Source organism: Lynx canadensis, chromosome A2 (genome assembly GCF_007474595.2).
Source record: "Lynx canadensis isolate LIC74 chromosome A2, mLynCan4.pri.v2, whole genome shotgun sequence".
NCBI lineage: Eukaryota > Metazoa > Chordata > Mammalia > Carnivora > Felidae > Lynx > Lynx canadensis.
Genome location: NC_044304.2, coordinates 4,223,219 through 4,497,333, shown reverse-complemented (window position 1 = coordinate 4,497,333; position 274,115 = coordinate 4,223,219). Strand labels below are relative to the sequence as shown.

Here is a 274,115-nt window from a genome sequence, read left to right as displayed (position 1 = left end):
CCTTCCTCTGATGACAAATTTGGGGTCAGCCCTTGGGCCACCATGAAGTCTCCCAGCCAGAGACACACGGGCAGGGTCTCTTGGTCTCCAGACCACAGAGATGCTCACACATTTACCCAGCCACACTCACAGCCACACAAGAAGTTGTGGATGCTATTTGTCCCCATGCTGGCTTGGTCACACACACTCATCGACCGGACACCGACACTGGTCAGTCTCATCCTTCCAGGAAAACACAGGAGAGAATCACAAACACACACACCCCTGCATGTTCACCCAAGTCATGCGCACACACACCTGTGTGCTCACCCAAGTCACACAGCACATAAACACAAGTCACAGGCTCACACACGTCATGTCCACACATGCACACAAGTCACACTCGGTGCTTCACACTTCTCCGTCACGCACACACCATCAATACTATTGTTCGCACAGCATCCCACAACCTACTCACTGTCACAAACCATTGAGGTCACACACACAGGTACAGAGTTGCAGACACAACCACAGACACAGAAGGAAGCCCCTGGACCCACTAAAGCCCATTCCTGCCCCACAGAGGGGGTCCACCTGCCGTGTTTGATTGGTTCTTCGAAGCAGCCCGCCCTGCCTCCCTGCAAGAAGGTGAGTTGGGGGCATCAGGTGGGGGTGGGGACGTGGAGGGCAGGCCTGGGGCCCTGAACTTAGAAGCCCGCTCTCCCACAGATCCCCCCATCCTGCGACAGTTTCCCCCAGACTTCAGGGACCAGGTATGCTGGCTGGTTCTTGGCTCCCCTGGGCCCAGGGCCAGTCCCCCCAGGGGAAGAGATTGTCTTGGCCAGGGGTGGGGCCTAACCCGAATGGCCAAGCAGTGTGCCCTCTCTCCATCCCCAGGAAGCTATGCAGATGGTGCCTAAATTCTGCTTTCCTTTTGATGTGGAAAGGTATGGAAGGAAGCCGACTTGCAGGAACCCAAGGACTCAGACTTCTCAGGGACCCCCCAGGATTCAAACACCCGGGGACCCAGGGACTCAGGGACCCTGGTAACTAAGGATCTATACACCCAGAGCCCCAGACTGGCGGACACAGCAGTAGGAGTGTTGTTGGTCCTGGGGTGGGGGCGTGGTTCAGGGACCTGGGACCCTTGGGTCTCTGAGAGCCCTTCCCACCTCCAGGGAGCCCCCCAGCCCAGCTGTACAACATTTCACCTTTGCCCTCACCGACCTGAGCGGCACCCGCAGATTTGGTTTCTGCCACCTACGGGCTGGTGCCCACAGTTGCCTGTGCATCCTCAGGTGTGAGATTTGGGGCTCTGGGGGGGGGGGGGGGGGGGAAGGGCCTTGGCCTGGGGGCACTTCGTGGAACGTACGCGCCCTCTCCACAGCCATCTGCCTTGGTTTGAGGTGTTTTACAAGCTACTGAACACAGTGGGCGACCTCCTGGCCCAGGACCAAGTGAGACCAGCCTCCCTCTTCTTCCCGTGGGAGTCCCAGCCTCTACCCTCCCAAGCCCTCCACCAGGCTCAGAATTCCCAGGCCTGACCTGAGCCCCTCAGCTCCTCCCAGACCACCTAGCCCCAGTCAATCCTCAACCCACCCCCACCCCCCAGCTCAGACACTCCACCCCCACCCAGGTCTCTGAGGTCGAGGAACTTCTTCTAAATCTGCTGCACCAGCCCCTGCCTGGGACCCAGGCCTCCGTGGAGCTGGTGAGTAGCCCCCAATCCCTGGGCGTCCGACCTTAGGTGGGTGGGGAGGCTGTACCCCAGCCCGGAGGACCACGCAGCTACACCTCTCTCCCAGGGCAGCGGAGTGACAATCTCCAGTGCACAAAGCATCCCGCCCCCTGCCCCTGGGAACAGCAGGCCGGTGAGCAGAACTGGGGACCCCGTTGGGTTGGGCCCCCAGGCAAGGCCAACCCCTGACTGATCGGTGCCCCCGCTCATCCCCCCCCCCCACCAGCTCTCCTGCTACGTAGCCCCCGACTCTGGCCGCCTGCCATCCATTCCTGAGAACGTGAGTGGACACCTGGGAGGGAGTTCTGGGGGCGGGGAGAAGTCCCGAAACCCGGAGGGGGCTGTCACATCTTGTGGTCCCTCGCGACCAGCGCTTCTCTCTGATCCTCAGAGGAACCTAACGGAGCTGGTGGTGGCGGTGACAGACGAGAACATCGTGGGGCTGTTCGCCGCGCTCCTGGCGGAGAGAAGGGTCCTTCTCACCGCCAGCAAGCTGAGCACCGTGAGGCGGGGCCAGCCGGGCCGGGGGTGGGGCTTCGCCCCTGGGGCCGTGACCACGGGACGGATTCCCAGTCTAATTCCTCTGGGCGAGACCTGAGGCGAAGGCCTGGCTCTGCCCCTCTGAGCCTCAGGATGGAGTGGAATCCTGGCTCCGCCCTTAGCGGGGGGAATCGGCGTGGGCTGAGCTGTAGCGCCCCCTCTTTGGGAGCGCTTGGTCCAGACCCCACCCACTATGGGCCAGAACAAGGCTGGCTCCGCCCCTCTGGAGGGTGCCGTCGGGGAGGTGGGGGGGAGCTCTAAATTGTAGTTGGGTCTCTAGGAGGAGGACCCGGGTGGGGGAAGGGGGGCGGGGAGGAACGCCGGCTCCTCCCCTAGGGGCGGGACTAAGGAAGCTGAATTCTAGCCCCGCCTCTTTGTGGGTGGAGTTAGTGGGCTGTTCTACCACTGCGGAGAGAGCTCCCCGAGGGTTGTATATTAGCCCCGCCCCCTAAAGGGAGCGCCTGAGACCCGCTGAGTCCTGGCTCCACCCGCTCCAAGCCCTGTAATTTGCCGAATTCTTGGCCGTCACAGGATTCCTAAAGGGATTTGAGTTTTCACCTCTCACGCAGTAGGGGGTGGGCAAGGGGCGAGGAGGGGGAGAGAGGGACCGGAGACTGGGGACGTGGGGAATGGAGCCGGGAGAGCCACCGTCCCGAAGAGGTTCCTTGAAGCTGGGGGTCCAGGCCCTGACTCCACGGCCCCCCACCTGTCCCCAGCTGACTTCGTGCGTCCACGCGTCCTGCGCCCTCCTGTACCCCATGCACTGGGAGCACGTGCTGATCCCCACGCTGCCGCCGCATCTGCTGGACTACTGCTGGTGAGGGGCGGGGGCCGGGCTTGGGGCAGAGGCCTGGGGTCCTGGGGACCCCTGGGCGGCGCCTGCATGACCCTGTCCCCTCGGTCGTCTGCAGTGCGCCCATGCCCTACCTCATCGGAGTGCACTCCAGTCTCGCCGAGGTGAGTGAGAGCGGACCTGGACCGCAGCGGCCTGCGGGATTCCCCTCTTTTGCACCCCCAAATAACTGCCCCCGTCAGAGATCCTCGGGCCCTGAGCGGCCGTCCCCACCCTCACTCCCCAATGCAGAGAGTGCGGGAGAAAGCCCTGGAGGAAGTCGTGATGATGAACGTGGACTCCAATACCTTAGAGACGCCCTTCGACGACGTGCAAGCGTTGCCCCCAGACGTGGTCAGTGTTACCCCCTTCTCTGCTCCCCCCCCCCCGTGGTGGAGGGGAGGCCCCACACCCGCCGGCTCACAGCTGCCCCCTTGTCCTCCAGGTGTCCCTGCTGAGGCTGCGGCTAAGGAAGGTTGCCCTGGCGCCCGGGGAAGGGGTGTCCCGTCTCTTCCTCAAAGCCCAGGCCCTGCTCTTCGGGGGATACCGCGATGCGCTCGTCTGCAGCCCGGTGAGCAGCGGGTAGGCCGAGGGAGAGGCCTCGTGGGTCCTGAAGGATTAATAATAATAATAATAATAATAAATGCCTAGCCTTTATGGAGCACTTACTCTGTGCCTCTGTTTGCCCATCTGTAAAATGGGATCCCACTAGCACCCACACGAAAGGGTCAGGTGAGTCAGTGAATGGGCATATGCAAAATGTTTGGGTAGTGCCTAGCACATCGTGAGCACTCAATAAATGCTAGGTTTTTCTGTTACTATGATCTCACTTAATGCTCACAACAGTGTGATAAGCTAGATACCATTATGGTCCCATTTTACTTATGAGGAAACCAAGGCTTGGAGAAGTCCCACAGCAGGTAGGTGTTGAAGCCAGGACTTCAGGATCTGCTGACTCTCAAACTTCCCCACCCCCGTTTTCACAACTATTCTAAAAATTGGGGGGGGGGTCTATCTTGTGAGCATCTGACATTCCTGTTGGCTCTGCCTTTACAACACATCCCAAATCTGCCCATTTCTCCCCTCCTCTGTCTCCACCCTGCTCTGGCCCCCATGATTGCTCGCCTGGATTAGGACTTTCATCTCCCTCGAGTTCTCTCTCAAGGGGCTCCCACCCTCGCCCCCTACTGTGTGTCCTCCCCCATGGTGAGCACCTGAGTCAGGTCCCGCCCTCCTCCTCCTCAAAGGCTCCCACCTCCCAGCGGCCCACGAGACCCTGCGCAAGATCAGGCACACAGTAGGCGCTTAACCTTGCTACATAGATATGTGAGCCAATAAGGGAGACAGTTGGGGTCCAGGAGAGCCACGGGAAGATCAGGTCACGGGTCTTTTTTTTTCTAGGGTCAGCCTGTGACCTTCAGTGAAGAGGCCTTCTTGGCCCAGAAGCCGGGGGCGCCCCTGCAGGCCTTCCATCGGAGAGCTGTGCACCTGCAGCTGTTCAAACAGGTGCGCCAGAACCCTGAGGGCGGGGCTGGGGCCGGGGGCGGGGCTAAGTAGGGGCTGGGGAGGACAACCCTGCGTCCCCGGGAGCGAGCCGGACCCCGAGGGGCGGATGCCTGGGTTCCACGGGCGAGACTAGAGTCGGTCCAGCGGGGGGTCCCGCCCTCAGGGTCCCCGGGTGGGGGAGGCATGACTGAACTGTGTCGCTAAAGATGGGAGCCCCTGACTCCTGGGCTCCCGAGGGATGAGATCTACTCCCAGGATCCTGGGGAGATTGGGGTGGGACTAAATTCCTGGGTCCCTGAGGATGCAGCATCCAGGGTCAGGGGTGGGTGGGTGTAAGTGCGGGACTCTGAAGGAGGCGTGTCCTGAGTGCGCCCTCCCCTTGCCGGAGAGGAGGTGGGCGGGGACTCCTGGGTTATCGGGACGTGGAGGAGAAGCAGAGCCGGATTTCTGGGGTTCTTGGGAGGTGGGCTGGACTCCAGGGTCCATCAGTGTAGGGATGGGTTCTCGGGTCCCTGAAGGTGGAGTCGACTTGGAAGGAGGGCCTGTCGGGAGTGTCAGAGTCCCACTTCCGGATCCTTATGAGGGGCGGGGTCTGGTCCCAGACTGGTCCTGACTTGGTGCGGGGTGGGGGGAGGTTTCCAGGCTTCCTGAGGGGCCTCCAGACTCCTGGGTCCCGGAGGCGAGTCCCTTGGAGGGGCCAGGGATGGCCCGGAGGCCAGGGATGCAGGGCCAGCAGAATCCTGGGTCCTCCAATTCAAAAGTGGCGGAGGCAGCCCTTTTCTGACCCTTCCCCCACCCCCAGTTCATCGAAGGCCGACTGGAGAAGCTGAACACAGGAGAGGGCTTCTCAGATCTCTTTGAGCAGGAGATCACCTGCAATGGGGCCTCCTCAGGTGAGCCCTGTGTCTAGCCCAGAGCCCCGCCCCACCAGCACCCCCCGCCTGAGCCCGCCAGCCAGCCGTGACCACCCCTCTCCTCACTGCAGGCGCTCTTTACTCCTACCAGCTCTGGGCAGACAACCTAAAGGTAGAACACCGCACTCTTAGTGTTTATTATGGGATTAACTTAGCCCCGTAACAGTCCCCAGGGAGGGTCACCGTTATGCTCATTTATAGACAGAAGAAATGGAGACTCAGCTAGGGAGAGGGGCTCGTCCAGCCTCACACAGCTGGGGTGACGAGGTGGAGTCTGGGGTAACCCCAGAAGCCCAAGTCTCTCTCCCTTGCCATTCTGTCTCCCCAGAAAGGTGGCGGTGCTCTCCTGCATTCGGTCAAGGCCAAGACTCAACCAGCTGTCAAAAACATGTACCGCTCGGTGAGGCTACACGACACAGGCCACCGACCGGGGGTCACGAAGACCAGGGGACAAGGCACATGTCAACCCCTCGTGGGGACAGGACATTTTAACCTCACATGTAAAGTGCAAACATGTCTTTTTATCAGAAGCAAGCCGGCAGTTAAATAAGTCTTCGCGCTTTTATTTTCCAGTTACCTGCTCATTCCTGCCAGGATCATTTCTTCCCCACTTAAAACTGACAACCAAGATTCATCGGCAAACATCTTTTGTCCTCAGACACTACGGTCCCAGCCTCTGCCCTTGTGTTTCTTTTTCTCCCGAGCCCCGAAGTTTCCTGTGGCCAACCTCTGCCGCACCAAATTGTCACTTGGGTCTTATCTGTTGTTTGTCTTTTGAATGCTGACACCACTTACAGTGTTCTGTGTTTGCCACTCTCCGTTTCGTTCAGTGGTTATGTCCTCTAGGAATTCTTTTCTATTAGGCAAGGGGTGAGTCTGTGTTGACTTCTCAGGTGGTCCGTGTAGCACAAACGTGAACAGATGGCAGGACAGTGATCCTAGGGGACGGAGAGCCGAGCTCTTGACTGCCCAGGTTCAAAGCACTGCGGAGTCTAATTCTCTTTGTGGCTCCTCCGTAGGCCAAGAGCGGCTTGAAGGGTGTGCACAGCCTTCTGATGTACAAGGTAAGGCTGGTGGCCAACGGCCGGGGCAGTGGAGAAGGGTTCACCCACCCGGCTCACCCACCCTCTTCCTAGGATGGGGACTCTAGCCGGCAAAGGGGGGGCTCCCTGAGAGCCCCGTCCCTCACCAGCCGCTCAGATCGCCTGCAACAGCGCCTGCCTATCACCCAGCACTTTGGAAAGGTAAGTGCGTCTCCCCCGGCACCCTGCGACACTAACGCCACCTTGTCCTTCTCCCATTCTGTCTACACCCAGACTTCTTGCTCACATGCTCACCTACCCCAGTGTTCGGTGCCCACTTACCACACACCCTCCTCCAGAAACCTGTAAGTTCCTGAGGCCCCACCCTCCAAATCTGTCCTTCGCAGAACCGGCCCCTTCGCCCCAGCAGGAGACGGCGACTAGAAGAGAGACCTTCTGAGTCCCTGGAGCAAGGGTGAGACTCAAAGGCAGGGGGAGGAGGCAGGGAGGCCAGGTCCCTAAACTCCAGAACCTCCAGAGCAGTCCCATTAGGACTAGGGGTCTTGGGCAGACATCTGGGGCTGCCCATCCTTACCCAGGACACCTGCTCTGAGCCCTGAGGAGGCCCAGGACCCATGGGCAGAGGAAGCTCTGGACAGCAGCTTCCTGGGGTCTGGAGAAGAACTGGATTTGCTGGGCGAGATTCTGGACAGTCTGAGCCTGGGAGCCAGCAGGACAGGTAGCCTGCGGCCCAGCCAGAGCTTGGACTGCTGTCACAGAGAGGACACAGACAGCTGCTTCAGCTTGGTGAGAGCCCCAGCCCCCGTCCAACCCCCCTGCCAAAAGCCCATCAGACTTGTCAGCCTTCTCCAGCATCTGAAGGCCAGCAACTTGCCCGTTCCCCTACCCCCACCCAGCCTGACATAGCAGAAGGACCAAGATGGCAACCAGAAGATGAGAAACTTCCAGAGCCCCAGCCCCCAGCCCTGCCTGCTGACCTGCCATCTCAGCAAACCCTCCAGTCTTCGGATGCCGCGACCTCCTCAAAGGACCCTGTTTCCCAGCCAGAAACCATCCTTCCTTCGCTGCCTTCACCAGCTTCTGCGGACCCCAGCAGCCCAGGGGACCCCGAGTCCAGTCTTCTCATCCTACCTCTCTCCCCTCCCCGCAAGGCAGCTGAAGACCCCAGAGCCCCAGAGAGCCCCTGCTCTCAGCTGTCCACAGCACCCACCCAGTCCAGCCCTCCAGAAAGCCCCCAACTTCTGGTCCCCACAAAGCCCAACTTGGATATTACCTGGACATCCCAACCCCTTGAGCCCCTTGATTCTTCCTCAGATCCTGGTTCCCCAGAGAACCCCAGGCCCCAGCCATCTGAGGTCATGCTGGCAGAACATGCTCATTTCCGGTGCCCCAAGGGGCCAGGAGCCCTCAGACCCCCTGCTGCACCCGACAGTGACTGGCAGGAGTCCCAGGCTAGGAGCCGGCCCAGAGTCGCTGAGCTTAAAAAGTGTTTTGAAGGTTAAGAATCAGGGTCCCAGAGGAGACCCTGGTCCTTCAATAAAGCCACATGAGCCCAAAGCTGGTTTTCCTGGTGAGTTTATCTGGGGGCCCTCTCTGTGCTCAGAAACGTACCCCATCCGCCACCTCCCTCCTCCTCCTCCTCCAGCTGGCTCCCAGGTGCAGCAGGAAGCCCCTCCCTTCCAGGAAGCCCCCCCCTGGATTCTTGCACCCTTACAATTCATCTCTCAACAGCCTATGAGCCCTGAGTTTGTCCTCTCCATCTAGCCTGACTCCTGCCCCACCGGCTAAAAAAAAAAAAAAGGTTTTATTATATCTCACTATGGGATTTATGTATATATGTGTGTATATATATATATATATATATATATATATATATATATATAAAATATATATATATATATATAAAATGTAAGCAGCACCACCCTCCCTTCCCCTCAGGGGCAGAGTCTTTGAAGCACCTTCCTCCCTTCTATTCTTAAGCACTAGGTAGGTTTGATTGCCCAGAGAGGGCTCTGCCTTCCCCCAAGGTCACACAGCGAGAGAGAGAGAGAGAGAGAGAGAGAGAGACAGAGAGAGAGAGAGAGAGAGAGAGACAGAGAGAGAGAGAGAGAGAGAGAGATGGAAAAGGGACCTAGATGGGCAGGCAGCCCCGCACTGTCTCCTTGGAGTCCTGGGGAGCCCGGGCCTCGGCTGCGTGGGAGAACTGGAAGGAAAGGAGAGGGGATTTGTTGGGCCTGTGTGGCAGCGGGCTAGACAGCCGAGCGAAATGGTACAGCAAGCGGGGAGGCGGGCCCCCAGCCCCGGCACCCCCCAGTTGCAGGCAGTCAAGCAAAGGTGGCACGCTTCACCGAGCCCACCAGGCAGGTGCCCCGTGGCCCCCCAAGTCCTCCTGAACCATCAGAGGCTGTTTTCTCGGTGGCGGCTGCTGTGTGTGAGCGAGCGCCGGGCAGTCCTGGGCAGCGGTGGAGGCGGCAACGGGGCCCCGGCATTCAGATGAGCCGCTCCTCCGGCGGCAGCTTGAGGTTGGGGGGCGGCGGCACGCGGGCACCCACCTGCTCCTCGCTGCTGGGCCGGTAGGTGCCCTGTGTCTGCCGCTTCTCCCGAAGTTTTCGAACCAGCAGCACCAGCCCCACGGCCAGGAGCGAGGCGGCCAGGAGGGAGAAGACCACAATGATGGCGGTGATGGCCTCCTGAGACTGCAGGAGGGGGGACAGGTGTGCTCACCTGAGCCAGGGGACCCTGTCCACCCTCACCTGAGAAACATCCAGGGCTCCCAAAGCCCCCCCCTCCCCCCCAAGCCTGTCACTTCTGGTGGTGTGGTTCCTCCACCCAGGATCCCCACGTCCCATCTGTCCCATCTGGGGCTCCCAGGCTCCCACCTGCCATGTTTGGGATCCCCCCCCTCCCAAGCACCCGCCACCTCTGGGTCCCTCCACCTGCTACATGTGGGACTCCTGAATAACACCCCGCTGCCCTCCTCCCACATGTAACTCACCAGCGCCCCATGGGAGCCGGAGCCCGGGTCAGAGGGTGTGATGGTGCTGTTGTCATTTACGGGGGGGTCCAGCGCTGCGGGGAGGGACAAATTATTCCTCATCTATCCTTCCCATCGTAGCACAACTGCACCTCCCTCGGGCATCCCTCGGTTAGAACTCTGCTGAGTCTTCATTCTGGTAGAGACTGTGGGTGCCCTGCCTGCAAGGGCCCGCCGGGTTGACGTTGCCCCGAACCCAGCAGAGCCCCGCAGCGAGTAAGCAGCCTACAGCAGTTTGCAGTTTGTGCTGAGTTGGGGTCTGCTATAATGGATGGTGTCTGGAGCCTGACCCTGCCCTCCACCCACCCCCCCACCCCCAACCTCTCCGGCCCTCCCTGGCCCTTAAGGATCTGGGTGGATCTGCGTTTCCCTGGAGTGTCTGACTCACACCTCCCCCCAGGCTCTCGAAACTGAAATAGAAGGACTGAATGGCTGAGTCCACACCTCTGGCCAGCCTGGTGAACCCGGGATCAGAGCTCCAGGCAGGCCTCCTCCTGGCTCCCAGTCTGCCCAACACACCTCAGCCATACTGAGACTCAGGTATAGAGGCCCCTGTCCCCCAGATCACAATTCCCCCTTCCTCAGGAACTCAGGAATTCTACACCGACGGCGACAGCCCAAGGAAACCCCTAGCAGTGATCGCCCCAAGGAAACCCCTAGCACTGATCGCCTCTCAAGGTATCCCATGCCCGCTCCCCAGTTCCTGACCTCTCCGGGTCCCAGGTAACCCGCGCTTCTAAGCCCCGCCCCGTGCGCGCCCCGGGCCGGTACCTACTTTGCCCCCAGGCCCGGCCCCAGCGGGCGGGCAGCAGCTGCAGGCCGAGCGCCAGAAGCAGCCCCAGGCCGGGGCTCGCCATGGGCCGGGCGACGGGCTGGTGGCACCGGGAACCGGGCGTCTCCTGCGCGCTGCTTCTACCGCATCTCGGGCCGGGGGTACCTGCGACCCGACACCTGGGGCGGGAGAAAGAGAAAGGCAGGGGGTGGGGTGGGGGAGGGGGCTGGGCTCGGGCGCAGGCCGAGGGGAGGGGTGACCCGCCCAGGGCACCCCGGAGTCCTGCCCCGCCCCCGCCGCCAGAGGTCAGAGATTAAAGATTAACTCGGAGCGGCGCGTTCCCGGGCCGGGGAAAGGGAAGAGGAAAGTGGGGGGAAGGGGCGGCAGGCCAAGGCGAGCGTCCTACCTCCCTACCTGGCCCAGGCGTCTTCGACCTTGCGCCGGTGCCCGGTCCGAGTACCTGGCTCGAACCCTCGGTGCGTCGGTCGGTAGCTCGGTCGGACTCCTCCAGCTCCTCCCGTTCACGTGACCCGGAAAGTTTAGTCACTCACCTGGGAGAGGAGCGCACTTCCGGCTCGTGCACCTGAGCCCAGATGGGAGGGCGGAGCCAAACGGGGGTGGGGCCGCGCCAGGGACGCACCTGTAACGGGAACCCAATTCTACAACAGCGAGGAGTAAGTAGGGGCGGAAGCGAGCTAGGGTAAGAGGGACCTCCCACCTATGTTGCGGGCACACCTGTGGGAGACGTGTGCGTTGAGCCACACCTCTGGAGTATAGACGAACGGAAGCATACCTGTGTGGGAAACGGCTGTGTAGAACACGCCTGCGTTGTAACACCTGACCGCGGCCGTCTGGGTTAGGGTACGTTTGTTTTGGAAACGCGTCTGCATGGCTCCCCTATGAAATGAACAACGTTTGTATGAAAAATTCCTGCGTAGAAATGAATCGGAAAGAGCTGCACGAGACACGTCCGCGTTTAAGCACACCTTATAGGACCCAGTGACACGGAAACGTGCCCATATGGGTGTATACTTAACTGCAACATGCCTTTGGGGGGAGGCGGGGGGAGGGGAGCTGTATGATGCATTCTTGAGTGGATTTCTGTTGAGAAACATACCTGTGAAATGAAGGGTATAGGCTGTATGGGGAGTATCTGCATAGAACTGAGATCGAGTGAGAAAAAGACCTGAGAACATCTGCATGAGACAAGTCATATTAAAGCAGATGGCGGGGCGCGCGGGGCAGCGGGGGGGGCGCGGCGGGACAAAGGCTTCTGTGTATTGAGGCCCACCTGCTAGGGATGTTTCCGTGAGAAAACACCTGTTGGGGGCATTTCTGTGGGAAAACATCTGTATTCCCCATGTTGAAGGGCACCTGCAAGGACCACCTAGGAAGAAAATATCTGTGAGGGGACCTTCAAGAAGAGGCTCCTTTGTCTGGGACGCACCTATTTGAGCACTGGCTGGGCAGGACTAAATGGGTCCTCATGGCTGTATTTTTGGATAAAGGACGATGATGATAAGACCACCACCTCCTGGGAACTCTAGGTGAAGAGTAGCGGCTAAGGGGAAATTAATCACTTTTAGAGTATAGAGCGATGGGTAAGAATTCCAGGTCTAGTTAAATCCCTACTTTGCCCTGTAGTGGGCATGTGGACTGGGGAGAGCAGTTTAACCTCTGTTTCCTCATCTGTGAAGTGGGAAAGTCAGTCCCACCCACCTACCTTATAGAGTTTTGGCGAGGACGACGCGAGAGGTGAGTAAAAAGGCCTTGGGTTTGTGCAACGCCGTGAGTCAATGTTAGCTATTATTATTTTTCGCCAATGTGTTTCTGGCCGCCCCTCCCCCTAATGGTGACTCGAGAAACTGCGCCCAAAAGTAGTGGGAGGGACTTTCGGCAGGTGCAGCGAGCGCGACAGGCTGATGCCGCGCCTCCAGCGTTGGGCTTCCCGGTCTCCATCGGCACTCGAGCCTGGGATACTGAGAGGCCCAGGATGGTCTGGAGAGAGCAGTCAGCCAAGCGACCGGATCCTGCCGCGGCCCCTTTAAGACGGCCAGGCCAGCCAGAAGTCGCGGGGGCCCAAGACAGCACCAGGTCAGCGCGGAAGCCCCGCCCAGGTGGGGCGGGCGGGCGCAGCTCCAGCAGTTCTGGCCAATAGGAAACCGACTCTGCAGCCGCGCCGCCAGTTGATCTTCCGTTTCCCAGTCTAAGTGGGACAAAGAAAGGAGGCTCGCGGGAGGGATGTAAAGCTTGCGGGAGAAAGCACCGCCTCTTGATTTTCTGTTTCTGCGGCCGAGTGGGGGATGTGAAATGAGCGGGCGGGCAGATGGAGGGCTGGATCGCCTCGGGTTGGTTCTTGAGCACGTCTGGGTTGAAAACGAGTACTTTGGTGCCTAAAGAGGATTAGTAGGGGAGGGAGGTCAAGTGGAAAGGGATTACGAAACCAAATCCCTGATATCTCTCTACTTCGCCCCTTGGGGCAGAGGGTAAACTGAGGCACGCAAGGCAGAACTCTGAAAGCAGAATTGAGACCATTGATCTCTCCAGCCCCCCTCCCCAGAATGAACCCTGGCGCTTCCTAGGCTGTGCAATATCAGAGCATCCCCGACACACCGCCCCACACCCGCAGCTCCGCCTCCGGCCCCCTCCCCCCCATGCGGGTCGGGGGAGGAGACGCCAATTCCGGCGCGGGCGGCGACGGTTAGCAGTCACCGGCTCCTGCAAGTGCCAGAGCCAGGCGGGCAGCGCGGAGGCTGCGGTGGCCGTGGCCGCGGAGCTGGCCCTGCGGGGCCCCGGGGGGGAGGGGGAGCCGCGAAGCCCCCGCTGAGGCCGCCGCTGCCGGGCCTCCCCTCCCCCCCGGGCGCCATGCGGGGGGGCCCGGGCGATGCGGAGCGGCGACAGCGCTGGGGTCGCCTCTTCGAGGAGCTGGATAGTAACAAGGACGGCCGCGTGGACGTGCACGAGTTGCGCCAGGGACTGGCTCGGCTGGGCGGGGGCGACCCGAACCGCGACACCCAACAGGTACCCCCGCGGGACCCCAGCCTGGCGCGCGGCGCTCGGGCCCGGCCGGCGCCCGGGAACCCGAGCCCCTGAATGGAGCGCCGCCGCTGCCTGGGAGTGCCTGTGGCTGCACTCCAGGGCCGGTGCCCAGCCTGAGCGTCTCTGCCCCCCTACCCCTGCCCACCGTGTCTGGGCCTAACGGGTTCGCCCCAGACCGAGCCAAGGAGGCCCCAGGCCTGCAGTTCGGCTGCCAGCACCCGGTCCCCACCCCCGTCGCCGGTGCTTCGCGGGTGGGGGGATGGCTGCCAGCGAATGGAGCCCGTCCGCTTTCCTGCCCACTGCCTTGGACACACCCTCCTCTGAACTCTCCACCCGTCCCAAGACCTACCCTGCTCCCGCCTCAGGAGACACACCCTTCCCGTCCGCCCTCCCCTCCTCTGGGCACCCACTGCCCCCCACCCCACCCCCAGCAAGCCGCCCAGCCTCTCAATGTTTACATCTCCCGACCTGCCCATTCCAATAAGCCTGGCTTAATGCCCCAGGCTATCCCAGCCGGGGATCCTGCCCGCCCACACCCTTAGCTGGGGGTGTAGGAAAGCAGGAACCTGCCCCCAGACCTATGCAGGTGTCCCTGACACCTGTAGCCCCAGCTGCCACTGGAGTGTCTCCACAGCATCTTGAGGCCTCCAGTACAAGCCTCCGCTTCCCAGGTGGGAGGACAGAGGCCCGGTGGGCTCTCAGCTTGGATCTACCCCACATTGCCCAGAGCTGTCTCTAACGGGCGCTCCCGGAACAGCCATATGGACAGGTTTTTGGGTTGTTGTTGTTTTTTTAAGAGACAGCTGGGAGGACAGGCTTTCAGAGACAAGAGCCCAAGGCTACCTACCACTTCCCAGCTCTGTAACCTTGAAAAAGTTACTCGACCTTGGAGAGCCTCAGTTTGTTTGCCAGGAAAACTGGACAACTGCTTTCCACCCCACCGCTCAACTGTGGCTTGGGCATGTTGCTGAGAAGTGAGCCGGCGCCTTCCCCTGCTTTAGGTTCTGGGGGGGCTCTGAGTTCCCTGGCCATGAGCTTGCCGTGCCCCCTGCAGATGGGGAGCAGCCATCTGGAGCTCCCTCATCCCTCCCCCCTGCCAGGGCAGTTCCCCCGAGGGTGACACTGACCCACACGGTGGGCTGGACCTGGAGGAGTTTAGCCGCTACCTGCAGGAGCGAGAACGACGCCTGCTGCTTCTGTTCCACAGCCTGGACCGGAATCAGGATGGTAAGGCCCAGGGATGGGCTGCAGGGGCCCTGGAGACACCAGTGGGGTTAGAACTGGCAGCGCTAGGAGGAGGGGGGAGGCCCACTTCTCCCTGATGACTCACGGGCTATTTTGGGAGCTCTCCTCACCCCCCAGCTAGGTGGTTGGGCCCATGGGCCCATCCTACCTCCTTTCCCTTCTGGGATGCGTCCCCTATTATTACCCTTATGTTTCTAAGGGACAAAGATGCCCCATATTGCTTCTGGATTCCCTAGGACGCATAGGCACCCCCCATCCTTCTGGATCCCTAATATTGTCTCTCAATCTCCTATGGCATAAGGACCCCCATAGTTATCCTGGATTCATTCTTTCATTCATTCATGGAACAGAGGAACCCGCCCCCCAACATTTCTCAGTTCTACCTCTCTGATCCCAATGGGTCAGTGACACCCCACCCCACCCTGCTGCAAATCTCACCCTGGGTTCCTGGATCCTCTGGTCTTGCTAGACCATCCCATTCTGAGCTGTACTGCACCTGGGCTCCAGGGTTCCCCCCCCCCCACCCCCCACACACACCCTTTTCTACCTCTGGCCCCCTCCCAGGTCATATTGATGTGTCTGAGATCCAGCAAAGTTTCCGAGCTCTGGGTATTTCCATCTCCCTGGAGCAAGCAGAGAAAATTCTGCACAGGTGAGTAGCTGGGGTTCCAGAATCACAGATAACTCAGGTCCCCGGGACCCCTTGGCCACCTTGAACTTCTAGGCCCCAGGCCCAATCCCAGGGCAGGTGGAGCTGAGAGGCGGGCTTGGGAGTCAGGCAAATCCTGGGCCACTCTCTTCACTTCTCTGAGCCTCAGTTTTCCCCTTTGCAAAATGGCCAGCTCTCGGTGCACAGGGAGTCAGTCTACCCCCAAACCAACCGAACCCCATCCGACCCCCTCCAGCCCCAGCATTGATTCTGTCCCACCTTGCCCCTCATCCCCAGCATGGACCGTGACGGCACAATGACCATCGACTGGCAGGAGTGGCGCGACCACTTCCTGTTGCATTCGCTGGAGAATGTGGAGGATGTGGTCTATTTCTGGAAACATTCGACGGTGAGGTGGGGGCAGCTTTCCCAGCTTGGTGGCCGGGCCTTACTCTGGTTTCCCCAGGGCATGGAGGGGCTGGGTCAGGAGCCTTGAGAAGGAGGAGCTGCTGGGAAAGGTCAAGGGATGAGAAACTCCAGTCCTCTCTTCCTCCGATCAGTGCTCAGGGGACTAGGGACCCACTGCGGGGAGGTCTGGAGCCCTTCAGACCTGACTTTGGGGCAATGGGGGCAGACTGTGGGAGGTGGGAGCACAGGGGAGGAAGAACGCACCAGGTGGGTTACCCAGCCCCCAGCTTCCACCCACAGCTCTCCTTCTACTGGTTTCTGTTTGCCTCAGTAAATGGTTCTATTGCCGAAGGGACTCCCAAGAAAGCCACCTTCTTTGGAGGGTTCACTGAGATCCACTGGAAGGTGGGAGAGGAAGTGCTCTAGATTGCCAGCTTCTAGTTGGGAATCTCTGAGTGATGCTTCCAGTAGGATCTGATGGCATCTGGAGGGGAATCCACACGTGAGATCCGGGGAGATCCTCTTGGGAGATCCAGAGATTCCCATCCTGGGGATCCATGAGGGGGCTTGGTTGGGATGTCTATAAGTGGATTCTAGGGGAGGGGTGATCCCTGGGGGACAGATTCTCTGTGGGATCTCTTGAGGCCCTGGGAGGGATCCACTAGTCTCCTTATGTGGCAGGTCCCTGATGGGATCTCATGTGGCCCTGGAGGGATCTTGTGGAATCCTTGTGTGGGAGATCCTTGGGTGGGATCCCTCAAAGGGGTCTGATTGGCTCTGGGAGGGATCTTTATGTGTAGATGCTTGAGTGGATTCCTTCGCTGGGATCTGGTGGAGGTGTCCAGGAGGGGTGTTAGGATCCTGTGTGGGATCAGGCTGGATGTTTTGGTAGGATCTGGTAGGGGTCCAAGAGGGATCGCCTGGGCTCTCCAAGTGCGATGCACTCGCAGACTCTCTGGGTGTCCTGGGATTCGTGAGGGAGTTACCGTTTAGGGCTGAGTCGCATCTCCCTGCCCCCTGGCGTGACAGCCCAGTCCCTGCGTCCTTAGGTCTTGGACATCGGCGAGTGCCTGACTGTTCCTGATGAGTTTTCAGAGCAGGAGAAGCTGAGCGGCATGTGGTGGAAGCAGCTGGTGGCGGGTGCGGTGGCAGGCGCTGTGTCGCGGACGGGCACAGCCCCTCTGGACCGCCTCAAGGTCTTCATGCAGGTGAGGGGCCCTGGAAAGAGCCCCTCTCCCCCGTCCCAGGCCTGGGGCCCCCAGAAGGGGACCGCAAAGCCACCTTGTCTCCCCACGTAGGTCCACGCCTCCAAGACCAACAAGCTGAACATCCTGGGGGGCCTAAGGAACATGATCCGAGAGGGGGGCATGCGCTCCCTGTGGCGCGGGAATGGGATTAACGTGCTTAAGATCGCGCCAGAGTCGGCTATCAAGTTCATGGCCTATGAGCAGGTGGGGGCAGGCGTGAGAGACCTCAGCCAGACGCGAGGGCTAGTGGGATTGGCCTGGGGGTGGGGGTGGGGAGGGGTGTCCGCAGGACCCCGGGAGTGGGCATCGGCTCCCCTGTGTGGTGCCCACAGCAGGAGGACCTGACATCCTGCCCACCTCTCCCACCTCCAGATCAAGCGGGCCATTCGAGGGCAGCAGGAGTCACTGCACGTGCAAGAGCGCTTTGTGGCCGGCTCCCTCGCTGGCGCCACAGCCCAAACCATCATTTACCCCATGGAGGTGAGAAGGAGGGACCATGGGAGAGGCCCCGTGGCAGGGTGGGAGGCTCGCAATAACCACGTCACTCTGCGGTGTGGTAGACGTTGGAAGTATAGCTTTGCCTCTCCCGGATTCGGACTGTAGCTCATTAGAGAAATGCTGTTTCATGGGTAGTCTGTGTGGGCATCAGCAACTGAGATGTGTCTCCTGGGGATGGTTGCGTTGGTCATAACTGTTTAGGCAGCAGCCGTGGGTTCCAGCCGCTCACAGTCACGCCTCTTCTAAGGATACTGATTTCCAGGATGTTTGTTCCCAGGGGAATCATTTCTAGATGAAACTGTTTTCAGAGAAATCGTTTCAGGTTTCAGGTTGTGCAGTGTATCATGGAAAACTCAAATCACATAAATGAAGTCTGAGGTAAGCAGTTCAGGGCAGGTATGGTGAGTTCAAAGTGTTAGAGACCCAAGTTCCTTCCCTCTATCTTCTTCCAGCACTTCAGAAGGTAGCACCCACCTCATGGACCAAAGTGACTGCTTGTGCTCCAGTCATTACATCCGTATTGCAGTCAAGAAGGAAGAATAGACAAAGGAAAGAACACCTCCCTGCCTTTAAGGATACTTTCTGAGAGTCACACATACCTGTTTTCCTGCTGTTTCGTTAGCTAGGACTTAGTCACATGGCCATACATCTAGGGAAGATGAGAAATGTAGTCTTTATTTCTAGTGGCTCTGTGCTTGCTGAAAATTATAGCTTCTATTATTAAGGGGGAAAGGGAACAAGATATTGGGAGACAGAAGTGGCCATCATATGTAACTCTGAGAGGTGTCAACATTTTTAGGTATAGGGATTTGGGGATGACGGAAGATTCTAAAGTAAGTGGTTTGTTAAATTCCAGTATTGCCAGGGTACATCCTTCCAGAAGTAGCTATTTCTACGTGTCTTCGTTCCTGGATGTGGTGTGTCTGGAGGCAGTTTTTCCAGGGATAACCGGGTTCTCTCCAGGTGCTGAAGACGCGGCTGACCTTGCGCCGGACGGGCCAGTACAAGGGGCTGCTGGACTGTGCGTGGCAGATCCTGGAACGAGAGGGGCCCCGAGCCTTCTACCGAGGCTACCTGCCCAACGTGCTGGGCATCATCCCCTACGCAGGCATCGACCTGGCCGTCTATGAGGTCTGTGGGTAGCCCGCCCCTCCCTCCTTTTTTCTCCCCTCTGAGATTTGCCCAGGGGACACCGTCTTCCCATGGGCCGACTCAGTCGACCTCCAAAACTAGGGAGAAGCGCCATGGGCCCCGGGGAACCCCTTCAGCCATCGGACTCCCAACTCTTGCATTTGCCACTGTGAGAATTCTCATCACTTCCCTTTGCAGTTCAGCCTTCCTGGGTCTCGGGACATGGGAAGTTCAGGGACCACGGTAGCTCACAGACTCATGGGAGCAGGTGAAGATGAGCTTGAAAGATGCCCACCTCCCCAAAGCACGTATCGGACCCCGCCGATGCCTTCTTCAGGGCCTGCCCGTTTCGGCATCAGCTGTCATCGTAAAAACCACACATCTCAGCACCTTTATCAAGACAGGCAGGAACAGGGAGTTTTTGGTTTTTGCTTTTTCTCTTCCAGAGACCTTGTTCATTACTTTTTACCTTCTTCTGGTGGGATCACCAGGTTCCTCGGTAGCACAGCCCCCAGTTGTCCCCAGGCATCCCCCAAAGTCTTTGTATTTGGGACAAGGCCAGCCTCACAGGCAGGTGACCAGGGCGGTTGCCAAGGGCCCCATGTTCAGAGGGCCCTCCCCTTGGTTTAATGCTCTGCTGTTGCTGTCTTGAAATTCCTAATCAGCTTTGGACAAGGGACCTCACATATTTTTAATATGCTTTGGACCTTGCGAATTATGTGGTTGGTCCTGACCTACAACACTCCACACCTGCCATCCATACCTGATGTCCCCAGCACCCAGCATCTATGCAGCCAAATGAGACAAGGCCATCACCTATTCACTCACCTGTTTGTTGATTCATTCATCCATTCATTTATTCACTGGTGCACTCAGCAACTACTTACTAAACATCCAAAAGCACTGGGCATTGTGCTGATTGATGCAGATACAGCATTAAATAACACCATCTTTGCACCCCAGGAAACACCCCAGGAAAGCTCCTGGGGCACCCACTCCAGCGAACAAGGAAGTCAGCCAACCAGCGAACAAGCAGTTTCAGATCCCGCTAAGTTCTCAGAAGATGATAAAACAGGATGTGTAATTGAAAGTAACAGTGGGCAGGGGGTGGAGGGGTCTAGGCTCGCCTCTGAGAGGTGATGTGGGAGGGAGTGTGAACAAGGCAGAGAGTGTAGGTCCAGAGGCAGGCCTGTGGGAGGAATGGAAGTCTTGAGTGGCTTGAAGGAACCAGAGATTCAGCAAGAGCTCAATGACATGGCTGGTGTTTCCTAAGTGCAAGACAAAGCCATTGAGGGCTGTGTGCAGAAATGAGACCTAACTTTATTTGATCCATTCTTCGCCAGAAAAAGGGAGCTGGGAGTTTGAGAAGCGTTGTGCCCTCTTGGAGTTTCAAACTCTTTATTAGTCCTTTAAAGGCTCTGACAAGTCTACAGAGCAGTGATTTCACTGTTTGGGGTTTTTTTGTTTGTTTGTTTTGTTTTGTTCTTTAGCCCAGTGCGGGCCATGCCTATGCAGTCATCAGAACTTGTTTTCAACAGAACAGCTCTTAAAACACTCATTAAACACCAATTTGGCAAATGCTGCTCCAGAATTGCAAAGGCAATAATGGTGAACAGTTGCTTCCAATGTGCTCACTCCATGCTCCGGCCAGACATCACTAATCTATCTATCACAGCCCCGCGGCCAGACATCACGAATCTATCTATCACAGCCCGGAGGCCCTCTCGACACACTTCCGGGCAGCCATTCCCAAGGGGTTAGAATTGACATAGGAAATGAAACTGAGGAGCCATCCCAGTCCCAGAGTATGAAAGAAGGTTCTCGCAGAGGCTCCAATAAGGGATTGGCTGCCCCTAAAGACAGAGCGCCCCACTCTGGACTCAGGTGTGCCTCTGAATGTTGATTCCCACCTGTCTTTTGTGGCTCTGGGTAAGCAGCTTCCCTGGATCCTCAGTTTTGCATCGATTAAATGGAGACGACAGTGGTATTTGTCTTAGTTTGAGGTCTTCCAGAAGCAGGGATGTGAGAGCAAGTAGTTTGGCAGGAAGGTAAGGCGACCAAAACAAGGAGCATTAGCTCCCTAGGGCTGCCTAACCTCAAACTGGGAGGCAACAGACATTTATCGTCACAGCTCTGGAGGTCGGAGTCTAGCCTCGACTCAGCAGGGCCATGCTCCCTCTGAAAGCTCAGAGAGAAATCCTTCCTTGCTTCTTCCAGCTTCCGGTGGTGGCCGGCAATCCTTGCTGCTTCTCTGCTTGTAGACCCATCCATCCGATCTCGGCCTCTGTCACCATGTGGCTGTCTTCCCCCCTGCTACGCGTCTCCATCTCTGTGTCTCCTCTTCTTATAGGGACATCGGTCATTTTGACTATGGGGCCACCCTACTCCAGGATGGCCTCACCCCAACCCATAACACCTGCAAAGACTCTCTTTGCAAACAAGGTCACAATCTGAGATCCTGGGGGTTAGGACTCCAACATATCTTTTGGGAGGACATAATTGAGCCTGTTAGCAAGCAAGCTATCGTGGCGGGCAGGTGGAGCTCAATCCTGGCGAGGTGGCTCTGCAGGCACCTGCATAGAACACGCCCCAGCAGAGACGCAAGGGAGTTGGGGTATTGATACACCCAGTCAGTTGTCTGAAGCTCGCTTCTGGGGGTGCTGGTTCCCCAGCACTTCCCGCCTATTCCTGGGTGCTCAGCACAGCCTTGCCCGGGTCCGGTGAGAGTCCTCGGGCAGAACCGTGGATACTGGCAGCTGGGAGTCAACAGATTTGGGTCGAAATGGTAAGGGATAAGAACGAGGTGTCCACCTTGGCGAGGGTGTTAGTTTTCTATGGCTGCTGAATCAAATGACCACAGACTTAGTGGTTTAAAACAGTGCACATTTATGACCGTGCTTTTTTTTTTTAATTAAAAAACATGTTTTAAGTTTACTTATTTATTTTGAGAGAGACAAAGAGAGAACACAAGCAGGGGAGAGGGACAGAGGATCCAAAGCAGGCTATGAGTTGTCAGCACAGAGCCCGACGCGGGGCTCGAACTCACAAACCGTGAGATCATGACCTGAGCCGAAGTCGGACGCTCAGCCGACTGAGCCACCCAGGTGCCCCTGCTCTCTTATAAGGAGCCTCATGATGACACTGGACCTACCTGGATATTCTAGCATCGTGCCCCCCTTAACCTAATCACATCTGCAAAGTCCCTCCTGCCACGGGAGGTACCATATTCCCAGGTTCCAGGGACAAGGGCATGGACAGTAGGGGCAGGGGCCATCCTTCCACATACCATAGAAGCTGAGCACTGAGTGGCAGCGTGCAGGTACAGTGCTGTGGGGCACCTAGGACCACCGCTAGGGTAGTACCCGCTGCCATGGGGGTGGGGGGGGGGCTGCGGAAGCCAGCCAGCAGGGGGTCTGCGGTGTTACCAGTTCCAATCCAATCCCGCTCCCTTCTCTGCCCCTGCCAGACGCTGAAGAACCGATGGCTCCAGCAGTATAGCCACGACTCGGCCGACCCAGGCATCCTCGTGCTCCTGGCCTGTGGCACCGTCTCCAGCACCTGTGGCCAGATAGCCAGTTACCCCCTGGCCCTGGTCCGGACCCGCATGCAGGCCCAAGGTGAGGCCTGGGTGGGAGGATAGGGCGGGGAGAGCCTCACAACTTGGGCCCCTCCCCCTCATCCCCAGCTCCTGCGGTCCCGGGTAGGCGGAGGGATCTTCCTGGACTTGGATGGCCTTCACTAAAGTCCCTACCTTTCTCTGGGCCTCAGTGTACCCATTTGTGACAGTGGAACAGGGGCCCTTTAGCCGAAGGAGGAGAGCAGGTGCAGCGGTTCCTGGAAGAGTGCCCTAGCGATCTTAGCGGGGAGGGCTGCTGTTTGAGCTCCAATTTGCAAGGCTGGATTACGGGCAGGGGGGAAGCTCAGGTCAAGGAGGAGTGGGGCCAGGCTGGTTATGGGTGTTTTTGTTTTCCTCTGTAGTTTTCTTTTAGGAGTTTCTCCCCCCAACACACACACACACACACACACACACACACACACACACACACACTCCTGGATCTGTTTGGGGAGTTTCCTTGGGAATTTTAGCTTTTGTATTTTGTGATTTTTCTCTGGGGGTGTATCAGTGCATAAGCCTGGGTTCTCACCCTCTGAGAGCTCCCAGGCTGGAAGGGAAGCAAGAGGCTGAATAAATCGTTTCACACTTCAGTATGGACTTAGGGTTGAGCAAAGGAGAAGGGAAAGAGCCACACTTAGACTGGGGTACCCAGGAGGGCTCCCCTAGAGAGCCTGCTTTGGAATGGAGGCTGGAAGGCAGAGTGAGAGTCAGCTGGGAGAAGAGGCAGGGAGATGAGTTCCAGGAAGGGGAAAACGCCTGTGCCCTCTCCCACCACACACACACACATACCCCTTCTCTGTTTCTAATCATCCCCCAACTTGGGCCCTCGAGATCCGGGTGGAAAGGTGAACAGCCATCTCTAGAGTGGTAGGTCCCACTGCTAATCTAACCCCCTCCCTCCTGCTGCAGCGGACAAAAGCCCAGTCCTGGGAGTAGGAGGGGGCAGTGAGAGGGGCCCTTTGGCCTTACCTGGCCTCCCCACCCCTCCCAGCCTCCATCGAGGGCGCCCCCCAGCTCTCCATGCTGGGTCTGTTCCGTCACATCCTGTCCCAAGATGGCGTGTGGGGCCTCTACCGGGGCATTGCCCCCAACTTCATGAAGGTTATCCCGGCTGTGAGCATCTCCTATGTGGTCTACGAGAACATGAAGCAGGCCCTGGGGGTCACGTCCAGGTGAGGGACCCAGAGCCTGCCCCACCCCAATCATGAACCCCCCCCCCCACCTCAGCCACTGGAGACTGGTGGCCCAGCCAATGGACCCCAGGGCCCCCGCACCAAATCACAGGATCCCGACACCTAATCCACTGGGTCCTGCTCCTCACGTCTCAGCTTCCGCCCCCTCCCCACCCCCGCACACACGCTGGGTCCTGGGCCTCCATGTCTTAACCAGGGGATCCCCTACAACCCAACTAATGGATCCTGGTGACCCAACCACAGGACCACATCCCGCCATATCTAAACACCCAGACCCCAGCTCCCTCAGGCCCCAGATCCAGCACCGGGTCCTAGATCCCCAAACCCGCTGGCGGATCCCAGATCCCCATGCTTCCAGCCCTGGATCTCCAAGCTCGGCCACTGGATTCTGGATATCAAGAAGCCTCAGCCACCGGATCCCAGATCCCCTCACCCCAGCTACTGGATTCCTGAATTCCTTTGCCTTGACACTGAGTCCCGGATCCCTCCGCTTTGACTACTGGATTCCATACATTTCAACCACTACACCCTCAACCCCCAACCACCGGATCTCGGATTCCCAAGCCCTGACCGGCTGGATCCTGGCTTCTAAATCCACAGTGTGAGAGCGCAACGGCAGAGCGCGTGGGTCCCGGCGACTGCAGCTGCTGGGCCCCAACCCCTTCACCACAGGCACTGGCTGCTGAAACCTCACCCATAGGAAGGAGACCCCGACCCGTCCAAGCACTGGATCCCAGCCCCTTAACCCCTGGATTCTGACCGGAATCCTCCCAAGGCACTGGATCCTGAGTGCTCAGACTCTAAGCCTAGATAGATCCCAATAGGCCAATCACAGCATCCTGGACCCCACACGCCCCCGTCCCAGACACCCCCCAGAGCCCAGGGCCCTCCCCACTCTCCGTGACACAAAGCCCATGGTCTAAGGAGCCTGCGGGAAGCCCGGGTCCTGGCCTCCTTCTTGGGACTTGTCCAAAGTCCTGACCCATCTAAAAGCTGGCAGCACAGGAAGGAGAGGTCCCTCCCACACCCTAGACAGAGGCTGGACACCCCCACCACCTACCCAGCATGGCTACGCCTCTGGCCCCTGGGGAAACTGCTCCCCCGAAATGCTCTGCAATGTCCTCCGTCCCCTTCCCACCTTTAGGCTAACGATAACCCCCAGTCACTCTTTCTTGGGGGCTGGCAAGGGGGCAGTCTGAGGCTGGGGACACATTAAGGGGACCCCCCCCAAACCCACCCTAGCACTGCCAGCCTCTCCCCAGGCTTCAGGGTTGGGAGCCAGGAGGAAGTCTACCCGGACTAGCCTTCCCTGGAGCCCAGCATCTGCTTTTGCAAAACGAACAGGCCAAATCCCCAAACTCAGTCTATGTCTATTTTTCTACCAGAGAGGAGCAGACATTCCTTCCCCCTCAAATAACCCAACCCCCCCCAGCACCCCCCACTACCCTGTACATTTTGCACTTTATAGTTGGATTCTGAGCTTAGCATAACTGGGGACCCCCTCCCTTCACTCCTCCCAAGTCTTTGGGGAACCCCATTAGAGGACTGCAAAAGAGGAGCTGTGTTGTTTCAGGGGGCTGGAGGACCCCCCCCACCTCCCCTTCCCACCTACACCGAGTCTCACCTCCCCGCCTGTGTGTGTTATTTCCAAGGAAAGAGCAAAAGGATACACTTTCTAAGCTCTTTAGTTGTGGTTTTTGCTGAAAAGGGGTGGGTGGGTGGGGGACCGCCTCAAACTACCCAGCAGGGGAGGGACATGGGCCGTCCTCCGTCGCACGCAGTTCCGGGAAACCAGGAAGTGACTCCCTCTTTAAGCCTCAGTTTCCATAGCTGTAAAGTGGGGGCAGTGAGAAATCCACATTCATGAGCACTTTGGATTTTTCCAGTACTCTAATTACACAAGGGTATTTGTCTGCCCAGGGCTGTAAATTACCACCAACTGGGGCCTTAAAATGGCAAATGCTTTAGATTGAAATATTTTTTTTTTAATTTTTTTTTCAACGTTTATTTATTTTTGGGACAGAGAGAGACAGAGCATGAACGGGGGAGGGGCAGAGAGAGAGGGAGACACAGAATCGGAAACAGGCTCCAGGCTCCGAGCCATCAGCCCAGAGCCTGACGCGGGGCTCGAACTCACGGTCCGCGAGATCGTGACCTGGCTGAAGTCGGACGCTTAACCGACTGCGCCACCCAGGCGCCCCGAAATATTTTTTTATTGTGGTAAAATACACGTAAAATTTACCATCTTAACCATTTTTTTTTTCAACGTTTATTTATTTTTGGGACAGAGAGAGACAGAGCATGAACGGGGGAGGGGCAGAGAGAGAGGGAGACACAGAATCGGAAACAGGCTCCAGGCTCTGAGCCATCAGCCCAGAGCCCGACGCGGGGCTCGAACTCACGGACCGCGAGATCGTGACCTGGCTGAAGTCGGACGCTTAACCGACTGCGCCACCCAGGCGCCCCATTAACCATTTTTTTAAAATGTGTGTTTGTTCTGAGAGAGAGAGAGAGAGAGAGAGAGAGAGAGAGAGAATCCCAAGCTGGCTCAGTGCTGTCAGTGGAGAACTGGACGCACGGCTCGAACTCACAAACCCCAAGATCATGACCTGAGCCGAAATCGAGTTAGAGGCTCAACTGACTGAGTTGGTGCCCCTCATCCTAACCAGTTTGAAGTATACAGCTCAGTCAAGCACATTACATGGTTGTGCAGCCACCCTCACAACCCATCTCCAGAACGTTCCATCTCCCCAGACTGAGACCCCGTCCCCATGAAGCACTGACTCCCCACCCCTGACTCCCACCATCCCCTCTCTGTTTCTGTGGACAGGGCTCCTCTAAGGACCTCCTGTGAGGGAGGTCATGAAGTCCTTTTGTGACTGGCTTTTCTCACTGAGCACAATGTCCTCAGGGTCCATCCACGATGTAACAGGTGCCAGGATGTCCTTCCTTTTTAAGGCTGAACACTATTTCGTTGTATGGATGGACCACATCCTGTTTACCCTTCATCCAACAAGAGACACTGGGTTGCTTCCACTTTGGGCTATATCGTGAATAAGAAACAACAGGAATTTATTGTCTGCCCCGTTCTGAAGTCTAGAAGTCTGAAATCAGAGGGTCAGGAGGGCCATGATCCCTCTGAAGAGACTTTAGGGGAGGATCCTTCTTGCCTCTTCCAGCTTGTGGCAGTCACTGGCACTGCTCCTCAGCCTGTAGACTCAGTCCAATTTCTGCCTGTCTTTAAGTGACCAAACATGGGGCACCTGGGTGGCTCAATCGGTTAAGAGTCCAACTTCGGCTCGGATCGTGAGTTCGAGCCCCGCGTCAGGCTCTGTGCTGACAGCTCACGGCCTGGAGCCTGACTGGGATTCTGTGTCTCCCTCTCTCTCTGGCCCTCCCCCACTTGCACTCTGTCTCTGTCTCTCAAAAATAAACATTAAAAAAAAATTTTAATTACCAACCTTTTTCCTATGTGGACCATGATAGTCACCCTCCAAGATGATCCCAGGGTGCCTGGGTGGCTCAGTCATTTAAGCATCCAACTTCAGCTCAGGTCATGATCTCGCAGTCCATGAGTTTGAGCCCCACGTCAGGCTCTGTGCTGACAGCCCAGAGCCTGGAGCCTGCTTCGGATTCTGTGTCTCCCTCTCTCTCTGCCCCTCCCCCGCTCACGCTCTGTCTTTGTCTCTCAAAAATGAATATACGTTAAAAAAAAAAAAAGGAAAAACAAAAAACAAGCAAACCAAAAAAAACCAAGATGTTCCCCAAGGATCTCTTCCTCCTAGAACTCACATTCTTGGCTAGTCCCCTCTCAGTGAACCAGGGAGAGTCTGTATGACCAAGAGGATCCAACAGCAGTGATAGTATGTTACTACCAAGAAGAGATTATAAAAGGCACTGCAGATAACCATCTTCTCTGTGTTTTAAGCTGCTACAGTTGGGGTACTTTGTCATGCAGCTGTAGCTAACCGATACACGTACACATACATAGACATGATTTTCCACACACTCAACTAAGAAATGAAACCTGGCTATGTTGTACTTTTACTTCCTTTAAATTATGTCCTGAGGATCAATGCCCAGAAGCAGGATCGCTGGGCCAAAGGCTAGGACTATTTCAGGATCATGCCACCAGAAAACTCATATGCGATAGACGCAGCCACCAACAAGGAATGAGCATTACTAGTTTTACTTCAGTCACACCAGCATCGAGTATTACCACTTTGATTTGATTGAATCGGGTCCGTTAACGTCTGTTTTCTTGTTCACGTTCTTGCATCCCATTACGCTGGTTGGGACTTAGGAGGCCCTGCTGATATGCAGTGTGACACCAGAAAGACTGCTTTTTCTCTTTCTATGTCTCCCCAAAATAAGAGATGCTTCAACTAACATCTTTAGAGGGAAAAGAACTTACATTTATTGAGCAAGTGTGCTAAGCTCTTGGATGTGTTATCTTCTTCACCTATTCACCATCTACTTGCCGGACCCTTACTTGGTGCCAGACCCAGTTTTGGACATGGGACACGGAAGTGAGTGAAACAGACAACCACCATTGCTCTCGTAGACCCCACATTCCAGTGGGGAGCGACAAACAATGATAACACACGTGAGTGAATATGTAGCCATGTGGGAAACAAAGGTGCTACAGATACCAACAAAGGAGGGAAGGGGGATATGAAATCCTACAGGGCAGAGTTTAAATTTTAAATAGGGTGGTCAGAGGCAGCATCAGGGAGAAGGAGATGTTTGCATAAGGATTTAAAGACAGCGAGGGAGGCAGCATGGCGATGTCTAGGAAAACAGCATTCTAGGCAAAGAAGAGAGCCAGTGCAAGGGCCCTGGGGCAGCACCATGCCTGGCGTGTTGGAGGAAGAGGAAGGAGGCCCGTGGGGCTGAAGCAGAGTGGGCAAGGGGGAAAGAGGGAGGGAGGGAGGGAGGGAGGGCAGAGGGGGCGGGACAGGTTGTGCAGGGTGTGTGGGCCTCAGGGAGGACTTGGGCTTCTACCTGGGGTGGTGGGAGCCCTGGAGGGCTGTGGGCAGAGGGCAGGACGGGACTCAGGTGCTCACTGGTGTCCTCTGGTGGCCACTGTGGGGAGGACAGACCGGAGGGTGAGAGTGGGAGGGATCAGAGTGGCCATGACGGCACCTGTCCGGGGGACCCATCATGGGGCTGGACCAGTGTGGAGGCCCGAGACGTGGTTAGAAGCTTCCAAATTCTGGGTGTATGTTAAAGGTTAAGCCAGGATTTGCTGACAGCGTGCGCATGAGAGAGAGGGAGGAATCACGGATGACATCAAGATTTTTGAACCAAACCACTTGGAGGATGGGTGTTCTCTCCCTGAAGACTCCTTAGAGCCCATTGACTCCATGCGGTAGGGCTTAGCATTACTTCCGATTTACAAATGCAGAAACTGAAACTCGAGAGAAGTAAAGCGAGTATCCCAAGGTCACACAGCAAGAGTTGTCCTAGATGGGATTCAAACCCGGGCTGCCTCCAACCCTACGGCCTGTCTTATTTTGGGGACCAACTGTGTCTCTCCCTCCCAGAACTCCAGAACCTTCCCATTCTCCCTCACTCCTGTCTCCCATTGCCATGACAACGAAACCCAGTGTGTTAGTTTCCTACGGCTGCTCTAACAAATGACCACAAACTTGGTGGCTTCAAGCAACACAAGTCTATTGTTCTAGAGGTCAGACGTCTGACATGAATCTCACGGGGCCAAAGTCAAGCTCCTTCTGGAGACTCCAGGGGAGAATCTGCTTCCTGGCCTTTTCCAGCTTCGAGGAGGGTCTGCCCGCACTCGGGGGCTGGCGGATGCCTCCCCCCAGCTGCAACGCCAGCAAAGCTCGGTCGAGTCCTTCTTACACTGAATCCTTTGAACACCGAATGCTGTACTTCCCTCTTCACTGTTTAAGGACTCAGGAGGTCAGACTGGACCCACGCAGTCGATCCAGAATAATCTCTCCGTCTCATCAGCTGGTTGGTTAGCGACCCTAATTCCTCCGGCAAATTTACTTTCCCCTTTGCCGTGTAACGTGACAAGTTCATGGGTTTAGAGGGATTTGGATGTGGGCATTTTGGGGGGGGACACCCTCATTCTACCCACCATATCCAGTGAGGTCACAAGGGCCTCTGTGACCTCATCATGCTCTGGTACCCAAATTGACAAGGTGGCTCTCCCACATGGTTGCTGGGTTTTGAATCTGGGCGTCCTAACCCTCCAGCTGCATGGGAGCCCGACCCGAGGGGGCTCAGAAGCCTTGCTTGAGGGTTCAGACCCTGTTTAAGAGGGTCAAGGCCTTACTCACCAAAGCCCCACCTCCAAGCCCACCCCCGCCCCCCTCCCGGAACCCGGGCTGTACACACGTGTATGGGTATGTGTTTGGACATGTCCGTGAAAATGACCTGGAGCATCTCCCATCACAGCAGGTGAGTTTGGGAACTGTAGGTCTACCAGTACCCCCCCCCCCCAGCCTGGCCGCTGGGCTAGAAGGCCATGCTGCCTGCCCCCTCTGCATGACCCACTCCCCCCCGAGCGGACCTGCAGCCCCACCTTGAAGCAGTGGGGACCGGGGTGGGCCTTTCACCTGGAGGGCTTTCTGGAGATTCGAGGAAAGAGCTCCAACCTGGCTCATAGTGTGGGTGGGAGCTGGGTCTGCCCTGCAGGTGCTGGACACAGGAGAGCAGCTGATGGTCCCCGTGGATGTCCTCGAAGTGGATAGCGTGGGGGCCCTCTGGAAGTTTCTGCTCTCGGGAGCCATGGCAGGCGCGGTATCCCGCACTGGCACGGCCCCTCTGGACCGAGCCAAGGTGTATATGCAGGTGCGCGTAGAGTGCGGTGCGGGAGCCCTTGGGGTGGGGTTGGACGGAGGTGGAGAGGAGAGAGAGAGAGGGAGAGAGATGATGGAGGTCAGGTTGGGGGTGAGGGTGGGGCCGGGACGAGGGTTGGAGTCAGGAGAAGGCTGAATGGAGAGAAGAGCGAGGGTAGAACGGGAGCCAATGTGGAGGTGGCACGAACTGGGGCTGGAGGAACTGAGAGAGCAGTGCCATGGACAGGTTGAACTGGGGGTAAGGGAATTGGGGATAGGGTCTTCGGATGGCCTTGAAGGCAAACTGGGCCTGGCGAGGAGAGGAAGATGAGGAGATGGGCCTCCGGGTGTGTGTGCTGCGTCACAGAACTGTGGGGCTGGCCAGGGACAGAGTGGGGACAGGATGGGGTTGAGCTCCAAGCTGGGATGGAGGGGGAGATCAGGGCGGGGGGGGGGTGCTCCTCACAGGGCCGGGGGCCTCCCTCCCCACAGGTCTACTCCTCCAAGACTAACTTCATGAACCTGCTGGGGGGGCTCCGAAGCATGGTCCAGGAGGGGGGCTTCCGCTCCTTGTGGCGGGGCAATGGCATCAACGTCCTCAAGATTGCCCCCGAGTATGCCATCAAGTTCTCGGTCTTTGAACAGGTGGGCGGGGACGGCCTGCGTTCTCCAGCCCCACCCTTCGACCCACACCTGTCTGACACCCCTCACAAGCCCAGATCCCTACCCAAGACACACCTGCACCCTCTGGCCCCAGACCCAGGGTGGGTTCCAGCTAGGAAGCTGGTGAGCGGTTCTCTCCTGCTCCTCTCTCCTCCCCCAGTGTAAGAATTACTTCTGCGGCGTGCACGGGTCCCCACCCATTCAGGAACGGCTCCTTGCCGGCTCCCTAGCTGTGGCCACCTCCCAGACGCTCATCAACCCCATGGAGGTAAGAGCATACCTCGTGGAAGAAGAAACAAGGTGAAAACCAGCTGCCAGTGGCTACTACTTTTCCTCCTTCTTATCTCCCTCTTCCCCTCCTCCTCCTCATCTTCTCCTTCCTAGGAGGTGTGTGTCAAACCTTTATTCCAGATGCTCCCCACGTCTATTTACTGGATGGGTCCCCTCCTTTTCTCTTCAATGACCCAAGATGCCACCTGTGTAATTTACTAAACTGTGTGTGTTTGGGTGTAATTTTGGCTTTCGTCTCCTTGCTCAGGAGGGTCTGTCCACACACTCATGTCTTTTTTCTTTCTTTGGGTGGGTGGGTGGGTGGGGGGTGACAATTAAGATTTTATTTTTGTACAGCAGTTTTAGATTTACAGAAAAATTGAGCAGGAAGTATAGAGGTCCCTTATACCTCTCTTCACACGTACAAAGTGTCTGCTATTAACATGGCGCAGGGGGGTGGTACATTTGTTGCAATCGATGAGCTAATATAGATACATTGTTACTAAAGCCCGTAGTTGCCATTAGGTTTGCTCCTTGTGTTGTATGTTCTATGAGTTTGTACAAATGTATAATGACATGTATCTGCCACTACAGGGTCATACAGAGTCGTTCCACTGCCCGAAAGAGCCTCTGTGTTCCACTGACTCACCCCTTCCTGCTTCCCTCCTGAATCCCTGGAAACCACCAATCATTTTACTGTCGATATAGTTTTGCCTCCATTTCTTTATTTTATTAACTTAAGTGATCTCTACACCCAACGTGGGTCTTAAACTCACGACCCTGAGCTCAAGAGTTGCGTGCTCCCCCCAACTGAGCCAGCCAGGCACCCCTGTAGTTTTATCTACTGTCTTTAATTTTTGAGGCTTGATCTTATGCTTTCTCACCACCGCCCCATCCTTTCTCTTCTTTATCAGGTCATTCCCGTTGGGTCTCCCATATAAACTTTAGGAGTAACTTGTCTAGTTCAGAAAACAAAGTCACCTATTGGTATTTTTTAGCAATGGAAAACATTTCCATTTGTTCACGTCTCCTTTTATGTGCTTTAACGGTCTTTAAAAAAAATTTTTTTTTCCATATAATTCTTGCCCTTGACTAGTTAAATTTCCTCCAGGATATTTGTGTGCTGTTGCTACCTAACAAACTGCCACAGACTCAGTGGCCTCAAATGATACAGATTTATTATGTTTCTCTGTGGGTCATACCTGGGCACTGGCTATTCGGGTCTTCTTTTTTTTTTTTAATGTTTTTATTTTTATTTTTGAAAGACACACACAGCACGAGTGGGGGAGGGGCAGAGACAGAGCCACCCAGGCGCCCAGCTAGTCAGGTTTTCTGTTCAGGGTCCCATCAGGCTGAAATCAAGGTGCTGGTTGGGCAACAATGAACCCATGAGAGGCCTGGGTCTTCGGACAAGATTCCTGGTCATTGGCAGGACTCAGTTTTTTCTTTCCTTTCCTTTTTCTTTTCTTTCTTTCTTTCCTTCTTTTTTTTTTAGAGAGAGAGCTCGCAAGTGCACAAGTGGGGGAGGGGCAGAGAGAGAGAGAGACCTAGAATCTGAAGCAGGCTCCAAGCTCCGAGCTCTCAGCACAGAGCCTGACATGGGGCTCGAACTCATGAACTGTGAGATTGTAAACTGAACCAAAGTCAGAGGCTTAACCAACTGAGGTACCAGCACCCTGGCAGGATTCAGTTTCTCATGGTTGTAGGACTGAGGTCCTCAGCTCCTAGAGGCCACCCACTGTTCCCTGCCATGTGGTCCTCTCCACAACAGCCTGCTTGTTTAAGACAAACTGAAGAGTGTCTGGGATGCTCCCAAATCTCTCTGATTTCTTCTGTCTCTGGCAGCAGACTCCTTTAAAAGGCTCACCTGGGGCGCCTGGGTGGCTCAGTCAGTCAAGCGTCCGACTTCGGCTCAGGTCATGATCTCACGGTCCGTGAGTTCAAGCCCCGAGTTGGGCTCTGTGCTGATAGCTCAGAGCCTGGAGCCCATTTCAGATTCTGTGTCTCCCTCTCTCTCTGCCCCTCCCCCGTTCATGCTCTGTCTCTCTCTGTCTCAAAAATAAATAAACATTAAAAAAATTTTTTTAAATAAAATAAAATAAAAGGCTCACCTGATTTGGTCAGGCCCACCCAGCACAATTTGTGCCGTTTCACTTAAAGCCAACTGCTTAAGGACCTCCATTACATCTGCAAAATCCCTTCACTCTCATCATGTCATGTAACTTGTCAAGGGGAGTGATACCCAATCCTATTTACAAGTCTAGCACATTATCAAGGTCGGGGGGGGTGGGGGGGCATACACATCAGGGGGTGGGAACCGCTTGAGGACCACCTTAGAATCCTACCTACTGCACTTGGTGTGCAATTGTGGAGTGGCCAATATTTTGATGTCGGGGCATCTCATACAAATCCCCATGTCTGGCTTCTCTTGGAAAACTGGCAAATCTGGCCACCTGGGCTCTGCATTCCCATGGCATCATGTCTGGCTGCCGCTAGGGGTAAGCGGCCACAGCCTCCACTCGGTCCACATCGCTTCCGTTAGCCACCCGACCTCCGTCAGCACTTGAGCTTCTGAACCCTGGCTCAAGATCACACACGGGCCAAGGGGTCGGATGGCTCTGGGTTTGAAACTCAGCTCTGTGCACTTTTGAGCTTCAGCTCCTTCAGCTGTAGGATGGAGACAACGGCCGCTGCTGAGGGTCAATGGGCACATTCAGGTAAGCCACCTCCCTCCTCCCGCTCCCCAGGTGCTGAAGACGCGGCTGACCCTGCGCCGGACCGGCCAGTACAAGGGGCTGCTGGACTGTGCAAGGCAGATCCTGGAGCGGGAGGGCACCCGTGCCCTATACCGCGGCTACCTGCCCAACATGCTTGGGATCATCCCCTATGCCTGCACCGACCTGGCCGTCTACGAGGTGTGGGTCCCCCACCCCGGGGCGGGGAGGGCCAGGAGTGGTATGAACCCAGGCCCGTCGTGAACGTCCTCCTGACTCCTTTCTTTCGCAGACGCTCAGGTGTTTCTGGCTGAAGTCAGGCAGGGACATGGAGAATCCTAGTGGCCTGGTCAGTCTGTCATCTGTGACGCTGTCCACGACCTGTGGCCAGATGGCCAGTTACCCGCTGACTCTGGTGCGCACCAGGATGCAGGCCCAAGGTCAGACTAGCGCCACTAGCCACTGGACATGCCCCTCCCCTCGGCCTTGACTCTGAACTTTCTCATCCCCTGAAACTGACTCCCAAACTCTCCACATCTGATCCTGGCCAACTTTGCTGACCTCTGAACCCACCAAGACTCACCCCCAAATCTGATCCCAGCCCTGATATTAACCTACAAACCACTAAAACGAACATTTTAGTTCACTTAGTTCAACTGACCCCCACAAATGTCCCCAAACATGACCCAGGCCCCCATAATGGCCTCCAGTCATAGTTTCCCCCAAAATGTCCCCCAACTTCTTCAAAACAGACCCAGCTCTTATTGGCTCCAAAAGTCAAAATTCCTGAAGTTCCTAAATTTGCTAAATCTGACTCTTAGATGTCCCGATGTCATAGGAAGATGTCATAACCACTGCCCCCACTAACCTGGGTACTCCCCAAATGTGGCTTCCCCAAATGGGCTCTCAGCCCCTGAACCAATCCACAAACATCCAAACAGGTCCTCAGTTCACTACTCTAATCTTAAAAATATCCCCAAACTACCCCTTAGCACGCTTGCCAAGTCTCCGGGAGATCTCAGAAGCTCCCTCCCAAATAAGCCTGAATGTTTTTTAGGATGCTCCTAAAAACAAATCCTTAAAACTGCCTGAGTTGATCTCCTCACTCTCCCCAAAGTGACCAATTTCCTCTAAAAGCCTTCCAGACTCCTTCCCAACTGACCCCCACACCTCTGCCCCTGGCTTCACCCACCCCGCAACATTCTAGCCCCCCAGGAGACTGGATCAACTCTAAGCTTTCCCCTGTTTCCACAGACACCGTGAAGGGATCAAACCCCACCATGTGTGGAATCTTCCGGCGGATCCTGGCCCAGCAGGGTTGGCCTGGGCTGTACCGAGGCATGACTCCCACCTTACTGAAGGTGTTGCCAGCAGGTGGCATCAGCTATGTGGTGTATGAGGCCATGAAGAAAACCCTGGGCGTATAGACACTGTCTGGTCGACACACCCTGGGCAGAAATGGACAGGAGGGTCCAGTGTCCCCTGGCCCAAAGAGCCCTCCAGGCTGAGGCCCGAGGGGGGTGGGGCAGTTTTGTCAGGAGAAGCAGTCTGGGGGCCTGGGTCAGAAGATTCTTGGGGACCCCTCCCCAGGGTGCAGGCTGGGACTAGTCTGGACTCCAATTTGGCCCATTATGGCTTGTCCTGGCTTCAGGGTGACATGGTGGACAAGGAGACTATCTGAAATAAAGAGACGGTTCCTGCTGGATGGGTCTGGGATACCTGGGTCCAAGAGAGGAGCTGGGTGTCTGGAATCTCTGGGTCTAGGAGGGGACTAGGAATCCTTGGTACCAGGAGATGAGTTGGGGACCTGGAATACCCTAGGTCTAAGAGGGAGCTGGTCGCTTCAGATATCTAGGTCCAAAAGTGGAAGCCAGGTACCTGGGATCCCGGGGGCCCGGAGTGGGGGCTGGATATCTTGGACCCCTTGCACCTGAATAGGAATTGTAAAGCTACCTGATACCTGGGTTCAGGAGAGAAATTGAGTACCTAGGACGGGAGCTTGTAGCTCAGATCCCAGACCTTATGTGAAGCGGGTGTGGGGTGTGGCATTAGGGTCCTAGGAGAGAACCAACGGCTCTAGACCCTTGCATTCTGGAGGGGAACTGGTTTCATTGAATCCTGGAAGAGAAGTGGGGGCTCTAGAATCCTGGGTGTTGAAGTGAAGGGATACAGGGGATCCCTGGGTTCCCTCCTACTCTCGGGCCACCCCACCCCCGGAAGCACCGATCTCCAAGACCTCGAGCAGGCCATGTGTTCGGCCTACCCAGTCAGGCTCCAGGGGCGCTAACTCAGACGTCAGGCCCGAATTCCCGCAGCCGGTCGGCACTGCCCACGTCGACTGCCATTCACTCCCGCTACCGCCAATCGCCTCTCGTCGTCTGGGTGGCCGGCTCCGCCCCAATGCAGCTGCGCTTCCACTGGCTCCCACCAAAACTGGGCACCTTTACTGCCTTCACTGCCATTTGTCTGCAGCGGTGTCTGTCACCTTGCACCGCCCCCGCCACCCAGCCATTGGCTTAGAAATCAAGGCTAGAAAAGGATTCTGGTTAACGGGGAAAGCAATCCAGTCCAAACCTAAACTCGTCACCCAGAACTCGTCAGGAATTGGGTTAAATCGACTGCCAATCTTGACAAGAACCGCCTCCCGCGTGTACTCATTGGCTTGAGTGCACGATTATCTCACCTGGCGCCCGCCCAGCCTGTTGAAAGGGGCCTTTCGTCAGTCCCCTCCTTCCCGTCCACTTGACTCTCTGGAGCCGTCAATCCGGCTCTGAAGTCGCCCCGTAGTTCTGGAACTCCCGCTTCATTGGGCCTCCTGCCCTTTCGGGTCTCCTCGATTTGCCCGCCCAGGACCGGCAGCCGGCAGCCCACTGCCTACGAGAGCTGTCGGTCACGCGGCGCCTCCCGCCCACTGCCTCTCGCGGCACTCCGATTGGCCGCTCGCCTCCGGAGCCCGCGATTGGTGTCCCAGGAGCGGCGGCCGCCTCCCATTGGCCTGGCTGCGCCGTCCGTCACGCCGGCGGCGGGAGGGGGCGTCCCTCTCCCCCCTCGTCGTCTTCCCAGCCGCTGGGTTCCCAGAGTGCTCCGCGGCCGTGTGGAGCGAGGCCTTGTTCCCGCGTTGAGCCGCCGCCGCCGCCGCCTCCTCCTCAGCTTCAGCCTCCGCGCCAGGCCCGGCCCCGCCGCGCCATGTCGGACTACAGCACAGGAGGACCCCCGCCCGGGCCGCCGCCGCCCGCCGGCGGCGGCGGGGGAGCCGGGGGAGCGGGAGGCGCCGGGGGAGGCCCTCCGCCGGGCCCGCCGGGCGCGGGGGACCGGGGCGGCGGCGGCCCCGGCGGCGGCGGTCCGGGCGGGGGGTCGGCCGGGGGTCCCTCCCAGCCGCCCGGCGGGGGAGGCCCGGGGATCCGCAAGGACGCCTTCGCCGACGCCGTGCAGCGGGCCCGCCAGGTGAGGAGGCCGCGGGCCTGAGGGGCGCGCGCGGGCGGGGGAGGGGGCGGGGTCACGCGCGCGCGCGCGGGGTCGCGGGTGGGGGGGGCGAGGCCGCCGCGGGGTCACGTGGGGCGGTAGGCGGGGGCCAGGGCCGCTCGGGGTGTCTCCCGTGGCCCCCAGCGGGTGACCCCCTGCAGGGGCATGGGGCGTCCGGGGGGTCGCCAGGAGTGGCCCCTGGATGTTCAAGGGGCTCCGGAAAGCGGGGACTCACTTAGGGAGCCCTCCTCTTAGGACACCCGAGGGCGTGCTCCCCTCTCCTGGAAGCAAAGTGTCCACCTTCCCCGGGGGACGGTCTTGCGTTGCCCTCATCTCCCCATCAGGGTAGAGGGCTCTGTTTGCCCCCAGCCCAGTCGCATTTTTGTCTGCTCCCCGGGAAGAAGGGACTTCGAGAGGAAAACAGCTCTTCCTCTTCAGCCTGGAAAGTGGAAGAGGGACCCTTCTGCTATCAGAGCGGCCGAGCACTTGGGCGAAATGGGGAGGGTAGGCATAGGGGCTGGCTCTTTTTGATGCTTCCGGTGCCTTGAAAGCGTGGTCTGCCTCTTTAGGAAAGGGGGGAGGGTCCCACCACTGTGTTTTGAGGCGTGATGGTAACGTGGAGGTGTCACATGCTGGTGTGACTGACCTCCCCGGCTCCATTTGCGGCCTCCCCACGTCCTGGAGGGAAGGAGGCCTGTAGAATGGGAGAACTTTGCCGCCCTCCCGGGAAGCCGACCAGCTGGGGGCCGACTGAGTGCATTCCCGCAAGAGTGCTTTCCCTGGGTTGTTCAGTGCCTCCAGGGCAGAGTGGGAGGTCCCGTTAGGTGAACGCCCTGTTCCCCGCCCAGTGTGGTCTGTGGCTTTCTCACCTATGAGATGGGACAGGTAGGGTTCTAATGTGCACTTAATCTGGACGCCCACCCAAGTGCTTTAACTGAGAAGCAGTTACAACGGGGCGAGTTAATAGGAAAAAGTCTTCATCCTAAGAGCTTTGGCTCCCAAGTGTTAAAAAAAAAAAATGGGGAGAGGTGGAAGATAGATCCTCAGCTTAGCTCCTGGTTTGTGTTTCTTTGGAAAACTTGTGATAATCCCACAAACGGACTCTGGTTTTAAATTTGTTGTATCAGGCTTGTTTGAAGTTGTTCTTCACGTGTCTAAAATGTAACGTGTGTGCCCCAAGGGGGGTCTTTTGTTTTGGTGGAACGAAGGTTTCAGATGCCTTTAAGCAAAAACGTCCCTACGGTTTGTTCAACAGATACAAAGATTTTGAGGGTGAGGGAGATAAAGGAAAGTTGTGCTCTTTAACATCTCAGAAGAGTGGGGCTACAGTCACACGTTCTGGTTCCCTGGTTCCCTCGTGGAGGCAACCTGGGGACCCTCTCGAGAGCAGATCAGTGTGGCTTGCCCGTCGGATCACGAGCAGCGTAGGTACAAATCTCATCCAGAAAGGGAGTTTTGAAATTCCTGGATGACTCTTGAACGCTGAGTCCTTGGGTAGGTTCCGAGAAGTTGAGCCGAGCACCAGGGAAGGTTGGGTTTTGGTGGTAATCTCGTGTGCTTACAATTTTGTTTCTAGATCGCAGCCAAAATTGGAGGCGACGCTGCTACCACAGTGAATAACAGCACTCCTGATTTTGGTTTTGGGGGCCAAAAGAGGCAGTTAGAAGATGGAGGTAACTGTAACTACCTGCTGGGAGGAAGGCCTGGGGGTAGCCTTTGTTTGGCTCAGAGTCAGGGGGAAGCCCACTGCCATTTGGTCTTTTAAAACCTCAGCAATCCCAGCTTTGTTCATTCTTTTTGTTCGGGCTGCCTTTCTGGGGTATCAGGTGGCTGAGAGGAGCAGATTGTGACTAGGTCCAAGTTGTAAGTTCTCAAGATTGTTCCTCCCCTTCTGGTAGGCTTGGGAAATGCTCACGGTTTTATCGAGGCCCCACAGAAGTGCAGTGTGGCTGGCCCTAGGGCATGCAGCACTGCCCACGGCAGCCAAAGTGATCAGTGTGGGGATCAGCCCAAACCGGACTTTCACCCAGGCCCTCCTTGCCCCTGGACTCGAGTGTTGCCATCCTTGTTCCCATTCGGAAGGACTGTTTCACCCTTAGTGCTGGTGGTGGGACTGATGGAAGTCTGTCCCTCTTCTGGGGTTGGTCCCTGCTACTCTCCTATCTGGGCTCTGGGGGTGGGGGTGGGGGAGGGGGGGTTGTTTGCCAGGCCGTGTGGCACCAGCATCAGATTTGAGGCAGCTGTGGGTGGGTGGGTGCAGCATCTGACATCCTTTCTCTTTCACAGACCAACCGGAGAGCAAGAAACTGGCTTCCCAGGGAGACTGTAAGTCCATTGGATGATGCAGGCAGAGGGCAGTGTCAGGGTCTTAAGAGATTTTTAGGAGTCGGGAGCTGGAAGCTCTAGGCAGAGGGCATCTGTCCTTTGTGGAGGCTCTAGGTATTCATCATCTGGGGTCCATGAGCTCTAGGGATCCCAGAGCCCCCAGAGATTGAGGCAGGGACAGTCAGTGGGTGTGCTGATGTGAGGTGGGCTTATCACACACACTTGAGCACTCAGGAAGGCTCAGAAGCACTCTAGTTAAAGTTCCAGCCACTCCTCACGCAGGCAGGAGTGCCGGGGGGCCAGCAGTGTTCAGGGTCCCAAGGAGGAGCCAGGCCAATCTTTGCTTTGGGTTTTCTCTCTGCAGCCATCAGTTCTCAACTTGGACCCATCCATCCTCCCCCCAGGTAAGTCGCGATTTGGAGAACGCTTGTTTCCTTGTCTGTCAGCTGTCTTCTGGCCTTCCTTGCTGATGTGGGGAGAGCTGTGTCTGGGGGTCCACCGTTCTACGGCCTCGTCCCCACTGCTACTTGGCCAGAGAGAGGCCCAGGAGGCAGAGGAGCAGCATTTGCTCCTATGTTGGTCTGTGTGTAGGGCCTAGGGAGGGGAGGGGAGCGCGTGGCCACGATGAAGGAGGGGGTGGTCTCTGTGCACTGTGGTGAGACCCTCAGCAGACAGCCATCTTCCCAGAAGGGCAGGGGGCTGGCCGTGGGTTTCTTGTCCGCTTTCTGCAAATGTTTGAGCCCTGAGAGCTGATGGGGCTTGGGGTTCTTAACTTTTTTGCCCCCTAGAACGAGTCCAGTGGATCTGACATAGAATTGTTTGTGAAGGACCACGTTGTTTCACTTTTTAATTACATAAAATATAGTAAGGGCTTACTGGAGAAAGGACATGAAAAAGATACAAATCTTTTCTCTTTTGAGTCTAGAGACCTGAAATGACTATTGGAATTCTGTAAACGTGTCTGAGTGTTCGCTCTTGTCCTGAATCAGTGGAACAGCACTAGTTCAGGGGCCACGCTGACCTCAACCAAGCCTCTCATGGCCCGAATGGGGAAGATGAGTCCTCGAGAGGTTGAGTGGCTTGCTGTGGGGAGAGGGGGTCCTGTAATCTCTTAGGATTCTGCTTAGGCCCGCCCTTGGTGGGAAGCAGGGCCAGAGGCTGGAAGCACCAAGGACCCTGCAGGTTAGGAGCTGTGGCCTAGGAACAGGTTAGGAGCTCTGGCTTCCAGTGGCCTTTTCTCCTGGAGACTCTCCCGTCTCTTCCATTCCCCTCCCCCTGTCTTCTTTCCCACTTGAGACTGATTGTTACCATCTGTCTTTGCAGGACTTCAATGACAGAAGAGTACAGGGTCCCAGATGGCATGGTGGGACTAAGTGAGTGGGTCACTGTGGGATGCCCATCACGCCCTGTCAGGGACCGCTCCCTGGGAGCCCCTGTTGGCCCAGAGCCTTTGGTCTGAGCAGGCCTCCTGTAGTCCGCTCCGCTCTCACCTGTCCACTCTGGGCAGGGAGGATGGTGGAGCTCTCTGGGGAGGGGAGGCCAGGAACCTCTGCCACAGTCTTCTCAGCGCTAGGGTACCCTCACCAATCCTTTCTATTTTTTCCTTTTTCTCCACCTAGTCATTGGCAGAGGAGGTGAACAGATTAACAAAATCCAGCAGGATTCAGGCTGCAAAGTCCAGATCTCTCCAGGTAGGAGAGCCAGACTTGTGTCACGACGGGCGTGGGGGGTTGGGCTGGACTCCGACAGGACAGAAGTGAGATGGGTTGGTGTTCACCGAGTGCTTTCTGTGTGCCGGGCTCAGGGCAAGGTCTCCACTCGTACAGCACAGTGCCCTGCGGTGTGGCTGCAACTTTGGTTTCTTCCATTGTACGCTTGTAGGGGGGGGGGCTGAGGTGGAGAGTCGAAAATTGAATATAGAAAGTCTTGTTCTAGGGGCGCCTGGGTGGCTCCGTTGATAAAGCGTCTGACTCTTGATCTTAGCTCAGGTCTTGATCTCAGGGTCGGGAGTACAAGCCCCGCATTGGGCTCCATGCTGGGTTTGGAGCCTACTTTAAAAAAAAAAAAAAAAAAAGTCTTGTTTTAGATCCTGCTCTAAGCGATTAGTTAAGTCACCATCTGAACCAAGCACCTGGTGGAAAATCAGTGAGAACGTGTGAAGCAGGGAGGTGCCTTCAAGGGAACGACTTTGAGGCCAGGCCTAGATTTGAAGGCCAGGCAAGGACTGCTGTGCAGGGGTGTCTGAGGACTTGCTCTGACGTAGTGGGCTTCATAGGCCGTGGAGAGTGCATGTGTGGTCCTCAACGGTGGCAGAAGTGGCCTAGGTTCAGGACATCTCCTTCTATCTCGTCTTTGTCCCTAAAAGATCTGTCGCCTTTCCTGGACTGTGAGCTTCCTGACCTTGGTCTTGCATAGAGTAGCCTCCCGGGTGTTTGGCAAGGTAGTGGTTTGTCAGGCCACTGAATGGTGGCAGAAGTGGCCACTGGTAGTGCAACTTTCGTCATCTCCATAGAAAGCCTTTCTCCGGTGTCCACAGACTCAGAAAGGCATTGACCCTGTCTCTTTTCTCCAGACAGCGGTGGCCTACCAGAGCGCAGCGTATCCTTGACAGGAGCCCCGGAGTCTGTCCAGTAAGTCCTTTGCTGGGCCCTTGTGATGAGGGGAGCAAGCAGAAGGTCTCTCCATCCTTTGGAAAGTTGGGGGCGTCGCCCTCGCCGGGGACTGTACTGATTTTCGATTCCCCTGACTCCGAAGATCTGGGAAAACAACCCGAATGGCCCCAGCCCTAGCCCCGGGGATGGACCCTCTTCCTCATCGTCATTTGCCAGACACACGCGTGTCGGACTCACCTTCTTCCCTTTGAGCTGGACGGGGCTGTCAGGCCAGTACTCTCTCAGGTGTCTCAGTCCCAGTCTTCTCCTTCCCAGGAAAGCAAAGATGATGCTGGATGACATCGTCTCTCGGGGTCGTGGGGGCCCCCCAGGACAGTTCCACGACAATGCCAACGGGGGCCAGAACGGCACTGTACAGGAGATCATGATCCCCGCAGGGAAGGCTGGCCTGGTCATCGGCAAAGGTGGCGAGACCATTAAGCAGCTGCAGGTGAGGGCTGGGACGGAAGCTCTTCCTGTCCCAGGAAAGTCTCCTTCCTGCATCTGCGTGTGCATACCCCGCCGGCTGCTTTGCCAGAGCCTCTTACCCTTGTGGTCATATCTGCCCCACCCACGTGCACTAGCCCCAGAAAGTCCTTTGAAAGCCCAGCACTGACTATCCACATTGGTTGTGAAGGAACGAGCTGGAGTGAAGATGATTTTAATTCAAGATGGCTCCCAGAACACGAACGTGGACAAACCTCTTCGCATCATTGGGGATCCTTACAAAGTGCAGGTGAGAACCCCGGGGTGTTGGGGCACCTGGAGAAGTGAGCGACAGATGGGGCTCGGGATTTGATTGAAAGGGGAAGCAGTATTCGAGAGCACTCTCATGCTGAGCTGTCCCTCCCAGTGCTGGACACAAGTAAGAGGCCTAAACTCTGATCTTTCATTTTCCTATCTGGAAAATGGGGGTTGCTGGCCATCCTTCCTCCTTCCTCTCGGGACAGCAGGGCAGGAGCTCAGCGGGGCACTGATGGGCTCAGCCTCGGCCCGTGGGCCCTTGGGTGGTGGGATGCCGGGGGAACAGTGTGTTGGAGTAGAGCGTGCCCTGTGTGTTTGCAGCAAGCCTGCGAGATGGTGATGGACATCCTCCGGGAGCGTGACCAGGGTGGCTTTGGGGACCGGAACGAGTACGGATCCCGGATTGGTGGGGGCATTGACGTGAGTGCAGGCCTCCCCCGATAATGGAGGGCCATGGGCTGGGTGCGGTGGGTGGAGGGCGCCACAGCTGCGGGGACAGGACCCAGCTGGACCCTCCCCCACCCCTCCCTCAGGTGCCGGTGCCCAGGCATTCTGTCGGGGTAGTTATTGGCCGGAGCGGAGAGATGATCAAGAAGATCCAGAATGATGCTGGCGTGCGGATACAGTTTAAGCAAGGTCAGGGGCTTCGCCGAACAGATGAGTTGGCTGGAGGGTGACTGTGCCACCAGCTGTGTCCTAGGGATTCTTCCGAGAGTCCGCTGAGATGCCTTGGCGCTGCGGTGTGAACCTTGTTGAGTTTGGGACCTCCTTGTGGTGCCTCCTTCGCCACAGTGGAAGAGGGCACAGCCATGTGAGAGAGTTGCTGAGGGGCACACTTCCCAACACATTTCCTAAGTCCAAAGGCGATGTCTTCTGTCACCCGATCTGTCCCTTTTCCCCTTCCCTACCACGTAGCCCATCCTGACTGGGGGCACCCTGGACCAGATCAGATCACTGCCCCAGCTCAGTCTCCCAAGTGGCAGGCCTGTGGGGAGGAAGGATTGCTCTGTTGCCTTTCAGAGGTCTATTGTCCTTTTTAGCTCAGTAAAAGGCACCTATTAGTCCTGGGGTGCCCCAAACAGGAAGAAGCCTCGGCTGCCACCCTGTCCTAAGTGGTCGGTTTTCTCATCTGGAAATGTGGGCCCACCGGCATTTCCCGCCCGCTCCTCAATACTTGGGAGTGTGGTGAGCGGCAGTTTGAGCCCGAGATATTTCTGACACCTGGCTTGGCATGATGTCTACCTCGCAGAGGCGGTGTTATGGGGGCTTGGTGTTGTGCTTTTCCTTAAAATCCATCTCTGTTCTGTGGGTGCCGGCTTCAGATGATGGGACAGGTCCCGAGAAGATAGCTCACATAATGGGGCCCCCAGACCGGTGTGAGCACGCAGCACGGATCATCAATGATCTCCTCCAGAGCCTCAGGGTAGGTGACACTGGGGTGTGCGGCCAGCAGCTGGTGGGTGCAGAGGGGGGCTGGCCCGGCCCCACCAGAGGAGTCCAGGGGCCAGGCTGGCTTTCTGTGTTCACTCCCTCTCCTCCCTGTCTTGCAGAGTGGACCCCCAGGCCCTCCAGGGGGTCCTGGCATGCCCCCGGGAGGCCGGGGGCGAGGAAGGGGCCAAGGCAATTGGGGCCCCCCTGGTGGAGAGATGACCTTCTCCATCCCCACTCACAAGTGTGGGCTGGTCATCGGCCGAGGTGAGTAGGCCCCACCTGCGCCCCACATGCACTCCACTCCTCTCCTGCCCTCTCCTGCCCGCCCTTCACTGCCTGTGGCTCCCACAGGTGGCGAAAATGTGAAAGCCATAAACCAGCAGACAGGCGCCTTTGTGGAGATCTCCCGGCAGCTGCCGCCCAACGGGGACCCCAATTTCAAATTGTTCATCATCCGGGGCTCACCCCAACAGATTGACCACGCCAAACAGCTCATTGAGGAAAAGATTGAGGTGGGCTCGGGAGGGCTTCTTAGAGCCTGGACCCGGCTCCTGTTTCTCAACCGCCCCCCCTTCCTTCCACTGACCATCTGCTTCTCATTCCTCCAGGGCCCCCTCTGCCCAGTTGGACCAGGCCCAGGGGGACCAGGCCCTGCCGGCCCCATGGGGCCCTTCAACCCCGGGCCTTTCAACCAGGGGCCACCTGGGGCTCCCCCGCAGTGAGTATTGGTCTCTGCCTCCTGGGATTTGGGGCTCAGGGGCTGCTGTGCTGGCAGGAAGAGCCACGGGCCCCGTTTTCACTCACATCGAGATGTGCTAATGGTCTCGGCCCGAGGCACGGCCCAGCCCAGCCTCCTGTTCCATAGACAGCACAGATGTTGACCGTAGTCTCCCACCTAACGGGCAAACTCATGGACGTTGTATTTGGGGGACTTTCACATCCCAGAGCGGCACAGTGTGTCTCTTTTGGCATCGATCGTCTCGCCTTTTCCTGGGCGAGGAGCCTGTGGCCGGGCCTGGGCCCCTTTCCTGCCAGCCGGGCCTGCCCCCGTGGAGCGACAGCCCCGGCTCACCCGTCGCCCCTTCTCTGTCCTGCAGTGCGGGGGGGCCGCCTCCTCACCAGTACCCACCCCAGGGCTGGGGCAATACCTACCCCCAGTGGCAGCCACCTGCTCCTCACGACCCGAGTAAGTAGGCTGCCCAGATGAGGGGCAGGGCAGGGCGTGGCTGCCCCGGTGGGGAGGGCAGGGCTGGCCTCCCGCACCGCCCCTCAGCCCACGCCGCCCTCCCACAGATAAAGCTGCAGCCGCCGCAGACCCCAATGCCGCCTGGGCCGCCTACTACTCACACTACTACCAGCAGCCCCCAGGCCCCGTGCCCGGCCCTGCGCCAGCCCCCGCGGCCCCACCTGCCCAGGGGGAGCCCCCTCAGCCCCCACCCGCCGGCCAGTCGGACTACACTAAGGCCTGGGAAGAGTATTACAAGAAGATTGGTGAGTGTGCGGGTGACCTCGGGGGCTCAGGCCGGAGGCTGGTGAGAGGCAGCCAGGTCCCGGTGTCGTCCGTCCTCTGACCTCCCGCCGCCTCCCTCCTGCAGGCCAGCAGCCCCAGCAGCCCGGAGCACCGCCACAACAGGACTACACGAAGGCCTGGGAGGAGTACTACAAGAAGCAGGGTGAGCTGCTGGGGGCTCTGGGGGCAGGGCAGCGCTGGGTCCAGGTCCTCCAGCTCCCGGCCTCACTCGCTCACCCTCTGCTTGCCCGCAGCTCAAGTGGCCACCGGAGGGGGTCCGGGAGCGCCCCCAGGCTCCCAGCCAGACTACAGTGCCGCCTGGGCTGAATATTACAGACAGCAGGCCGCTTACTACGGACAGACTCCAGGTCCCGGCGGCCCCCAGCCTCCACCCACACAGCAGGGACAGCAGCAGGCAAGTGGGAATTGCCACCCTCCTCCTCCTCCTTTTTCCTTCCAACCCCCGGCCACCGTCCATCCTGCCTTAGTGGGTAGCGCCGGAAATCCCTTCCCCTGCGGGGTGTGTCCTTGATGCCTGCAGCGGGGGCCGTGTGGCCAGAGGTCTCCGGGAGTCCCCACGAGCTGGGGAAGTGTGCGCTGGGTCCAGAGGTTAAACGAAGAGGCCTCCCTGCGCCGGCCCGCTTGTTCCTGTGTCACGCTGTCGCGATGCTGGGGGAGAGCGCGAAACCAATACAAGGTGGAACTGTTGAACTGGTGGGTAGTCCTGGGGGTGGGGGGGCAGGCCAGCGGCACAGACGTCGGTCGCCATCCTGGCTGCTCGCTCGCTCACTCAAAATCTGGCCACTCGGGAAGAAAACGGATGTGTTTTCCCCTCTCCGCGTTACTTTTTTGGGTTTTGTTCCTGGCATTCTTTTATTTTTAACCCCACGGTCTTTCCCCCGTGTCCAAGTGACTGTGTGTTGCAGGCGGCCCCCACGCGGGTCAGCCCTGGCTCTGCTGGGACTCGGGGAGCTTGCCAAGGGGGCCGGCCCCAGGGCGCCCCCCCCCTGCACCCCCTTCTCCGCCCCCCTCCCCGGGCTCTGCCTCCTCCGCTCTCGCGCCTGCCTCTGTGTCCCGGTTTTGTCTGTGAAGTGGGCATGACGATCGCCGCCACCTTCCAACCTACCTCACAGGGGTGTTGTGGGGACACCGTGATCTCTGACATTGTCATGTTGTGATGCGCCGGAGCACCTGCCTTCCTGAGGACAGAGGGCACCCCTCCTCCCTCCCAAACCCCAAGCGCGCTTCTCTCCTCCCCCCCCCACCCCCGCTCTGTCTCTGCGGCCCCCCCCCCCCACCCCGCTTCTCTCCTCCTGGTCTTTACGTCACTCTTTCTCCTCCTCCTCCTCCATCAAGGAGCCAGTCTGACTTCGGCCGAGTTCCCCGGAGCACTTGCCTAGACAGTTACAGCTCGCCACAGGTTCAGGGGAGGGGCTTCCTGGCCCCCTCCTCGCTACCGTCCCCCCCAGTCTCCCGCCCCTTCCTCCCCTCCCCGTAGTGACCGATTCCTATCTCTTCCCTCTCCGCAGGCTCAATGAATCGAATGAATGTGAACTTCTTCATCTGTGAAAATCTTTTATTATTTTTTTTCCATTTTGTTCTGTTTGGGGGCTTTTTTGTGTTCTTTTTTTTTTTTTTTTTTTCCCTCGTTTGTTTGGCGAGAGAGCGATGGCTGCCGTGGGGGGTGCTGGGGGCGCCCTCGCTGTGAGTGGCTTGGAGGTCATGCCCTGGGCGATGCTGGGCTCTCACTCTCTCGCTCATTCTGTGTGTCTCATGCTTTTTTTCTTTCAAAATTGGGATCTTTCATGTTGAGCCAGCCATAGAAGATAGAATTAAATCTCTGCCAAAAAAAAAAAAAAAATTTAAATATAAAAAACACAAAAAGCAAACAAAACCTATAAAATTATATATATATATATAAAAATCTCTATCCCTTCCCGAAACTGCCTCTTTCAGGGGAAAGCAATTCATTTTCTTCCTACCACCCTTGGCCCTCTTCGTGTTTTTAAAATAAACTTTTAAAAAGGAAAAAAAGTCACTCTTGCTATTTCTTTTTTTTAGTTAGAGTTGGAACATTCCTTGGACCAGGTGTTGCTATTTCAGGACCCCCCCCTTCTCCCCCCTCAGTCGAGCCCCTCGGCCTCTGCTCCTCCTCTTTCCTCCCGCCTCGCTCGGCTCCCCTGCAGCCCCTCCCGCCGCCCCCCTCCCACCTCCCCCCCCCTCCCGGGACTGGTCTTGTGTTTCAACTGTTCAAGAGGACATTGAAACTGAAAACAAATTGAGAACAAAACAAAAAATTGTATGGCAGTTTTTACTTTTTATCGCTCGTTTTTAACTTCACAAATAAATGATAACAAAACCTCCCCGTGTCTGCTGGGTGCCGTCTCTTTCTCTCCTCTCTCCCCCTGTAGAGTTTTGAAGCAGATGTTTGTTCGTTCTTTATAGATGTTGTAAAAGCCTGATAATGGTGATTGGAAATTACAAGCTTTGTGTTGTGTTTTTTCTTTCTTTCTTTCTTTCTTTCTTTCTTTTTTTTTTTTTTTTTAAGAAAAAGAATTATAAGAAAAAATAGTTTTCTGCAGGCGCATTGTGCTTTCCTAACCCCCTCCCCTTTTTTTGGTTAAATAAAGTGCTTTTTGTCTAAAAACTGCGTGCTGGCCGCAGTTGTGTTTGTAGAGGTAACAAGTTGAAGAGGAACAGGGGTTGGCCTCTAAGAGTGGGGTGTGGGCCCCCCGAAGACTGCCCTTCTTGGGTTGCCTTGCAGAAAGGGCAATAGCAGGTTGAGCCCGGTTCCCTCTGGGAACATGGGGAGCAAGGCACCCGGGAGGGTCCCTGGGGACAGGTGTTTCCATGGATGCAGCCCGCCAGCACAGCAAACCCATGGCTGTGCCTCTCGGGAGTCCCCCCCGCCTTGATGCGCACCTGGCTGGGTCCTAGTCTGTCGGCGTCCCCCCAGGCGGAAACCTGGCCTGTGAAGGGAAATGGCACAAGTTCTAGTGCTTGGTGTGCGGCCGTGGCCTCCCAAGGATGAGGACGGGAGATGGGAGAATGAGCTGAGGGGCCATCTGAGCTGTCTGGCCCAGGGGTAACCATCTTGAGACATACTAGATGGCTGTAGGGTTCCTTTTGGGTGTGTAGTTGGATGCTAACACAGATCCGGTTTCCCATTCAGGATCCAGAGGCCTGGGCCCACAGGCCCCAAGGGCAGCACCACTGGAGCCCTCAACAGCTTGCAGCCCCCCCAAGACCTCATCCAGATTTGTTAGGAACCTACCCCTGTGGGTGGTGGCCCCCAGTCAGCCCACCCTTGTGCTGCCTGGGCCCAGAAAGGGGCTGTCAGTCTGGGGTCTCCTGGGGAGTCAGCTTGGGTTAAAGCCTGGCCTCCTGTCACCAGGTCTCTTACCTCACAGGCCCTGCACCCCTTCTGAGCCCCGTGTGGCTTCTGGGATGAGGGGAGAAGCAGAGCCCCCAGCCCCTCCCGTCACTGCAGCCTTTCAGTGACAGAGCAGCACTGGGCAAAATGTCTTCTGGAGCTGCTTCTGCCAAGATCTAGAAGAGGGGGAGCAAGAGGTCAGTTGTGAGTAGCAGCAGGGACCCTGTCCTCCAGCCCTCCACTGAGGCGGAAGCAGGTTAGCAGGCCTGTTCACTAAGAGCCCACAAAGGATCGGGAGGTGTGATGCCAGAGCCATGCGAGTGAGAGAAGAGGGAAATGGGTCAGTCAGGAAGGCTGCAACACAGCGTTCCGTATCACAGCTGGCCACTCGGCCACCCGAGCCCGGTGGAGACCCTGTCCCCTGGAGCAGGCCTCGGGAGGGAGGATGGTGTGGGGAACTGCCTCCTCCAGGCTGCTGCCCTCGCATCCCACCCTCGGCGGTGAGAGCCGGTTGCACAGGGCACTTCATTTTAGCCTCTGCAGCACTCCTACCTTCCACCGGAGAGAAAAGCAGAGAAACTGGGTGGGTCACTTTAATAATTAAAATGTCCCTGGGGTGCCTGGGTGGCTCTGTCGGTTGAGCTTCTGGCCTCAGCTCAGGTCACCATCTCACAGTCTGTGAGTTCAAGCCCTGCGTCCGGCTCTGTGCTGACAGTTCGGAGGCTGGAGCCTGCTTCGGGTTCTGTGTCTCCCTCTCTCTCTGCCCCTCCCCTGCTCGTGCTCTCTTTCTCTAAGATAAATAAACGTTAAAAAAAGAATTAAAATATCCCTGCTCCCCACCCCCACCCCCCTGCCCCAAGAATATATATGGCTGGATAGGAGTTGAGCCATGGTTAATGTGGTTAACGGGTTGTAGATACATTCTAAAATGTATTTAATGTTGCAGTTCTGGAGACAGTCACTCTGTTTAGACTGAAACGTCATAGCTGGAAGGCCAAGGCTTGTGCTTATTACTGCCCAGTGGAAGAAATGAAAGTCCCAGTGTTCACGCTGGGGAAACAGGCCCAGGGAGGTCCAGGATGTGGGCCCATGGCATGACCCCTGCATTGTTCCCCTGGGGGGTTGGGGGTGAGTGGCAAGCAGGGAGTACCCACGTTTCGGAGCAGGTTGTTCTGCTGGTAGGAGGTCAAGACTGGCTCGCACAGGGTGTCGTATGTCTCTAGGCCCTCGCAGAGGGCCGACTCACAGTCACGAACCCGGTGCTCCTTCTGGCCCCGATGCCACACTCCGCAGACCATCGCATCCATGGAGCAATCAAACATGATGAGGTCTGGGGCCCGGCCCACCTAGGCACCCACAAAGGGGCTGGATGAGGAAAAGGCAAGGTGCAGTGGCTCCCTGACCACCTCCCCACCCCACCGACCCCGAGATCAGGAGTCTAGGATTGTGCGGGCCCCCCCTGGGTGCATCTTGGGTTTTTTAGCTCCAAGTATGTGTTTTATGTGTTCATTTTTTTGGATGGGTAGGACATTGGCAGAGCTCATCAGTAAACAACGCTAACAGGGAAGAGTGAAGACTTGCTTCCTCACCATCCCCAGCCACCCAGTTTCAGCCTCCCAGGAGTTGTTTCTTGTGTCTCAGTCTGGAGTTATTTTAGGCATATACCATACAAGCAAATTGGTTCTGATGTCCTTTTTCCTCCTTTTTTGTACAAGTGGTGAAGATACTGATTTGCCTTCAATCCTGTTCGCTCCGTATCACAAGATGACTCCGTGTCGGCACGTTAAGGAAGTTCCTGATTGTTACAGAATTCTGCTCTATGGATGTACCGTTTCTTAGTTCTAGGTTGGTGGATATTTGAATTGAAATATTCCTTCCAAGATGGATTTAAGCAGTCTTCAATTGCCTTCCTCTTGCCCAGATACTTCGCTGGGCAAGGCAGAGTCCCCAGCTCACCACTGCCCATACCACTGCCCTCCCCTCCCTGACTGGTCTCAGGAAGACCTTCCTAGATCTCCATGGCCGCCCACTGTGAGCTCTACCTCCTACTAGTTCCTCCAGAATTTCCTTGTAAAATAGACTCCACTGGTGCATTAAAAACAAAACAAAAACCAGGTGGGACTCATTCCAGGAAAGCAAGGATGGTTCAATACAATTTATTGTATTCACATCGGAGGGAAAAGTCATATGATCATCCTCATAAACACAGAAAGGGCAATTAACAAAGTTCAGCATGCATTCCAGATTCTTTAAGAGGGTAGGAATTGATAAATATCTTCAGCCAGGATCTTAATGGAAACTTGCTTCCGCACTGAATTGGGAACAAAATAAAATTGCCCACTCTTGCTCCTGTGACCTAGTAAGGTATAAGAAGGTTCGCTAAAGCAATGAGATTACGGAAATCAATTTGAGAGACCTGAATTTGAAAGAAGGGGGTAAAACAATGTCTGTTTGCAGATGATGTGATTATATTTTCGGAAAACTCAAGAAAATCAACAAACTAGTATAGACTTCAGAGAATTTGACAAAATATAGCATTAACACAGAAGTCTGTAGCCTACGTGTATACAAAAATCACCAGTTAGAAAAGAAGGCCCCATTTGCAACAGCAACAAGATGAAATATAAAATGCTCAGGCAAGGGGCGCCCGGGGGGTTCAGTCAGTTAAGCATCTGACTTCAGCTCAGGTCATGATCTCACAGTTTGTGAGTTTGAGCCCCGCGTCGGGCTCTGTGCTGACAGCTCTGAGCCTGGAGCCTGCTTCAAATTCTGTGTCTCCCTCTCAGTCTGCCACTCACACTCCGTTTCTCTCTCTCTCTCCCTCAAAAATAAATAAACATTAACTTTAAAAAGTGCTCAGACTTGGGGCGCCTGGGTGGCGCAGTCGGTTAAGCGTCCGACTTCAGCCAGGTCACGATCTCGCGGTCCGTGAGTTCGAGCCCCGCGTCGGGCTCTGGGCTGATGGCTCAGAGCCTGGAGCCTGTTTCCGATTCTGTGTCTCCCTCTCTCTCTGCCCCTCCCCCGTTCATGCTCTGCCTCTCTCTGTCCCAAAAATAAATAAACGTTGAAAAAAAAAATTAAAAAAAAAAAAAAAGTGCTCAGACAAAACTTTTCCAGAAATGTGCAAAGTCTTAAGGACAACCTCTAAGGAAAAGTTGGACAAAATACTCCTAAAGGATTCAAAGGAGACTTGAACAAGAGGAAGATGTAAATGTGCCTGGATAGGAAGACCACATCATAAAGGAGGTGAGCGTTCTCAAATTAGTTTATAATTGCTTTTTTTTTTTTAATGTTTATTTATTTTTGAGACAGAGAGAGACAGAGCACGAGTGGGGGAGGGGCAGAGAGAGAGGGAGACACAGAATCTGAAGCAGGCTCCAGGCTCTGAGCTGTCAGCACGGAGCCCGACACAGGGCTGGAACCCATGAACTGTGAGATCATGACCTGAGCCGAAGTCGGACGCTTAACCGACTGAGCCACCCAGGCGCCCCTCAAATTAGTTTATAATTTCAACATGATAAGATAGTTTTTAGTCTAATTGGTTCATTCTAACATTCAAATACAAAAACAAGCAGAAAATGGCCAGAAGAACGTAGGCAAAGCGAAGCAAGATGGTGGGCGTGAGACGGGAACTACTCAGCCCCACCAGCTACTGAAACCTATTAAAGCCACCATACCTGAAACAGCAGTGCGCGGGGGCACAAACAGACCCCTGGAACAAAACGGAATCCAGAAATTAACCCAAGGATAATATGGAATGTTGTATGGTGAGGGTGGCATCCCCCCAAAATGGAGAAAGGACAGGCTTTCAACTGGATGACCCTGGGACAACTAGATCACAATTTGGAAAAAGATCAAATTGAACCCTTACCGCAGCCCCAAAACTAAGATGAGTCCCAAATGGATCAGAGATAGAAATGTAAGAAATAAGGTAATACAGGGGTCCCTGGGTGGCTTGGTCGGTTAAGCATCCGACTTTGGCTCAGGTCATGATCTCATGGTCCGTGGGTTTGAGCCCTGCATTGGGCTCTGTGCTGACAGCTCAGAGCATGGAGCCTGCTTCGAGTTTCCTCTCTCTCTGCCCCTCCCCTGCTCGTGCCCTGTTTCTGTCACTCTCTCTCTCTCTCAAAAATTAATATTAAAAAAAGAAAATAAAATAAAACAAAATAAAAATAAAGAAAATAAATAAGGTAATACAAGTACTAAATAAGCCATGAATGGATCCCCTTATAAGCTAGGATTGGGGGCGAGGGGAGTCTTAAAGTCTAAGAAGAAATAACAAAATATTGATAAATATGATTTTAAAATTTTTAAATAGGGGTGCCTGAGTGGCTCAGTTGGTTGAGCGTCTGACTTCGGCTCAGGTCATAATCTCGTGGTTTGTGAGTTCAAGCCCTGCCTCGGGCTCTATGCTGACGGCTCGGAGCCAGGAGCCTGCTTCCGATTCTGTGTCTCCCTCTCTCTCTGCCCCTCCCCCACTCATGCTCCATCTCTCTCTGTCTCTCAAAGATACATAAATGTTAAAAAAAAATGTAAATAACTTTTACATGGCAAACAGATACCATAAAGTGAGGTCAAAAGATAATTGACAAAGTGGGGGGCTAATAGCCCTAATATATAAAGAGTTCCTAGAAATCAAGGAGAAAAGACCAACAATCTGTCTTTTTAAAACAAAGATAGCTAAAGATTGATAAAGAGCACCCCGAAGAAATTAAAATGGTCCTTAAACTTTGGGGAAGATGTGTGATCTCACTCATAGTAAGAGAAATGCCCATTTCAGACTACCCCCAAATGCCATTTCACACCTAACAAGTCAGAAGAACACCCAGAAGTTTGGCAGTATCCTCTGTTGGTTGTAGGTGTGAGGAAAGGACCTTTTCCTCTATCGCTGGTGGCAATGCAAAAGAGTGTGACAGCTCGCAAAATGGTGGACACATTTCTCTTTAGCAAACCCACCCTGAAGAACCTGTGAAAAGATCCTAGCAAAAAATACGAAATGACACACCAAGGTCATTTCGTGCGACATTGTAGTGGCACAAGACTGCAAACAGCTTCTTGTCTGTCAATAAATTGTCCCACGAGTTATGGTCTGTGGTCCTACAAGTACTAACTCAGCTAAATAAACAATGGATGTGCCACACAACGGATACTAGTTATAGAAGGAGACAAGGAAGTCGTCCACGCGGATAGAAGATCTTCGAGATACATTGTAAAGTTTTTAAAAATGAAGATTAGTATGTACAGAACGCCAATTTTCGTGTGGGGAGGATCTCTGTGTCACACACACACTTGCTTTATATTTGCAAAATAAACACCAGCAAAGGGACAAATCAAAAACTAATGAGAGGGGTGCCTGGGTGGTTCAGTCGCTTAAGTGTCCGACTCTTGATTTTGGCTCGGGTCATGATCTCACAGTATGTGAGTTCGGGCCCCAAGCTGGGCTCTGCGCTGACGTGTGGAGCCTGCTTGGGATTCTCCCCCCTCCCTCTCTCCCTGCCCCTCCCTTGCACTCTCCCACTCTCTCAAAATAAGTGAACAAACTTAAAAAAAAAAAACCCAAAAAAACAAAAAACTAATGAGAATGGTTCCCCATGGCGGAAAGGGGGGCACAATCTGGGGTGGAGAGTGGACAGGAAAGTTTGGAAACAAGCTCTCTCCGAGCATACCTTTTTATGTGGCTCTGACTTTGATCCGACTTCTGCTCAGGTCATGATCTCACCTCCCGGTTTGTGGGTTCAAGCCCTGAGTCAGGCTCTGTGCCGACAGCTCAGAGCCTGGAGACTGCTTCCAATTCTGTTTCCCTCTCTCTCTCTGCTCCTCCCCCACTCATGCTCTGTCTCTCAAAAATAAACGTTAAAAAAAAAAAAATGAAAGCACTCCCTAATATCCCAAACCAAATTGAAACAAATGTCCCCCCACCGAATGTCACTTTCATGCATAACTACACAGAAAAAAATAATTACTCCAGGCAACTTGGTGTTTTTATTACACATCCGCAGTGAGGAATATTATAAGGAAAATCAGAGCTGCAGAGAAATCTTAAACTTCCTTGAGTCGTTTTATTCTTAGTGGTTCAGATTGGTGTATTCCTGGCAAGCTATTTTGCAGCTAATGGAATAATGCAAAGGACTGTGTTAACGGCTTTAGGAGTCAAACATTTTAGGAAAAGAGAAAAAATCATGGTCATGTTCATTGTAAACTGGAAACATCGGTATGAACTTGTGATTCCCCCTCCCCCCTTCGCAAGTTTGTGTTTTCCAGCTCCGTTCACTGGTAGGGAGGGCCTGGAAAATGATGACAACTCAGTGGCGATGAGTACCCCTCACACCCAGAGTGGACCCCCACCCCCACCCCAATAAAAGGAGTTCTTTCGGGCCATGGCCAGTTCTAGGACCCGTCAGGAAATGTGAAAAGTCGTGCTGGAGATCGGAAGACACACATGTCAGCGAGAAAGGGCTCCCCCTGACCAAAGACGTGACAGCTGACCCATGAGTTCCTAGTGATGAGAGAGAACAAAACAAAGGCAGACAGAAATAACCAGCCTCATGGTTGCCCTTGGAAGTCACTAGGACGCCAAGGCCTGAGTCTGAAAAATGGCCGTCCGAGGAAGGAGTTGGGCATCTGTCCCACCTGTGGGTTAGCAACGGTATTTCAGGATAACCAAACAGCCCAGGGTGAGGAAGGACATTTCTCCTTCAGCGAGAATGCCCTCTAATCAGTGTGGGAAAAAAATGACCGGAAGAGAAAAATCCCAAATTGGCAATATCTAATGAGATAAGGGATTCGGGTCAGCGGGCGAATGGAAGCCACGATGTGAAGACGCCCAGGGGTTTTGACAGCTGGGGCTGTCTGACCACGTGTGGGTGTGTCCCCGGGGGCTGCCACCACGAAATGCCACATGTTGTGTGGCTCAGACAACAGGAATTCTACTTTCTCACAGTCCTGGAGGCTGGAAGTCCAAAATCAAGGTGTCAGCGTTCCAGGCTTCTCCACTTGGCTCAAGAAACACCGTGTTTTCCCTGTATCTTCCCTCTGGGTGCGTCTGTGTCCTAATCTCTTCTCGGAAGGACACCGGTCAGACGGGATCGGGACCCACCCTAATGGTCTCTTTTAACATAATCACTTCTTTATTTTTGTTTTAATTTTTTTAACGTTTTTATTTATTTTTGAGACAGAGAGAGACAGAGCATGAATGGGGGAGGGTCAGAGAGAGGGAGACACAGAATCTGAAACAGGCTCCAGGCTCTGAGCTGTCAGCACAGAGCCCGACACCGGGCTCGAACTCACGGACCTCGAGATCATGACCTGAGCGAAGTCAGACGCTCAACCGATTGAGCCACGCAGGCGCCCCATAATCACCTCTTTAAAGACCCTCTCTCCACCTACAGTCACATTCTGAGGTCCTGGAGGTTAGGGCTTCCACATAGAGATTTGGGGGTCACGGTTCCGCCCATCACAGACCCCTCACTAGAGAGTGGCAATCCGGCATGTGGGAGCCTCCTGGGAGTTATGCGATCCAAAAAGTATCGATTGAACCACAGTGCTCTACGCCGAATTTGCCCGGATTCATCTACCGCCATGCAGGGGAAGAATCAAACCCTGGGGAGCACAGAGTGTCACAGTCCCACCGTCGTCAGAATCGCACACAAGGGGACACCTGCTTGGCTCAGCCCGTGAGGCCTCCCGACTCTTGATTTCAGCTCAGGTCATGATCTCCTGGTTCGTGAACCCAAATCCCCTGCTTGGGATTCTTTCTCTCCCTCTCTCTCTCTGCCCCTTCCCCGAGCATGTGCCCGAGCGCGTGCTCTCTCTCCCTCAAGATAAATAAATAAACTTAAAAAAAAAAAATTTGCACGGCAAAAGCCCTCTGCAAGCACAAGGCATGCTCTGTTTTCCTCACTTTCTCAAGTCTGCCACCTGTATCCCAGGGAACGTGCAGGGGCCCGATTCCTCTGAAATAACACACTTGAACATATTTAAACTTTTTAAAAAAATGTTTATTTATTTTTGAGACAGAGAGGCAGAGCTTGAGTGGGGGAGGGTCAGAGAGCGAGGGACACACAGAATCCAAAGCAGGTTCCAGGCTCTGAGCTGTCAGCACAGAGCCCGACGTGGGGCTCGAACCCACGAACTGTGAGATCATGACCTGAGCCGAAGTCGGACGCTTAACCGACTGAGCCACCCAGGCGCCCCCACGCTTGAATGTATTTAAAAGATAAACCAGCCACGTCGAAGAGACGCCTAAGCACTCTGTGCCACCCGACAGAAGTTCATGTCAATGCCTGTGAAGCGTGAAGAAGTGACATCTGAGTCCCAAACAAGACTCTAGACCCACCACCGATTTACAGGAAATCTAGAGGAGAGGAACGTGGTAAAAAATGCGTTGCAATCAACAAAATCCAGGCCGTGCGACATAAGGAGACCCGAACACGTGCCTTCTTCAGTAAACAATCGCAAGGAAACCAAAGCAGCAGGGACGGAACGAGCACCTACAGATGACCAGGAATGTGACACAGAGTGACCAGCTGCAGTGTCAGCTTTACGTGAATCCTCATTAAAACCAGGGGTAAGAAGAACAAGATTTTGAGGTTGTTCACCGGAAATTTGAATAGTGATCAGCTATTTGATGATATGAAAGATGTTAAGATCATGGAAGCATTCTGATTTTACAGACGCCTTCATCTTTTAGAAAATATATACTGAAAGTGGGGAGCCGGGGGGGGGGCTCAGTCGGTTGGGCATCCGACTTCGGCTCAGGTCATGATCTCGCGGTTTGTGAGTTCTAGCCCCGCGTCGAGCTCTGTGCTGACAGCTCAGAGCCTGGAGCCTGCTTTGGTCCTGTGTCTCCCTCTCTCTCTGCCCCTCCCCTGCTCATGCTCTGTCTTTCAGAAAGAAAGAAAGAAGGAAAGAAGGAAAGAAAGAAAGAAAGAAAGAAAGAAAGAAAGAAAGAAAAAGAAGGAAAGAAAGAAAAGGAAGGAAGGAAGGAAGGAAGGAAGGAAGGAAGGAAGGAAGGAAAAGAAAGAAAGAAAGAAAGAAAGAAAGAAAGAAAGAAAGAAAGAAAGAAGGAAAGGAAGGAAAGGAAGAAAGAAAGAAAGAAATGGAAAATATATACTCAAAGTGGGGCACCCGGGTGGCTAAGTCGATTAAGCATCCAACTTCGGTTCAGGTCATGATCTCACGGTTCATGAGTTCGAGCCCCGCGTCAGGCTCTGTGCTGACAGCTCAGAGCCTGGAGCCTGCTTGGGATTCTGTGTCTCCCTCTCTCTCTCTCCCACTACCACCCACCCCCCTCTCTCTCAGAAATAAACATTTTATATATATATACACATATATATATACATATATGTGTGTATGTATATATATATATATATATACATATATAGACATATTTACAGATTTTTTTTTTAAAAAGCACAAGGTGTATTGAACCTGAATCTGAGTGCGCTGGGAGTTAACTTTGCATGTGCAGCACAAATGAGAGACAGAGAGATGAGTTAGATAATACCACGAGGCAGGAAGCCCCTGGAAAAATCCCGAACGTGAGCCGCTCTACAGGATAACTGACTCAGACCAGTCAAAGGCCAGAAGGACTAAGCAAGCCAGGTGGCCTTCCCTCCTCAGATTAGGAGACACCTAGCATGGTGTGGGCCTTGTCCTACTCGCAAATCTCACCAGAGATCAAAGAGACATTCTTCAGACACCGGGGAAACTCAGAGGTGGCCTGGACATCAAATGGTCTCAAGGCATGAATGTTAATCATCTCAGGAGCGGCTGGGTGACGGAGCGCCCATAATGGGATCTGGAATCTGTTTCAATTTTTTTTTTTACTGTTTACTTATTTTTGAGAGAGAGAGAGAGAGAAAGAGAGAGAGAAAGTGCAAGTGGGGGAGGGGCAGAGAAAGCAGGAGACACAGAGTCCGAAGCAGGCTCCAGGCTCTAGGCTCTGAGCTGTCAGCACAGAGCCCGACGCGGGGCTCAAACCCACGAACTATGAGATTGTGACCTGAGCTGAAGTTGGATGCTTAACCCACTGAGCCACCCAGGTGCCCCTGGGAATCTGCTTCAAAGCGCACAGTCAGCAATCGCGAGAAGACGTTTTGGCATAGATACAGCAAGCGTGACCGGACCTCGATGATGGTTCGATCCGGCGACGTGGAGATCCCTTAGACGGTTCCAACTATGTAGGTGTTTGAAATCTGGCACCACAAAAATACCAAGGACTTCCTTGCTGGCTTTTCCACTCGGGGGGCACGCGCACCCCCAAATGCCACAAAGACCTCTCTTCCTGGTGAGGACGGAGTGCGAGGCTTCACGGGGTCAACTTTCACAGACTGACTGGCCTGGACTTCACTGTCAGCCCTGTTATTTCACACCGCATCCCGCCAGCTGCCTTTTTCTACTTTTTTTGTGTGGGGTCAGGAGAGGGGGAAGGGTTTTTGTGAGGGGGGGCGGGGAGGAGGGCAACGAGTACTTTGGCAAATAGAAAGGGAGCATCACTTGCTCTGGAGGTAAGTGTAAAATCGAATACTTAGCGACGCAAAGAGCCCGGTTGTGATACCAGACGCCCATAGAAGAAGATGTTACCACTAGGGGGACCTGGGTGAAGGGTACAGGGCAATTTCCTGTGAGCCTATAATTTATCAACACATTTAAAAGAAATACATCATTATTTAAAAATGTCTTATGGGGAGCCTGGGTGGCTCAGTCGATTAAGCGTCTGACTTCGGCTCAGGTCGTGGTCTCACGGTTCATGAGTTCGAGCCCCACGTTGGGCTCTGTGCTGACAGCTGGGAGCCTGGAGCCTGTTTTGGATTCTGTGTCTCCCCCTCTCTCTGCCCCTCCCCTGCTCACACTCTGTCTCTCTTCCTCTCTTAAAAATAAATAAACATCAAAAAAAATTTTTTTTAAAAATCTTGTGAACAGGGGAGCTTCCTTGCAGGTTAACACTTTGGGGGGAACATCGGCTCAGAGAAATGACCTCCCGCGTCTGGGCGTTTCAGGGAGACGGTTCACGGATGCTCCAACGAAATCCAACCGGATTATGATAATCTAGGCTGCACATGTGTTCTCTGGTCCTCCTCACTGCCCCTTGTGCACAGTGCGGCCTGGCAGGGAGTCGCCATGTGTTCACAGGCCACAGGCCACCCACCACGGGCCTCGGCTCCCCGCGGCTTGTGTTCTCGGACAGGTGCACAGGTGACTGAAGCAATCTTGGAAACAGACGGGAAAGCGTCCCAGGAGGAAGCCTTCCCCACCTTCCCCACATGGAAAAGAGGCTTGTAGCATTTCTGTCCACATTCACAGATGATGGACCTGAGGCTCGGGAAGCCAGGTCTTGTGCGGATTACAGACAGGTGGAGAAAGTGACCGAGCGTGACCTGAGTGCCAGTCTCCTTGGCTCCAAAGCCAGCGTCTGAACTAGGCTGGCCAGCCTCCTAAGGGGCAGGAGCCAACCTCAAGTAACCTGCCCTCCATGGGCCTCGATTTCCCTGTCTGTAAAATGGGGGCATTGATCTCCCTAGAAGATGTCATTTCACCTTGGCTTCCTGTGAATTTCACCACCTTGGCCCTGAAAAACCCCCCAGCGGTGTTTTGAATGTCCAGAGAGGGAGAACAGGAATGGCAAAGAGAAGGATCCTCAGACTTCTGGAGTGCTGGCTTCAAGCCAGACCCACTGCACTGACTCCCACCACAGGTGGAGCTAAAACACTCAGGCCTGGCAGGGTCCAGGTTGAAGGGCCAAGTTGGTGGCCTCCAGGGATACCTGGACAGACCCAAGGCAGGGGCCTACAGGGTCCTCAAAGGCCAACATGGGGCCGGCAGCTCACAGAGATCTAGAAAATTCTCCGCCGTGAAAATCCACTCTCATAACCCAGGCCTGTTTGTTTCCTCACTTCTCGCAGCCACGTGGGTACGAGGAAGGCATGTGTTCTGTTCCTCTTAGCATAAAACCACAACGCGAGCAGGATCCTAATGGCAGGTGGCGCTCGGCCTCCATGATGGAGGGGCAACCCTCCGTGGGAGTAGGGGGGACCCTGGTGGTGGTGGGGAAGCAGAGAGGGAACCCCTGCTGACATGGTTAACATCTAGGCCTTGAGACCAACTGTGTGACCCAGGCAAGTTGCCCGATCCCTCTGTAAAAAAGCAGGATGCTTACGGTGCAAGAAACGCTTTTCTGGAATGTTCCGAAAGCTCAGAGCTCATCCGTGTAGTGTCAAGAACAGCCCTGAGCTCAGGAAAAAGCTCGAGATGCATTCATGCTGCTGTTGCCATGGGGACATGCAGGCCCCACGTTGCCAAGTCAGGCCCTTTTCAAGGGAAGCCGGGAGTTTTGACGTGGCCTCTCTCGATATTTGAAGGGTGGCCACTGCTGCAGAAAAAAACTCTTAAAAATGCTGTAGGGACGGGGCGCGGGGGTGGCTCAGCCGGCCAAGCCCCCGCCTCTTGATTTCAGCTCAGGTCAGGATTTCACAGTTCGTGGGTTCGAGCCCCACTTGGGCTCTGTGCTTGGCAGCTCAGAGCCTGCTTGAGATTCTCTCTCGCTCTTTCTCTGCCCCTCCCGGCTTGGTCACTCTCTCAAAAAAATAAGCTTAAAAAAAAATTTTTTTTTTTAATGCCATAGGGTCCAAACCGCTGGCCCGGGGCTGCTGAGGACAGAGAAATTCATTAGCTCGGCTTTTGCCCTCAGAGCTCCCAGACCAGGAGAGGGAACCCATTCCATTGCCCTGGAAGTCACTGCCAGGAGCCCGACAGGACTGCTCCCGTGCAGGTGCTAACAGAGGGCAGGGCCCCACCTGCCCACGAGGACAGCGGCCCCAGCCCTCGGTGGTGACGTCGGTTTGGTTCCCGCCTGCGCTTCTCTGAAGGCATTTCAACTGCATCTGGCAAGTTCCAGAAAAGCCCGGGGCCTGACAACCCACCACAGTTCCTCTTGTCCTGCTCGGCCATTTCCGGACTCTCTAGCCACGGCTGTTCAGGTGCCTGGGTGGGCCTTTCCAGGAAGTCAGCGCTGCCGGCAGAAGTAACCTGAAGACCGAGTGTGACTTGCCGACGCGGGCTGGCTCCTCTTCTCGCTGCTCAGTTGTCCCACGTCCTCGCTTTGAGGAGGCCACCAGGGCCACCCAACTCAAACAGCCCGCTTGTGCCCCTCCGGGACGTCATTCTGTCTTCTGCTCTTTGCTGCCTTCCCTGCTGCCAGAAACGTCTCAGCTTCATTCGGCAAGTCACGTATTGGTCAGTGTCTGTCTACCGGCAGGGACTGAGTCTGTCTCGTGAACGCCTAAGGACGGGGTCTGTTCTCAAACCATTTGGGGACAGGTGGCTGAATAAATACATGAGCAAATAACTACACTCCATCTTTATGGCCCAGGGATGATGCGAAACCCATGTGCTACTCAGGGGGCAAAGGATCTGTGTGCCGGAAAAGATTAGTATGACTCTGTCCCTGCCCTCAGAGAGCTCGGCAGCTAGCCACCAACAGTGGCTAGAAGCTTCCAACAGTCTTCTGACTGTCCCTTGAAAATCTAAAACTCCAGTCCACACCCCCCCTCCCGCCGCCGCCATCTGCTCTCCCCAGTCTTATCCCTTCCGATCTCCACCCAAGGTGGGGAGGGAGAGTAGCTCCACACTTCACCACATTCTCACACACCCTGGGGTCACTCACAATGCGCTCCAACTCCTTGGCCTGCTTCAGTTTCCAAGGGAAGCCGTCGGTGAGGAAGGCCCAGCTCTCCTGGCACGACAGCATGGTGTTGCTGATCAGGTCTGTGATGATGCCCTGGGAAGGAAAGGGGTGTTGGGTTTGGTGCCCCAGGCTCCCCCACCCCCCACCCCCACGTGGCCACTTTGTCAAGTTTTCTCCCTTGGCCTGGACTTCTGGCGAATTCAGAAGAGCCCTTGCCCTAGCCAGTGCCTGGGGTTCTAGGTCTGCCCTGGTGCCCCAGGGCCACTCTGATGCACTGAGGCCATCTACAGGGGCTGGTGGCTGCCGTGTGCCAGGCTCGCGAGGTCTCATTCATTTATCACTACCTTCTTACGGGTAGATACAGGGGTGACCTTCATTTTCCAGGTGAGGGAACGGGCACAGGAGGGGCCAGTTGATATACATGCCCAAGGTCACAAAAGGAATAAATACGAGCTAACTTTACTGTTTGTTAAATGTCAGGCACTCCGCCAAGTGCTTTATGAGAATGACGTCAGCCAACTGTCCCTACAGATGCCAGCCGGTCTCCCGTCTTACAGGTGAGGACACAGAGGCTCAGTGCAGCAAAGCTGTGGCCAGGCCGGGAGCCAGAACCTTCTGGGCCTATCTGCTTCCACAGGGTTTCCAGGGAAGGTACCTCCTCCTTCCCTCTGCCCCTGTGCAGCAGGAGCCCCTGCAGCATGACGTCACGGGTCTCCCCGCCCCGCTGGGTACTGCATTGGCCCTCTTGCGGCAGCGGCTGGCCCAGTCCAACGTGGCAAAAGCCATATTTGGTCGCCACGTTCTTGCACTGTGTCCCTTTGCCACAACCTGGGCCACCCATCACGAAGACGGTCAGAGCGGACTTGAGGATGTCTGGGGGGCCCAGGGAAGAGGTGGGGAGAGGGTCTGATGCCTGCAGGAGCCAACATGCGCTGAGGTGACTGTGTCCACAGCTTAGTGTGTGTCCTTGGGTGAGTGACACTGGACACAGGTCTCCTGGAATACCCACTTTGCTATGCCCTAGGGTGGCATCTGGGGGTGCACATCCATGCCCAATGGTACACTCAGGCATGGCATCGTTAGTTCTGTTACAGGTAGCCGGGAGGATGTGAACTTGAGCAGGCCAGGCCTTCTGCACACAGCATCTCCTTGAAGAATCCCAGTGACTCTACTATCCCATTTTACACTTGAGGAAACAGGCTCAGAGTGGGGCGGGGACTCGCCCATCCCCCAGACTTATCCCACACCACCCTCCTCTTCCTTCACGCTGGTCCAGCCCCAGGGGCCTCTTCTGTCCCTTGAACTTGCCAAACTTATCCTTCTCCTGCTGTCCTGTGCCCCGCCTCCTCCCTGCTGCAGTAAGTCCCTGCTCCTCTTCCTTCAGGTCACAGCCGACCTGTCAGACTCTCTCTAAGAGCCTCCCACCCCATCGTTCCATCTCAGAGCCCCATTTCTTCCACAGCAACAGTCACGATTAGTAACGATTTCGCCTGTTTACTTGCTCTTGCTTCTCTCCCCAGCCAGACTCTACTCCATGAGGGCAAGGTCTGTTTCTGTCTTGCTGGTCCCAATATTTCTAATAGTTGGCACGGTTCCTGACATACAGTAGTGGGCGATGAGTAAATGCACGCCCATGGCTACCAGGCATGTCTGTGGAGTGTGGTAGTTTATAGCGCAATTTTGCTGTCTTGCTTCCTTCCGCCTTTGCTTAGTGAATTCCTAGGCATTCCACGGGGCGGAGCATAAACCTCCCCTCTCCCCGGAGCCCTCAGAGCGGACGCCTCTTTCCCTGTGGCAGCCCTGTCCCCTCCTGCTCGTAGATCCCATTTTCTGAGACCGCCTCCTTCACTACGCTGTAATCTCCAGGAGGCCAGGGAGCTAGTTTGACACGTTCACCGTGGAGTGCCCAGAACCTGGCACAGCAGGTGCTCAAGTGGATCAAAGAAGGGCTGATCCTTGAGCATGTGCAGTTGTGTTACCACCACGGGTGGGTGGGGGTCGTGCGCACACCTGAACTTGGGGTGTGGGGCACCTGTATGTATCTCCCTCATGCCCTTCATAGCCTCCTTACTTCCCCCCAGTGATCCAGCCCCTCCCCGCCCCCCGCGATGTTACCCTTCTCCTGGATCTCAAGGCCCTGCCCTTGTGGGGCAGCTTGGACTTGCACAGACCCATCCCGCCAGCGGCCCGTGGAGTGGTCGCGCCCCACCCCCACCCAGGCTCTGACGCCTCCTGGCTCGGCTCAGCGTCACAAGGGCCCGATCGTTTGGCGAGATGATGAGGTCTCCCAGGGGCAGAAGGAGGAAATGACCCTAAAGAGGCTCAGGTGGAGCCGTGGCAGCTAGCCGCAAAAGAGACCTCGGTCGCTATGGTGACGCGGCCTCCTTGGGCGCACTTCCGGAGCGGAGTGGCGCATGCGCGAGGCGCGCGAGAAGGCCAGTTCCTCCCTCCCCTCCCAGGATGCCCCGCGGAGTGTGTCGTCACGGGGAGGCGTGTCCGCCGGGCTGATTAAATTAACAGCGCTATATAGAGCCGCGAGCGCGGGTCCGGGCGGTAGACGGCGCTTCCTCCAGCTGCGGGTCGGTCGTGGCTCCTCCCTCTAGAAAGAGTCGAGGGGAAATACGTGACGCGGAGGAGGTTGCCATCGCGACGCACCCCGAGTTTCTCTTCCAGGTTAGGCGCAGGCGCAGACGTGACCGGAGTGGTCGCCGAGCCGGCCGAGGGAGCACGGCTTCCCGGTAGTTGCTCCCAGGATCGGTGGCACCTCGGCCTTGGGGTCCTCGGTCGGGGCCAGAGACCCGGCACCGCGAGAGCGGCTTCCCCGCGACTGAGGGACGCGGACCGGACCGGACCGGACCCGAACCACCGAACGTCGTCGCCCATGGCGGCCCTCGTGAGTATGCGGCGGAGTTGGGGGGGTCCCTGCGGCGGCCTCCGCAGCCCCGCACTCACCGTCCCGCCTTCTCTGCCCGCAGGGCCCCGGCAGCCAGAACGTCACCGAGTATGTCGTTCGCGTTCCCAAGTAAGTCCCTGACCCCTCTTCCCACTTCCTCCGAAGGGGGTTCTGTACCTCCCTGAGCTCGTAGACATGGCTGGCACCGCCTGTGCTTCTCGCTCTGACGAGCAGGGGGACCTGAGGACGGGGCTGGAGCTCAGCCGAGGCCTCTCTGGGGGCATCACTGTGTTTGGAGCAGAACGAATGAATGAGTGCTTCAATAGGCGGCAGGATGCAGCCTTCTGGCCTAGCATTCCCTCTGGAATGCCTCTTCCCCGCTTGTGACTCTGTGGGGTGGATTCTTGTTGGTTCCGTAAAACCCAGTTCCAGGACTTTCCTCCCCCAGGAAGCATTCCCTGCCTGCCCTCCCCCATCCCCAGGGCAGACTTCCTCATTATTCCCACATGTTGGTTCCCCCAGATCTCTGTGCCTCCTTCTGCTTTTCTTCCGCACGGGGTTGGGAGGGCATGGATCTGTTCCCTGACAGACTGGGAACCCCTGGGGTCTTTGGTGGGCCCCCAGCACTGCTGAGCCCGGGAGGGTTTGCTAAATGAACGAGTAACTGAGCACTGCCCCTTCTTGCCCGTTCCAGAAACACAACTAAAAAATACAACATCATGGCCTTCAATGCAGCGGATAAAGTCAACTTCGCTACTTGGAATCAGGTAAGTCTCCATTGTGAGTGTGACAAGGGGATCCTGCACTGGGTTGTAACAGTTCCCCTTTGTGATAGTAGTAACTGAGCCTTGGTTTCCTCACCTCTCCTGGAGCGGAGATCCAATGATGTGCTGAGGCCCAGGCTGAGCTGCTGGGTGCGTCCCTGTGAGGCAGATTTGGATGCCTAACTGCACCTGCCCAGGCCTTGTGAAAGGAGAACATGTACAAGTTGTGCCCACTGACAGGCATTTTTGGCCTCGAGTTATCTGGGCCAGGAAGGGGGCTGCCTCCTACAGATGGTATTTGGAAGCCATCTCTGTCCATGGGCGCTGCTGTCACAGAACACCCTAGCCTGGGCGGCGTATAAGCGACACAGGTTTATTTCTCACAATTCTGAAGGCTGGGAAGTCCAAGATCAAGGCGCCAGCAGAGTTTTGGTCCGGTGCGGGCCTTCCTCCTGCTTCATAGATGGCTGTCTTTTCACTGCCCTCACATGGCGGAAAGGGTGAGGGAGCTCTCTGGGCCTCTCTTGTAGGGGCACTAATCTCACTCACAAGGGCTCCACCCTCGTGACCTAATCCCCTCCCCGAGGCCCCACCTCCCCCTACCATCCCACTGAGGGGGAGGTTTCAACATCTGCATTTTGGGGTGGAACACAAACATTGAAGCCATTAAAGAGTTTTAAATCGGTGGGGAGCCCTGCGTGCCTCAGTGGGTTGAGTGTCCAACTTTAGCTCAGGTCACGATCTCGCCGTTCCCAAGTTTGAGCCCCAAGTTGGGCTCTGCGCCGACAGCTCAGAGCCTGGAGCCTGTTTTGGATTCTGTGTCTCCCTCTCTCTCTCTCTCTCCGCCCTCCCCCACTCGTGCTCTGTCTCGCTCTCTCGCTCTCCTCTCTCTCTCAGAAATAAATAAATATTTAAAAAATTAAAAAATTTTTTAAACAGGGGAGTTATAAAGTGATCCAGGCACTGTCAGGAGACAGACTGTGAGGTCAAGGGCAGATGAAGGGTGTGCAGGGTGGAGGCGTCGGCTGTGGTCCAGGCGAGTGATGATTGCATGGAGCAAACAGCGTTATGAGACGTGGTGGATTCTAGTGTGTTTGGAGCGGAGCCCATAGGGTCGGTTAATGATTGGATGTTGAGGGGTGCCAGGGCCAGATGGATGGAGTATTTGGGACGTCTTATATTAGACATCCCGGAGGAGACGGTAGGTGAGCAGTTGGACATGTGAGTTGGGAGAGCGGGAGGGCACATCTGGGCATTTGGAGCAGCGTTTAAAGCCACAGAGACTGGAGCAACCCAGCAGGGGACTTGGCCCCAAGTCTGAAGTCGGCATGGTCAGGCCTTCCCGCGGTCGGGCAGCTCCAACTGCTCAGCTGGTTGTCGAGCACAGGTCTGCCTTTGGACTATTTTTCTTTTTGCTAAAATCTGTTTTAGGGAGAGAGAGCCAAAGGAGGAGAGGGGGAGAGAGAATCTTTTTCTTTTTTTATGTGTATTTGTTTATTTTATTATTATTATTATTATTATTTTTAACATTTATTTATTGTTGAGAGATAGAGACAGAGCATGAGCAGGGGAGGGGCAGAGAGGGAGGGAGGCACAGAACCCGAAGCAGGCTCCAGGCTCTGAGCCGTCGGCACAGAACCCGAGGCGGGGCTCGAACTCACGGACCGCGAGATCATGACCTGAGCTGAAGTCGGACGCTTAACCAACTGAGCCACCCAGGCACCCCTAATGTTTATTTATTTTGGGAGAGAGCACAAGTAGGGGCAGGAAGAGAGGGAGACAGAGGATCCGAAGTGGGCTCTGTGCTGACAGCAGACAGCCGGATGCAGGGCTCAAACTCAGACTGTAAAATCATGACCTGAGCTGAAATCAAGAGTTGGATGCTTAACTGATTGAGCCACCCAGGTGCCACTCTGGACTATTTTTTTTTTTTTAAGTTTATTTATTTTGAGAGAGAGCGCACATGTGTGCATGCACAAGCTGGTTGGTGGGGGGGTGGGGGGGTGGGGGGGAGGGCCAGGGGAGTAGGAGAGAGAATCCCAAGTGGGCTGTGTGCTACTGGCATGGAGCCTGACATGGGGCTCAATCCCACAAACTGCGAGATCATGACCTGAGCCAAAATCGAGACTCAGACACAACCAACTGAGCCACCCAGGCGCCCCTCTTTTGGCTATTAAAAAAAATTTTTTTTTAATGTTTATTTTTGAGAGACAGAGTATGAGTGGGGGAGGGGCGGAGAGCAGGGGAGACAGAGGATCCAAAGCAAGCTTTGTGCTGACAGCAGACAGCCCAAAGCGGGGCTTGAACCCACGAACTGTGAGATCATGACCTGAGCCGCAGTCGGATGCTTAACTGACCAGGCCACCCAGACGCCCCTCTTTTGTCTACTTTTTTTTTTTTTTTAACGTTTATTTATTTTTGGGACAGAGAGAGACAGAGCATGAGCGGGGGAGGGGCAGAGAGAGAGGGAGACACAGAATCGGAAACAGGCTCCAGGCTCTGAGCCATCAGCCCAGAGCCCGACGCGGGGCTCAAACTCACGGACCGTGAGATCGTGACCTGAGCTGAAGTCGGACGCTTAACCGACTGCGCCACCCAGGCGCCCCTCTTTTGTCTATTTTTAAACTTCACTTCACCCAGCTGAGCAAATGAGACTATTTGAGAGAGACATGATAACAACGTGCTCCTCTGGAAATTGGGCAGGTGGATACTTGCTCCAGGCGCCCTCTTCCCTTGTAGGGTGTCTGCCTGCCAGCATGGCCAGCTGCCCACATGTTTGTATACAGACTAGCATGTTCCCCCCACCTCTGGCCTCGCCTAAGTTATCCAGAGAGGGTGCAGCGTTTCCAAAGCCCTCATCACTCAGTGGGGAGACATTCTTCATCATTTACCATCCAGGAGAGAGAAGCCGCCTTCGGGTACCCTGCCCCCAAATACTCCTCGCTAAGAGGAGTGACTTGGTAAATACCTTGGGAACCCACCACTCTTGATCCGTCATCAATAGGAGATCCCCTGTCCCGGCATCCATGAGAACTGAGAGGAGTCTGCACCTCAGCCACTCGTCCCCTTGGAGGGTCCATGCCCCTCGTCACCCACCGCCTTGAGATGCAGAGCCTGCATAGTTATCACCTCTTGAGACACGTGATCTCCCAGCCGCTAGTAACTTGGGGGTTACACATACCCTGTTCCCCGATCGTCATGGGGGGACGTCACTCATCACTCCTTGCTTTTACCACACGGAGGTTACACTCCCTAAAAACCTAGTCACAGGGAAATGCAGCCCCTTGAATTTTCATTGCCTAAATGGCACACTCCCTAAAAAACCAACGGGGGATTACATTCCCTGGAGGAAACTAATTTGCTGGGTTGATACCCCTCTGTCACTAGTCACTCAAGGGAGGGGGCGGGTACAGCCATCTAAGCACTTAAAACCACAGGGGACATCCCCCTCCTCCGGTAGCCGCTGCTCACCCAGGGCAACGTGTGGGCAGAAACCCCCTCCAAATGCATTCTTTCAGCAACTGTCCCTGGAGACCCTCCGCTGGGCTAAAGGTGAACACGCCAGGCAGGGGCCCTGCCCTCTGGGGTGACCGTGTTCGGGGAATCAGGCCTGTTTACCTTCCTTTTGTAGTGAGGCACATCCTGGGCCGGCTCCCCAAAAAGGTGCGGGGTGCACACCAATTCCCTCGCACCCCTGTGAGTGTCCAGATTCCAGCCTCGGGCTGGGTAGCTCGATTGGGTATCATAAGCTAGCCTGGTAACCATTTTCTCTCAAGTTGTGAGGGTTTTGTTCCAGTGTTTTCTGGCTTCTGGTGTTGGCTGTGGAGAGCTTCTGCCATTCTCCCTCTTGTCCTTTGTATCAGGGGTCAGTAGGCTTTTTCTTAAAGGACCAGTAATTATGTTGCACTTGGTTGGCTGGTGTCTGTGCGGCAGCCCCTCAACGCTGCGTGTCCGCACATGCGAGTGGGCGTGGCTGTATGCCAGTAAGACTTTGTTTCTAAAAACGTGGCCCTCCCCTGGGCCAGGGACTTTTCCCCCTTCTTCCTGGGAGCTGGTAGGATCTTTTTGTTCCCAGCTGTCTGAAATCTCTTGTCAGTAGGAAGCAGTGTGGGTCATCTTGCCTTTTTCAGTCACTATGCCTTGGGACTTGTTCCCTACAGTCGCCCCCTTTTTCTTTTCTGGCCGCTCTGTCTTCCATTGTGTGTGGAGGAGGCCCCGTGCATCAAGCCAGTGCCCCGCTGATGTGCATTAGGTTGACTTCCAGTCTTCTGCTGCAACAGACTGGTGTGCTAAACAGCACTGCGCGTGTCATTTCACCTCCGCTGTCTGGAGGAGGGACCTCTAGGGTGAGCGGCACGTGCATATTAAAGATCAAAATTTGGAAAACGGCCTGAATGCAGAGAGCGGGCCAGTTCCTTGTTTTTTGTTTTTGTCCTATCCTCAAAATGATCTCACTGTTTGTTTGTTTGTTTATTGATTTATTTCTTTAAATGTTGATTTAGAAAGAATTTCAAACTTTCCAAAGCTGCCAAGTAGACCTGGTACGATGGTTGCCCACATGCCTTCACCCAGATGCACCACCGAAGGCCAGCATTCTACCCCTTTTTTGTTTCTCTAGGCAGGAGGTTGGCTTTGCAAGTCCGCAGCTCAGCCTGGGAGGTGGGGTGAAGAGGGCGTTCGGGTGTTCTTGCGGGGTGGGGGGCGGCGGGCACAGCTCGAGCGAAGGCAGGCAGCCCTGACGGAAGGTATGTTGCCTGCCCTCACGCCTGCTCCGTCATTCCAGGCCCGGCTGGAGCGAGACCTGAGCAACAAGAAGATTTACCAGGAGGAGGAGATGCCCGAGTCGGGTGCGGGCAGCGAGTTCAATCGCAAGCTTCGCGAGGAGGCGAGGAGGAAGAAGTACGGCATCGTCCTGAAGGAGTTCCGGCCCGAGGACCAGCCCTGGCTGCTTCGCGTCAACGGCAAGTCGGGCAGAAAGTAAGTGGTGGCAGCGGCGAGGGCCTCCCGCGACCCCCTCGCGTCCTGACTCGGCTGGGCGTCCCTCCCTGAACTCCCGCATCCCTCGTGGGGTTTTCTTTCTGAAGATGAACCAGGCCGGTGCTGGTGCAGGAGCCCTTAGGGACCAGGGTACGTACAGGAAGCCCGAGAGCCTGTCCTGACCACACGCAGCGAGCAGCTGCCTGGGGACCGGGGGTCGTGAGGGTTGGGAGGTCAGGTGGATGGAGGGGGCTCCAGGAAGAACAGTGTGCACGAAAGCAGGGAATGGTGTGCAGAGCTCCACGGTGTGACAGTGACAGAGGGCGGGTGCACAGCGCAGGATGGTGGATGCCAGGATGCAGCTGGAGCGTGGGTGGGCCGGCGCCCAGGGGAGCCTCGAAGGCCGTGGGCAGGGAAAGGCACTCTGTAAGACTTCCCAGACTTTTAGGGCAGGGAAGGGTGAGGGCAGAGGCCAGGAGGAGGCTGGCACTGGTTCGGGCACGAGGAGAAACCTGGAGGCAAATCCGGAGGGGTGTGACTGCGGCGCCCCTGCTTCACAGCTCACCTAACACGGTCCTTCCAGAAAGGACCGTGATATGTACCACGAGGGGAGCCCCGAGCTCGCTCTGTGAGGTGGGGAGTGCTGCCCGGCTTTCCAGGTGCCGAAATCGAGGCTCACACAGTTGAAGGGCCGGCCCAAGATCTCTCAGGCTTGGAGTTTGCTCAGAGAACCCAGGTGGTTCTGGAGAGAGGGCAGGCCAGGGGGCTGGCCGTGAGGGCCAGGCTGTGACGTTGCCTCCCTGCAGGTTCAAGGGCATCAAGAAGGGAGGTGTGACAGAGAACACGTCCTACTATATCTTCACCCAGTGCCCCGATGGGGCCTTTGAGGCCTTCCCTGTGCACAACTGGTATAACTTCACGCCGCTGGCCCGGCATCGCACGCTCACTGCCGAGGAGGCCGAGGAGGAGTGGGAAAGGTGAGTGTGAGCCACAGCTGGGCCTGGAGGGAGGCAGGGTGCGGGCATTGCTTCCCCAGCTTCCCCAGAAGGGGCTGACACACTTGGAAATGGAGTGTGTCACCATAACTTCTGCCTGGCCGGGGGCTGGTTACTCGGTGGTGACCAGGTCCGACTCCACCAAGCCCTTAGGGAGCTCCCGGTTCAGTGGGGGAGATGGACATGAAGGCATCAGGGACACACAGGGCCCGAGAGGGCTGGGGAGGTAGTAGCTGCTGAGCTGAGCCCTGGAGCAGGAATTGGCAGAGCGGGGGAGATCCCGGGGCCCACTTGGCTTCCCCCTCAGACCGGAGGGCTATGGCTGGACCAACTACGGGTGAAATCCACACTACGTAGTTTGTCATTTAACCGTTTGTAAGTGTCCAGTTCGGTGACAGTAAGCCCATTCGCATTATTGTTCAACCATCACCGCCATCCCTCTCCAGAACATTCTCGTCTTCCCAAACTGAAACTCTGTCCCCATTAAACAGTAACTCTTTCTCCCTCTTCCCCAGCCCCTGGCTCCCACCATTCTACTTTCTGTCTCTGTGAGTTCGACCCCTCTAGGGATCTCCTATGAGTCGGATCATGCAGTATTTGTCCGTTTGCCTCTGGCTTATTTCAGTCGCCATAATGTCCTCCAAGTTCATCCACGTTGTGGCACATATCAGTGCTTTGTTCCTTTTTAATTTTTAATTTTTTAAATTTTTATTTATTTATTTTTTAATGTTTATTTTTTAGAGAGAGAGAGTGTGTGTGCACACAAACCAGGGAGGGGCAGAGGATCTGAAGCGGGTTCTGTGCTGACAGCACAGAGCCCGACGCGGGGCTCGAACTCGGGAATGGCGAGATCGTGACCTGAGCCAAAGTTGGACGCTTAGCCAACTGAGCCGCCCAGGCACCCCCATCATTCTTTTCAATTAAAAATACTTTTAATTGTGGGGCGCCTGGGTGGCTTGGTCGGTTGAGCATCCGACTTCGGCTCAGGTCATGATCTCACGGTCCGTGAGTTCGAGCCCCGCGTCGGGCTCTGTGCTGACAGCTCAGAGCCTGGAGCCTGTTTCCGATTCTGTGTCTCCCTCTCTCTCTGCCCCTCCCCTGTTCATGCTCTGTCTCTGTCTCAAAAATAAATAAACGTTAAAAAAAAATTTTTTTTTTAAATGCTTTTAATTGTAAAAAACATAAAATTTGCCATCTTAATCATATTTAAATGTACTGTTCAGTAGTGTTAATTACACTCACATTCTTGTGCAGGAGCTTTACTCCTTTTCACAGCACTGATGAACTTTGCTTATGCTGTTAGATGTAATCCTAAGCTCTCCTTAGATGCAGTCATATTTTTTAAAACTTTTATCATCAAAGTAAATGAAAAGTTATTTCTTCTCATAAACACAAAGGCATCCATAAACTACCATAAAAACAGATGGACATGAATATGTTGTGTCCAGATTCTGTTGTCTGAGAAAGGACCTGAGCTGGAGAGAGATGCTCTCTCCCAACACCACATGAAACCCTACCTTTGAGGGACATGGGACAGACAAGGGATCAAAGCAGGGCCAGCTCTCCCATGTGACTTCAGGGTGTTCCATGCCATAGGTGTGAGTCCCCTCATGTCACCAAAGTCGTGTCTGTCATTCCCCTTTGGGGAGTGCCTGGTGGAGATGCAGGGAGGAGGCCCAGTTTTGGAGCCAGGCCCCTTGTCAGCCCCCACTGTACCCTTCCCCTGCCCACAGGAGAAACAAAGTCCTGAACCACTTCAGCATCATGCAGCAACGGCGGCTCAAGGATCAGGACCAGGATGAGGAAGACGAGGAGAAGGAGAAACGCAGCCGCAAGAAGGCCAGTGAGCTGCGCATCCACGACCTGGAGGATGACCTGGAGATGTCGTCTGACGACAGCGAGGCCAGCGGCGAGGAGGGTGAGGCTGGTGGAGCCCCCCGGGTGGCCGTGTGGACCAGCCTGGGTCGTACTCCCTCAAGGTGTCTGAGTGACGACTCGGGAAGGTTGATGCCACTGAGGGAAAGCTGAGTCACTCACAGTCCCCTGGGAATGAGGACAGGGCACAGTCTGCTGCACCGGCCGTTGGGGAAGCACGGGAGTTGGTAGGAGGCAGAGAAGAGCGACGGGAAGGTCTCAGCTGCAGTCTCTATTGGGGTGTCCATGGATGGGCAGCGCAGGGCAGGGTGAACAGCTTTGGATCGGCCCGTTTTTGAATGATGCTGGTGGGCCTTGGGCTACAGGGGTGGGTTCTAGTTGTCCGATACACGGTTCTGGGGGATGCAGGGACGGAGATGGTGGCCCTGAGTGTGAGTCAGAGCAAGCGAGTTGGGGGTATAGACTTGGACCGGTCAGTTTACGTGTAAGAGGCCAGTCCTGGGCGTCTCTCCGTGCTCAGTGAGGCCCCCAAGATGTCCAGACATCCTCAGGTTTCCCAAACGGGACGAGTGCCCGGCCTGAGTCCCGCTCTGCTTCCCTAGGTGGCAGAGCTCCCAAGGCCAAGAAGAAGGCACCGCCGGCCAAGGGAGGCAGGAAGAAGAAGAAGAAGAAGGGGTCCGACGACGAGGCCTTCGAAGACAGTGACGACGGGGACTTTGAGGGCCAGGAAGTGGACTACATGTCCGACGGCTCGAGGTGAGGCAGGCGGGAGGCGGGTGTGAGGTGGGCGTGAGGCCTGCGCCAGCCCTGCCCACGCGCTCCCTCACGGTCGGCCGGTTCTCCGCCTTCCAGCAGCTCCCAGGATGAGCTGGAGGGCAAGCCCAAGGTCACCCAGCAGGAGGAGGGCCCCAAGGGCGTAGATGAGCAGAGTGAGAGCAGCGAGGAGAGTGAGGAGGAGAAGCCGCCCGAGGAGGACAAGGAGGAGGAGGAGGAGAAGAAGGCGCCCACGCCTCAGGAGAAGAAGCGCAGGAAAGGTGGGTCCCCTCCCCGCTTCCCCGGGGGGCCGCTCCCAGAGCCCCTCATCTGGGGTGGAGCCGGGGCGGGGCGCCCTGGCGCTGACACTCCTCCCGCCCCACGCAGACAGCAGCGACGAGTCGGACAGCTCAGAGGAGAGCGACATCGACAGCGAGGCGTCCTCGGCCCTCTTCATGGCGGTGAGGCCCGGGCCCGGGCAGGGGCAGGTGGGCGGGCGTCTGTCTCCAGACTCACATCCCAACCCCATTTCCGCAGAAGAAGAAGACGCCCCCCAAGAGGGAGCGGAGGCCGTCGGGAGGCAGCTCTCGGGGCAACAGCCGGCCGGGCACGCCCAGCGCGGAGAGCGGCAGCACCTCTTCCACCCTGCGGGCCGCTGCCACCAAGCTGGAGCAGGGTGAGCAGGGCCGTCGCCCCACCCCTCGCCGCGACCTCTTGACCTTTGCCCTCAGTCTCCCCTCCTGTCTCAGGAACAGACGCCAGAGTTGGGGCAGAGGCCTGTCCACCCCGGGGCCCCCTGGACACGGGGTCCCAGCCCCGCTCCTCCTGGGCCCCTGGGGGTCCAGCCCCCCAGGCCCGGGGCTCAACCCCTCCCCTGCTCCCCCAGGCAAGCGAACGAATGAGACGCCGGTGGCCAAGCGGTTGCGGCTGGACGCCGGGCCCCAGAGCCTGTCCGGGAAGTCGACCCCTCAGCCCCAGTCCGGGAAGTCGACCCCCAGCAGCGGGTAGGTTGGCGAGGGTGGTGGGGGGTGGGGCAGGGGAGCAGGGCAGGGGAGCAGGGCAGGGGCGCGGGGAGGCCTCCCGCTGACGCCCACCCGCCCCGCCCTCCGCTCGGCTCCTCAGCGACGTGCAGGTGACAGAGGACGCGGTGCGCCGCTATCTGACTCGGAAGCCCATGACCACCAAGGACCTGCTGAAGAAGTTCCAGACCAAGAAGACGGGGCTGAGCAGCGAGCAGACGGTGAACGTGCTCGCCCAGATCCTCAAGCGGCTCAACCCCGAGCGCAAGATGATCAGTGACAAGATGCACTTCTCCCTCAAGGAGTGATGGCCGGCGCCCACCCACCTGCCCAATAAACGGCTGCCTCCCAACTTCTCTGGTGCTCGCGTTGTCTGTCACCTGCTGCCTGAATCCCGGCGCCCCGTGTTGCCAATTCCAGAACAACGCTGGCCGTTTTCTTAGCTCCTGTCTCTCCCTCTGTCCCTCGGGCCCTTCCTTCCGGAACTTTCCCTGCCCCTTAGAGCTTGCTCCTCTTAGCCCTCGGCCAGCTGTACTCGCTGAGCATCCACCGTCGCAGGCTGGCGGTCTCTCCAGCTCCGGCGTCTGGTTCTGTCTTCGGCTGTAGTTTATCCCCCGTGAACCCAGGAAGTGCTTGGCTTCCCTGACTCAGTTTTCCAAATCTCAAATGATCTTTGCTTCCTTTTCAGATCAGCTGGTCTGTTTTAAGTGTTCTGCCCCCAGTGGCTTTGATCCTTTCCTCCACGTTTTTGTTGTGAGCATCCTATCTCTGCCAGAGATCTGATACCCGAAGCTGACAGCCATCCCGTGTTCTCTTCGGACTTCTCTTCACGACTGACTCTTGTGTTTCCTAACTTTGGGTGGGGACTCACGGCCGGCTGAGGGGCTCTGCATGGGCCTCCTGGGCAGCTGGCTTTGCAGGCAAACCCTACAGGTGCTTTTAGCCTCTGTTCCCCACCAGGTGTCCCAGGAGCCCTGCACTGAGCCCACGTGAAGTGGTTCTCGGCTGGCGGGCTCTGTTCCAACGTGGCCACAAAATCCCACACTCTTCTGTTGCTCATGTTGGCACCTGGGCCCTATTTTTCAGCTTTCCAGTGATGTTTCCAGGGCTTCCCTTATATTCCAACGAGTTAGCTCCGCATTTATTTTATCCAGCATTGCTAGGGTTGTGCCGTGGGAGGGCTTTTTGAGTTCGTGGCCAGTTTCATCGCTAGAAATGGAATTTGGCCGCTGGCTAGAACCCGTCCCGAGTGATTGGCTGGGGGCAGGGTGTGGGGCTTCCATGAGCAGGGATGCCGGAGACGGCAGGCTAATCCCCAGGAATGTCTCGGGTCTGTCTAACGCCCCTCCCCATCCTTCCGCCAGGCCTTCTGGGGCAGAAAGAAAGCAGCGTTGACCCCTGGCCCTCCACCCTCTTACCCCTGCCCTCCCTGCCACAGGACTGCGGCCTAAGGCCTCTCCCCACCAGGCCAGCCCACACATCCTAGTGGTTAGGAGCCAGGGCCTGGTGTTCAGCAGGGTCTGGCTCCAAATCCTGGCCGTGTCGGATTCTGGGCGACTTTGGAGCAGTGACTCTTTTTGTCCGAAGGTGGTCTCAACGACACTGCGGTAGCCAGTACCCACCACTGCCGAGCGAGGGAAGCAGTGCAAAGCAGGTGGGAGTTTGGGTCGGTCCAGCCCTCGCTAGTACGAAGAGCCAGCGGCCGCTCCTGAGTTTGTGTCTGTGCCTGCCTGACACAGGCTTCCTGGGGCTCGGGGATGTGACTTGCAGTTTCAGCAGCAAATGCTCAACAGCCTCTGGCTTACACCCCTCCCCACAGCCTGGGCACCCCTGCGTCGCACGCCCCAGCCCCCCGCCCACCCCCCCCCCCCGCAGCCACGTGTGCCCACAGTTTCTGGGTTTTGCCGGTCTGGGCTGCAGGGTCTTATCCGAGTTTTTACCTGGTCTTACCTGTGTGTGATCCAGCACCTCTTTAAACCTCCCTAAGTTATTTGGTGCCTCTTCGCCTGGAAAACTCTCGCGAGCTTCTGTCAGGCGGCGGATCACACGCTTAAATGCGCCATCTCTCTGTCCTCAGAACCTCATGTGGGAAAGACTGATTAGCTCCCTCTCATAGGTAAGGGATGGTCTCATTTCCTTGATATTACAGGGGCCAGGCATGGAAGCCACTGGAAACTGCTGCTGTGCCTCTCAGACCCAGCGGGCTTAAGCTCCCCTCCCGCCCTGATGCCAGGACAGGGCTGAGGCTCCAGGTCCCAGGGGCCTCAGGTGGGCCTTCTAGAGACAGGAGTTCCTGCAGGGTGAGCTTCCGACCCTTGAGTCCCAGTTCTTGGCTGTCTCCAGGCCTCTCCCTTTTCCTGTTTTGGTGCTGGCTCAGCCAGGCCCGGAGACAGGGGCATGATGTCTTAATCCTCCGGGTGGCAGCCATGATGGATTCTCCACTGGCTTGGCCACCTGCTGACCCCTCTCTTCCCACACACCTATCTGCCCCACCCGGCGCCCGACGTGGGGACCCCTGAGCCCTGGCGCCCTGCCTGAGTGCGGAGGGGCCACCCCGGCGGGCCCACGATGCCCCCCAACTCTTTCCAGAAAGCAGGTGGGGTGGGGGACCGGGCTGCCCGCCCTGGGCTCGGCTCTGGCTGCCACAACAGTTGTAAATCAGGGGAAGAGGGGGTGTCGGAAACGGGTCTGCGGAATGTCTGGATGGGGCAGGGAGGGGGTGAGTGCTTAACTCTTAGAAGCACAGGGTGTGGGGCCAAGGGACTGGCTTGCCTGGCCCTGAGGATGCGGAAGAGCAGCCGGTACGGGACGCGGGGTCTTCCTGCTACTACAGTAGCGGCAACGAAGAGGTTATTTCCCCAGCCCAGGCTGGGGAATAAATTGAGGGTGCGAGGCGTCCCCACCCTCGGGATCTGCCCGTCACGATGGCCACAGGAAGAGTCCTACTCTGCTCTCTGCTGCTCCTGTCGCTGCAGCCGGGCCTCGGCAGGGGCCCTGGTGCTCGGGGGGCTCCGGTGGTGGGGGAAGAGCCACGAGGGACCCTGAGGCCGCAGCTGGGTAAGAACCCCCCCGGACCCCGCACGACTCCCCCACTCCTTCCTGCTCAGACCCTGCTCGCTGTCAGCTGCCCCTTGTCCCCTGCAGGTGCCCGCCTGCGCAGAGCCCTGGCCAGCCCGTGTCAGCTGTGGAGCCTGCCCCTACCTGTGGCCGAGCTGGGTCTGGGCTACGCTTCCGAGGAGACGGTCATCTTCCGCTACTGTGCAGGCAGCTGCCCCCGCGGTGCCCGCACCCAGCACGGCCTGACGCTGGCCCGGCTGCGGGGCCAGGGCAGAGCCCACGGCGGGCCCTGCTGCCAGCCCACCCGCTACACCGACGTGGCCTTTCTCGATGACCGCCACCGCTGGCAACGGCTGCCCCAGCTCTCGGCGGCTGCCTGCAGCTGCGGCGGCTAAGGACGCCAGGCCTGGGGCCCTGCAGCCGCTTGAGGAGCCCTGCTGACCTATTTATCGGAGACTTGGATGCCGATGAGATCAGAGGGGCGGTGGGCTGGGGGCCGCCTGCAAGGAGCATAATAAAGGAAACTGCTGCTGCATGACTGTGTTCAGCCAGGGTGTGCCCTGACCCTGCCACCGAGCTCCCTGTGCGTGGACAGGGAGGGTCCTGGGCTTCCCCTGCACCTCTCGGCGCCTGCAAGCAGCCAGCTCAAGGAAGGCCAGTCTGTCCATTTTCCAACTTTATTCACAAACGTGGTGTGTGTCTGGTGGGGGGGAGAACCTGAGGGAAGGGCCTGGCGTTCAGCAGGCTGGGGGGGGCTGCCCAGGCTCACCTGGTCCCATCCCCTCAGGGAGGGAGCGGCAGATCACAGAGATGCGTCGGCCCCGGGGAACCCGACGCCCCCCAAAAAAGGACTCTTCATCCCGAAGAATCTCATGGGAGAAGTCATAACGGGCCGAGCCCCTGCAAGAGAAAACAGGCTCGGGCTGGGTGGGGTGAGGGCAGCCCCTGCGCGGGGCAGGCTGCCTGGTGGGTGGGGCGCGCGGGAGGGGGGTGGGGGGAGGAGATGATCGCGTCTGCCGGAAGGGCTGAATAAGAGAAGGTGCGCAACGTGTGAGGTGGGTGAGCATCTGATGAGTTACGGGTGGGGTGGGGGCTCCTTGGCTGAGCGGTACCTAAGGATGTAGAGGGAGCCTGGCTCCAGCAAGAGTTCCAGCCACTCCCCCGGCTCCTGGGTGTGCACCAGCCGCATGACGCTGGGAGATAGTAGGGATAGGCCAGCGATGGTGGCTCCACAGAACTGGAAGAGAGGGCATGGTGGCCAGTCAGTCTGTGGCCTGGCCGGCCCACCCCCAGCTGGGGGCTCCAAGGCTCTGGCCGCCGCCCACCTTGATGCTGTCCACATGTGGCTTGATGTAGCCCCGAGGTTCCAGGTCCAGCACATGCACCGAGGACAGCAGGGTCTGGCCAGGGCTAAAGGCGGCCGCTTGCACACGCTGCAGGATGGCCCGGCTTGCCTCTGACCAACGTGACTTTTCTGTCTCTCGGAAGCCGTGGATGGCCTGCACGGAGAATTTGGGTCAGGCCAGGAAGCTCTCAGAGGGAACAGGGAAACTGAGGCACGGTGGTGGGGGGCAGAGTGCAGAGCAAAGGACTGGTTTTCCCAACATGACCCTTGACCCCGCCTTCAACTCACCACCTTGGTCCTATCTACCCTATAATCCTGGGTCTCAAACCCCAACCCCAACCCTTACCCCATCTAGGTTTAGTCCTACTCCTTTGTATCCGCCCTTGAGCTCCAATTCAGTCCCAGATCCAGTCCCCAACGGTGGCCCCCCCGCAATACTCAATTTTGTCTCCGCCCACAACTTGATCCCACTCCAGTCCTCTGTCTCCGCACCCAACTGGTGACCCTCCCTCATCTCGCTCCACACCTGTTTCCGCCCCTAACCTTGGTCCTGTCCCCCAAACACCCCACAGTTCCAAGTCTGCCCTCCAGTTACGGCCCTGCCCTCATCTCCAAAGTGCTTTCCCGGCCAGCAAAACACCTCGGCATCAAACTCCGCCCCATGCCGCCAGCCCCGTTCCCAGCCGTAGCCCCCGGCGACCCAGCGCTCCACCCCAGTCTTCACCTCTAACGTCACTGGCCCCGCCTCCGCCGTAGCCCCGCCCCGAGGCCCGCCCCCCAGGGCCGCCGGCCTCACCGCGTCCCAGTGATCGTATTCGTAGCGGCGGCGGCGCAGCTCGGGCTCCAGCTCGCGGCTCAGCGTCTCCTCCTCGGCCGTGCTCAAGAAGCCGGGCCGCACCAGGGCCGCGTCCCGAAGGCGGCTTAGTACGGCTGGGCCCGAGCCCCGCACCCAGCTGGACCGGGGAAGGGTCCCCAGCGCCAGGCGGCCACTCGCGGCCATAGCCCCCAGAGCCGGGTCTTGGAAGCTGTCGGAGTCAGGGCAACGCCCCCGCTCCGGAGCCATTGGCTGTGGCTTCACCGAGCCCCTTCAGTGATTGGCCTTCCTCGGAGTCCCGCCTTGCTCTCCGCCCCGTCAAGAGTACTGGTTGCTGCTCAGCTCGCGTCTCAAGCTATTGGCTCCCCATAGCACCCGCCTCCTTTCGCGCGCTATTGGGCGTCGTCCACGGTGGAGGCCGGGGGTCGGGGCTCGGCGGCGAGTTATGGCCTCGAACTCGAGGTCAGGAGTTGCAGGAGGATTTAGGCCAACACCCAGGTTGTGGAGTTGGCCAGGACTAGAGATTAAGGGGACAGCACAGTCAGGTTGAGATGAAGGGGTCAAAGGCACAGAGGTCAGGGCCAGAGGTCAAAGGCACAGGGGGTGGGGCCAACTTAGAGGTTGGGGTCAAAGGTTAAAGGTTAAAACCAAGCATCACCCTTTTCCCCTCGGGACTGGGTTATTCCCACCCCTGTACAAACAGACTGGCTCCCACCCGCCTGGGTGTCTCCCTATTTGTTGATCATCTGACTCTCGATGTCAGCTCAGGTCATGATCCTAGAGTGGTGGGATGGTGTCTCTTTATACCTCAAGTCACCGGAAATATCAAGGACAGATGTCACAACCCGTCCTAATCCAATCATCAAAATTCAGAGGAAAGTCCACAGGACAAAGGACCTTGTTTCTCCAACAAGGGAATTTCAAAGGAAGACAAGAAAAAGAGGGAGAGATTGAGACAGAGATTAAGGGCAAAACCCACAGTTAAAGAGACTTTGAGATATCTCCACCAGTTGCAAGGTATGCGCCTTATTTGGAAGTTGATTTGAACAAATTAATAAAACTAGAGACAACTGGGGAAATTTGGACACTGGTTGACTATTTGACCGTAGTAAGTTACTGTTATTTTTTTAGGTTTCAAATGGCATTGTGGTTGTCTTTTAAAAGATTTATCCTTTTAGAAATACCTGTGGAAATACTGACTCCCTGACCCCTCCAGTGACAGCCCCATGTTCTCTGCTCTCCTTATACAACAAAGTTCCTTGAAGAACTCGTCCAGCTCCCCTGTCTTCCTGCCCCTGCTCTCTGGATGCACTCCAGTCTGGCTTTGGCCCCCACAGCACGGGAAATGCTCCTACTTGAGGCACAGTGACTTCCACTGTGCCAAATCCAGCAGCCAGTTCTTAGCCTGACTGCTTATTTATAGAGATACGTTATTTCATTTTACATTTTTATCCCCAGCTCTGACCGCAGATTCATCATCTCCTGGGATGTCTAAGGCACATCAACATCAGTAACGGCCAAACTCAACTTCTGATTCCCGGTCCCCCAACCAGTTCATGGGTTCAAGCCAGGCGTCCGACTCTGCACTGACAGCTCGGAGCTTGGAGCCCAGAACCTGCTTCACATTCTGTGTCTCACTGTCCCTCTGCCCCTCCCTCGCCCCTCCCCTGTTCGCGCTCTGCCTCTCTCTCAAAAATAAACACACACTAGGGGCGCCTGAGTGGCCCAAAAAAACTCAAAGCCCTGGCTGGAATCTGACCCCCTCTGACCACCTAGCTGGGGCTGCCAGCCTTCTTCTGATTATTCTGATTAGTCCACTTCTCCTAATGGGTCTCCAGGCTTCCATGCCGGCTGCACTTTGCCCACCACTCCGTGGGAGTCCTAGTAGCTTTTTGTTCTTCTCAGAACCCTCCTGGGCTCATCTCCCTCCTTGCTCACATCTACCAGGCATGAAGATCTGTCCTCCTTCCTTTCTGCTCTCAAATCTCCACTGTCCCCCTGCCACTCCACTTCGGCCACCTGAGCCTCCTTCTGGCCCCTCCCACAACGGTAGCCACAGTCCTGCCACAGGGCCTTTGCACTTGCTATGCCCGCTGCCTAGACTGCTGTGTTCCTCCCTCGCCTCAGATGTCTTTGTTCAAGCCTCACCTCAGCAAGGCCTTCACTGGCCACCCCATCTAAAACTGTCACGCACTCACACTGCATGTCTCTTTCCCTGCTTTTTAAAAAAACTGTCTACTCCCACAAAAATAAGTTCTTTGAGGACAGGGATTGTTGTTTTCTTCACAATACGCCGTGGTCTCTAGAACGGTGCCTGAAATGTCGTGTTTGCTCAGTAGAGTTTGCTGAAGTTAGGGAACTGAAGGTCAGAGTCTCAGGGTCAGGGCGAAAGCAGAAGAGGCCTCGTGAAGGGCACACGGTGGAGCGGGGAGGGAAGGCGACACAGATGGGGATCAAAGACTACAAAGATTTAATTGAAAATCACAGTGTCTCATTCAAGATATCTGCCCTTAGCGGCACCCCCAAATCCGAGTTCCTCCCGGGGCCCTTCCAGCTCAGCAGCGAGGGGTGGGCAGGGCTTCAGCTGCAGCGTCTGACCGGCGCCTGGCCCCCCCCCCCCCCCCGCTTTCCTCTGGAGGGTGAGGGCCAGGTCTCAGACGCTTGCTGGGGCAGGTTCTGCTGTGGCCGCGGCCGCCACAGGCTCCTTTTGCACCAGCTCGGGCTCATCCTCACCGTCCTGGGGAGGGTGGACCAGAACCTTGTCCAAGATTCCAAACTCCTGGGCCTCCATGGGGCTCATGTAACGGTCCCGCTCCATGGCCGACTCTGCAGGGAAAGCAAGAAGCAGGATGTGTGCGGTTAAGGGCAGACACCTGGGGCCAGGTTTGGGTCCCCGTCCTGCGGCTGCTTTGCTGCGTGGCCTTGGCCTCCCCCTCCCGGTGCCTCGGTTTCCCCATCGGTAAAATACCCGTTTCCATTTTGCCGTTTTTTTTCCACTTGTTACTGATGTATAATGTACACCCAGCAAAGGGCACAGATGGTAAGTGGACAGTGTGAATTTCAGCCTGAACTTGCCCACAAGGCCAGCACCCAGATCAAGAAATGGGATGTCACCAGACCCCCCCTGACCACCGCAGCCCTGCTGGACCCACTGACTCCTCTGGCCCAAGAGGAACCACCAGCCTCACGCTGGGCTCACAGCATAGATAAGTCTGCTTCTTTTTTGTTTGTAAATGCGTGGAATCAGAGAGTATCTACTCCCTTTCGCCACTCAGCAACAGGATTTCGAGGTTCAGCCAGGCTGCCGTGTGTCGCTGTGGACGGGTCTCTCTCGCTGCCATATGGCGATTCCACAGCGTAAACAAAGCCCTGACGCACTTGTCCTGCTGGCCACGTGGGTGTTTTCCAGGGCGGGCTTGCATACACAGGACCGCCGAAGCACTCCCTTCTCCTGGTTACATGCTGAGCAGGGGGGAACCATGGCATTTTGGGCATTTTTAGCCCGAGCTGGCAGTGCCAGGTGGCTTTCTACCGCATCTGTGTCGTTTTCACTGCCACCCGCAGCGGGTAAGCGTCCTGGTTGCTCCACGGGCATCTGGTGCTGTGTTTTGTATTTTAGCGGTTCTAGTGGATTGAAATGCTGTCTCGCTGTGGCCTTAATTTGCCTTTCTCTAAAAGCTGGTCATGTCAGTTTTTAAAAAAAAATATATTGGGGCGCCTGGGTGGCTCAGTCGGTTGAGCGTCCGACTCAGACGCTGTGAGCTCGAGCCCCGCGTCGGGCTCTGTGCTGACAGCTCGGAGCCTGGAGCCTGCTTGGGATTCTGTGTCTCCCTCTCTCTCTGCCCCACCCCACTCGCATTCTGTCTCTGTCTCTCTCAAAAATAAATAAACATTAAAAAAAAAAATTTAAAAAAATATATATATGGGCTGGGGCGCCTGGGTGGCTCAGTCGGTTGAGCATCCGACTTCAGCTCAGGTCGTGATCTCACGGTTCGTGAGTTTGAGCCCTGCATTGGGCTTTGTGTCGGAGCCTGCTTTGGATTCCCTGTCCCCCTCTGTGCCTCTCCCTTGCTTATGGTTGCTCTCTCTCTCAAAAATAATAAACATTAAAAAAAAATATATATATATATATACACACACACACATAATATATATATATATATATATAACATGTAAAAATATATACGTATATATACACACATACACACACTGGCTAATTTATTTATCTTATTTATTTATTTCTGAAGGAGGCTCCATGCCCAACGTGGGGCTTGAACTCCCAACCCTGAGATCAAGAGTGGCATGCTCTACCGACTGGGCCACGCAGGCACCCCTAATGATGTTCTTTTTAAATATCATCACTAAAGATGGCGGGCATCTTTTCTTGTATTTCTTGGCCATTTGGAATATTCTTTATTGAGGACCCTGTTCAAACCTTTGACCCACTTCAGTGAAGTTTTTGCCAGGGTTCTGCAAGGAGGTCTTTTTAAAGTGCTTCGAACAGGGGTTCTCAGGTGACGGTGATTTTGACCCCTGGGGGACACCGGGTGATGTGTGGAGGCAGTTCTGGTCGTCACCCATGGAAGGTGCTACTGGCATCCAGTGGGCAGTGGCCAGGGACGCTGCTCTATGTCCTCAATGGCCAGGACGGCCCCCACAACAGAAGATGACCCAGCCCTGAGTGTCAGCAGGGCCAGGGTCGAGAGGCCCTGGCCTAGCACAAGGCCTGCCGCATATGTTCGTGTTGGCTAAAGTAAGGAGCCGCTGGCAGTCTGCCTGGGGCGGGGACACTCACCAATCACCTGCAGGCTCTGTTTGGTGTGCTTGGCATAGATACTGTAGAGCTGCTTCTTGAGTTTCATGATCTCCTCCGCCTGGATGGCGATGTCTGTGGCTTGGCCCTGGGGGGCGTCCCAAGGGGGTTAAGAGGGAGAAGGTTAGAATGAGCATCAGCCCCGCACAGGGAGGCTGGAGAGGGTGTTCAGACAGGTGGGACAGGGCTTCTTGAGTCCTTCCACATCCTGCTGCGTCTCCAGCCACCATCGGGAAGGCTTCCGGTGTGAATTACACTGTCTTCCGTTCTGCGCGTGGAGCCTCGCCCTTCCCAGGGCAAGGGGATTCCTGGAGACAGTGGCCAGCTGGCCCACGAGTTTCACGTGCAAACCACGTGCACACCCTCACCACCTCCTCCGTGGGGCTCTCACGTTTGGGGCCACTATCCCGTGCCCCATCACCCCGGGGCCCAGTGCCAAAGAACTAGGCCGGCCCCCACACCTCAGCGTCCCCTGACATTATTCCAACTAGCCAGTCCTGAGCCTGCTTGCCCTGCCTCACAGTTCCTTCCTGCAGAAACCACAGTAAAGTCCTTGTCCGCTGCCCCTCCCCACTCCTGCCCGGCCTCCTGACAGACCCCGGTGCTTCCCGTGTGGCCCTGCATGGCCTGGCATGCCCCCACCCCCTCCTGCCCCCTGGGAACTATGCATTACAAACTGTCTTTCCAATGGTGGTCCTCTCCTGATCTGCTGGCCTCGCCAAACGTGAATCAAAATAAAACCTATGGTTCAAAACACGGACACTCCCACACGGCGTCCACCCAGTAGCTCCTTCTGTCCAGACACCACCCCCCATCCCGCAGCAGCCTGCAGGGCCTGGCACTCACCCGGGCGCCCCCAGACGGCTGGTGGATCATGATGCGGGAGTTGGGAAGCGAGTGGCGCATGCCCGGGGTGCCAGCGGCCAGAAGCAGGGAGCCCATGCTGGCGGCCTGGCCCACGCACCATGTGCAGATGGGGTTCAGGATGTACTGCATCGTGTCGTAGATGGCCAGGCCCGAGGTCACCATGCCACCTGGTGGGGGTGGGGGAGGGGTGTGGTAATGAGGGGCTGTGCCGGCTCCTGGCCCGCGTGCTTTCTCGGCTGCGCCCCTGGTCTCGGGGAGAGCTTGTGCAGAGGCAGCCCTTTAAAGCAGGCGTGGCACGATCTCGCCGTCCGGGAGTTCGAGCCCCGTGTCAGGCTCTGGGCTGATGGCTCAGAGCCTGGAGCCTGTTTCCGATTCTGTGTCTCCCTCTCTCTCTGCCCCTTCCCCGTTCATGCTCCGTCTCTCTCTGTCCCAAAAATAAATAAACGTTGAAAAAAAAAATTTAAAGCAGGCGTGGCAAACGCAAATACTTCCAAGGGTAGAGAGGTGAGGAAACAGGTGACGCGAATTAAGCGACTGGTCCAGTTACCACCTGTGCACGTGGGCCCAGGGGGACCAGACCTGTCAAGCTTTCACGAGAAGCTGGAGATCGGGGAGCGTGCCGTGGCCAAGAGGGAAGCTCTGGAGCCGGCCTGCCCTCGCAGTTTCATCTGTGTGACCTTGGCGAGTTACCCAGCCTCTCAGAGCCACAGGGTCTCCTGGCAGATTGGGGATAACTAAACAGTCCCTACCTCGTGAGGCCGCCACGAGGACAAGATGAACTAAATGCCTATAAAGTACTTGGGTGTGGGGCCCAGTAAGCGTCCAATCAAGATGCGCTATTGTCTTTGGGGAGGGAGTGGTGCCGGTGGCGGCAGCTACCGGTTTGAAAACGCTGACCACCGGGTCAGGTTAGTAAAGTGTCAGGTGTGGGATCAAAGAGGCAGGTTCAGCTGCCGGCTTGTGAACCCAGACATAAAAGCAAGGAACAGGCAGCTTTTGGAGGTTTGGAGACAGTGTTGGGATCCTGAAGGAGGCTCAGCACCCTTTCTTCCTCCGCAGGGACAGCGCTCCTGATCAGGGGGTCTCTATCCCCTGAGTCACCTCAAGTGTCCCCAGAAGCACCCCTGCCACCCAGGGAAGGCTCCGCTCACCAGGGCTGTTGATGTACATGTGGATGGGCTTCTTGTTGCTCTCGGACTGCAGGAACAGCAGCTGTGCGATGACCAGGCTGGCCACGCTGTCGTCGATCTGCAAGGAAGCAGGCAGGGTGGGGTGGCCCACATCGGGGGTAAGGAGAGGGCTAATGGAAGCAATTATGGGGTGGCTGGGGACGAGTCAGGGGAACCGGGATGGATGTCAGAGCCCAAGAGAGACGGTGGGGGAGAATTCAGGACCAAGGAGGGGAGGTGGTGAAGGGTGGTAGGGACCCACGGGGGTTGGGGCCCAGGAAGCCGGGAGTCATGGGCTTAGGGCAAGGAAGGGAAGGGGTCACATGGGTTGGGGAGAAGGATTAGAGCCAGGAATGAGGGAGGAGGATCACTAGTGAGGGAGGGAGTCAGAGTTCAAGAAGGGCAAAGCAGAGGGTTTGAGGAAGGGGTGAGATGGGGGATTAGGGGCCAGAACAAGGGGCTGGAGGCCCATGGGCCCAGGAAGTGGGGCGTCAGACTGGTACCAGTGCAGAACCCAGGTAGGAAAGTAAAAGGAGGGGTCAGGAGGTCAAGGGGGTTCGAGGAGGAGGGGAGCGTGGGGTCTGAGCAAGCGCAGAGGAGGGTCCCGGTGGGGAACTCACCGGACCCATGACACACACGATGCGCTCCCGCAGCAGCCGTGAGTAGATGTCATAGGCGCGCTCGCCGCGACCCTGGGGGAGAGAGACAGAAAGAACCTCCAGCCCCGTGACCCCCGACGCCCTCCCCAGGCCAAGTTCCCGCGGCTGCTGTACCGTCTGCTCCACCACGATGGGAATGAGCGGGAGAGCCCGGGCCGCCGTCGCGTGCAGGCTCCGCTGCAGGGCCAGGCCGGTCTTGGGCGTCCGATGCGGGGGGAAGCGGGCGGCGAGGCGAGGCCCCAGCGCGGGGCAACCACCTGCCGCCACCCGGGCCCCCCCAACCAATATTCCCGGCCACATCCCGCTGCAGTCCCTCTCGGCTTCCGTCCGATGGCGGAACTACAACTCCCGGCGTGCTTTGCGCCTAGAGCGCATGCTCACCAGGTCGCCCACATCCTGGGAGGTGGGGCGGAGCACGAAGGGGGCGGAGCCGGAGAACGTTTGAAGCGAGCAGGTCTAGTCACCTTACGTGATGAATTTGTCGTTCCTTATTTAGTTTTTTTTTTTTCCATATTCAAGTTATGTGTTTTTTTTTTTTAATTTTTTTTTTTCAACGTTTATTTATTTTTGGGACAGAGAGAGACAGAGCATGAACGGGGGAGGGGCAGAGAGAGAGGGAGACACAGAATCGGAAACAGGCTCCAGGCTCTGGGCCATCAGCCCAGAGCCCGACGCGGGGCTCGAACTCACGGACCGCGAGATCGTGACCTGGCTGAAGTCGGACGCTTAACCGACTGCGCCACCCAGGCGCCCCAAGTTATGTTTTTTCCTGTCGTTCTTTTAATTTAAAAATCAGCTCCTGGGGTGGAGCGTCCCACTTGATATCGGGGTCGTGAGTTAAGGCCCCACATTGGGCGTAAAGCTTACTTAAAAAAAAAAAATAATATTATAAATAAAAATCAGCGCCATTGTGCCCACTGAGCCCTGGCCTAGCCGAGTTTCCAGTTCGGTGGAGCTGACTCCTTACTGAGACCTTTTCTTTCGTCTATGGACTCAGGCTGTTGGGAGCCCAAGGAAGGGTGTTGCAGACTCTGCCTGGGAGATGCCTGTGGAAAGGTTTCCTAGGAGAAGTGAGTATTGGAGCTGGGTTTTGAAGGGTGGATAGGAGTTTGTTAGGTGGGAAAAGACATTTCTGGTAGAGGGAGGAGAACGGGCAGAGAGATGGAAGTAGGAAGGTTCCCGGTAACGTTTGGGACCTCTCTTTACCTGCCAGTCGTCTCGAGGCGAATTGTTTTTCATCTTTCGGCTCAAATGCCACCTTCTTAGAATTGTCCCCAGAGTCTAGAACTGTGCCTGGTACACAGTAGGTGCTTATTAACTACACTTTGCAGCAAGAGGTGACAAGGGAGGAAGGTTAAGAGCTGAGGGCTGTAGAGGCAGCTGCCCCACCCGCCAAGCTGGCTCAACCCCTGACGTGCTGTGTGATCTTAGGTCATTGCTTAACACCTTTGAGCCTGAAGTTTCTCATCTGGAAAATGGCAGTGATCGAACCAATCTCGGGGAAGGATTTAAAGATACCTGCTGCTGTCGGGCTCTCTGCTGCTGGTGCGGAGCCTGCTTTGGATCTTCTGTCCCCCTGTCTCTGCCCCTCTGTATCAAAAATAAATAAACATTAAAAAAAGGGACACCTTCTGCCGATGCAGCATATTGAAGGCACCTGACTTCAGATCTTGGCTCCATTACTTACTAGCTGTGTCCCTGAGCCTCAGTTTTCCATCTGTAAATAGGGATAATGATAATAACGAACATCCTAAGGCTGTTGTAAGGTCCTCAGAATGGGCATTCACTATCTTTTAAAAATATTTTTTAACACTTATTCATTTTTGAGAGACAGAGCGGGAGCAGGGGAGAGAGAGAGGGAGACACAGAATCCGAAGCAGGCTCCAGGCTCTGAGCTGTCAGCACAGAGCCCGATGCGGGGCTTGAACTCATGAACCACGTGATCATGACCTGTACCAAAGTCGGACTCTTAACCGACTGAGCCACCCAGGCGCCCCTGTATTCACTATTGATGGGTATTAATTATTGATGTGTTAGCCAGGAACCACAGGGGTGCAAGAAGTCCTCCCTTAGGAGGGGCCTTTTGAGGTGGGTTTTGACAGATAGATAGGAGTTCACCAGGCAGACAGTGCCTAAATGCTGGACCCTCAAATTGATGCTGGGTGCCATAGACAAGGGTACACTCTGTGTTCACACAAATCCTGGTCTCATGGGGACAGAGAACAGGACATGGGAAAGTGGAAAAGCTTAGAGGAGGCCTTGGAGGCACCCCTGGAAGAAGGCTTAGATCTAGGCCTCACTGACAGGGCTTGGGGGTCGGGGGTCAGTGTCCAGGCACTGGGAGTGACATTCCCCAGTGGGGACTGTGGAGGTAGTGGGCAGCATGGAATGTCCCAGTTTCTGCTATGAGTCAGGTGGGTGGCCCTGCCCAGCCAGTTCCCCTAGGGCCCAAGCGCCTGCCCTACCCTGGGGAGAAGGGTGAGCCATCAGGTGCTGCCGCCCCCGCAGTCCCTCCCCCAAAACTCCCCCCACCCCCACTGCCTCCCTTTGCTTCACCGGCTCTACCTGTCCACAGATCAACCACTTTTCACCTCCTCTGTCCTTGTTTCCACCCTCTGTAATGTGTGTTCCAGCTTAACCTGTGTCCTGCGGTTATTTCTTCATCCAGCACCCTGAGAAAGCTCACCGAACCGTATTCCTCCCTTGGCTCCCCGTCACCCTCGCTGACCTCTTCCCTCACTTGCCTCCAGCCTCCTGACCCACTTCGCTCTAGCAGTGACACTGGCCAGCTTTCTGTTCCTCAAACACACCAAGCCCCATCCAGGCACCTGGGCTTTGCTGGCGTCCTCTTCCTGAATCCAGCTCCTTTCCAACCCACGGATCTCCCCCCAGATGTCACCTCCTTAGGGAAGCCTTCCCTGATTCCCCTTGCTAATCCCAGAGACACTCTGCGACCTTTGCTTCTTTAAATGGCTATCCAAAAACAATTACATCAGTTCTTTTGTTTTCCTGTTTATCATCTGTGGGAGTTGAGCTCCTCTGAAGCCAAAGGTCTTTTTCAGCTCTATGGTCCTTGGGACAGCATTTATGACACCTTTTTTTTTTTAATTTTTTTAACGTTTATTTATTTTTGAGACAGAGAGAGACAGGGCATGAACAGGGAGGGGCAGAGAGAGAGGGAGACACAGAATCGGAAACAGGCTCCAGGCTCTGAGCAGTCAGCACAGAGCCCGACGTGGGGCTCGAACTCACGGACCATGAGATCATGACCTGAGCTGAAGTCGGACGCTTAACCGACCAAGCCACCCAGGCGCCCCTATGACACCTTTTTATCAGGACTCACAAGGAGAGATGCATCTTATATAGTGTCTGAGCCCACAAAAATACAAAAGTTTCACGAAATGGTATTTATCCTTATTTTGAGCAATCACCTTCTGGTATTTTCTAATTTTTCCTGTTCTAGTCTGTTTCATTTACATTGGAGTTTCTCAGCCTTGGGACTAGTGACATTCTAGATTGGATAATTCTTTGTTTGGGGAAGGCCATCCTGTGTATTGTGGGATGTTGAGCCCCATCAGTGGCATTGACCCACTAGACGCCTGTGGCGCTCCCCCATCATAACAATCGAAATGTCTGAGACATTCCCAAGTGTCCTCCTGGAAGGAAGAATTGCTTGCCATTGAAAATCACTGATTTAATTTTTTTTTTAATTTTATTTCTTTTGAGAGAGGGGGAGGAGCAGAGAGAGGGAGGGAGAGAATCCCAAGCAGGGTTCACACTCTGATCGCGGAGCCAATGTGGGGCTCTAACTCACGAATCATGAGATCATGACCTGAGCAGAAACCAAGAGTTGGACGCTTAGCCGACTGAGCCACCTGAAAATCACTGATTTATTTTTATTTTTTTTTAATTTTTTTTCAACGTTTTTATTTATTTTTGGAACAGAGAGAGACAGAGCATGAACGGGGGAGGGGCAGAGAGAGAGGGAGACACAGAATCGGAAACAGGCTCCAGGCTCTGAGCCATCAGCCCAGAGCCTGACGCGGGGCTTGAACTCAGGGACCGTGAGATCGTGACCTGGCTGAAGTCGGACGCTTAACTGACTGCGCCACCCAGGCGCCCCTGAAAATCACTGATTTAAATTAAAGTGGAGAGTGACCCGAAATGCTGAAATGAAAAAAAAAAAAAAACAACTTTTGAACAGTTTCTGGTACATTGTAGGCACTCAGTTACTGTGTGACTTATTCCTCCTGACTTGTGAAATATGTTCTCAGTGAATGAGTCCATATAAGTAGGTGGTAAGGGAGTGAGGGATGGAGGGAGGGAGGAATGTTTTGACGCTTGGCTATAAAATCAGTCTGTCCCACTGGTTTTAGGTTATTACTCTGTGGTCAAAGAGAAGCTCTAAATACTGTTACCTGTTCTTTGATGTATGCAAAACAGGCCTATTGAAATGGATAGAAATTGAAAATTAAGAAAAGAAATGGAAAACCCAGGGCTGAAGAGGCCGTGGGTAGATGGATACCCCCATAAACAGCTCACACACAGACATTGCTACACTTCTCTGGAAAGCAAGTTGATACCCCATTTCCGACTCCCATAGTCCACTTCTAGTTACTCATTTGTAGGAAATGACCAAAGGTGAGCACCAAGATTTGGCCCAGGGTTGTTTATGGCCGAACTGTTTATAACTGTTCTGAAAGTTGTTTCAGTTAGCTAGTGCGTGACAAATCATCCCATACACCTAGGGCTTTCAAACGGCCGTGGCTTATTCTCACAATTTGGGAATCTGGATTGGGCTCCTCTGATTGTCCTGTACACAGGGTTTCCTGGGGCTGGAATATCCACCGTGAACATCCTGCAGACACACATCTGGAGCCTCACCCCTGCCAGGGAGGCATCTCTTTCTCTCCATGTGGCTGCTTGGGCTTCCTCACAGTATGGTGGTCTTTAGGTCTCACCTGACAACTGGCTCCCAAGAGAGGAAGCAGAATTTACCTGTCTTCTTCTTTAAAAAAAAAAAAAAAAAAAAAAAAAGTTCATTTACTTATTTATTTTTGAGAGGGTTGGGGAAGGGCAGGGAGAGGGAGAGGGAGACAGAGAATCTCAAGCAGGCTCCACATTGTCAGCACAGAGCCCGACGCGTGGCTCAGTTTCACTAACCCGAGATCATGACCTGAGCTGAGATCCAGAGTCAGATGCTTAACCACCTGAGCCTCCCAGGTGCCCCTGAAGCTACCTGTCTTCTTAAAAGCTTGGCCCACACATCACATGGCAGCTCCTTTGCCACCGTCTGTCAGTCGGAGGAAGTCACATGGCCAAACCAAGATGCAAGGAGAAGGAAAGGGGAAATGACTCTTGGTGTGGGACGTGGCAGGGACGCACGGGATGGAAAGAATTGATGGTGGCCGTCTTCGGAGACAAGTCTAGCACGCTTACATTAGCAAAGAATTGGAAATGAGTGTCCAGAAAGAGGGGCTGATTAAATCATCTAAAAAATTTTTTTTCTTTAAATCATATAAAATGTTAAGTTACAACAATTATCAACATTGCCTCCTCTGATCCAGGGTTTATTAGTTAGGCATGACTGTGAGTGCCAGTGACTTAGACAAGATAGAAATGTCTTTCCATCCAAGTGATAGTCTGGAGGTTGGCACTCAGGGTGGGCAGGGTGGCTCTGCACCATGGCGTCTCCAGAAGCCTTTTCCTCAGCCATTTCTAGGGCGGGGCTTTCCCTGTTTCAAAATCGAAATTGGGGCTTCAGCTGGCATATTTCCATTCCAAGAAGCTGGGTGGAGGTTGAGAGGAAAAAAACAGGCAAAAGACGCATGTCAGTCTTTTTTTTTTTTTCATATAATTTATTGTCAAATTGGCTAACATACCGTGTGTAAAGTGTGCTCTTGGTTCTTGGGGGTAGATTCCCGTGGTTCATCGCTTCCCTACAACACCCAGTGCTCATCCAACAATGCCCTCCTCCGTGCCCATCACCCACTTTCCCCTCCCCCCACCCCCCCATCAACCCTCGGTTCTCTGTATTTAAGAGTCTCTTATGGTTTGCCTCCCTCCCTCTCTGTTTGCAACTATTTTTCCCCCTCCCCTCCCCCATGGTCTTCTGTTAAGTTTCTCGAGATCCACATAGGAGTGAAAACATATCATATCTGTCTTTCTCTGACCGATTTATCTCATTCAGCATAATACCCTCCAGTTCCATCCACGTTGTGCATGTCAATCAGTCTTGAAGGAGGGCCACCACCCCCCCTCCACTTTTTTTGGCTACATAGCATTCCATGGATTCCATTATGTATGTATATATACGTATATATATACACATATACGTATGTATATATAATATATATAAATATGTGTATATGTATGTGTATATATGCACACATGTAAATATATCAGCATAGGGGCACTTGGCTCCTATGAGGGTGGCTCAGTCGGTTAAGCGTCCAGCTCTTGATCTCAGCTCAGGTCATGATTTCACAGTTGGTGACTCTGAGCCCCGCATCAGGCTGATGGTGTGGCGCCTGCTTGGGATTCTGTCTCTCCTTCTCTCTGCCCCTCCCCTGCTTGTATGCTCTCTCTTTCTCTCTCTTAAAGTAAGCATAAAAAAATTTAAATATATATATATGAGTATATATGTTTACTATATATTATTCATATGTAATTAATAAATCAATTATATTTAATTTTAATTATTAGATTAATTATTTTATAAGCATATATTATACAATAGAAATGTGAAATTATATATGATACAACTATAATTAATATATTAATGATTATATAATTAGCATATATTATATATAATATTTAATATACTCATTATATATATATTTAACCTGTTCCTTGCTGATGGATATCTTCACTGCGATGAAATACATTTTTCTCTTATCAGATTTGTCTTTTATGTTTTTTTAATGTTTATTTATTTGTTTTTGAAAGAGAGACAGAGTGTGAGCAGGGGAGGGGCAGAGAGAGGGGGAGACACAGAATCCAAAGCAGGCTCCAGGCTCCGAGCTGTGGGCACAGAGCCCGACGTGGAGCTCAGACTCACAAACCGTGAGATCGTGACCTGAGCTGAAGTCGGACGTTCAACCGGACTGAGCCACCGGGGCCGCCCCTCAGATTTATCTTTTAAAGAGACTCCAGCCTTGGAGACGCCTTCTTTATCCACACTCCCTCAGGAAGCCCCTTGGGGCTCTTGGCCTTAAATACCTGCGTATCTGATGCTTCCTAGGTTCGTCTCTCCCACCCAGATATCTCTCCCAGGCTCCAGACCTCCCTCCCTCTCATCTCCCCTTGGATGTCTGATTAGGCACCGAAATGACACGTCTGAGAAGAACTACTGATCTTATCCCCCACCCAAAGCACTGCCCCTTCCACCTGCCCCTGCTTGGAGCTGTTCTTCATTTCTGTTGCTTCACGGCCCAGAAGCTGTTGGCTAATCCAGCGGGCTCAACCCTGCACATCTGCCCAGAGCTCAGCACCTCCCCCCTGGTTGGAACCGCCATCACCTCTCACCCAGACAGTTGTAGACATTACCTCCTCCTATGTATCCCAGCCCCCACACCTGCTCCCTTGTAAATTCTGTTCCCTTCAGTGCCTGGAGGAATCGTTTTATTTTTTATTTTGGTTTTCTTTTTTAATGTGTATTTATTTATTTTGAGAGGGAGAGAGAGCATGAGCAGGGGAGGGGCAGAGAGAGAGAGAATCCTAAGCAGGCTCCGTGCCACCAGCACAGGAGCCCAACGCAGGGAACAATCTCCCGACAGTGAGACCACGACCTGAGCGAAAACCAAGAGTCAGAGTCTTAACCAACTGAGCCACCCCGGGCACCCCCATCCCCGGCTTTTTTTTTTTTTTCTTGATGCGTAACTTATGAGCATAGCACCCCCCTACTCAGAGTATGCTTTATGGACCAACAGTGTCAGCGTCATCTGGAATCTTGTTCAAAATGCAGACTCCTAGGGGCGCCTGGCTGGCTCAGTCGGTAGAGCATGCAATTCTTGGTCTTGGGGTTGCGAGTTTGAGCCTCATGTTAAGTGTAGAGATTACTTAAAAACCAAACCTTAAATAAAATGCAGGCTCTTAGGGTCCATCCCAAACCTACTGGACAGGAACTTGCATTTTCACAAGATCCCCGGGTGATCCATACGCACACAGAAGCTTGAAAATGCTCCCATGTGATACAGTTACTGCTTATTTTGTTTACTGTCTGTCTCCCCTGGTACAATGCTCCCTCTGGAGCAAGGGGTTTTCTCTATTTTTTTTTTTCACTGCTATACTTTCATCACCTAGAACAGTATTTGGCACATGGTAGATACTCAGCACACATTTATTGAATCAATGAAGGAATGGCTAATGGCTGGAGAATGGATTGTATGAGGCAATGGTCCAGACGGATGTGCCAGTCAGCATTGCTGGTTGAAAGCAACAGAAATTGTCTTAAGCACAAAGAGAATCTTGTAGATTACTGGAGGTTTTCCAGCATGGGTGACAGTCTGGAATATCCACTTGGAAAAAATAGACAGAAGGATCCAGAGATTGAGCGTTAGGGACAATTGGCTGAGGAGGTCACAGCCACCTCTGGATGAGGACGAAGTTCCCACTCCCAAAAGAAATGCTTGGATGTTGGAAAGCAAGACAAACAAACAAACCAATAAGGTGAAAAGACATGACAAACGTCTTCTACAAAGGGAGACCTGTGAGGGGATGGGTGTAGCCATTCAGAAGAGAAATGTGGCAGCTTGTGTGAGTAGAATCTAGAGGAGGAGACGGACTTATGAAGTGTTTGTAGGAGGAGGTAGAACAGACAGAGCTTGCAGATTGCAGACTAAATTGTCTTCTAAAAGTCATGCTTCTCCTTTGTAACAGTTATCTATTGCTGCATAACAAATTAACCCAGAATTTAGTAGCTGAAAACAATAACAATAGCTTTAAACATTATCCATAACTTGGGGCGTCTGGTTGGTTCTGTCAGTAGAGCATGAGACTCTTGATCTTGGGGTTGTGAGTTCGAGCCCCATATTGGGTGTAGAGATTACTTAAAATAAGATCTTAGGGGTGCCTGGGTGGCGCAGTCGGTTAAGCGTCCGACTTCAGCCAGGTCACGATCTCGCGGTCCGTGAGTTCGAGCCCCGCGTCAGGCTCTGGGCTGATGGCTCGGAGCCTGGAGCCTGTTTCCAATTCTGTGTCTCCCTCTCTCTCTACCCCTCCCCCGTTCATGCTCTGTCTCTCTCTGTCCCAAAAATAAATAAACGTTGAAAAAAAAAATAAGATCTTAAAAAAACATTATCAATAACAATAAACATTATCTCACATAATTTCTGTGGGTCAGGAATCTAGGGGCAACTTGGCTAAGTGTTGTCACTCAGGGTCTTTCATAATGGTGGCCTCAAAATGTCAACCAGAGCTGTAGTCCTATCCAAAGGCTTAATCAGAGTTGAAGGATCCCCTTCTAAGATTCCTCACTCACATGATTCATTCACAAGTTGGATGCTGGACAAACTGGATATGTAGCTACACATGGACTTTTTGATTAATTGAATGTCCTTACAATATGGTGACTGGCCTCCCCCTAGAGCAAATGATCCAAGAGGGCAAAGAGGAAGCTATAATGTCTTATGCAACCTAGCTTTGCCAGACACACATTGTCACTTTCAAGGTATTCTAATGGTCACACATGATTCCATGTGGGGCAGGGGACTCTGCAAGGGGATAATACCAAGAGGTGAGCATTATTGAAGGCCATCTTGGAGGGTGGTCACCATATCCTTCCACCCTGAGACTACATCTCCCAGCATTCCTTGCATCTGACGAGCCATTTGATGAGTTTTCATTCATGGACCCTGCAAGGAAACGATGTGTGACACTTCTATGCCAGGGCACCTTGGAAGCAACTGTGACTTCTCCACTCTTAATCTCCTCCCACAGGCTCTTGCAAAGAAATGAAGTGGCCTGATAAAGAGGGTGGAACCATAGAAGAAGCCCGGGAAGGGAGCCACCTGTCAATTAGGAACACTCCTTTTGGATTTGGATGAGTGAGCAACAAGGTTGCATCATATTTCAGTCATTAGACATTCTAAGGTTTGTTCATTACAGCAGCTAGTTATTACCTAACTAATTCAGGAATGGATTGAATATGAATGACTGAATTCATTTTTATGGGTAAATAAGGTTCACATGTTTCTGGCTAGAGCCATTGGGTGCATGAAAGTGCCTTTTACAGAGACGGAGACATAGGTTTGGGGGGAAGATAATGAGCTAGTTTAGGGCAGGGTTTCTCCACTATAGCACTCTTGACATTTAGGTTCTGTGTGGTATGGGGTCATCCTGTGCATTGTAGCATAGTAGCTCAGTAGCATCCCTAGCCTCTATTCCCTAGACGCCGGTAGTGTTCCCCGATATGTCAGCCAAGAATGTCTCTAGACATTACTCAGTGTCCCCACTTGAGAGCCATTGGGTTACGACCTGGTAAGTTTGTGCAGCCCATAAATATCCAATTGGAGATTTCCAGGAAGCTGATGATTCTGTAATTCTGGGACCCAGGGAGTATGGAGCAGGTGAGATCTTCCCTCCCCCACCCCATCCCAAGAATGGGTTGAAGTGAGAGAAGAGGAAGGAGGGCCGGCCAGTCAGAGAAGTAGGAGGGGACCCGCGTGTGGGGAGGCAGCCACAGGTGCAAGGAAGATAATGGATCAAGTAGGGCAAGTCTGGCAGGGGCATAGGCTGTTGAGATCTGCCATCAGTTTCAGAAGCGTCAGATGCTTCGGGGAGCCGGTTTAGTGGAGAGGGGGGTCATTTAAATGGGGTGTCAGTCATAAAAATGATATTGAGCATTCATTGTGTTGACATGAAAAGACTTCCATGGTGTAACTTTAAAAAATTACTGGAGTTTAACATACACTCAGTAAAGTGCATACGTCTTAACTGTATAGGTCAATGAATTGTTTTTCACATGGTCTACACCTGTGTCACCATTACCATGTTCAAGATCTAGAAAGTTCCTTCATGCCCCTTCTCACTCAGTATAGCCTGGACTGTCCAAGATACCACCATTTTTATCCCCTTGATGTAATATCGAAGGGGGAAAACAAGGAGGTTATTAGATAATGTGGACTCCATAATCCAAAGACCACAGCCCTGTACACTTCTGTTTTTCTCCCCTCTCCTCCCCTGTCCATCTTGTTTTAAAGTCAACTCTATTGAAGTATATTTGTATAACAATATATACCCATTTTAAGTGTACAGTTTGATGAGTTTTGATAAAGCCGTGTAATGACTACTCCAGTCAACAGAGAGAACATTTCCATGACCTCCAAAAGATCCCCTGGGTCCCTTTGTAATCAACCCCACCCCTTCCATCTTATCCCCAATCATTGGTCCAACTTTCCATCACTCTAGGTTAGATTTCCCTTAACTAGAATTTCATATATGTGGAATCACATAGTATATGGTCTTTGGTGACTGGATTCTTTCATTCCCCAATCATTGGTCCAATGATAGCTCACTGCATTTGGTATTCCTATCCAAACAATCCTTTAACTATGCCAGAACCTATAATCCGTGGACCCTTTCCTCCCTTCCCCCTGTCCCCTCACTCGGTTTAGAGCCATGGTCTTCCGTTACAATCGCTCCTTGACATATGTCCTCAACTCCCTCGTCTGCCTCTTCCTTCATCACATTTATGTGGTCAGACTTGGCCTGATTAAAGCCAGCCCTGCGTATACTCCTCACCTGCACCTGGGAAGCCTCATACACAGCCATGCCAACTGGTCTCCCTTGAGATTTTTGACCACCAATTTCCTGCCCAGCAGTCCTATGTGTCCTGGTCCATTCACTTATCCACTCTCTCATATGGTAACATCTCACCTTTCCTTCTCCCCTCAAGTCTTCCCCTTCCTCCTGAATCTCAGTTCTTGACCTTGCCTCCTATCTTCTGCAAAAACAAAGCCACAGAAGGGGACTTCCACAGCACATAGGCTGCCAACATTGCCTTCTTTCTTGTTATCATGACTCCCAGGCTCCCAGCCAAGGCCAACTCTCCCTACCTACATACTGGATTCCATTCCACCCAAGGTCATCACTCTTCTTAAGTGTCTACTTCCTTTTACTACATCAGATGTTGCTTCTTTTCTTGATTATACCCATTAGCTTATAAACATGTACTAATAGCTCCCATGTTTAAAAAAGGTAGATGCATGATCCCACATTGTCCTCCAGTTATTACCCATTTATTCATTCTCCTTTACAGAAAAAAAAACAAAAAACTTTTAAGAGTTGGATCTCCTCTTGGTTTCTACTCCTCTTTTCATTGTCTCTTGAGCCCACTCTAATTGGGCTTCCCCCTCATGACTCCACTGAGACACCAGCTGTCAGTCAAGGTCATTAGTGGCTTCTAGATGGCCACATTCAAAGACCAGTTTCAATAGCTAAATTCAAAGGTCACACAAGGGAAAATAGAAAATGCTTTGAGATCAATGGAAATGAAGACATAACATCAAAACGTATTGGGGTGCAACTAAAGCAGGGCTTAGAGATTTATAGCTGTATATGCCTATATTAAAAAAGAAGAAAGATTGGGGTGACTTAGTGGCCAGTCGGTTAAGCATCTGACTTCGGCTCAGGTCATGATCTCATGGTTCATGAGTTCGAGCCCATGTCAGGCTCTGTGCTGACAGCTCAGAGCCTGGAGTCTGCTTTGGATTCTGTGTCTCCCTCTCTCTCTGCCCCTCTCCTGCTCGCACTTGGTCTCTGTCTCTCTTTCTCTCAAAAGTAAGTATTAAGAACATTTAAAAAAGAAGAAATTTTTAAAAATAAGAAATCAATGACCTAAAGTTACAACAAATTCCATGGTCAATCATCATTTCCTTGTGTTGTTTGTCCTAGTATTCAGTTTATCACTTCCTCTTTTTAAATGTTTATTATTATTTTTTTAAGCAGAGAACAAAGAACTTTATTCAATCACCTAAAATAGCCATTGTTAAAATTTCAAAAAATAAATAGAATTATACTGTTTTAAATCTTATTTTTTGGGGGCACCTGGGTGGCTCAGTTGGTTGAGTGACCGACTTCGGCTCAGGTCATGATCTCATGGTTTGTGGGTTCGAGCCGTGCATAGGGCTCTGTGCTGAACAGTTGCTCAGAACCTGGAACCTGCTTCAGATTCTGTGTCTCCTTCTCTCTCTGCCCCTCCCCCTCTTGTGCTCTGTCTCACTCTGTCTCTCAAAAATAAATAAATGTAAAAAAATTTTTAAAATATTTTTTCATTAAAGTAGTTTTGATTTTGTTTATGACATTGTTACTCTTCCATAGTATTTTATTTATTTGTTTGTTTATTTATTTAATTTATTTTTTAATTTACATCCAAGTTAGTTAGCATACAGTGCAACAGTGATTTCAGGAGTAGATTCCTTAATGCCCCTTACCCATTTAGCCCATCCCCCCTCCCACAACCCCTCCAGTAACCCTCTGTTTGTTCTCTATATTTAAGAGTCTCTTATGTTTTGTCCTCCTCCCTGTTTTTATATTATTTTTGCTTCCCTTTCCCTATGTTCATCTGTTTTGTATCTTAAAGTCCTCGTGAGTGAAGTCCTATGATATTTGTCTTTCTCTGACTAATTTTGCTTAGCATAATACCCTCTAGTTCCATCCACATAGTTGCAAATGGCAAGATTTCATTCTTTTTGATTGCTGAGTAATACTCCATTACACACACACACACACACACACACACACACACACACCCCGCATCTTCTTTATCCATCCATCGATGGACATTGGGGCTCTTTCCATACTTTGGCTATTGTTGATAGTGCTGCTATAAACACTAGGGTGCCCTTCGAATGTGGCCCTTCGAAACAGCCCACCTGTATCCCGTGGATAAATGCCTAGTAGTGCAATTGCTGGGTCGTAGGGTAGTTCTATTTTTAGTTTTTTGAGGAACCTCCATACTGTTTTCCAGAGTGGCTGCACCAGCTTGCATTCCCACCAACAATGCAAAAGAGATCCTCTTTCTCCTCATCCTCACCAACGTCTGTTGTTGCCTGAGTTGTTACTGTTAGCCATTCTGACAGGTGTGAGGTGGTATCTCATGGTGGTTTTGATTTGTGTTTCCCTGATGATGAGTGATGTTGAGCATTTTTTCATGTGTCTGTCAGTCATCTGGATGTCTTTGGAAAAGTGTCTATTCATGTCTCTTGGCCATTTCTTCACTGGATTGGTTGTTTTTTGGGTGTTGAGTTTGATAAGTTATTTATAGATTTTGGATACTAACCCTTGATCTGATATGTCGTTTGCAAATATCTTCTCCCATTGCACCAGTTGCCTTTTAGTTTTGCCAATTGTTTCCTTCGCTGTGCAGAAGCTTTTTATAATAGTAGTTCATTTTTGCTTTGGTTTCCCTTGCCTCTGGAGACGTGTTGAGTAAGAAGTTGCTGCGGCCAAAGTCAAAGAGGTTTTTGCCTGCTTTCTCCTTGAGGATTTTGATGGCTTCCTGTCTTACGTTTAGGTCTTTCATCCATTTTGAGTTTATTTTTGTGTGTGGTGTAAGAAAGTGGTCCAGGTTCATTCTTCTGCATGTCGCTGTCCAGTTTTCCCAGCACCATTTGCTGAAGAGACTGTCTTTATTCCATTGGATATTCTTTCCTGCTTTGTCAAAGGTTAGTTGGCCATATGTTTGTGGGTCCATTTCTGGGTTCTCTATTCTGTTCCATTGATCTGAGTGTCTGTTCTTGTGCCAGTACCATACTGTCTTGATGATCATAGCTTTGTAACACAGCTTGAAGTCCACACTTCCTCTTTTTTTAAATTGCAGTAAAATATATATAACATGAAAGTTACCATTTTAACCATTTAAAAAATTTGAATGTTTATTATTTTTTTATATTAGAGAGAGAGAGAGAGAGAGAGAGAGAGAGAGTGAGCAGGGGAGGGGCAGAGAGACAGAGACAGATACAGAATCCGAAGCAAGCTCTAGGCTGCGAGCTGTGAGCTGTCAGCATAAAGCCCAACCTGGGGCTTGAACTCACGAGCAGTGAGCCCATGACCTGAGCGGAAGTCGGATGCTTAACCGGCTGAGCCACCCAGGTGCCCCTCATTTTATCCGTTTTTAAGTGTACAGTCTATGGCATTAAGTACACTGACATCATTGTGTAACCATCCCCACCACATTTCGTTTATTCGTCTGTTGATGGACACTGGGACTGCTGCATCTTTTGGGTTATTGTGAATCATGTTGCTGTGAACATGGGTGTGCAAATGTCTTTGAGACCCTGCTTTCAGTTCTTTTGGATAAGTAGGAGTGAAGTTGCTCTGCATCATGGAGGAATTCTAATTTTAGCCTTTTTGAGGCAAACCATTTGGGGCACCAGGACGAGCAACCCTCCCCGCTTTCCTGGGACTTTTCTCAACACAGGGGATCTTCGCTGTCAAAAGTGGGAAAGCCCCGATCAGTTGAGGCTGGGTTGGCCACCCTACCGGGAACATTTTGTCCTGCTCTGCGCTCCGGGCAGCACTATCTCAACCCACCAAGTCAGTTTCGAGATGGAAACCCGGAATCTTCATGGGTTTCCTGAAGCTGCCAGAGGTTTACACAACAGAACTGTGTGGTCTCACAGTTCTGGAGGCTGGAAGTCTGGGATCAAAGTGTCAGTAGGGCCGTGCTCCCTCTGGAACCTGTAGGGGCGCATTCTTCCTTGCTTGTCCCAGCTTCTGGTGGGGTTTTTTGGCCATCGATGGTCTTGCTTGGCTTGTAGACCCATCCTGTCCCCACATGGCATGCTCCCTGTGTCCTTTCATGGTCTTCTCCCTTTCTGTGGGTTTCTGTCCAAATTTCCTCTTTTTCTAAGGATGCCATATGGATTATGGCCCGTCCTGATGACTTCGTCTTAACCTCATCACCTCTGTAAAGACCTCATCCCCAAATAAGGTCGCATTCCAAGGTCCTGGGGAGTTGCGACTTCAACATGCTTTTTTTTTTTTTTTTGTATAATCGGTATAATCTGATCCATAACTTAGACTTTGAGGGGGGGGGGGTTCTCCTCCCTCCCTTTGAAAGAGAAGGAACAGGCAGAGTCTCTCCCTTTGGACCACAGTGATCTTGGCTGTGATGTTGGAGAGAAACGTTGAATTTCAGGGCTAAACTTGCAAGCCTAAATCCTCTGAACCTTAAAATCTGGCAGAAATCCCAGTTGGCAATATGTCTCCCAAAGTGTCAGTATTCCCCTACAGGTGAATACCAGGAGAAAAAGCAAAAGGTGAGCCTCAGAATAACCATCGAGGGTTATTGGATCTCAGAAGTGGAGGCGGTGAACGATACATTTTGTGAAACTCTCTTATAGGAGGGAGGTAAAAGGTGAGGGGTCTGGTGAAGGAAAAGCTTCCAAAATGGGGTTGTCAGATTGAGCAAATAAAAATACAGGAGGCCCATTTAAATTTGAATTTCAGATGCACGAGGAATACTTTTTCAGCAGTTTCAGTCCATCCCACGCAATATTGAGGACACACTTGTGCTAAAAATTATTCATGGTTTGTCTTATCTGAAATTCAAATGTAACTGGGTGTCCTGTATTTTATCTGACAATGCTTCTGCAAATAAGTAATGGAGTTAAGCCACATTAGAAGGCAGTGGTGATGGATTTCTTGAAGCCTTGAGGCCACTTGGGGATGTGTCGGAAGCAGGAACAATTCACATGGCCCTGAGGATGGCTTCTAATGGGGCTTAATGATATCTTCCCTTTGTAGTCCTGGAGTATTGGGATGTAAACAGGAAGGAGACACACTGACCCCAATGAAAACCCGTGTGGGGCTCTTAGTGGATACATAGTCTCTCCCGATCCTCCCACTGAGATGACCACCCTTCTGGATTTGGTATTCATGATCCCTTTGCTTTTTTTTTTTTTTTTTTCAACGTTTATTTATTTTTGGGACAGAGAGAGACAGAGCATGAACGGGGGAGGGGCAGAGAGAGAGGGAGACACAGAATCGGAAACAGGCTCCAGGCTCTGAGCCGTCGGCACAGAGCCCGACGCGGGGCTCGAACTCACGGACCGCGAGATCGTGACCTGGCTGAAGTCGGACGCTTAACCGACTGCGCCACCCAGGCGCCCCTGCTTTTTTTTTTTTTTAAGACATTTAAAAAAATCATATATGCCTGTCTCCCTAAACCCAAGGCAATATTAAAGATAGTTACTGGATCTTAACCCATTAGCTGCTGGGTCGTGAAGAAGTCTATAGGGTCATAGGGACAAAGTCAGGGTGGTCGGGGGTCCACCGGAGTGAGGGAGCCTTGAAGCAGCAGCTAGGTACCAACCAATACTGCAATATTTTATTTTATTTAAAAAAAAATTTTTTTTTAACGTTTATTTATTTTGGGGACAGAGAGAGACAGAGCATGAACGGGGGAGGGGCAGAGAGAGAGGGAAACACAGAATCGGAAGCAGGCCCCGGGCTCTGAGCCATCAGCCCAGAGCCTGACGCAGGGCTCGAACTCACAGACCGCGAGATCGTGACCTGAGCTGAAGTCGGACGCCCAACCGACTGAGCCACCCAGGCGCCCCCCAATACTGCAATATTTTAACAACAGATACATCCATACACGTGTGTGTGGCTAGCAGCCCCACCCTAAATATCATTTATTTAATGTAGCCTGATTTTTGCCATTCTATGAATAGATGTACTGCCTTGTGACATTTTTTTTTTTTTTTTTTTTTTTTGGTCCAGCATTATCTTGTTGGGAGTCACTCATGTGGATGCATGTCCCTGCTGTTCACTTATGTGTACTCCACTGAATGAAAATGCCATCGTTCATTTATCCAGTCTGCCTTTCCTGAGTATTCAGACTTCCAGGGTTTCAAGCAGCTCTGAATAATCTCGTGCACGAGTCCTGCGTCCATGTGCGAGAATTTCTCCGGAGAATGTGAACCCAGGAGGGACGTTCCCAATCACAGGGTATGTTCGTTTGCAGCTTTGCTGGATGTGGCAGAGGCAGCCTGCTCCGTGACAAAGATTCAGGCTCCCTTTCCACAGGGTAGAGTTTTCACAGAGGAGTCACTGCTCTGCCAGAAACTACATTTCCCAGCTCCCCTTGCGTCTGGTTGAGGTCACGTGGACCACTGTGACCAATAGGAAGTATGCTAAAGTGAGGGGAATCCTCCCGGGCTGAGGCGGTTGAGAATCCAACGTGTCTTCCATAGGCTCTCTTTTTCCTACTTGGGGGGGGGGGGCACCCTGAAAACTTCATGCTGGGGATGGAAGGAGCCTGGGCCACTTGACAGACCGGCAGACGGACAGACAGACAGCCTTCCAGGGCAGAGGCACACAACGCACTTTATGTCTTAAGACGTTGAGATTTGATGTATTGTCTTATTCTAGCAATTGGCCTGGTCTGCTCAATAACACACTAGGCAATGTCATATCGTTTTCCAAAGTGGTTGACCATCTCACATTTCCACCAGTCAGGGATAAGAGGATGCTCTCCCCATCCTCATTATTGATGAGCCAACATATTTTTGGCTTTTGATGAGCCAACATACTTTTTTTTCTTTTTCTTTTGAAATATTTCTGTTGCAACAGAAAAATGGCAAGAATACATTGAACCATGTACCTTTCACCCAAATTCCCCAATCACTTACATTTTGCCATATTCTCTCCCTCCCCCCTTCCTTCTCTCATCTCTCCCCCCATTTTTGCTATTTCAGGGCAAGTTGTGGACATCATGTCCCTTCACCCTTAAATATTGAAGGACACTAGGACACTCTCATACATAACTGCAACTCATGTATCAAATTCAAAAATCGTATTGTCATACAATACTATTTCAACATACGGTCAATATTCAAATTTCACCAATTGTTCAATCACATCCTTTACAACCCTGGGAATTTTCACATTTTAAACTTTGTCCAGCTGTATCTGCAGCCATTATTTACTTAAACGTTGTTTTCAAATGAACTCATTTTTCAAAAGTGTTAATAAACACATTTATTCCCAAAGGCAATTCTACAGTGCTGCCCTAAATGGAGAGCTAGAAAAGTAGATCAACTAGAAAGCAGTAAATAGAAGGCAAGATAAATACAAAGATAAATAGAAAGCAGCAATATAGGTCTGTTTATTATCTGGATTTTGGTGGTGGTTTCAAAGGTGTGTGCATATGTCCAGATGTATTGAATGATAATACTTTAAACATACGAAGTTTATTCTATGTCAATTACACCTCAATAAAGCTGTCTAAAAATCAATACAGAGAAGCCAAAAGGTGAAATTCTAGCCCAGAAGGGGAGACCAGGAATTGATAGAGAGGCTCTGAAGGTACCGGAACACCCAACGGAGGCTTTCTCATTGACCAAAAACAGCCGGGAAGAGAAATCAAGAGACTGACTTTCTCACAATAGGATCCAACGCTATTTAAGACCATAAAGAGGTCCCCACCCTTTGAGAAACGGTGTCCCCTCATTGTGTGTGACTCTGGGAGAGATCACTTGAACTTCTGAGCCTCTGTTTTCTCCTCCATAAGATCACCCCATGAGGCGAGGTGGGGGGTGGTGTCTTAGCGACTAAGCTACAGAAACAGTTTTACTTCCATATCCTGGGGCTTCTGCGGTATCTGGGGCAATGAAAGGAGATAATGGTAGCACAGTGCTTGGTACTTCCTGACAACATCATTAGTCCAGTCCCATCCAGTGGAAATCTTATGTGAGCCACATATGGGACTTACAGTTTTTTTTCATTATATTTTTTATTTTATTTAAATCCAGGTTAGTTAACATATGGTGTAATAATGATTTCAGCAATAGAATTTAGTGATTCATCACTTATATATAACACCCAGTGCTCATCCCAATAAGTGCCTTCCTTAATACCCATCACCCATTTAGCCCATCCCCCCCTCCCCTCCCCTCTAGCAACCCTCAGTTTGTTCTCTGTGTTTAAGAGTCTCGTATGCTTTGCCTCCCTCTCTGTTTTTATCTTATTTTTCCTTCCCTTCCCCTTTGTTCACCTGTTTTGTTTCTTAAATTCCACATATGAGTGAAATCATATGATGTTTGTCTTTCTCTGACTTATTTCACTTAGCATAATACACTCTAGTTCCATCCACATTGTTGCCAATGGCAAGACATCATTAATTTTTTTAAATGTTTATTCATTTTTGTTTTGAGAGAGAGAGACAGAATGTGAGTGGGGGAGGGGCAGAGAGAGAAAGGGAGACACAGAATCTAAAGCAGGCTCCAGGCTCTGAGCTGTCAGTGCAGAGCATGATGTGGGCTCAAACTCATGAACCGTGAGATCATGACCTGAGCTGAATTTGGACGCTCAACGACTGAGCCACCCAGGTGCCCCAAGACTTCATTCTTTTTGATTGCTGAGTAATATTCCATTGTATATACATATACCACATCCTTTTTATCCATTCATCAGTCAATGGACATTTGGGCTCTTTCCATACTTTGGCTATTGTCAATAACACTGCTATAAACATTGGGGTGCATGTGCCCCTTCAAATCAACATTTTTTTATCCTTTGGATAAATACCTAGTAGTGCAATTGCTGGGTCTTAAGGTAGTTCTATTTTTTTTTAATCAAAAATTTTGAAAATATTTATTTATTTTTGAGAGAGAGAGAGAGAGACAGAGTGTGAGCAGGGGAAGGGCAGACAGAGAGGAAGACAGAATCCAAAGCAGGCTCCAGGCTCTGAGCTATCAGCACAGAGCCTGCTGCAGGGCTTGAACTCATGAACTGCGAGATCATGACCTGAGCCAAAGTCAGATGCTTAACTGACTGAGCCACCCAGGCGCCCCAAGGTAGTTCTATTTTTAATTTTTTGAGGAACCTCCATCCTGTTTTCCAGAGTGGCTGCACCAGTTTGCATTGCAAAGGGTTCGTCTTTCTCTGCATCCTTGCCAACATCTGTTGTTTCCTGAGTTGTTAATTTTAGCCATTCTGACATGTGTGAGGTGGTATCTCATTGTGGTTTTGATTTGTATTTCCCCGATGATGAGTGATGTTGAGCATTTTTTAGTATGTCAGTTGGCCATCTGGATGTCTTCTTTGGAGAAGTGTCTATTCATGTCTTTTCCCCATTTCTTCACTGGATTGTTATTTGGGTGTTGAGTTTGATAAGTTCTCTATAGATTTTGGATACTAACCCTTTATCCGACATGTCATCTGCAAATATCTTCTCCCATTCTGTCGGTTGCCTTTTAGTTTTGTTGATTGTTTCCTTCACTGTGCAGAAGCTTTTTATTTGAATAAGGTCCCAATAGTTCATTTTTACTTTTGTTTCCCTTGCCTCTGGAGGAGTGTTGAGTAAGAAGTTGCTGCGGCCAAAGTCAAAGAGGTTTTTGCCTGCTTTCTCCTTGAGGATTTTGATGGCTTCCTGTCTTACGCTTAGGTCCTTCATCCATTTTGAGTTTATTTTTGTGTGTGGTGTAAGAAAATGGTCCAGGTTCATTCTTCTGCATGTTGCTGTCCAGTTTTCCCAGCACCATTTGCTGAAGAGACTGTCTTTATTCCATTGGATATTCTTTCCTGCTTTGTCAAAGGTTAGTTGGCCATACGTTTGTGGGAACTTAAAATTTTCTAGTAGCCACATTTGGGAAAGAAAAACAGAACAGCTGACATGAATTCTAATAATATCCTTTATTTAACCCAATATCCAAGACACTATTATTTTAACACATGGCACTTAGCCCCATTTCAAGGGCTTAGCCTTGTGACCAGAGGCTACCATATTGGATAGAGAAGCATTAGACTTTATTATTATTTGTTGCTTGAAGATTAAGCCTTCTGAGACGTTCACTGTAACATTATTAATAAAAGAAAAAGAAAAGAAAATGATAGTGAAGCACCCATTGTGATGCTTCATTTTATGTATCAATTTGACTGATGCCCAGGTAACTGGTAAAACATTTCTTCTGGGCGTGTCTGTGAGAGTGTTTCTAGAAGACATTAGCATTTGAATCAGTGGACTCTGTGAACAGGATGCCCTCACCAGTGTAGATGGACATCATCCCAGCCACGGAGGGCCCAAATAGAAGAAAAGAGTGGAGGAAGGGGGACTTTGCTCTATGCCTGAGAGAGATGCTTTTCCTGCCCTTGGACATGGGTGTTTCTGGCTCTTTGGCCTTCAAACTCAGACTGGAACTCATAGAAGGTCCCTAGAGGAGTGACATCCATAGAGACAGAAAGTCGATGATGGGTGCTGGGGCTGGGGGAAGTGGTGGGGAGTCAGTATTTCTTAGGGACAGAGTCTTGTTTGGGAAGATGGAAAGTTCTGGAGACAGATGGTGGGGGTGGTTGCACAAAAATGTGAATATGCTTGGTGCCCCTGAGCTGTGAACTTAAAGATGGTTACGATGGTGGGGCGCCTGGGTGGTTCAGTCAGTTAAGCATCAGACTCTTGATTTCAGCTCAGGTCGTGATCTCACGGTTCGTGGGTTCAAGCCCCGCCTCGGGCTCCGCCCTGATAGTGTGGAGCCTGCTTGGGACTCTCTCTCCCTTTCACCCGCTGTCCTTTCCCCACTCTCTCTAAATAGATAGATAGATACATAGATTAAAATGGCTAAGATAGTAAGTTTTGTGTCATATGTGGTTTTCTATATGCTTTGAACTATGGAAGGGTATTAATGACACTTTGAGTGAAAAAATTCGGTAACAAACATACATATACCCAAATCTTTGTTAAAAAAATTATATAAACAATTTTTTAAGTTGAAAATATCTCAATATTTACAGCACTTAGGATGTCCAGACTGTAAAATGATCAGGGGGGTTAATTTTCTCTTTGCTGACTCGTGTTTTCTGTGATGCGCACCTGTTATGTGATGCTTATGAGAACACGGATAAGAAGAAATCCGTCCCTTTCCTATTGAGGCTCATGACGGGGGTGAGAGGAGTTAACAGTGGCCTTGCAACTGAGCAGTGTGGCGGGGCTGGGATGCCTGATGGTCTTTGTGACCGGTTACCTGGACCAGGTGCGCACTGGCAGTTGACAGAAGCCAAGGACAGACCCCAGCTTCAAACCTGGGGAGGGTGTTGAAGGGAGGGAGAAGAAGAGTGGAAGAGACCTCCCCCCCAATAGGAACACGTGAGACCTTTGCCCGGGTGAGGGGAGTGGGAGGGATGCCCTTGTCCACCAGAGACAGAGTCCCAGCCCCACCCACAGGCCCACACTGGCCCCTTTCCATCCCCAGCACCTCGATCTCCAATTCTGCCATAAACCCCTGACCTCTTCTCCAACCCCAACCCAGTCTCCAGCCCCTTCCCAAACCCCTCTACACCCCATCGCCCTGTCCACTCCCCAGCCCCGTGCCCATTCTCATCCCCAATTCTGTGCACATATCCATCTGGCCCGAATTTATTTCACCCCTCTTCTCAGCCCCCAGTGCCGCTACCCCCAGACCCTCCTCCTTCCCCCTGTGGTGAGTAGATTAGTGTTTCTCCCCAATACCCACATCCTTGGTACTGAAACTTGGGAATGTTACCTGCAAAGAGACTCTGCAGGATTGTCCTGGTGGTCCCTGTGTCATCCCAGGGTCCTTGGAAGAGGGTCACAGTCAGAGCGAGGGAGGTGTGATGATGGAATCCAAAAGGGAGCAGCATGTATTGAAATGGAGGATGCCCCCCCCCCCCCGCCGGAGCCAAAGAATGCGGGAAGCTTCTAGAAGCTGGAAAAGGCAAGGAATGGATTCTCCTCTAGAGCCTCCAGGAGGAGCCAGCCCAGTGGACACCTTGATTTTAGCCCCATAAGACTCATTTCAAACTCCTGATCTCTAGAACTGTAGCATAATATGTGTGTGTTGTTTTAAGCCACTGTCTTAATTTGTCAGCAGCCCCCAGAACTCATACACCCCCTCTCCCAGGCTCTGGCCCTGTGCACACGCTAGCCTCCGTCTCTCTCCCTAGCAGAGAGAGAAATCACACGCTTATCTGGCTGTGCTGTTTTCCTAGTCGGCTCTGTGCAGGATGATTTCCCAAACTCTCCAGGCTGGACCGGACGTGGGCACCTGTCACCACCTTGCTTCCTGCTGCTAAACCCTTCACTGAGGTCCCTGATGGCCAGATCCCGACAGTTGTACCCTGCCCTGGATTTGAACAGGGAGGGGCCTCAGAGTGCTCGGTACCCTGCCCCCTGCACCTCGCCCCCCCCCCCCCCCGCCTTCAGGGACTCAGGCTCTCCGCGTTCAGCTGGGCTAGGAGAGGTGGGGTTGGTATATGTTTGCTCTCCTGGCCCACCTGGGGAGGGGATTTGGGGGCCAGGGCTATGGCTAGACAGTGGGATTCCAGCTGCTCTGGGGGAGTAGAGAGCCACTCGGGCAGCACTTCTAATTCAGTCTCTGGGAACTTATCTCATCTCCAAACCTGGCATCTTTCCCGTCTTTCCAGAGGATCTGGAAGGCAGCTCTCTGGGCACCTGGCAGGGGGTGGAAAATGGAAGCTCTGACAAGTTGTGGATAATAATAACAACAACGAGTATACCAGTGACAGCAGCCACGTTAGGCTCTGGGCTGGGCCCTGAGCACGCACCTCAGTAGTCCCCAAATTTCTGACTTTCACAGACCACCCTCAAGATTTTCATGTTATCTACCTTCTGCCTGAACTCTTGTTTATTGATGTTTTATCAGACAAAACCCCTTTTAGAAACCTAAACCATTGGCTTTTTAAAACTGTGGTGTGGGGCGCCTGGGTGGCTCAGTCGGTTAAGCGTCCGACTTCGGCTCAGGTCACGATCTCGCGGTCCGTGAGTTCGAGCCCCGCGTCGGGCTCTGGGCTGATGGCTCAGAGCCTGGAGCCTGCTTCCGATTCTGTGTCTCCCTCTCTCTCTGCCCCTCCCCCGTTCATGCTCTGTCTCTCTCTGTCTCAAAAATAAGTAAAACGTTAAAAAAAATTAAAAAATAAATAAATAAAACTGTGGTGAAATATGCACAACCTAAAGTTGACCATCTGAACCATTTTGAAACGGTTTGCATGGCTAAGCTGTGGTATAAAGGACTTCCATATAATGGTACAGCCCTGCCCACCATCCGTCTCCAGAACTTTCACCTCCCCAGACTGAGACTCTGTCCCCATGAAACACGGACTCCCCACCCCCTGCCTCACCCCTGGCTCCCACCATCCGCTCTCTGTCTCTGTGGACGGGACGCCTCTAGGGACACCAGACAGTGTTTGTTGTTTTGTATCTGGTTTATTTCATTGAACACAATGTCCTCAAAGTTCATCCACGTTGTAGCAGGTGCCAGGATTTCCTTCTATAAGGCAGGCTCCTTTATATTCCATCGTATTGATATACCACAGTCTGCTGATCTGTTCTTTCTCCAATTAAAAACCTAAATCAGTTAATGAAAAAGAAACACAACTCTTTATTTTGGAATAATTGTACACTCGCAAGAAGTTGCAAAGATTTCACAGAGAGGTCTCCTGTACCCTATGTTCAGTTTTCTCCAGTGGTACAGTTTCAAAATTAGGACGTTTACATCGATTAATCTACAGAACTGATTCAGATCTCAACACCTGCTATATTCGTTCCTGTGTGTGTGTGTGTGTGTGTGTGTGCAATTTCTTCACATGTATAGATTTATGTAACCACCCCCAGAATTATAAAGCTTAAATCAATTTATTTCCCTGCCATGAATGGGAAGTGGATGCACCAGCAGTTAAGGCAAACTTTGCACGGCAGCTCTGAGAGGCACTATTATTCCCATCTTACACACGAGGGAAGTGTGGATCTAGTCTCTCCCTACTTTTTAGCTGTGTGACCTTGAGTAAATCACTTAACTTCTCTGGGCTTCTGTTTCTTTGCCGGTGACCTGGAGATGGTAAGTCTCTCCTCGAGCTGCCAAGAACATTCAATGAAATAATACTGAATGCTAAGCACTTAGGAAAGAGCCTGGCACCAGTAAGTAGTCAGTAAAATGTGCCACTGTTATTACTGTTCCCACGGGTTGCCTTAAAGTTCGAGATCGGCTACAATAAGAAAACCCATTTTGCCATTTCTCTTGGGCCCACATTGGGCCAGGCACTGAGCTAAGCTCTTGACTGGCTTTATCTCTGTGTGCCTTTAAATTTTTTTTTTTTCAACGTTTATTTATTTTTTTTGGGACAGAGAGAGACAGAGCATGAATGGGGGAGGAGCAGAGAGAGAGGGAGACACAGAATCGGAAACAGGCTCCAGGCTCTGAGCCATCAGCCCAGAGCCCGACGCGGGGCTCGAACTCACGGACCGCGAGATCGTGACCTGGCTGAAGTCGGACGCTTAACCGACTGCGCCACCCAGGCGCCCCTCTCTGTGTGCCTTTATAAAGACACCTGGGCCCACCGCCACCCTCCTCGTGTTACAGATGAGCAAACTGAGGCTCAGAGAGGTGGATTCACTTGCCCAGGAGGTCACACAGCTTACGAAGGGGAGGAAGTCAGAATTCAAATTCAGGCCTTGCTGACTCCAAAACCAGAGCTTGCCACAGCCCTTGGAAGCCAGGCCCAGGGACCCCCAGACTTGGAACTCTGCAGATCCCTCCCTTCATGGGGGTTTTGCAGGTGGCCTCTGGTAGAAGCTGGGACACTCTGGGCGTAGTTTTGACCACCCGAGAGAAATGGCTTCAATCCAGCCCCGCCTTCCCATAGCACAAACAGGAAGACTGAGGCCCCCAGAGGAGAAATGATAGGGCAAGGTTACACAGCCAAGGACGACGAGTGAGCTGAGCCAAGCCCCTCGGGCTGCGTGTGCTGCCCTTGCCCCCGGTGTGGCGACAAGCAGCACAGAGCTTTGACAGCGTGGACATAGTTCAGCCTAATGGGTAAGAGCCTAGAGTCTGGACTCAGCTGCCTGTTTCCACGTCGTGGCGTTTTCACCTTGCGTGCCTTCGGCAGGTGGCTTTGCTCTCTCTGCCTCCGTCTGCCCGCCTCCAAAGCGGGGGTAGCCAGGGTACTCATCTCCAGGGGCTCATTAATATTTTAAATCACCGTTCTCGTACCAGACCCCTAACTCCCACTCCGCGTGGGTGGGGACGGGAGGCCCATGATCTGGCCATCCCGTGCCCTGCCTGGACGGTGCCAGCCCCTCGGCTTCTGCCCAGGGCAGCTGCCACCGCCACCGCACAGGTAGGCCGTCCTGGTGCAACCGGGGAGCGGTTCGGCAGGTTTTTCCTCCCTGCTGTGGAGCAACAGCTGCCCTCTGCCCGTCTCACCCGGCCCGGCCCTCCTAGGCTCTCATGCTGCTCTCCGCCAGACTCAGCCAGTGGGCAGCGGGCACCACGTCAGGATGCCCAGCATCTTCGCCTACCAGAGCTCCGAGGTGGACTGGTGTGAGAGTAACTTTCAGCACTCGGAGCTGGTGGCCGAGTTCTACAACACGGTGAGAGGGCTGGGGGCAGCGGTCTCGCCGGACGGGGGGTTCAAACCCCGGCTTCTCCACACGGCCGCTGGAGAAACCTGCTGGAGCGCTCACCTCTCTGAGCTTTCGTCCGTCTGTTAGGCAAGGAGTGCTGGCCTCTGTTCATTCACGGGGCATCTGTGGTAGGTTTTGGCAATGCAGCAGTGACCAGGAAAATAGCCACGCTCCCTGTTCCCCTGGAGCGGAGGACACGCATGTGACTCCAGGCATTCGCAAGCCAGGGTGATGGTGCTCTAATGGGAGGTGCGGGGGCAGCCTTGGGGAGCGGGGAGGGCAGAGGTGATCCATGAGCCGGTGGCAGAGGGATGGACCAGGAAGGGCTTCCCGGAGGAGACGGCTGTGTCTATTTTGTTCTCAGCTGTACCCCCAGCTTAGGTTGACCAACTCATTCCAGTTTGCTGGGGGCTATCCTGGTTTCAGCATCGGAAGTCTCATGTCCCAGGGACCCCTCAGTTCTGGGCACAGTAGTCCTCTTTCCCCCCATCCTTGGTATGAGGCCATATCGGAAGGGCTCAAAAGGCCTGGATGGCGGTGGCGTTTCAGGAAAGTTTAGAAGACGCAAGTGGCCGAAGATTCATGTGGCCGTGCCTCTCCTCCTGCGGGGTGCTGGGGAGACTGCGGTGAATTAGGCAGGCCGCCCTTGGCCCTGGAGCTTCTGGGACGGTCGGTGGGTGGTGCAGGCAACGTGCTTTGCTCTGTGCCCTGCGCATACTGAGGGTGCTCGGTCAAAGGGGAGGCGAAAGATATGCCCAGGGTCACCATGGCACTTAGAGCTAGGATTTGAACTTGGTGGGTCCAGGAGATGTTTTGGGGGCTTGGGGATTGGGAGCTCAGTCCCAGATGCCTCCCTCACTCTTGCCCTGTTACTGTGACCCCACCGCTTTCCAGAGCCGGGGGGAGGGGCACGGAAGTTTGAGATTCAGGGCTTCTCTGTGGTCTCCCTGTTTCTTGCTCCTCCTGGACAGAGATACTGACTCTGGTCCTCAGTGCTCTTGCCTGAAAAACGGGAGGGGGCTGAACGTGCCGGTCTCTGAGGTGGAGAAGAGGTTTGGGGGTCTGGGGCCCTTCTCCCTGGAGTCCCTGGCAGTCCACCCTGAGGTGGGGGCCCCAGAGAAGGCACCGAGAAAGGGCTGCCATAGGGCTGGGCTGAGACCCCAGTCTAGCCGCACATGCCTACGCGAAACGCTCCTCTGTGCGTGGATTCGGGGAGGAGCGTTCAGGGAGCCTCCCTTCAGCCTGCCTCTAAATGCAGCCAATTGAGTGAGTGGGGGACACTTCCAGGGTGCAGGAGACATGGCTATGACACGTACCAGATGTCCACAGCGCCATCACCCGGTACCTGCATTTCCAGGTACTTATCAAACGGAAACAAAAGTTTCACAAAATAGTAGTTACCTTTCCCTGGTGTGAACACACTTGGATATTTTCTCTTCTATCACAAAGGCTCTGGCAGGGGCACGTGGGGGGTTCAGTCGGTTAAAGCGTCCGGCTTTGGCTCAGGTCACGATCTCACAGTCCTTGAGTTCGAGCCCCGCGTCGGGCTCTGGGCTGACAGCTCGGAGCCTGGAGCCTGCTTCCGATTCGGTGCCTCCCTCTCTCGCTGCCCCTCCCCCGCTTGCGCTCTGTCCCTCTCTCTCTCTGTCTCTCAAACATAAACATTAAAAAAATTAAAAAGAAAAGAAAAGGCTCTGGCAAAACCACCAGAACTTAAGGAATTGAATGCAGATTAGGTTATAAAGGGTCTCCCCAAGATTCTCTCCTCTAAAACACTTCTGAGTAGCCCGAACCCATCAGCAGAGCTAATCAGTCCTATAGGTCAGGGGTTGGCAAACGTCTGCTGTAGAGGCCAGATGTTAAATATGTTTGGCTTTGGGGGCCATACGATCCCTGTGGAAAGGACTCCGCTTTGCCATTGTACCTGGAAAGCAGCCACAGACGGTATATAAGCAAATGAGGGGGGCCGTGTGGCAATAAAACTCTATCTGTGGACACTGAAATGTGCATTTCATGTAACTTTCACGTGTCACAAGATACTATTCTTGTTTTATTTTTTTTTAACCATTTAAAAGCACAGATGTCATTCGTAGCTCGCAAGCCATGCAAAAGAAGACATTGGATAGAATCGGTACAGGGCCATGGTTTGCCAGCTTCTGATAGAATTGTATATACATATTGTATATAATATACATACACAATATATAATATTTTATATTATACAATAATATATTTATTATATGGTATATGATATACACACATATATAATATTCATAAGATATAATAATGTATTTATTACATATTGTGTATTATATGCTGTATATAATATAGTATATCTTATATGATATAACAATAATTGTTATATATACATAAATAATAAGCAGCCGACTAGAAAATAATAAGATCTTTTCTTTTTTGGCTTCTCAAATCAGTAATTAAAACCGAGTTTGTTTTGCAGCAAATGCGGGCACGCAAATGCGGGCAGCTGCTATCTCGCAGCGTTCTGTGTGCAATGTGGCAAGTTGTGTTGAGATGTAGATGTACATCCAGCACCTTCACCACCCCCACTCGGTCATTGAACCTCCAGGAACTTGCCTCACAGAGATAATCCCGATGGTGAACAAAATTTACGTACAAAGTCCTGTCTGAGTCATTTGTAACTGCAATAAATGAATGAATAAATAAAAAGGAAGCCATAACACTTTCACCAACCTGTGAGGGCTCAGCACGTTCTGGCGAAATACCACAAAGCTCTTTAAAAGCATGTGTTTGCTCGAGGTCTGTAAGTGAAGACAAAATATGTAGCAATATTTTTTTTTGTTATTTTTTTAATTCTGAAGTTAGCCAACATACAGTATAGTGTTGGCTTCAGGAAATAGAACCCAATGATCCACCACTTACATACAACACCCAGTACTCATCCCAACAAGTGCCCTCCTTCATGCCCATCACCCACTTTCCCCTCTCCCTCGCCCCCCCATCAACCCCCAGTCTGTTCTCTATATTTAAGAGTCTCTTGTGGTTGCTTTCCTCTGCGTTTTTATCTTATTTTTCCTTCCCTTCCCTCATGATCATCTGTTAAGTTTCTCAAATTCCACATATGAGTGAAATCATATGGTATTTGTCTTTCTCTGACTGACTTATTTCTCTTAGCATAATACCCTTTAGTTCCATCCATGTTGTTGCAAATGGCCAGATTTCATTCTTTTTCATTGCCAAGTAGTATTCCATTGTATATGTAAACCACATTTTCTTTATGCATTCGTCAGTTGATGGACATTTAGGCTCTTTCCATCATTTGGCTACTGTTGAAAGTGCTGCTATAAACATTGGGGTACAAGTGCCCCTATGCATCAGCACTCCTGTATCCCTTGGGCAAATTCCTAGTAGTGCAATTGCTGGGTCGTAGGGTAGTTCTATTTTTAATTTTTTTGAGGGACCTCTGCGCTGTTTTCCAGAGCGGCCGCGCCGGTTTGCATTCCCACCAACAGTAGCAAGAGTTTTTTAAAAGTTTATTTATTTATTTTGAGAGAGAGAGAGAGAGAGAGCACACGCACAAGTGGAGGAGGGACAAAGAGAGCGAAAGGGAGAGAGAAACTCCCAAGCATATTCCGCAGAGCCCGATGCGGGACTCGATCTCACAAAGCGTGAGATCACGATCTGAGCCCAAATCAAGAGTTGGACACCCAACCGACTGAGCCACCCAGGCACCTCTGAAGGATATTTCGCTTTCTCAATGCACTGCTCGCAGGGTTGGCTGAATCTGGGGCAAAACCCAGGGCCACATGATCAGGGAATAGAAGCAGGAAGGAGGAACCACTGGAGGACTCATCCCGCATGTTGGCAAGTTTCACAGAGGAGGACACCTGGGAATCGGGTTTGAAAGATGAGCAGGAAGTTTTGCCAAGCAGGGTGGGAGTCAAGGAAAAGGGAGGAGAGGAGAGAAGGATGTGCTGAGTTCTGGACACGAAAGGGGCTGCACAGTTAGGGAAGGGTAGGAGTGTTTCCGTGGCTAGAATATGAGAAGAAATGAAGATGAGCAAGTTTTGCTTGCTGAGTCGGAGTGTTTGAAATACGTCCCACATTTGCTGATAGACTCATTGGGCTCATGCATTCGTCCAACAAGAACGCCATAAACCAATGCGTGCTGATTGATCCCGGGGGTCCCAGAGATGCTATGTGCTCCCAGGCTAAGGAAGTGGGGGGTCCAGGGTCAGATCTGCCCCGCCCCATGGTTAGCTTGTGGCAGAGGGAGGGCAAAGGGACCAGAGGGAGCAGAGGGGGGCCATGGGGATGACCCACTAGGGCTGTGCCTGCTGAATGTGGAGGGGATCTCATTGCTTGAAGAATGAGTAAGTGTCTCCAAGGCATACAGACCAAATGGGCCGGCAGAAGCAGAGGTCTTGAGGCGAGAGAGAACAGCATCTCAAGACACAGTTGGTTGAAAGCCAGAGCCCAGGCTGCCGGTGGGGGAGGAACCGAGGGCTGAGGGAAAGGTGGGTGAGGTTTCCAGGTGCCAAATGAGGAATGCCAAGCAGAGGAGTGTGGGCTCCGTGGTGAGGGCACCGGGGAGCCATGGATGACTTTTGAACAGCGAAGAGTCAATGATGTGGGGAGCGGCTGGGACACCTGCTTGCCCGCCATAGATGGGCCCCGGAGAGACAGGATGGCAGATCCAACAGGAATAGAGGTCAAGGGTGTGGGAGGGCCTGGACTGGGTGGGGCAGGGGAGAAGTCAAGGTGTGGGCCGCTTCAGTCTGCTTGTGCTGGCATTAGCCTGGTGGCCTCCAGGTGTGGCCTCCTTCTGGGCTGCTGACAACTTAGGAGAGTTTCAAGTGGTGGGAGAGGAAGTTTCAAGCCTCCCCCCCCCCCCGCCAGCTCTGAGAAGCAGCTGTGTTGCTGAATTTCTTTCCTGGGGTCCTGCCAAAGCTTCAGAAGCTCTGCGTCTCATCCTCTCCGGAAAGCTCCTTCTCAGATGCTTGGGTACAGGACAAAGGGAGGGGATGGCTGGATGGGGGTGTGGGGGGGATTGGATAGGCAGGGGTGCAGGGGTGGAATGAGTGGGAAGAGTATGGGGGTGGGTACAGTGGAAGGCACAGAGCGATCCGAGTGGGAGCCTGCAGTGCCCACACCTCCTACCTCTTTCTGCAACTGAGCGTTTCTGCTGCTGGCCTTTGCAGGGCGAGGGCTTCAGCCCCTCTTCTCTGAATGCTGTGTGGTGCAGGGGGAGACCTGTCCCTCTCTGAGCCCCTGGCTGTGAGTAGCAGGTCCCATGAGTTTTATTTTATTATTTTATTTAAAAGTTTTTAAAAAAATGTTTATTTATTTTTGAAGGAGAGAGAGACAGAGCATGAGCAGGGGAGGAGCAGAGAGAGAGAGAGAGAGAGAGAGAGAGAGAATCGGAAGCAGGGTCCAGGCTCTGAGCTGTCAGCACAGAGCCCGATGTGGGGCTCGAACTCATGAGCCGTGAGATCATGACATGAACTGAAGTCAGATGCTCAACCGACTGAGCCACCCAGGCGCCCCTGTTTTGTTTTTTTCTTTTTTACTGTTTGTTTATTCATTTAAGAGAGAGCATGCAAGCAGGGGAGGGGCAGACAGAGGGAGGGGGGAGAGAGAGAATCCCAAGGCGGCTCTGCACCTTTAGCATGGAGGTCGATGTGGGGCTTGAACTCACCAACCTCGAGATCATGACCTGAGCTGAAATCAAGGGTCAGATGCTTAACTGACTGAGACACCCAGGTGCCCCCCGTGAGTTTTAAACCATACCCCCCTCTTCTGTATTCCTTCTCATCGAATTCACAGCAAAAACATTTGTGCCAGCCGCCCTGCTCCCGGAAAACGAGGAGGGGCATGGTTCCCGCTCTCAGGGAGGGCAGACACTATTAACTGAATAATTTCACACAATGGTGATCATGCCCATGACACATGCTGGCCCAGACTCGATAGGTCCCTCTGGACCTCTTTTCTGCTTCAGAAAAAGCCTTCTGGGGGGTGACAGAGGGGTCCAACGCAAAGAGATAACGGCCCCTCCATTTTGTGCATGAGTCAGCAAGAATTGGGACAGCCACTGTTCCAGGCTCTGGGGGCACAGAGATGACCAACGCAAACCAAAATGCCTCCCCTTATGGGGCTGGTGTCCTGGGTATGGAGGAGACAAAAAATAAACAGAAGTCAAGGGTACAGCATGCCAGGTGGTACTGGGAAGAAAGAAAGACTCCTTTCCTTCCTTCCTCCCTCCTCCTTCCTTCCTTCCTCCCTTCCTTCCTTATTTCCTTCCTTCCTTCCTTCCTTCCTTCTTCCCTTCCTTCCTTCCTTCCTTCGCCCCTCCCTCCCTCCCTTCGTTCCTTCCTTCCTCCCTTCTCCTTCCTTCCTTCTTCCCTCCTCCTTCCTTCCTTCCTCCCTCCTCCTTCCTTCCTTCTTCCCTTCCTTCCTTCTTCCCTCCTCCTTCCTTCCTTCCTCCCTCCTCCTTCCTTCCTTCTTCCCTTCCTTCCTTCCCCCCTCCCTCCCTCCCTTCATTCCTTCCTTCTTCCCTTCCTTCCTTCTTCCCTTCCTTCCTTCTTCCCTCCTCCTTCCTTCCTTCCTCCCTCCCCCCCTTCCTTCTTCCCTTCCTTCTTTCCTCCCTTCCTCCCTCCTCCTTCCTTCCTTCTTCCCTTCCTTCCTTCCTTCGCCCCTCCCTCCCTCCCTTCGTTCCTTCCTTCTTCCCTTCCTTCCTTCTCCCCTTCCTTCCTTCTTTCCTTCCTTCCTTCCTTCTTTCCTTCCTTCCTTCCTTCTTTCCTTCCTTCCTTCCTCCTCCTTCCTTCCTTCCTCCCTTCTCCTTCCTTCCTTCTTCCCTTCCTTCCTTCCTTCCTTCCTCCCTTCCTTCCTTATTTCCTTCCTTCCTTCCTTCCTTCCTTCCTTCCTTCTTCCCTTCCTTCCTTCCTCCTCCTTCCTTCCTTCCTCCCTTCTCCTTCCTTCCTTCTTCCCTTCCTTCCTTCCTTCCTTCCTTCCTTCCTTCCTTCCTTATTTCCTTCCTTCCTTCCTTCCTTCCTTCCTTCCTTCTTCCCTTCCTTCCTTCTTCCCTTCCTTCTTTCCTTCTTCCCTTCCTTCCTTCCTTCCTCCCTCCTCCTTCCTTCCTTCTTCCCTTCCTTCCTTCCTTATTCCCTCCTCCTTCCTTCCTTCCTTCTTTCCTTCCTTCCTCCCTTCCTATTTATTCAGCAAATATTCACTGAGTACTTATTCAGAAAGGGAGCAGCTGTGGGGTACTAATAGTAATTAACTCACAGGACCGTGGAGAGGACGAAACAACTGCTGGGCATCCCAAATGTTCGTCCACACAATGGACTACTCCTCAGCCATAAACAGGAGGGAGGCGCTGATGCCACAACGTGGATGAACCCTGGAAACAGGACGTTCCGTGAGAGAAGCCAGCCACCAAAGGCCACGTTTGGTAGGATTCCATCCACGTGAAATGCCCAGAAGAGTCAAATCTGCAGAGCCGAAGGAGCAAATTCGTGGTTGCTGGGGGGCGGGGGGAGGAGGGAGTGCTCATGGATACAGGGTTTCCTTCCGGGGAGGTGAGAATGTTCTAGAATTAGAGAGTGGTGATGGTCGCACAACCTCATGAACAGTAGAGTAAAGCCACAGACTTGCACACTTTATATATTTATTTTTAAAGGTAATTCATTTATTTCTGAGAGAGAGAGAGCGCATGTGCGTGCGTGCGTGCACGAGCTGGGGAGGGGCAGAGAGAGAGGAGAGAGAGCATCCCCAGCAGGTTCCACGCTGCCAGCACAGAGCCCAATGCGGGGCTCGATCTCGTGAACTGTGATATCATGACCTGAGCTGAAACCAAGAATCGGGTGCTTAACGGACTGAGCCACCCAGGCGCCCCCGGGTTTCACACGTTAGAAGAGTGAATTTGAGCATATGTGATTTAAACCTCCATTTGGAAAAAAAAAAAACAGATCTAAAAAAATGTACAGTTCTTGGTACATCCCAAGCATTGAATAAAGTTGTTACTATTAGAAGGTAAACATGGCCAGAGACGCGGAAGTGTTGGTGTATTACCTTCACTTAACAGGTGGCACTTCCCGTATAACCCCCGGAGCAATTCTAAGAAGTAGGGACTCTTTATTCTCCACATTTTACAAGTGGGGGGTAAAGGCTCAGAGAGTGTATGTTTCTTTCCCAGGGTTGCACGGCAGGTAGATAGCACGGGCCCAAAAGCTGCGTCTGCCCACCTGGTCCCAGAGTCTCTCACTTAATTAACCACAGCATCGCGAGGCCGCTCAGTTACTGTGTGATTAAGAATTAATTATGTGTTTCTTAATTCATGCAAGTAAGTCCCGTTCAGGGAGGGTCTGTGACTGCTGCTTTAGCTGCACACCCCCAGCCCTGCCCCCACGTTCACGCGCATACATTGAGTGGATGCGGAGGGGGGTCCTCGACAGGTGACAGAGCCAGGTGTGGGTGGTGGGAGTTTGAGCTTTGGCGGTGGGGAGAAAGAGCTTGGGGGTGTTTCGTTGACTTGATTGATTCGGCAGCTTTTTTTTTCTGGAGCGCTCGGTGGGTGTTGGGGACACAGCCAGGGGTCGAATAGGTGGGTATTGTCCTCACGGAGGTCACCGTCAAGGTTGAATCGGTGGAACCCACAAATGAAACGACGGGTGGGAGAGAAGCCTTTTGTGGGGGGCGGGAGGGGCCGCTTGGGTGGCCGGGGTAAGTGAGAAAGGGGTTCCCCCACTGCCTTTTCCCAAGGCCGAGGTGGGCAGTCAATTCTGGTCTGTCTGCCGCCCTCCCTTCTCCCTGCCTTTCTTCTCTCACTTCTTCTTCCCTCCCTCTCTTCTTCCCCCCCCCTTCCTCCTTTCCCTCCTTTCCTTCTTCCAGACCTGAGGCACCCAGCCACATCTATTTGCCAGAGACCCTGCAGGGTACCGGTGATCAAAAGAGCAAATTATTCCAGAATCAAAGCAACACAGCAGCCACGATAGCACCCGGGCCAGGCACATGGCTACGTTATTGACGTGTGTTCTCTGCACGCATCATTGTCTGCAAAAACTTTCTGAGCACCTGCTGTGTGTGAGGCACCGCGCTAGACCGTGGAATTGCACGGCAGTGAGCAAAACTGGCCCCAGAGCCCTTGGTTCTCTAATCCTCGCTGCGGCGCTCAGAGGTAGAGAAGGCAAATGAGGCCTGCCATGTGTCCCAAACCCCGACTGGATACACCCGTGAAGGCAGATTGTGTCTGGGGGCTCCGTTGTGGCATTTGAACAACATAGTAGGTACTGAAGGAATGGTTGGTAAGCAAACAATGGATGAGTGAGTGAGTGAGTGAGTGAATGAATGGATATGAAGACACCTGCTGGGGCTGGGGCCCAGAGAGTCCAGCTCTTGGTCCTGGGCAGGTGCGTCTCCAGCCTCACAGAGGCTGGGTGGGGCCAGAGGTTGGGAAACGGGCTGGCCCCAGGCAGGGAGGCAGGCCCTGGCAGAGGGCAGTCTCTGATGGTATCAGAGACTCTGGAACCAGTTGGAGCCCATTAATCAGAGGCTCCGCCCATTGCTTTGCCCTCATTCTGCACGCTCAGGGGCGTTCTCGGAAACTTCAGCCTTGGGTTCTGCTGACCCCCAAGCCTGGAGCAAGGAAACCAAGGATGAGCCTGTTACTGTTATCTCCCACAACAACGCCAGCCGCAGCAGGCCCTTGCTATTCATTGAGCTAGGACCACATCCCTGGCAATGTAGTGTTTCAGTGCCCGGCCTCACACGTTCCCCTCCAACAGCCTCCACAGTAGCATTAATTATGCTCCCCCATTTTACTGATGCAGGAAAGGGAAACCCAGAGACATTACGTCACGCAGCCAGGGAGCAGGGAGCAATGTCTATAAAAGCATGCTGTCAACAGGTGAGAAAGTAACAGTCCTAACGCCTTCCATCCAGAATGTTCCAGGCCCAAGACATTCTTCTGCCAAGTGTTTTCACGTATGCGACTGGTGATCCGTGTAAACCTGTTTTGAGGTCCAGTCAACAGGAAATATTTCCTGAATGGGGAGGACACAGCCCCTGTTCTGAGAGCCAGGTTTAGTGGGAGAGCGAGACAGTTCCAGAACTGGCGGACAAACGTTAGGACAGAGGGACACAGCACAGCGGGAGGCCACCTGACCCTGCCTTGGGGAATTGGGAAGGCTTTATCGGAAAGTGATGCCCAGGTGACAGGTGGAGGTGTAGTTGGCCTGGCCAGGAGGGGTAAGTGGGGACAAGGGATGTTCCAGGCAGTAGGGACGGCACGTGCAAACTTCTGGAGGTTAAGGGGTGAGAGAAAGCATGGCTCATTTGGAAGAACTGGGTCATCCCTCCCACCTAGATGATAAAGTTGAAGGTGGAGAGAGGTGAGTCATGGAGGGAGTTTATAAGTCAAGTTTAACAGTTTGCATTTTATTTACGGGAGTCACAGATGTGTTTAGAGTTTGGGAAACTGGTTGGTTCAGCATCTCTGGCCACGCTTCATACACCCTAAGGGCTGGTGTTTGAAGGCAGAGGGAACGTAGGATTTGTTTGGGATTTTGCCCGTATTCAGTATCCATGGCCCCATTTTCCCTGGGACCCCCTAGCTGCCCTTCTCCAACTGGTTATGGTCTCATTGGGGTGGTCAGTCAAGGAGCTCCCCCTCCTCTGGCCAAGGGTGGGTGTGGTCCCGGCAACATCTCCAGAATTGGATGAATCTTGGGCCTGGATAGAACAGCTACAAAGTTGCCCAAAAGCTGCCTCCTGCAGAGACTGTCCATTCAAGGCTCAGAGCTCTTGTGGTTTCCGGTTTTCCTTGTCTTCCGCAATTCTTTTGATTAATGAGTTCGCCATAATAAATGACTGAGTGATAACTAATTTAATGAGTAATTACATACACACATATTTATATTTGTGGTAAAAGTTCACCAAATACATTTCCTGTTGCTTGCTACCCAAGAACCCTAGCTAATATACCAATGGTGATGGTTTTGCTGGATTGAAGAAATAGAAAGCTAGCTTAAGCAAAAAAAAAAACAAAAACAAAACAAAACAAAACAAAACAAAAAAAAACCAAAGAGGAAAAATGCATTGGCTAGGTGCTGGGGTATCTCAAAATGGAAAGATGAGTTGGTTGGGAAGGCTGGGATCCAAGGCAGGTCTGGAGGATTTAGCTCGAAGGCAGACTGCCCGTGGCCTCAGTCTTGTCTGTTTGTGGTGGCAAGACGGCTGACGTATCTCAAACATCGAGACAATATCCCCAGATCTTAGGGAACTGACAACGGCGTGACACAATCTTGGCGATTCCCAGGCTTTGCGTTCGCTCCAGGTTTCAAATTCCCAACAAATCTGATTCGCCCAGTTTGGGATAGGCGTCTACTCCAGTGGGGGGGGGGGGGGGCAGGGCTCATGATTCAGACACACCAAGTGTGTCGTCATTGTGAGCTAGGTGGCCATGCCAGACATGTGTTTGACTTGTCTGTTGGTGGGCATCAGACACCTTGGCGTGGAAAACAAGGACATGGAAAACGAGTGGAACCAGACCAGTTCTACTCATGCCAAACCAGTTTTCCAAGGGTCCTCATGGTGGCTTTTGAGATGGTTTGCCATCACCCAAGGAGAGCCATGGGCTTCCCTAGAATCAGAAGGACGCCTGCCTTGGGATACCTGCCTGGTGCCCAGGACCTAGGCTCCTAGAGGGTGGCCTTGTACCAGGTAAATCATTTCCCTATACCCACCACTGCGCTCTGTAGTTTTTTTTTTTATTGAGGTGTAGTTGACACACAATATTATATTAGTTTTAGGGGTACAGCATAGTGATTTGTCAATTACGTATGTTCCACAATGCTCACCACGGTAAGTATAGTTACCATCTGTCACAACGCAAGGTCACTACAATATTATTGACTGTACTCCCTGTGCTGTACTTTTCAGCCCTGAGACTTATTTATTTTGCAGCTGGAAGCTTGTATCTCTTTACATAATCTGCCTACCCCTCACCCCCTCCCCTCTGGCAACACCCAGATCCTTCTCTGTATTTATGAATTTGTTCTTTTTGTTTGTTTGTTCGTTTGTTTTCTTTTTAAGATTCCACATAGAAGTGAAATTACACAGCATTTATCTTTCTCTGTCTTATTAGCATGATACTCTCTAGGCCCATCCATTTGTCAAAAATGGCAAGATTTTATGCTATTTTACAGCTGAGTAGTATTCCGATATATGTATAGACCACATCTTCTTTATAGGTTTTAAAGATTTTGGGGGTGCCTGGGTGGCTCAGTCGGTTAAGTGTCCAACTTCAGCTCAGGTCATGATCTCACAGTGGGTGCGTTCGAGTCCTGCGTCAAGCTCTGGGCTGACAGCTCAGAGCCTGGAGCCTGCTTCGGATTCTGTGTCTCCCTCTCTTCCAAATTAGCGTTTTTGTGTTTTGGGGGGTAAACGCTCAGCAGCAAAATAACCGATCATGTGGTATTTCTATTTTTAATTTTTTGAGGGGCCTCCACAGCGGCTGCACAATTTGCTTTCCCACCCACAGTGCACGAGGGTTTCCCTTTCTCCACATCCTCCCCGACATTTGTTATTTCTTCTTCTTCCCTTGTTTAATACTCGCCATTCTGACTGGTGTGGGGTGATAGCTCATTGCTTTTGACTTGCGCCCTAGTCTTCAGGACGTTGAGAAATAACGGAGTGCCCTAGTTAACAGGGCACTGTTTCTTCACTTTCTAAGATGGGATTCAGGCAATGAAAGAGACCTTTACAAGAGGAAGATTTTATTGGGGAGAGAAGGCTGCAAATGAGTGAGCAAGCAGGCTGACCTCACGTTTTTTTCTTTTCTTTTCTTTTTTATATGTTTTTTATTTATTTTTGAGACAGAGAGAGACAGAGCATGAGCAGGGGAGGGCCAGAGAGAGAGGGAGAGACACAGAATCTGAAGCAGGCTCCAGGCTCCGAGCTGTCAGCACAGAGCCCGATGCGGGGCTTGAACCCACGGACCGTGAGATCATGACCTGAGCGGACGTCTGCCGCTCAACCGACTGAGTCATCCACGCGCCGCCCCCCCCCTTTTTTTAAATATATGTGAGAACACCTTTTTTCTGAGCTCGTGTGAGATACTCTCTGTGGCCCAGACATATCTGAGGGAAACTTTGAGGGGCGTTGAAGTCCTGTATCAGCAGTCAGGGACTCTGAACCCCTGGAATTCTGGTGCAAACGTTCTTGTCACCTTAATTGTACTCATAGACTAGTGAGACCTGGGGACCTCTGGGTCAAGGACACAAAGAGGTAGCAATAATGCAGATGTCAGAAATGCAGATATGGAAGGTTAGAGCATTGATTTTACCTCCTCCTAGTTAGTGAGTGGGGGGAGTATGGATCCAATCCCACGTCACTTGGACCCAGAATCCCAGTAACAGGTATTCTTTGGTTTCAAATGAAACAGCCCACTAAAAACAGCTTAACTAGAAAGGATCATATCTGATTATTTTTTGAAATGGAAGTCTGGAGGTAGATGGTTCTGGAATAACTGAATTCAGCAACTCGACATTATCAAGCCCTTTGGCTCTGCCATTCATAGGGAAATGGTTCTCAAAACAGCGTCCAGGGACACTGTGGGGTCTCTAGAGCTTTCAGGTTCCTCGAGATGAAAATTATTTTCATAATAACATGAAGATTTTATCTGCCTTTTTCACTCTAATTATCTCACCAGGGTACCGTAGAATCTTCTAGGGGCTTTGTGATGAGTGATGACATCATCTCTCAGATAGCCAAGGGAATGTGTGCTGGTGTAGTCCTGCATTTTGAAAATTTCTCAGTTTCACTTTCTAATGTTTATTTTTATTTTTTTTTTGATGGAGAGAGAGAGAGAGAGAGAGAGAGAGAGAGAGAGAATGAGCGGGGGAGGGGCAGAGAGAGGGGGAGACACAGAATCCGAAGCAGGCTCCAGGCTCTGAGCTGTCAGCACAGAGCTCGACGCGGGGCTCGAACTCACACACCGTGAGACCTGAGCCGAAGTCGGACGCTTAACTGACTGAGCCACCCAGGCGCCCCCCTCAGTTTCACTTTCTAATACAGCAAATCCTGATAAATGTAGCTCACATTAATGAAAAAAAAAAAAGTAATAGATTCATTTGCATTCGTATCCCATTGGTCAGACCAAGTCACAAGGGCTCAGCGAGTTGCAAGGAAGGCTGGGAAATGTAGTCTTTAGTTGCGTCGCTGTGTCTTAAAGTTGGGGATCTTATTTCTAGAAGGAAAAGGGGGAGAATGCATGCTGCAGAAAGTCAGTAGATAGACTTTGCCACATTCGTTGAACGAATGAGTGAATGAACTCATAGAAAAACGGAGTGACGAATCTACTGATGACTGGTTGACTGCCAATATCAACTGACCGATTGCCAGACTCTGGGTTCCTTAACTGCCTGAAAGAGGGCAGATGACCAATGGCTAAGGACTGAGGGTTTCCTCCTCTGCCTCCGCTTCTGACGACCCCCTCCCCATGTCCTCCTCTTTTCCAGTTCAGCAATGTCACCTTCTTCATCTTTGGGCCTCTCATGATGTTTCTGATGTACCCCTATGCCCAGAAACGCTCCCGCTGCATTTATATCACTTGGATCCTCTTTATGGTCATAGGTAGGTGGGGGTCTGTGACACTGGGGTGGCGGGGGTTGGGGGGACAGCCCTCTTGACCACCTACCTTTGTCTCTTGCTCCAGGCCTATTCTCCATGTATTTCCACATGACGCTTAGCCTCCTGGGCCAGCTGCTGGATGAGATTGCTATCCTGTGGCTGCTGGCCAGTAGTTACAGCATATGGATGCCTCGCTGTTACTTCCCCACTTTCCTAGGAGAGAACAGGTGGGGCTGGGGCCGGTCCTCTGTGGGTCCCATCAGAGCCCATCTGGGTTCCTTGGAATCCCTCCCCCGACCAGCCGGATCAGGGCTTTCTCCCGACCTTATCTGACTTAACTCCTCCTCTGGAAATCCCCCCTGATCCTACCTGGATAGTTTGGTACCTTCTCCAGAATGTGTCTAAACCCACCAAACCCATGCTTAAGCTTACCTGGGCCCCAGGGACCTCTCCCATGAGCCTATCACCTGGGCTCCCTGGAACTTTCCTTGGATCCTCCTGGGCCCCTCTCTTGACCCGAGACCCCTCTGAATCTCTCTCCTGATGCTATTTGACCCACCTGAGGCTCCCTGGACCCCTCTTCTGATAGTGTCTGGGACCAACGTAATTCCTTCCTTAATCCTACCTGACTTCCCTTAACCCCTTGTCTGGCCTGGGCCCTGGCACTGTCTGCTGAGCTGACTAAGCCCTTTGAGCTGCCCTGAGACCCTCTCATCACCCTATCCACCCCCTTCAGACCCTGCCTCGACCCTTCTTGGGACCCTCTGCTGAGCCCGCCTGGGAGCCTCAAGATCTTTTTCTGAGTTCAGTTGGGCTCCCTAGAACCCCTTCCCTTTGCTCATCTACCTCTGCTGCAAGATCTCCTGACCCTACCTAACCCCCCCACCCCCCGACCCTTCCAGTCATCCTCCCACAGCTGAGTCCTTCTTCCCTCAGGCCCCGGTTCACCTGTCTGGTCCTCATCACCACAGTGGTCAGCACCTTCCTGTCCTTCCTGAGACCTGTGATCAACGCATACGCTCTCAACAGCATCGCTGTGCACATCCTCTACATCGTGTTCCAGGAGTATAAGAAGTGGGTAGTGGCCGCAGGCGCCTGCCCGGGGAGGTGGCTCCCATCACCCTCCAGGCACCACCCCCCCCTGCTTACTCATTGAGTCCCAGCCCCAGAGTGCTCATTGACTCCAGGCTCAAGGAGAGGATATGATTTCCGCAAGATCATCTACTAACAAGGAATACTGTTGGGATTGGAACCTAAGGCTGTCTGATAGCAGAACTTGTCCTTTGCATCATGAAAACCCCAAACATACGTACAAGCAGAGACTATTGTACCATAAACCTCCGTGTGCCCACTAACCAGCCTCGACAACTGTCTGCATTATGCATTCCCCCAGATTCCATACACTGGCACCTATGAACTTTTCAGGATTTAACCCTCCTAATTAAGAGGTTTTTTTTTTTTTTTTAACCCATACTAGACCTTGACAGGATAGAGGTGGGGGGGGGGACTCTCAAATGGGGCCATTTGAGGAGAGCTGAATAAAAGGCTTATTTACAAAGGAGATGGCAGGTGTAGGAAAATCACCAGGGAATTTAGAACCCCTGTGCTAATAAGCGTGGGCTCCTATGACCATCAGGATACCTGGGTGGGGGTAATGGGAGGGAGTGATTACAAGAGTCTGGAAGGAGAGAGCCCTGTGGAGTAGGGCCTCCTTAGCAAGAAATGTCACCTCCAGTTGCTGGTTGCAGCTAGCCTGAGTCAACCCCACATGGAGGAGGCCAGAGAAACAAATATTCTAACCGTACTCTCCCCGTATCCTTTGGTTTGTTGCTGGGGTGCTCCATTGGCCAACCCAGCTGGAAACCATTGGCTACTCCAACTGGAAACCATTGGCCAACTCAACTGGGAACCATTGGCTATCCAACTAGAAGCCATTAGCTAATCTAACTGGAAGCATTCAGTCCACACAACTCAGCATCCCACCTCCCTGGGGCATAGGGCAGACCGGAGAGCGTCAGGGAAGGATCTAGAGGGACAAATGTTAGATATGGCACACAGAGTGCTAACCAAGTTGACAATACCCAGATTGAAGTGATGTTGCCTCAGTTTCTCAAGATGACTTCTTACAACTAGTCATGTTGAAAGCAGGATGCAAACACAGTCTCTTAGGTTTTCTTTATATCATAGCAGTCTCTGCCTCCCTCCCCTGTCTTCCTGCCTCTGATTTGATAACAGAAAAGCTTCATCATTTTGTCCTGTAGAATATTCTAGATGTAGCTGCCTGCTTCCTGTGTGGTGTCTTTCGTTGTGTTTATAGATATAGATAAAGATATAGATGATATAGATATAGAACAGATACAGGTATAGATATAGATATAGATATATAGATATAGATATAGATAGACACATATTTGTTATTTCCTGAAAATTAACATTTAGATCTGGATTTAGGTTTACATGTTTTTAGGCCAGAATGTGTCATGTGTGGTTCTGGGTGCTTCTTTTTCCATCCCATTACCCCCATAATGAGTGTTATTCCACATCTAGTGCTATTAAGATTGATCAGGCCCATAATTCCTCCTGCAGTGATTATCTGGAGTTCCTCCATTAAGAAGGACTTTCACTCATCAACCTTGAAATACGCTTTGCACAGGAATGATAGGACTGATCATTGAGTGTTTCCTTTAACTGATCCATTTCTAGCGTAATGAGTTGGGGCCTTACCTGAGTAGGGACCCCGGAAAGTTTTTAGAAAGTATTATTATGAACGCACGGATGTTTACGTCCTAGAGGTGTTTCGATCCATTGCAATCACCTATTTTTAACTTTTTATTTTGAAGTGATTGCAGACTCCTGGCAAGTTTCAAAAATAGTACAGAGTTTTGTGTCTCCTTCCCCCAGCTCCCCCCAGCCTCTCCAATGGAGTGTCTCGTGGAACCGTAGTACAGCCTCAAAAGGAGGAAATTGACGATGGTATTTTTTTTTTAATCTTTAACGTTTATTTTTGAGACAGAGAGAGACAGAGCATGAACAGGGGAGGGGCAGAGAGAGAGGGAGACACAGAATCGGAAACAGGCTCCAGGCTCTGAGCTGTCAGCACCGAGCCCGACGCGGGGCTCGAACTCACGGACCGCGAGATCGTGACCTGAGCCGAAGTCGGACGCTTAACCGACCGAGCCACCCAGGCGCCCCTGACGATGGTATTAACTAGACCTCAGAGTCTGTTCAGATTTCGCCAGTGCTTCCTCACTGTTCTTTTTCTCGTGTGACGTTCAAACTTCCCGTTTTAGACTAGGGGGCAGGGCCCGCACTGTAAACTATAAAGGAGTCGTTGCCTCACCATATTCCCTCATATGCTCTTTCCTGAAGGACACGGAGTCAGCTTTGCTGCTGGGGAAACAGATTCTGAGCGTGAGTCGTCCCAAGAGACGTGGCCTCCAGGGAATTTACCCTCCCACATATGGACATGCACGTTCTCATAGCCACACGGACAGGAATTCTCCTGCACTGACTCACAGTTGTGCACACACTCAGAGCCCCAAACTCACAAACAGGGAAGGGCTAGTTGACTAAGAAATCCGCGGTCCGACAAGCCTGGCTCAGCCCCCAGCTCCGCTTGCTGGCTGTGTAACCTTGGGTGCGGTTAGAGCGATACCTTAATCTCGCACACCCGCTCTCTCGTCTACAAAACGAGAATCATAGCGTTGCTGTCAGGGCCGAGTTTTGATCTGAAGGACTTTTATTATTGTTTTTTAAGCCTATTTATGTTGTGTGTGAGAGGTAGAGAAAGAGCGTGCGTGCAGGAGAGCTCGGGAGGGGCAGAGAGAGGGAGAGAGAGAGAATCCCAGGCAGGATCTGCACTGTCAGCACAGGGCCCGATGTGGGGCTTGAACTCACGAACCGTGAGAGCATGACCCGGGATGAAACCAAGAGTCAGAAGCTTAACCAGCTGAGGCACCCAGGCGCCCCCTGACCCGAAGGACTTTCAGAACTGTCCCTGGCATCCCATAAGTGCTCAGCAAACGCTAACAACAAGCACAAATTGGGCCCCCTCCCCCTTGTACTCTTGGTCATTCCCTGCTCCCGGCCTCATCTCCTTGGATGGAGGAATTTCCCATCAGCCCCTTCAGGCTCTGCTATCTGAGCCAGGCTCTGATCTTCCTCCTTCTCTCCCTAGGACCAACAACAAGGAGCTTCGGCACATAATGGAGGTGTCTGTAGTGTTGTGGGCTTTCGCGCTGACCAGCTGGATCAGTGACCGCGTGCTTTGCAGTTTCTGGCAATGGATTAACTTCTTTTACCTGCACAGCATCTGGTAAGGACCTGCCCTGGCGGTACGGAGCCCCAGAACCGGAAAATCTCAAGATGCCAGAGCTTGGAGGAGGAGCCTGGGGGCAGAGAGGGGAGGCACGGATACTGGGAGTGCCTGTGTGTGTGTGTGTGTGTGTGTGTGTGTGTCTGGTGGGGGGGGGGTGCTGGTTTCAGTCAAGGGTCAAGTCCAGAAGGTCCGTTTGGGAGGTCAGGACCCGGGAGAGGTCAGGACCCATGAGAAGTAAGGAGAGAAGCAAGGAGGGGGCATCGGGCTAGCTCGGGGACATCCTGTGCCCTCACCACCTCCTCCCTGCTCCCCATAGGCATGTGCTTATCAGCATCACCTTTCCTTATGGCATGGTTACCATGGCCTTGGTGGACGCCAGGTATGAGATGCCAGGTCACACCCTCAAAGTCCGCTACTGGCCTCGGGACACGTGGCCCGTGGGGCTCCCCTACGTGGAAGTCAGTGATGACAAGAACTGCTGATGTCTGCCAGTTTCTTGACCAGCCAACCACCCGCCAAGTCAAGTCCCCTGTGTCTTGAGGAAGGAGGACTGTATCGGGAGTCTGAGAGACACTCGCGGTTCTTTCCTCCAGCTCCCTTTCCCCTTCCTCCCCGTCCTGCGCGGCCCCGCCCCAAGACAGGGGACCTCGCGACCCTTCCGTGCAGTAGTCTGATGACCTGGGGGAGCTGCCCGGCATGGGTCCACTCCACGACCCGCCCTTACTCTCTTTCAGTTCCTCTTTCGTGTTCACTTTGTGAGGCTGGGTCCCCACGGGCTGCGATCACCCGGCATCCACTGCGAATGGCCTCAGGCGGGGGCTTGGTCCCCGGGCATCTCATAAATAGCGGTGGTCACTGCTGGACCTGTCCTCGGCCATGCAATGAGCTCGCGGTTTGTGACTTCGAGCCCCGCGTCGGGCTCCGTGCTGACAGCTCGGAGCCGGTTTCCGATTCTGCGTCGCCCTCTCTCTCTGCCCCTCCCCCGCTCGTGCTCTGTCTCTCAAAAATAAATAAACATTTAAAAGAAATATAAAGAGCACCAGGCTCGGAGTCGGGCAGAGCTAAGCTTGAATCCTGCTCCGTGATTTCCTAGTTGTCTCATCTGGGGGAAGTGATTTTTCCTACCTTTGAAACGGAAGCATCTTGTCTGTAATATGAAAATGTGCTTTGCGTCTGTTTTCCCGTTCGTTCATTCACCTCTTCGACAAATGCGCGTGGAGTTGGACAGATGCTTCATGTCTGACACTACCCATTGCTGATATGAGACAGCAAAGACATACGATGTCCCTGCTGTCACGCGGAGACACCTGTTGGACAAATACAAAGACACAGAAGGCATTTCCAGACACTAATAAGTGCTGCCACGGGGATAAAGCAGGTGATGTTTCAGAGAATCGTGAGGTGGGGAAGCAGCCCTTTCAAGTGGGTGCTCGGGGTGGGGGTGGGGGGTGCGCTTTCCGGATGAACTTCCATGACCAGAGGAGACCAGCCATCCTGGAGAACTTGGCAAGGCCGTGCTGGGGAGAGAGAATGGCAGGTGTGTAACTGCCAGGGTGTGGATCAACTGGAGGTTAGGAAATGGCAAGAAATTCGTAACCGGAGGGCCCGGGCTGGGTTTGGTACCCATGGGCCACTTGACATTCTTTGCAAAGGAAGATTGGCATCCAGGCCATCGCTCACTCCCAGAGGAGTAGAGGCTAGCCCATCGGGCCTCTGGCCTGCTGGAGAGCTGGGCTAGCCTCCGCTCTAATTGAAAGCCTCTACTCTACTCACGTTTATTGAGTACCGTGTGCTATATGCCAAGGACACACATCATCGAACCTAACCCCCCTCCCACAGCCCTTCAGATAGACACAAATATTCTCGTTTTATAGATGTGTCTCAGAGAGGGCAAGCAACTTGCCCAGGACCACACAGCCCGGATGTGAACCCGGTCTGTCCTTCCCCAAAGTCCCTCGCCCCGCGGTTAGTCAGCTGGGGGATCGAACCGGGATCTCAGGCCCACTGCCTCCAGAACCCTGTGGGATTTCTCGTTCTAGAAGCCTGAGGTTCTTCACCTCTGGTCCCAGGATGGATGGTGGTAGGAACAGAGGGGCAGAGAGGGGAGGGTGTTTCTGCCAACTTGCAAAATTGTCTGCAAAATGTCGCCTCGGCGTTTTCGGTGGGGGAGAGGAGCTGTGCTCGCAAGAGAGTCTCTAAAGGGACGTGAAGAACCTTAGTTCAAAACTTTGAGTGGAGGGAAATCTGTTCCCGTCCCTCCCACCCAAGCCTCTGTCCCTAAGTGCATGGCAACAGTGTGTCCCCGACCGACCCCTCCTCACAGCCTCCTCTTGGGGCATAGAGGCAGCGGCCAGGTGGGAGGCCTGGATACTGGGCTCGTCTAATTTGAAGTAGCTGTGTGACCTCGGCAAGTCCCGGGCACCATCAGGGAGGACTCTTTGTAGCAAAGGCTAAAGCGTTGCACTCCAGCTGGCTGAACTGACAACAGGACAATCAGCATATAAACATTTGAGGTGAAGAAGCAACCTGCAGATACGGCCGGGTCCAGGCTTCCGAGTGACATCACCAGGGTCGGTCTCCCTCCACCCCTCGGGTCTACCTCATGGGGGGGGGGGGAGGCGGCTTTCAGCAGTGCTGGGCTTCACATCCTTCCACATTGAAAAGTACATACTGAAGCTCCAAGGGGACATGCTCAATGTCATTAGTTTCATGTTATGTGAGTTTCTCCACAACTAAAATTTGTGAGCGGCTCCCAGAGCCGCTCTCAGCCGGTCTTAGGCCATGCCCGACCCCGCTAAACCAGTCCCGGGAGCCAGAGAGGCACAGTCCTTTGATTGGCTGGGTTGGGACCTGTGCTTCCTCTTGCCAGGAGGGAGCCCCCCTCTAACTGGCGTCTGAGAGGGGCAGGCGGGGGCGAGTGGGGGTTGGGGGTTGAGGTTCCCCCTCAATGTCATGGGTTGGCATTCTCCCGGAAGGGCTGCCATTTAAAAATTCACACCAAAGGGACTTACAGGCTCATATTGGCTCTGGCTCAGGGATTGTTTCACAGTGAAAATAGCAGACGTCCGCTGTGCTGCCCTTTCCCGGGGAAATACTCTGTTGCACCTATTCTGGGTCTGCTCTCATACCATTCACCGCTCCCCATTGCCTCTGGGATAAGGGACACAGGCTTCGATGTGATATAGAAGACCCGCTCCGAGTTGAAGTTCATCTAAGATGGGACTCCAACTGGCCACTGGGCTGTACTCCAGCTTGGTCATGTTCAGTATGCTGGCTGTGTGTGCATTTGTGGCTGGCAAGAACCTGGTGGGTACAGGGAACATGCTGGAGATCAGAAAGAGGATTCCCCCCAAATTTGGAAGGGCTGAGCTGTCTATTAGGTGAAAGGTAGGCCAGTAAATAAAGGCCAAGCCCTCCCCTTGGGAGCAAATAAACGAGACCACTAGGCGGCAATAGGCACCTAACGTTCAGCAGCAGAGGGCAAACTGGATTCCCTAGGTTCAAAATGTTACTTTCTAGCTGTGGGACTCCGGCCACTTGAAGCCTCTCTGTGGCTCAATTTCATTGTTTGCAACACCAGATAACATGTATCAATCATGCATTTTGCCAAAAGCTCAAGTTACTATTTGCTTTATGTCTTTCTTTAAATCTACTCCCTTTTCTCCCGCTGTGTTCAAATAGGAAACATTGTTACCACTGTAAGAAGTCATTTGCCCTAGATAAAAACAACCAGAAAACTCGATACAGTAACAACGAAAAAGTGTGATTAACTACAGCTCAGTGATTCTTAACCCAGTCTGCACATTAGAATCCGCAGTTGAACTTAAAAAAAAAAACAACCAAGTGTGTGTTTGTGTGGGGGGTGGGGGTGGGGAGGGTGTCTTAAGTCCAGACTCATGATACCAGAGTCTCTGAAGGTGGGATTTTTTTAAGGTTGCTGGCACTGGCATTTTTAAAAGACCCTCAGAAGATTTCAATGTCCAGACACCAGATAGGATCGTCTGTCCTGGGATCTGAACTCTAGGACTGTCCTCTTGTCATTAAGGTAGGTGAGTGAGTGATAGAGAGGAGCTTAAAGACACCCGAGCACCAAGCCAAGGCTTTCTTGAAGGAATTGGAAAGACTGAAGACAAATGATGAGGAACTAACCTTCTCATTGTGTGATTCAGTATTATTTCAGGTTGTGCGACAAATATTTTTTGAACGCCCTCTTTGTGGCCGGCACTGTGCCCAGGATACGTCAGTGAATAAGACAAAGATCCCTGCTCTCTTGGAGCTTTCATTCTATCTAGGGGAGACAGACGACAGATGTCATAAGTGAATATGCATATATTAGGAGGTGGTAAGTGCTGTGGATAAAGGAAAAATTAAAGCAGGGTCAGGTGGGTTGGGGAGCTATGGTGGGGGTGTGTGTGAAGAATTAGATGGGGTGGTCAGGGTGGGTCTCATTGAGAAGGTCCCCGGCTCTGCCATATACTCACCATGGAACTTTGGGCAACTCACCCACCCCTTCTGAGCCTCAGTTTCCTCATCTCTGAAATGGGGGCAGTAACACCTACTTCTCAGCATTATGGATGAAATGAGATAATATGAGTTTGCACCTAGCAGGTGTTGGATATAACATGGCCACCCCCAATGAGAAAACGGGGCAGCCCTCTGTTTACCTCTTAAAGGAAGGAATACTGTGGTTCTATTTCAGGCGCAGGATGCATTTTTTTAAATTTGCTTTCTATTATAGAAATTTCACACATATAGATGAGTATAAAGAACAGTTTGATGAACTCCCAAACACCCATCATCTAGATTTAACAACGCTTAATGTTTGCCATTTTTGCTTTATTTTTTTTATTAATGTATTTTCAACGCAATGAGCATGCTGGCATTTCACCCCTATGCATCTCTAGAAAACAAGGACATTTTCCTACACAGCCATGATCTCATTATCACTGCTAACCCGATACATTTTCAAGTATCACCTACGATTATCCATATCCATATTTCTCTGGCTGACAGCTCATCTGATCTAAACCCAAGGTCCAATGACAGACGCCCACATCGAAGCTGGTGGTGATGCCATGTCCTGTAACTCTGGACAGTCACCTCGTCTCTCTCATTCCCTCCTGTTCACTCTAGGAAGCCAGGCTGTTGAGAGATTTCACCTTCTAGATTTGTGTGACCGCTTCTCATGGTGTCAATCGTTTCCGTTTGTCGATATTTCTGCGTTTCTCCTATAAACTTGGGAGTTAGGACTACAGGTGGGATCAGATTCAAGTTAAACATTTTGGGCATGACCTTTCTTTTTGGTGCTGGGTACTTGCTGTCGCCCCTAGCAGGAGCCCACCAGTCTGCTTGACCCACTCCTTTTGCTGCTGAGAGGGGTCACTGTACGAAGGTGGTGACGGCATGAAGCATCCATGGTAAAGTTACTTTTTTCCTCTTCGCACCAAGCAGGAAATCTGAGGGAAGATCTTGGGTGAACTCGAGACTATCCAGTCCCCCCACCCCCCCGCCCCCTGTCCCGTAACCTCTCAATGAATGGTTTTAGCATTCACCTGTGACTTGTCCGCAATGGCTGTTTCATTAGCGGCTTCAAAATAGTGATTTTGCTATCATCCTTTCAACATCATCAGCTGGTGTTTTCCCGTGAAAAGTGCTTGTCCTCATCAACCGGGGCTGGTTTCCTGCCATAAAGGCATGGTAAATAAGGAGTGGGTGCAGTTGTCATTTTCAAAGGTGATGAATGAGTTCTGCTGATGTTGTTGTTTTTAAATGTTTGTTTGTTTGTTTATTTTGAGAGCGAGCACGTAGGGGAGGGGCAGGAAGGAGGGGGACAAAGGCTCTGAAGCGGGATCTGCGCTGACAGCAGAGAACCTGATGCAGGGCTTGAACTCACGGACCACGAGATCATGACTGGAGCCGAAGTCAGATGCTTGACCGACTGAGCCCCCCTCCCCCTCCAGGTGCCCCATCTGCTGTTGTCTTAATACCCTTATGGACTCATGGATATATTGATATATTCACAGGGTCAGGAAGTCTATTAATTTTTTATTGTGGTAAAATAGACATAACAAAATTTGTGATCCTAACAGTTTCCCGTGCACAGCTCGGTGGCATTAAGCACATTCACGCTGTTGGGCAACCGATCCCCACCCTCCATCTCCAGAACATCTTCATTTTCCCCAAACGAAACTCTGTCCCCATGACACACTGACTCCCCAGCCCCAGCATCCACTGTCGTACTTTCTGTCTCTATGGATGTGACTCCCCTAGGGACCTTTTATGAGTGGAACCACGTAGGATTTGTCCTTTTGTGTCTGGCTTATTTCACCGAGGATAATGTCCTCCAGGTTCATCCAGGGTGCAGCAGGTGTCAGAATTTCCTTCCTGTTTAAGGCTGGGTAATATTCCATTGCACGGATGGACCACGTTTTGCTTGTCCATTCGACTGTTGATGGAGATTTGGGTTGTTGCTCCATTATTCTTTCCAATGCTTAAAGGGTTACGCCTGGTTTAGTGGGAGCTCTGGGGATGTAGTTTTGAAAACCCCCAATAGTTCAGAGTCTAATTCCAGGAGAATTTCCCAGAGAGTAAGGGGGAGGTGGCTGGGTTCCTGAAGCTCCTCTTTGCAACAATTGTAGCGTGAAGGTTCTTGCTGCAAGTTACTCGCACCCCCCCCCGCCCCCCCTTCCCGCCCCCCCTTCCCGCCACCTCCAATTTTTGTCCCTTTACCTGGGGCAGTGCTTCTGAAATTTGAGCAAGCTTCACCATCATCGGAAGGGCTAGTTAAGCCATCCCTCTGTGTGCTGACCATGCACCTGGAGTTTCTGATTCCATAAATCAAGGGAGACTAGAATTTGCATTTTGAATAAAGTTCCCAGGTGATGCCAAGCCCGCTGGTTCAAGGGCCACTTAGAACTACTGATCTGCCGGGGTGCCTGGGTGGCTCAGTCGGTTAAGCGTCCGACTTTAGCTCAGGCCATGATCTCACAGCTTGTGAGTTCGAGCCCCACGTCAGGCTCTGTGCTGACAGCTCAGAGGCTGGAGCCTGCTTCGGATTCTGTGTCTCCCTCTCTCTGCCCCTTCCCTGCTCATGCTGTGTCTCTCTCTGTCTCAAAAATAAATAAACATTAAAAAAAATTAAAAAAAAAGAACTACTGATCTGCTTACGCCCACCCAGTTATAGGATTAAAAAAAAAAAAAAGCTGTACCCACATTAAAGTTGCTGCTCATCTTCTCAGCGTGTTCTTCATTTCTACCCCCCAGCACACGTAACCCTAGATTAGAAGGTGTGTTACTACGACAGCATCTGGCCTTCTTCAGAGGGTTTTTTTAAATGTTTATTTATTTTTGAGAGAGAGCGAGCGAGCGAGCAGGGGAGGGGCAGAGAGAGAGAAGGGAGACACAGAATCCAAAGCAGGCTCCAGGTTCAGAGCTGTCAGTTTAGAGCCGGATGCAGGGCTTGAACCCATGAACCGCGAGATCATGACCTGAGCGGAAGTCAGGAGCTTAACAGACTGAGCCACGCAGGCGCCCCTATGAGAAATTAAAAATAACTGTACAATGGTCCCCAAGTTGCAGGCAGAAGTCCTATTGTCCAAGAGACAAATGGCTCACATGATCCTGAAAAAGATGGAGCATTATGTCTATATCTCATCTAAACAAGGTTTACAAACTGTGAAATTACACGATCACGGGTAAATTTAAAAATCGGTTTTAGAGGGATTAGCTTTATAGATTTCATGGATTAAATGAGAGTTTCTTGGTCATTTTAATGCAGCAGGTTTCAAATGTGTTATCATTCAAATCGGCCTGACCTAGCGTTACATGGTACTGAGTGTCCCCGTTTCCCAGATGTGCAAACTAAGACTCAGGGGGCGGAGCGAGTCGCCCAGGCTTTCCCCGAAGCAGATCCAGCTTTGGAAAATTAATTTACAGTTCGAGAGCCCAGAGCCCATTCCATGACACCGGTAGTAACACGTGGCTAGGAAACAAAAGTGGTCCTGATGCTCCCACCCCAGAGCTCGAACCGCCGCCTCAGCCGGACTAGGTTAGGCTCAGGCCCCGGGAGCTCCGGCCACGAGGCAGCGCCCCCTGCGGGCCGCAGTGCGCAGGCGCGGCGCGCCCGTCCCGCCCCCGCCCCCCTCCACGTGCGGCGCACACCTCGCGCTCCCCTCCGCAGGGCTCGCCTCGCGCCTCCCTCCCTCCCTCCCACCGCCCCTCCGGTTCGGGCTTCCCATTGGCTGCGGGCTTCGTCCCTCCGACCGCAGCCCGGCAGGCCCCCGCCAGGAAGGAAGTCCCGCCCCACGAGCGGCCGTCCGCGCTGCCGATTGGCCCGGGAGGCTGCCAGTCGGGGCGGCAGGCCAGAGTCGGCGGCGGGGGCCCGCGGTCGGTGCGCGACCCGAACTGGCGGTGGTTTCCGGTTCCGCGGGGCTGGCGGGCGGGCGGGCAGCCGGGAGCGGCGGCGGCGGCGGTGCCTGACAGACAATGAGGGCGGCGGGGCGGCGCTGAGCGGCGGCGGCGGCGAGCGACGCGGGGCCCGGGGGCGGGGCGGGGCGCCAGCCATGGACAATCAGGTGAGGAGCGGCCGCGCCGCCCCAGCGCAGCCCGCCGCCCGCCCGGTCCCCTCCCTCCCTCCCACGACCCGCCCGCCCGGCCCTCCTTGGTCCCGGCCTCCCCGCCCACACTCGGCTCCCGCCCGCCCCGCTTTGTGCTCGCCCGCCGCTCCCCCGGCCTTTATGTGGGGCGGGGGCGCCCCTCCCCCATCCCGACCCCGGCCCGGCCAGAGCGCCTCGGACTTCTATGAGGACCCCGGCCTGGCCCAGCCCAGAGCCCCCTGAGACGCCCCTCGGAACCCCAGTGCAGCCCAGACCTCCCCCCCCGCCCCCGGGATGCCCCCTTGTGATCCCAGGCAAGCCCAGAACGCTCTGGGACGCTCTTCGGGACCCCGACCCAGGCCAGAGTCTCCACAGGCGGCTCAGACTCTCCTGGGACTCCCCTGGGAGTCCAGTCCAGCCCAGCACCCTTTGGGACACTCCTCGGGCCCCTGAACCAGCCTAGAGCCCCCACTGGTGGCCCAGAAACCCCTGGGATGCCTTTTGGGACCCCAGCGCGGCCCAGAACCCCGTGGGGAGCCCAACCCCCGCCAGAGTCCCACAGGCACCCCTGGGGACACCGGCCCAGCCCAGAGAGCCCCACAGCTGTCCCCGGGACCCTTCAGATTTGTCAGATCTGGCCCTGTACCACCCTTCTTTGGATCCAGGGCCTGTCTCCTTTTCTCTCTGGACTCTTGGGCCTGAGTCCCTTCAAACTCCTTGGGCCCGCAGCCTAATGCTGCTGCTGCTGCTGCTTCCTTAGACCCTTGCTGGGGGTTGAAATCCCCCTCCTCCCAACCCCGCAGAACCCCCAGAACCTTGGTGCAGCCCCCTGCTTCCTCTCACCTAGGCCCACCCTAAGCCTTTTTATCCCTCGTTTTCTTCCAGGGCCGAGCCTTTGCTCCCCCTTGCTCCTGCCACTGCCTTAGCCTGAGTGACCGTTTCCCCTCGACCTCTGGCTAAGGTCTGGGTTTTTCACACAAGGACCCAGGCCTGCGTTGAGCCCACCCCATCACCCCCACTTTGGATTTGGGCTTGCTTTCTCAGCTCCCTCTGGTTTCAGGCCCTGCTCAGTCCCTCGACCCCTAGTGTCTGAGGGGCTCTCTTTCAGCCCTCAGACCAGGCCTAGGGGCATTTTCTGCTCCGACCTGGAGCCCCCCAAGCCCTCGAGACACCAAATGCCTCGCTCCCCTCAGCTTGGGTCCTCTTTGCCCCTGCAACCCTGGTTTACACTTCCCCGCATTTTCCCCCAGTCCAGATCTCGGTCTGCCCGTTCCGAGCTCAACTGGCTTCCCTTCACAGACCTGCAGTTTCCCCAGCCCCCTGTACCTCTCTCCTTGAATTCAGGGTTTCCCACTTCCCTCCAGCATCCCCCAGCCTGATGTGTTGGCTTTCAGCCACTGTCCCCTCCCCTCAGCATGCCCCATGTCCCTTCCCTCCCCAGCATCTTGGAGCCTTCACTGGGAGCCTTGCTTCAAACCCAGGGTGGCTCCCCAGATTCCATACGCTTTCCCCATGGCCCCCCTTGCCCTTCTGTCTGGAAACCCGGAGACAATTGTGTCAGTTGAAATAAACCCCAGGCCGTTCAGGCCCCTGGGGCCCCCTTCACCAGCTCTGCACCGTCTCCTCTTCAGTACCCAAGCCCCTAACCCTCTTCGGGACTGTTGCGGCCCCCGACCTGGGGTCATTTATTTCTTCATCCTTCCCCAGTGCCCGTGGCTCCCAGGGGCACGGGGCCAGGAGAGGCGGCAGTGTGGGGCTACGGGGGTGGCAGCTGAAATCTCTGCAGTCAGTCAGGGCAGGTTGGGGCGTCCCTGGCGGCTGGCGCCACCGAGGCGGTGCTGTCTGGTAAGGCGCTGTGTGGCTGGGAGGTGTGCAGGCAGGAGACCGCCCCTTGCCCATCCCGGTCAACTGTGGGGGTACAGGATCGCTGAGGCTTGTGCTTGTGGGACCTTCTCACCACGATCTCTCTTTCGTCTTTGGCGTTGCTACCTTTCTCTTGAGAGGTGGGCTGGAGTGGTGGATCGTGGCAGCGGGTGGGAGTTCACTTCTGCAGGGACAGAGCCTATTACCTCCAGTCTGTACTGAGTTACGAAAACAAAACAGAATATACCTTCAGGGTCCACTTGGAATGGAACCCACCCGTGGGAAAGTCATGTTGGGTCCCTCTCAGGCATAGGATGTGGCTCCTGCCTGTCACCCCACCAGCGAGTCAGTCCCCCAGGGAGGTATCTTAGGCCCAAGTGTGTTTATTCCCCTGTGACTTGCTGGGCCCTGGCGGTCTGGGTGGTTGTCATTTATGTAAGTGGAAGGGTGAGGGTGGACGGCATTCTTGGCCTGTGACAGAGAGAGAGAACGGTCTTGCTTCGGTGGACTGGTGAACTCTGCTGGGCTGGTCAGTGAGAGCCCCACTGCCTGGTGTGTAGCCACTAGTCCTTGTGGCTTTTTACGTGTCAATGAACCAAAACGGAAAAAGTCGATTTCTGCGTGGCACCAGCCACGTCTTAAGGGCCCATTCACTGTCACTAGTGAGCTGCTGGCCACCTTAAGGCACAGCTCCGAGAGACGACATTTCCCTCATGGCAGAAAGTTCCATAGCACCATAGGTGCTAGCCTAACTCCTTGCAGAAGTATTTGCAAGTGAACCCGATCCCACGGGAAAGTGTGTGGCATTCCGTAGTCTGATTCTTTATCCCTGGCTGTGTTTCTGCAAATTTGGGAGAGGCCCAGGAGCTCTGTCCCTTCTTTACAGAGAGAGCAGTCTCTGGGAAGACAGGAGAGAATGGTGTCCTCTACCCAAGTGGGTGAGTTGGCTGTGAGCATCCTAGGACTTGGGTGCGGGGCAAATGCTTTGAACCCAGCAGAATCGCAGCTTTCCCTCTCTCCCCTGAGTTGCCCCAAACCTGTAAATGCCTCAGTCCGATGGGGAACAACAGGACTTTCCCCCAAGGGCCTGCTTGCTTCGGGAGGCTTTGATTCTCCTTACCTTCTTGTTGTGTTCTCTAGAACTTTCCAGCTGAGAAGGGGGATCTTGCGCTTTGCCCTGCGCTCCCAACTTCTCAGCATTGAAATCCTTTCCCCGTGGCCAGGAAAAGTCCTTCTGGCTTCCTTTGCCCTGACTGTTACCCACCTGTTTGATTCCGCCAGCCACCCTGCCTAGTCCATACTTACAGGCCCATTGTGTGTGGGGGTTGCGTGTCTTTAGGGGGGAAGAGTGGTGCATGGGGGGAGGCTTGTGATTTATCTCCGAGGATGGAGGGGAAGGAGTGGGTGTGGGTGAAGGCTGAGCAGACAGTAAAAGGATGGAGAAAGGGCGATGGGGGAGGGTCTCTGGTCACAGGGGTTGCCTAGGGGGATCTAGAAGTCTGGGTTCTCCCAAGGACCAGGGAGTCCTCCCTTCACAGAAGCATTGGGCCCGTTACCCGAGGAGGGCGGCCGACCCGTTGAATCACCCAGTTGAGTTGATATTTGCTGCTTCTCCCAAGTTTGAATTTGGGACCCGCCTGCTGTCGACCATCCTCCGTTGTTCCAGAGGAGGAGGTTGGTTTTTGACCGCGATGGCCCGTTTCACAGACATGGTCATGATGGAGCCTCAGGATGGCCCTGGGAGGTGTCAGGGCCAGGTGGGATTCCTAGGTAACTGTCCTTTTCCCAAACCTTGCCGAGAAACGCTCAGACTTGTGCAGAGCACTATTCTCCGCCACCCTGTCTCCGAAACAGTTGACGTGCCAAGTGGTTTGTCCTAAAGTTAATAACCCTGCACAGTACTTGAGGTGGGGACCAGAGTTCTGTTCGCCTTTACATCCATCATAGTTTCTAACACAAAGTCTTGCCCTTAGCTTTGCCAGCCGTCGGTTGAAAAAGCAACTAGGGATCAGTCCTTTTGTAACGAGGCCCATCTGACCTGGTGACGGATGCCTTTATTGGGGTTGTGCTCGTTCAGAAATTTCCCAGCACTGCTTCCCGCAGAACTTCGGTGACAGCCAGTTCTCCATCTACGTGTCTGCGGGCATCTCAAATGGATGTAACATAAACCCCGTCCCAGGCCTCCCTGGCAGGCTGGTAAGGGCATTCTTCCTGGGCACCTGAAAACCAGGGATTGGGGGTGTCCTCGAGTATCTTCACGGTCTACACACTTATCCTTAGTTTTCAAAGAGACATTCACTGAGCTCCTTCCGTCTTGTCCCTTCGTCATTAACTTTGTGCCCTGGGCCAAAGGGACGAGGCCCGATGAGTGCCGTTGTTGGCCACCAGCCCCCTGTGCGTCCCCAGTGGAAAGACCAAGGCCTGATGCAGGTGTTAGGGGAGGTCCCCTGCCCTCGGCTCTGTCCCGCCTCTGTGTGGGCGGTCTTCTGCTTGAGCGGATTGTCCCCGAGGGATAACCGTCATGTCCCCATCTTTCTCACCTTCTGATCCAGTGGCTGCTCCTAGAGCCCCCGGCCGGGTCTGGGGGGGAAAGTTGTGCCAAGAGTGTCTTATTTGGTCTGTGTTGCTGTCGCTCTATGAGGGCCAGCACCTTCTCCCGTTTCTGTGGTGTGGACCGGGTCGGTGGCAGCCCTGCCGGATCCAGCCGGACTTGGCACGGTCAGTCTAGGCTGATGAGGGGAGAAGGCTCTTCGGTGTTCCTCCTCCTGGGAGGGGAGGGGAGGGGAGGGGAGGGGAGGGGAGGGGACTGTTGTATCTGAGGGAATTGCATGCAGTAGCCAAACCCCAGGCACAATTATACCACTTGGTAAAGTACGAATTCCCTGAGGAAAGGGCATCATCTGTTGAAGAGAATTCCCACCAGGAAATCAGGGGCGGTCTTCCAGATAAACTCGTTAAAGACCTGCCTTCTGGGGCCCAGGCTGAAGGCAGGGTTAGTGGGATATGGGAAGAATCTGATGAGGAAAGGCCTTGGAAGCAGGGGAGATGTTGGAACTGGGCTGGTTCGCCCTCTTTGCCAGGCATTGGCCATTTGAGCCCACACTTGGAGGGACCTGTACTCTTCAGTGACGTGCCTGGGAAGCTGCCCTCCAGGATCTGTTCGCCTGGTTTGCAGGACTTAGCATTATGGCCCTTGGGTTCCAGTTGATCCGGAGGGAGGACAGTGCCCTGCCGAGGCCCTTAGCCCAAGCCTAGCTGTCCCAGGACGGCCTTCAGAGCCCTTGAGCTGCTCTGTCTCCATCTACAGACCTTCCAGATGATCTCCCGGAAGTAAAATGGTCAGCTCTTTCCAGGACAGGCCTGGAACGTTCCCCCCTTTGTTCCCAGCTTTTGTTAGGGGAGTGGTGGCAAAACAGTTCCCGGGTGCGGGGACATGGCAGGAACTGAGGCCGGGTCCCCTGGTCCCCAGGGGCCAGGTTGCACAGAGCACCTCCAAGCAACAGGCAGGACACATGAGATTCATTCCTTCCAATACCGTTGAGAGCTTAACCTAACCGGTAGTTAACCTCTTTAGCCAGGCACCCTTCCTGGAGAAAGAGCTAACTGTGTTTCAGTTCTCTGGTTCTCGTGCATGGGGCAGGAGTCCAGGTGGAGTAAGGCAGGAGGGAGGCAGAACCTTGAAGGCGGAATTGGCTTAGTTGTGTTAATAAATTATCATGACTTGACAAGTCGGAGCAGTTGGCCGGGCCCAGTGTCTTGCTTGCCTCCAGTGCGAGTAGCACGAATGTCTTACTGAATCTGATTTCTTCTCTAAGAGAGTGGCCCAGAGGTTGTGTTGTTCCCCTGTCTTTATTCGGGGGAGCGTTCCTCCCCTTAGTGCACCAGCATGTGCTGTCGTTGGCACCTCAAGGCTGGGGGGTGTCCAGGCTGAGTTGGTGCCAGCCCCCGGGGCCTAGATGCTGCCCGGGCAGAGCTTTGGGCACGGTCTGCCAGCGACAGAGATCATCCAGTGCCGCTTCAGAACCTTCCTGTTTACTTTGGCCTCTGGAGCGTTCTTTTGGCACTTTGTTCCCCCTCCGACGGGACTGTGGCCTTCCATTCTTTCTCAATAGCTGCCCTGCCCCTTGTGTGCCCCGGGTAGGAGCCCCAGCTCATCAGAAATGCTGAGAAGGCAGCCAAAGTTGGAGCGGCCCGATTGGTGGATTGCAGAATCTGAGGCGACATCGCCTTGCGTAGGAGTTAACTCCGAAGAACCAAAAGCCAAAGTCGTTTGCCAGTGTATTGTTAAGATGATATGTGTTCAGTTCACCTGTAACCCTCCCCGCAGTCCAGAGAATGTCTCCCGATTTCTCTGTGAGGACACACCGGCAAGAGGGGCAGAGTTTCTGTCATGCGTGTAAGGGCATCTGCGGATTACAGCCCATTGGGGTAACGGAAACACTGTTTGGGTTCGTTGAACGTGGCCCATGTGCAGTGCTCTGCAGAGGGAGGCTGGTTGATTTGAGCATTGCTTGTTTAGACGTTTAGTCTCTCGCATCTAGCTTTTGGTGTGTTTCCCCTTGAATATCCCCTGTCGCCTGTCCCCCTCCCCCCCCCCCACCCCCTCCACTGCTTGGCAGGACCCCAGTGCCCTGGGTCTTGGGGTTGAGCTGCCTCGTGTCCCCTCCGTCCACTCTTTTGTTTTTAATTTTAAGTTTGTTTGTTTATTTATTATTTGAGTAATCTCTACACCCAGCGTGGGGCTTGAATGCATGACCCCGAGATCAAGAGTTGCATGCCTGGGTGGCTCAGTCAGTTGAGCGTCCGACTCTTGATTTTGGCTCAGGTCGTGATCTCATGGTAGGTGAGATCGAGCCCCGTGTCCGGCTCTGTGCTGACAGTGTGGAGCCTCCTTGAGATTCTCTCCCTCTCTCTGCCTTTCCCCCATGCGTGCACATGCGCTCTCTCAAAATAAATAAATATGAGAAAAAAAAAAAAAGAGTTGCATGCTCTTCTCACTGAGCCAGCCAGGCGTCCCTCCGTCCAGTCTTAAGTCCTACCAGTTCTCCCCTTTCAGACTCGACTAGATCTCCTTTTCCAGCCACTCCCTCTGGTTGCTTCCTAGCAGGCTTGTTGTTTGTCTGTCTGTCTGTCCTTTTCTGCCTTCAGCCCAGGCTGTACACAATTGCCGGGGAACTTTGACTCAGATACCGTTTCCTCGCATCCATCATCTGCATACAGTTGGCTGCCATTCCTGCCGCGTGGAATCTAAATGCTCCACCCCGACCCTCACTCCTCCCTCCTGTGGCCCCGGACCCTGCAAGTCCCTGCGCTTTTCCCTGTGGAGCCCTGCAGTGACCGGCAGCCTGTGCGGGAGGTACCCCTGCTCTGTGGTCGACAGCTGGCTCACTCAGCGCCCGGAGCCTCCCGCCAGCCCCTCCCTCACTGGGCCTGCCCTGTCCTTCCCAGTGTCCTTACTGGTTCCTCCCCTTGGGAGAGCACCACTTACAATTTGCTGATCTAGGAAGGCTCTTATATAGTGTAAATTCTCTGGTGTCATCAATGCCCCGTGTGCCCCCGACGTGGATGTGAAAGGGCGGGCTAGATGGGGTCTCTGCGGAGGAGGCAGCAGCCAGCAACCAGGGAGCCGGCATGGGGTGAAGTGGGCGCGGCGGAATTGGCGCACAGACTGCCGTGGACCCTCTAAGGCACGCCGCCAGCTTAGGGCCAGTTCCTGTGTTTGTGTGGACACGCACACACCTCGACACGTAAAACTTCCGTGTAGATGGCAAGACGTACTCAGACCTGAAAGAGCTTTAAAAAGCGGGGGGTCACCTGGGAAGCTCGGTTGAGTGTCCGACTTCAGCTCAGGTCACGATCCCCGGTTTGTGGGTTTGAGCCTCGCATCGGGCTCTCTGCTGTCAGAGCAGAGTCTGCTGCAGATCCTCTGTCCCCCCCCCCCCCCGCCCCTCCCCTGCTTGCGCTCTTCCCCAAATAAATAATAATTTTTAAACAGCTTAAAAGGGGAAAAATAACGGGCGTCTTGGGCCTGAGGAAACACACCAGCAGGAGACGGGAGGTGTGCTGAGGCCTTTGGACCTTACTTGAGGGAGTGGCGAGCCATTGAGAGCTGAACCGGCAAAGTGACAGTTCGTGCCTGTCCTGCTTTCCTGGCCTGGCAGCCAGTGAGAGGGCGCGGAGGGAGGGAGCCGCTGGCATTGGCAGCGGGATCTGCCTGGGTGGAGGGATCCCAGAGAAGAGGCAGGAGGTCACATGAGGTCAACTGGGGAGAAAGGGGGTCCAGAGTCCAGAGCAGGACGTCTCCAGTCGGGGAGGACGGTGGTTCCCTGGAGAGAGGGCACGGGGCGGGTGGGAGGTGGCTTGGCTGGGGAAGCGTGGTTGCCCGCTACCCGCCAGCGGACAACTTGCTCCTGGCTGTCCTCGGCACTTAGGAACAAGTGTCCTCTTGGCCTCTGGTTTCTTTGTAACGTTCTTGCATCTGATACTAGGTGTCAGGCTGTATCTCCCAGCAGACTGGGGAGGATCTCACACACCAGAGTGCGTGTTTACAGTGGGTTCCCCATCAGTGCTTTTGGCCCACCGAGGGGTGTGAGTGCTTCAAAAGTTTTGTGGCTTTGTGTTCGGTGGAGTGGAACCGGCAGGAGCTACCTTACATTTCAGGCACAGTGTCGCACACACGCAGAGAGCCTGACTGCCGAGGTCCCCAGATCCCCGGGGGCTTCCTCCTGGCCCCCTCCATTCCAACTGCGAACCACCATTCTGCTTTTAACGCTGACAGGCGATGCTTTTGTGGACTCAGGTGACCCCGAGGGTCTCTGTTCCCCAGAGGCATCCTGTGGGGCGGAGGAGAGTGAAAACGCTTTCATCAAGGAGCTTGGGTGACTTGAGCAGGGAGGCAAGACGGCAGGGGCTAAGGGAGTGGGCCCTCGGGGGACGCACCCCTGCGCTTGAGTCTGGGCCCCGCTCCCTGCCAGCTGACTGTGTGCAGCTTAGCAGCTCCACCTCAGAACCTCGTTTTCCTCATCTGTTTTCCTCATGAGGTAATTGCACTCTGGGTCACACTGAGGGTTGTATTCAGGGAGCTCTTGGTGAGGATTCCAGCTCTGGACAAGGAGGCAGCTCCAAGAGTCAGCAGGTGTTCGAGCAGAGCCAGCAGCTTGTTAGCAAGATGAGGTCCAATAGTGACAGATGCTGAGAATGTACAATGTGACACAGGGTGATGGGGGTGGTGGTGGGTGGTTTCAGACTGGTGGCCCAGGGCGGGGGGGGGGGGGGGCTTCCCAGAGAAGGTAACATTCAAGCCGAGACCTCAGTGACCAGAGGGAGCCAGCCACGGCCTAGGGAAAGAGCGTCCAAGGCAGAGGGAACCGCAGGTGCCAAGGCCCTGAGACAGGAATGAGCAAGACTTGGAGGAACAGTGGGGAGGTTGTCCTGCTGGGGTGGAGGGTGAGGGCTAGAAGGAGGAAGCACAGGGCCTCCAGGGGGCGGGCTGGAGAAAGGGCCCGCAGGGCCGCTCGCACAGTGCCTGGTTCACTGTAAGCCCCAGGAGGCTCTTTGCACTCTCGTTGTGGGTTGGGAAGCCCGTGGCAGTGCCCAGGGGTCTTTGCGGCTCCCGTGGCCAGTGCTGGCCACGCTCTGTAGGCGATGGGGTGGGAATCTTGCCGTCCCCTGCCCTGGGCTCATCACTGACCCGTGCCCGCCTCTTTCTCCCTCCAGTGCACTGTCCAGGTCAAGTTAGAGCTGGGACACCGTGCCCAACTGCGCAAGAAGCCCACAACGGAGGGGTTCACCCACGATTGGATGGTGTTTGTCCGTGGCCCCGAGCAATGTGAAATCCAGCACTTCGTGGAGAAAGTGGTCTTCCGGCTGCATGACAGCTTCCCCAAGCCCAAGCGCGGTGAGTGCCTCCAGCCTGGCTGGGCAGCCCTGCGGGGCTCAGGGCTGTGCCACCGCCCATGTGTCATCGCTTCTTGGAGGGCTTGTCTCCATCCTCTCCCCAGGAGCAACAGGGCCCACGCTCTGGGAGCTTCTGGCTTGCCCCCCTCGCCGGGTTGGAGAGAAGGTGCCCAGCCAAGATGTGGCCCTTGTCCGACCTTAAAATGGTCCTCCTCCCTCCTGCCTGCCTTTCCTTCAGTTGATGAATTCATTGTAGAGAAAAGCCAAAGGAGGTGGTGACTGTGTCTTGTGTCATTATTTAGACTCGGTCTCTGAGAAGCACCCAGAGAACGTAGCCGAAGGCCAGTGGGTGGGAAGGGCGACTTACACCCACCTGGTGAGGAGTCAGGAAATTGCTTATTGGGCCTACAGTTGATGAGAGATGCCATTTTAAGGAGTTCATGACATTTGGGGCAAAAATCTCATTTTACTGCTGTCTTATGTGTCTTCCTTCTCTGCTTCACCCCTTCACACTCAGACTGCCGTTTCTTGGGCAGAAGTAAGTGCCTCATTCATGCATTCTGCACAGATCTTGGTTATCTGTGGCCCTATAGTCTGATGAGGCAGAGAATGGGAACTCAGTGTATGGGGCTCAGGGAACACTCCTGGGGAATTTGGAATGAAGTTGTTGGCTGTCTTGTCAGCTCTGTGGGGGCCGGGGCCGTGTCTGCTCTCACTATGGAGCCCCCTGGGTGAGGTGTGGTACATCACAGGGGTCCAGTACATGGTTTCTTGAATGGATGTGTTGACAGAGGAGAGAAGGGCCTCTTGCTGGAAGAATAGTTCAGCGTGGTGAGAGCCACTGCTGAGCCCTCCGTCCCAAGTGCCAGGGGCCATGGGGCCAAGCCATAAGCAGGCATGGATGGCCTCAGGCTGAAGCAGGAGCACATTGTAGGATCCCCTGGGGTCCTGGACCTGGGCCGGCAAGTGACTTGTGGTCTATTGGGGAAGTGATGTATGTTACACATGTAGAAAGTTCTGGTTCACGAGGGAAGGCAGGTGGAGAGTCCTAGTGGTGTGGTAGCCATTTTTTTTTTTTCTTCTGGTTTCTTCTGTTGGCTCTCATTTATTCCCTTCCCTCATTTCTGCTTTCCTGGGTCCTCACCTTGTCTCCTTTTCCTTCTTTCTGCGCATCCTGGAGGAGAGTGGATCTGGTTCCTGCAACAGCAGCTGTCTATAAAGCATCTTCAGTAATAATAAGCCATGGTGCTTCCTGGGCACTTTCTGCTAAGCTCTTTTCCTGTGCGGGGTCTCTGTTCAGTCTCCCCACAACCCCCTTCCAGATGGGGGGCAGGTGCAAGCGGGCCGGCTACGCAGCCTGTGCTTTAAAGCAGGGTCTGCACACGGGCCCAGGGGCTGGGTCAGTGCCGCAGCGTGTTACCGGCGGCCGGTACGCCCATTCGCTCAGGTGGTGCCTGTGCTGGCAGCAGAGTGCCGTCTGTGGCTGCCAGCCTTCTGGCCTGGGCCCTCCGTGCTTCCTCGGGCTGCCTCCTCTCCAGTTCTCCTTCACCATTGCCCTCCCCTCTCTTCTCCCTTTCTCTCTGGGGTGGCCCCAGGGTGCCGTCCATCCACCTGCAAGCTGCGTGTTTCATCTCTGTCCCCACCAGGCCAGTAAGCAAGCAGCCACCAGGAGTAATGTTAATGGCAGTCGGTGTTTATCATGCCCTTGCTCTGTGCCATGGGCCACGACAGCCCGGCGACGTGGGGCCTCCCAGAATCCCTGCAAGGTGGATGTGTCCACTGAGGTTCGGAGAGGCCCAGTGGGCCGCTGTGGTCAATGGAAGCGGCACAGCCTCTGAGCTCCAGGAACTTGGGAAGGGGGGTGATGAGTGGGGTGCGCCCTCTGAGCGCATCAAGGGAAGAGGTGTAATCAGTAGCTGAATCGAGCTGGTTGCGAAGTCTGCCTGTGAGTGCGGACGGACGGATGCCCACACACAGCGGCTGCATCAAATGTATCAGATGATAAACGCCCAGTTCCCTGTGCGTTGTGTGGACAGAACTCATCTTGCCAGTTGTCAGCGCAACGTGGATCAGGTTGAAGAGAATTTGGGGCAGGGCTGTCTGAAATTACACTTGATGGGCTTTAAAAGTATTTTTTAAATCGAATACGTGCTCATAACAAACCCAACAGAGGTGTGCAGGGCGCGGAGTTCCCCTTACTGTCCCACACCTGTCACCCCTCCCGGGGGCGCTCTGGCCCTTCCTGGGTTTGTCCTTCCCTCGCATCTTAGGGCAGTAACGTTGGATTTGCTACTTGCTTCTTGATCTTCCACACTGAAGCCCTGTCTTTGACTCACCAGCTCTATCCCAAACTCCCGCCCTTCCTCCAGCGTCTCCTCCAATGTTGTGCGGGTAAGTGACCATCTTTTCAGTGGTCATCTCTGTGAGTCTTGTGACCTTGAGTGAGGAGCCCAACCTGCTCACCATTTGCATCCTCCGCAGAGGCTGCAGTCACCGTTTTGGAAAGAGCTCTGGCTGCTGGGCCGAACTCATGGTTTCTTTCTTTAACCGCCCACACGGCCACACGCTTCTTAGCCTTTTTCTGTTTTCTCCCCTCTTTAGCCACCTTAACATAGAGTACATATCACTTGTATTTTCCACCTTCCCTCCTCCCCCAAGGCAGAGGTTTGTGTTTTGCTTTAGTTTGCTGCCGTGACCCTGGTGCTGAAAGGTATCGTAGGCGCTTACTGTTTACTGAGCGAGCGAATGGGTTCTTCAGCCCTGTCAGCTTTTGTCAGTGCTTTCTGACTCTCCATCTGGGAAGAGAAACACGTGAGCATCCCTGTCTTCCCTTGAACCTTATACCCCTCCTTTTGGGAGCCACACTTGACCTTGTTAAGGCTGTTGAACTGAAACGGGCACTTCTGCTCCCAGATTAGGGGTTAATTCTAGACGCTGGAAACCACACACCGTCGTGACTCTATTGAGTCTGTTCGCTGCTAGGCTGGTCGGGTTGCCAGGATGCCACTCATCCGCTGAGCCCTGGGCCACTCCAAGGAGACCACTCAAGGTCATGTCAAGGTCAGATGAGTTCTTTTTATCATTCTTAGTGAAAACATAGCCCTGTTTACTTTGCCTCATGTTTGGGCTGTAACTTCGTGAAAAATTTGCTTCTCCCTTTTTTCCCCCTTGCCTTGTGTCTTCATCAGAAGAGCCGCATTTTTTTCATATTCTGTCCATCACTTCCTTTATCTGGTGGCGTTTCTTCCCCCTCCTGGATATTCCGATCTGGTTCTCTTTGTCTTCCTTCTTTAATGAGGACTGGCAGCTCTCAAGGCCACCTCTGTAGCTATTACCCCGGGATTTTACTGCTCTCTTCCAGGGATTTATTTATTACCTGGTGTTTTGCCTTGTTTTACTGGAGTAATTTCTAATGGGTAATGTCCTAAGAGACTAATTACTTAAACAGTTTCTAAAGAAAGGCGTGTAGGAAATAAACTCTGACTCCTGGGATATTCGAAAGTGCTAGCTGTTCTGTTCTCATACATGACTGATAGTTTGGTTGGGTATAACATTTTAATTTGAGAATCGCTATCACTTAGAGCTTTTAAAGTACTGCTTCTTTGTCTTCTGAAGAGTCTGTTGCTATCAGGGTCTCATGCTATTGCAGAGGACCTGTTTTGTTTGTTTGCTTTTCTCTAGAAACATTTAGAATATTTGTTATAGCATTATTTCTAGGCTCTTCTTGTTGTTCTTAGCGTTGGATGTTTGGTGTTCTTCATTTTTAGCTCAGAAAAGTTTTCTCCTACTTCTTTGACAATGTCTGTTTTCTCTTTCTTCTTCCTGGGATGCTTCTTTACCTAACTTCTCTATGCTCAAATATTTTCCTGTGTAAAACAGAAACAATTGTATTTGTGTCACAAGGTTGTCTTAAGGATTAAATGAGCTAATATGTATAGAATAGTGCTAAGAATAGTGCCTGGCACACAGTAGGTACTTTATAAATATCAGTTGCTATTAGTATTTGTTTAATCTGAATTGTTTTCTTACATCTCACCCTTTAAAAATGTGTCTTTTCATTCTACAGTCTCAACTTTGTCTTTCCATTGAATTATAAAATTGCAAGTGGTATATTTGTAACATCTAGGAGTCCTTTCCTACTCTCTAATTGTCCCTTTTTAGATGTCTTGTTTTTATTTGTTGGGCATATCTGGGATCTAAGGACGTTGGCTCTAGTTTGTTGGTTTAAATTTTTTTTTTTTAATTTTCCCCAAGTTCTCCTGTAGTCTCCAAATTTTTCCTGTTTCTTTGGGCTCTTCGCTGCAGGTGGATGGGAACTGTTATTGACAGCTCTTTGTAAGTGAGGGTGGGTTCTGTTGACCAGCAGGCTTCTGGTTAGGGAGTGGCCCCCCAGTTTCAAAATGAGGTCATTAGAAGGAAGTGATCCATGATGTGAGAGGGTCACTGTGGCTGGGTCTTAGGGGACCTGAGGCCAGGCTGATGAGAGGTGAGGCTGGAGGTGACAAAACACCTTGCGGCCCCATGGAGGGGCTTGAAGTTGGTCCTGAGGGCAGTGGGGTGCCATCAGGGGACCCGGTCCGGTTCACACTTCAGAATGATCATTACAGCTGCCTGTGCAGAAGATCCTGGGAGTGAGCCCGAGGCAGAACGGCTAGTGCGCTGGCGGTAACCCATGTGAGAGAGGCAGGGTGCCTGGGCTGGAGCAGTGGTACAGGACGCTGGGGCGGTGGGGTACATTCTAGAGTGTTTTGGAGGCAGACATGATAGCACTTGGGTGACCTTGGGAGAGGGAGGAGTCGGGCTGACCGTGCGGCCTTGGGTGAGTGGTGGGCAGCTCGCGTCCTGAGCGTGGATGCTGGGCGAAACAGGTTTAAGGGGGAGGTAAAGAGGTGTCTTGGGGTCGGCTACACCTGAGCTTCCCATCCAGCACCTACAGGAGGATATCCGAGGAGCAGAAGGAGACTGGCTGGAATAGAGATTTGTTGCTGAGCTCACCTGTGACAGTGTCCCAGGCTACCAGGGTCACCGCCTGTTTCCTGGGGGCAGGGCTGCTCCATACTTCTAGGTGGGCTAACTGTCAGACAGAGGGTGGTGACACCCAGAGAAACCCGCGACAGACCAGAGACGTTCTCATGGCCTCTGTCATCATCCCAGCACCTGACGGTGCCCGACGCAAATGGTGTAGAGTACACGAATGAATGCAGTCACTGCTGTGTTTGGTGGCAGTGATGATTCAGGTGTAGACCCTGATGTCAGTGACAGTGTTCAGGGTGCAGGGTTCAGAGGCAGCCAGGGCTACTGCTGGCCTCCAGGAGGCTGTGCTGTGCGCTGTGGCATGTCCTGGGACTGTTCAGGGAGCCCCCTTCCCCGACACCACTGGGGAGGCCAGTCCGGTTGAGTAAGCCTCGTTTACCAGCCATGTGCTTTTCGTACAGTGGGGAGTGGGGACTGGCACCCAGAGTGCCGAGTGAGCACACCGCTGGGGAGACGGTAGCCGGCCTCATAGGGAGGGTGGGATGGGGTGGAGGGAGCCAAGGCCAGCTCTTACCCCTCAGCTGTCCTTGTAGCTCCAGACTGCTCTCTGCGAGGCCTGAGCCACGAACCCCTCCCCTGCTCCCCTGTGGTTTGCAACCCGGGGTCCCATGCAAGGCTGCCCTGCCTATGATGGCCTCTGCCTGTTCCAAATCTACCCCATTGGCCAGTTTTTGGGTTAGGGGAGACTCATGAGATATTTGAGATCTGATATTTGATGATTTGAGAGCTTAAAAGATTTTTTTTAAGAGAAAAATCTTACAATGTTTTCATTTTAAAAAGCCCGCTTTCATTTTTTTCCATGCACTGTTTTTTCCAGCAATTTCTGGCCCACTTAAGAATTACCTGACCAGGGCAGAGGTGTGCATAATTGTTTCTCACGATTGACGGGATGTTTTCCTGCCTTCCAATAGTGATTGCCTCTGGAGAGGGAGGGGTGGAGGACCAGGAGATTTGACCTGTACTGTGCTGGTTTTTCTTAAAAGCGGGAGAACGGTATTTTCATGACAGCATGCATGTCAAAACATTGAGGTTTGTTCCGGAGGGTAAGATTGCTGGAGGTCATTTTGCTTGTACTTTGCTGTTCTTTTTAGTTTCAGCTTTTTTTTCTTTTCAGCCTCTGAGGTTAACGAATCTCTGTCCAGTCACTTGGGAATGCCTTTGTTCAGCACTAAAATAGAACCCAGGAGAGTCCCAGCTTAGACCCACCATCACCGTCTCCCATCTCCCCGCGCCTGTGCGCTGGCGCCCAGCTGGGCCTCGGTTCACGGGTGTGAGGGAGCAGTGGAAGGTGGTGGACACCGCCCTGCCTGGGATGCCGGGGCCCCACGGGGTTGGCACCTCACCCAAGTTACGCTCACTGCCCTGATTCGGTTGGACTTGAGCGGCCTGTGGCCGGCAGTGGCTCCTCCGTCTCAGCTGGTGTTGCGCCCCTTCCTGTGCCCCTCTGCTGCTCTACTTCCGTGTTGGGGTCACCTTTCTCCCGCTCTGCTCCTCCTGTGCCCTGTGATGCTTCGAATTCCATGGGATTTGACACTCCCGGGGGAGCTGGCCTCCCGGAAAGCCCCGCAGTCCCGTGAGGCCAGCTGAGCCCCGGAGGGGAGGTGTGGAGGGGCTGCGTGCTTTACCGCCGCCTGCGGCCGGGCTTTTGGATGTGCAGGAAGCTGATGATGCGTTTCCCTTTCTTTTTAGTGTGCAAGGAGCCCCCTTACAAAGTGGAGGAGTCGGGTTACGCTGGCTTCATCATGCCCATCGAGGTGTACTTCAAAAACAAGGTAGGATCCGGGGACGGCAGTGAGAAGGACACACGGTTCACCAAAGAGGAGGTGGAGCCGGTGACGCACGCGCGGCGGGGTGTTGGAAGCCCTGGGAGCGGACGCCCGAGTCAGAGCGCTGGCACGTCCATCTCGCGTGGGAGGCGGGGGCTGGGGGCGCAGGTGCACGTGGCCTTCTTGGGGAGCAGCCGGGCCACGTCCCGTTCAGCTGCCCTGAAGGTGCGTGCGGCCCCCGAGTCGGCAGTGACATGCCGTGACGGGGCCAGAGTTCGTGCGTGGTCTTGGAGGGTCGGTAACTGGGCCGTGAGCAGGGGCCGGCATGCGAAGTCACCTGACTGTCCGACGGTAGGCGACTGGGCGGATGTGCTTTCGGTGCCTCTTAGCGGAAGCTTCAGTGACCTGCTGGGATGAGGAAGGTGTTGAATATTGTTGGGTGAAAAAAGCAACTTTATGTGTGGTATTTCTAGACAAAAGGAATGAAGTTGATCAGAAGTGTTGAAAATGGTGTTCTGGGTGGAAGGACTGCAAAGGGTTGTCGTTTTCTTTCCCTCCATATGTATTTTCTAGACGCTATGGGTGTATGTATTTTTATAGTTTTATTCCGTTTGTGCTGCTGTAACTAAATACCACAGCCTGAATGGCTCATAAACAACAGAAATTTACCGTTGACAGTTCTGGAGGCTGGGAGTCCAAGATCACGGTGGCCGCTCAGTCAGGGGGGGCCTTCTCCTGGGTCCCAGACTTCTCGCCATGTCCTCATGTGGATGGCACAAGGGGTCCGTGGGGTCTCCTTTATGAGAACACTCATCCCATTCGTGAGGGTGGGTCCCACCTCCTCAGTCTGTCACCTTTGGGGCTTAGGACTGGACGTAGGAGTTTTGGGGGGACACATTCAGATCATAGCTTTTTTTTTTTTTTTTTTTTTTTTTTTTTAGAGCCCAGTAATTAAAATAAAAAGTGCCTTCCTGGCAGCCTGCCTCTGCTCCTCACAGGCGCCACCAAGAGGCCATGGTGAGCTTTAGCTAGACTGGCTGCTGGCAGCTCTGCCTTCCTTCAGGAAGGAGATCTCCCTGGGAAGCCACCACTTGCTTAGTGGGCCCCTTGCTTGTACCTGGCTGTTCTGCAATCCACCAGGCATCAAGGACTCTGGGAACGGTGCTCAGGTGTGCTGGCCCGCCGGGAGCCAAGTGCCATTTCAGCGGGCGTGACTCGGTGGGACTGGGCTGCGGGCCCTCCTGGGCCCCGGTCATAGTAGCCTGTGTCGTCCTGAGGCTTTCAGGGAATCAAGACCCGAGAGGCCCGGTGACCGGCCACTCTAGAGAGAAGAGGCCAGCCTGTCTGCATGGGCAGAGGCCCCGTGTCTGTTCAGCAGGGGCTGAGGCAGGGGATAGGGGCGCGATGCCGCCCGGCTCTGGCTGGGCCGTGCAGCAAGCCGCAGGGCGGTCTTCCGACGTGGTGCGTCGGGAGGCCTCTCACTGCTCCGGGAGTGTGGAGAAGGGGCGGGGACTGATGCCAGGGTGAGTCTCTGGGCAGGTGTCGCTGGCCTCTCAGCTCCCTGGGGGAAGCCTGTGTGTAGGGGATGATGATAGCCGCCCGCGGACTGGCTGGGGAGACTGCGTCCATCTGCAGAAAGCTCTTGGCATTTGTGCACACTGGTTATTCTGCAGGGTGGGTGGTATGGGAGCCCCGTGGCCAGTTAAATCTCTGGGTTGCGCGGATTACTTCCTTTGAGGTTCAGAAGCAGTCTGGGGTCCCACAGTCCAGCAAGGCTTTTGTGTTCCCCGAAACTGACCTGTCTGCTGTCTGGTCCCTGACACGCACACCCTCCCCTCCTTACCGGGAGCTGTGTCTGCAGCCACCTGGACCCTGGTGGTGCCCGCTCAGCCTGCCAGTGCCCCCAAGGTTCTGCCAGGAGGCTGGGGCTTGGCCCGGGGGAGGGGGTCCCACCCAGAGGCTGTACGTTGCTGTGTCAGTGGCACTGGCTCGTGGAGCTCTCTCCCCTGGCCCGGGGACCCTTGCTGCTCTCCAGGTTTTCTTGGCGAGAGACAAATGTTGGCAAGAGACAGGGGTGCGTGGTGCTTGTGCCTCAGCTGGCACTTCTCCTGTGGTGGCTTTTGCCGCCTCTGTTAGCGCCCGTCGCTGCCCCAGGCCTCTCCTGCCGGGTGCGGGACGCTGCTCGGTGCCCACGCAGCCCCAGAGAAGGTTTGGCAGCTGGGAGGGGCCGCGGGGGCCATCCAGATCCGTTCCAGCTTCTTGGCGAGCCGAGTGGAGCCTTCCCCAGTGGCTCGCCCCCTGGAGGAGGGGTGGTTGCTCAGCATTTGTGACCCCAGCCCTCGCTGTCTCCCCCACCGGGCTCTCGGCTGCTTCCTGCCCTCACTGGGAGCTGCGCTAGCCCACGGGCCCACGCAAGGACTGCTCCCCTGGGGCTGCCGATTACTGCGGGACCCAGAAGCACTTTCTTCTCTCCAGCTTCACTGAGGTATAACTGACGAATGAAATTGTAAGACATTTGAGTGCACCACGTGATGATTTGGCATCCGCACAGTTGTGAGAAGATTTTCCCCGTTGACTTAACACATTCGTCACCTTACATGCCCTGTTTTTTTTGGAGTGAGAACTTTTAAGTTCTACTCTTAGCAAATTTGAGCTAATGCTGGCGTCGTCAGCCTTCGTCACCGCATCACACCCAGGTCCCCGGACCCTGTTCATCTTACAGTTGAACGTCTGTACCCTTTGATCGACCATCTCCCCACTCCCCGCCCCCCAGTCCCTGATAACTACTTTCTACTCTGTTTCTATGATTTCCTTGCCCTTTCAGGTTCCACCTATAAGTGATACCATGTGGGATTTGTCTTTCTCTGTCTGGCTTATTTCACTTCACATACTCTCTCCAGGTTCATCCGTGAAGGATTTCCTTCTTCTTTAAACCCAAATAACATTCCTCTGTGTGTGTGTGTGTGTGTATGTGTATCCACGTGCGCGCACACACCCTGTGTTTTCTTGACCCATTCACCCATCGACGGACGCTTGGGTTGTTTCTCTTAGAAGCATTTTTTTTTTTTTAATTTTTTTTTTTTTTCAACGTTTATTTATTTTTGGGACAGAGAGAGACAGAGCATGAACGGGGGAGGGGCAGAGAGAGAGGGAGACACAGAATCGGAAACAGGCTCCAGGCTCTGAGCCATCAGCCCAGAGCCCGACGCGGGGCTCGAACTCACGGACCGCGAGATCGTGACCTGGCTGAAGTCGGACGCTTAACCGACTGCGCCACCCAGGCGCCTCAGAAGCATTTTTTTTTTTTTCCGGTTTTGAGGCTGCAGTCAGACCCCTTTGTCTCCCTCGAGACCATTGAGGACTCTGAGGCCCAGAGGGGGTGTCTTCTGTTCCAGCTTGCACAGGAGGTTGGTGCAGAGCCGAGATGACCCAGTGTTTTCTCCCCTCTGGCACGTCCACCACTTGGGATTGCGTGAAGTCCACTGCGGAACGGCAGGAGATCATTTAAGAACACTTGTCCCAGAGAAGAGCCACGTCTGTCCCTTCTGACGTTTTGGTGTGCGTAAGGACTGCATTCCAGAGAGTCCCTCCAGGCCGAGGGGTCACCCTGCGTTTGTGGAATGTCAGACCACGTATGGGAGGGCAGCTAGGGAGCCCTTGGAGGGAGGATCAAGTGCCTGGCCTTTGCAGTGCCCTGGCTCAGCAGGTGGCTTTGTGGGGCTGGCTGCATGTCTGGGGCTGTTGGGGCAGGGCAGAGCACGGTTGGTGCTTTTGTTCAGCCCTGCTTCTCAGCCTCATGCGGCGCAGTGGGGGAGACCTAGGCCAGCCCCAAGCCGAAGCCCCAGGTGCTCCGAAACCCAGACTGAGCAGGTGCGACCTGCCCACCCGCATAGGGGCCGCAGAGAGGTCCGCCCTGTGGGTCACTGCCTCTCCCGTATCTCGTGGTACACGAGCCCTGAGCTCATGTATCTCAAGTGAGCCTTGCGTCCAGACTTCCTGGACTGGGTTCCCCGAGGTATTCCCGGTGACCCTGTGGCCATAGGACTTGTCCCTCCCGGGCCCAGCACCCTCGGCTACACTGGGGCATTGAGGAAGCAGAGAGGGCCTCTCTGAGGGTGTCCTGCATCCCCGCGTGCTCTTTCGGGATCCCTAGGCTTTCTTATTTGGGGTGAGTGGGTGTGTGTGTGCGCGTGCTCCCGTGTGTCTTACAAGGGCGGGGTGGGACCCCGGCTCCTGGAGCTTCTATTCCCAGTTCCTTTGCCCCGCCCTGCATGTCGCCACGTCCCCAGATGCCCCTTTAGAGGGCGCACACGTGCAGCTCACTGCCCCTGGGCCTCCAGCAAGCCAGGGCAGCCTCTGGTTTCAGGTTAAGAGTTTTTGTTCGAGTCCAGGTCCTTGAGGTATGATTTACTTACGGTATGATTCTCTCATTATAGGTATAGTAGGTTTTTCAAGTTTGGGCTCGTGTTTTCCTTTGAACTCTGTTTTTGTGCGGCTAGTTTTTTTCTGTTTAAAAAAAAAAAAAAAAAAGGAAGGTCCTGTTCCTAGGGGTTCCTCGTCTGACCAATTCCTGCAGAGGCTTGTGTGCCTGGGGCAGAAGGGCCGCTGTGAGCCTGTTAGCAGAAGCGCAGCTTGTTCTGCTCAGGACGGATGCTGGTCTCCTCTGTTCCTGGAGGAGGTTTTGTCCCCAGAGCTCTAGAGGGCAGCCCTGCACTGAGAAAACCCAGGAATCGAGGCCCACTGTGGGAGGGGCCTGGGGACAAGCCCAGTTACAGGTCCCCTGAGGCGTGCGCCCTGGGCCAGGTGCTCTGCACAGCAGGTACTTACTGAGTCTCCAGATGAGTCACGGAGGAAGGTCATCGCCGCCCCAGTCTCTGGATGAAGGGGCTCCTGGGTACCCAGTCGTGTGGTGAAGGCCACGCGGTAATTGTCAGAGCTGGGATTGAGCCAGCAAGCCTGTGACCATGGATGTACACGTGTTGCATAAATACCCAAGACAGGCATGACCTAGGATGTCCACTGTTCACAAATCCCGCTGGTTGCTCACATCTGTGCGACGGGGACAGGGTTTTATGTATTGTGTTCTGCAGATACCCGAACATAGGTCTCTGCTTTAGTAGCTTTGTGAAGATCAGACGGTTGTGGGAAAGTAGACACCGGTTAACCCTGAAAGGAGCTCCCGTAGGTTCGGAGTACTGGTTGAAGCAGGGTGGTTGTGAGCGGGTGTCCTGATGGCTTTTCCGCCCTGACGGCCCTGACGTAGGCAAGGGTTGCGTTTGGTTCCTCCTCAGCTGTAGGTGTGGTGAGTTGATCTTTGAGATAGCAAGCAGAGGGGGAGTGGACAGGTCCCCTCCCTGGGCCTCAGTTTCTCCGTCCGCTCGATGGGGCTCCTAGTTGTGCCTGCCTCTCAGGGCTGGTAGGGAGATTCGGAGGTGGAAGGCAAGTGCTCGGCCCAGCGCCCAGCACACGCCGAGCATTTCCAAGCGTGCGTTGTTACTGCCGCTGGTGAGGTGGTGTCCTCGCCTTCTGGGTTGATCTGTGTAAGAAAGGCGGGTTGAGAAAGCAGCCTCTGAGACCCACCCGCCCAGAGGGAGTCACCATTCCAGAGATGAAGAAAGATGGCGATTGGCTTCCCCGGTGAGCACAGTGGATCTGTGCCCACAGCAGGGAAAGGCACTTTGTCAGGCACAGGACACTTTCTTGTGTAAGCGTGAGGGGCTTTAGCCACGCGTGACCCTGAATGTATGGCACTGTCGGTGAAGTGAAGGCATTCTACTCTATGTGGGGTTTGGCACTGGCACTTAGGCGAGGCCACATTCTGTTTGACCTGTTGGCGGTGTGTTCTTTTGCAGATAAAGCACTCCTTTCCCGAAAGGGGAAAAAATGGTGCCGTGGGGTGGGCGAGGTGGGAAGATTTGTCTTAGCGCAAAAGTGAGATCTATGCATTGTTGAGCATTTTTACTAACGCCACTTCTGACCCAAACGAGAGTTGTCCTTTCCAACACCACTTGTCCAGCTCCGATCCTCCGGACACTGGTTGGTTGGGTGCCCTCCAGTTTGATTCAATTCTGACACTACCTACTCTGAACTCGTAGAGGCCCCCAGGTTAAGGACTTGGTCCCGTGGGACTGCCCCCACTCCAAATGCCAGTTGAAGCATCCGTCTCCCATACTTCAGACTGGCTGGTGCTCATGACGCCCCTGCTCAGGTTCCATGATTTGCTAGAACGGCTCAGAAAACTCTGATAAACTGTTTTACTGACTGTTGCCAGCTTATTGTAAGGGATACAATTCAGGAACAGCCAGCTGGAAGAGGTGTATAGGGTGGGGGCGCAGGGTTTCCATGCCCTCCCAGGACGCGCCACCCTCCTGGCACCTCCTGTGCTTTCCAAACCCCATTGGTTATGGGTTTTTATGGAGGTTTCAGTATGCAGGCATGATTGATTAGCATGATTGGCCCTTGGTGACTAACTCAGCCTTCGGCCCCTCACCCTTCTCTGGAGATTGGGGTGGGGCTGAAAGATCCAAGTGTCTAATCAAGGCTTGGCCTTTCTGGTAACCAGCCCCATCCAGCCAACCCCGTCTAGGGGCCACCAAGAGTTGTCTCATGAGAATCAAAGATGCCTCTGTCACTCAGGACATTCCAAGGGTTTTGGAGATCTGTGCCAGGAACCAGGACCAAATGTGATACCATATTTGTCAAAGAAAATTTGTTTTTGTTGTTGTTAATTTTTTTTTTTTAACATTTATTCAATTTTGAGAGACGGAGAGAGACAGGGCATGAGCGGGGAAGGGGCAGAGAGAGAGGGAGACACAGAATCCGAAGCAGGCTCCAGGCTCCGAGCTGTCAGCGCAGAGCCCGACGCGGGGCTCGAACTCACGGACCGTGAGATCATGACCTGAGCCGAAGTCGGATGCTCAACCGACTGAGCCACCCAGGTGCCCCCCAAAAAATTTTTTTGAGGTGAAATTCACATATAGTTAATCCCAACTTTTCATCTCCTCATTCTCCCCTTCTCTAACCTGCTTTCTCTTCTGTGGGTTTACCCTTTCCAGCCACTTCATATGAAAGAAATCCTGTAATATGTGTCCTCTCATTTCTGGCTTCTTTTGGTTAGTGTTACGTTTTTGAGGTTCATCCGTGTTGTCGTATGTCCATGCTTCATTCCTTGTTATGACTGGATAACAGTCCAGTCTGTGGGTGTACAGTTCATTTTCGTTTTCTCAATGGTTGTGTTCTGTAAGGTCACCCCCAATCGAATTAGGGAAAACGGAGCAGTGTTGGAAGGGGGAGGGGAATATAGGGTTGGGTGCCTGAAGCCTGTGGTCACAACATGTTCACCAACTGATTGACACATAGCCTTGTGTTGGGTGTGGTGTCTGCATGCACCTTATTTAACGTACACCGTGGATTCATTAACATTGAACTCATCCAACTGCCTGAGCCAAGCTTCATCTAACGCATGTATTTTCTTTGTAAGGCACGTCCCAGCCTTCCTGTGCTTAGGCCCCGCACCGCACTTCGGCATCATGCTTGGGGCTCTTTCAGATAGTAAAATCGCCAACAAAGAGCACAAAGATGTGAAAACCATGGCACTAAATATACCGCAAGAAGGATACCTGTTTGCACCCTGACAGCTGAGCCCAGAAGGCAGAGCCTCACCTTGCTCTGCATCAGCTGAGAACAAGTGCGTCAGGAAACTCGCAACTCAAAACTTTTCACCACTCTGTGCGTGTCTGAGAATGAATGCGAAAGCCACGAGTGGTGACTTTCGGTGTATAAATACATTATAGTGAGTGGCCAAATTCATAAATGTGGAACGCATGAACAGTGAAGGTCAGCTGGCCTGTAATTTGTTTATTCGTTCATCGCTCGGTAGACATTTGGGCTCTTCCCACTTGCTCACTCCTGTGACTCATATGCTGCTGTGAGCATCCTTGTACATGTACATGTTTGAGTTCCAGTTTGGATTTCCTCCGGGTGTGTACCTAGGAGTGGAATTGCTGGGTCACGTGGTAGCTCTGCCTTTAACTTTTATGAGGAACTGCCAAACTGTTTGCTACGTTGGCCGCCCCATTTTATGTTCCCACCAGCAATGTATGGGGGCTCTTATTTTCCACATCCTCATCAATGCTTGTTATTTTCCATTAAAAACGTTTTTTTTTAAATGTTCGTTTTCAGAGAGAGGGTGTGTGTGCAGAGAGAGAGGGAGAGAGAGAATCCCAAGCAGGCTCCGTGCTGACAGTGCGGAGCCTAACGCAGGGCTCGATCCCATGAACTGTGAGATCATGACCTGAGCCAAAATCAAGAGTCAGATGCTCAACCAACTGAGCCACCCAAGTGGCCCCCAATTTTTTTTATTATAGCTTTCCTAGTGGGTATGAGATGGTATCTCATTGAGGTTTTGATTTGCATTTCCTTAAAGACCAGTGATGTTGAACATCTCATGTGCTGTATTGGCCATTTGTATATGTTATTTAGAGAAATGTCTATATACATCCTTTGTCCATTTTTTAATTGGATTGTCTGTGTTTTTGCTGTTGAGTTGTAAGAGTTCTTCATATGTTCTGCATGGTAAACCCTTACTAGATATATGATTTACAAATCTTTTCTCCCATCCCGTAGGTTATCATATTCTGATAATGTCCTTTTATGTGTAAAAGCTTTTGGTTTTTATGAAGTTCAAATTAATCTATTTTTATTTGTTACTCACAGAGTACAAAATCTCAGACTCCAGGGGCGCCTGGTTGGCTCACTTGGTTAGGCATCCGACTTCAGCTCAGGTCATGATCTCGCGGTCCGTGAGTTCGAGCCCCGCGGCGGGCTCTGTGCTGACAGCTCAGAACCTGGAGCCTGCTTTGGATTCTGTGTCTCCCTCTCTCTCTGCCCCTCCCCCACTTGCACTCTGTCTCTCTCAAAAATAAATAAACATTAAAATTGTTAAAAAAATCTCAGACTCCATTGCCAAATCTGAGGTTGTGAAGGTTTATCCCTATGCGTACTTATAGTACTTGTATAGTTTTACATCTTACATCTAGACAGTTGATTCGAGTCAATTTCTGTATGTGCCATGAGGTCGGGTCCAATTCATTCTTTTGAATGTGATTATTCATTTGTCCTAGCACAAATGAATTTGTTTAAGAGACTGTTGAGTTATCGCAGCCGTAGATGTTTGGGTTTCTTTCTGGACTCTCACTTGTGCTTCATTGGTTTTTGTGTCCTTCTACTGGTGCCATCCGGTTTGGATTGTTGTAGCTTTGTGGGAAGTTTTGACATTAGGAAGTGACGGTCCTCGAACTCTGTGGGGGTTTTGTTTATTTTTAAAAATTTTTCAACTTTTTTTTTTTTTTTTTTTTTTTTTTGAGAGACTGAGCACAAGAAGGGGAGGGGAAGAGAGCGAGGGAGACAGAATCCGTAGCGGGCTCCAGGCTCTATGCTGTCAGCACAGAGCCTGACACGGGGCTTAAATCTACGAACTATGATGTGAAGTCAGACACTTAACCATCTGAGCCACCCAGGCTCCTCTTGTTTGCTTATTTTTTAATGTGGTTTTGGTTATTTGGGGCTTCTGCGGTTCTATATGAATTTGATACCTGGCTTTCCATTTTTGTAAAAAAGACCACGGGAATTTTGAGAAGGATTGCATTGAATCTGTAAGTCACTTTGGAGGTGTTACCTTTTTTTTTTTTTTTTTTTTAATGTTATTAAGTCTTCCAAATGATGAATATGGGAAACCTTTCCATTTAATTAGATTTTTTTTCATTTCTTTCAGCCATGTTTTGCACTTTTCCGTATACAGTCCTTTACCTTCTTGGTCGAATTTATTCCTAGGTATTTTATCCTTTTGCATATACTGTCGTCAGTGGAGTTGTTTTCCTAATTTTCTTTTTGGATTGTTTATCGATGGTATATAGAAACAACTGATCTTTGTGTGTTGATCTTGGTCCCTGCAACTTTACTGAATCTGTTTATTTGTGTGTATGTGTGTGGCTTCTTTGGGATTTTCTATGTGTAAGAGATCAACAGACAGAGATAATTTTACTTCTTCCTTTCTCATTTGGAAACCTACCTCCTTTTTTCCCCTTTTTCTTGCCTTGTTGCTCTGACTAGGACTTGCCATTACAGTGTTGAAAGTAATGATGAAAGTGGTCATCCTTACCTTGTTCCTGATCTTACGTTTTAACACTTAAGAGTAAGTCTTCAGTCTTTTGCTATTGAGTATGCTGTCAGTGGTGGGTTTTTCATAAATGTCCTTTCCGGGTTTAGGAAGTCCCCTTCTATTCCTAATTTACTGAGTGTTTTCATCATGAAAGGACATTACATTTTTTCCAACACTTTTTCTGTCTTTGCTGAGATAATGATATGGGGTTGTTGTTTTTTTCCTTTGTTTTAATATGGCATATTACATTTTGATTGGTTTTCTTACATTAAACTGCCCTTGCATTCCTGGGATAAAAACCGTTTGGTTTATGTGTATAATCTTTTAAATGTGATACTGTATGCTAGTGGAAAATCCTTTGAGGATTTTATATTCACAAGGAATTTTGGTCTATAGTTTTCTTGTGGTGTCTTTGTCTGTCTTTGGTATCAGAGTAATGCCGGCTTCATAGAATATGTTAGGAAGTATTCCTTCCTCTTCTATTTTTGGAAGAGTTTGAGTGGAATTAGTGTTAATTCTTGGAATGTTTGGTAGAGTTTACCAGTAAAACCATCTGGTTCCAGACTTTTCCCTAATGACTAAAGGCACTGAGCATGTTTTCATATGCTTACTTTTCATTCCTCTAATGAGGTGTCTGTTCAGAGTATCTGCCATTTTTATAAATGTTGGGTTGTCTGTTTTCTTACTGAGTTTTTGGGATTTCTTTATATTTCTGGCTATCATTCCTTTATGATTCTTTCATTTGCAGATATTTTTCCATCTGTGGCTTGCTTTCTCAGTCTTTCACCAGCATTGTGCAAAGAGTAGAAGGTCTTGATTTTGATGAAGCCATTTTATTGATTTTTGTCTTTTCTGGTTTATGGTGTGTGTGTGTCTGCATCTGTGAAATAATATTGATCATTTTAACCATTTTTATTAAGAAAAAATTTTTTTTAACATTTATTTTTGAGAGAGACAGAGGGTGAGCTGGGGAGGGGCTGAGAGAGAGGGAGACACAGAATCCGAAGCAGGCTCCAGGCTCTTGAGCTGTCAGCATGGAGCTTGATGCGCGGGACCCGATCTCACGAACTGCCAGATCATGACCTGAGCCGAAGTCTGCCGCTTAACCGACTGGGCCACCCAGGCGCCCCTAACCATTTTTAAATGCACAATTCGGTGGCATGAGATACATGTACAATGCCGTGCAGCCATTACTACTGTTTCCAGAGCTTTCTGAGCATCGCAAATAAAACCGTCTCTGTGAAATAATCTCTTCTCCCCGCCTTCCCGGCCCCTGGCGACCTCTGTTCTACTTTCCGTCCATGAACTTGCCTACTGTAGGTTCCTCATACAAGTAGACTCATAGAGCGTTGGTCCTTTGGTGTTTGGCTCTCTTCACTGAGGATCGTGTTTTCAGGGTTCATCCACGTTGTAGTGTGTGACCGTGCCTCATTCCCTTGTACAGCTAAATAGTGTTATATCGTGTGGATACACCTGCCACATTGTGCTTATCCATTTGTCTATCTGCAGACACTTGGGGTCCTTCCACATTTTAGCTGCTGTGAATGCTGCTGCTAGGAACAGGAGTATGGAAAGACCTCTTTGAGATCCTGCCTTCAGTTCCTTTGGGTACATATCCAGAAGTGCAATTACTGACACATGGCAAATCTATTTTTAATATTTTGAGGAAACACCATGCTGTCTTCCACAACAGCTGTACTGTGGCGAGGTCGTCGAGTGCAACAGCCAAGAAAGGATTCTTGAGATGCTGTAGGTGCAACTTAGTAAGTTTATGCAGGTCGCCCCGGGGTAGGAGCCATGGGCAGACAGAGCCGCGCTTTTGCTGTGGGAAGCTGTGGTTGTCGCTCAGTGCTCGAGGGGGAGGGGACGTACCGGGAGTGTTAGGTCACCAGTGTTTTCTTCGACTTTCTACCTGCAAAACTACTTTCGCAAGATTTCTCTGGTGCTTGTCATTCAGTTCGACATTAACTGTTGGTGAGATATACAGGCAGTCATGAGACCCTGTAAGAATGTAGCGACAGGCACGCATTTGATCCTTATCAGAACTATGCAGGCTAGAGGTTAGCCTGCCCGGCTAAAGGTGAACGTTTTCGTGCTGCCGTGCCCCGTCAGTACTGAGATTTTAACAGTTCAAGTCTTGCAGTCCACGAGCTCGGATGTCTTTGCTCTTAGGTCTTCAAGTTCTTTCAGTAGTGGCTTGTAGTTTTTATTGTACAAATCTTTTACCTCCTCGGCTAAGTTAATTCCTAAGTGTTTTAAGTTTTTTTGATGCTATTTTAAGCGGATTTGTTTTCTTCATTTTGTTTACAGATTGTTCCTTGTTAGTGTATAGAAAGGCAGCTGGTTTTTTTGTGTTTGTTGATTTTGTATCCCTTAACTTTGCTAATTCATTTATTCTGACAGGTTTCTTGGTGGGGGGGGGGGGGTTTGTGGAACCGTAGGGTTTTCTGCATTTGAGTGTATCATCTGCCAACAGCGGAGTTCACTTTTTCCTTTCCAGTTAGGATGGCTTGGTTTTCTTCTGTTTCTGTTGCCTCGTGCTCTGGCTGCAACTTGCAGCACTGTGTTAAGTGCAAGTGGTGAAAGCAGGCTTCCTTGCCTTGTGACCGAAGAGGGAAAGCTCTCAGTCTTTCACCATTGACTGTGATGTTGGCTGTGGGTTTTCCATATGCGGCTTTGATCATGTTGAGGTAGTTTGCTTCTGTTTCTAGTTTGCGGAGGTTTTTGTTTTCGTTTTAATCACAGAAGGGTGTGGAATCGTCAAATACTCTTCCTGCATTTGGTGAGATGATCATGTGATTTGGGTTTTTTATAGTATTGCTACCCCTCGGGTGATTTTATCCCTAGGAAAACAAGTATTTAATGATAACCTAGGCCAGGGGGCTGTGTTGGGCATTTTACACAGCAGCTCCCATGATCCTCGCAGAGCCCCGCGAAGGGGGAGGTCCTGTTTTACAGGCAGGAGAATGAGAGATGAGAGATGAGAGAAGTTAACCTGCTCGGGGTTCCCCAGTGAGGACGTGGGAGAGCCCGGAGCCCTGTGCTCTCATCTTCCTCTGAGTTCGGGCTTCCCTCCTGGCCTTTCTCCTGGTTCACTGTTCTTCCGCTTTTCCGTGGTCCTTAACTGCCTGCGTTTATGTGTCTGATGTCTGTCTCCGCCACTGGAATGTGCGCTCTTGAGGGCGGGGCCCCGTCGGTCATGTTCTCTGCTGTGTGTTGGCCTCCAGCACGGCGATGGCTCTGGGTCAGCGCTTGTGAAATGAGTGACCGAACGGACGGGTCAGACTGATTCTGGAGGGTGGCAAGACGCCTCGTGACGTGAGCAGTGAGTGTGTTGTGCGCCCCCCTACCTTTTCCAAAACCGAAGTGAAAGTCACAGAACGTAAAATCAGCCACTTGTAAGGGAACAGCTGAGTGGTGATCAGGGAATTCAGCGTTACGCAGCAGCCATCGCCATGTGCTCCGGAAACATTTTCTTCAGCCCAAACCGAAAACCTGTGTGCGTTTCCCATTTGTTCCTCACGTGACCCTTCGTGCCTGGCCTCCTTCACTTAGAGTGCCATTTATGAGCTCATCCACATTGTACCGCGTGTCAGAATGTCGTGCTTTTTCACGGCTGAATAACTTTCCGCAGCATGGAGCTGTCCATCCATTCATCTGCTCATGGGCATTTGAGCTGTTTCCGCCTCGTGGCCGCCGTGAATCGCCTGCTGCCACGAACACGTGTGTGTGTGTGTGTGCGCGCTTGTTCGGTCACCGGTTTCCGGTTCCTTCGGTATCTACCCAGGAGTGGAATTGCTGGGTCAGACCGTATTTCTGTGTTTGATTTTTTTTCTTTGTTTTTCCCTGTCTCCTTTTCTTAAAGTTATCTCCACGCCCGACGTCGGGCTTGAACACACAACCCTGGGATCAAGAGTCACATGCTCCTCCAGCCAAGCCAGCCAGGCAGCGCTCAATGCTCAGCTGTTTAAGGGACCACCAAACCGCTCTGTGCAGTTGCTGGATGGTTTTACGTTCCCACCAGCAGTGTATGAGGGTCCCACTTCTCCCTGCACCCTTGCTGCCACGGCCTTCCTTTTTTTTTTTTTTTCCGTTTATTAATCTTTTCCATCCTAGCCACCCTAGAGGGTGTGAAGTGGCATCTCGTGGTTGTTTTGAGTTGCGTTTCCCAGGTGACGAGCGATGCCAAGCATCTTTTCATGCGCTCGTTGGCCACTTGCCTATTTTTTGAAGAAACATCTACCCAAGCCTTTTTGCTCATTTTTTAATTGGGTAGTTTGTCTTTTTGTTGTTGAGTTGTGAGAATTTTTGTGAATTCTGGATAGGCCCCTGTTTTTAAATGCCAACAGTTAAAGCACATTATGGGGCAGAGTGAATGGGTGACCTGAGTTCCCTGAGTTGGGAGCTTAAGTGATCCGGGGGGATCCAGATGGTTGCCCTCTGATCACATGTTGATCCAGAAGCCATTGGGAGCTGCGGTTGGTTTATTCCTTTGGAAAGTCAACTAGAGCGTTGGTTGTGGCCCAGGAGAACGTGCTAGTGCTGCCCCAGGACAGGGGACCTGGTTCAGACAGGGAAATCTGTTCCTAAGTGTCCTAGGGATCAAGAGAGTGGAGTTTTGCTGAAATGCTCCCTTTGTATCTGCATGTTGTTCTGGGAGTGGCCAGACGCGTTTGAAGCCCTTCTTGTCTCAGTGAGTGAATTACGTCCTGTACTCTGGCTGTCCAGTAAAATATTTAAGCCACCCATGTAGTTAAATTGTTCTTAGTAGCCGCATTAAAAAAGGCCAAAAGAGAAATGGGTGAAATTAATTTTGATAATGTATCTTAGCCCACTATATCTAAAACATCAACACGCGATCAGTATTCTTTGTTTTGTTTTGTGTTTTAAGGTTTGTTTGTTTTTGAGAGAGTGTGAGTAGGGAAGGGGCAGAGAGAAGGGGGGTGGGTGGACGGCAGATCTGAAGTGGACTCTGTGCTGGCATCAGCAAGCCCAATGTGGGTCTCGAACTCATGAGCTGTGAGATCATAACCCGAGCCGAAGTGTGGCAGTCAACTGACTGAGCCACCCAGTCACCCCAAACACGTAATCAGTATTCTTAAATCCCTGAGATATTTTGTATTCTTTTTTCATACAACCCTTTAAAATTTGGTGTATTACAGTTACTGAATCATCTCAATTTGGATGCTATATTTTATCAGAAAGATTTTTTAATTAAAAGTTTATTTATTTTAAGAGAGAGTGTGCATGTGCACGAGTGGGGAAGGGGCAGAGAAAGAGGGAGAGAGAAAATCCCAGCCAGGCTCCATGCTGTCAGCGCAGAGCCCAGCACGGAGCTCAATCCCACGAACTGTGAGACCACGGCCTGAGCCGAAATCTAGAATCGAACGCTCACCCGACTGAGCCACTCAGGTGCCCCTATTCAGAAAGACTTGATCTGTATTTAGATTCCATAAAATTCACATTCAAAGAAAGAAGCAGATTCACAAACTCAGGTTGCTCCAAACATACATAAAGATCTTTCACTAACAAGCGAGCATGGACTGTCTCATCATCCGGATTTTTTTTTTTATAACTTTTAATTTTGAAGTAATTTGCAGAGTTGCAGAGGTTGTACAAAGAGTTCTCATGTACCTCACACCCAGCTTCCCCTCATATTAACATTTTCCACGACAAGGGCACACACAATATTAATTTGAATTTGCAGACTTTTATTAACAGACTTTATTTGGATTTCCCCATTTCCTAGTGTTCTTTTTCTGTTCTAGAATCTATTCAGGATCCTACATTGCATTTAGCATCATGCCTCTTTTTCTCCTTCATTCTGTGACAAGTCCTCTGCTTTTGCTGGTCTTTTATGATCTTGACATTTTAATAATATTAAATTGTATCCAAAAATTAAAAATAAATAAAAAATAAAAATATGCTAGCCTAGCATTTTGAAGAGTGCCCCTCAGCTTGGCTTGTGTGGTGTTTCCTCATGATTAGGTGGGGTTGCATACCCTGCTACTTATTAGAAGCAAGTCCGGTCCAGGCCACACTCAGGCGGAGAGAAATTCAGCTTGGTATCCTAGCTTGGTATCCTGGCGGTGGTGGTTCAGACCACCATAGTAACATTGTTATAGCTGTTTGGGGGAGATTCTTTGCAACTGTGCAGATAACCTGTTTCTTTTCCAAGTGTCATCCCAACCGTTTCAAGTTCAGCATCCATCAGGGGTGTTCTGTGGGGATTTCTGTTTCCTTTATTTCTGAATTTATTAATTGGAATTTTTCTGTAAGGAAGAGTTATCCCTTATCCCCCGTTTACAGATTTACTCACTCATTCATTTATTTCACTGTGGATTCGTGGATATTTGGTTTTTTCCTTTGGATTATAATCGAGTCCCATTGTTATTCAAACTGTTCTTGTGGCCAATGGGACCTCCCTCAGGCGGGCCCTTGTGCCCTTTCGTTATGTTCCCATCATGGTTTTTGGGGTGATTTCTCACTTTCAGGCACCACAGGCTCATCCTGGGTCTCCCTGCCCCAGCCCTAGAATCAGCCATCTGTAAAGGAGTCCTGGTCCCTTTTATTAAAGAATGGTATGTAAAAGCCAAGATCTGGGAGTGAAGTGTGCTTTTTGCTGCTGTGATATCACTGCGTTTGGGCCTCTCCTGGGACAGAGCTGGGAAATGCACACATTTTACAGTTGATCCTTGAACAACACGGGTTTGAACTGTGTGGGTCCACTTCTGTGTGGATTGTTTTTAATAAGTAACCGTACCGTAAACGTGTTTTTTAATGATTTTTTAAATAACATTTTCTTTTTCTAGCTTAATTTGTTGTTAAAGAATATAGTATATGGGATGCCTGAGTGGCTCAGTCGGTTGGGTGTCCCACTTGATTTCAGCTCAGGTGATGATCTCACAGTTGATGAGTTCGGGCCCTGTGTCGGGCTCTGTGCTGGCAGCATGGAGCCTACTTGGGATTCTCTCTCTCCTCCTCCTTCTCTCTCTCTCTGCCCCTTCCCCACTTGCTCTGTCTCTTAAAATAAATAAACATTAAAAAATAAAGAATACAGTATATAATAATACAGCATACAAAATATGTGTTTATCCTCCTTATATTGTTGATAAGGCTCCCATCAACAGTAGACTGTTGGTAGTTAAGTTTGGGGGGAGTCAAAAGTTCCTAGGCAGGTTTTTGACTGCTGGCGGGGTGGGAGGAGTTCGGCGCCCCAACCCCCGCATTGTTCAAGGGTCACCTGTGCTCACCACCCCCGCCTGCGTCACTTCTGCGTCTGTGTGATATCACAGCGAACATCGGTTCATAGCGGGGCCTTCACCTCCAGTCCCGCACCAACAGGTTTTTTTCTAGCATTCCTCCATTGCTTATCTTAACTTTCTCTGAAGGGAGAAACCCGACCCTCATCATCTACCATATATTTGCTTATTGTTGAACTCCAGCGGGCTGGGAAAGCAGTTTCCGAATTGCTGACCAGGCCTCCTGGAAGAAGTACATTTACCAGCCTGAGTGCAGTGTTTGTGTGGAATTCTTCCTGTCTTCGGCCTTCTGCTGCGTGGCTCAAACACACCGCTGCTTCCCACATCCTCGCCGATGCGGTTCTGTCGTACGTTTGGAATAGGGCAAGGCTCGTTGGTCACAGCCTACATTGCACCTTGGGCCCCCTGCCCCTGCCCAGCTGTCCATCCTTATTGTTTCGGTTTGTTTTCGGTGAAGTTCACACCGGGTCTTGACATGCAGCCTCATCTACCGGAACAGTGCAGAATGGTGCCGTCCTCCCCCGTGGCCCCCCATGCCACCCCTTTGAAGTCAGCCCCCTGCCCCCACAGTCCCTTGTGGCCACTCACCCGTTTCGCATCCCTGTAGTTTTGCCTTTTCCAGACTGCCGTGTAAACAGAACCGTCCAGTACGTAGCCCTTGGTGTCTGGGTTCCGTCACTTTGCAGAAATTAAGATTCACCCGCGTCATTGCCTGAGTGAGCGGCTCGTTCCTTTTTACCATGTGGACGCCCTGTGGTCCGCTTGTCCGTCTGCCGGGTGAAGGACGTCTCGGTTGTTCCCGGTTCTGGGTGATCGTGAGCAAGGTCTCCCTGAACATTTGCGTCCAGGTTTTTGTGTGAACATAGGTTTTGGGCGCACGGGGGTCATGGTCCCAGCTCACGTGGGACGGCTGGTCACACAGAGCAGGCATGTCGTGGGACTCCAGCGGTGCCCTCGCCTGCGCTGAGCATGGGCGCTTGTCTCTGCTTTCCGCGTGGATGGTGCCGTCCTGTCTCTCTCTTTAAAACATAGCTTTATGGATTTATAATTCACAAAGCATACAATCCATCCCTTTAAAGTGTACACGGCATTGTTTTTAGTGTTTGTGGAGTAGTGCAGCCATCACCACTAATTCCAGAACACTCCGTCCAAAAAGAAACTCTGTCCCCGTTAGCAGTCACTCCTCATCCTCCCTCCCTCCTTGGCAAACATTAATGTACTTTTTATCTGTAGATTTGCCTATTTTGAACCTTTCGTGGAAGTGGAGTCATGCAGTCTGTGGCCTCTTCTGACTGGCGTCTTTTATCCGGCCTGTTCTCGGAGCTCGTCCCACTGTAGCACACACACCTCAGTGCCTCAGTCCTTATGGCTGGACATACTCCATTGTATGGATGGACTAGGTTTTGTTTATCTGTTTGCACTGTTAGCAATTCTGTGCACAAGTTTTTGCATAGATAAATGTTTGCACTTCTTTGGGGCATATACATAGGAGTAGAATTGTGGATCTTAAGGTAATTCTGTTTAATTTTTTTTTAATATATTGTTTTAAGTTTATTTTGAGAGAGAGAGAGAGAGCAGGGGAGGGGCAGAGAGAGAGAGAGAGAGAGAGAGAATCCCAAGCAGGCTCTGCACTGTCAGCACAGAGCCTGATGCAGGGCCGATCCCACGACCCTGGGATCATGACCCGAGCCGAAATCAAGAGTCGGATGCCCAACTGACTGAACCATCCAGGCGCCCCTCTGTTTAATGTTTTGAGGACCCGCCGTGCCTTTTTCCACAGCAACCGCACCAGCTTACGTTCCCACCAGAGATGAATGGAGTCCTAGTTTCTCCCCATCCTCACCAACGCTTTCTGTCTTTTTGATTCCAGCCATCCTAGTGGGTGTCGACTAGTATCTCATTAAGTTTTGATTTGCACTAGCCTGCTGGCTGGTGACACCGAGCATCTTTTCATGTGTTTGCAATTCATATAGTTCCCATGGTGAAGTGTTTTGAACTTTAGAGGGGCTTTTTAAAAAACTGGGTTAGTTTCATTATTGTTGAGTTTTAAGGGTTCTTAATGTACTCTGGCTACAAGTATCTTTATCTTAATAGTGCGAGGGCATTACGGCAGACTCAGTCAGAGAGAGCTGGGGGATGCGTAGGGAAAGGCTTCCCTTAGGAAGCCAGACTTACTCTGAGGCTTGTGAGTGGGTAGGAGTCAGTGGGGTGGAAAGGACGGGGAGACCCCCTTCCAGGTTGAAAGTGGCGGCACGGTGGGGTGGAGCGTCAGGGGCACTTGGGTTCGGAGGGGAGTCTGGGGTCAACTCAACCCAGGTACACTGGGGAGCCACTGGAGTGTGCCAGCTGGGAGTAGGAGGTGCCACTTGCTTATAAAAAGACCTCCCAGGCCTTTAGGGAGTGGGTGTGCCATCAGGGCCTCAGTGAAGCGTCGGTCCTTCCGATCCCTCTGGCCACGGCTCCAGAATCCCCAGCAAAGTGCCCGTCACATGCCTGTTCCGGACTGTTTTGTGGCGGCACAGTCACATTACAAAGCAGATGTGGTCCAACCTTTCCCGGAAGTAATTCAGTGGCTGCCAAACAGGAAGCACTTGTCTTCGTCCCAGAGGCAGGCGTTGGGGGCAGAGGGTGGACACCTGCAGTGTCTACGTGGGAGGGAGGCTCCGGGGCTTGGTCGTGGGCATGATGAGCAGGTGCTGGGGTGGGACTTGGGGGGCTGCTGCCCCGGCCTGAGCACGTGGCCCTTGAGGATGTGGCCTGTGCCCTTCCCTCATACCCCTTCCTCTCTGGGCTAGGACCAGCTCTCGCGGGTTCCTTCAGCTGTGCCAGCTGGTGACCCTGCAGTTTGCCTGCTCACGTCCGTGGCAGATTGACCTTGGCGTGGAGTTGTTTTGATTTGGTTTTGAGTCATTAGCTGAGGCCAGCATTAGCTGGACTCTAGCTGTTCTAGATTTAAGGCACCGTTTGATGTGATGTCATTTTCCTTGGGAATTGTCTTAGATCTGGTTTTTTCGTTTTCAAATTCAAGCTGGTTCCTATTGGCAAAACTGAGAGGAGAGAAGAGAATTCAGTTGTGAAATGGGAACGAGTTTTCCTACGCCCAAAGCCACTGCTCTTTTCATTTCTCAGGCTCCACCCGCGTGGGGCCCGCCTGCGCCCTGTGGGTGTTTGTCAGGGAGGGAACACGGGCCCGGAGACATTTGGGTTTTGAACGTGCAGCTTCACCGTTTCGTGGTGAGATGTGCCGTCACTGTAATCACACTCTCTGGTCCAGGAGGAGGAAAAGAAACGTACTAGGTGTGCGTGCTGACTGGAAGAGAAAGCCCGATTTTCAGAAGTGGCAAAGTGCGAGCGAGTTCATTTTGGTTATTGGCTGCTAGGGCCAGACATCCTCCCTGCCCTCGTCTCCACCCCACCCCCACAACAGGCTATTACTGGACAGTGAGTCCTGGCCTTCCCTAACCCTCCTGGGCTTTACTCAGATGCTAGTATCTGAGGTCACAGGAAGGGCATTTTGGTACATTTTATTAGGGAGTTTGTGTGGTTTTATTTGGAAGGGTTGGTTTTGTTTTAAAGTAAGTTAAAACACTGCTTGCCAGCTTCCGTGTAAGCCCTCAGAGGCATCTTCCTGGACACATCCTGGCCGACTTATGTTTTGGGGAGACAGCTGTGTAGGCACTATGGTAGGATTGGCGACGAGCTGGCGGGCAGTCCCAGGGCCAACGGGTCCTGTGCTCTCCCGCCCCTCCCCGTCTCTGGAGTGGAAAGGCCCTGGCCTGCAAACACCCTCTCCCGTAGGGCCAGGCTGGGCTTTGCCCACCTGCCCTGTTTCAGTTGAGACTTGGTGGGTGAAAGTGTGCCTTGAGTGATCGGGTGGGGAACCCACATGCTCCCCACCCAGCTTGCCCCTTCTAGAGTCGCCACCGTCTTGGCCCCTTGGCCACACCCGGGTGGGCTTTCGGGGGGCTCCCCAGGGCTCCCCAGAGCCCCCTGGGGGGACAGTTGGTTGGTTGATGCAGCCGAGGGGGCTGACCCTCACTGGGGGATCGCTGAGGAGCCAGAACGGGAGGGACGTTGTGCCGGGAGACCTGGGAAAAGGTCGGGGGGCTGCTGAGTTGTGACAGGCCGCACGGGTGCCAGCTGTGCGGCTTGGGTTGTCGTTCCCTGCAACATCCTTCTGTTCCTCCGTGTGGGACCCCAGAAGCACCTGTATTTCCTAGAGGGCGGTGTCTGGAGAGGGGCAGAGAAGCACCTCGAAAGAGCAGGTGTGCTTAAGGAAAGGCTCAGCCTTACCCTGGGTCACCAGGAGGGACAGTCGACCCTCCTACTTGGCTCTCCCACCGGTGCCTTCTCCTGGGCTCCTTGAGAAGGGAGTGGAAGAATCGGCCTGGGCTCAGCTTCCCCCAGAATCTCTCCTGACTAATTAATGTGTTTCCTGTAAAGACGGGAGTCACATAACTGAGTCACTTGTGCTGCCGCCCCCCCAAAGTGAGGGTGGGGCACAGATGAGTAGGGTGGGACAGGCCGTAATGTCAACATTAGCACAGTCCTGCGCTCGCTCAGGGCCAAGCTGTGGGCTCCCCCAGCCTCGGTTCTGACTGAGACAGGTTGTCCTGTGTTTGTCGTGGCTGAGCAGTTCGGGGGAGGGTGGGCGGGGTCCCGGACTGGCCGGAGCCACGGTCATTGCTCCCTCCTTTGTGCATCCAGAACCCTGTGGTGTTCTTTCCTCCTCTCATCGATGCTCAGAGAGGTGGGGTGGCTTGTCCAGGGTCACACAGGAAGTCAGAGCTGCTTTGGCATGCAGGAGGTCTTGGGCCTAGAAGTCCACGGTTTTCAGCCCTCGTTGCACTGTTTTCCTTAAGCCTTTTAAAGTCATTTTTCTGCATCTTACTGCAAGGGGGATGTGTGTAGCGGGCTAGGAATTGGAGTCCTCTCTCCAGTCTGTTCCCTTGAAGTTACCAACGTAAGCAATTAGTGAAGTCCTTCCAAAAACAGTTTTTTTCTATGGGGTGTGTGCATGTGCGTGAGTGTGTGAGAGAGAGGGAGAGAGAGAGGGAGGGAAGAAATCTCTGTGGACTTCCCACATCAGTACCCATAGCTTGACCTCGTTCTTTACGACAGCTGTGTGGCATTCCCCTTAGCTTAGACCGGCCATAAAGTCCCTGACTTTTCCTGTTGAGGGACACCGGGCATCTCTAGGCCTCCCACTTCAGGAACGCCTCAGTGACCCTCCTTGAACATCTGGAATCTTGGAAGTGGACTTCCAGGTCTGGTGGTGTTTGCTTTCCAACATAGGTTCTCCACGGCGCCTCCCTGGCTGTCTTTACCGGACAGTGGGCAGTGTCTCCTGTCCCTGGGGGCTGGCAGCAGTCCCTGTGGGCTCACCATGGGGAACCAAGGGCTGGGCGTGGCGGAGCTGCGTCCGCAGGAAGATGCCAGAGGCTGTGATGCATGGACTCGAGCGCCTGACCTTTGTGGGTTCCGTGTGGCCTTGGCAAATGATTCAAGGCCACTAAAGCTCAGTTTCCTGTCCTGACGTATGGCGAGAGCAGTGGCTCACTCCCGGAGCATTTGTGAGGATGACAGAAGGTGCTGGGTGAAGCCTGTGGTGCTGCGCCTGGCCCCAGGGAGGACTCGCTGAGTCGTGCCGCTGGCCGCCTGAAGCAGAGAGCGGGGCATTCACCCGGTGGTCAAAGAGGACCCCAGGGGTGGAGGGGTTCGTTGGTCTTCTCTGTGCTCCATGAGGGGCCCTGTCTGTATGCTTTTAATACTGGGGCGCCTGGGGGGGCTCAGTTGGCCAAACGTCCGACCTCGGCTCACGTCATGTCTCGCCGTTCGTGGGTTCGAGCCCCGCGTCAGGCTCTGTGCTAACAGCCCAGAGCCCGGAGCCTGCGTTGGATTCTGCGTCTCCCTCTCCCTCTCCCTCTGCCCCTCCCCCCACTCACGCTGTCTCTCTTTCTCAAAAATAAATAAACATTAAAAAAAAGTCTTAGTACAGGAAACTTAAAATATACGCGGAAGTGGAGAGTAGCGAACCGCCCCACGCCAGCACTTACTTGAGTACAGTGCCCGTTTCGTCTTTGGCCGTGGGATTATTTTTTGAACAAAAAAATTTTTTTAACGTTTATTTATTTTTGAGACAGAGCATGAACGGGGGAGGGTCAGAGAGAGAGGGAGACACAGAATCGGAAGCAGGCTCCAGGCTCCGAGCTGTCAGCACAGAGCCCGACGCGGGGCTCGAACCCATGAACCGCAAGATCATGACCTGAGCCGAAGTCGGTCGCTCAACCGACTGAGTCCCCCAGGCGCCCCGGGATTATTTTGAAACAAGTCCACGACATCCTCTCTTTTAATTTGAAAGTATTTCAGTCTGTGTGTATGAAAGATAAGACTCTTGTAAAAGTGCCCTAACTGCAGTATCATCACGTTGGAAATTAATTAATAATTGTCAATATCAAGTATCCAGTGTCAGAGCTTTCGTGTGATCACATATATATATATTTTAATAATTTGTTCACATCAGGATTCAGACAAGGTCGGTGCTTCGCAATTGGTTGCTGCATTTCTTAAGCTTCTTTAAGTCTTTTCTTTCTCTGCCTTGCAAAGCATTCTGCACAGCTGTATGGTTTGCCCCGTTGGGATGTTGCTGACAGCAGCCCTGTAAACTGGCAGTTAGATACAGGGCCACGATCAGATTCAGGTTTAACTGTGTTTTGAATCCGGGGCCTTCTAACAGGGAGGTGGCAGGCAGGCCCCTAGAAGGAAGTGTGGGCAGGGCCAAGATGACAAGGACGTAGCCCCGAGGTCGTCCTCAGCTAGTGAGTTCTGGAACCCCGGGGGAGTGAGGGCCAGCTCCTCTTCTGGTCGCACACAGGGTCCTCCAGGGCTAGCTCTGCCGGCTGCAGAAGAGGGCGGGGCCCTGGAGACAGCTCTGAGGAGGGTCCCAGGTGCTGGAGAGGCAGCAGCAGAAGCCGCAGGCGTGGGCGGCTGGCCCCAGGGCTGTGGGCCCATGCCCCCAGGCCTCCTGTGGCCTGGACTGCCCGAAAGGTGTGGACAGGTCCACGCGCCATCAGCTCTGGGTGCTGGCACCAGTTTGGCCAGTTCTTCTGGGTCTTAGTTTGCTGAGTCTGGAGAGAGACGCTGGCCTGCGGCCAGTATCCTGGGCGGTGGGTGGCCGCCCGTGGCCTGGGCCGAGAGCATTTGGGGCCGGCTTCAGCTGCCTTTGCTGAGAGAGACCCTCCACACGTAGGCAGGGTCTGGCTGGAAGGACAGGGATGTTACTCCTGGGACTGTGGGCCCAGCACACCTTGAACTTGGCTACTCCTCACTGAACATGCTGTGACTCTTGGAGGCATTTCCTCGCTGCCTGTGCCTCCCGAGAAGGAGGCTGGTTTCCCGGGGAGGGGGCGTCACCCTTTTGGAAGTTCCTAAGCTGCACGGGGCTGAGGTCTTACCAGAGGGAGCTCTGATCAGCCGTCGTCAGCGTGCTGTGACGTACACGTCAGCTGCCAGCCGCCGATCCCAGGTCAGTAGAGCAGGACACCCTCTGGGCACTCGGGGGAGGGCCCCTGCCCAGCCCAGATGCTGCGTGCCCAGCTCTGGGGAATCGTAAGCGTCCCTCCCGCTTTCCTCCGAGGGCCACGGCTTCCAGAGAGTACCGCCCACCCTGAGTGAGTCCTGGCTTACCGCTGACCAGCCAGTGGCGTGGCGCCAAGCAGGTTACCTGTGTTTCAGCTTCTTCATCTGTGAAATGGGGCCAGTGAGAGAACTTGTGCTTCGGGCTGGGACACAGTCATACATGTTAAGTGCTTAGAAAAAGTGCCTGGCCGTGATAAATGTCGGGCACCCCCGCTCGGCACCAGGCCTTCATCTTCTCTCCACCCCTTGAGTGCAGGATACGGGGCAGCCTTTCAGTGTGCCTGGGAGCTCCCATTTTCCTGCTGGGGAGTCCTGTGGCTTCAGTTACCGTCTGTCTATGGGTGTCCCAGGTGACCTCTTGCAGCCTGGATCTCTTTCTGGTAAAAGCAACAGCTTCCCTGATCACTGAGACAATCAGCTGCTTTGTCTCATCAAATACTCCCCCTCGTACTTGAAGAAACCGAGGCTTAGGAGGACAGGCCTTGTGACCAAGGCCACGTGGCCAGTGAGAAGTGAGCCTCCGGCCCAGTCTGACCCTGTGCTCGCAGGGTCGTCTGAAGGTTGCTCACCTCCTGCTGGTGACCCGGAGGTCCCAAGCCACCCACCCCTCCCTGACACGTCGTTCCCTTCGCCGAGTTCCTCCGCCAAGCGCGTGGCTTCGTGGCACTGTGTCCACTCACAGAAATTTCAGGAAACGACGAGACATCTATCGAGGCAGTCGGAGTGCTGTAGCAAGCCCCCCATGGCCATCCCCTGGTTCCAGCACTTACCGCCTCTGACCTGCCACTTTCTGCCTGTGTCATTTTGGAGCACACCCCACACATCGTAACTTCCCGTGTCACTGTTTCAGAACGCATCTCTAAAAGATGGGGACTGCTTTTTAATAAAATATCAGTGTCAGAACCTACACGTTGACCATCCCGTGACACCCGAGGGGTTTTGTGAAAAGTTTGTTTTTCCGTTTGAATCAGGATGTAGACACGACCACCGTGTTGCGGCTCACGTGTTGGTAAGGGGCGGAGACGGGGAGTCTCCCTCTGCCGTTGCTCTTTTGTGCAGTTGACTTGTTGAAGAAACCAGGCCATTGGCCCTGTAGAGTTGGTATCGCCCGGCGTTTTGTGGCTTTTGTGCCGCGGCGTTCGTTGTTGAGCACCATCCTCCGCTGCGTCTATTCCCCGGGTTCACTCGAACCGGCATCTGGAGGTGAAGTCCTCCCCGAAAGGTGACGCATCGGTCTCATCTGTGGCCTGTGTGATGCTGGCCACAGTTGACGGACGGCTCCCCAGTCACTGACCCGCTAGGAGGTACAGAGCAGTGGTGCCCGCGTCAGCTGGAGTGACCCACGTGGTCCGCCTCTCGCAGCTTCTGTGTTTACCTAGTGGAACAGGACAGATGTCTGATACGGTTGTTTTGTTTTGTTTTGTTTTGTTTTGTTTTGTTTTGTTTTGTTTTTTGGCTTCCTTTATCTGCCAGGTTCAAACCTCGCCCCCAGTGGTGGTGTCCTGCAGGCCAGAGGGTGTTGGCTTCCTGGGATGCAGATCTGGGCCCTTTCTTTCTTTCTTTCTTTCTTTCTTTCTTTCTTTCTTTCTTTCTTTCTTACTTTCCCTCCCTCCCTCCCGCCCTCCCTCCCTCCCTCCCTCCCTCCCTCCCGCCCTCCCTTCCTTCCTTTCTCTGCATCCCTTCCTTCCTTCCTTCCTTCCTTCCTTCCTTCCTTCCTTCCTTCCTCTTTTAAGTTTATTTATTTTGAGAGAGACAGACAGCATGAGTGGGAGAGGGGCAGAGAGAGGGAGAGAGAATCCCAAGCAGGCTCCATGCTGCCAGTGCAGAGCTCAAACCCACAAAGCCGTGAGAGCGTGACCTGAGCCGAAACCAAGAGCCAGACACTTAACCAATTGAGCCACCCAGGTGCCCGTGGGCTTGTTCTTGCTGAGCCCAGAACCCCCTGTAGACACCTCTGCCCCCGGGATGTGGCCAAGGTCCATCTCTCCGGTCACCTACTGCCACCATGGTCCCCCCTCCCCTCCCAGCTGGGGCCATGTGGACTCGCAGGGCTCCGGAAGGACACTGTGGCCTGTGGGGCTTCTCCTCACCCCCTTCCTTCCCTGATCAACTCATAGCCACTCTCCACACCTGGCACAGCCTCCCCGGGGCCTTCCCGACCCCTCCCCACCCAGACTGTTGGGTCACACCCCACTCTTGTCCATCTTAGTGTTTCAGTCTTTTGACAGAAATGGAGTGTCTTCCCTAGGCCAGCACCTGAGTGCGGGACGAGGGTCCCCACAGCCCCTGCCTCCAGTGGGTTCCCAGCTTGGCGGGGAGACATAAACACTGTGACAGGTACCTCCGTTAGGTTGGGCACAAAACAGTGCAGGCACAGAGGAGGGGGTCAGCTGCGTTTGGGGGCTTTATGGGGGCCCTTTCTCTTCTTCAACAAGACGTTGGAAAGCAGCTGGCCGGTGTTCGTGGCCCAGAGATCCTCGCGGCTTCCCTGCATGCTCTTCCGGGATTGCTGAGCTCCCGACTAGGTAGGGAAAAGAGATGCTGGGCCTTTTTTCTTGTGCTTCATGTGTGACTTGGGAAGGAAAGCTGTCCCTAGGCTGCCCTCCGCTCCACCTATCACTCACTCAGACCAGGTCACGTGTCTGCCTTGGGCCAGGAGAAGGCTTGCCAGGTGTGGTTTAGATGGGACCAGCCGGGGTAGAAACCACTCTTGCTGACCCCAAGGGCTGCTGGGGAGGAGGGGCGAGGCCAGTGTCCCCTCACTGGTTGCCACTGGCTTGGGAAGGCCTGTTTGCTTGTCTTCCCTGCACCAGGCTCAAGGCTCCCAAAAGGCAGCGTCTGCAACTCTCCTACTTGACAGGTGTGCCTTCTACCTTTGTGGCCTGAACGCAGGGCACAGCGGGGCCCCACTGGTGTCCCCTCTGTCCAGAAGTAGGCTCGGGGCCAGTCAGGTCCCCACTCCCACGCGCTGCCCGTTCATCAGAGCTCAAAAAGGCCCACAGGGCTCGCGTGGCTCCTATAAACCGTGGCACTGGCTGTGGAGACTGAGGGGGAAGGTGGGTGGCCCGGGGCCCTGGCTGCAGTTGGAGCGGGGGGAGTGTAGGCTCAGCCCCCGTCTCTGCCCCCTTCTCTCCCCGGGGCTGTGGCCCGGCTGGTCTGGGTGGAAGGAAGAGGGCATGTGCACGGAGCCCCCCCTTCTTCACACCCCTGACTGCCGTGTCCTGGGTCTCCTCCCAGCTGCCGAGAGCTCCTCACCAGCAACCTGCACCCCTGGGCTTCTCTCCTGCTGGAGGGCTTGTAAAGCAATTGCGTATAATTCACATACCAGGAAATTCCCTTTGAAAGCATACAAATTCAGTGGTTTTAGGATATTCACAGTGTTGTGCAGCCATCACAGTTTTCTAATTCTAGAACATTCCCTGTCCCCAGGAAGCAACTGTGTCCCCATCAGTAGTCTTCCCCCAGCCCTCAGCACCCACGAACCCCCTTCCTATCCGTGGATGAGCGTGTTCTAGACGTTTCACACACATGGACTCCCCGCCCGCGTGGCCTCTCGTGTCTGGTTCCCTCCCTGAGTGTTGCGTGTTCGGGGTCCGTCCGCGGGGCGGCGGGTGTGGGTGCCTGGCTCCTGCTCGCGGCTGTGATACTGCACTGTGTGGAGGGACCTCACTGCGTGTGTCCCTTCATCTGTTGGACACTTGGATTGCTTCCAGTTTTGAGTCTAGAGTAATGCTGTTCTATGGACATAGACGTACAAGTGTTTGCGTGAATGTATGTTTTCACTTCTCTCGGCCGTATGTGAGGAGGGATACATGGGTCACATCGTTACTCAGCGTCGGATGTCTTGAGGAACCCCTGGACAGCTTTCCAGAGTGACCGCATTGGCAGTTGTGCGTTCCAGCCGCCGTGCCCAAGGGCACCGTTTTCTCCTCACTACTGCTTGCTGTTTTCCATTTTTCAAGTAATTGCTGGCCTCGTAGGTGTGAGGGGCTATGTTGTGGTTTTGATTTGTGGCTCCCTAGTCATTAGTGATGTTGAACATCTCTTAGTGTGCTTGCTGGCCATCTGGATGTCTCTGGAGACATTTCCCTTCCAGGAAGGGAGCAGGGGCTGGAGGCCCTAGAATCAGGGGCCTCAGAGTCGGATCAGATCTTAGCACCGCCACCCGGCAGTCGTGTCTTCAGGCCTCAGTCTCTCCATTTGTTGACGGGGGCCGCGAGGGTTGCAGGGGAAGGTGTGCGCCAGGCTGCACGTGCCATCAGCAGGAATGTTTCCATTGACCGTCTGAGAACATCATTCTCGATCTGTGCTTCTGTTGTGGAGGCTGCTTTGCTGGGTCCAGTGCAAATAGGAAGTCGACTTCTTTCGGATAACGGAATGGATGAGAAGGAGGCACACGAGAGGGAAGCAGATAAGGGACCGGGAGAGAGAAACGGAGGCCTCGCGGAGGGCAAAGAAGGGCAGGGGCCGGTGGCGGGGAGCGTGCCTCGTGGCTGTCCCTGCAGCCTCCTGCCCGCCCTTCTGCGTGGCTGTGAGATGAACTTCCTTGTTTTCTTTGTTTAAGGAGGAGCCCAGGAAGGTTTGCTTCACCTATGACCTGTTCCTGAACCTGGAGGGCAACCCGCCCGTGAACCACCTGCGCTGTGAGAAGCTCACCTTCAACAATCCCACCATCGAGTTCCGGTACAAGCTCCTGATGGCTGGCGGGGTGAGTGTGCCCCTGCGCAGATGGATGCTGGGGACGCGCTGGCTGCTCGGTCGTGGCTCTCACGTGGCTCCTGACGTTGAGCAGCTTGGTGCCGGGGGTACCTCGGGGTCTCCCGGGCACGTGTCTCCGGCCTTGGCCGGGTGCCCGAGACTCAGAGGTGCAGTTTGCGTCGGTGGCACCCGGCAGCACCGTGGGACCCGGGTGCCCCGAGCCTGTGCTGGGGCGTTGTCGCTGTGAGTGACCGGTCGCTAGTTATCCCCATGGTTTCCTGGTTGACTGTGGTTAATTAGCATCTTCCTTCACGGGAAGGAGGGGTGGGAGGAGTGGGCGTGAGGCCAGTCTGTCAGCGTGGCGAGGCGTGGGAGCCAGCTGTTAACCGGATTGGCAAGGCTGTGCCGGGGCTGCGTCATCGGGGGGAACAGCAGTGGCTCTCCGTGGGGTTCCCTGATGATGCGCGTGGCCTGGCAGTTTTGTCCTAGTGAAGCCAGACAAGTGGCAGCTCTCCAAGCCTGGGCCTCTTAGTGAGTGCGCGTGTGGTGGCCGAGCGCCGGGAGCACAGTGCAGAGCCGGAGGAGGGGTGCCTGAGGTGGAGGAGGAGGAGGGGTGCTCGGCTGTAGGCTGGACTGTGTGTGCCGTGTGGCCGAAGGAGGGCCAGGCCAAGGACACGGGACATCCAGAGCCATGTTTTAGTGACCCAGAATCACTGAGCATTTGCCTGGGTGCCAGCCGGGAGGGTTCGGCTCAGGAGGCCCACCTGCCCAGTGCACACGGGGAGTTTGGGCTGAGCTGCTGCTTTCGGCCTCTGAAGCAGTCCTTCGTCATTTATTCGGTTGGGTCTTCTGTAAGCTTTATTTAAAAAAAAAGAAGGGAATCGGTTATTCATTGCAGAAAATTTGACTACGTTCTATCGCGTTCCTACTGACAGATGAGTCTATGATTATAGTCTAGCATGTACTGGCTGATGGGAACAAACAGGCAGGCCCTGGAAGCAGTTTGCAGAGACATTTGTCCTGAACTTCGCCTGGGAGTTCTGGAAGGGGGAGGGGGTGCCTGGGTCGACAGTCTCCCCCAGCCCTGCTTGTCCACCTTCTTTTCTGCTGCCAAACGTTTCCCCAAGCCCTTGCCACCCAGGGGTCCCACAGACAGCATTTCTGTGGGAGACAGACATGCAGGTCACATCCCACGGGCCTCCCAGAGCTCCAGGACCAAGGGGCCGTCCCCCTCCGTCCCCTGCGTAAGGAGCTTTTCTTTGCTAAGAAGAGATGAAGGCTCAGTGTGCATCACCAAAACATATAAAACTGGAGGGCGGAGGCAGCGGCAGGGGGAGAGGTTGGGAGCGCAGGTCTGGCTGGCCGTTTGGGAAGAAGGGCCGGTCCTGGAGGGAGGAGGGAGAGCGAGGCCCGTGTGCCACAGCACGGTGGTTTCTGCCAGGGGCTCTTCCCCCTTGTGGGGGCTGCTCAGAGAGCCGGTGGGTTGGTCAGGAACCTTCTCACCCTTGGGGGGTCGTGGGCTTCTGGGGCTTGTTGCCCTGGGCTGACGGCAAAGCAGTGATCTCTGGTCTTAGGAGCAGCCTGGGACTCTTGTGGGACAGTAGCTCCCACCACATGACTTGGGGTCCTCGTGTGCTCTCCTGGAGTTGAGCGTCCCCAGTGGGGCCGGCCTCTGCCATCTTGCGACAGATGACCGCAGACCCGCCCAGTCGTGGGTCGATGAGACCGGCCTACCGTGCTGCCCCTCCACCGCGGTCACCCGGAACTGATTACCCGCCTGAGCGCCAGGCCCCTCCTCAGCGGTGACCCGACGGCCAGAGGCCAGCCTTGAGGAGGCGGCCGCCCGTCCCCTCGGCACTGGGTCTCATCCGGTGCCCCGTCGGCAGTTGAGCTGCACAGAAAGGAGCTCCTTCTGCGGCCGAGGGTCTGTATTTCCACCGGGTGAGCTGGGTCCTCGTGAAGCACCGCGGCGGAGGAGGAAGCGGATCTGCTAGTTCGCTTCGCCTGTTTTCAAAGTGCTGTCACAGAGCAGAGGGATAGGAGCCGCGTCAGGCCAGGAGGTGAACCTGAAGGGAGAGAGGGACCCGAACACGAGAGAGAGGGAGGAAACGAGAGTGAGGGAGCCCAGACCCGCGTGTGCTCCTGGCTCAGGGCGTCAGTCACCTCTCTCTCTCACACGCGTCCTCGCGAGCCCGAGACCGGGGCTCCTCAGCTGGGCTCTGGGCACCGTGGGTCATAGTGTTGCGGTCGGACAGGCTCTGAGGAGGACCTCAGGCCTCGGGCTGGGCTGCCTCGGGGTCGGGGGGCTGTGGGAGGGGATCACCCCCGTGTTCTCTGACACCAGCCTCCTCAGAGGAGAGGTTTGGCTCATCAGGGAATCAATCCCAGGCGTTCAAGGTTATTAATGGTGCTCGTGATACTGAGCTGAATGCTTTACCCCCCTCTTGCTTCCTTTTATGATTATTTTTTTTAACGTGTGCTGCGTTCTTCTGTTGTGTCTCGTCGCTCTCGGGAAGGCTGCCTCTGAGTGTCTGGCTGCTATCAGTGTTAAGTTGCAGTGTGTCAGTATTTGGACAACTTGCCCCCAAGCCTTCTCTCCTTCAGCAGGTGCGGCAGGAGCCCGGGATCCCGGGAGCACCTTCTGGCAGGACTCCAGGCCCTTCCTCCTCGCAGTTGGCTAACAGAGTGGGGCACTCGCTGCCCTCCCCCGCAGGCTCGTGCTGCGCCCACCCCCGTGCGGTTCTCTCCTGCCTCTGCCTCCCATGCTGCCAGTTCAGTCACCTTCTACCTGCTTGACCGTGGAGGAGGGCTCGTCTCCCCACCCCCCACCCCCCACCCTGGAAACGCGGGACCCTGTGAAGTCCCCCGTACGCACGCCCATTGGAAGTTGCTCTCTCTGCCGCGCGGCTGCCCAGTGTGGGTATCTGGCTGGCCTCTCGCCTTTCCAAACCATGCTTCTGGTCCTTCTAAACCGCAGCGTGCCGGTCAGCTTGGGCCACGGTTGCCTTCTCGTGCTTCTCGGCACACTCCGCCGGTCTTCCTGGCCTCGCCCGCTGTCCACCGCGCTCGGGGCTCTCCTCCCAGAGGCCACGCGGCCACACCTGGGCCCAGCCATCCTGGGACCCCAGCTTCTCTTCACTCGCCACCTTGAGCCCGCTTTGCTCCGAGCACTCAGCACCCAGCCTCTCGTGGAGGAAACGCCTTTGATTCTTTTGGACAAGTGACGCTCCATTCCCCCTTGCCCTTGTCCCAGAAGGCAGCTCCCCCAGCCTCTGGCCGGACTCCTGCAGGCACACTTCCTCTTGCCTCCTTGCTCACTGATAACATCTGTCTCTTCTTTATCACTAGGTGATGGTAATGCCCGAAGGAGCAGAAACGGTGTCCAGGCCCAGCCCCGACTACCCCATGTTACCCACAATTCCACTCTCTGCCTTCTCTGACCCCAAGAAGACCAAACCGTCCCACGGCTCCAAGGTTAGTGAGGCGGAAGGCCCAGTCACATGGGAGCACTGGGGCCCAGTGGTGGGTCCTGGGCTCAGGGCGCCCCCTCTGCAGAGCTGGGCCTTCTGTTCCCAGACTTGCTCCCTTGGCATCTTCCTCTTAGAGCTCTTCGCTCCGCCTGGCGGCTCCCTGCCACTCAGGAGGGTCGGTCCCTGCTGGATTGCACGAGCAGCCAAGTAATTGTAGGCTCTTCACCCTCTTCCTTTCAAGGCCAGAGAGCCTGCCCCATCCTCACTGCTCCCACTGCATCGGTGGGCCTTAGGGCTCCCTCCTAAGACAGGACCCTGAGAGTCTCGCACGGTTGGGGCCCATGGACAGAGTATTTCTGCCACAGCCTTGACTGCCCAACTCCCAGGCCTCCTGAGCGTGGCCAGGACACCCCATCTGCCAGGGCTGGGTGCCCCCCCAACCCCCGGCCTGGGCTGTTCCAGGCTTGGCTTCTTTCTTTGGGAACAGCTCTCAGCACAGAAGGCTTATTTGGGGGAAGCGCCCAGTGGGACGATGTGGTGAGAAGGCTCATTTTTTCCCCGAGAAGGAATGTTTTTGTCCTCTTGTCTCAGTCCTGTTGGGCGGGTGGCACTCTGCCTTCCTGCGACCTCTCTCTGAACTGTTCAGGACTGGTCACTGGAGCTCTTCAGATGGTGTCCTGATGTCCATATAAACTCATAAGCGTGCGTCCTGTTCCCTTGCAGCCGCCCACACAGTCCCGTGTCCCGGAGGCCAAGCTCATCTGGCTCTCAGGGTGGCTGCTTATCCTCCCGTCTCCGACCCCACAAGCTTATCTATTTCTCATCTTCGCGTGTTTCTTGCTTCATTCACCTGTTGGGTGTTGTGGACCTGGGGCACCCCAGGTGGGACAGGTTGAACTCTCAGGCCATCTTCCAGCTTTACTCTTCAGCAACACTGGAGGAGAGCCACATCGCCCAGGCAGGGTCTTTCTGGCACTTTCCACAAGGTCAGTGGGTGTCTGATATCCCCGGTTTTGTCTGACTTAAGCTCTCCAGACGTGTGTGGTCAGAGTCCAGGTATGGAGTGTGGCTCTGGGGATCTTCCCCATGCCGGCCTCCTGGGCCTGTCCTTCCCTGAACCACATGGAGGTTAAATGGAAGGAAGATGCTTGCTAGAGATCGTGGTGGTTTCTATCTCAGCCATCTACGGTTTTTCGGGACTTTCTGCAGAACAGAAAGAGTAGGAGTTGGTATCTCTTCTGTACGTGTCATCTGCAAGCCACCCAAAACGTCTCAAAGAAATGCCCCCCCCCCGGGTGGTAAGGACACCCTGGTGGCCGGCAAGACTGCGTCTGTGGCTGCTCGCAGCATCTGTCACCAGCGTCTTTGAGATTCCTGGGAGCGAGCCCCCGAGCCAGAAGAGTGTACCTGCCAGGTCCGGGAGGCTGGGGCAGGCAGGATTCCGTCCCCCTCCCTGCCCCAGGGTCTTTCTCCAGCCCCCCAGGCAGCGTGACTTAGGAGGCGCCTGCACGGGTTTCTCAGGCAGCGAACGGCAGGTTCTTCTCTGCTGACGGTCCTCAAAGAAACCCTTCCGCTTCTGAGCCGTCAGTCCCTCTCGGCTCTCCTTGGACAGCACCGCCTGTGCGCCAGCCGCTTCCTCCAACCGAGCACCTTCCTTTGGGCACCCAGATTGGTTCTCTGGCAGCCTGGAGCCAGAAGGTCTGATTGGCCAGGCCACCTGCGCCAGGGAGAGGGGCCAGGAGGGAAGGGCTATGTCCTTGCAGGGCCTTGACCATGGGAGCCCCGGGCCTGGGGGCCGGTGGCGAGTCTGGCTGCCACAGCCCTCGGTAGATCAGTCCCTGATGGTTCTGTCCCAGAGGGTGCAGTGGTGGTCGGGAACTGGAGGCTCCCACCCCGGTAATGGTTGGCCCCGTTGGCCCCTCTTCCTGAACTGTACTCTCGTGGCTCCAGGGGCACCCTGCTTCTCTGTCTGATGTCAGCCACTTGGCTTGGTTGACCTTTCTCTAAAACTTGGTTCTTAGGCACTTTTGGGTCATTAACGCTTTGAGAATACGACTGGGAGGAGTCCTTATCCCTGGGAATATCTACCTTATGCTCACGTCAGCGTGTGATTTCAGAGGGCTTGCGGTCTGGGAGCCCCGGGCAGACCCTGGTGAGGAGCTGCAGCTCCGAAGGCCATTGCTGTTTGTGCAGGTCCTGGGCAGCCGTGGAGACTTGCTTGGCTCTAGGACTCGGGGGGTAGGGGTCATGGTGGGAACTGCATTGGAGGCATTGGCCAGCGTGCCTCTTGGTGCTTGGACCCATTCCTGCGACCTAAGTGGGCACACAGACGCTGCGAGAAGAGGCCGGAATTACACGTGGAATTTGCTTCTGGCCTCCTTCCTCAGGAGACCAGCTTGCTGGGGAGTGGAGCCCCATTCTGCAAGCCAGTCCCCAGGGGGGCTGCCCCCTTAGACCGTGTGCTGGGGACTCGTGGCGTGAGCATCCCTTCCCCTGGCCCCAGTGATAAAGAGCTGGGGCCAGGGCACCCAGCGATGTTTCTCCAGGGAGGCAGCGGTGAGCCTCGGCCACGTGGGGCTGTCCCCGAACCCTTGGCACTGACATGGGGTATGGATTTGCAAGAAGACGGCGACCGGAGTGGATCAGAGGTGTTCAGTGCTGCACCGTCTGTCCCTGGGTCCCTTTGCCGGGAAAGCTCCATGGTGGGCTGTGAGGGCAGCAGGGGCCTTGCTGCTGGGCCTTTTCTTGCTTTGCCTACCCCCCTCGACATGCTCCAGTCTGTCCCCTCGGCACTTGGGGTGAGCTGCCTCAGAGGAGCCCCTACCTTCGTGGTGCGGGTCACCCTCCGGTCTGGCTCTCTTGGCTTCCTGGTGAGCTTTGTCTCGAGAGCTTCTGGGCCCGGCTGTGTACCTGGCCTGCCGAGTGGGGCCAGAGCCCTTGGCAGCCAAGCACGGCAGGCACCTGTCCGGTTTACCTGGATATACGGGGTGACGACGGGGTGTCGATAGAAAGGAGGTCCAAAGGAGGCGTCAGATGGGGCTCCCACCTGCAGGGTGTGCCAGCCGCATAGGGGTGGGTGGCAGTGGCTGCAGCCCCCCTTGGTTGAGTGCTTGCTGCCTGCCAGGCCCTGCACCACTACCCAGTGAGGTAGGTGGTCCTGCCCTTGTTTGGAGATAGCACAGGCATGCAGGGGCCTTCCCAGCAGCCTGGGCGCAGGGCCCCTCTCTGCCTCTGTCTCCAGCAGGAGCTCCGTGACCTGCCTGGCCAGCACTAGCTTCTGGGCTCCACCCTCAACCCTCTGAATTCCCAAGGTGGAGACCCAAGAATCATGTGTGTTTTAGAAATGCTGCCCAGGCGGCTTTGATCGCGAGAGGGCGAGGGGTCTGAGGAGCTGTTTTTGCACAGCACCTGGGAGCCCAGCAGGTGCTCAGTAAATGCTGGCTGTGGGGACCAAAGAAGAGCTGTGCTGGGCGTGCACTGGGACCAGGTGGGGGGGGCCCGCCTGCCGGTGCCCCTCAGCTCCCCCACCCCCTGCGCCGCACGCAGCCTCTGCTCCCCCGGGCCGGCGGGAAGCAGCGAGTTTGGAGCGGGAGTGGGTACGTGTGGCCTGCCTGTCTCGTGTCTGACTCACCGTGTGCTCTTCTTGAATCCCTCAGGGAATATGTCAGTTCAATTCAGAGGGGCATCTTAGCCTGCAGTCGCCCGGGACCTGCTGACACTTCCCAGTAGTTTAAAGGGACAGCTCCATTTAAAACTCTCACCTGCTGCCTTACTTTTTCGCTTTATGGAAGATTTTCTCTAGCTGAGTCTGAATCAGGTGGATTATACTTTGTAGGGGTCGGGGGAGGCGGAGCAGGGCGACCCCGAGATGCCACTTGACCGTGTCTCTCCCCCTCCTGCCCCGGCATTTCAGGACGCCAGCAGGGACAGCAGCAAGGCCTGCAAGACCCATAAGACGGCCAAGGAGCACCGGGAGCGGCCACGGAAGGACTCCGAGGGCAAGGCCCCCTCCAAGGAGCCGGAGCGCGAGCAGGCCAGGAGCACCAAGGACGCCACGCGGAAGCCAGGCGAAGGCCGGCCGCCCAAGGAAGAGAAGGCCCCGCCGGCCAAGGCCGCTTTCAAGGAACCCAAGATGGCCCTGAAGGAGACCAAACTGGAGAGCATGTCCCCCAAGGGCGGGCCCCCGCCCCCACCCCCGCCCAAGTCTTCCAGCAAGCGGCCGGCTGCCGCCGACTCACCCAAGCCCAGCGCCAAAAAGCAGAAGAAGAGTAGCTCCAAGGGGTCCAGGAGCGCCCCCAGCACCTCGCCCCGCACCTCGTCTTCCTCCTTCTCGGACAAAAAGCCAGCCAAGGACAAGGGCAGCGGCAAAGGGGAGAAAGTCAAGGCCGAGAGTGAGCCCAGGGAGATCAAAAAACCCCCGGAGGTGGAGGAGTCCAACTCGGAGGATGAGGCGTCCTTCAAGACAGAGGTGAGGTGGTCCTTCCCCCACCGGCCCCCTTGCCTTGTCCTTTCTCTCCTGGCTCTGAGCTGTTTGGGGCCTTGTTGGCCCAAAGGTTAGACGAGGAGGCTGGGATCTGGGGTCCCCCAGTTGCTCTTTGTAGCTTTGGGCAAACCTGCACACCTTGCTAAGCCTCAGTTTCTCCTTCTGTTGGGAAACTCTGGACACAGGGCTTAGGGGAAGACAGTTCTGGTAGGGCGTGATGGTTTTGTCCTTGAGTTCACGGCTGTCTTCCTTGGGCAGCCCCCTGCACGGGCCAGGGTCCCGGTGGCTGATTGCGTGTCACGTTGCCCCTTTCCTGGCCGCTGCTGGGTCAGTGCCATCGGGGACTCCCTCCCGGTGCCAGTGGGGCGTCCCTGAGCGTCTTCGTCCCGCTCTTTGGCCATTGAGCCTCGGTGGGTTCCGAGGCCTCCCTATACTTCCCACCACCCCCTCCTGTGCACACAGTTTGGATGTTTTCTAAGCACTGGCTGGAGCCCCTCTCTGGGAGCTAGGTCCTGTCACCGTGGGAGGCTCAGGACTCCTGCCACGTCAGCGTTTCTAGGCGGTTCTTAAGGTCACCATCAGAGATGGCTTGAGCCACAAAGCAGCCAGTAGGCAGACTGTTGCCTGCGGAGCCAGACCTCGCCAGGGTCTCGGGTGGCAGCCCATCTCCGAGTGCTGTTTGGCTCAAGGGGTCAGAGAACAGGTGCTTGGATGGATGGCAGGGGTGGGGGGGCTGAGTATCACCAGCTCCAGCCCACAGTGCCCTTTTGTTGTTTCTTTTCTTTTTTTCCTTTTCTTTTTTTTCCTTTTCTTTTCCTTTTTTTTCTTTCTTCTTTCTTTCTTTCTTTCTTTCTTTCTTTCTTCTCTCTCTCTCTCTCTCTCTCTCTCTCTCTCTTTCTTCCTTCCTTCCTTCCTTCCTTCTCCTTCCTTCCTTCCTTTTCCTTCCTTTCCTTCCTTTTCCTTCCTTTTCCTTCCTTCCTTCCTTCCTTCCTTCCTTCCTTCCTTCCTTCCTTCCTTCCTTATGAAATTTATTGTCAAATTGGTTTCCATACCACCCAGGGCTCATCCCAACAGGTGCCCTCCTTAATGCCCATCACCCACCCTCCCCTCCCTCCCACCCCCCATCAACCCTCAGTTTATTCTCAGTTTTCAAGAGTCTCTTATGCTTTGGCTCCCTCCCTCTCTAACCTTTTTGTTTTGTTTTGTTTTCCTTCCCCTCCCCCATGGTCTTCTGTTAAGTTTCTCAGGATCCACATAAGAGTGAAAACAATATGGTGTCTATCTTTCCCTGTATGACTTATTTCACTTAGCATAATACCCTTCAGTTCCATCCACATTGCTACAAAAGGCCAAATTTCATTCTTTCTCATTGCCAAATAGTATTCTATTGTGTATATAAACCACATCTTCTTTATCCATTCGTCAGTTGATGGACATTTAGGCTCTTTCCATAATTTGGCTATTGTTGAAAGTGCTGCTATAAACATTGGGGTACAAGTGCCCCTATGCATCAGCACTCCTGTGTCCCTTGGGTCAATTCCTAGCAGTGCTGTTGCTGGGTCATAGGGTAGATCTATTTTTAATTTTTTGAGGAACCTCCACACTGTCCCTTTTGTGTTTATGAATCCCCATTCACTCTCAGGGGCAGAAGGCTTGCCTTCCAGTGTGGCTTCTCAGAGCTCCACAGGGACTTTGACAGTGGCTCCCAGAGACGAAGCCATGGGTGGATGGTGTCAGCAACACCGATGTCTTGAGCGTGTGGCTCCTAGGGGCAGGCTGTGGAGGCGATGATTGAGCCTGTGGGTAACAGTGCATCCCACCAGCTTAGGGACACACACACACACACACACACACACACACACACAGGACTGGCAGTGCCGTGTGCCCAGCACTTGTCACACCCAGAAGGCACTGTCCCTCTTTTCTATCCCAGGTGCTTTTAAGCGAGGCCGTTCTGCACCCGGGGCTGGCGGACCTGCATTGGGAAGAGGCGGGGGCCTCCCCCGGCACCCCACCTGAGCTGCATGTTGTGTCCTGCCCCAGTGACCACACTGCCATCCTGGTGTGGTCGTCGTGAGCACCTGGGGGCTTCTGCTCAGAGTGGGCTGGCTGGACGCCCAGAGTGGCCCTGGGCTCTGTATCCTGAGAGACTTCTGAATGACAAGGCTTAGCCACTTGAGGTCCACGTGGGCGTGAGACCCAGCCACCAACAGGATGCCAGATCGTGACTGGCTGCCATTTGACAACCCTGGGGTCTCAGTGAGGCACAGATGTCTGGTGGAGGAGGCGAGATAGCCTTCCAGACTCGGGCCTCCTGGGCCTCTCTTGACTGTCTCAGGCCATCGACCCTGGAGTCCACATGGGACGCCGCCACCGGAAAGCTCTGACCAGTGTGTGGACCCTGAGTCGCCTCTCCCCTTAGCCCTCAGAGGTAGCTGGGCAGCTCTTTGTCTGAGTCCCTGGGCCGAGCTCCTCAGCTCCTCCAGTGGCTTTTCTGTGGTCTCTTTGGTCCATGGGGTTCCTGAGCCAGTGGCTCCCATCCAGTCACGGCCCAGGAGGCCCTCTGTCCTCCCTCTGGACACTCCATGTGGCCTGAGCACCAGGACACTTTGCAGCGCTCACAGTGACCTCCTGTGCACTTCTGACCCACACCTGCTCTGGGCTGTCTTAGCTGAAACCATTTCTGGGCTCCCTTTCCCTGCCCTCTGGGCTAGCGTGGGAGGAAGAGGGACAGGTCCTCCTGAGAAGCACGTCCGACTGCTCGGCAGGGACACCACCAGTGCTCGCCTGTTCTGACACAGGGTCCAGGCTGGCCTCTTGGGGGCTCCCCGTGTCCAGAGTCTGCCGACCCGTCTCCCCACCGGGCGCTGCCGCCACCCCTGGTCTAGCACGTGGCCCTGCTGTTCTGTGCCCGCCCCACAGCCCCTGCTGCTCTCACGTCCCTGGCCCAGTCCTGCCCGAGGCCTGTGCCCCAGAGGTCCGTTGGCACAGTTGGCGTTGACCTCCATGTGCTAGCATCCGGCACACACACACCTGTACACACTGAGCAGAGGCCGGCACACTCGCTCTTTCACAGATCGGGAAACTGAGGCTTAAAACTGGGGATGCTGGTGAGAAAGCTAGGGTCAGAATGCAACACCCCTGGGCCAGAATAAGAACTCGGGGTCTACGTGCCGGAGGCGCCTTGCGGCTCCAGGCCCAGCTGGGCCCCTTGCTGGGGGTCGTGGGGTCACGCTGGTCTGGATGGCCCCTCTTCGGTGGTCAGTGCTTGATGGCAGTCCAGGCCGGGTTTCCCCAGGGAGGGCTTCCCAGAGAACATCGTTGGCCAGTGTGAAGGTGGGTGAGTAGGGGACATCAGTAGGGGTGCGTTGGGAAGGTGGGAGTGGGTTCTGGAAGACTGTGGCAAACCCTGGAGGACTCACTCCTTTAACTCATCAGGTGCAAAGTATTCTGTCCCCGGGGCAGCCTGGATCACTCATGGGTCTGTAGAGGAGGAGACTTGTGCCTTCCTAGGGCCCCTTGCATGGGCTGGGGCCCGCCCCTGGTCCACAGACCATCTAGAGGGGCTGTCCTCTGCCCCAACAGGTCAGGGGCTCTTCTGGGCTCTTCACTCCCGAGACACCTGCGCAGATGCCGCTGGGTGCCTCTGCCCGTCTCCCGGCCCCCTCCCTCCTCTTGACAAGGGGAGGTGCTTGATCCCAGGTGCTGAAGCTGTCATTTCCTTCAGAGGATCCTGAGGCCAGAGGGCTGGATAGCCCGTCCCGAGGACAGCCTTGCTGGTCTCAGGCAGTACCCCCCCATGCATTGGGGGCACTCTGGGCCAAGGCAGACCTTCTGAGCTCTGGACTATGCTCTTATGCCCTTTGGGGCCTGTGCCCCCTGGCCCACGCTTACCATGCTGCCCCTTTGGAGTAGCTTGTGGGCAGAAAGCAAGGGCCTGGGAACAGACGCTGCCCCTGTTCTGGCGCAGCACTGTGTGGCACGGCCGGAGGCCCCTGCCACGAGCATGCATGCGTCTGAAGCAAATGGTCCCTATCCAGGTCCCTGTCCACCAAGAGAGGCGCAACCCCCAGGCATCTTAACCACCCCCCCACCTCCCATCCTACCTACCATCTAGTGTCCTCTTTTGGCTTTTACTGCCCCCTGGTGGCTGAGTTTGGGGTGGCTGACTGCAAAAAGGAAAGAGGAAGGGGTGTGACTGGCCGGCTCTGCGCGTGACAGGCCACCGTGTCCTCACCTGCTGGTCATGTGCACACATGCTCGTCATGACCTCAGGTGCCCGGTGGATGACAGCACGTGGCAGGAAGACGCCTTTTGATCATGCGTCAGCCTTGGGATGGGCTGTGAGGAACGGGCAGGATGAGAAAGGGGTCTCTGCACCCACCTTTCTTGTCCAGACCCTTCAGCTGTGCCCTGTGACGGCACCACCACCGCCCACACCAGCTGGGGCATGCTGTCACCAGAGGAAGGCCCACAAACAGAGGAGCGCCCCCTGCCCTGCATCAACGGCTTGTCTAGTTCCTTGTCCCCCTGCCCAGGCAGGTGTGATCTGGAGCTTCTCATGGAACTACTAGAAAGTTCAAGTCCCTCAGTGGGAAAAGAAAAGTCCTGCGTTGCATTTTGAATGCTAACCGGTGTCCTGGGGCTGAGGGGGAGCCGGGAGCTGGGCCATCCGTGGAGCCCAGCTCATGTGTGCCTTAGGCAGGGGGTGCTGGGGTCTGGCGCCTCGGCGAGCTTCGGAGTCGGGGTCTGGGCCGAGACTCGGTGAAGGCCAGAGGCATTCATCGCCCGCTCGTTCCCCTCGGACTGAAAGAGTCTCCTTGTCTCCTCTCCCACTGTCCCGCCCGTCCCTGTTGTCGCGGGTGAAGTCTGCCCAGTCGAGCCCGTCCAACTCCAGCTCCAGCTCCGACTCCAGCTCCGACTCGGATTTCGAGCCGTCTCAGAACCACAGTCAAGGTGCGTGGTGCACGAGGAAGGGAGTTTTCTTGTGCAAAAGCAGCTGCCGCCCACCTGGAGCCAGTAGGGCGCTGGGTTTGGGACTGAATCCGAGTGGTTCGCGACGGTCTCCTCCACGTGACCGACTCACATGGGGGCTGATCCCCGCCTGAGCATCGGCACACCCATGTCTCAACGCTGCTACCCCTGCCATAAAAGTTCACTGACAGCATCCTGGGAGCAGGGGTGGTGGGAAAGGGTGGGGGAGCCCCACACCTGGGCTGCCTTGCCCTGGACTGTTCCAGGACTGGCCCCCGGAGATCCGCAGACCTGGGTTTTTGGAAGCTCAGGGGATCCGTATGAAAGAACAAAACAGAAGCAGGTCCCCTGACCACCAGCCAGGTGTGAGAGGTGCTGCCCTTTCTGGTGGTCTTTCGTCTTTGGGGTCAGTCTCTGGGGCCCTCGGGTCTGCCCAGCTGTGTGACAAAGGCTTCGAGCCTTGCTGATGAGGTGCTGCTGCTGGTGGGCCTCTGGAGGAGGGTCCCTTTCTCTTCCTTCCTTCCTTCCTTCCTTCCTTCCTTCCTTCCTTCCTTCCTTCCTTCCTTCCTTCCTTCCTTCGAGCAGCCCATCCCAGATAGACCACTGTTTCCTCTGCCCCCCCATCCACATCCTCCCCCTCCCCCATCCCTGTCATCACCCCACCCTGCCCTAGTCCTCACCCCCATTCTCCCATTCCCCATCTCCGTCCTCACCCCACCCCTGCTCCAGTTTTCACCCCATCCTCCCACTCCCCATCCCTATCCTCACCTCACCCCTGCTCCAGTCTTCACCACCATCCCCACCCCTCCCCCATCCTCACCCCACCCCAATCCTCACCCCCATCCTCACCCCTCCCCCATCCCTATCCTCATCCCACCCCTGCCCCAGTCCTCACCCCCATCTTCACCCCCCCATCCCCGTCCTCACCCCACCCCTGCCCATCCTCACCCCATCCTCCCCCTCCCCTATCCACGTCCTCACCCCACCCCTGCCCCAGTCTTCACCCCCACCCCTCCCCCATCCCTATCCTCACCCCACCCCATCCCTGTCCTCACCCCACCCCTGCCCCAGTCTTCACCCCCACCCCTCCCCCATCCCTATCCTCACCCCACCCCTGCCTCAGTCCTCACCCCTCCCCATCCCTGTCCTCACCCCACCCTTGCCCCAGTCTTCACCCCCATCCTTACCCTACCCCCGCTCCCATTCTCTCCCCCACCCCAGCAAAGCTCTTCGTGGATGGGGCAGGATAGGTTCTGCTCTTGCTTCGTAATTTGGCTGATACTCAGGCTCAGACCCCAGCAGTCTGCATTTCCGTCTTCCCTCATGCCTTCGGGGAGGCTTGGTGGAAGAGGGCATAAGGCCCACTTGGCTGCCCCAGAGCAGGGAGGGCCTTCCTTGGGTGCAGGGTGGGTCTCGGGGCCCCAGCCCACACACACGGTGCTGAGGTGAGGGCAGCAAGGGGCCCACCCTCAAACTGGAACCATTACTTCTGCTGAACTGGGCCAAGATTTTCCTGCCCCCACAGCCTAGAATCCTTTTTTCAAGGGTTGGGGAGAGCTGGGGAGTGGATCGTGGGGGGGGGTGGGGTAGGGTATGGCCTGCCTGGAATTCAGACTTGCAGTCGCTGAGGGGAATGGGGGATGGGATGCTCAAAGCCCACACTCGCTCCAAGGGTTCTTATCTATGGGGAAGGGAGGGGGAACCTGCCCGAGCGGGATCATGTGACCAAGGTAATTGAGGGCTTTGTGTCCCTCTGTTGCCTTGGTAACAGGAATATAAACCAAGATGCCGACTGTAGGGGACTGGAACTGTGGGCCTCTGGAGAGAGGAGCGGACGGTTGGCCCAGAGCAGCGGAGGGGGTTGCTGAGGGGCTGGGCAGGCCGGCGTAGGGGCGCAGGCTGCCCGGGAGGGTTCTGTGCCCCCGGCTCTGGCTGCCTTGCCCTCCCAGGCCGGGGCTGGCTTGCCGAGACTCCAGGCAGAGGCTGTGCTCCCCACACCCGGAGCAGAGGAGGGCTGCCCCTCAGCCTGGGCGATGGAGGGGCCCTGCAGTCCCGCTGCAGGCCAGGGGCCAGAGGCCTGCGAGCAGGGCCAGGGGCCAGAAGCCTGCGAGCAGGGCCAGGAAGGTAGGGGGTGGGGAGCCAGGGGGTCCCTCAGGAAGGGGGTGGCCACGGGGGTAGCTCTTGGAGGCGGGTGGCAGACCTCAGGTGGCCGGAGGGACCTCCGAGGCAGGTTTGTGTGGGTGTGTTTGGGGGTCACGGTTTCGAGAAGGGCCGCGTGGCCCCGGGCGTGCAGGGGAACCTGTGGAGTGCAGGCAGAGCCCTGATCCTGCTTCTGTCCCCTTGCCTGCCTCCCCTGCTGCCCTCCCCAGGCCCCCTGCGCTCCATGGTGGAGGACCTGCAGTCGGAGGAATCCGACGAAGACGACTCTTCGTCGGGCGAGGAGGCCTCTGGGAAGACCAATGCTGGGAGGGACTCCAGGTGCCTGGGCCCTCGGGGAGCGAGCAGGGCGGGTGAGGGGGCGAGGAGGCGGGGCCGGGCTGAGCGTGTCCCCGGAGCACCCCACCCGAGGCACCCCTGGGGGCTGCGTGCTCTCTCAGTTCCACCAAGCTGTGGCTCCCGAGGTGCCTGCTGGGCAGGGAGGGCAGGGAGGGCAGGGAGGGAGGTCCAGTCACCAGCCGAGAGGGGAGTGAGGCAGCGCACAGCAGCCTGACGGCCGGTTCAGGGTGTAGGGGGAGGCTCGTTCCTCTGCTTTCGGGCCAGGGGGCCGCTTCCCCCTCACCCTTCTGCCCCTGCGTGGCCCGGGGTGAGGGCGGCCCGGAAACCGTCCTGGGACCGGCACACACCCCAGCGTGGGGAGCTGCTGTGGCTGCCTGCTGGCTTAGGGAGGGTGACATCTGTCCTTTCCTCAGAGCGGGGTGAGCTGAGGCTCCTCCTTTGGGTGCCCCCGGACCCTTGGAGCGGGCCCACCTCAGGGATGGCTGTGTGTTCTTAGCCTGCAGCCCAGAGCAAATGCCGGCCTCGGCGCCAGGCCTGCAGAACGGGCAGACCCGGGAGCCAGCGGCCCTGTCTTGATATAGGCCCTCCTGCCTGGGAGGCCAAGACCTCGCGACCTCAGTGGCTCATCTTTCAGATGGGCTGGGCATTGGGTCTGCACCCAGCGGGCTCAGGGACGCCCAACGGGTGCTTGCCGTGGCGCTGTTAGTCATGCCGGTTAAGCCCGCCGCCCAGAGTTGCGTCCGAGAGAGTCCTTAAACGGGCTCTTGCGTTTGCCGGCACCCTCCAGGTAAGGGAAACCGGGGCGCGGGCAGGGGGGATGACGGGAATGACCGCCCGGTGTGCTGGCAGTGCGCGGCCCTGGGAGCGGGATGCTGAGAGCTCTAACACGTGTCAGTCCGGTCCTGAGGGGCTCCCGGCACAGCACGGGGACCGGATGTGCAGAAGGGCCTTTAGTGTCCTTTTCAGGGGCTTCCTGGGGCTCCAGGGAAGGGGTCACGCTGGCACTGTGGCTGCTTGGGGTGAGCTGACAGAGCCCCACCTTATTCCCTCTGCTTTCTCGGGAGGTGCTACCTGGTGGGCCCGCAGGCGTGGGGGACACTATAGTGCCACCTGGGCAACGAGGAGACCTCCCGCCGGCCTGTTCCCACCCCCCCCACCCCCCGCCCACGGCAGACCTGCAGCTGCAGGAGTCTGGGAGAGAGCAGGCCCTGGGCCCCCCGAGAACAGCAGGGCCCTGGGGGCTGGTGCTTCTTGTGGGAGAAGCCCCTCTGAGGACAGGACAGCCGTGGCCTTGGAGGAGTGAGGCCAGAGCCCCCAGGGCCAAGGTTCTGGCCACCGTGTACCCGGGTACTTCGTGCGCTGCGTTCTGTGGGGAGGCCTGTTTCAGGCAGAAGGAGAAAGCAGCAGGTGGATGTGCCGTGTGTAGATGTTGGCAGGCCTGGGGGACTCCTCCTGACTATGGCAAGGCCGGGGTGTCCCCAGGGACTGGGGGTCCCGGATGGAGACTCTTCCCACGGATGAGTTCCCTCCACACCTGCTCACTATGCCTCGAGAGACTTTGGAGAGGGCTAAAGGCGACGGACGGGCCGACATATTTTGTGTGAAGAGACGTAGTGAGAGAGATGGGGCTATAGGTTCATGCGTGCTGGGGATTGTGACCCCGAGCCGCCACGCCCTTCCCCTGAGACAGCCTGAATGCTTATTCCCGGGCACAGGGTGCCTGACGTCCCTGCCAGAAGCCTGCCGTCCAGAGGGGGTCAGCTCAGGTGGGAGCCGAGGTTTCACCCTGGGCAGATTGCCGCAGGTGGCTCTGCCTGCAGGGTCACCAGCAGCAGAGCTGAGCTCAGGAGTGAGACCGGCAGACCGACACTGGGCTGTGTGCTGGCCCCGGAGCCCCACGTAGCCCCTCAGAGTGCCAGCGTGCTGCTCTGGGGCTCTGTGCCGAGTGAGGCTGGTCTCCTGGGGTCTAGCGGAGCGCCGAACCAAGAACGAAGGGCAGGATCCGGGAGCGCAGGTCCCCAGAGCAGCAGGTGGCGGGGGCCTGACAGGGTGCTGTGTCCTGTGTTCAGGTTGAGCTTCAGTGACAGTGAAAGTGACAACAGTGCCGACTCCTGCCTGCCCAGCCGGGAGCCGCCTCCCTCCAAGAAGCCGCCCCCACCCAACAGCAAGGTAAGCTGGGGGTTGCCCAGGTGGCCCCCACTCAGAGGAAGAGGAGGAGGAGGAGGTGGTCTGTTGGGCGAGCAGGTCTCTGCTTCAGCCCTCGTGTCCTGGAGGCAGGGCTGCGGGATGTGGACTGTGGTCTCCAAGGAATGGAGACTGAGGGTGGGGGCAGAGGGAGGCTTGGTTCCCCCCAGACCCCAGAGATCTATCTGTTGCCCATGGTTGGCTGCCTTTAGAGTCAGGGTCAGAAGGAGGAGGATAGGAGCCAGCCCCAGGGCTCCAGGCAGGCTCTGGGGGCGGGTGGGAGAGCCTCCAGCGGGCTGGGGGAGGAGGTGAGTGAGGGCAAGAGCTCAGAGCAGATCTGGGTTTGCCCTGCAGGCGTCAGGCCGGAGGAGCCCAGAGTCCTGCAGCAAGCCCGAGAAGATCCTCAAGAGGGGCACCTACGACAAGGTGGACGACTGGGGCCCGGCGGGTGGTGGGAGGGAAGTTCTGGGCCCCCGGAGCTGGACAGACTCCTCTGGCCTGTGCCCTGTCCCGGCCTCACCCAGGGGTGCCTGCGGCCTTCCTCTTTCCCGCGCCCTGGGCCCAGATGGGTGGGACTGTGGGCAGGGTGGCGCTGCGGCCACCGGCTGAGCGCCCCTCCGTCACCCCCAGGCCTACACGGATGAGCTGGTGGAGCTGCACCGGAGGCTGATGGCCCTGAGGGAGCGCAACGTGCTGCAACAGGTGCGGGGACCCCCCGCGGTTCTCTCAGATGCGTCTGGGGCACGGGGTGCCCTGGAGGCGTGCATGCTGCGGGACATTCCCTGGGAGCCCTGCTCCTCCTCCTCTCCCTCAGAGCCTGACAGGGGGCGGGGTGAGGGGTGAGGGCCACCCCAGCCCCAGACCAGCCTCCTGCTCTCTTAAGCCACCTGCCCTGCCCCATCTTCCAGATCGTGAACCTGATCGAGGAGACCGGCCACTTCAACGTCACCAACACCACCTTTGACTTTGATCTCTTCTCCCTGGACGAGACTACCGTGCGTAAGCTGCAGAGCTACCTGGAGGCCGTGGCCACATGACCCTGGGCCGGGTGCCGGGCCCTCTTCACCGGGGGCCCCGGGAGGCCACGCCCAGGCCCCGCCTTCCTTCTTCTCTCTCGACTCACCCACCCGCAGCACTGCCTTAGTGACCGCCCTGTCCTCGGCCCGCACGGCCAGCTGCACTTTCCTCGTCGGCTCCCGGCCCCCCCTCCCCACCACCGGATCGGGAGCCCTGAGGCTGAGGGGGGGCAGGCCGGCGCCGCTGCTCCCCAACACTCAGGGGCCGTCACCTGGGCCCCCCTCGGAAAGCAGCTTGTGTTGAAGGCAGCACCAGGCCTCACTTCAGCAGGGGAGGAAACGTGGCCCGCGGTGGGGGCCCCGCTCCGCCGCAGGACACATGGCATGGTTTCACTGCCCTGGCCTCTCTGAGCAGCCGGGGCACTGCCTCCAGCCTCCCCCAACGGTTCCCACACACCCACCGTGCCCAGGGCCGCGCCAGGCCGGGTGCAGTCCCCCGCGGGCTCTCACTGTGCTGGGACTCTGTCTGTACAGTTCTCTCTCTAGCGTATGTGTATGCACTGTAGGTACCAGAGCGGTTTCCGGGTGTGCGTTTCCGTGGCAGCAGTGCACGTGGGGGGTGGGGGGTGAGTAAGGCGGGACTTTTAGGTTAAGACGTTCCCACTGGTCTTGTCGCGGGGCCGGAGGCCCAGCTGGAGCATCGCCGGCGCCTCTAAGAGGCGAGGGGAGGACTCGCCCTTCGCGGCTCCAAGGATGTCTCGTCGTCCCGTGGCCCGGAGGACCCAGCCGAGGGCCGGCGAACACTACGACGGGGCAGCGGGTCCTCGGCACCCAGGGGCCTCCGCGCACTTGGCGCCTGGTCAGACCGGCGGCCGCCTCCAGGAGCAGACCTCCTGGCCTCCACCAGCCACGGGCCATGTCGTGTGTTGCCCCCCACGGCTCGTCTTCTTCCTCCTTCCATGGGTCCTCTTCCTCCTCTCTGTCGTTGGAGTCTTCGAACTTTGAAAAAATGAGCTTTTGCCAAATAAGACGAGATAGTTTGTGGAGTTTTTTGAGGAGCGTCAGGACTTAGAGCCAGCCCCTCGAGCCAGGGCCCAGCCGGCAGCAGGCCCTCCCGGGCACCCCTCTCTTGGTTCGGGCCTGGCCGTGCCACCCCTTCAAGTCAACGCCAGTCCAGAGACCTGACTCCTCGCATGCCTGAGACTCTCCGAGGGCCAAGCTGGCTCCCCACCCTCTCAGCCAGAATGCCCTCATGGGGTTAGCCCACCCTGGGTGGGGCTCCTGGGGGCTGGGGTCCTGTTTGCTCAGCCTCTAATCCCCCAGTGCCCCCGCCCTGACTTGTGTGGGGGGAAAGGACCAGGGCCCCGAGGTGGGCTCACCCTCTCTCCCCAGCCCACCCTCAGAGGGCCTCTCCTCCCCGCCTGTCGGGAGCTCCGATGCGGGGAGTGCCAAGCTCCCCTTCCCTGTGGTTCCCGACTAGTGTGTCCCCGATTCCGTCTGTCAGGCAGACCCTAAACACTCCCTGGGGAGACCTGCCTCCAAGGTTTCCCCAAATTTCAGCCTCCCTGGTGAAATCCCCAGAACTTGCCGGGAAGGCCCGAGAACTTTCAGAGGAAACCGCCACGACTCCTCGCCATCTGCTCTGATTCTCTCCTGACCCCACTGCCTTGAGGTATTAGGAAGAGGGCGGGCCTGTGTGGCAGGCTCCGTGCCGTCACCGTCCCCTTCCCCAGGCAGGCCAACAATACTCCAAAGTGGGGCACCTCTCTTCTCTGGAAACTCTAAGACAGTGGACAGAAGGAACTAGCCTGACGTGGGCTATGTGAAAGGCAGCAGCTGCCCGGCCCTCTGCACAGAGGCTGCTGGGGGCCATGGCCGGGAGCCTGAGCCCCAGGGCGCCAGCCCTTCCCCTTCCGGAGCATCTCCTGGGAAGGGCCACAGGCCCTCCCGGGCTCCACACCGGACTCGGGCAGCGTTCTTGTCTGGAGCCGGGCTGTCCCCAGGAAGCAGCTGGAGGAAGGCCAGGCTTCGGCCTGCCCTCAGTAGCAGCAGCGTCTGGCCCCTCCTGCTGTTTCTGGGGCCTTCGGAAGCACCAACCCATTTCTCAGTTACCTCCTCTGGCCAGAAGGCCCCAGTGCTGTCCCCCAGAGCTGCTCTGGGTCCAGTGCTGGCCCCATGATCACCTGATGGACGTGCCAGGCAACCAGGGCCTTGACCGCAGCCTTCCCGGCTGCCCCCCTCCCCGGCCCACCCCCAGCTGCCCGGCAGCTGGGCCCACGAGGGCTCTGGGGACGCTTCCATAGGAAGGGGCCGGCACTTTGTGATTGCCGCGTGTTTAGTGTTAAGTCCCCTGCCCCCAGTGCAGATCCCTGTGTTTTGCTCTCTCCTGAACAAAATGTAAACCGACACCTGAAAGCAAAAGGTATCGAATACCTTTCTTGCCCATAAGGGTTTTTACAAAGAATGTGTCTCACTAGGAACTAGGACACTCATCAGCCTGAGACCAACTCCTGGATAAAAGGAATAAAGGAGAATCGTGTTTGTAATAAGTCACAGGATTGTTTCTGTCCTGAATTTTAAACTTTTTGTTAAATTGTGAAATTATGGAGGAGTTTTATAGAAAAAAAAAAGTGAAATAAAGTCAGATGGGAAAGCAGACTTACGCGCAGAGCCTTATGCGTCCGCTTCATTCCCCCTGGTACAACCGGGAAGAGGACAGAGGGCTGGCATCCAGCCTGGGCAGCAGGAGTGGGGATGGGGTCGCGGGGGGGGGGGGGCGGTGAGCAAGGTTAGCATCCTGGAGGAACAGTCGGAACTACTGGAAATCCAAGAGGGGAATGACGGTGGAAAATGTGGCCTCGGGTCTGGCTTTTGACGTGTGTTCTTTTCCTTGGGGGAAGGGGCAGGGTTGGGGTTGAAAGACAAGCCTGACTTCACAGGATGGGAGGATGGGTGGACAGCTAGGTGATAGAAGGTGAGATAGGTAGGAAAATGTGGGTAAAGACCACCTCTGCTGAGAGCTGGGGTGCCCGTCTGCTGGTTTGCCCGCGGTGGGCTCTGCCTAGGACCCCATGTGGCAGGGCTGAGTGAGCCCCGAGGAGACTGAGCTCTTGCGGGGTCCCACGTAAGCGGCCCGGCCACTGCGAAAGTTCCACCCCGCTCTCGGCAGGCGCAAGGGAGACGGCTGGCCATACCGGAACCTCAGGAGCCTTTCTTCTTGGCAGTAGCCAAAATTTCTACTTCCAGCATCAGGGCAATGGCCTCCCCTGCCCTGTCTTTCCTATCGGAGAAAGATTCTGTGAGTCTTCTGGGACAGTTTCTGATCAGAGCTCCCGAAGCAGGATCTGGAGTGGCTCCCACGGCTCCCAGCCCCCACGACGCAGTGAAGGACGACTTGGGGGTAAGAATGCAGCAGGGCTCGCCACAGGCCAGGCGCCGTGCTAAGAAGGACTCGCGGACTCGTCGCAAGCACGGGGTGGTGTGGGTGCTGCTGACAGAGTCCCCACGGGCAGGTGAGGCAGCCCTGGAGAGTCCGCCTCCCTGTGGGATGGCACGTAGGCGCATTTCTGAGACTCAAGCCCAGGCACGTGCTCCTGCAAGTGCGGACGTGTGTCTACGCCTTGTAGCGTCCTCCTCCTTCCCGTGGGTCCATCTGGGATCACGGTCCTTAAGCCTGAGGAATTAGCAGCAGCAGTGAATTCTCTCGGCTTCTGCTCGTGCAAAAAAGACCTCTCTGTTTCATCCTTAGTTCCTAAAGGTGTTTCCGCTAAGTGCAGTTGAGGGTGGGCAGGGGTGTGGCTGTCTGCCTCCTGCCTTTTCTGTTGAGAAGCCAGCACTTTGGTCTCTTGCCTCTTTGAGTCTGGTCTCTGGTGCCTTTAAAGTTTTCTTTTTGTCTTTTAGTGAAAACAGTTTCCATACATTTTGGGGATCTTTTTTCAAGTTCATTTTGAGAGAGAGAGCGGGGGAGGGGCAGAGAGAGAGAGGGAGTCCCAAGCAGGTTCTGCACTGTCACCACAGAGCCCGACCTGGGACTCCAACTCACAAACCCCGAGATCGTGACCTGAGCCGAAATCCAGAGCCAGACGCTCAACCGACTGAGCCACCCAGGCGCCCCGTGATGTGTTTCTTTCATCAATCAGTATGACACCTTTGTCCCTTTTAAAAGCTCTGGCCTTGGATATTTTCAAATCCTACATTTTAAGTTTGTATTTTAGTGATGCAAACTCAAGACCAGTCCGAAGGCTCCAAGGGCACTGCACAGTGAGCAGTGACCCTCATTCCTGGCTTTTCCGTGTCCACTTTCTTACGTGTCCCTGGAGAGCCATCGTCCGCTCACGACCAAGACAGAACTCCTACACCCGCACGCTTTTCCCCCAGGGTATCTCAGCATTCCTTCATTTGGCCGGCCTTCCCCGGTCCCCTGCCGTGACTGCGCATAGCCACCCCCCCCCCCCCCCCCCCGTGCACGGTGCCACCGGGTCTCCAGCTTCCCGGGGCACCCGCCTCGCCCCCCCCCCCCCCGCCTTCTGCCCGCGTGTGTAGGCACCTGCGTGCTTGTGTGTCTGCGAGTCATTTCTGGGAGCCCCTCGTGGAGCACGACACTAGCTTTCGGCAGCGCGTTCTGTCCCCCCGCCCACCGCTTGCCTGTACGCCCACGCCTTGCGTTTACATCAAGCTTCCCCCCGCCCCCCCCCCCCCGGGGCTTCGGGGTGGTTATTCCCTGGGGAGGATACAGGTCTTCGCTCTCCCCTGGTTTCTTCCAGCGACCTAATGTCTTTCCCCCTTTCCCTCCCTCCCTCCGTCCTTCACCCTTCAGTTTGTCCCATCTGGAATCCGTTTCACCATGAGGGAGGGCCCCGGAAGTGATGCGAGGCGCTCCGTCCCCAGCGGCGGACTGACGGTGCTTCCTTCACCTGCACCTGCCGAAACGCCGTTTCTGGTGCATTCCTCCACCCCTGCACGCGTTTCTGTCTGAGCCGGGCTTCCCCTCCTCTGCAGATGTCAGTTACGACCCATCCCTGAGCTTTTAATTACGGCTGCTTTGTAATTTATTCTCTGGTAGATCTACCCTCCCCCCCGCTTCGTTAATTATTCTTCCCTTTTCAGAGTTTCCCCGCACAGGCTTGCATGCTCGCTTTCCTCACGGAACTAAGCAGCCTGAGCTTCAGAGCGTTTTCTTTATCTTGCTGTTCTGAAGTTTCCTGTTAGCATTTTGGTTGCAACCGTAACTGTCGAACGCGTGTTGCCCTGGCGTTTGGTGGGTTCCCGGCGAGGCCTCAGCCGTTCTCTCCAGGTGACTAGGTGACTGCAAACAGCGGTGGGGGGCTGGGGGGTGGGATGTTCCTGCACCGGCTCTGGAGAGGTTTACCCGGCGGTGCAGCGGGATCGGCTTCTCAGGTAGATGGTGCACATTCTCAAAGTGGAGAAAGAAACCTAGGAGCTTCATCAGCCCTGTTTTTGACTTTTCCAGAGTCTTCCGTTCGCAGCCCCTCACCTACCTAGGCACAACTGACCTTTTGTGGCCAGGCAGTTTTTCCTGGTGTGGGGGGCTCCCCTGTGCACTGTGGGTTGTGGGGCAACAGCCCTGACTGGCCTCCCCCCACCGAGCGCCCCCTAGCACCTGCCTGCCTAGTTGGGACAAACCCAAAATGTCCCCTAGACGTTGCCACACATGTTCTGGGGGTGCAGGACCACCCCGGGTAAACACCACTGCTTTGGCGAAACCATTTTTATTGTCCTTTTACCTTTGAATCTGAAACACTGCCCCAAAGGGGTGGCTTAGCGAAAATGGGGGCTTCCCTCCCACTGGAAGGCGGCTCTGTGATCATCCAATGGGGGACGGAGGAGGCCCACGGCAGGCGGTCTCCTGAGGCAGCAGGAAGCCCCCCCCCGCCCCCCCCTCACTGCTAGTATTCATCCTTCTCCGAGTAAAAGCTTTCAATCTCAGGCTGGTACATCTTGCCCACGTTGGCCCTCTTCAGTTTGGCGGTTGCCCCTGAAACAGAATCACGTCCAAGGCGGGGCCTCCACCCACCCCCTGCAGGATGAGGTGTCGGTGAGCCAGATCTGTCCTAAGGACGCAGAGGGGTGACTGGATTGAGGGGCCCGGGGAAGAGAGGTCTGAGAGGCCTGTCTCCGAATGCCTGGTGGTCTGGGGACCACCGCGGGCGACCGCCTGCCAGATTCCTCGGAGGCGCTGGTTAAAAATGCAGGTGCCAGGGATCCCAGCCCGGGAGATGGTGGCGTTTTGATGAGCACCCCAGGGCCTTGGGTGTGAGCGACCGCGCCCGGACCCCTTCCCCGGCCCGTGCCCACTCACCCAGCTCCCCTCCGGCCATGGAGAAGTCCGTCTCAAGGATGGTCCACTTAACGATCTTGGCGCTGTTGGAGGTGACCTCTGCATTGGCAGCATCGATCCCCTGACTGACGAACTCTGTGACCACCGGGTCTCTGTCACAGACGATGTCCGACAGCCTGGTGGACTGGCTCTTGAGCTGCCGGCAGAAAGCGACCGCCTCGCTGGTCAGCGCGTTCCGAGGCTCCCCCGTGTCCGTGTTGATCTGGCACTGTCGTTCGGGGAAGGCGGGTCAGGTGGCTCTCATGCGGCCCCCCCGAGCCCGGCTCCCCGTGCCGGGGCTCGCACTCGTGGTCCCGACCCTGGGAGGGCCAGGTCCCCACCCCCATTGTACAAATGAGGAAGCGGGCTCAGCCTGGGGGACCTGCCCAGTACTTCCCCGCTTCCTGGAGGCTGGGTGGGCCGGGCTCAAGTCCCTCTGCCATTTTTCTGGAAACAGGCCAGGAGCTTCTCCCCTACAGGCACAGCCAATGTCCCAGGCCCACGACATGGGGAGCTGGCGCTGAGCAACCAACCCACTGCCTCTCCTCTCCCAGCCTCGGTCTCCCCATCTTTTTTTTTTTTTAATTTTTTATGTTTATTTATTTTTGAGACAGAGACAGAGACAGAGTGTGAGTGGGGGAGGGGCAGAGAGAGAGAAGGAGACACGGAATCCGAAACAGGCTCCAGGCTCCGAGCTGTCAGCACAGAGCCCGAGGCGGGGCTTGGACCCACGAACCGTGAGATCATGACCTGAGCCGAAGTCAGACGCTCAACCAACGGAGCCAGGCAGGTGCCCTCCCCCCCGCCTTTTTTTTTTAAGTTTATTTTGAGAGAGAGTGCACACTCATGGGTAAGGGAGGGGCAGAGAGAGAGAGAGAGGGAGAGAGAGAGAATCCCAAGCAGGCTCCGCACTGTCAGCACAGAGCCTGATGCAGAGCTTGAACTCACAAACCGCGAGATCATGACCTGAGCGGAAACCAAGAGTCAGACGCTTCACCGACTGAACCCCCTCCCCAGGCGCCCCAGTCTCCCCATCTCGAAACCAGGATGGCCGCCCCCATCCAGCCAACAGCCCAGACTTGCCATGAGGCTCAAAACCAGCCGAGGTACCTTGAGCGTGAGCAGGGCACAGAGGTATGGGGCGTCCTGGCCCACCAGCACGACGTAGCGGACAAGGGGAATGTACCTCTTCACCCGCTCCTCGATGGGGTTCGGGTTGATCTTCTCACCTGAACTGAGGGTGATGAGATCTGCAGGCGGAGAGAGAGGAGGGTTGTGGTCCTGAAAAGCTACATCAAGTCAGCTGTCCTGGAGCCCAGAGCCACCCCTGAATGCTCAGAAACAACGGAGATAGAGATAGACAGCATACAAAGGGTGCCCCTTCCTCCAAGCTGGACTTCAGTCGTCCCTCATCATCGTGCTGTGTGCAACCTGCACCACCGTCCGCAGCAGCCCCGTGGGGCCTGGTCAGAGGCAGAGAGCACCCTGCAGCCCGGTCTTGCTCACCCCTTTCGTTGCCTGTGACGTAGAGGAATTCGTCATCATCCAAAAAGCCCAGGTCCCCCGTGCGCAGCCAGCCATGGAGATCAATCTTCTCCTGGGTTTTCTCCTCATCGTCGAGGTACCCCATGAAGATGTTCCGGCCCCAAATGTGGATGTCCCCAATGCCATCCCCATCTTCTTTCTGGGTCTTGGTGCGGGTGCTGGGGAGGGACTTCCCACAGCTGGGGACAGTGGGCAGGGAGGGGGTGATTATAGACACCAGGTACAGGTCCCCACTGGCTTAGGGGTGCCCCCTGCTCGCTGCCCCTCTGCCCCCAGGCACACAGGTGTCAGATCCAGGCCTCCTCTGCCTGCCTGGCTGCTAGAGTCCCATAGATCCAAAGTAGGGGACAGATGGAGAAGGGAAACAGGGTGCGGTCCCCCAGGGAGGGAAGGCTTGGCCCACCCTGACTCAGAGCCAAGCTTGCAGGGCACGTGGACGCACGACACCCGGCCCCCGGCCCCTGGGGAACCCACAGGTAAGTACGGGGGACAAGGCAAGGGACAGGTAAACTCAAGACACCATCTGGGTGGAATTGGTTGCTGTGAAAGGTATCTGGGAGGGAGAGGAAGCCATGATCCAGGCGAGAATGAGGCAGCTTACCACCTGCTTATCTCCTTGGAAATGGGGGCCGGGGGAAGATGCTTTTGCTTCACCTCTCAAAGTTTGAGGGTTCCTGTCGTGGCACCTAGACCCCCGTCCTTGCCCTGCTTTCCCCAGGCTGTCTGGAGACTCAGGGCAGGGCCTCCAAGCTGGCCCACCCAACACCCAGGATGCACCCTGCCCGGACTGAATTGCGTCACCCTCAAATTCCTAACCCCCAACGGGGTGGTATTTGGAGGCGATTCGGTTTAGATGAGGTCCTGAGGGTGGGGCCTTCGTGATGAGTCTGATGTCCTTCACGAAGAGACACCAGAGTGAGCTTGCTAGGCCTCTCCCACCGCGCAAAGACGCGGAGAGGAGGCGGCCGTCCCCAAGCCAGAGAGAGGCGCTCCCCCAGAACCGAATCCACGGCACCTTGATCCTGGGCTCGCAGCCTCCAGAACTGAGAGTAAATCTCTGTGGTTTAAGCCCCGCACCCCCTCCGGTCTGGGGCGCTCCGTTACGCCAGCCCCGAGCTAAGACACATCCCATGAGGGCCGACGCCCAGCCCCCAGGGCAGCGCGAGCTCCGAGTTCACGTTCAGGCGCTCCCTGAATGCGCAAACTGCCCAAAAGGAATGAATGGAAACTGAGAGCCCTCAGTGAGCGGCCCCTGTTGTGACTTCACGTCTGCGAACACCACCTACCACAGGCCGCTTTACGGCTTGTGTGGAGTGATCTGTTCTGGAAGGATCAAGGGCTGTCTCTGGCTGCCTAGTGCAAGCCCCACACCCCGCGTGGGAGGGATTCTGTGACGCCTGGTTGTCCCCGCTGTAACCCTAGGGGTGTGACACAGGCCAAGCAGCCACCTAGGAAGCACCGCTGGGGCCCGGACCAGAAACTCCCCAAACCACCTCCCAGCGGCCGAGTAACCTCTCCTTCCTTCAGCCTCCCTGCCTGACCCCCTTTCTGCCCTGCCTCTCTGGGTTCGGGGGTCGAGGTGAGTAAGTGCTTTGTGATTGGCTCTTTGTCCTGTCTCTGCTGAAAGTTGATCCCACCTCCCCCAAAGCCAAGGCGCACTAAGGATGGTGAGTCTCTCCCTGACCAAACTCTGGTCGGGCTCCTCTGAGCCCTCTTCTCGCTGGGTCCTAGCCTTGACGTCTAAGAGCCGCAGGCTCTGTGCTCGAACGATTGCATCCACTCCCACACAGAAAGACCTGCGAACATATTCGCGTTTCTGAAAGCGCGGGCCCCATCCCCAGGATGACTCCATCCCCCCGCCCCCCGCATTCCTGCCCGAGAAAACCCCGAGCTGCCAGGAGAATTTCCCAGATGGCCGCTTAACCCCCCCCCCCCCCCCGTAGACTAGCTCCTTTAAAAAGCTTGCGGATAAGTCCTTTCTCCGCCCTTTGAGATGCAAATCTACTCCCCAGAACGGTCTCCTCCCTTTGAAATGCAAACATTCGGGAGATAAACTCTGGCTCTCTCCTCCAGCTCTTGTGGGAGGTAACGGGCCCCACCGCGGAGGGGCGGCTGGCACTGACCTACCCCATCGCCTCCTTCCAGAAACGCGCGAGGAGTTTATTTCTCTCTAGAGCGGCACCGGTCTGCGGACACCCGGATGAGTTACTGAACCCCCTCCCTTCCTGCTTTTTGTGTGTGTGCGACTGCCATCTCCCAGACCACTCAAGCCCCCACCAGCCTCCCCTACCCCACAGACTCTAAGATGTCCGGTCCCCTTGGCCCAAATGGAAATGGAGGTCCGATCGTACTGGACCCTCCTCGCGGCCGCGGTCGTACTGCGTAAAATCTGCCCCTGTCCCCGTTGGAGAGGTGAGCCCCAGGTGAGGAAGATCCAGGACAGGAGAGGAAGCCGGCGCACCAGAAGGGCCATGACTCTCGCCCCGGTCGCCTGTTCTGTCCCGTTCTTCTTTCAACTTGGCACGAATCCTCCGGGAAGCCTGCGGGGGACCCCCAACTAGATCGGAGGCTGCAGTAGCCGGCCTCCTGGGTGGCTCCCAAAGATCCCTTTGCCCACCCGGAATCCACATCCTTGTGCGGCCCCCTCCCACCCTGGATGGGGCTGATCTGCACGACCCGTCAGAAGTGGCAGAAATAACGAAGGGCCACTTCTGAGGTGAGGCCGTGATAGGGTTGCCAGATCAAATGGGAGGTGCCTCGTAAGACGTCTGTTTCAATTACAAGTTCGGTCGCTCCCTGGTGGTCTAGTGGTGAGGATTCGGCGCTCTCAATTACAAGTTTTGGGGTTAGTACAAGGACGTCCTAGATATCATAGGGGGCTATACCAATACTTTAAAATAACCCGAGAGGTGTTGTTCATCTGAAGTTTCAAACGTCCCCGGGTGTCCCGTACATTTATTTGCTGTCCCAAAGGAGAGGGTGGCATCCACCTTGCTCTCTATGAGGGAAGCAGATGCTGTGGTAGGAGGACCCCCAACTGAGGAACCGGGGCCAGCAGCTCGACCTCGTGAGGGACCCAGAGCCACACAGCTACAAAGCAGCGCCCCTCAATTCCCACCCGCCGCCCCCACCCCCACCCCCACCCCCGGGGACCAGGAAATAACGTTTGTTGCAGCCTTTACAACAGCAGTGAATGCGTTCTCTCCCAAGGTGCCAGGGGGGCAGAAATAATCGGCCATTAGTAAAAATGATGGTTTGCGAATTACAAAACCAAAAAGCAAATCGGAAGGGCTCCAGGTCATGCCACACCTGGGTGCACCTGCTTTTTCACTCATCGGCCTTTGGGTCTGCGTTTGGGGGGGACACGGCCGGGTGATAGCGGGCACCCACCTGGTCCGGGAGTGAGCGGCGGCGGTGGGGGGGGGTGGGGGAAGGGGGTTCAAGGCCAGCCCCGCCCCCCCGCCCCCCCCCCCCCGCCCACACCCACCTCAGCAGCCGGAAGCCCTCCTGCCTGGACAGCGTGTGGACGCCCGTGCTCTCGGACAGGCCGTAGAGCTCACAGATGGGCATGTTGAGGCTGAGGAAGTACTCCGTGGTGGCTCCGGAGAGCCCCGTGCCCAGGTTGAAGTACTGGCGACAACGCTGCAGGCCCAGGAACCTCCGTGCTTGGCTGAAGGTCAGCCTCTTGGCCAGGCTGAAGCACGGGGGGGGGGCGGGTCTGCCTTGGGGAGCAGACGCAGGGGGAGCAGAGCTGGGCCTCCGGACTCCGCCCCGGCCCCGACGCGCCCCCCCCCCACCCCCCTGCACCGGTGCAGACGCCCCCCACCCCTCCCCACCCCGCCACCCTGGGCGGCCCTGAGACCCCGCCTCACCCCAACATCCGCCTTTTGTTGGTCCTGAGCCCCAGACACATGGCCCACTTGTCGAGCCTCCTCCGGAACGGGGTGGAGGCCAGCTGGCTGGTCTTCGGGCTGTCCAGCAATCTGTCCCAGACCCACGGGACGCTGTAGAACATGGTGGGCTTGACCTCCCGCAGCGTGTCTATCAGGGAGCCCTGCGCCACACGGCACAGTGGGCACCCCGCCAAGCCCCCCCTCCCCCCGCCACGGGCACCCTGGGCCCTCGGCCGCCCCCCCGCCCCGCGGCAGGGCCAGGTGCTGGAAGTCCTTCCCGCCGCCCCGGCCGGGAGTCGTGTGGTGAGTGGGGCAGGGGGGCAGTTAACAGCCGCGGCCAGAGCTCCGGCGGGGATGGCAGGGACCGTCTGCTCCCGACTGCCCCCATCAGCGGGACACACAGGATCCGTGTCCTTCCCCAGGTGGCTCAACGCGCCGTTGGCTGTCTCTGGTCCTGTCCACCCTCTCCCAGAACCCCTGAGTCGGGGTGAAGGGGTGCGTGGAGAAGAGCCGGGAAGGGAAGGTGCGGATACAGAGACCCACAGAGATGGAGGGAGGGAGAGACGAGACGAGATACAGAGGGAGGGATGGGGGTCGGAAAGAGAGAATAGGAGGAAGTAGGGCACGGGGACGGACAAACTCCGCCCTCGTCACTCTTTTCAGACCTCCTTCCAGGTACCGGGAAAGGTTCCCGCAGCGAGACCACCACCGAAACACGGACCCTGAACGCTGGCGAGTGAAATCTGTACCAAGCGAGGCAAATCCCACCGCGCCCACCCAAGCCAGCCTTTCTACCGGCCAGGACACGGGTGGCAGAGGCCAGCCCCAGAGCCGAGATGGCTTTGACGTTATGAAAAGGCCTCTCAAGAGTTCCGGGAGGGCAACTGTTTTGTGACGCGTGAAAGCACGACACCGAAACTTTCGTCGTCCGTAAAGTTTTCCGGTTTGGGCCGCGGGGAACCCGCAGGTACGTGTTCTCTCCCTGGGAACCTACACGATGTAGGGAAGCCTAGATCACTTACTGCCTGGCCCTTCGCAGGAAAAGCCTTCGAGCCCCTTGGCTGAGGGAGTCCTAAGGATCCGGGCAACGATGTCAGTGTTCGTTTCCCCCTAATTTCCTGTCTTGATGGGAATTGTGTGTTTTTCTACATTCGGAGAACCAGCACAACCGTGACTGACGTTTCATGATGAATGTCAGTGACCTCGTGTGCTTTTTTTTTTTTCAACTGCAAGTAAAATTCACCAAACACCATTTTCACCACCTCTGAGCACACAGCTCAGCGGCCTCAGGCACATGCACGCTGTCGTGCAGCCGCCACCTGCCTCCAGAACTTTCCATCTCCCCAGACTGAGACTCTGTCCCCATGAAGCACGGACTCCCCACCCCTGGCTCCCACCATCTACTTTGTCTCTGTGGACGGGACTCCACTGGGGATCCCCCGTGCGTGGGGTCACGCGGGACGTGTCCTTCTGTGTCCGGCTCCTGTCACTGCGCACGGCGTCCTCGGGGTCCGTCCACGCGGTGACGGACCCTTCCTAAGGCTGGATCACATTCTGTTGTACGGATGGAACTCATTTCTTTATCCATCTATCTGTTGATGGGCACTTGGGTTGTTTCCACTGATAGGCTTTTAATGGCTCAGTTAAGCTTCCTGCACTGGGAATTTTCTCGCTGCGAGACGAGCCAGGTACACGCTCCCCGTCCTGCACGACACTAGCTCCTGTCCGCTCACCCCCTTCGCTTTACAGATGGGGAAACTGAGGCGCAGGGGGGAGAAGGACCAAGGTCGCACAGCCACCGGCGGGGCACCGGGTGGGGATGCCAGTGCTGGGGTGAGCCCCCCCCTGCTCAGAGTGACCCCCCCCCCGCCCGGCCGGCCTCCCCAACCACCCCTGCACCCACCGCGGCAGGGGACCCAGGAGCTCTGCCTCACCCTCAGAGCGTCCGGCTGGGCAAAGTAGAGGGCTCCGGCGACAGAGATGGAGACCCACACGTCGAAGAGCTGGGCCGTCAGGTAGCTGAGCAGGAGGTAGCTCACCAGGACCTCCTGTTCCTCCGGGGGGCGCTTATAAGACAGGGTCTGGGCAGCGGTCTCCGTGGTCCACGTGATCTGCAAGGCACCTCAGCCGTCCCCCGTGGGCCCTTCTGCCCGCGACCCCCAGGGGCACGCGCTCGTCCACCACGCGAGGCCGGGAGCCCCGGCCTGCCGGCTCCGGGCGGGACGCTCACGTTGTCGTGGCTGAGCATCACGGGCTTTGGGGGGCCGGCGATCGACATGCTGTAGAGCAGGGCACAGCACTGGTTGGGCTTTTGGGAGTCGATGACCTGGTTTAGCGTGTCTTCCGAGACGCCGTCTGCCAGGTCCGGGAAGCCTCTCCACTGCGGAGAGGGTGCCGCGTGGGCTCACGGGGGTGGCGGTGGGTGGGGCCTGTGACCTCCACCCCCGGGGCCGTCCCCTCCCCACCCCCGGCTCCCGGTGAGGACCTACAGAATACAGGCTCTGCAGCCGGGTCCGGATCTCCTCCTTGTACTGGACGATGGCCTTGAGGTGCTTCAAGTAGCCCTGGATCTGCCAGATACCGCGGGGCTCAGCAGGCGCAGGGCTTGAGAGCCGGCGACAGCTCAGCCCCGAGCCCCAGCGCTTCCTACCACGGGCGGCCAGGGCGCCCCCCGCCTTCCCTTTCATTGTGCCAAAACGCACGTGAATTTGCCGTTTTAACCATGTCAGAGCGGGCCATGCAGCGGCACTTAGCACCGCTAAATTCACGTTATGCGACCGTCACCCTCTGTCCGGTTCCAGAACATTCCATCTCCCCGAAAGGGAAGCCGGGCCCCATCAGCCGTGACTCCCTTCCTCCGTCCTCCAGCCCTTGGAAACCACGCATCCGCTCTGCCTCTCCGGACGTGCCGGTTCCAGAGGTTTCGGACACACGGATTCCCACACTATGTGCTGCTTTCCCCGAGCGTCACGTCTTCGAGATCCATCCACGTGCAAGCGCCTCACTCCTCCTGCGGCTGAACGACCACTCCAGGGTGTGGATGGGTCGCAGTTTGCTTGTCCGTTCACGGGGTGGTGGGCAGCTGGGCCGTCCCCACGCTTTGGCTGCTGTGGACGTCTGTGCACGGGTTTTTGTTTGCACACTTGTGCCCCATTCTCTTGGGGAGACACCTGGGAGCAGGATCGCTGGGTCACGGGATCATTCTACGTTTGGCTTTGTAAGGAGCCGCCAGACTTTTCCAGCTTGTTCCACATCCTGACACTTGTCACCCGCTTTTCTTTTTTTAATTTCTTGTTTTCATTAATTTTTTTTGAGAGAGAGAGAGAGAGAGAGAGAGAGAGCAGGGGAGGGGCAGAGAGAGAGGGAGACACAGATTCCAAAGCAGGCTCCAGGCTCCGAGCTGTCGGCACAGAGCACGACGCGGGGCTCAAACCCACGAACCGCGAGACCATGACCTGAGCCGAAGTCGGACACTCAACCGACTGAGCCACCCGGGCGCCCCCTCTGCTTTTCTGATAATAACTGGCTTCCTGGGCGCAAAGTGGTGTTTCGTGGCTTCACTCTGCGTTTCTCCCCGATGACGTTACGTGTTGGGCATCTTTTCACCGGCTCATTGGCCATCTGCGTTTCTTCTCTAGAGAGAGGTACTTAAGTCCTCGGCCCAGTTTTTGAATTGGGACTTTTGTTGTGGTGGTTGTGTTTTGATTTTGATGTTGGGGGGTCCTGGGCACATTTTGAAGGCAGACTGCGTTAATTCCCTACGGCTGATAGGGGCCACTAAGGTACGACATATTGCGTGATTGGGTCAGGTCTCTGCTTAGAGTCTCATAATCCCCAAATCCAGGTGTGGGTGCTGGGTCCCTTTCTGGAGGCTCCAAGGAGCATTGTTCATTGGGACCCTGGCTCATTTGAGCTGTTGGCAGAATTCAGTTCCTTGCAGATGTAGGACCGAGGCCTGCCTGTCTCCCTCCTGGCTGTCAGCTGAAGGCCATTCTCGGCTTCTAGATAGCGCCATATCCCCTGGCTCGTGGGCCCTTCCTCCATTTTCAAAGCCAGAACCAGGGTGGGCTGCGTTCCTCTCCTGCTTTGAATCTCTCTGCCGTCCCTTCTGCCTCACGTCTCCCATCTCCAGCTGGAGAAAGTTCTGTGCTTTGAGGGGCTTGTGTGATTATAGGAGACCCACCCGGATAATCCAGGATCATCTCCCATCTGAAGGGCCTTACTCTTAATCCTAAAAGCAAAATGCCTTTTTGCCACGGGAGGCGCCCGGATCACAGGCTCCGGGAATTAGGACGTGGACGTCTTCGGCCATCCCCCAGAGCCAACAGGATTTCCTGAGAGAGGGGACCCGGGAATCTGGAGGGAGGAAGTACCCACCACCTGAGACAGGAAACTCAGAGGGAAGGTGCAGGTTGTGGGTGGGAAGATCGGGAGGTTAGGTCTGGACCTAACCTAAGATGCTTCTTAGGCGTCGCAGTGTGACCATTGGGAAAGCTGGAGATGAAAACGTGGGAAATGTCAGCAAATAGGTATCACCTGGGGGGAAAGTACAGGACCCAGAGCAGCCATCTGCTGTCCCAGACGTGGCCCTCTAACTGAGGTCCAAACAAGACGAACGGCAAAGAGCAGCGGTCAGTGAGGACAGCCGAGCAGTGTAAGTTTCACTATTTACATCTTGCGCTGGCCCCTTAGCATCTGAGTTTGCGACCCCACCTTCGCAGGGGCTCACCTTCCGGGTGGCGAATGACCCAGGCCGCACATACCTTGTCACCTGCACAGACCCTGTCTTGGGTTTATTTACTTATTTAATAGACATAGAAAATTAGAATCGTGGTAAAAATAATACACAACAAAGTTTAACACCTTAACTACTTTTAAGCACATAGTTGGTGGTGTTAATTATATTTGCATTCATGTGAAAGAGAACCCCTAAACTTTCTCATCTCCCCCAAACTGAGACTCTGTCCCCATGAAGCACGGACTCCTCACCCCCCTGCCCCAGCCCTGGCTCCCACCATCTACTCTCTGTCTCTGTGGACGGGACTCCTCCGGGGACCTCCTGCGAGTGGGGTCGTGCAGGACGTGTCCTTCTGTGTCTGGCTTCTGTCACTGAGCACAGTATCTTCAAGGTCCATCCATATTGTAGCAGGTGTAGAAATGTCCCTTCCTGGGGCACCTGAGTGGCTCAGACAGCTAAGCGTCCGACTTCGCCTCGGGTCATGATCTCACGGGTTCGTGGGTTTGAGCCCCGCGTCGGGTTCTGTGCTAACAGCTCGGAGCCTGGAGCCTGCTTCGGATTCTGTGTCTCCCTGTCTCTCTGCCCTCCCCCACCCTCCCTCTGTCTCTCTCTCTCTCTCTCTCAAAAGTAAACATTTAAAAAATAAACGTTTTTAAAAAAGGAATGCCCTTCTTTCCTTCCTTCCTAAGGCTGGATAACATTCCATTGTTTGGATGGACCACACGGTGTTTGTCCATTCATCCGTCAGCGGACACTGGGTTATTTCCACATTTTGACTTCTGTGAATACTACTGCTATGCACTTGAGCGAACAAATAATATCTTCGGGGGGTGGGGGGCCTGGGTGGCTCAGTTGGTTAAGCGTCTGACTCTTGATGTCGGCTCAGGTCATGATCTCACTCACGGCTTGTGGGATCGAACCCTGTGTCAGGCTCCGTGCTGACAGCCTGGGATTCTCTCTCTCCCTCTCTCTCCGCCCCTCCCCTGCTCTCTCTCTCTCACACACACAAGATGAATAAATAAGCTTAAAAAAACCAATCTTTGAGATCTTTCCTTCACTTCTTTTGGGTATGTAGCCAGCAGTGAGATTGCTGGTAACTCTGAAGTTTTGAGGAAATGTCGTGTTGTGTCCCACAGTGGCTACGCCATTTTACGTTCTCACCAAGACCGAGAGAGGATGGAATTTATTGAGGAATAATTTCCGTGCACAGAACAGCCACAGACACTGACACGCAGTGGAGACACCCATTCTCGTTGCTCTTGGGTGCATATCCGCGGGTGAAAGGGCTGCACCACATAGTAGGTGTTTATCTAACCTGACATGAAACCGTCAAACCGCTTCTCAGGGTGGCAGTAACTTCTTGCAGTGAAGGTCCTCATCAGCGCTCGGTATTACCCGTTTTAAAATCGGAGTCATCCTGGGGCGCCTGGGTGGCTCGGTCGGTTGAGCGTCCGGCTTCGGCTCAGGTCATGACCTCACGGTTCGTGAGTTCGAGCCCCGCGTCGGGCTCTGTGCTGACAGCATAGAGCCTGGAGCCCGCTTCCGATTCTGTGTCTCCTTCTCTCTCTGCCCCTCCCCCACTCTCTCTCTTTCAAATATAAATAAACATTAAAAAAAATTTTTTTTTGAGTCATCCTCGTGGGTGTTTCATGGTGGTCGTCTTTGCCTCCTTACCTCTGTCTGCTTGTCATGGTCCTCTTAGCGTCCCCATTTCACAGGGAGTTGCTTTGAACCATCGCGCCCACGCCCAGAACCACCTCACTCGGATCAGCCCCGGACCCAGGGAAATTCAGGGTTCCCCCCAAATAGGACCCGTTGTACCATCCCGATAAGATGAAAGAAACATCTAGAACAGGCAAGTCCACAGAGACAGAAAGTGGGTTGCCAGGGGCTGGGGCCAGGGGAATGAGGAGTCCCCACTAATAGGCACAGGGTTTCCTTTGCAGGTGATGGAATGTTCTGGAACCAGACAGAGGTCATGGTTCCACAACACTACGAACGTACTAAATGCCACAGAATCGTACACTAAAAAGGGTTAAGAGGGTAAATTGTACACTGTGTGCATTTTACCGGAATAATTTTTGTTTTAAGTGGGAGGAGGGGATCTGCCTGCTTTGCAGCGGGAAGGTGTAAGTCCCAGTTGGGGGTGCGTTGGGGGTTAGCGCCGGGACCCGCACTGGGCCAGAACATCACTCGCCTGGCACCCCACAGGGGCCCTGGGCCCATCCATCCGTGGAATCCGCGGTTCCCATCTCACGAGGGACCACGGAGGGTGGGTCCATCGCTCATTGGGTTCCTTTTCTTTATTAGGTGAAGTTCGTGCCTTTGCACGAGTCACTAACCTGGATGATTTTCTGCAGCTGTCTGTCATTATCCACCACAAAGATGTCCATCTCCGAGCTTTCGGCGATGACCTGGCAGGTTTTCGGAGAGTTGGTGGACAAGATGCCAACGGAGAAGCCTCTGGAAGCAGAACCCAAGAAGTGAGGACCCACTGGTGAATCGGAGGGCTCCCAGGAGGCCGGTTGTGTCATAGGAGAGACAGTCCCTCGGGTGGGGCATAGAGTATGGCACACATCCCCTGACACCCCCAATATGCCTTGTTTGAAGGTGGGACTCAGGGACAGCTTGGGCTTGGACCCTGCCTTCTGGGGGTTCCCCAACAGTCTGGACAGGTAGAGGGAGGTCTCAATGCTGGGGAGCCCTGGGGAGGCTTCTTGGAGGAGGGGTCATGGGAGCTGGGCTTCACAGGACGTGTTTGAGTTTGACAGGTAGAGAGTGTCGGAAGGGCGAGCTGGCTGGTGCCCAGGGCTGGGCCCTTGACAAATCCCACTGAGCACAGACCAAGCAGGAGCCTTAGTTTGCTCCCTGAGCTGGGGACTCTTCCGTGAGACCCCTATGGATTCAAGAGCGGGGGGGGGGGGGGGGGGGGAAGGAGGGGGGAAGAGCCTTTGCTGGGCTGATGGCTTCCTGACTCCGTGTACCCCAGGGCGATACCTGGTACCTCTTACCCAGCCATGATAGCACCAATGCTCGCGATGACCCACTCCTCGGAGTTTAACCCCATGATCCCCACGCTGTGGAAGCGTTCCAGGCCCAGCTGGGAAAGGAGGCCCTTGTGAGGCAAAGGGGGCTCACCGGCCATTTGCCCCCACGTGCCCAGGAGCCTCAGGCTGAGAACCTCGGGCTCTCTTTTCTCTGTTGACCATTGGTGCTTCTGTTTGCTAATAGAATAGCCCATCCCCCCCCCCCCATTACAAGCTACCATATATATTCACGTGGAGCGGGGGTTCTCAACATGGATGATTCTGCCTTCCAGGTGACATTGGGCAACATCTGGAGACATTTTTGGGGAAGGGGATGGTGCTGACATGGAGTGGGCGGGCACCGGGGTTGCTAGGAAACATTGTCTAACGTACAGGACAGACCCCTCCACAAAAGAGTGATCCAGCCCCAAATGTTGATAGATGGAGATTGGAAAACACTGAGAAAAGACAAACAAAATGCCCGCCCCCGACATTTTTATGAATAAATATTTGATAAAATCTGGGCAGTACTTATCCCTATATGATCATAACCCACCATTGTTCGTAAAACCATGCATCCTATTTCCCCAGCCTTTGAATATTTCTCTATGGTATCAGATATAACACCTCTATGATATTGTATTGTAGAGAAATGTCATAATTTAGCGACTGCCTCCCCACCCCGCCTTACTGGTTGATACTTAAGTAAGATCCTTTCTCCCCTCTACTTTTATTAGATACAATATTGGGGTGAACATCTGCATGGCTCAGGTTCTGGATTCCCACATGATCACTTGTGCTGACATCTGGATTGACTTAAACATTCAAGATGACACACATTCACCCGTCCTGGCAGGACCAGGTGATGCCATCCCCAGGTGGGTCGTTCCCGTCCACTCCAGACTCTTGGGCACCACTGCCCACTCCTAGTGTCCTCGTCAGGCAGGCACGACACACCCAACACGGCCCGAACAAAATTGCTGACGTTACCCACCCCCCTCTGCCGGCCCCGCCCTCCGCAATCTCAGTCAGTAGCAGTCCCTCCAACTTGCACTGGCCAGAAATCTTGATTATCCTCAGTGCCTTTCATTCTCTCTGACACCCAATCCGTCAAGAAATGATGTTGGCTCTGCCTTCAGAATCTGACCACCTCCTATCCCCTCTCCGGGTACCACACAGGTCTCCAAAACGTCTTCATCTCAACCTCACGGGTCTCTCTTTTTCCACGCAGCCTGTAAGCAACCAACTCTGGGCGCATCCCTCCTCTCACAGCCCTCCATGGCTCCCACCTCACTCCTGGTAAAAGCCCCACAAGACCCAGCAAGACGTGTCCCCGTTACCCCCTGCCCTCACCACCTCCCTCTCTCCTTTCCACTCATTCTGCTTCAGCCACACGGGCCTCTTTGCTATTCAGTCAACATGCATGGCACTGTTCTGCCCCAGGGCCTTTGCACATTTGTTCCCACTACCTGCAACACTTATCCCCAAATACTCACTTGGCTCCCTGCCCCCCACCAAGTTGTTTAAGTCTTTGCGAAAATATCACTCTCAGAGAGGCTCTCACTGGCCACCATATATTAAAATTTCCACTCCCACCCCTAGCTCATCTACCCCCTTCCCTGCTTTAGTTTTCTCTGGACCACTGTCTACTTCACACATCCTTGTTTATTACATTGACTGGAGAAGTCCCTTGAGGTCCCTTATCCTCTTTCCTAATCTGATAGATGGGTATTCATTCATTGAAGATATACCCAAGGGGCTGGTTCTGTTCTAGATTCTGGGGGCCTGCAATGAATGAGGCAGACTGGCCCCTTGCCCTCATAACTGACCAGCTAAACAAATAAATTATACAATCATACTACCAGGTGGCCATGAAAGCTGGGCAGAAAATTTTCAAAGGAGCTGTGATAGAGATTAGTGTGTGTGTGTGTGTGGGGGGGGGGAGTTTGGGGATCCAGGGTGATCAGGGATGACCTTGCTCAAAAGATGAGACGTTGGAGAAGAGACACATTAACAGTAACAACCATAAGAATAAATGCTGAGTAATGCTTCGTGCGAGCCAGGAGCTATTTGATATGTGTCCACTCACTGAATTCTTGTAGCAAACCTTTGTGTGAGGTGCTATGATGTTTTATTTTATGTATTTGCACACAAAAATCCCAATATAACAATGTTTTATACTAAATTCAATACAAATAAAGTATAAAATGGATATGGCCATATAGAACTTTCCTACTTTTAATATTATATATATATGTGTATGTATATATATGTATATATATAAATAGATACAGAAACCCCATGTTACAGATGAGGAAACGAGGGCATGATGAGAATGAGTAATTTTTCAAAAACGTTAATTGAAATACAGCTGACACCTAATGTTACATTAGCTTCACGTGCACAACACGGTGATTCCGCAAGTCTACACGTGATGCTGTGCTCACCGCAAGTGTAGCCTAGGTCATTGTTTAACGAAAAAGATCACAGGCACTGAAGGTACACCTCTCGATGAGGGAGGTTGAGTGATTTGAGCAAGAACGCGCAGACGAGGGCAGAGCCAGGGGAAAGGATTCGCGCCCGCCCCGCAGGCGGGGAGGCAGAGGAGGAGCGGCGCGCAGGCGCAGTGGCGCGGGCGCGGCAGTGCGCAAGCGCGCAGAGGCGGGCGGCGCGCAGGCGCGGGAGGGCACGTGGTACCTTGAGGAAGGCCTTGGCGGCGCGCCGGCATTCCTCGTAGTACTCGATGTAGGTGAGCAGGTGCCAGCCGGTCCTGTGCTTGGAGCCGAGCGCGATGTAGTTGGCGTACTTGATGGCCGTGTTCATGACCATGTCGTGCACGGTGACGGGCGCCTGGCTGGCGAAGGCGTCCTCCTGCCGCAGGTGCACCTCGCCGTCGCGCCTTGACGTCCAGTAGCGGGGACCTGTGGGCAGGCGGGGCCCGGGGGCCAGGAGACCCCAGGTAGGTGAAAGGGGGCAGGGCCGTGGCTCTGAAGGCGGCCCAGGCGGGCGGAGGACGCAGGGGAGAGTCGGGGGCGAGAGGCAGGGCGGCGGGAGGGAGAAAGACACAGCCGCCAAGGGAGGAAGACAGGTGAATGGGGAGACGCAGAAAAGGGCGCGGGGGCGGGTGGACAGACAGATGCACTGGGCCCCCTGCCAGCAAGCGGGCAGCTCAGTGACGGGCCCGCCACCCTCCCGTGCACTTACCAAGGACCGGGCACCTATGACAAAGTGCATCCACCTTCGTTCACAGCCTCCCTCCCCTGCTCCCGGCCAGCCCCACACGACCTCAAAGATCCCAGCGCTGGCTCAGCCACCCTTGGCCATCCCCGAGGGGCTTCTCTGGGAACTCCACCTTCTCTAGAACGCCACACCCAGGGCCCAGGGAGTCCCCCACCTCTGGCTTTAGTTTCTGCTCGGGGATCTCTCTCCTTTGGACTTGGCTTGTTCGAGGACATGGTGTCCACAGTACCCTCGGCCTCTCTTCTTCTTACTGCCTGGGAAGCATCTGGTCTCCTGGGACTGAAGAGACAAACGTTCATATAAACCCAGTGACAGTCCGTTGGAGGGCTGGGAGTGTCCAGCTGTGTGGAGGCACAGGGGTCCCACCTGGTCACAGGGGTGATTGGACAAGGCTACTCTAAACGGGGGGGGGGGGGACGAGGTGACCAAAGAAGAGAGGGAGAAGGAATCTGAGAAAAGAGAGTAATGTGATGAAGGCCATCAGGGCTGGAGTACAAGGAAAAGTGGGGGCCATAGAAGGAAATGAAGTGCGATGGGTGGTGAGGGCAGAATTGGCATGGGGTCTTGCCGGCTGTGTTACTAAAAAATTGCTTTCTGGTGCCTTCTGTGCCCATCCCCCACCCAGTATGCAGACTGGTTCATCCCTGGCAGGAGCTGAAACATCTCAGCTCCCAACCCCTCCCTTCCACCCACAGCACATTTTTACCCTTCTCTGTCATCGGGAGGGCAGTGCCCACTTCTGTCTCCAGCTTCTTTTTATCAGCTTTGGTCACCCCCTCCTCTGCTGTAGCCACAGGGGGGACAGCCGTCTCTAGACTGGATGTCTAGAATGTTCCCGCCTGTGGCCAGCCTTTGTGACATCACTGTGGATTCCGTAGCCTGGAGCCTCGATGGCGACATGGCCTGTTGCTGCTTTGCAGAGGCCCGTCTTAGGGGACCGGGGTCTACCCAAGAAGGCCCTTCGCTATCTGCACCCCACCCCCCCTCCCCCCAGCCAGTGGTTCCCAAGGTGACAGCCCCCAGGGAGGAGGCAGCAGCAAAGTCTTGGGTTTCAGTCTGGCGGCTGGAGGGACTTTATAGTCTCTGCCCGGCTTTGTTACAGCTTTGAGTGAACGTGTTCACGAGGGAGCCTGACAGGGAGTAGTGAGGCAGAGGAGGCAGCCTGGAAGGCACTGGCAGCACGGAGGCTAAGGAAGCCGACTGTTTCAAAGAGCTAGGCAAGGTCGGCAGAAGGTCGACAAGGACTTTGATTCGCTGTGCCTGGTTGGTCATGAATTCATGTGCTGCATTTGCACAGATTGTTGGACCCTGTTGAGGCCGGTTCGCACACAGATCATTTAGAGGCCTCTTTGGCTCCTCAAAAATTTAAGCATCACATTATCGTGTGACCCCACAATCCCGTTTCCGGGGATATACCCAAGAGAATTGGAAGCAGGGACTCGGAGAGGGTTTGCACACGGTAGTTCAGAGAAACCCACCGTCCACTGGTGGACGAAGGATAAGTGGTGGTCCATCCGCGCAATGGAATACTACTCAGCCTTAGAAAAGGGAGGACGTTTCTGGCACCTGCTACGACGTGGATGAACCTTGAAGACATTATGCTCAGTGAGATAAGCGAGACACAAAAGGACAAATACTGTAGGATTCTAGTCCTGTGAGGTACTTAAGTCAGATTCATAGAGACAGAAAGGTTGCTGGGGAAGGCTGCTGAAGTTCCAAATCTTGATTGATTTGGAGGTGAGTCACGTGAGGGGGAGAGCCAAGGGGGTTTCTGGCTGAAGCCACATGGTTCTGGGGCCAGCAGTCTCCCGAATCAGCAGCTTCTTGGGCACGAACAGTGTTCCTGATCACAGCGGGGGCAGTGTGATTCCACCGTCGGCTGCTGTAGAGGTGATGGGGCCTTCTCGACGGGGGGCCTAGGGGTCGTTCCTGCACATCCTCCTCCAGCCTTATGAGCGATTCCCACCCCCCAGCTTTTTTGAGCTGTAATTTACAAACCATAAATCCACCCAGTGCAACGATTTTTAATAAAGCCATGCGATTGTGAAGCCGTCACCATATTCTAATTTTTGGCCGCTTCCGTCACCCTGAAAAGACCTCATCCCAGCCTCGGGCAACTGCTGATCTGCTCTCTGTCTCCATAGCTTTGCCTTTATTAGAAATTAGAAATTAGAAATTACTAAGCAGAGTAAGGCATCGTGTGGTCTCTTGCGTCCGGCCTTTTCCACGTAGTCTAAGTTCATCTGCACGTGTTGGTTGTTCGAGCATTTTTATGCTTGAGTGGCCTTCCATTATTTGGATGTACTATGTTTTGTGTAGTGACTCATTGGTTGACGGACATTCGGATTTTCTCCCAGCGTTTGGTGCTTATGCATAATGCCACTATGAACATTGGTATACAAATTTTTGCGTCATCTCTCCTTGGCATCGTATATACGTGGGAGCTGAATTTCTGGGTCACATAGTAACTCTTTGTTTAACGTTGGAGGAAACTTCTAAACTTGCTTTCCAAAGTTGCGGTGCCATTTTGCATTCCCACCAGCAGAAACGGGTTCTGGTTTCTGCACGTGGTTGCCAACACTTGGCATTGGGTGGGTGGGCGTAAAGTGCTGTGACGTTGTACTTCCCACTTGCACGTCCTTGATGATTAATGACATTGGGCATCTTTTCACATGTTAAGTGGCCACCTGTCTGTCTTTAGAGAAATGTTCCATCAAATCCGTAAATTGAGTCATTTGCTTTTTTATTGTTGAGTTGTAAGTGTTCTTTACATATTCTGGCAACAAGTCCTTAAACTGATACATGATTCTTTTTTTTTTAATTTTTTTTTTGAGAGAGAGAGCAGGGGAGGGGCAGAAAGAGAGAGAGGGAGAGAGAATCCTAAGCAGGCTTCGTGCCCAATGTGGAGCCTGACATGGGGCTTGATCTCATGACTGTGAGATCATGACCTGAGCCGAAATCAAGAGTCGGACACTTAGCTGACAGAGCCACCCAGACACCCCTAGCAGATACATGATTCTTAAATACATTTGCCTTTTTACTTGCAGAGTTGACGTTTATTTGCCAGTATCTTTTGAAGGACAAGAGTTTTTTATTTCGGTGAGGTCCATTTTTTGTCATTTCTTTTAATTTGTGGTTTGTGCTTTGGTGTCATATCTAAGAAATCATATCTCAGAAACCTAATCCAAGGGCACATTTATCCCCCCTAATGTTTTGTAGTTTTGGCTTTTCCATTTAGGTGTGCGATACATTTTGATTTCGTTTTTGTGTGTAGTGTGAGGTGATGGTCTAAGTTCTCCGAAGTGTTTTGTTTGTTTTTGGCGTATTCCATCATTATTTGTTGAAAAGACTGCCCTTTTCCCAGTGAGTCACCTTGGCACCTTTATTAAGGATTAGTTGACCATAAGTGTGAGCTTGCATTTCAGGACTGTCTGTCTTATTGATCTCATAGCACAGTTTCGGTCAGTAGCTTTGTGGTAAGCTGTTAAGACAAAAGTCCCGTATCTTTGTTCTTTTTTTTTTTTTTCAACGTTTATTTATTTTTGGGACAGAGAGAGACAGAGCATGAACGGGGGAGGGGCAGAGAGAGAGGGAGACACAGAATCGGAAACAGACTCCAGGCTCTGAGCCATCAGCCCAGAGCCCGACGCGGGGCTCGAACTCACGGACCGCGAGATCGTGACCTGGCTGAAGTCGGACGCTTAACCGACTGCGCCACCCAGGCGCCCCTCTTTGTTCTTTTATGAAAGGCGAGGATCCGGTGGATGGAGGGACAGGGCAAGGAAGTCATCATGGGGGACATAAGGATTACACGGACTCTGAGCCTGCAGGCTATTTGTGACAGCATGGGAGGGCTTAAGAAAATGACGGGTTCTGAGTTCAAATTCGTATCTCAAAGCAGTTTGCAGAGAATCGCTGCTGTGGATGCTTTTCGTGATTTCTTACCTCTTCTAGCTTCAGGTTGCTGAGTTATAGCGTGGCACGAATTCTCACCAGATCTTTGTGTGAAAGTCAGGGCATTTGCTGAGTTAGAGGGACCCTGAGAATGGAAATATTTGGAATGGTGTCATTTGGGAAGAAGACTGTATGGTTTTGAGTGCCCGCCCTGAACTTTAGAATCCCACTCAGGCTCCCTTGGGAGGAAGGAAGAAACAAAAGGCAGCCCCTTCCCGCCATCTAGAGAGGCAGTAACCTTGCAATAGAAGCCAGTTTTCACGCTAGCTCCCTCCTTGCCTCCACACTGAAAAGGGAGTGAAGTCTCAAAATTACTTCAGGAGGCCACTTAACTTACAATGCCAAGCCTTGGGATGAAAAATCGCCAACGACCTATAAGATTTGGGTAATTTAGAAACGGCAGGCAATCTGGGTCCTACATGTGGGGTCGGATTCCGAGGGTGCTACACCGGGAAAGGAGAAATGAGTTTATCCAGATAGGTGTGCGGACTAGAGGTGTTAGCTTTATTAGACTGGCTCGAGCAGCTGGGGGTTGTTCTGGTTGTGAGTGGGGTTGGTAAACTGAAAGCTGAACTCGGTGCCGGCCTTAGTGACTATAGATGAGATGCCAGAAAGAGAGAGACAGAGCACAGGCGGGGGAGGGGCAGAGAGAGAGGGAGACCCAGAATCCGAAGCAGGCTCCGGGCTCTGAGCCGTCAGCCCAGAGCCCGACGCGGGGCTCGAACCCACGAACCGTGAGATCACGACCTGAGCCGAAGTCGGACGCTTGACTGACGGAGCCACCCAGACGGGCCCTAGCATATTTTTTTTAAGTGGGAGAAAAATCAAGTTTATGTCTTTTAACATGCCCTTTAAATAACTTATTTTGAGGCCATAGTAAGTTACGGGAAAGTTTCCAAAACACTCCGCAAAGAACTCTCCATCCTCTATGCAGATGCATTTCCTCCGTCACCCACTGCCCACCCCCCGCCCCCCGCCCCCACCAGATTGTCCGTTAGTCTTTTTCCGAGTAACCTGCAGGTGTTTCGCACAACTATTCTGAGTGTGTATCTTCTCCAGACAAGGACGCTGTCCCACACAAGCCTCCACATCGGCACATCACCATCTCCGCCTGACCATCCATTCCTCGCATCCCGTTCTTATTTTCTTAAGTGATCCGGTACGGCCCCCCTTTCTGGTCCAGGGTCATGTGCCCTTAGCTGTCATGTCTCCTCAGACTCCTTCAGTCTCCTTCACCCCCTCTCTGTCTCTCATCCCTGGCCCGGCTTGAAGAACACGGGCCTTACCTTCTATAGAGTGAGCCCCATCTCGGGTTCGCCCGCTGCTTCCTCTTGACCAGACTGGGGCCATGCCTCTGGCACGTAAAGGAGCCACAGAGGGGCCCCATGTAACTGGCCTGTGTGGTTCACTTCCTCACAGCAGTTTGGGACCTGCAGCTCAAAAGCCCTCTGGAGCCAAACCCCAATTTTTTCTTTAACTTGGAACAGACGATTTTCTAGGTCCCAAGGGTACGTTAAATTATATTGATCATTATACACCATCAGAAGGGAAAGACGGTAGCAAAGTCAGTTTCCTACACAGCCAGTTGTTTAAAATACACCTTGGGGGCGCCTGGGAGGCTCAGTTGGTGAAGCATCTGACTCTTGGTATCAGCTCAGGTCATGATCTCACGGTTGGTGAGTTTGCGCCCCGTGTCGGGCTCTGCTCTGACTGCGTAGAGCCTGCTTGGGATTCTCTCTCTCTCCCTCTCTGTCTCTGCCCCTCCCTTGCTCATTCTCATTCTCTCTCTCTCTCTCTAAATAAATAAACATTAAAAAAATAAAAATATACCTTAAATAAGCATATTTTTAGCCATTTAGAGCCTGCTTGCTTTGTATATCCCTTGAAACTTTATGCAACATGTGCCATATAAAAGATAAACTCCAGAGCTATAAGAGACCCCAGGCCACTGTGCCCTTTGGAGCCGTCGGACCCCAAAACTCCCTGCCCAGCTGCTGAGCAGTATCACCCAGACAGATAAGCCCTCTTTCTCCTGGGGTGTGAGGGTGGCCCCTTGCCCTCCTCCGGTCCTGGGCGGTTCTCGCCTCTGGAAACTCTCATGCTGTGAGGGACTTTCCCTGCACTGGAACCAAGGTGTTGCCCACATAAAGCTATTGTCACCTTGTGGTCATGCTCAGACCCGGTCCCTCCAACTCGCAACAGCTTTCTTGGAAGGAATGGGACAGAAAGCACGCCATGTTCCTTTTAGCGCGGTCATCAGGAGGTGACATAAACCTTGACCACCTGGTCAAGTTGGTGTCTGTCAGGCCCCCCCACCTTAAATTTATCTTTCCTCCTTCTGTAATTGGTCGGAATTTTGTGGGGAGGTATTATGAGATTATACCATCTTCCCCATCGTCAAACCTCCAGCCACTGACCTTGGTACCCGGTGATGACCCCTGTTTGTCCATCCACCTGCATACTGACTGCCAGACGGAGATTTTCCAATCCCACTATTCCTTCTGTGTTATTGGGGACTTTGTGTTACAATAGTTATAACCAGTTATTCTGTGGGGTATACTCTGTTATTGTCATTATTTGTTTTGATACTCAAATTGCCCCTGACGTGGCCAGCGGAAAGTCCTTCAGCCTGGTTCCTCTGGCCCTCTGCCAGGCCCCACCTTTTGTGTTTTGTTTTGTTTTGTCCTAGCACTTTACTTTCTGACACAAGAAGTTCCAGGCTCTTTCTTGGCCCTGGAGTCAGACATTTCCCCAAACATCCCTGGTTCCTTTTAGCAGTAGATGGGATTTAGAAGCCAAGATCTGGGCATTCAGTGTGCTAACTGCTGCTGGGCCCTTGGAGCAGACGGAGATAGAAAACACGTATATATGTATGTATGTATGTGCATGTATGTACACAAAACTACGTGAGTGTGTACTTACAGACCTAGTAGATATATATAACACACGTCTACAGTTCTGTATCCGTGTGTATGTATTATAAAAATATGAGTTGTACATAACCTCCAATTCAAATATAATACCTCCTCATTCTAGCCTTTTCCTAAGTTTCTTCTCTGGCAACAAGAAACTTGGCTTCCACTTTTTAAAAATCTATTTACTTATTTGTTCAGTGTATCCAGCCTCCTGACCACACTGTTCCTCTCCTCAGCCTGCCATGTCTGTGTTCCCCTCAGTTCCACACCCTTGGCCTCTAAGCCTGCCCCCTGCCCCCTCCTCACATTCTCAACCACCGTGCTAACTGTCCCCTGCCCGGAAGAGAAAATGTCTCTCTAACATATTTTTATACGTAAATATGAATTCTCCCACCTCTATCACACACACATATCTTTTTTTTTTTAATTTTTTTTTAATTTTTTTTTTTTTTAATTTTTTTTTTCAACGTTTATTTATTTTTGGGACAGAGAGAGACAGAGCATGAATGGGGGAGGGGCAGAGAGAGAGGGAGACACAGAATCGGAAACAGGCTCCAGGCTCTGAGCCATCAGCCCAGAGCCCGACGCGGGGCTCGAACTCACGGACCGCGAGATCGTGACCTGGTTGAAGTCGGACGCTTAACCGACTGCGCCACCCAGGCGCCCCACACATATCTTTTTTCTATAGTGACATATATATTTATATGTAGTCGATTCTTGTTATTTGTGGTAGTTATGCTTACACAGGTCCTGTGAATACTGGATTAGCAAATATCGAACCATTGCTCTTAGGAGAAATACAGAGTCAGGTTCCTGGCAGCCTCTGTCACAACATTTTTATGAACTGATCGCTACCTAACCTTGTTTATTTGTGTTTTCTGTTCAGGGACACCTTAGTTAATACACATTATTGATCCATTTGCATAGAACTCATGGCCAGCAGCGCTAGAATTCATGTGTGAATGAAGTTTATCTGACACCTATACTTTCTCTCCCTGGGCTCATCATAGCCTTCTTGCACTCGGGAACACTAGACAGAGTTTCAGCACTAGACTTGGGGGCCACTTTCAACAGTGAAATCACCCAACAAACATGCAAAAACACGGTGCTAAGCAGACCCCCAGAAGGACATGCATTTACATTGTGAGCTCAAGCGAGAAGGCAAGGCAGTGCTGTGTTTGACCTCAGCTGAGAATGTGAATGTTGGGCACTTCAGACTTTGCACTGCTCTGCACATGTCCACAGATGACCACAAAAGTACAGGGAGCATTGACTTGGGGGTTACAGGTAAGTTTTAGTGAGTGCCAAACTTGCAAATACAGAGTCTTCAAAAGAGGAAGAGTGACTACACTTACATATTAAAAAAACAGACCTACCAGATGGGTAAGGAAGCCCATCAAAAATGACTTTACCCTTATATGCATTATTATTATTATTATTATTATTATTATTATTATTATTGCAAGGAGAATGTCTTCATACATTTCTGATCTATTTATACTTATATATATAGATATATATTTAATGTTTATTCATTTTTGAGAGACAGAGCATGCGCGGGGAAGGGGCAGAGAGAGAGGGAGACGCAGAATCCAAAGCAGGTTCCAGGCTCCGAGTTGTCAGCACAGAGCCCGACATGGGGCTCGAACTCACGAACCGCGAGATTATGACCGAGCCCAAGTTAGACGCTTAACCAACTGAGCCACCCAGCCGCCCCTTTACTTTTATATTTTAAAAAGAAAAGGGGCCCTGGGACACATGTGGGTATCTAGAATCTTAAAAGACTGGAAATTTTCTTCCTCCTGTCCTAATAGGCTGTCCTCCTTTGGCCTGGGAGGTGCCTCCCCCACTGGTCTTTCAGGGACCAACACTGTGGATTTATTGTGTCAGCTTTGATCTGCCTGTATATGGACTTGTGGATGAAAGAAGAATGAACTTTTTTTTTTAAGTTTTTATTTACGTATTTGGAGAGAAAGTGTGTATGTGAGAGGGGCAGAGAGAGAGGGAGAAAGAGAATACCAAGCAGACCCCACGCCATCAGCGCAGAGCCCGATGCGGGGCTCGAACTCATGAACTGTGAGCTCATGACCAGAGCTGAAACCGAGTCAGAGGTTTAACTGACTGAGCCTCCCAGGTGCCCCTGAACTTCTCTCTTCTTTAAGTTTCTGTTATTTTGGACCTTAGGATAACAGCGAGACTCATCCCCAGAGATGGCATTCATCAAGAATCAGCTGTTAACCGAGACTTGTGGGTGCTTCGATGGTAACAGTCTACCTGTATCGAGGGCTTTCGGGTATCAGAGGCTGCACTCCGTTTGCGTTCTCTGTGTACCTTCACCTGTGATGGTGTGAGTCTTCCACAGTAACCCTGTGAGTGGCGGGGGCGGGGGGGAGGATTACAGAGCCCCACCCCCTCCAGACTCAGAAGGTTGAACTCACATAGCTAGTCAGAATTTGAACTCAGAACTGATTTCAGAGTCTGAACTTCTCAACAAAGGACAAAATGTTTGAATCTGGCCCCAAATCGGGACGTGGGTTGCTGAAGTGCTTTATTAGCAGAACTTATTGGAAGAGTTTCCAGGTTGCTTCTAGGAAGATGAGTTGGCTTGGGGACCCACTTCCTCAGACGTGCGAAGGCTTTCCTCCCATCCGAGTACTAACCAGGCCTGACCCTGCGCAGCTTCTGAGATCAGATGAGACCAAGCGTGTTCAGGGTGGTATGGCCATAGACTTGTGAAGGTTTTTCTTTCTGATGCCTCAGCCCTCTGGGGAGAAAAAACTCGAATCTCGAATTGGAACCCACAAGATGAGAAGTTCTTTTTGTTTTTTATTTTTTTAAATGTTTATTTGTTTTGGGGAGACAGAGAGAGTGGGGGAGGGGCAGAGAGAGAGGGAGACACAGGATCCGAAGCAGGCTCCAGGCTCCGAGCTGTCAGCACAGAGCCTGACGTGGGGCTCAAACCCATGAAGCACAGGATCACGACCTGGGCTGACATCGAACCCTCAACCAACTGAGCCATGCAGGTGCCCCGAGAGGTTCTTTATAGGCTTCCCCATAAGTTTCCCTGGGATCATGCCTTGAAGGTTCACAGGAATTCAGAGATCTATGATGATCCAATATATTCCTTCAAAAGGCATGGCAGGTCCCTGAGGGGGCACCTCTTCAACAGACTGACCCATGGGGAATCTGGGCTTGTTAAAAACAGAAGAAAAAGCCCCTGCCCAGAGGGATCTTCCTGTTAGAAGCTGGAGGGAGAGGAAGGATAAGTTATTACCTGGAGAGACTTGAAATCTGTGTGTGCTCATTCTCTGAGATCCCACAGTTACCATAGGAGGAAAATATTCCTGAATGAATGTATTAGTTTATAAGTTAGAAAAACAATTGAATCCCTCTCCAGTGAACTTTAGAGCAGTGCTGTCCATGAGGAATATCATGTAAGCCACCTATGTAATTAAAAATCTTCAGAGCACCCCGGTGGCTCAGTCGGTTAAGCATCCGACTTCAGCTCAGGTCATGATCTCATGCTTCGTGAGTTCGAGCCCCACGTCGGGCTCTAGTGCTGACAAGCTCAGAGCCTGGAGCCTGCTTTGGATTCTGTGTCTCTCTCTCTGTCTCTCTCTCTCTGCCCCTCCCCCACTCATGCTCTGTGTCTTAAAAATAAACATTAAAAAATTTTTTTAAATTTTTTTTCTGGTAGCCACATGTAAAAATGTAATAGGTGAAATTAACTGAAGTAATATATTTTTGTCACCCAGTATGTCTAAAATAGTATCATTTCAACATGTAATCAATATTTTAAAATATTAATGAGGTATTTTGTATTCTCTATTTCATACCCAGCTGTCAAATCCAGTCTATGTTTGGACTTGTGGCACATCTCAATTTGAATGGCTGCCATCTTGGTCAGCACAGGTGTAAAGGGTCCATCTCCCTCCCCCATGTCAGTGTCAGGTGGTCTTTTGCCCAACTGCAAGGTGTAATTGGAAGTCTTGCAAAAGATGTGGAATGATACACATGATTTCTTTAACTGTTGGGCTCGCCCACGAGACTTTGGCAAATGAAGGTGTGGAAGAGTGAAGCCAGTCAACAATGAAGAAAAGGTGTGATGGGCCGAATTATGCCTGCCTCCCCCCATCCCCCGCCCCGTCCTGATTCATCTGTGGAAGCCCTAACCCCCAGGACCTCAGAATGTGACTGTATTTGAGGATAGAGTCTTTACAGAGGTGATCAAGCTAAAATGAGGTCATTAGGGTGGGCCCCCATCCAGGATGACCAGTGTCCTTGTGAAAAAGGGAAATGTGGACACAGAGACGAGATGAGCCTCAGAACAAGCCAACCCAGCCGGTACCTTGCAGGGTTCTTGGTTGCAGAAGCCCCGGCAGGCTGCTACAGGTGAGCTGGCTGGGGGCATCAGCAGGCGATGATTTGAACATGAAAAGTTTACCAGTGGCTTTTAGGACAACTGAGAATTTGTTGTGCCAACGCTCTTGCATCTAGCTGGGTTCCCACAAACCTATCAGGGACCCTTGGTGTTATGGGAGCTCCTGTGGTTGAGACTTGGGGAGAGGACAGGGGTTGGTAGGTGGGAGTTTTTCAAGACCCCATCCCTTACCATCTGCGATGGGCCAGCATGCATCATTCCTTGGGCTCCTGGCAAGTAGCACTCTCCCCCCACGAACGTTCCTAACAAAAGGCCTCCTCCACATGAGCTAGGAAACATTTGAGCATTTTAACAGCAAAACCTGGTCCTGGATGGGAAGATTGCTCCGCTCCTTCTCTGAGACGAGTAGAAAAGGCAGGAGGAACAGCTAACAGCCTTGGCAGCCAGCCAAGAAGGAGTGTGCACGGCTCGCCATGACCCTGGTAGAGAAAGCATGAGTTGAGGCCAGAGCCAGGGTCCCTGGGAGCCATGCGTGTGTGCGCGCGCGTGTGGCCTCTGCAGCCCCGCCCACAGCCCCGCCTGCCACACAGGGGAGACCACCTCCTTTGGCCCAGCCCAGCCCAGCCAGTCTCACCGTTGGGACAGCCGAGAGCTGCTCCGCCAGAGAGGTCAGTAGTAGAAGCTTTCAATTAGCCTTTTGTATTTCTGGGCCACAAAATGTCTCCTAACCTTTGTCGTCGGACCTATCGAGAAAGGGGAAACCAGTTCCAATGTGGTGATGAAATAAAAGGCCACATGTCCTGGGGGGGGGGGGGCAGCAGGGTCCCCGTGTTGGGGGCTGGCTCTCCCATCGACTTCCTGGGTGTGTTCCCTCCACCTTCAGTGCGGGGAGTGATGAACTCTCCCTCGCCTTGGGCTGCAGTGAGGACTCTATGGGCTGGCAGGTGCACAGCACGCTGAGCTCTGTGCCTAATGTGGACCACGAACCCAGCAAAGGGGGTGCACCGCCCCCTCATCTTCCAGGTGAGGAAACCGTCTCAGGGCCAGTAGCTCTGAGGTGGCCCAGCATGTGCCCGGCAGGGGCAAGGCATGAATTCGGGAGTGGTCTGATCCACGGCCCAGGCTGCTCGTAGGCTCTGGGTCACTGTGGGGTTCAGGCTTCCCCAGCCGTGTCCTGAGCAGCCCCATGAGGGCTCATTTTCAACTCGTAGTTGAAAGGACCAAGGCTTGGAGGGACACGTGCCCCCTCGAGGGACAGGATTTGAACCCAAGTTGTTGGAGGCTGTGTGTTTGCCGTCACTCTAACTCTTTGCTGTCCATGCCATCAGACTACAGCTGACTGCTGAGAGCAAGCCCCAGAAAAGACATTGGTAGGAGGCAGGACCTCCGCCCATCCTGGAGAGGGCAGGGTGCAGGGGGCAGACAGACCAAAATCAGCCAATACATGGGGTAACTCCAGATGATGATGTGTTCCAGGGACAAGATGGCGGCAGTGTAGGAGGCGTGCCCTATGAAGGGTGTCAGTGAGTCACGTTAGCTAGGATGGCCAGAGGAGGCCTCTCTGAGGAAGTGTGCGGTAAGGTGAGACCTGTAGGTGAGACCTGGACAGTGAGAAGGAGCCAAAGAATTGAGGGGGAAGGGCATTCTAGGCAGTGGGCACAGCAGGTGCAAAGGCCCTGAGGCAAAATTTGCCTAGGGAGTTGTGGGAACAGCAGGGAGGCCTGTGCAGTTGGGGTAGGGTAAGTGAAAAAGGAGAGGTCAATAGAAGGGTCATGCAGAGTCATAATGAGTTTGGCTTTTATTCCTAGAGTGAGAGACGTGCTGCCCTGGGTAGAAGGGACCTTGTGTGTGTGTGTGGGGGGGGAGGATCTGGGACACCAGTGAGCTGGAGGTGGACCCTCTGACCCCCAGAAAAGGACACATCTCCTTAGAGCCCGTGTAGTCCTGGACACTAGCCAGGGACCAGCCTCCAAGTGCCAAAGACCACCTGCTCTCCAGACTGCTCACCCAGCTCTCCACTGGGGACAGAAAAGTCCTTCTCCAGGATGGCCCACTTCTGGATCCTCTGTGCATTGGAGATGGCTTCCTCATTCACGGCATCTATGCCCTCTTGGATGGCCTTGTAGACCAGGGGGTCCTGCAGCTCCAAAATCTCAGAGACGGTGGACACGTGGCTTCCCAGTTTCCGGCAGAAGTTGATGGCCTCCGAGCTTAGCTCGTCCAGTGGCTCTCCAGTTATCCCGTCCATCTTACACTGCCCCAGGAGACCCTCGTCACCACACCCAGTGACCGCACACGCTTCCTGGCCACCCCTGCGGACCAGGAAGCGGGTCTTGGACCCACAGGGGCGCACCCTCCGGACCCTGGGGCAGAGCCCCCCCCCCAGGACAGCAAACCCACGTTACCTTCAGTGTCAGCAGGATGCTTAGAAAGTTTGCCTTCTCTCCCACTAACATGGCATGACTGATTACGGGAATCTTCTCTTTAACCAGGTTCTCAATGGGAATAGGGGCCACGTTCTCACCGCCGGCTGTGATGAGGATTTCTGGAACAAAGCATGGCTCGGCGAGGTTTCAACAGAGACAGTACAAAAGCCCCGCCCCCTCGAGGATCAGAGGGGACGGATGCTGGCACAGATGACCACCCTCTTAGAAAACCCCAGAAGCAGAGGAGGACCTCTGCCCAGGGCCGGGACTCCCACCATGCCCTTCTCTAGCCCACAGACCCAGCGTCACTCTGCTCCTGTTCCCTCACCTCCTTGAAATTCCCAGCAAATGTCCGAGTCCTGCGCACAGGACACTTGGACAGCGCCGTATTAATCCGTTGCCAGTTTCTTGGTTCTCTGTACCCTGACCCAAGCCCTCCAATGTGTCTTGCTTGGCAGCCAGCGACATGCTTCTGGCTGTGCCGCGTGTCTCTGTCTCCTGATTTTTCTACCACTTGGCAACCCCCAAAAACCTAAGTCCTTAGGTGGCATCCCTAACTTGGGCAGACCTTAAGAGAACTGCGTCACTTTTCCTCCCAGCCACTCACATTCTCCAGGAGCTCCTCCTCCCGCCCCGGCTATGTTCCTTACTTGCTCTTTCGTCCAAGGATGCCGGCTGCCTCCTGTCCCACCCACCCAAGATCTGTCTTATCTTTCAGCTGTCCGTACCGAGGTTGTTGCGGCAGTAGTGATAATATGATTGTGTGACGGACACCTGTGCTGGTGTTTGCCCGTGACTCGTCTTCCGGGTAACCAGCCCTGCTGTTTCCGTAGGGGACTCTTCTCCATCGTGCACGCTTGTGGTTTGGGCCAGGACTGCTAGGATGAGCACGTGGCCAGGTCTGACCAGTCGGTGTATCCCATTCTCTACAGCGATTCATTTCGAAATGGGATCCAGTGAGAGTCAGACCTAAGACTTTTGCTGTCCCTTAGGGTTAGGGTGAGCCTTGACTGTTGGCGGCCATCTTGTCACCAAATGGGAAGAGCCTCTTCCAGAAGGACCCCAACACCAAGGACAGCTCAGTAAGGGAAGGATAATGCCAATTCCTTGTGATGTTGTTTCGGCACCTGGATCCAGCCAAGCCTGAAGTGAGACCTTTTTGGACTTTTCCATTTTTTGTGCCAATAGTTTCTCTTTGTCACTCAAACGTATATAAGAAGGGTTTTCTGTTGCTTATCATGGAAATGATGCTAACATAGCCCGCTTATTGAATAGTTAACTGCCTGTGTCAGGCTCACTGTCAAATGCTCTCTCAACATCAGAGGTTGGCAAACTATAGACTGTGAGTCCAGTCCAACCTTCCATGTTTTTGTCTGACCACGAGCTAAAAATGGTTTCTATTTATTTTTATTTTGTTTTATTTATTTTATTTTGTTTTATTTATTTTATTTTATTTTATTTATTTTTAAATTTAATTTAATTTTTATTTTATTTTATATTTTATTTTATTTTATTTTATTTTATTTTATTTTATTTATTTATTTTTGAGAGGGAGCATGCAGAAGCGCACACAAGTGGGGGAGAAGCACGGGGGAGGGTGGGTGGGAATTTTCAGCAGGGCTCAATCCCACGACCCTGGGGATCATGACCTGAAACCAAGAGTCAGATACTCGACCGACTGAGCCACCCAGGTGCCCCTGGTTTTTTATACTTTTAACCGGTTGGAAGGAAACTCAAAGCATAATATTTGTGACGTGTGAGGATTATATGACACGGCCACGTCTGTTTGTCTACGTGTTGCCCATGGCTGCCTTCGTACCCCAGTGGCCGAGTTGAGCAGCTCTGACACAGCTCTCCGTCCCTCAGATCCAAAGACTATTTGCTCTCAGGCCCTTATCAGGAAGAGCTGGCTTATCCCTGCTCTACAGCAGTTTCCGTTCATCCTCACTGAATTGTTACAATTATGTCGATCTCAGAGCTAGCATGGGTGTCTCCCCCGGGACCCTTCTTTCCGGGGTCAAATGCTGGGTGCCAGGGAAGAGCTGAAATCTGCAGAGGGGTTGTCACTGTACCTCTGTGGGGGCCCTCCCCCGGGTAAGGTGGGGGGCTGGGAGCCTTTGCTGGTGAGGGTTCAGGGTCGGCCTGCCTACAGGAAGCCCCTGTGGGGCCAGCCCCAGTACCTTTGATGCGGCCGGTGATGTAGAGGAAGCCCTGGTTGTCTGTGTAGCCCAGGTCCCCGGTGTGTAACCAGCCTTCGTCGTCAATGATCTCCATGGTCCTATCTTCCATATCCAGATAGCCCATGAAGACGTGCCGGCCCCAGATGCAGATCTCCCCTATGCTGTCCTTGTTCTTCTGGTACAGCATGTTCTTACATCCATCCATGACTTTGCCACAGCTGCTGGGGGACGGGAGGGGGGAAATCAGGGCACAGAGAGACCGGGTCACCCACCCAGGTCAGCCCGGGTCTGCAGCCCAGGCTCCAGACGCCGCTCAGCTGACCCACTCGGGATCTGCTGTCTCACCCTCTCCGGGACCTGGTGGGCGTAGAGAGTTCCGAGGAGAAGAAATACAAGTGGATTTTAAATATATGCAAAGATTTTTTTTTTCAACCTCACTCATAACAAAAGGAATGTAAATGAAAAGTTGTGTTGAGATACCTTTTTTTTTTTTTTAGCGCAATAATATAGTACGCGTACAAAGCGCTTGCTTCAGCGTCGTTTGTGGTGATGAAAGATGGAGAAAAAGCCGTAAGAATCCCAGCAACAAAAGGCCCCGTTGAGTAAATGAGGGTACGTGCCCCCAGCGGGATACCACGCGACTGCTGAAGACGGGGCAGCTGTGTGCTCGGACAGGGGAACGTTCTCTACCGGGTAAGAATCTCTCACCAGCCAGATCCATTGGGTTGCTGAGCGTGGGTGGTGAGTCAAGACTGGGTGTTTGTATGACAAACCCAGACAGTGAAGGACACCGGGTTATCTGGCTTCATTTGGTTCCCAAGCTCCAGAGAGCAACTAGCAGTTGAGAGAAGACGAGTTTTGGGTTCATTGTCACGAGGAAAATACTTTGGTTTGGGATAGAAGTAGATACGTCCCTGTCACTGCTTATGCAGAGGTTAACTCAAAGGAAATGCTGTGGTGGTTTTGCCCTCGGGAGGGCGTTAGGGGCTGAATCGTGCCCGTCACTCCCCCTATAGGTTGCGGCACAAGCCCCCAGCATCTCACAACGTGACCGTGTTTGGAAGTAGGGTCACTGCCAGTGTAATTAGTTACATTAAGACGAGGTCCTACTGGAGTAGGGTGGCCCCCAATCCAGCCGGCCTGGTGTCTTTCTAGAAAGGGGAGGTTTCTCCTTCAGACGCGCATGTGGGGGGAACCATGTGAAGATTAAGGCGGGGATCCGGGTGATGCGTCTGTAAGCCCTGGAACGCCAGAGGTGGCCAGCAAGCCCCAAGCCCCACCCCAGACGCCAGGGGGAGGGCCTGGGGCAGATTCTCCGTCACCCTTAGAATGAGCCAGCCTGCCCACACCTTGGCCTTGGACATCTGTTCTCTGGAGTTGTAAGAAAACGTTTCCCTTGCTTGAGTCTGTGGGACTTAGTTATTTTATGGTGGCCGTGGCAAACTCACATCGCAGACTGGAGATTTGGGGTGGGCGGGAGGGAGCTTTTCACCGCGTCATTTTATGCCTTCTGAGTTTGGGGACGAGGGCCTGTATTCCTCATTTATTTAAAGATGGAGGCCGGGACTTGCACCTTTCCTCTGGTCCCTTCTCTTTAGGGAAGGGCTGCCCTTTGGTTTTGGAGAAACTGCAGTGGGCATGTGGGTTACACTAAAAAGAGGCCTCAGATGGGACTTCAGAGTGGGGATGGGGACGTTGAGGTGCAGAGCTCCCCCACAGGGTAAAAGTAAAAGGCAGGGATGGTTTCGCCATATTAGGAAGATGAGCTCACTTTCTGCCAAGTTCAGAGGCGGTTGGAACCTGGCCAAGCGTGAAAGGCAAGCTGGACTTGTGATATGACGGCAGCGAGGGGTCAGAGAGAGATGGTGGGAGCTCCTGTGACTGTCAGACCCAAAGAGAACTCGTCTTTGGTGTTCCTCCTGTTTCAGTGTCCTTGGGTCTACTCCTGCAGCCTGGGACCAGCTGAGCTTGGGAGGAAGCCATGGGGGCCCATGGACGTGTTTGGGGGGGAGCATGGCAGAGAGGAAGGGTCCTGAGGTCTCAGGAGGTGAACCTGAGGGGGGTGAGTGAGCCTGGGAGGGCTGTCTGCAGGCAGAACTCACAAATTACAGTGGGGGAGACCCCGGAACATTCTAAGAGTCCTTGTCTGTGGGCTCTGTGGCACATGGGGGCTTCCTTGGTCATGAGGATGTAGGGCTTGGAGGCTGGAGAACAGGGGCCATTCTGGACACTCAGGCCAGGGTTCATCTTAGCTCAGTGGCTTGCCTACCCTCCCACCTTTAACCCCTGACCCCCATGTTGCTGGAGGGCTGGGGGTCTGCCCAGGAAGCCAGTACCTTTGAATCCTGTAGCTCTCCCGGCTGGATGCGGTGTGGGGCCCTGAGCTTTCACTCATACCGTACATCTCGCCTATGGGTATGTCCAGGCTTAGGAAGAACTCAGCGGTCTGTTGGTTGAGGGGTGCGGCTCCGCTGATAAAAGAGTGGCAGCGATCAAGGCCAAGGGCACTCTTGACTTTGCTGAACACGAGGGCCTTCGACACGCGGTAGCTTATGGGAGTATCATGTGTCCTGTGACTAAGAATGCCAAGGACAAAAAAAAAAAAAAAAAAAAAAAAGAATGCCAAGAACGGGTCAACAGTCATGGACAACCAAATGGGAGTGGGTGGGGAGCCAGCTGGAGAAGGCTGAGCCCCTTCACCCCCTGCCCTCTCCCGGCCTGGCCCCACTGGACCCTGCACCTACCCCAACATCCCTTTTGTATTGATCTTGAAGCCAATAACTCTTCCCCATGAAAACACCTTCTTCCTCAGGCTTGAGAATTTGGCGCCAGTTTCCTTTATCCTCTCCTGCATCTTCTCCCAGATTCGGGGCACCCCCAGGAAGGCAGTAGGCTTTACCTCCTGCAGAGTATTGATCAAGGTGCCCTGCAAGAGACCCAGCTGATCTAGCCGCACCTGCACCTCGCGTGGAACCCACATGTCCATCTCTCCCCAGCCATCCAGCTCAGCCCAGGAGTACCTTCTCTTTGCTGATTGGCCCAGGGTGAGCTCCCCACCCAAGGGAGCCAACCCATTGGCTGGCCGGTAGCCAATCAGATTTCGCACGCTCTCTAGGGATTTGGTGGAGCCCACAGACTGGTAAAAACAAACCAACCAACCCACACCTGACCCAAGCTTGGAGTAGAATTTTGCACAACTGTTAATAAGGATGTAAGATTCTTTCCCGATTAGATGTACAGGTTCAGTGCAATCCCTGTCAAAATCCAGGCAGGTTTTTCCACACAGATAGATAAGCCAACCTTAAAAATTTACATGGAAATGCAGAGGACCTAGAACGACCAAAGCAGTTTGGGAAGAGAAGAACAGAATTGGAAGAAACACTGTTTGACTTTGCAATGTATTCTAAAACAGGGCGATTGCCCTGGTTTGCTCAGAACTGAAGGAGTTCATGGAACGTGGGACTTTCAGTCGTAAAACTGGGGATGTCCCAGGCAAACCAGGGCAAGGTGGTCGTCCTGCCAGAAAGCCAGAAAACTCCGGTCAGTATGGTTCTGGCATAAGGACAGACGTCCAGTTCGACGGGGCAGAGTACATTTATGAGCAGTCCAGTGGAAGAAAGGCTGTTCATATCCTGGAAAATAAAAGAGCCCAGCTTAGTGTCTTCTCATCAAACACAAAAGTGAACTCAACACGGAGCACAGACCTGAGTGTAAGAGCTAAGATGCAGAGGCTTTGTGGGACACACGACAGAAACGTCTGTGGCCCCGGGGCAGACAGGGGTCTCTTGCATAGGGCACTACAGTCATGAAAGAAAAGAGAAACGACCTCATCGGAGTTAAAAATGAGAAGACACGATACTGGCCACAGGTCCTTGTAAACCAGCATTTGGTTAGAACCCAACCATAAGAAGATACACAACCAAATTTTAAATTTCTTTTTAAGTTGTGTTTACTTATTTTGAGAGATAGAGCGAGCATGAGCAGGGGAGGGGCAGAGAGGGAGAGAGAGAATCCCAAGCAGGCTCAGTTAAGTCACTGCGGAGCCCGACATGGGGCTCGAACCCACGAACCGTGAGATCGTGACCAGGCGCCCCAACCAAATTTTTAAATGAGCAAAAGAGGGGCGCCTGGTGGCTCAGTCGGCGAAGCGTCTGACTCTTGGTTTTGGCTCAGATGACGATCTCACGGTTTGTGAGTTCAAGCCCCGTGTCGGGCTCTGCACTGACATTGTGGAGCCTGCTTGGAATTCTCTCTCTCTCTCTCTCTCTCTCTCTCTCTCTCTCTCTCTCTCTCTCTGTCCCCCCTCTCAAAAATGAATAAATAAAAAAAATTTTAATGAGCAAAAGATTCGCACAGACTTGTTCTCCCAAAGAAGGTATACAGCCGGTACCAAGCACATGAGGCGGCAGCCCCCCCCCCCCACACCGTTAGTCATCAGGGAAATGCACACGCCGCCTTCCTGCCACTGAGACAGCAGCGGCAGGGACAGCGGTACCGTGGCCGCTCTGGGGGGAGTATGAAATGAGGCGGCCACTTTGGAAACAGTCTGACAGTTTTGTAATATGTTAAGATACTTTATCACCCGTTGGGTTGGTGGTTTGGAAACTGTTGGCAGTATTCGGAGTTGATAAGGATGCGGAGGGACGGGAACGTCTCGGATCTTGGAGCTGCGTGTGGGTACAATGAAGCAGTCAGCCAGAAAAGAAAGTGTTTGTCATCGAGTGGCTACAACATCTCAGACATGAGCACGGGGGATGTGGGAGAGGGGCCAAGGAGATACCGAAGCAGAAAACAAAATGATGAGAGGAGTCTGCCATGAGAACAACAGGAGAACAAATCTTCTAGAAGGAGTCACAAAGGCCGGAGGACTTAGCCTGCTCGATGCCTCTGGGCAGAGTCATGGTCCCCTGAATATGTCACACCCTAACCCCAGAACCTGTGAATATGTTCTCTTTCACAGAAAAAGGGACTTTGTAGATGTGGTAAAGGGCCTTGAGATAGATCTGGTTTTTTGGAGCTTTTTGGTGCTGGGAATACTGACTTAAACACACACACACAGACACATACATTTTGCTTTAAAAAAAATTTTTTTAAATGTTTGTTTATTTTTGAGAGAGAGACAGAGAGACAAAGCGTGAGCAGGGGAGGGGCAGAGAGAGGGGGAGACACAGAATCCCAAGCAGGCTCCAGGCTCTGAGCCATCAGCACAGAGCCCGACGCGGGACTCAAACTCATGAACTGTGAGATCATGACCTGAGCCAAAGTCAGACATTCAACCGACTGAGCCACCCTGGCCGCCCCCAATATGTTCTGCTTTTAATACCAGTCACATTGTTAGTTTGGGGTGGTTCAGTGTACCACCTACACAACCATATGGGGATGCCCTGACGTGGATAAAGACATAAACTAAAAGAATGTAGTCAACTATTTCCACTGCTCCTGTGTTGGAGCGTAAGATAGAGAAGGAACCCCTGGATCGAGGACTCGGCAAAACCACCCCCTAACCCCGGGCTGCCCTCAGCCTTACCTTGAGAGCGTCTGGCTGAGCAAAGTAGGTGGAGGCCCCGATCTTCATGGTGACCCAGATGTCCATCATCTGAGCCGCAATGTGGCTGAGGGGGAGGTAGCTGACCACCACCTCCTGCTTTTGTGCAGCAGTAGACAGGCCACAGTTCTTTGCTGCTGCTCTGGCCGTCCACGTGATCTGGAACACAAGTCGGGCTTACCACCCAGGGTGCCCCGCCCTTGCCAGGGGGCCGTTTCGGTGCAATTATTTAACGCACGCTGACAAAGCACCGACTGGGTGCTCGGCAGTGCTGTCCTACTTTGTAAACAGCAAGTCGTAGCATGCTGGGGTCGGTAGCTATGATTCTGTACGTTTGACAGGTGGGGAAATAGAAACACGGAGCAGTGAGGCAACCTGCCCGAGGCTAAGGGGAGCTGTGAAAATAGTGGGCAGCTTTGGGGCTTGAAGAGCCCCTTGGACCCAGCAACGGGCCCTAGAATCAGAACGTCTTCATGGAGAGTCAGAAATCCAAAGGACTCAGTACGTGTCCCAGGATCAAATCCTGACTCCACTACTTGCCCACTAGGAGGCCCTGGGCTCTTTGCGCATCTGTAAAATGGGCACAGGGGCTTCTCCTGTCCAGCAAACCAAACAGCCTCCCATAATCCCATCACACAAACACGCAGCAGTTAGCACATCCGTGGTTTTCTTTCTCCACCGCATGCCTCGATGTGAAGTCTTGGCAGATCTATAATTTCGCAGTCTGCATTTCTCACTGGTATCGTAAATCCCCGGCAAGGAATTACCTCATTAATTTCAGCCACACGGGCCTCCACGCAGTTCCTCCGACACACGAGGCAGGGTCGTGCCTCAGGGCCTTGGCACGTGCTGTTCCATCTGCTCGGAATGCTCTTCCTCCAGCTTTCCCCCCAACTGAGTCTTTCTTGAATATTACGTTTCTGCTTAAATGTCACCAACTCAGAGAGGCCGTCCCATGCCCCCCAAACCGAAGTTCCCGTTGTCTGCCTGATTCCCTGGATGTCATCACCACAGCGTGCATGATTTTATCTGCTCATTCCCTGTCTTCCCGAGGGCCCTCATTGGTTCAGTGCAGACTTGATGCGTGTTTGTTGAGGGAGGGAGGAGAGAGATGAGACATTTAAGTGTGGTGAAGTTTGCTAAGCACTGGCCCATCGCGAGCCCTCAGGATCAGGCCCACTTCTTCCCCTGGGCCTCAGGATGGAGGGAGTTTCCTTCTTTTCCACCAGCCCGTTGCTTACAGCCTGTGCTCTGAGGCACCCAGCAACCATTCGTCCAGGGAGGGGGCTTGGCATGTGTAGACGATGAGGTCGGCCCCTGGTGTCGACGCTCCTGGGTTCAAATCCTGGCCCAGGGACGTTGAGCACGTCATTTTCCCTGTCTGAGCCTCGGTTTCTTATCTGTGAAAGGGGTTCACGACAGTTTCCCTGGTGGTAGTCGGTTTAGTGAGGGGTTCACACATGCTTATGTTGGCACAGAGTACCCTGTAAGTAGGAGAAACCGGGACCTGTCGTGTCTACTGAGAACACCGGGCTAGCTTTGACTTCCTGCTTTAAAGACGATGATGTGGGGCACCTGGGTGGCTCAGTCGGTTGGGCGTCCGTCTCGGGCTCAGGTCATGATCTCACGGTCCGTGAGTTCGAGTCCCGCGTCGTGCTCTGTGCTGACCCCTCAGAGCCTGGAGCCTGCTTTCAGAATCTGTGTCTCCTCCTCTCTCTCTGCCCCTTCCCTGGTCATGCTCTGTCTCCCTCTATCTCCCCAAAATAAGTAAACATTAAAAAAGATGGTGATGTGATTTAACAGCGAATGTTAGCACGGCTGGGTGTGGCTCGCTGCGTGTCCGTGTTTATGCTGTGGGTTTCCCTGCCGTGCGTCTGTTCGGAGCTGTGGTGTTTTCCTTTCCCCTCACAGGGGGGACATTGGACATTGAACTTCAGACATTGAACCTCTGCGTCTGTCCCCGAGGTTGCTTCCTCTGGGGGAGCCAGCCGCCGCACGACGTTCCGTGACCTCAGGGCCACTGCATGGCGGGGTACCCCAGGCCACGTGAGACAGGTGAGTGCTCCCTTCTTGGGCCAGGAGGCACCAGCTGACGCTTCCTGGGGCCAAAGAAACTCCCCACTGAGCCCCGCCTGAACTCCAGACCCGGAAGGAATCCACTGCTGGGGTTTTAAGGCAGCCCGAGTCACCCGACACATTATCTGAAGTAATTTACTCCATGAGGCATCTCTAAGAGGCACAAGCCGTTCTGGTCTCCCTGTTACAGATGGGGAAACTGAGGCCCCGAGAAGATGAGGAACTTGTCCCAGGCCACACGGCCAGCAAGTGGGAGTGCCGGGACTCAGACCCGGGTGGGCTCACTGGGGGAACCTGTGCCCATCACCCTTATGGGAGGGGAACGTTTCCCCGGACACGACGGGCGAGACGAGAGGGAGAGACGCTGGCCAGGGTAGGGTGAGGGTCTACCTAGGTTCCTTGCATCCATTTATTCACGGATTCCATAGAGGCCCTGGGGTGCTTTATTTTTGTGGGTGTTTTCAACATGGAAGCCCGGGAGGGCTTTGTGGAGGTGATAACGTGTGAGCAGGGACCTGAAGTAGGTGAAGCTACAAGCCGTGGGGCTCTCTGGCAACAAGAGCGAGCAGAGGGCACGGCCGGCGCAGGGCCTGGCGCGTCTGCTGACTGTCCATCTAGGCTGGGAGGCAACTTCGCGTAAACACTAGCGATCGTGCTGATGGAGACCCACCATCGCCGGTCGGGGGCGCATCCTGTGGACGCTTTTCTGCTTCTAAAAAGCACACGCGTGCGCCTTGCTTGCTGACGTTGTTTAGTTTTTAACACAGGGCACGGTTTGCCCCGTCTGCCGCTCTGCACCTGGCTTGGACGTGTTTACGTCGCGTCTTTGCTTAAGCCCCAACCTGCTTTCTGTTCCTGTGGATAAGTTGGCATTTCTTAGGGTTTTATATAAACGGAATCCCTTAGCATCTGTTCCCTTTTTTTCTCCTTTTTTTCTCCTGTAACGATGATCTAAATTGCTTTCGCTAAAAAGACATAAATTGCTTTCGCTTGTGGACTCTGTCCAGACATATATGTCTTTTCCAAAGACGCAGCCTTTCCCAAGTAACCAAAACAGCGACTTCTGCTTTACTTCCGAAGCACAGAATGTGTGTTCTGCTCTCTCACACACGTGTCTTACTATCAAACACCGTCCGTCCTGAGCTCTCTCCAAACGGGAACTCATTTCATTTTCAAAACAGCCCGCCAGGCGGGGATTGTCGCACCACACCCATTTTACAGATGCGCAAACCGAGGCCTGGGGCCATTGGGTTAAGTCCTGAACGCAGGTCTGCTCTGAAGTCCTTGATTTCAGCCCTTGTGCTACACTGCCCTCTTTGCAAGTGTTCTCATGGCTGTTCCATGCTTCACTGGGTGGGAGCCGTCGTGTGCCGGGCCCCTAAATGCCACCCTGCCCCTGTGGGTCAAGAATGGAAAGAGCCTGAGGGCCCCTGGCCCAGGGTGCAGGGACTCCGGGTGCTACCGAGTTCATCACTGTTGGCAAAGACCACACTTACGTTGTCGTGGCTAAGCATCACTCCCTTGGGGATGCCTAAGGTCCCAGAAGTATAAATGATCACTGCACACTGATTGGGCCTCTGGCTTTCCATGATCTGGTCCAGCTGGGAATCGGGGATGCTGTGACCAAGCTCCATGAAATCATTCCACTGTGGAAAGAAGAGACAGGCGGAGCATGAGGACCCCAGATGTGAGGGCGACCCACGACACGCCAGGGGTCGCCCTCCCCAGTCAGGTCGGGTACCAGCAGCCTCTCTAAAGCACGATTGCCAGCATGAGGGAAGGCTTAGGATCACCAGTCCTGGTGCCTCTTTAAAAAGCCCTAAAATGTTTGCTTCTCCTCCTCCACTTCCTGGCCCGGCTGCTGGGTCTGGGCATGTGACGGCCGCTGGTCCAATCGCACTGAAGGTCAGGGCTTTTGCTGGAAGTGCTGGGGCAGGAGTGAGTCATCTGGACACGAATGAGTCAAGATGTAGCCCCGGGAGCCGCCAAAGGTCACCCGGCAAGTAAACAGGAACCAGCCTTCTGAACCAAGGTGGCCAGACTCCAGAGCCTGTGCGCTTAACTGCCTTCAACTACGATGCCTCAGAAGGCGCTGCTGGGTTGTGTGAACGGAGTGACCGCACAGGATCTGTAGCACTTCTACCCGGGAGCCCCAGCACGGCTCTGGGTGAGGGCAGTGCCCTGGATTCCAGACGGAGGGCACGCAGCGTCCTCCAGAAGTGGAGCCAGGGTGATGCCGGCCCCACGGCAGCAGGTCATGTCTGAGGGCGTTTGTGGTTTCAGCGAGGACAGCGCTGCTGACATCTAGCAGGTGGAGGCCAGGGGCACCGCCTGGCATCCGACACCTCACAGTTCGGCCGCACGACTAAGAATGATCCACCCCAGATGTCCAGAGCAATGAGGTTGAGAAACCCCACTGTAGGTAGTGTTGCTAACAAGGGAGTTTTTTGTTTTTGTTTTTGTTTTTTAAGGTATCCAGACCTCAGATATTGTTGCTGTGGTGGCCACTCTTAACCTCTAAAATGTCTGTGATTCTGATCAGCTTTCTTCCTTAATCAGTCGCCATCCTGGTCTTGATATTTGAGTGTTTTCTGGAAGGCACACAAGCTGCCGAGGGTTCTGGTTGGTAGAAAGGATCATGGGCGCCTTTTGTCTGCCTTGCACGGAGGGCAACCCAGAAAAACTCCGTGACGTGTTAGGACTTTTGATCCAAGTCATGAGTTTGAGAGTCTGATCACATGGGCGTTAACAGGAGCTTGTCTCGTGGCTTCTGTGAGATCACTCCATGTACCGTCATGCACCTCACCCCTGCTTCGGCTAGCCTGACGTCACCATGCTTGGAGAGGCCGCAGAGAGAGAGGGAGGTATATAGGAGGAGGAGCCCGGGCTGCAGGACCAGAGTGAGGACTCGACACTTAGCCTCTAGGGCAAAGTTTAAGAAGATGCAAACAACAGAATAAAACAAAAGGGCAACAAACCTTTGGTAATCAACATAAGTGGTATTTTAATGCAATATTTTTAAAGTCACTAACAACGTAAAAAAAAAAAAAAAATCCATGATGGGGGCACCTGGGTGGCTCAGTTGGTTAAGCGTCCGACTTTGGTTCAGGTCATGGTCTCATGGTTCGAGCCCCATGTCATAGGGAACCTGCTTCAGATCCTCTGTCCCCCCTCTCTCTCTGCTACTCCCCTGCCCTTATTCTTTCTCTCTCTCTCTCTCTCTCTCTCTCTCTCTCTCTGCCCCTCCCCTGTTCACGTGCTTTCTCTCTCAAAAATAAACCTTAAAAACACGTTTTTAAATCCATGATGAATGAAATATCAAAAATTTAAATAAAGACAGGCTCCAAGACGGCTGCTGGTCCCAGCCATAGCAGAGCCGCTCAGCCCCAGATGCATAGTAAATGGTGCTTAATGGTTTTAGCAAAATAACCAATTCTGATTTGGATGTAAAGTAAATATTTTTAAAAAAAAATTTTTTAGCATTTATTTATTTTTGAGACAGAGAGAGATAGAGCATGAACAGGGGAGGGTCAGAGAGAAGGAGACACAGAATCTGAAACAGGCTCCAGGCTCTGAGCTGTCAGCACAGAGCCCGACGCGGGGCTCAAACTCGCGGACCGTGAGATCATGACCTGAGCCGAAGTCGGCCGCTCAACCGACTGAGCCACTAAGTCACCCCTAAAGTAAATATTTAAACTCAATGCTGTGAGTTTTCACACACCTAATTTCCCACGAGGCAGTATTTTTTCAATGACCTTGACGCTCTGGAAAAGAATTAATAACAAAATGATCGTTGTTGTCTTAAGCCGTCAGTCTGGGGGGAGATTTGTTTCACAGCAATAAATGACCAGAGCACACATCTTCCCTTGCGAGGTCCTCCCCCACCCCCACACTTACAGAGTACAGGTTATCTCTGCTCTCCTTCATTGGCAGCTTGTACTGGATGATCGCTTTTAGGGTCTCCATCCTGCCCCGCGGAATCTGAAAGAAAGTTTCGCATGGGCCTCTTGGCCCTGGGAGAGATTGAAGGCGGGTGCCCGTCCCAAGCAATCTCCCACAGCCGCCCCAGCCTCCTTTCTTTGTCCTGCCCACCCTGTACAGCACTGCTGTTTGTCCCGACTGACAGGACACGCCCTGGTCTCTGGACTGCTGGGTTCCCTGTGGTCCGTATCAGTGGCATCCTGCACTTAAAGGCTGGCGAAGCCCACAGCCTCCTGGGTTCTGCCACACACACAGCTGTGGCTGTCGGTTGGTGACCTTGCCCCTTGTGCTGTGCGGCCAGGAGCCAGCTAACCTTCTAGCTGGAATTGGGCAACAAAAATTCTCTGTGAAGGTGACCGGGACCTGGACAACTTGAGGACTTTCTACCAACACCTAAGACGCCAAGGTTCGGTTGAGCACGCCTGCAGGATCCTTGTATCCTGTTGATGCAGAGGAAGGGGTATGCCTCTGTGCCATGACAGAAGTCACTTCCAGCACCCAGTGTGGTAATTACAATTATAACCAAGACCCCCGTGTGGATTGAGAGAAAAGAGGACAGAAGCGCTCATGACGGTCAGACGGGAGGTTTCTGGAGAGGAAGAGAACAGACCTCTAGAAAGCTTGGAGCAGGCAGTGGCCGGGGATGTTTGAGGACTGTGTAAAGTCTAAGATGGCTAGGACTCTAGCCCCCTAGAGTTGGAGGGCTGTAAGCCATGAGTATCACCCAGAATCAAAGATTTCCAAATGGAACTGAACATCCAGTTTGGGAGGAGCGTGTCAGAAGCCTGGCTTTGAATCTTGCCTACGAAGGATCCGCAGTATTTTCTAACGGTGGAAAACCCAACTTGTAAGCCCCACTCTTCATCCACCCCACTGTTTGTTCTGCTATGAACAGAACAAACAGGGAGTGACATGAGTGTCAGGGACCACTGATGCATCACTTAAAACAATTTCAGGGTCGGCTGGGTGGCTCAGTCAGTTAAGCATCTGACTCACAGTCTGTGAGTTCGAGCCCCACATCAGGCTCTGTGCTGACAGCTCAGAGCCCGGAGCCTGCTTTGGATTCTATGTCTCCCTCTGTCTCTGCCCCTCCCTGGCTCATTCTCTCTCTCTCTCCTCTCTCTCTCTCTCTCTCTCTCTCTCTCTCAAGAATAAATCAACATTAAAAATTTTTTTTAAAAGAAAAAGAAAGCAATTTGAGAAAGCTCAAGGCTGGAGGGGGGAAGTCTGCTCTCCCTGAACCAGGTCAAGGATTAGGCATCCAAGGAGGCTTGGCTGCCGAGTGGTCTGTTTCACTGGGTCTAGCTGATTTCATGAGTCTGGAAAGTCTGCCCTAATTTCAGAGATGTCAAAATGTGGGCAGACATGCCAGCGGTGATTGGAGGATGCCATTGACGGCAAGATATATCTCAACTCCAGAGACCTTAAAAAGTAGAGAAGTGTATAATCCAGAAAGATGGTGTTGATGCAAGCAGCCAGGGGGCCCTTGGGCTGAGTGGTGAATCTGGTCACCTAGGCTCACCCTCCTGAGGATTCCCCTTCCCATAGGATCTTCCTGCCAAAAGATGGGTCAGGAAAGTGCGGCTCATTCAAATACTAGGAACTGAGAAACTTTCTACAACATCCATATGAAGATACTACAAGAAAACAAAAGGGCAGTCGGAGGGGAGCCAAATTTTGGACCCAGAGAAAAGTCACCACAAAGCAAAGGAAAATTGCCACCCAACATTCCAACATGAAATTTAAAACAAAGTAGACACAGCTGGGAAGGAAGAACACAAAGCAAACATACAAGCACTGAGGGAAGAGAGAGCCACACCAGAAAAAGGTGAAACAGGAAGAAATAGAAGAGAAAGACAAGCATTTTAGAAATTATGACAGTTACAAAAAATATAATTACAAGGGGTGTAAGTCTCAAAATAATTACATTTCTAAAAGAAAATAAACAGCAGACTGTACATAAACATATTCTGAAAATAGAAGCTTAGGAAGTAGAGTTAACATGAGTCAGAAATTAAATCTCCTTGGCTTCACCCTGCTCCCCCTACTCACACCAAAGTAGCCTTAGTGAACCCGAGAATGGGGCCAGCCCCCTCACCCCACCTATCACTTACATCAACCTGGGAGCGACAAGACATGTAGTCAGAGCCCTGAGGTCCCCTTGGGTGACTGGCGGACAGTGTTTGGGTTAAGGTTTTACCGAAAGGATTTTCTGTAGCTGTAGGTCATTCTCAACCAGCAGGATGTTCACTTTGGCATGAGTAACGACGTATTGACAGGCGTCCGCAGAGTTGGTAGAATAAATACCAACACAAAGACCCCTGGGAAAAGAAAACGTGTGTGTGTGTGATGTGTGTGTGTGTGTGCGCGCATGCACACACCCCCACACCTTAAAGTGAGAATGTCCTGGAAGGTGGGGGAGGGGAAGGGTCTATAGGCAAGTTCTGAGTTTGCAACCTTGGCACCAGCTTACCTCCCTCCACAAGTTAACCAGGATGAGAACAGCAAAAATGAGGGTAATGAAAGCAGCAGCTCCTATAATGTCATTGTGACGGCAGATCACGGAGCCCACGCAGTGTCTCACTTTAATAGATGAGCATTTTATAGGGCACTTTGTTCTAGCAATAGATGCTAGAAGTGGGATTTGGACCTATACTCAGCCACCTGTTCCCCTCCATTTTACTGCCTTTTGTTCTTGCTTTTGACAGTTCTGGTTTTTAAATGTGCGTTTCCCTGGGGCGCCTGGGTGGCTCAGTTGGATAAGCCTCCAGCTTCAGCTCAGGTCATGATCTCGAGATCTGAGTTCGAGCCCCGAGTCAGGCTCTGTGCTGACAGCTCGGAGCCCGGAGCCTGCTTCGGATTCTGTGTCTCCCTCTCTCTCTGCCCCTCCCCCCGCTAGCACTCTGTCTCTTTCTATCTCTGTCTCAAAAACAAACATTAAAAATTTATTACTCAGTCACAGAAGTGCCTTATGTATCCGAGATGCTGGTCCTTTGTCACATTGGTTGCTGTGTCTGTCTTGCCTGCTAACCTGGGGTTGCACCTGAATCCCCGGTCACATCTCAGTCAGAGGGAGCCCACGGCCGCTGGGCCCTGAGCAGTGGCCCACCCACATTCAGAGTCAACCAAGCCCGTAGTCTTACCCTGCTAAGATGGCACCAAGAGAAGCGATAAACCACTCGACGGAGTTAAACCCCAGGATGCCAACTCCATGGAAACGCTGCAGGCCCAGCTGGGAAGGCGAGAAAACAGACAGATAAGCAGAAAACAGAAACACAAAGACCTGTTGTTTCCAAGTGGGACCTGCTCCCTGGATGTGTGAAAGCAGGCTCCAGAGCCCATGTGGTCACCCTGGGAAAAGCCAGTGTTGAGCCTAAAATCTGGGGTGTGATACTTGTGTGACCCTTGAGAGGGTGGTTCGCCTCCTTCTACGCAAGGCCCCATTTATTTATTCTTATTTGTATATATTTTATTTTTTATTATGGTAAGCCATCTATAGCATGAATATGCATCGTAACCAGGTTTTAGTGCACAGCTTACTGGCGTCAGGCACACTCACTATCGTGTAGCCGCCCCCACCACCCGTCTCCAGAACTTTCCATCGCCCCAGACTGAGCCTCTGTCCCCCATGAAGCACAGACTCCCCGCCCCCTGCCCCACCCCAGTCTCCCACCATCTACTCTCTGTCTCTGCGGATGGGACTCCTCTAGGGACCTCCTGTATGAGTGGGGTCATGCAGGACGTGTCCTGTGTCTGGCTTCTGTCACTGCGCACAGTGGCCTCCGGGCCCGTCCACGTGCTGGCAGGCGGCAGGACGTCCTTCCATCTTTAGGCCGAATAGTAATTTATTGTATAGACGGGCCACGCTGTATCTCATCCATTCACCCACCAGTGGACACTTGATTGCCTCCACATTTTGGCGGCTGTGAACATTCGTGTTCAACACCTCCTTGAGCCCTTGCTTTGAATTCTTTTGGGAATTGTTCGGTGCGATGTAAGCCCGTGTTTAATTTTTTTGAGGAACCACCCACCGTCTTCCGTAAGGGCTGCACCATTATACATTTCCACCAGCAATGCTTTCTCCGTGGCTTCCCTGACACCTGCTATTTTTTTTTTTTTTTTTTTTTTTTTAAATGACCACCTTAATAGGGTGTGAATTTATTTTTATTTGTAATAACAAAAGTACTTAGAGTGATAGCCTGTAGTGGTGATAAATTGCACTTTTTAAAGCGTAGCCTTGGTCTGAGTGGGCTTGAGGATGAACTAGGAAACCTCTCCCTCCTGAGGGGAGGCCCAGGTTTTGTCACACCCCAGATTTAGGCTCAGCACTGGCTTTTTCCCAATGTGGCCCCATGGAGTTTGGGAAAACTAACTTCGTTGGCTCTTTTATCTATTTATTTTTAATGTTTGTTTATTTTTGAGACAGAGAGAGAGCGCAAGTCAGGGAGGGGCAGAGAGAGAGGGAGACATAGAATCCGAAGCAGGCTCCAGGCTCTGAGCTGTCCGCACAGAGCTCGTTGCAGGGCTCAAACCCACAAACCGTAAGATCATGACTCGAGTAGAAGTCAGATGCTCAACAGACTGAGCCCCCAGGCATCCCATCGTTGGCTGGTTTAGTTATATGCTGGCAAGGCTGGCAACGACCCACTGTTCTTGGGGAACCTGTAAGTGTTTGAAAGGCATCCGCTTGCTGATGCTTCTGAATGCGATGACAAGTCTTTCTGCTCAATGACAAATAGGCTGTCTTCTCCGTAGGTAGAGAGTCTCTGTTAACGTGCAGATAGACTGATTTATTACTGATCAGATCCCTGAGGATTAAGAGAGAAGGGGTCTTTAAACCCCAGATCTAAGGGCATAACTAAAGAGGATCATCTTTCAGGAGAGGTGAACTAATCACAGCACTGTGGTGAGGCAGCCAAGCAGAAAGTCAGTGCTAACAGATGGTTCTCATGGTGACCTCTCATAGGCTCTCGGCAAAAGCACATGGTGTCAGGGGAGGGGAGAGGGGAACTCAGGTCTGGGTCCAAATGTGGTAGCAATTCCTATAAATCAAAACCACCAGGCATTCCCTTTTACGTACGTAGGAGACACTTATCACATTCATGGTCAATTGGGGCATAACACATCACCACAAATTTAGCAGCTTAAAACAACACACATTTATTATCTCAGTTTCCATGGGTCAGGAATCTGGGCACAGCTTAACTGGGTCCACTGCTAAGGATCTCCTGAAGCTGCAGTTCAGGCATCAGGGGGGGACTGTGGTCTCCTCTGAAGCTTGAGAATCTTCTTCCACACTTGTAGATTGTTGGCAATACTCATTCCCTTGGGGTTAAATGACTGAGGTCCTGTTTTTCACTAAAGCTGGCAGATGAACTGCTCTCCTAGAGGTTGTCTGCCATACCCTGCCACATGGCCCTGTCCACAACATGGCAGTTTGCTTCCTCAAAGCCAGCAGAAGAATCTTTCTTTTAATGGTTTTCCTGCTTAGGTCAGGCCCACCCAGAGCATTTACCATTTTGATGAACTCCAAGTCAACCGATCAGGGAGCCCATTCCATTTGCAAAATCTCTTCACCTTTGCCACCACAGGAGGGAAATCTCATCATAGTCACAAGCTCTGTGCATACTCAAGGGGGAAGAGTCTGTCTGTATATACCAGGGGTTGGGAATCTTGGGGGTAATTGTAGAATTCTGCCTAACATGCCCATCAAAGTAGCCAATATGAACATTTTGTATAATGTGATGTTGGCAAGAATAATAGGTAAGCAGATTCTGTCACACCCTATGAGTGGGCATACAGAGGCACTGTTGCTATAAGAATTCATTGTATATCGGGGCGCCTGGGTGGCGCAGTCGGTTAAGCGTCCGACTTCAGCCAGGTCATGATCTCGCGGTCCGTGAGTTCGAGCCCCGCGTCGGGCTCTGGGCTGATGGCTCAGAGCCTGGAGCCTGTTTCCGATTCTGTGTCTCCCTCTCTCTCTGCCCCTCCCCCGTTCATGCTCTGTCTCTCTCTGTCCCAAAAATAAATAAAAACGTTGAAAAAAAATTAAAAAAAAAAAAAAAAGAATTCATTGTATAAAGAAGCTTCTCTGTGGCTCCATATATGGCGGCAAAGCGTGGAAACACCGTAAATGCCCACCAGTAGGGGGCTGGTTATGCCAATGTTGTTACATACGTATCTGCGTATTTTGTTGAAAGAGTATGGACTGTTTTGTTTTGTTTTGTTTTGTTTTTGGTGGTAAATCAACGTAGTAGGATCTCAGAGTGTGGCAGCCAGCCTCCAAGATGGTCCTCTCCTGGGGTTTGTATTCTTGTGTAATCCCCTCCCACACTGTATCAATGCTTGTCTGCGTGACCAGTAGAATGTGGAAAGGATAGTAGGTCACTACTGAGATTACGTAATGGAAGATATCGTGGTTCCCATCTTGTTCATGTTTTTTTGGATCACTCATTCTCACCCAAGCAACCCCATGGAGAAGGCCCGGAAGCAAGGAACCACGGTCCCCTGCCAATAGCCAGCCATGTAAATGAACTTACAAGTGGGCCCTGAAGCCCGACTCAAGCCTTTAGATGACAGCTTGACGACTACAACTATGAGAGACTCTAAAACTAAATTTGGGGGTAATTTGTTACGCAGCAGTAGCTAATACCTAGAGATAAAAAAAAAAAAAGATTCAGAATCGTGCCTACAGTCGGCTACTGTGCATGTAAAAATTTGCATATAGAGAAATTTTATAATATGCACATATCATTTATTTCCTAGAAGTATTTATAGAAGCTGGCAGTGGTGGCTGCCTCCATAATGGATGGGTCAAGGGCCAAAGGGAAAAAATCTCACCGGTTACCTTCACAATCTTATGGTACCTCGTGCATTTTATACCATATGTACGTGTGTGTAGAATGAATGACTGAATGATGAATGAATGAGCGAATGACTCATTTACCTTGATCAAGGCTCTCGCCGCCTTCCGACAGGCCTCGTAATACTGGTTGAAATTCAGAGTTTCCCACCGTTCACTGTTCTTCGTTGCGAGGGCCGGGTAGGCCCCAAATCGGCTGACTGACTCCCGAAAAAATGCAGGGATGGTCATTGGGGTCTCATGGCCTGCCCCATGTTTTGATAGCCTCAGCAGGACTTCTCCGTCTTGATGAATGGTCCACAGCCCAGGAGTAACTGCAAACAGTCGCCAAGGTTGGGTGGCAAAACGTTTTCATTATTAAATAACTTCGGGGGAGGAGTGTCCTTTTCTGACCTGAAGTACTGAGTGTTGAATTAATCCCACTCCTCAGGTGAAGTCAAATGGCCAACGCCAGTCCGCTCACGCTTTCTTATTTTTCCTTCCCCCTCTCAACACTTCATTACGAAAAATGTCACACATACAGGAAAGGTGACGGGACTGCATAGCCACCGCCCTCTTATTCGCCATGTGGATTCCGCAGCCCCCAGCATTTACTGTATTTGCTTTATCATCACATCTCTGTGCAGCCACTTCTCTGTATCCACCCACCGCTCTTTTTTTTTATGTTTGTTTATTTTTGAGAGAGAGAGAGAGACAGTGTGAGCCAGGGAGGGGCAGAGAGAGAGAGAGGGAGACACAGAATCGGAAGCAGGCTCCAGGCTCTGAGCCATCAGCACAGAGCCCCACACGGGGCTCAAACTCCTGAACCACAAGATCATGACCTGAGCTGACGTCAGACGCCCAACCGACTGAGCACCCAGGTGCCCCTCACTCTGTCTTATTCATGACGCATTTCAAAGGAAGCTGCAGCCATCCATCCATTTCATTCTCAAAAACCTTTTTAACATGTGAATCATTGTGTGTTACTCCCGGGAGGAAGGTTTAAGAGCCAGTGGGTGGCTCGCCATACGGCCATTCTCCTGCCACAAAAAATGGGGAGAGAAGATTCTAGAAACCCTCTCAGAGAACTGCGTGCGTGGCTCTTGACTTTATTCCACTGAAACTCATCTACTCGAGAGGTGGTAGCCGAAAATGGCAGCGTGGACAGCGGGGTTTGCGAGAAAACCTGCTGAGGGACATCGTCTTTCCCCTCGACTGACATGGGCCCCATGGATGGGCTCCTAAAGGCTTTTGGCTGGAAGCCAGTAGAAGGAGCCCGGAGATACGTGCTCAGAGGCAGATGCTGAGCAAAGAGCATGAGCTGTGTGTCAGTCAGCTGGGGCTGCCATGACCAAGTGCCCCAGACGGAGTGGCTGACACAACAGACATCTGTTGTCTCAGTTCTGGAGATAAATATGAGACCAGGGTGTGGGCAGAGTTGGGTCCTTCTGAGGCCGTGATGGAGAATCAGTTCCATGCCTCTGCCCTAGTTTCTGGCGAGTTGCTGGCAATATTGGGAGTTCGTGGCTTACAGAAGCATCACCCCAGGTCTCTGCCCTCAGCGTTCGCCCTGTGCACGTCTGTGCCCAACTTGTCCCTTTCATATGGAAAACCGGTCATACTGGGTTAGGACCCACGCAAATGACCTCATGTTAACTAATCACATCTGCAAAGACCCTGTTTCCAAATAAGTCACGTTCTGTGCTGTTGTGTGTTAGGATTGCAACATTAGAATTTTGGGGGTGTATCTTCGTTCTTTTGACCGCTATAGCAAAATACGATACACTGGGTATCGTTTAAACAACAGCATTTATTTCTCATGGTTCTGGAAGCCAGGAAGTCAAAGATCAAGGCACTAGCAGGGTAAGCGTCTGTTGAGAACTGCTTTCTGGTTCATAGCGTCTTCTCACTGTGTGCTCACCGGCCAGAAGGGGCAAGGGTGCTCCCTGGGCCCCTCTTATTAGGGCCTGATGCGGTTAGTGTGGGCTTCACCCTCATTTCCTGATCCTCTCTCGAAGGCCCACCTCCTAATGCAATCACATTGGGGTTAAGTTTCAACATACAAGTTTTCTGTAGAGGGACACAAATATTCAGACCGTAACAGGAGGACACAGTTCAACCCATGACAGCCTACATCAAGGGCAGGCTAGTTCACAGAGGCTCCCCCTCACCAAACCGCCCCACCCCCAAGGAGAAGTAGGAGGAGGAAGCATGACAGCTCACAGTGGGCAACAGGGGAGGACGTGGTCAAGGACATGAGAGGGCAGCACGGCAGGCCTCCCCACCCCCACTGCCCCAGGCATCCAGCTGAAGCCTGGGGAGGGGGGACGCTTTAACTAGGACAGGATTGTGGAGGGGAGTCACCTGGATACTGGTTGGGGTTATTTTAATGACTGTATTGGGTTTAATGATGTTCCCTCCAGATTCATGTCAGAATACATCAGGTCAGAATATGACCTGATTTGGAAATGGGGGCCTAGGCAGGTGCAACCAGTTGTAGGGTTGGCCCTAAATCCAGTGGCTGGTATCCTTAAGAGGAGAGGACACAGAGACACACAGAGAAGGCCACGTAATGACAGAGGCAGAGATTGCAGTAGGGAAGGCCAGGGACTGCCAACAGCCACCAGAAGCCCGAAGCCTGGAACAGATTCTCCATCACAGCCTCCAGCAAGAGCCAGCCTAGCCGACGCCTTGATCTCAGACTTCAGGCCTCTAGAACCGTGACAGAGTGAGTTTCTGTTTCCAGCCACCTGGTCTGGGGTACTGTGGTACGGCAGCCCTTGGGAATGTGACACAGTGACCGGAACGAGATTTTGAAGATGATTATCATCTGAGAATGACTCTCAAAGTTGTCATTCTTGCCAACATGTTGTGCACTTGGAAGAGAGCAGCTGTGAAGATAATGAAGGCCCCTATCTCGCGATGCTCCCTGAGCCTTGTTCCAGCAGTGAAGTGGTTACTGCATAGTGATAAACATCGTTACCATATAGCTGCACTGTTTATATATTTATTATATAGAGAATACAAATGTCAATATAATTAATACATAGTTACAGTATATCTGTACTATGTTATGTATATGTCCATACCGTATAAATATCATTACATCTGCAATAGATAGATAGATAGTATGTGTGTGTATATATTATGTGTGTGTACATATACACACACACACACACACATGCCATTACATTTGTACTGTATCATATCTGCTCTCTATAATTACACATGGACTATATTATTACATCTGTACTATATATACACAATTGGATCTGTACTGTTGTACTCTCTCTATATAGTTCTAGCCATGTGTATTGTTATATCTGCACTATATATAATTATACATAAGTATATAATATTATATAAATAATATAAATAAATATGTATACTTTTATTTATAAAAATAATATAAAGGAGCGCCTGGGTGGCTCGTCGGTTGAGCATCGACTTCGGCTCAGGTCATGATCTCACGGTCCGCGAGTTCGAGCCCCACATCGGGCTCTGTGCCGAGAGCTCACAGGCCGGAGCCTGCTTCGGATTCTGTGTCCCCCTCTCTCTCCGCCCCACCCCTGCTTGTGCTCTGTCTCTCTCTGTCTTTCAAAAATGAATACACACAAAATTAATTAATATAAATATTTATATTATTTATTCCCATGAATATACATATTTATACTTTTATTATATAAATAATATAAATATATATTTATACTTTTATTTATATAAATAATATATATAAATATGTAATAATATGTTTAAAAATATATATGCTCTACATATATGATTATATATAATTATATCTGCACTATATAATTACATAAGTGTGTTATACATATAAATAATATATATAATTTTATACATATATATATATATATATATATATATATATATGTAATTGTGTCTGTACCACATATACATGGTTCTGGGGTACTTTACCCACACGGCTTGCTGTCCTAACAGAGGTATTATTATCAATGCCCTGTGGTACAAATGATACAAACGAGGCTTCAGAAAGCAAACCACTCACCACTGTCACAGGACTGGCAGGGCTCTGCTCTGACTGACGTGGCCCCTGCCCTCCCTATCAGGTGTAGGTAGCAGTACCCCGCTCCTCCACCCCCTGCGTCAGGCACCTCAGCCACGGTTAGGGGCCCGGGCAAGGACCAGCTGTGTCCTGACTCTCTGGGCCCCAGGCTCCTTTCTCAAAAGGCTCGGCCGAGTCTGTGTGCCTTTCTTTCCCACGAGTGTTCTCGCCAGCATACCTTGGTTTCACTCATGTCCATTCAGGGTCTACAGTTTCCTCTTCATGAGCCATTGGGAGTTTAGCCCTTCCAGGTCCCGAGAGGCCATTCTTCACAGCACTGCAAGGCACAAAGCAGGGGGCTTAGCAGGACTGGCAAAGGGGCTGCAGGTCTGAAGCCAACTTCCATCCACTGGTCATGTCTGCCTGGAATCCTGGGATAGATTAATCATGCCTGTCCTGGGCGTAGGAGGGGAGGAGAAGGTCTATGTGCCAGATCCTAGAGCAGTTGTAAGCCCAGAGGGCATTCAGTCTGTGAGTTTCCAGAAGAGTCTCTTAAATGCTTAGAATATAGGGACCAAGTCTATATGTGGTATGTGGGTAAGAAAACATTTTAACCTGCCCAAGGGAAAGAAACTTACAGAGAGAGTTCTGTTCTGGTAGGTTGTCTTTTTTTTTTCTTTTTTTTTTTTTTTTTAGCATTTATTCATTTTTGAAAGGCAGAGAGAGAGAGAGAGTGCAAATGGGGGCGGGACAGAGACACAGACACAGAATCTGAAGCAGGCTCCAGGCTCGGAGCTGTCAGCACAGAGCTCGACGCAGGGCTCGAACTCACAGACCACGAGATCATGACCTGAGCCGAAGTCGGACACTTAACCGACTGAGCCACCCGGGCATTCCTGTTCTGGTAGGTTGTCTTAAAGATAGTACAACATGAAAGCCAGAGGACATAAAGGAGAAATGGTAAATCTTGCTACATAAGAAGTTTTTCATTTCCCACATGGCAAAAGAATGCCATAAACGAAAAATCAACAAGCTGAGAGAAAATATGAGTAACGTGTGACAGATGAAGGCCTGATTTCCTTTATGTGCGACAACTCCAGTGGACCAGTAAGAAAAAATCCAAACCCCAATGGAAGGTGGGCAAGGGGCATAAATAGGAAGTTCTCTGAAACAAATCTTACAGTGACTTTTTCAGTCATAAGAGAAATGCGATAGAAAATACTAGGATGGGATTCTCACCTGTCTGATTGCGTAAGATCAAAAAGGATTGAAAAGTATATTAGCACGGAGCGGGAAAACAGACACTCTCATATGTTGCAAGACAGACAGAACCCCCTTGGAAGACATTGGTCAGTGGTCAGACTTCAGATTGCGTGGTCGCTAACCCATCCTTGGAGGATGGTGCAGATTCTGGCTGTCAGGGTCCTTGCACACTCACTAACTGGACCGTCTTGTTCGAAGCCTTTCGTGTATGATGGGGTCAACCCCCACTCTTTAACCTTGTTTGATTTTCAGTAGGTTCATCCTTAATTGATGAAGCAACATTCTTTTAAACATTTACTTAAGAGAAATCAATAATTATTTTCCTGGACTAAATTATGTTCCCCAAATTCATATGTTGAAATCCTAACTCTCCAATGTGATGTGTTGGGAGATGGAAACCTTCCAGGGAGTAATTCAGGTTAGATGAAGTTCTAAGAGCGGAGCCCTGATCCAACAGGGTTAGCGTCCTTATAAGAGGAAGGGAAACTAGCCCTTGCTTTGTCTTCACCATGTGAGGACACAGCGAAGAGACAGCTGTCTGCCAGCTCCGAAGAGGGTTGTCATCAGAAACCTGCCGTGATGGGGCGCCTGGGTGGCGCAGTCGTTTAAGCGTCCGACTTCAGCCAGGTCACGATCTCGCGGTCCGTGAGTTCGAGCCCCGTGTCAGGCTCTGGGCTGATGGCTCGGAGCCTGGAGGCCTGTTTCCGATTCTATGTCTCCTCTTTCTCTGCCCCTCCCCGTTCATGCTCTGTCTCTCTCTGTCCCAAAAATAAATAAAATGTTGAAAAAAAAATTAAAAAAAAAAGAAACCTGCCGTGCTAACACCTTGATCTTGGACTTCCAGCCCCCAGAAATGAGAGAAAATAAATTTCTGCCAAGCCACCCATTCTGCAGTATTTTCTTAGGGCAGCCAAAGCAGACTAATAGAGTTGCAAAAATATTTAGAAGATGTGAAAATATTAAATGTTGTTTAATGAACTTTTGAATTTTAACGAATCAAAATTTCCCGAACATTTGGACATTGGCCACACACGTTTCCTTAATCAGATTCCCCTAAGCATGTAGTTAAAATCACAATCCGGTATGCCATTTTGTCCCAATCAAGACGTCTGCAGACGTCATCAACTGTCCCCTTGGAGGCCAAAATTGCTGGCTGACATTGATTTGAAAACGATGTGTTGGCAGTTTCCAAGAAAGAAAATGTATTATCTTGTCCATGACAGACATTATACTTCACGCAAGAATCAAGCCGTTCTACCTTCTAGATCTGCGGTTAATGTTCTGCAAGAACCAGGGACACGGCAGACGAGAACCTGACGATACGCGGTCGGGCAAATGTAGCCTGTAGCCTGCACACAGTTTCTACACTAGCAGGCACTGGCTTTGTATTTCAGTGAAAGCAGGTAGCTAAAAAGGCACATGACAACATGAACTTAAGTGAGTCTCTGTGGCATTTACACACAAGAGTACATCAATCCGTGGGACAAAGCAAATAGCCAAAGAATCTGGATGAAGCTGTGAACAACCACGTAAAGACATTCATAAAATGTGCACAAAAGAGGAAACAGGAGAGCCTTGGGACCCAGGCCCGGACCAGGAGGGTGTGGCCCAGAATCTAGGGTCACCCTTGATCCACCCTTGAGTTCCTACTTTTGCCTCCATGCTCTTTCTATCATCCCATTCACTCCATCATTCCATCCATCCATATACTTTCCTTCTTTCATCCATCCATTCATCATCTACCCATCACCTAACCATCTTACCTCCCTCCCTCCCTGCTTTGTCTCTCCCACCTCTCTTTTCTCCCTTCTCCCTTCCTTGCTTCTGTCTCCTTCTCTCCTCCTCCCGCCCTCTCCCCCATCCCCCCACCGTGTCCGTCTCCATCCCCACATCTGACCCATCAGCAAACTCCATCAGCTTAGTCTTGCAAATGGGTCCCCACATTCTGCACCTGCTGTCCCTTATGCTAAAAACACTGTTCTCCCTAATCCTCATCTATCAATCTCTCCCCCAAACTCAGCCTCTGCTTATGAGTCTTTTCTTCAGGGGAATATCCTCGGTTATCTCAGGCTGGGCTAGACCCTACACCCTCTAATTCCACCGTCTCTTTCCCTTTATTGCATAATCTAGGTTTGTCACTAGGTAGGGGTGTGTGTGTGTGTATCTTGTGGATCATTATATCCCTAACACGTAACAAAGTGCCTGACACACAAAAGGGGTTGACTCAATATTAGGCAAATGAGTCTGTATCTAAATATACCGATTCAGTAGACCTGTGGTTCTTAACCAAGGGCCATTCTGGGCCCCTGGGGACACCTGGCAGTGTCTGGGGACATTTTGGGAGTCACAATTAGGGGATGCTACTGGCGTCTAGGGGGCAGAAGTAGAAGATGCTGCTCAATGCCCTGCCACGCCCAGGATAGCCCCTCACGACTAAGAATTCTCGGACCCCGAAGGTCAACAGGGCCAACATTGAGAAACCCTGGACAAGACAAGGCAGTTACAAGGTGCAGATGGCAAGCACAATTTGGGAGCCATACCCTGAGTCATTTCCTTGTGCTCCTGGGCTGAGAGGATCCTGGGAAAACCAGCAGCCCCGTTAAGACCAAGACTGCATTTAATACAGGACAACAACAGCAATCACGGAAAGTAACAGAAGGATCTCTCCTGTGCACCAAGTACTGTTCTGAAAGTTTTACACACATGAACTCATTAATCTTCACAATAATCCTAGGAGGTAGTTACTATTATTTACGGTTATCCCCACTTTACAAATAGAACACAGCAAGGTAAGTTTGCCTGTGGTCACAGCATAATTTTTTCTTCTTCATCTTGGGAGCACTCGTTCGTTCATGAGCAGCTGGTACATGGAGATGGGTAGGATTCTACA

The 274,115-nt window shown here is 53.7% G+C and overlaps 14 protein-coding genes and 3 long non-coding RNA genes across 24 annotated transcripts in view; 11 read left to right on the top strand and 6 right to left on the bottom strand.

Annotated features, from left to right (window-relative positions):
• Positions 1 to 8,109, top strand: part of DENND1C (DENN domain containing 1C) — an 8,760-nt gene extending 651 nt beyond the window's left edge. Inside the window, exons 2-23 of one of the 3 annotated variants that reach the window (XM_030293251.1) lie at positions 563 to 627; positions 709 to 752; positions 877 to 926; positions 1,158 to 1,277; positions 1,367 to 1,436; positions 1,616 to 1,690; positions 1,785 to 1,850; positions 1,944 to 1,997; positions 2,109 to 2,219; positions 2,974 to 3,074; positions 3,169 to 3,214; positions 3,342 to 3,443; positions 3,535 to 3,660; positions 4,491 to 4,595; positions 5,398 to 5,488; positions 5,581 to 5,621; positions 5,838 to 5,909; positions 6,529 to 6,573; positions 6,646 to 6,753; positions 6,939 to 7,006; positions 7,131 to 7,338; positions 7,449 to 8,109. In XM_030293251.1, coding sequence (XP_030149111.1) covers positions 563 to 627; positions 709 to 752; positions 877 to 926; positions 1,158 to 1,277; positions 1,367 to 1,436; positions 1,616 to 1,690; positions 1,785 to 1,850; positions 1,944 to 1,997; positions 2,109 to 2,219; positions 2,974 to 3,074; positions 3,169 to 3,214; positions 3,342 to 3,443; positions 3,535 to 3,660; positions 4,491 to 4,595; positions 5,398 to 5,488; positions 5,581 to 5,621; positions 5,838 to 5,909; positions 6,529 to 6,573; positions 6,646 to 6,753; positions 6,939 to 7,006; positions 7,131 to 7,338; positions 7,449 to 8,054 — 2,374 coding nt within the window. In that variant the 3' untranslated portion in view covers positions 8,055 to 8,109. Of the gene's footprint in view, positions 1 to 562; positions 628 to 708; positions 753 to 854; positions 927 to 1,157; positions 1,278 to 1,366; positions 1,437 to 1,615; positions 1,691 to 1,784; positions 1,851 to 1,943; positions 1,998 to 2,108; positions 2,220 to 2,973; positions 3,075 to 3,168; positions 3,215 to 3,341; positions 3,444 to 3,534; positions 3,661 to 4,490; positions 4,596 to 5,397; positions 5,489 to 5,580; positions 5,622 to 5,837; positions 5,910 to 6,528; positions 6,574 to 6,645; positions 6,754 to 6,938; positions 7,007 to 7,102; positions 7,339 to 7,448 lie in introns of those variants that run through there. The other 2 variants (XM_030293264.1, XM_030293258.1) reach the window with 2 other exon arrangements.
• A 324-nt stretch (positions 8,110 to 8,433) lies between these two features.
• On the bottom strand, positions 8,434 to 11,465 carry CRB3 (crumbs cell polarity complex component 3). The gene is made up of 5 exons (XM_032592509.1): positions 10,773 to 11,465; positions 10,362 to 10,537; positions 9,548 to 9,621; positions 9,105 to 9,248; positions 8,434 to 8,755 (listed from the first exon to the last, which is right to left on the bottom strand). The coding sequence occupies exons 2-5, from the start codon at positions 10,441 to 10,443 to the stop codon at positions 8,684 to 8,686; spliced, it is 372 nt and encodes a 123-aa protein (XP_032448400.1). The 5' UTR covers positions 10,444 to 10,537; positions 10,773 to 11,465; the 3' UTR covers positions 8,434 to 8,683.
• A 1,612-nt stretch (positions 11,466 to 13,077) lies between these two features.
• On the top strand, positions 13,078 to 25,067 carry SLC25A23 (solute carrier family 25 member 23). 3 transcript variants are annotated; one of them, XM_030293507.1, is made up of 11 exons: positions 13,078 to 13,379; positions 14,498 to 14,624; positions 15,207 to 15,294; positions 15,589 to 15,700; positions 16,749 to 16,907; positions 16,998 to 17,150; positions 17,319 to 17,426; positions 18,408 to 18,575; positions 22,042 to 22,192; positions 23,183 to 23,363; positions 23,658 to 25,067. In XM_030293507.1, the coding sequence occupies exons 1-11, from the start codon at positions 13,224 to 13,226 to the stop codon at positions 23,878 to 23,880; spliced, it is 1,626 nt and encodes a 541-aa protein (XP_030149367.1). In that variant the 5' UTR covers positions 13,078 to 13,223; the 3' UTR covers positions 23,881 to 25,067. The 3 variants fall into 3 exon arrangements, with proteins under 3 accessions (XP_030149367.1, XP_030149382.1, XP_030149376.1); XM_030293522.1 differs by having other exon boundaries at positions 13,079 to 13,379; positions 23,628 to 23,749; XM_030293516.1 differs by having other exon boundaries at positions 13,080 to 13,379; positions 23,727 to 25,067.
• Positions 25,068 to 29,612: 4,545 nt separating this feature from the next.
• On the top strand, positions 29,613 to 35,267 carry SLC25A41 (solute carrier family 25 member 41). Its single transcript, XM_030293650.1, has 7 exons — positions 29,613 to 29,813; positions 30,051 to 30,206; positions 30,686 to 30,838; positions 31,017 to 31,124; positions 33,874 to 34,041; positions 34,133 to 34,280; positions 35,095 to 35,267. Exons 1-7 carry the CDS (start codon positions 29,613 to 29,615, stop codon positions 35,265 to 35,267), a joined length of 1,107 nt encoding a protein of 368 aa, XP_030149510.1.
• A 1,654-nt stretch (positions 35,268 to 36,921) lies between these two features.
• LOC115499430 (KH-type splicing regulatory protein) lies at positions 36,922 to 48,610 on the top strand. 2 transcript variants are annotated; one of them, XM_030293346.1, is made up of 20 exons: positions 36,922 to 37,284; positions 38,879 to 38,975; positions 39,589 to 39,627; positions 39,992 to 40,031; positions 40,951 to 41,000; positions 41,247 to 41,318; positions 42,200 to 42,257; positions 42,555 to 42,729; positions 42,916 to 43,014; positions 43,344 to 43,442; positions 43,556 to 43,658; positions 44,345 to 44,445; positions 44,573 to 44,717; positions 44,805 to 44,965; positions 45,062 to 45,171; positions 45,551 to 45,639; positions 45,747 to 45,944; positions 46,049 to 46,126; positions 46,218 to 46,378; positions 47,493 to 48,610. In XM_030293346.1, the coding sequence occupies exons 1-20, from the start codon at positions 37,027 to 37,029 to the stop codon at positions 47,499 to 47,501; spliced, it is 2,142 nt and encodes a 713-aa protein (XP_030149206.1). In that variant the 5' UTR covers positions 36,922 to 37,026; the 3' UTR covers positions 47,502 to 48,610. The 2 variants fall into 2 exon arrangements, with proteins under 2 accessions (XP_030149206.1, XP_030149200.1); XM_030293340.1 differs by having other exon boundaries at positions 46,218 to 48,610.
• Positions 48,611 to 49,444: 834 nt separating this feature from the next.
• Positions 49,445 to 63,861, bottom strand: LOC115527504 (adenylate kinase isoenzyme 5). Its single transcript, XM_030335185.1, has 4 exons — positions 63,704 to 63,861; positions 60,122 to 60,131; positions 50,442 to 50,682; positions 49,445 to 49,512 (listed from the first exon to the last, which is right to left on the bottom strand). Exons 1-4 carry the CDS (start codon positions 63,859 to 63,861, stop codon positions 49,445 to 49,447), a joined length of 477 nt encoding a protein of 158 aa, XP_030191045.1.
• A 1,696-nt stretch (positions 63,862 to 65,557) lies between these two features.
• GTF2F1 (general transcription factor IIF subunit 1) lies at positions 65,558 to 76,648 on the top strand. Of its 2 annotated transcripts, none has more exons than XM_030293544.1 (12): positions 65,558 to 65,913; positions 65,996 to 66,042; positions 66,608 to 66,680; positions 71,461 to 71,654; positions 72,461 to 72,631; positions 74,383 to 74,567; positions 75,127 to 75,280; positions 75,380 to 75,558; positions 75,665 to 75,738; positions 75,815 to 75,953; positions 76,164 to 76,281; positions 76,400 to 76,648. In XM_030293544.1, the coding sequence occupies exons 1-12, from the start codon at positions 65,902 to 65,904 to the stop codon at positions 76,602 to 76,604; spliced, it is 1,551 nt and encodes a 516-aa protein (XP_030149404.1). In that variant the 5' UTR covers positions 65,558 to 65,901; the 3' UTR covers positions 76,605 to 76,648. The 2 variants fall into 2 exon arrangements, with proteins under 2 accessions (XP_030149404.1, XP_030149396.1); XM_030293536.1 differs by having other exon boundaries at positions 65,560 to 65,913; positions 75,377 to 75,558.
• A 75-nt stretch (positions 76,649 to 76,723) lies between these two features.
• PSPN (persephin) lies at positions 76,724 to 80,004 on the top strand. The gene is made up of 2 exons (XM_030293807.1): positions 76,724 to 79,353; positions 79,441 to 80,004. Exons 1-2 carry the CDS (start codon positions 79,221 to 79,223, stop codon positions 79,746 to 79,748), a joined length of 441 nt encoding a protein of 146 aa, XP_030149667.1. The 5' UTR covers positions 76,724 to 79,220; the 3' UTR covers positions 79,749 to 80,004.
• Positions 80,005 to 80,012: 8 nt separating this feature from the next.
• On the bottom strand, positions 80,013 to 81,725 carry ALKBH7 (alkB homolog 7). The gene is made up of 4 exons (XM_030293736.1): positions 81,495 to 81,725; positions 80,679 to 80,852; positions 80,466 to 80,590; positions 80,013 to 80,253 (listed from the first exon to the last, which is right to left on the bottom strand). Exons 1-4 carry the CDS (start codon positions 81,696 to 81,698, stop codon positions 80,091 to 80,093), a joined length of 666 nt encoding a protein of 221 aa, XP_030149596.1. The 5' UTR covers positions 81,699 to 81,725; the 3' UTR covers positions 80,013 to 80,090.
• A 2,236-nt stretch (positions 81,726 to 83,961) lies between these two features.
• Positions 83,962 to 89,355, bottom strand: LOC115499586 (caseinolytic mitochondrial matrix peptidase proteolytic subunit). The gene is made up of 6 exons (XM_030293687.1): positions 89,135 to 89,355; positions 88,982 to 89,053; positions 88,344 to 88,440; positions 87,172 to 87,359; positions 86,308 to 86,413; positions 83,962 to 84,338 (listed from the first exon to the last, which is right to left on the bottom strand). Exons 1-6 carry the CDS (start codon positions 89,318 to 89,320, stop codon positions 84,166 to 84,168), a joined length of 822 nt encoding a protein of 273 aa, XP_030149547.1. The 5' UTR covers positions 89,321 to 89,355; the 3' UTR covers positions 83,962 to 84,165.
• A 76-nt stretch (positions 89,356 to 89,431) lies between these two features.
• On the top strand, positions 89,432 to 90,598 carry LOC115499731. Its single transcript, XR_003964261.1, has 3 exons — positions 89,432 to 89,474; positions 90,018 to 90,090; positions 90,452 to 90,598. It is a non-coding gene; the product is annotated as an uncharacterized LOC115499731 (long non-coding RNA).
• Positions 90,599 to 111,966: 21,368 nt separating this feature from the next.
• On the top strand, positions 111,967 to 136,287 carry ACER1 (alkaline ceramidase 1). Its single transcript, XM_032595277.1, has 7 exons — positions 111,967 to 111,996; positions 116,247 to 116,372; positions 130,901 to 131,015; positions 131,098 to 131,239; positions 131,949 to 132,086; positions 135,190 to 135,327; positions 135,647 to 136,287. The coding sequence occupies exons 1-7, from the start codon at positions 111,967 to 111,969 to the stop codon at positions 135,810 to 135,812; spliced, it is 855 nt and encodes a 284-aa protein (XP_032451168.1). The 3' UTR covers positions 135,813 to 136,287.
• A 7,579-nt stretch (positions 136,288 to 143,866) lies between these two features.
• Positions 143,867 to 211,528, top strand: MLLT1 (MLLT1 super elongation complex subunit). Of its 2 annotated transcripts, XM_030293459.1 has the most exons (12): positions 143,867 to 143,903; positions 153,504 to 153,684; positions 160,407 to 160,489; positions 190,107 to 190,250; positions 193,589 to 193,714; positions 197,624 to 198,178; positions 203,062 to 203,149; positions 205,537 to 205,645; positions 207,733 to 207,832; positions 208,202 to 208,273; positions 208,478 to 208,549; positions 208,756 to 211,528. In XM_030293459.1, exons 1-12 carry the CDS (start codon positions 143,892 to 143,894, stop codon positions 208,882 to 208,884), a joined length of 1,671 nt encoding a protein of 556 aa, XP_030149319.1. In that variant the 5' UTR covers positions 143,867 to 143,891; the 3' UTR covers positions 208,885 to 211,528. The 2 variants fall into 2 exon arrangements, with proteins under 2 accessions (XP_030149319.1, XP_030149330.1); XM_030293470.1 differs by lacking the exon at positions 193,589 to 193,714.
• Positions 211,529 to 214,769: 3,241 nt separating this feature from the next.
• LOC115499463 (long-chain-fatty-acid--CoA ligase ACSBG2-like) lies at positions 214,770 to 231,857 on the bottom strand. Its single transcript, XM_030293392.1, has 13 exons — positions 231,797 to 231,857; positions 231,100 to 231,323; positions 228,388 to 228,476; positions 227,719 to 227,839; positions 223,128 to 223,208; positions 222,869 to 223,018; positions 222,573 to 222,749; positions 220,618 to 220,799; positions 220,233 to 220,463; positions 216,707 to 216,924; positions 216,311 to 216,450; positions 215,183 to 215,429; positions 214,770 to 214,858 (listed from the first exon to the last, which is right to left on the bottom strand). Exons 1-13 carry the CDS (start codon positions 231,855 to 231,857, stop codon positions 214,770 to 214,772), a joined length of 2,010 nt encoding a protein of 669 aa, XP_030149252.1.
• Positions 220,366 to 223,951, top strand: LOC115499740. The gene is made up of 3 exons (XR_003964279.1): positions 220,366 to 220,421; positions 221,302 to 221,605; positions 223,440 to 223,951. It is a non-coding gene; the product is annotated as an uncharacterized LOC115499740 (long non-coding RNA).
• Positions 231,157 to 258,180, top strand: LOC115499734. The gene is made up of 3 exons (XR_003964268.1): positions 231,157 to 231,361; positions 247,996 to 248,191; positions 254,955 to 258,180. It is a non-coding gene; the product is annotated as an uncharacterized LOC115499734 (long non-coding RNA).
• On the bottom strand, positions 242,964 to 266,224 carry LOC115499705 (long-chain-fatty-acid--CoA ligase ACSBG2-like). The gene is made up of 13 exons (XM_032595693.1): positions 266,047 to 266,224; positions 262,244 to 262,332; positions 261,301 to 261,421; positions 259,017 to 259,100; positions 256,616 to 256,765; positions 253,026 to 253,202; positions 250,243 to 250,424; positions 249,835 to 250,068; positions 247,499 to 247,716; positions 245,298 to 245,437; positions 244,900 to 245,146; positions 243,527 to 243,635; positions 242,964 to 243,371 (listed from the first exon to the last, which is right to left on the bottom strand). The coding sequence occupies exons 1-12, from the start codon at positions 266,191 to 266,193 to the stop codon at positions 243,562 to 243,564; spliced, it is 1,863 nt and encodes a 620-aa protein (XP_032451584.1). The 5' UTR covers positions 266,194 to 266,224; the 3' UTR covers positions 242,964 to 243,371; positions 243,527 to 243,561.
• Positions 266,225 to 274,115: the final 7,891 nt, after the last annotated feature.

Bases quoted from the DNA above. Each gene is read 5' to 3' on its own strand.
- CRB3 (XM_032592509.1), bottom strand. From the start codon at position 10,443: ATGGCGAGCCCCGGCCTGGGGCTGCTTCTGGCGCTCGGCCTGCAGCTG. The intron at 9,249-9,547 runs GTGAGTTACATG...CCCCTCCTGCAG, and splicing joins CCGGCTCCCATGGGGCGCTG to TCTCAGGAGGCCATCACCGC. The intron at 8,756-9,104 runs GTGGGTGCCCGC...CTTTCCTTCCAG, and splicing joins GGCCCAGCAGCGAGGAGCAG to TTCTCCCACGCAGCCGAGGC.
- SLC25A23 (XM_030293507.1), top strand. From the start codon at position 13,224: ATGCGGGGGGGCCCGGGCGATGCGGAGCGGCGACAGCGCTGGGGTCGC. The intron at 15,701-16,748 runs GTGAGGTGGGGG...CTGCGTCCTTAG, and splicing joins ATTTCTGGAAACATTCGACG to GTCTTGGACATCGGCGAGTG. The intron at 17,151-17,318 runs GTGGGGGCAGGC...TCCCACCTCCAG, and splicing joins AGTTCATGGCCTATGAGCAG to ATCAAGCGGGCCATTCGAGG.
- SLC25A41 (XM_030293650.1), top strand. From the start codon at position 29,613: ATGGGAGCCCGACCCGAGGGGGCTCAGAAGCCTTGCTTGAGGGTTCAG. The intron at 30,207-30,685 runs GTGCGCGTAGAG...CCCTCCCCACAG, and splicing joins GAGCCAAGGTGTATATGCAG to GTCTACTCCTCCAAGACTAA. The intron at 31,125-33,873 runs GTAAGAGCATAC...CCCGCTCCCCAG, and splicing joins CGCTCATCAACCCCATGGAG to GTGCTGAAGACGCGGCTGAC.
- LOC115499430 (XM_030293340.1), top strand. From the start codon at position 37,027: ATGTCGGACTACAGCACAGGAGGACCCCCGCCCGGGCCGCCGCCGCCC. The intron at 37,285-38,878 runs GTGAGGAGGCCG...TTTTGTTTCTAG, and splicing joins CCGTGCAGCGGGCCCGCCAG to ATCGCAGCCAAAATTGGAGG. The intron at 46,127-46,217 runs GTGAGCTGCTGG...GCTTGCCCGCAG, and splicing joins GGAGTACTACAAGAAGCAGG to CTCAAGTGGCCACCGGAGGG.
- LOC115527504 (XM_030335185.1), bottom strand. From the start codon at position 63,861: ATGGGTGGCCCAGGTTGTGGCAAAGGGACACAGTGCAAGAACGTGGCG. The intron at 49,513-50,441 runs GCAGGGGTCATG...CCCCTCTTCTAG, and splicing joins CAACCCCCCAGGGGAACAAT to ATCTTGGCAGAAGCAGCTCC.
- GTF2F1 (XM_030293536.1), top strand. The intron at 75,739-75,814 runs GTGAGGCCCGGG...CCATTTCCGCAG, and splicing joins CCTCGGCCCTCTTCATGGCG to AAGAAGAAGACGCCCCCCAA. The intron at 75,954-76,163 runs GTGAGCAGGGCC...CTGCTCCCCCAG, and splicing joins TGCCACCAAGCTGGAGCAGG to GCAAGCGAACGAATGAGACG.
- PSPN (XM_030293807.1), top strand. From the start codon at position 79,221: ATGGCCACAGGAAGAGTCCTACTCTGCTCTCTGCTGCTCCTGTCGCTG. The intron at 79,354-79,440 runs GTAAGAACCCCC...TGTCCCCTGCAG, and splicing joins GACCCTGAGGCCGCAGCTGG to GTGCCCGCCTGCGCAGAGCC.
- ALKBH7 (XM_030293736.1), bottom strand. From the start codon at position 81,698: ATGGCCGCGAGTGGCCGCCTGGCGCTGGGGACCCTTCCCCGGTCCAGC. The intron at 80,853-81,494 runs GTGAGGCCGGCG...TTCTCCGTGCAG, and splicing joins AATACGATCACTGGGACGCG to GCCATCCACGGCTTCCGAGA. The intron at 80,591-80,678 runs GTGGGCGGCGGC...CCTCTCTTCCAG, and splicing joins CACATGTGGACAGCATCAAG to TTCTGTGGAGCCACCATCGC.
- LOC115499586 (XM_030293687.1), bottom strand. From the start codon at position 89,320: ATGTGGCCGGGAATATTGGTTGGGGGGGCCCGGGTGGCGGCAGGTGGT. The intron at 89,054-89,134 runs GTACAGCAGCCG...TCTCTCCCCCAG, and splicing joins CCATCGTGGTGGAGCAGACG to GGTCGCGGCGAGCGCGCCTA. The intron at 87,360-88,343 runs GTGAGCGGAGCC...CACCCCCACCAG, and splicing joins CATGTACATCAACAGCCCTG to GTGGCATGGTGACCTCGGGC.
- ACER1 (XM_032595277.1), top strand. From the start codon at position 111,967: ATGGTCTTTGTGACCGGTTACCTGGACCAG. The intron at 131,016-131,097 runs GTAGGTGGGGGT...CTCTTGCTCCAG, and splicing joins GATCCTCTTTATGGTCATAG to GCCTATTCTCCATGTATTTC. The intron at 135,328-135,646 runs GTAAGGACCTGC...TGCTCCCCATAG, and splicing joins TTTTACCTGCACAGCATCTG to GCATGTGCTTATCAGCATCA.
- MLLT1 (XM_030293459.1), top strand. The intron at 207,833-208,201 runs GTAAGCTGGGGG...TTTGCCCTGCAG, and splicing joins CGCCCCCACCCAACAGCAAG to GCGTCAGGCCGGAGGAGCCC. The intron at 208,550-208,755 runs GTGCGGGGACCC...CCCATCTTCCAG, and splicing joins AGCGCAACGTGCTGCAACAG to ATCGTGAACCTGATCGAGGA.
- LOC115499463 (XM_030293392.1), bottom strand. From the start codon at position 231,857: ATGTCCTCGAACAAGCCAAGTCCAAAGGAGAGAGATCCCCGAGCAGAA. The intron at 216,925-220,232 runs GTGGGTGTGGGC...CACTGTCCCCAG, and splicing joins GAGGGCTTCCGGCTGCTGAG to CTGTGGGAAGTCCCTCCCCA. The intron at 214,859-215,182 runs GTGAGTGGGCAC...ATTCTGTTTCAG, and splicing joins CATGGCCGGAGGGGAGCTGG to GGGCAACCGCCAAACTGAAG.
- LOC115499705 (XM_032595693.1), bottom strand. From the start codon at position 266,193: ATGACCATCCCTGCATTTTTTCGGGAGTCAGTCAGCCGATTTGGGGCC. The intron at 262,333-266,046 runs GTAAATGAGTCA...TCGCCTTCCCAG, and splicing joins CGGCGAGAGCCTTGATCAAG to CTGGGCCTGCAGCGTTTCCA. The intron at 256,766-259,016 runs GTAAGTGTGGGG...TTCTTTCCACAG, and splicing joins GCAGAGATAACCTGTACTCT to TGGAATGATTTCATGGAGCT.